Source organism: Callithrix jacchus, chromosome X (assembly GCF_049354715.1).
Source record: "Callithrix jacchus isolate 240 chromosome X, calJac240_pri, whole genome shotgun sequence".
NCBI lineage: Eukaryota > Metazoa > Chordata > Mammalia > Primates > Cebidae > Callithrix > Callithrix jacchus.
In genome coordinates, this window is record NC_133524.1 from 99430449 (window position 1) to 99705307 (window position 274859).

Here is a 274859-nt window from a genome sequence, read left to right on the forward strand (position 1 = left end):
TCAAACTTGCTGGAATTTTGCAGGTTAGTGTGAATGTACTTGTTGACTGGAGATTTCTAGCGTGGGCGGTTTAGGGCAGAGACTGTGGGAGTGCCAGTCAGGTCCGTCTCTCCACTCTCCACCTCCAGGTCTACAGGAAATGATGACCCTTGGGAAGGGGACTAGGAATCCTAGGAGAAGAACAAGGAGACTTGTGATAGTTTATAAAAATAATCATCCTCTGCTATCTAAGACTGCTTTTCGGATCCGCACCCTCCTCCCGAACCCCGCCTCAGTCTTAAGGATAGTTTGGAAATAATCTGCTTTCTCACTCTTTGTCTAATGGTTAAAACGAACTAACATGCACTGTGGAGAGAGGGCGAACTGGGAGAAACAAAAGGTGGGAAACTTTCCATAACCGAAACCCTAAAGGAGGAAAGCTATGTGTGTCAGTTTCGGGTGCCGGTCAGCCCACCAAGGGCTCTCCCCACCTCCACCGTCCCCTCCCGTTTCCCGTTTGTCTGCAGGTCTGTGTTTCTAGCAAGACCCAAAGGTAAAAAAGCAGAAGGAAGAAACTGACCCGGTCAGTGCCAGGTAGGTGAAAGGAACATTATAAAGTCTCCTGGGGTAGAGACAAAGGTTGTAAGCTCCACTGTTCCTGCCGGCTCCCTTCCACCCCACCTCATTTCCCTCTTTTTTTCTCTCCCCTTTCTCCTTTCCCCTCTTCCTCTACCTGCCAGCCCCCTTTCTCTTTTCTGGGCTGGTCCGTGTATTAGGCCCTAAGGGGGAAAAAGGATTGGGGAGGGCTGGGAGGCAGAAAGAAGGCGGTGCAAAAGGTTAGAGGGAAGGAAAAGAGAGAAGTGCAGAGGTGGAAAGTGGTGGTAAGAGGAGTAGGAATAGGGAAGCTGTGATTGCTGACTGGACTTCTTAGGTGGAAGATATTTTATAATAGCTTTGAATAAAAAAAAATGCTAAGACCTCTGTCCATGGCACGTGTCCACTGACCAAGTGTTTAATCTTTAACTTACTGTCTTCTTTTTGCTTTCTAGAAGTCATTGTATTCAAAGAGGAATAAGAAAAAAAAAAAGGAAAAGGAAGATACAAGATGAAATCCTGTCAAAAAATTGAAGGAAAACCAGAAAATGAGAGTGAACCAAAGCATGAGGAAGAGCCAAAACCTGAGGAAAAGCCGGAGGAGGAGGAGGAGCTAGAGGAGGAGGCCAAAGCAAAAGGAGCTTTTAGAGAGAAGCTGATTCAATCTCTCCAGGAATTTAAAGAAGATATACACAACAGGCATTTAAGCAATGAAGATATGTGTAGAGAAGTGGATGAAATGGATGAGATAAGGAGAGTCAGAAACAAACTTGTAGTGATGCGTTGGAAGGTTAATCGAAACCATCCTTACCCTTACTTAATGTAGTTTACCTTAACTTGTATCTGATATTAACAATACCATATAGCTTGCTTTTTATTAGCATTTTCCTCATATACCTTTGTCCATATTTCTACTTCTAACCTGTTGCTGTTAATGATTTTAGATGTATCTCTTATTATCTGCATCTCATTGTTTATCATATTTTGAACCAATCTACAAGTCTCTGTCTTTTGGTAAGAGAACTTTACTCATTTGTAAAAACAGAGGTTCTTGGTAGGATATAAAATGGAAAAAGGCTACTAAGTAATATGTGAATATCTTATTTTTGAAAGGTAAAGAGTACATTTGTATATTACATATATGGACATAACTTGTGAAGGATGAAAGAAAGTACAGCCTCTCGGTGGAATTATGAATGACTTTTCTCCTTTTGCTTATTTGTATTTTCTATATTCCTAAAATTAACACGCATTGTTATTGCTAGAATAATAAAAGTTTATAACAAAAAGAAGCAACAAGAAGCACTTGCTAGTTTATTTCTAAAAGTATTGGGGCATTTAATATTTGTTGACAGAATTTTAGAAGAAATGTGAACTTCAAAGTAACACCGGACCGCTTAGCCAGAATAATAAATTTTACCTATTTTCTCATCTTTAAAATAATCTCACAAGAATTTTGTGAGGGCCAAATAAGGTAATGACTGTGAGCTATGTTTGACAGGGTATTGTTCCCATCGCAGCTCTGTAAGAGATTAATTTTGGCGATTTGGAAGGGTGAAGAAAGTAGTTATTATCTGTGACTAAGAACAAACCCAAACAACCATGAGGTGGGTGCCACCTTTATGTTTCTTTCCTGATATGCCTGCCCAGCCTCTCATGCCCCTGCCTTGGATACTACCATATACACTGGGTTTTCTGTCCCTTCTGCTGGGTCCTGCACCTTCAGGCCCCTATCACTATGGATGTGCTAGAATTCTCAAGTATATTACAACATATTTCTTTGGCACCCCCAGTAAGCTGAGTTCCCGGACTGACCTTTAGAGAAGTGAGGAGATTGCCCATCACTTCAATTTAGATAGACACTTATGCAGTACCACATGAGTAATGATGTCTTTTAGGTATCTTGGCAACCCTGAGATTTTAACTTTCTTCCCATAAGGCTCAGACATGATAGGTCCATCTGGGAGTTGGACCAGAAAATAAATCTGAGTAACAGAGATTACGCTTTAGTAAGAATTGCTGCCCTGGATCTGAAGATTATCATTTTATCTTCCTGACACCTATTTCCTTAGGATAAATGATCTCTCCCAGAAGACTAGTGTCAGGGCTTCCTCATCAGTTCAACAGATATTATTAGACTTGTATAAATTTTACAGGAAAATTCAAGTCAGATTTGGGAATAATCCCATCCTTGGCTGGAAATAAATGAAAGTGCTCTGTAGGCTTTATTATGTATATGTATCTACCTCTCTCTCTCTCTCTCTCTCTCTCTCTCTGTCTCTATTTATCTATCGTTTTTATTGTTTTTGAGATGGAGTCTCACTCTGTCACCCAGGCTAGAGTGCAGTGGCACGATCTCGGCTCACTGCAACCTCCACCTCTCAGGTTCAAGCAATTCTTGTGTCTCGCCTCCCAAGTAGCTGAGATTACAGGCATACACCAGCACGCCTGGCTAACTGTGTGCATGTGTGTATTTTTAGTAGAGATGGGGTTTTGCCATGTTGGCCAGGCTGATCTCAAACTCCTGACCTCAGGTGATCTAACCACCTCGGCCTCCCAAAATGCTGGGATTACAGGCATGAGCCACAGTGCCCGGCCCTTCCTTTCTTTAAAAAAGGCCCGTTATTGTGCCCATCATGTGTCCTTTTCCTCTGTGATGCCATTATGGGAGCTCTTCATGCCTCCAAAACATTCTTCAAGGTGATGGCAGCCTAATGGTTGCTGGTAGGGTTGGAATCCATGTTGGAGCGAGGTAGAGTTCCAGGCTCACTGCCAGTTTTACAAAATAGGATAAATCCATCCCCTTGGCCCTCACAGGGGTGGCACTCAGGAAGGATATGGAAAGGCTCACTTAAGCCACACTCTTGTCTAGGATAGGTCTGACTTTGGCTTCTCTGCTAGGCATAAGGCCCTCCTTGGCTGATAGCTTGCCTGTCCTGGACAGACATACCTGGAGAAAAACAATTCTACTTTTTGCAGATCAGAGCATTAGACTTCCTTTATCCCTTTTGTTTTTCCTCCACAAGGAGGTTTGATGAAGAATTTTTATAAGGAAGAATATAAGATCTAAAAATTCACTAGCTAGAAACTTTGTCCCAGACATGACTGCTCTGGATGTAATCAGATAACTTGTGGTTACAGTAAGAGTCTGGTGTGGGAGAAAATGATTTTAGATAGTACACAAGTCTTATAAATTGTGGTGTCCGTGTACTTATTTGACCATGTAATAATGAATACTTTCTGTTTAAAGCAAATTATCATAGTTTAGATTTAGGGTGGCATTATAAAGTTTGGTTTTCAAAAAAAAGTATCCAAATTAAATAAATGAGTCAATTTGAAGAACATTAAGTTATAACACAGTATTAATAGTGTAGGTGGCACATACTTAGGGCAAAAAAAATCTTTCTGATGAGAAACACTGCCTTAGCATGAGCATAATAACTTTAGGGATAATAACTGGAAACACCTATCAAGAACTGTGCAGGATTTGAGATTTTACCCTATGTAAAACCTAACAAACAAGCCTATTCCCATTTAATGGATGCTGGCAGAGGACTCTAGACTCCTGGGTGGAAATCAAATAACATTGTCACAGAAGCAGTAGCCAGAGCTTCACATGGATTTGTATTAGTTCCCTATTATTCCCAAGTTTCATGAGGTGACATAAGACCTGTGATTGATACCTGAACATGCAGTGCATTGCCTTACAGGAAAGAAACCTTGAGTTTGGGGTATTCAATTCTTTCATAGTAGAAACAAGCCTTTGTTCAGGGAAAGACGTTATCTTACTGCTAAAGGTTGCTTGTTGCAAACACAACTATGAAAAATGGTCTGCCTGGGTAAAGAGCGGCCAGGGCCTTACATTCATGGCATACCCAATAAGAATATGCAGGGGTGCTCAGGCCTCATGGCAGATTGCCTCTCTCAATAACAGTTTTCCCTGTACGATAAATCTGAATGTGAATGATAAGCCTTTCCTGGCACCAAAAATTCTGATTTATGATTCCAAATTAAATACAAGACAACAATGTATATTGTAGAATGTAAACATGGTATTTGTAACTATTTCTAGTTTTTACTTAAGTACAGTGGATTTTAAATAAATTCTCAGATTAATTGAATGAAAAGAGCATCAACTAAGAAACTAAAGATAAACAGCCTTTGAGGAACTTCAAAATTACAGTAAGACACAGCTATCAAGATATCACAAAATAAAAGATGTAGGAATGCAAAGCCAATGGATTCTTCAGGATGCTAATGACAAGAGTAATCTCATAGAAAACTTTTTACTAGGAAACTGACAGAATAGTGTGTGTTTGAAAATCAGCCCCAGATCCCATCCACACATAATTACCTCAGCCTCTGTAAAAAGCAAAGGCTAACAGAAAAGCTTGTTTGTTCTCTCTGCAAGGAAAGTTCCAGGTAGGGTAAGAGGGAGAAGGCCAACACAAAAAATAGTAGCCAAAAGCAGTTATTTGATATTCTTACCCTAGCCTTTTGCAAGACCATTAGCAAAAACAGCTGCATCAGTTGATGAATAATTTCGTTGGGTATGGAGCATCTTTTTATATGCTTATTGGTGATCTGTATTTCACACTTTGAGAAATGTCTATTCAAGTCTTTTGTGCACACTGTAATGTAGGTAAAGGAGCTATTTAAAGGGATGAAGGAGATCCATTATGTGCTACATGTTCGCCATGCATTGTTAAAAATGAAGAACAGAAGGCACAGTATAATATATACACACATGCACACACATACCCATATCCACAAATATTCACAAATATCAAGATGAAGCACTTTAGTTTGCTAAAGAGAAAGACCATTTCTTTTTAAGTGGCATTTTGGTATCTCTCATCCAACCTCCTGCTATCTGGTTAAGAAATAATTATTTAAAAAATTTTCCCCAATTGGTAATTCTATTATCCTTGCGTTGTAATTGCCAAAATGATTACTGGACTTACACAGAGTCTTTCTTTCCTTCCATGAACTGTGAGTCCTTTTCTAGATGTTATATCATTAACCTATATTTTATAGAAAAAGAAAGTGAGGCCTGGCTGAGGTTACTAAGCTATTAAATAGAATACTTGCCTAAGATCAATGTTCTTCTTCCTAATCACTGCTCTGGAATGATTGGTATTTAATAAATAGTAATAATAACATTGTGCTGAGTGAATTCATATCAGTTCCTCAAAGCTCCATGCCCTTTCAAGTCAGGGTCCTGGTTCTCACATTTATTCCTGCCTGAAACACTGCCTCAATTACCCCTGACACACTTAGCCTAGATGACGCCTACTCATCTATCTCAGAATAAATATTACTTCCTTTTAGTAACAGCTTTATTGATATATAATTTGCATACCAAACAATTCATGGACCTAAAGTATACAATTCAATGGTTTTTAGTATATTGACATATATGTGCAACCATTACCACAATCAATTTTAGTATCTTTTTGTCAAGTCAAAAAGAAACACCACACCCTTAGTTATGATCCTCCTATGACCTTATCTCCCTGTCCCTGAACAAACACTAACCTAGCTTCTGTCTCTATAGTTTTCCCTGTCCTGGACATGTAAAAGATAGTCTCTTGTGACTGGTTTCTTTCACTTAGCATGATATTTTTAAGGTTCATCCATGTTCTAATATATATCAGTATTTCATTCATTTTTATTGCCAAATATTATTCTGTCAGATGGCTAATATACATTTTAGAGATGGATACTGGCAAGGATATGGAGCAATAGGATGCCTCATTCATTACTGGTGAGAATGAAAAATGATATAGCCACTTTTAAAGGTATTTTGACAGTTTCTTAGAAAACTAAACATACTTTTCCTATACAATGAAGAGTATGTTTAGTTTAAATACAATGTTTAAATACAATCAAGCAGCCATGCTTTTTGGTATTTACCCAAATGAATTGAAAACTTAATGTCTACACAACAACCTGCACACATATTTATTTATTTATTTATTATTTATTTTGGGACAGAGTCTCTCTCTGTTGCCCAGGCTGGAATGCAGTGGCACGATCTTGGCTCACTGCAACCTCCGCCTCCTGGGTTCAGGCAATTTTCCTGCCTCAGCCTCCCAAGTATCTGGGACTACAGGCATGCACCACTACACCTGGCTAGTTTTTGTATTTTTAGTAGAGACGAGGTTTCACCATGTTGGCCAAGCTGGTCTTGAACTCCTGACCTCAGATGATCCACCCGTCTTGGCTTCCTAAAGTGATGGGATTATGGGCAGGAGTCACTGTACCTGGCCTGCACACAAATTTTTATAGCAGTTTTATTCATAATTGCCAAAACTTGGAAGCAACAAAGATGTCTTTCAGTGGGCAAATGGATAAACTTAGGTACATCAAAACAATGAAATATTATTTAGCACTGAAAAGAAATGAGCTATCAACCCATGAAAAGACAAAGAGGAATCTTAAATGCATACTACTAAGTGAAAAGAGCCAATATGAAAAGGCTACATATTTTTTGCTTCCATCTATATGACATTCTTGAAAAGGCAAACTATGGAGATGGTAAAAAAATCAATGGTTGCCAAGGGTTTGAGGGAGAGTGGGATGAAAAAGTGGAGCATAGAGGATTTTTAGAATCCTCTATGTGTGAAACTCTATATAGTATGATGCTATTATGGTGGGTACATGTCATTATACACTTGTCAAAACCCAAAGAATGTACAACACCAAAAGTGAACCCTATTATAAACTGTGGACTTTGGATGATGATGTGTCAGTGTAGGACCACCATTTGTAACAAATGTACTACACTAGTTCAGGATTTTGATAGTGGGGGAGCCTGTGTGTGTGTGTGTGTGTGTGTGTGTGTGTGTAGTATCAAGGATATATAGGAACTCTATAATTTCTACTCAATTTTGTTGTAAATTTAAAACTGCTCTAAAATTAAAGTCTATTTTCTTAAATCCCTCTCTATCTTCAGTACCATTTTTTTTGTTGTTTTGTAGTCTATTTTGTCTAAATATTAGTATGCCCACTCAAGTCTTCCTGTGGTTTCTTTTTGCATGATATATTTTTCCCATCTCTTACTTTCAATCTACAGTATCAGAATCTTTGAAACTAAAGTATGTATCCTATAGACAGCATACAATTCAATGTTGTTTTTTATCTAGTGAGACAATATCTGCCCTTTGATTAGATTGTTAATCTAGTCACAATTAATGTTATTATGAATAGAATTGTGTTTAAGTCTTTGATTTTTCATTTTGTTTCCTATGTGTCTCATGCCTTCTTTTGTTCTATTTCTCCTTTCCTGCTTTCTTTTTTATTGCTGTATGATTTCTCGTGACATATTTATATTTCTTTATTGCTTTTTTCACTATGTTTGAGCTTTGCTGTGGTTGTGCTAAAGCTTACTATATATACCTTCACTTACCAGAATCAATTTCAGATTTTTGCTAACTTAATTCTGGTCACATATAGAAATGTTACTTCTATTCCTTCCCCTACCTTTTTGTGGCATTATTGTTACACATGTTACAACTATTAATGTAACAGATCCAGTAATACATTGTTACATTTATTACTTTACCCTCTGTAGTCATTTCCTTAGACCAATACTGCTTTATTCCCACCCACCTTTTTTGTTCTGTTATTGGCAAAAAAAAAAATACAATTATAATTCATTTCTATGTTTTACAGCCCTAACAATACATTAGGTAAACATTATTTTATACAATTGCTTTTTAAGCTAGTTGAGAAGGGAGAAAACTTTATTTTATACTTATGCATAATTTATAATTACATATTATCTACACTATTGCTTTTTGTTTTCTGGTATAATTTTAATTACCATCTGGAGTCTTTTTTTTTTCAGCCTAAAGATCTCACTTTAGTATTTCTTGGAAGGAAGGTCAGTTAGGTACAACTTTGCTCAGGTTATGTCTATCTGGGAATGTCTACATTTCGTCTTCAATTTTGAATGATAGATTTGTTTGATACAAGATTCCTGATTGACTGTTTTACTTTTTTTTTTTCTATTTCCTGTAACAGCTGGTCAGTAAGAGATGGTTTTCTTTCTTTTGAGCACTTTGATTGTGTTGTCCCACAATCTTCTTACCTTTATCTTTTTTTTTTGCTGAGGAGTCAGCTGTTAATCTTATTGAAGTTCCCTTAAATATGAAGAGTCGTTTTCCTCTTGCTGCTTTCAAAATTTTCTCCTTGTCTTTGACTTTCAGTATTTTCACTATGACGAATCTACTTGTTAATATCTTTGTATTTATCTAGTTAGGAGTTTTTTTTATCTTCCTCAATGTGTGCATTGGAGTTTTTCAGTAAATTTGGAAAGTCTTTGGCCATTATTTATTTAAGCATTTTTTTATTCGCCTTTCTCTCCTCTCATTTTGCTGCTCCTTTTACATATGTGTTGGTGCACTTCATGGTGTCCCACATGTCTCTGAGGCTGACTCATCGTTTTTCTTAATCTTTTTTTCTATCCCTCAAATTGCATACACTCAATCTTTCTTCAAGTTCACTGATTCTTTTTTTCTGTAAATTCAAACCTACTTTTGAGTTCCTCTAGTGAAATTTTTATTTAGGTTCTTGGACTTTTGAACTCCACAATTTCCATGTAGTTCTTTTTTAAAAATATAATTAATATGTCTTTATTGACATTTCCATTTGATGCAACATTGTGATCATATTCGCCTTTACTTATTCAGTCATGGTTTCCTTTAACTATTGGAATATATGTATAATGGGTACTTTGAATATCCTACATCTGTGATATCCTGCATCTGGCCACTGTCACAGTTTCTGTTGCCTGCTTTTCCCCAACCAGTGTAGGTATGGATCATTCCTTCCTGTTTATTGCATGTCTTGTAATTTTTTGTTGGAAACTAAACATTTCAAATAATATGTTGTTGCCACTCTGGTTATTGTGTCCTCCACTTCCAGAGCGTGTTATTATTTGCCTGTTGGTTTAGTGATTGGCTGGCTTATTTTAGTGAAGTTTATTTCTCTTCTTCCAGCATTATTCTTCTGATGTTGCCCCTCAGGGATGCTCATCTTTTGATATGCCCACAGACACCCTAAGATGACAATGGTTTTGATAGAGCTTTCCTAGTGTCTTTCTATGACTATAGTCAGCTGTTAGGCTCCTCTAATTGCTAGCTGATTGGTCTATTATTTCCAACAATACTCTTGGTCATTAATTGATCTGTAGACTAATTTGATCAAATTTGGGTTCTAGTGAAAGAATGGTTCCCATCATCAGTGTTTGATATTTGTTCTGACCCCAAGAGGGCTCCTCCCAGCTAACTCCCTCTCTGGTGCTCTCCAATAATTCAACCAGACAGTAGTTAACTGCTAACTTTACCAAACCCATGAATTGCTTTCCAAATGCCCTCACCACAACTTCCACTATATTTGGAGCAACAGTGGCTTGAACTGCTCCATGCTCTGATGTAAATGAAACAAGTTCAACTGGTAAAATATTACAAGATATATGTCTTATGGCTTGCTTCTCTTCTCAGGCAAAAACATTGGAACTAGGGCTCTGGATCTGTGGGTGGAAACAACAGCATTCTTCTCTCTGAGTGACACTTCTGCTTCAGGAGCTGACATTAAGGTGGAGGAGGGAAAAACAGCCTGAAGGTCCTCTCAGCTTACTTCTCATGCTGTGAAACCATTCCCCAAAAGCCAGGGCAAGGATGATTAAGGCCTCAGCATTCTCAGCAGTGCCACACCCAGGGGATAGCTTCCATTCCATTAGTGGGGACTGGATGGAAGATGGGAGTCTCAACCTCTTGATTGCACTTATCCAAGACTTAGCCTCAGCAACAGGTAGGTAGGGTCAGGATGAGACATGCTGACATCCTACACTTCCTAGGAAGAAAGTCCCTGACTGGGAGCTGGAGGGAGGGGATGTCTTGTGTTTTGGCCACAAGTTAGGCATGCAGTTTATGTTTCTCTGAGCTAGGAGTAGGAAGGGAGGAGGCATCTAAGTTCAAATGCCAGAGTCTAATCTTTCTTATGGAGTTTTTAATAGATTTTCTTGAATAGATGTTTCTCCATTGATTTAACAGTATCCTGTGCCACATTTTATCTGATCCTTAGGACAATTTCCAGAGGCTTTACATGGTTGTTTGTTTTGTTTTATAATTTTTTTACCAGTTTCACTGGAGAGCGGGTCTGCAGAGCTCTTCCTGTTGTCATACCAGAAATCAGTCTCCTAGACATCACTTCTTTTTGAAAGACTTCACTGGAAACTGTGTTAGAGCCTCTTCCTCTGTGCTCCAAGTGCCCTTTCAGGATTTACAGCACTAAATTTATGGTTTCCTCTCATTAATTCATGGGCCCCATGAGAATATGAAGACTATATTTGCTTTGTTCTCTTTTATATCTCCAGGGCTTTGCCTAGTGCATGGTAGACAATGAATATTTATTGAACTAAACTTTTATTTTTATATTTTTATCAAATGGAAAGAGCTATGCCTATGTCTTGGGAATCAGAACTCCTAAATATGGAACTGAGATTGAGAGGTGGATATGGCCAGGCAGTGCCTAGCACAGAAAAATGTTCAAACAATATCAAATAAAAAATTTTGAATGAAGAAAAGAATGAATGAGATTTAGACTGGGGACTTACTAATAAATAAAACTGAGTAGTGGTTAAGAACATAGACTTAGAAACTAGACTATATGAATTTGAATTCTTACTCTGTCACTTGCTGTCTGTTCCTTAACTTCACTGTCCTGCAATTCTTTTATTTGTAAACTAGAGAATACTGCTACCACCTACCTCATAGGATCTTTGAAATAATAAACAAAACAATGAATATACATATACAACAATGCCTTGCATACATCAGCATTAATGTAAATGTTATTTTATTTTCATCACTATGTATGTATAAGAAAACTAGGATAATTCTGTATGTGTTATTTTATAACTCAAATTTTCAAAATACTTAGTGCTTTTTTTTCTTTCTTGCCAAAAGGATACGTTTTCCTTGGAGACAATTTAGATGATATAAGTAATGATGACTAATATCAGAAATGCATCTTTAATCTCAAATATGAAAACAACCAAATGGAAGGAGTTGAGAGAAGGCAGGGGCACCACGTCACCAGGCAAGGTTTCTAAGTGTAAAATGTGGCACAAGATACGTTTATGCTACTACTGCCTGGGTCTCTGAGAGTCATCACAGGAAATATAGGCTCTAACTCAGGGGCTGGGGCAGGAGTATAGTGAGGGAGGAGGAAGAGAGGTAGGAAAAAAAAAGGTGTGTGTGTGAGACAGAGAGAAAGAGAAAATAAATGAACATTTATCTTTGACACTTTAATTAAAGATAGATAAAAATCATCTGTACTACCAATACCTAAAATACCAGTTTTAGTAGTATTCTAAAATAATGTGTTGCTTATTCTCATATCCACCTAATTTACTGTAGAATACTTGAAAATTGTGGAAAGCCATAAATTGGAAGATTTATGATTTGTGCTTTTCACTTAGCACCAAAAAAGCCAAAACTTTGGGTGCTGGAATAGCTGAGACTGAGATCACTAAAGGACAGGCTTATCTGGGTCTGTCAACCAGAGGGTTCACATGTAGCATATCCAACATGGCCATCTCAGGGCTTCAAAAGCAAATGTTTCCTGTAAATACAGGTGACTCCGTATGGTCTTTTATGATTTGGCCTTGGAATTCACATAGCATCAGTTCTATTCTATTCTACCCTATCGATTGAAACTGTCATAAGCCCTCCTCTAAGACTGAAGAGGAGGGACAGAAGACTAAGATTGACAGATGGCAATCATAGATAAAATGTTCAAATATTTCCTTAGATGTTTATGCACAATATGTGCAAACCTAGAAGGTAAATAAACAAACAAATAAAATTGGTCAAGTTCTACGGACTGAATGTTTGTGTCCCCCCAAACTTCATTTGTTGAAGCTTAACACCCAGTGTGATGGTATTTGGAGATGGAGTCTGTGGAAAGCAATTAGGTCATGAGTGGGGCCCTCATGAATGGGATTAGTGCTCCTATAAGAGACATCAGAGAGTTTGCTTCCCCTCTTTCTGCTCTCCACTATGTGATAATACAGAGAAAATCTCCATCTACAAACCAGAAAATGGGTTCTTACCAGAAATCAGATTTATTGGCATCTTGATCTTACACCAGCACTGTGAGAAGTAAATGTTTGTTGTTTAAAGCCACTCAGCTGCTATTTCGTTATAGCCACCCAAACTGACTAAGGCACTAAGAAAACAGACAAGTGAAAAAGAAAAAGATTTCTTTCCTGGGAGTTAGACTTCACAAAGCTATCTCTACTTCTAGTTCTACTACTACCCTCTTTGGTGACCTGGGCAAGTCCCTTAATTTTTCTGGGTCTCAGTTTCTCACTTTGAATAACAGAACACTTGTGCTAAAATATTTCTAAGGTTGTTTTGGTTTTCATAGTACACAATCTGTGAAGGCTTAGTATTTGAGATCATAAACCCTAACCTATAAATCTAAAATTAGGCAAAGGCATAGAAAACACAGCTGTAAAATCCCCTATTCTATAAGCCCACTAATCCATTCTTTTGGCCTCACAGTTTACTTTATTATCCTATTTCAATGGGCTTGAAGAACATACAATGGCCTAGAATATAGTCTGTTGGGCATACAAAGAAGACAATGGTTTGTGACGAAAGTCTGTCTAGGCATGTTGATGGACTTCAGTCTTTCTTCCTGAGATATGAGTGCAGTTAATGAAAGCTCAGGGACTAGAGGTAATTGTTTTCTTCTTTAATGAGTTTAGACTTTAGGTAAATAAGGGAACTTCAGAAAACAACTTCATCCTGTGCTTTGGGAGACACAGAGGATTGAGAGTCAGGAAGTGCGTGGGAAAGGTCAGACGGATGTTGAGGCTTCCTTTTTAGTTCAGCATGTCAAAGCACCATATCTTGGGGTATCAGTTTCTGAGTCCCAACATTACCCAGTATAGTGGAAGGTCTTTGACAACAGGGCCCTTGTCTGTGCTGTTTCCTGCTGCATCCTTAGTGCCTAAAACAGCAATTTGCACATGATAAATGCTCAACTATTATTTGTTAAAATAATAAATGTTTTTTATTGGCAGTGTTTATTTCTTTTGTAAACTACTTATTCAAATCCATTGCACGTTTTCCTATTGGCATGCTCATTTTTTTCTTATTAATTTGTGAGAGCTCTTTAAATATAATGGATGTTAACTTTCTTTTTCTTTCACACATTGTTGGTTTCCTAGGATGGCTGTAACAAAGTATCACAAACTGGGTGGCTTAAAACAACAAGGACTGTCCTTTCATGGCTCTGGAAGCTAGAATTTCAAAATCAAAGAGTCAGCAGAGCCATGCTTCCTCAGAGACTCTGAGTAGAGTCTTTTCTTGCCTCTTCCTAGCTTTTGGTCATAGTCGTCAATCCTTGGCATTCTTGGTTTGAAGCTGCATTACTACAATCTCTCCCTCTGTCTTTGGATTGGTTTCCTCTTCTTATAAGGACACCAGTCATATCGTATTAGGGCTCAGCTTAATGATTTCAATTTAATTTGAATATATTTTCAAAGGCCCTGTTTCTAAACAAGGCCACAGAGAGTTTATAAGGCTTAGGACTTCATTACATATTTTGGGGGGATACAATTCAACCCATAGCACATAATAAATATATTTCTCCAGTTCCTTGTCTGTCTTTTAAATTTGTGTGAAAAATCAGATTTCCTTTGTTGCAGTGTGTATTAGCAATGGAACTTACATGGGAATAATAATAGTGAGATAAGATAAAGTCACTTCATGAATGTTTATGCATGAATTTGTTACTCCTCAAAGTTCATCCCTACAGGGAAAAGTAAGAATAGTACTCACCTCGACCTGAAGCTAGAAGGGGCAAAGAAGTTCTGTTGGCCTATTCATAGTCCAGCTAATGTCATCTGTTTAGGAGACTGTACAGGGCAGAGCTCCTTTTCCACCAGAGTCCTAAACAACAGGAAAGAGTGGCCATGGGTCTCTGGTGTGTCAAGATATTATCTGCAACCCATGAAATAAAGAATAGTCCTCAGTTCGCCAGTAGATAATGAAGTACTAATATTTGCTGCTTTCACGTTCAGACATCTTAGTCTCATGGCCCTTTTATTTTTTCAGGCTATATCTCTTGAATTAAATATAGCATCTCCCAAATCATCCAAACTCTTACAGTGACACCCTTAAAATTTCATCAGATTCAATCCACATTTTGGAAATCTTAGCATCAAAGTTATAATGCTCATAGCTTAGAGGAAAGCTGGAGTAGGCATAATTTCCTATATTCTTAATACCTACTTTTAGTTTGTAATAGGTGCTTAAATTTAGAGAGAAAGAGAGAATCACAATAAAAGAGCATCAGTAAAGCATCAGGGAGGCACATACAGAACCTGTTCTCGGCAGGAACAGAGATACCTATACCCACAGAGCCCACTAGGGCTCAGACTACCTTCTTCCAAGCCTAGCGTTTACACAGGAGAGATAATGAGAGGAAAATAGGACAATAATCACAGTCCAACCAGGTGAATTTCAGATAAGTACATGTGAGCCATGTCATGGCAATACACATAAAGATTTCAGCAAAAAGGAGCTTCCTGTGATGGGAAACTAATACAAAAGAGGGATCTTCACTAGTTGAGATAAAATCATGAAACAGTTTTATTTTCCCAATAGCTGTATCAACAGTGTTATTTCTACCACCCTTCTCCCCCACTTCACACAGGGTAATGGGCTTCTTTAACTACATTTCTCTCCTGTTCTCTGACTTTTCAGTCACTATTGCTTATTAAAATAGTTTCAGCCAGACTAAAGATTTGGTTCTATTCATTTTCAAATGCCAATCTCACCTTTCATTCTGAGTCCTCCTGGTTCCTCCAGGGCAGATAGAATTAAGGCTCCTGGGTTTGAAACATGTGTGGGATGTGTGTATGAATAAGAACCATCTAATCAGTTCACCTTCTCTCTGTCCTTTGAAAACAACGATTTCAAACACAGAATCTAGTGTCCTGCTAACTTGGCCTTCAAAAAATTGGTGTTTTATTCTCAACAGTGTGCTATGTATCTCCAACTCCGAAGGAAACTCCAAAGTCAAGAAAACATCTCAATCAACTCCCACTCACAACATTTTAGTAAAGATACCAGCACTTCTAGGACAATATTTCACCTATATAGGATAATATCCAATCTGGATGTTACAAACAAATGTCTGTTTCATCCAAGGAAATTTGGTGGTTTCAAACAAAAGATTTATCCAAGATGGGTCAAAAGGAAAACCGCAAAGCATTTAGCCACCAAAAGAAATAAAAATCCACTTGCTAAATTTCGTATCCAATATTCATATCACAGTGGCTCTTAAACTTTCAGGAGATTTTTCCTAGGTAATTCCTAATTTTCATAAAAGCTTTTCTGTATTGCTCTAAATACAGTCCCCAGAATGAAAAACAATCAACTCACCTCAATACTAGATACATTCATTCAACAAACATTTAGTGATCACCTACTTGGTGCAAGGAACACTATTAGTCACTGAAGTCACTGAGTATGCCAAATAGAACACAGCAAGCATGTTTTGGGCCCTCATGGATTGTAAGAACAAGTGGGTCTAGCGAAGGAAAGAATCATACTCTGCTACTCTTCAAATCATGTTAGAAACAACCTAATAACAATAAAAATAATGTCAACAAAATTGATGATTGACTAGGTTTGTAGTAAATTCTTGTTATGTGTAATTCTAACAATCCTTGTTTCACAGAGGAAGCACATAGACCTTGATAAGTAATTGATCCAAAGTTGCACATCAAGTAATCAGCTGACTGAATTTGAAGCCAGACTTGTCTGATACTATAGTTCATGTTTTGAAACTGCATCATTCCAGCTGGTATCATTAACATAGCAGTCTGTATAAAAAGTTTTTAACTGTGAGACGGAACCCATATATATATCTATATACCTCTCGAATAATATGTATGTAATTTTATATGGAACATGTATCTCCGAAACCTCAAACTACCTATGTACTGGGCATATACTCTCCCTTTATTCACTGTCATCTGGTTTAGCAGGGTACGAAATTACATAGGAGTTTGGGGCCAAAACCAGAGATAGTAAGCATTTGTCTGACCTTTCCTGTCTCAGTGCTGCATTTAATGCTTTTGGTTCCTTATTATAAACAACAGATACCAAATATTTTTTATAACAATGCCACTTTCCTAAAGACATCTCATTTTCTAGCTGTGATAATTTTTTTAAATGATTTCAAGTTGGAGAAAGGAACATTTGCACTCAGGATGAGGTTCAGTCTCAACTTGTTGTTTCACACATTCCCTGCTTATTCCTAATATATTTTGAAACATTCGCAGAAAAGGGTAGATGGCTTTGAAACTAATTTCTGAATAATATGTACTTAACTTCTGATTTCATTCTAAGAAGATATTTGTAGGGATGGTTTGAAAGGTTTAGAAAGGAAAGCAGAGAATAAAAGACTCCCTTTCTCTGATGACTGTGGTATCAAAAACATCAAAGTTACATGAAATGGTGAAGATCTGAGGACTGGACATCTCCCTGAAAATTTACTTTACAGATCATTTTGAAAACACCAATTGTGTTCAGAAAGAGTGCCTACTTTTTATGAAGATAAAATTTTAAATGAGCTAGTAGGTATCAAAAGTAATGGTTTGATGTGTGTGGAGCTCAGAGAAAATATTTTGTGTGGTACAGGTCAACATAAACAGTGAAAGATTTCATTCTGTAGGATAAAGCATTTCCTTTTTTTTGACAGGATCTGTCACCCAAGCTGGAGTGCAGTGATGCAATCCCAGATCACTGCAACCTCTCCCTCCAGGGTTCAAGTGATTCTCCTGCCTCAGCCTCCTGAGCAGCTGGGATTACATGCGCGCGCCACCACACCCGGCTAATTTTTGTATTTTTAGTAGAGACAGGGGTCTCACCATGTTGGCCAGGCTGGTCTCGAACTCCTGGCCTCAACCGATCCGCCCACCTCGGCCTCCCAAAGTGCTGGGATTGCAGGTGCGCCATGGCCACCGGCCAGCATTTCCTTCAAAATTGAAAAGTTAGAATTTATAATTTTCTGAAGCATGCAGATTTTTAAAGAAAAGGAAACAAAAAGAAATAGATACTGCCCACTCCACTTCCTTGCCCCTCTTTCTGACAAGTGCCGTCCTGCCTTCCCACCTTTGCCCTCACTCTAAATTTTCCAGAAGGGTAGGACTTCAGGGGCTACATGGGCATTGGTGACTGTGCACATGCAAGGGGTAGGGGTGGGAATGCAGCGCAAAGTGACAGGTAGAAGGGAAGAGAAAGTAGAAAAGGCCAAAGCCAAGGCCTAGAGTGAGAGGAGGCGGTGGTGGAGGATAGTGCAGACTCTCCCTGGTAACCAGAGGAGAGCAAACTCCAACCGCAGAGCAGTGATGCCACTTGTGGGCCCTCAGATTGGAGAGGACAGAAGAGTGACAGAGCGGTGCGCTCTGGGGCACCTCACGCAGACGGGAGTAGGGAGGCTGCTTTTTGCGCGGGCATTTGGCGGCGGGGGTGGGGGAAAGGGGGGAGATCCTGCTGCACTGGCCGCCCAAGTTGAGGGGCGAGCTCAGCGGTGACGCGCGGCCCTCACGTGACCCAGAGCTGCAGAGCTACGCAGCCTTCGGTGCAGTCGTCACTCGCGTCTGGCTACCAGCTCCCCGCTGCCCTGCGCTCGGCGGGCTGGCATCCGGCCCGGGGAAAAGCGGAGCAGGTAAGATCCCCGGGGTCCGTGCACCCCGGCCTGGCCGGCAGCGGCTCACGGACCCCCGCGACGGGCGCAGAACAGCGCAGGGGGTCCCCGCCAGTTTTCTCCACACCCCAACATTCTTGGGAACATAGAGGCCACCTGGGGTGGGCAAGCTGGAGCGGCTGGGGTCCTAGGGGCAGCAGAGCAACCAAGAGCGAGGGAAAACCACCCCCGAGTTCCTGCAGGAAAACGTTGAACACCGCGGGGGGGTGGGGCGGCTGAGGGTGGGGGCGCGGAGTGCGGGACGCGGGGCGCTGGCCGCAAGGAAAGCCCGGGCCCGGGGCGGGGAAGGAGCTGGGTGGTGGATAATCCTTGCTAGCGTTCCGCTGCAGGAGCCCCCATCCCCCCACCCCTGCCCATCTGCAGGTCTGCGAGGCTAAGTGTCCCGGCGGCGCACCTCGGGGCGAGAATCCGGAGGAGGAGGAGACCGCAAGGATAGGCCCAGGTCGGTGCGAGGGACGGTGGTGGTGCGGGGGTCCGAGCGTGAGGAAAGCCCAGTCTGAGACCCCAGCCCTCTCCACCCCATCCCCCCACTCCTACACCCGTCCTCCATTTTGCTGCCTGCGAAGCTCTGAGAAAGAATCTTGGGAAAGGAAAAATGGTGGGTTTGGGGGAAGGGAGGTAAGGGGAGAAAGCTGGAGGGAGGGGCTCTAATTGGAGGCCCCCTAGAGGACGCACGGAACTTCTAAGGTGGGAAAATATGAAATTAAATCCTTTGATATCAGGGCTCTGAATCCTGCTGGTCAGTGTACCAAGCATTCAGTCTCTCTCCTTGCCTTTGTCTTACTTGTGTTCAAAGAAAAACAACCAGAAAAAAAAAATCTCATCATGGCAAATATTCACCAGGAAAACGAAGAGATGGAGCAGCCCATGCAGAATGGAGAGGAAGACCGCCCTTTGGGAGGAGGTGAAGGCCACCAGCCTGCAGGAAATCGACGGGCACAGGCTCGCCGACTTGCCCCTAATTTTCGATGGGCCATACCCAATAGGCAGGTCAATGATGGGATGGGTGGAGATGGAGATGATATGGAAATATTCATGGAGGAGATGAGAGAAATCAGGAGAAAACTTAGGGAGCTGCAGTTGAGGAATTGTCTGCGTATCCTTATGGGGGAGCTCTCGAATCACCACGACCATCATGATGAATTTTGCCTTATGCCTTGATTCCTGCCATTTATCATGAGATTAATACTGTGATTCTCGCTGTTTTCCTTTTCCTTGCATTTTCCTAATATGCCTTTACTGATCCGTTTGCTGTGAACCCTATGTTATTTCCATGTGTCAAGTGGGTCTTGTATTGCCAGCTTCTAATTGGAGATTGCCTTTGCACTCAGTCTAAGTTTCTGTCAGCAGTAGAGTTTCACCCATGTGCATGGAAAAATTTAAAGTTAATAAAGCAATTTAAAAAACAATCTATACATTTAGTATTGTCTCATTAAAAATGTATCCTTACATATAACAGATGAACTAAAAAAAAAATCTGAGATTAAATACACCAGAGTGTTAATTGGGGCATATTTTTCTATGGTAATTGTAATCCCAGCAATTTGGGAGGCCAAGGGTCGGATCACTGGGTCAGCAGATCAAGACAATCCTGGTTAACACAGTGAAACCCCATCTCTACTAAAAAAAAATACAAAAAATTAGTTGGGCGAGGTAGCCCACGCTTTTAGTCCCAGCTACTTAAGAGGCTGAGGCAGGAGAAATGCTTGAACTCAGGAGGCGGAGGTTGCAGTGAGCCTGAGCTGAGACTGTGCCACTGCACTCCAGCCTGGGCGACAGAGCAAGACTCTGTCTCAAAAAAAAAAAAAAAAAGGTATGTGACACTTTTTTTCTTTTATTATCTGGAGTTTGAGAAGCAATGAAAATTATTTTTAAATGAGATTATGAATGGATTATGAATGTAGTCCAGATACATAACAATACTGCCTCAACAAATTTGAAGAATAAACTTTATCTTTCACTCTTAACTGAAATAATAAACCTTCCCTTTATTACAGATACATTCCTTTAAAGAGCCTGTTTTCTGCTTTGTGAAATGGGGAACAACGCTTGTCTTACAGGGTTGCTAAGTGGAACTGATGAAATGTGGAACTGTGTTGGGCTGGCTTCTGTCCCCAACTCCCCAACATTTAATAGGACTGGGACCCCCACCAGGTACTTAGGGAGAACTGGAGGAATTATCACTCATGCTTACAAGTCCAGACAGTGAAAATACGTGGGATTCCCCAAGTCACTCTTGTTATATGCAATCCTCCTGCTCCCCTGATTACTGTCTTCTTAGTTGGCCACACTTTTCCTTCTGCTGGATCCTGTTTCTGTTCTTGTTGATGAGGTGCTAGGGTCTTCAAGGTAACAAAACCCCACTGATTTATCTGGAGTCCCTGGTGAGCCAAATCCCTGCTTTGACCTCTATAGAATTATGGGGAATGTCTTTATAACTTGAGAGTTGTATTTATCTCAGTGAGTATAACCAGGATAAATCTTGTAGTTCTTGGGATCACGTTGGTTCTTTGCAAAATAATCCTTTCTGGTTTTCTTTCATGACTCCTTCAAATAACTCAGACACGAGTGCACTGGGGCCTAGCTCAGGAAATATATCTAAGTGTGCCCAGATTTATGTTACTGCAAACCTGAAGGCTTTATTTGTGCCTGTGTTTCTATGCTTGATATGGATTTTCTCAAAGGAGACTTTTGGCAGGCCTACCCATCCAGTTTAACAGACTTACCCAGACATGTAAATTACAATGGGGGAACACATTTTCTTTAAAGCGGAAACACACTCCCTTCTTGTCTATACCTGAACCATGAAACTACTTTATAAATTCTTTAAAACTGTATGAAGTATTTGGCATTGTTATTTCTTTGTGAGTGTGTGCCCTTTTCTCCAGGCAATCATTTTGTCTTAATCATCCTGGAACTCAGTTTCTGGTATAGTCCGTGACATATTAGATTTTAAATTATTAATTATTTTGATTGATTAACTATGATCGCGTTAGAAATCCAGCTCAAAACTGTCCCTGACTCACTGTCCTTAACGAAGTGTTCAAAGGCAAGTAACTAGTTATGTGGAAAGTATTACAATGTTTCCAAAGGAACATAGCAAGGAAAGTTTCTAACTCAAATTCTATAAAAATTTTTTTAAACCTTGTATATGTTAGTGTTTAGGGAAACATAGACCCCTTATTTGCATCATAATCACTTAGGGAAAGTGTTAAAAATGCTGAAAGTTGGCTGCTCTTCCCACCCCCAACCATTCACTGTCACCACCTGAATCACCAGAATCAGGAATTACTGTTTTGACAGTTTCCCAAGTGATTCTCACATATCTCACACCTGAGTTTGACAACATAAGCATAGAGAAACACTGACAGTAATTACACTATTTTACAAATATCATGATCCAAATTACCTTATGTACTTGATTCTATAATGAATATATGTTTCCAAAATACAGCATTCCAAAATTAGACTACATTAGATCGTCAATGTATGTTTATATTTAAACCACCACTGTTTTGTCTTTTTTTCAAATATTCTATTAAACTAATGCCTTATCATGAATGTATTAAGTATATAATTATGAAATTATTAAATAAATTATGCATTATCATTTCTATGCCAACCTGTGCCCTTTCACAACAGTGATTTTGTCTTAATCTCCCTGGAGCTAAGTTTCTAGCATAGTGCCTAATATAGTAGATGTTTCATAACATAATAATTCATTTAATTACTTCATTTACTAATTAGTTATTAAATTATTTCAGAATTGTAGTTTATCTAAACCAATATATAACAACATTTTTGAGTCTGTGGAGTTTCTTTAATACTTTCATATTTTAAAAGTTTCTATAAAGAACATTTTTAAATGTAGTACTTCTTTTTTTTTAAATAGAATCTTGCTGTCACCAGGCTGGAGTGCAGTGGTATGATCTTGGCACGCCACCACACCCAGCTAATTTTTATATTTTTACTAGAGACAGTTTCACCATGTTGGCCAGGATGGTCTCGATATCTTGACCTCATGATCTTCCCACCTCGGCCTCCCAAAGTCCTGGGATTACAGGCGTGAGCCACCGTGCCCAGCCTAAACATAATACTTTTTACGATCATTTATATGTTATCATATATATTTGGATCATGAATATAGGGAGAATATAAACAAAACCATAATCCAGTCATCCACAGATACCACTTGTGAGTTTTTTAATCTTCATCTTATATTTTATCATGAAGAAGCCAGGCTTAGAGCCTCTTATGAGAAACACTGCCTCTTTCAAAGCCCCTGCCAAATAAATATGTTTAGCTTGCCATGTTTGTTACTATTTTTCTAATCTCTCCTCTGCACTCATCAAAGCTGATTGACTCACATTTGATCAGATTTCAATTAGCTCCTGATTTTCAAAACTCAAGCCATCATCTTTCAGAAGTCCATTCTCAGTGGTCTAATGTAGTCTAATTTTGAAATGCATTTTGGCAAATTTAGAAATATAAAGTAAACACATGTATTTATTAGATTAGGAGAGAACTATTTATTTATAAAACCTAAAATTTGTCTTAGAAGTAGAAAAAGTTTTGAATTTCATAAATGAAATGGGCAAAATTTCACCTCTACTTTGTCTCCTTTCCTGACATCACGTGTATTACATAGTAAATATACTGGTTTTGCTTAGAAAGATTCAGTTTTTAAATTTTAAAAAAGATAGCATGTTATATAGTCAATATTTCATTTGTAACCAGCTGGAATGATTTTTAAGTGAATAACTATACATAACCCAATAAAGAAGTCATCCCTATAAACTTCAAATTCTAGTTTTTAAAATATTTCTGCCAAACATTTGAAATGTCACAATTAGCATGTTTAGAAATTTACTCTGATGGAAAATATTTTCTATTTAATAAAAAAAAATTTTTCTTTCATATGAAGACAGAAATCTTCAGATGTATGCCCATTTAAAAAATTATTTTCACACAAATGAACTTTGTGTTTCTGACTGTAAAGTAACACATTATAAAGTGGTTTTTGTTGTTATTTTGAGCAGAAGAAAAACCATATTAAGAAAGCTTTAAAATCTTATCTTCAACACCTTATTTTATTTCCTAAGATCACATGAGCATTAATTAATTTAAAGTTTTCTATTTTTTCCTAAATTAATAAATGTTACTTAGTTTGTAATTAAAGTTTGATTTTTAAAAGAGGAAGCACACTAATGTGTCAGCCATTAAAAGAGTGGAAAATTTGTTGAAAAAGAATAATGAATTTCAAACAAGTTACGATCCTTTAGCTACGGATAAATTTAGTAGTTATTACCATGGTAAGGCCATAGTGTTTCCTATACTCAGTAAAATGGAGATGATCATTTCCAGGGCTGCTGTGGGACCCAAAGGAGGTAAAGAGCATGTGAATGAATGGCGTTGGATGACTTCGTTTTCACCCGCGCATTCAGAATCCAAGTACCTCAGATCCCCTTCAGCTGCTGGGAGTAGTAGCCAAACTGTGTAACTGTCCCACTCCATCCCTCTGCTATGATGACCCACCCCCTTCTCCCAGTTCTGCACTGTCCACTGGCCATGATCACTACAGATTTTTCTAGATACCTCAATGTGCCAACGTCCCAGTTGATCTCCTACAGAGATGTGCATAAAGACCTACTTGCATTACAGTTGTACTAGATTAGGTGAGTACTGTCTTAGTGATGCTTGGCCCATGGTATGTTTTATATTTTTAGCAGAAGAGGCTTTTTCTCAGCTTGTATTTGTGGTTATAGGATATTGGGGCTGAGTCTTGCTTTTTTTTATCCAATCTGACAATCTTTGTCATGTAATTAGAGGGCTAAGACAATTTCCACTTCAAGTGACTATCAGTATGGTTTCCACACAACCACAATTAATGTTCTTTTAATTCTTCAATCTGTTCTCTCTGTATTTCATTTCAAATGGTTTATTTTGCTACATCTTCAGGTATACTACTCTTTTCTTCTGCAATGTGTAATCTGCCATTAACCTCATCTAGTATATTTTTTTATTTCCGACATTGTAGGTTTTATCTCTAGATGTTTAAATTGAGGCTTTTTGATTTTTTTATATTCCATGTTTCTATTAAACTTGTTCACTCTTTCCTCCAGCTTCTTGACCATATGCAATGAAGTTCTAATTATCTGCTTTTATGTTCTTATGTAATTCTACCATCATTGTCATTTCTGAGTCAGTTTGGATTGATTGCTTTTTCTCTCATGATGGGTTTTATTTTCCTGTTTTTTTGTAGGCTTTTGATTGGATGTCAGACATTGTAAGTTTGGCCTATTGAGTGGTGGATATCCCTGGAATTTTATTGATTTTTATTCTGGAAAACAGTTATTTGTAAAGTTTTGTCTTTTAGATTCTTGCTTTAAAACTTTGTAAGAAAGGATCAGTGTTGTATTTAGTTTAGTTAATCATTCCCTACTAATGAGGAAAATTCTTTCTAAGTACTCTATCTAATATGTCCTGTGAATTATGAGGTTTCCAAGTCTGGCTGGTGGTAACATGCACTGTTCCCAAACACGTGTGAACTTAAGGAACTATTTCCTCTAATCCTTTTTGATAGATCATTTCCTGATCTGGGGTAGTTTCCATACAGGCATGTAATGATCAGAATGATCAATACTAGTTAAAATAATTGGGAGGCCATTAAGCTGAGGTGACTCTAACAAACTAGAGTTTCTATGTGAGCAAACTGAAACCCAACTCATAGAGAATGGTCGTAGCCCAAGAAAATAAAACTTAAGCATAACCAATTAAGAACTGTCAGCTAACTTGTAACTAGAGACTTTACCAATCAAAAGCTGCCTATTAACTACTAACTAGAAACTTTTCACTTTTACAAATCAAATGTTTTCTTTTTCTTGCTTTAGAAAACATTTTATAAAAGTTTTTCCCTCACGTGCCCCTTGGTGGAACACTGAACCACCTGCAGTGTTCCTCTGTTCATGAACAGCTGTCTGCTCAAATAAACTCTTCACAATTTTAATGTGCCTAAGTTTATCATTTGACAGCACTCAGGTGAATATTCACGAGTCGCTCTCCATGGATCTCTGGAATGCCTTCTCTGTGCAGTAATTTCCTTTTTGGGCCACAGCCCTGTGAACTCCAGCTTCCTTGCCCTTTTTGGACTACCAACTTCTTATTCTAAGCTCTGGGATACTATTGGGCTTTGCCTGGATTCATGCTTCTTGCACTGTGGCCTGAAAACTTTCTCCAGGAAGTAACCTGGGGCAATCATAAGAATAACCTCATTGGTTCCCAGTCTCTCAGGGATCACTAAACATTGCTGCCTGTTGTCTAAGGTCTTCAGAACAGCTTGTTCTTGCATTTCATCCAACTTTTTAGTTGTTTTACATGGGAGAACAATTCCATCTGTCTAGGAGCAGAAATTCTGGTATGCCTTAGGTAAATGTTCTGTTTTTGTTTGTTTTTGAGATGGGGTCTTGCTCTGTTGCCCAGCCTGGAGTACAGTGGCATGATCATAGCTAACTACATCTTCACTCTCCCCAGCTCAAGCAATCCTGCACCTCAGCCTTGCAAGTACCTGAGACCATAGATGTGCACCACCACACCCAGCTAATTTTTTTTTTTTTGTATTTTTAGCAGAGATGAGGTATCGCTATGTTACACAGGCTGTCTTGAACTCCCAAGCTCAAGCAATCCTAACACCTTGGCCTTCCAAAGTTCTGGGATCACAGGCATGAGCCCCCTTGCCAGCCTTGAATAAATGTTTAATGTGGCCATTATGACTCTGTGGGGATCCCTGAAGTCCTTAGCCCAGTTCTACCCTTCACTAAAGAACAGCAGGCACGTCACTTCATTTCTCTAGAGGCCAAGACTTGCATTTCCCAAAGCAAACTTAATTTGACACAGCAAATTAAAAATGAAAAAAAATAGCATTGTATTATAAAAGAAACATTGCATTTGATTCTTGTTTTAAAAAAACAAGGAAGACTTTATTCAAGACTCTTGCAAGAGGGGAGAGAGATTGAACTCAGTTCCAAATACTACTGAGATAGCTGGGATTTTATGGTCACTGGGAAGGGTGAGGGAAAGGGTAGAAAACTAAGAAATTTGGTTAGTTATCAGAGGAAGGGAAGGAACTTGATTAGACATCAAAAGTGGCAGAAGAGCTTGATTGGATGGCAAAGGTGGGAGGATTCTTGATACACTGACTGAGCAGGATTATTTGCGAAAACTGGGCTCAGTTGGCCAAAGAGAAGGCCTAGTCAGAAAAAAAAAAAAAAAAGGCTCACAGAAGCCTGACTAAAGTTTTGGTCTAGGAGGAAGGAGTCCATGGCGGTACGTATTGGTGATTTTGAAGCATTTCATACAGACTGCCTGCTTCACAATCTCCTGTGTTTCTTATTAACAATGTAGAATTTGTTTCCCTTCCCCAATATTACATGATTCAAATATACTTCTAACTGGGTCCCAAACATACACTATTATCATGCTCCCCTGAGAGATTCTAATGCACACTTAATACTGGAGAACCACTGGTAGTACAATAATGGAAGCACAATTATATTGAGTACAAATATGCCTAGAAAAAGACTGTAATAAAATGTGTCAAAATGCTAGAGAACCTAACAATGCATATATCATGGGATCTAAATTATCCTATTCTATGTTAGCATTTATTTTTGAAAAGTTTGTAACATTTCTCACCTTGGGATACATCATATAATGGATGTGATGGTTTTGTTTTTCCTCAGAAAAGTTTTTAGTTCACCATCTCCATGAGATTATTATTATTATTGAAATAGTCTCTCTCTGTTACCCAGGCTGGAGTGCAGTGGCCTGATCTCGGCTCACTGCAACCTCCCCCTATCAGGTTCAAGTGATTTCCCTGCCTCAGCCTTCCAAGTAGCTGGGACTGCAGACGTGCACTATCACATCTGGCTAATTTTTTTTTTTCAGTAGACACAAAGTTTCACCGTGTTGGCCAGGATGGTCCCAATCTCCTGACCCCCTGATCCGCCCACCTTGGCCTCCCAACGTGCTGGAATTACAGGCTTGAGCCACCACCTTCCCCAGCATTAGTTATTTTCTGTGTTTTGGATAATAGCTATTATAACTAGGGTATGATGATATCTCACTATGGTTTTCATTTGCATTTGGTGGTTACCAGAGGCTGGGAAGGGTAATGGGGATAGGGGATAAAAAACAGGTTGGTTAACAAGTACAAGTACAAAAATACTATTAGAAAGAATATGATCTAGTGTTCTATAGCACAATAGGATGACTATATTTACCAATAATTTCCTGTATATTTCAAAATAACTACAAGAGTAGACTTGGAATGTTCCCAACACAAACAAATGATAAATGTTTGAAGTGATCGATACCCCAATTTCTGATTTGATCATTACACATTATATGCTTGTATCAAAATGTTACATGTATCCCATAAATATGTACAACTATTATGTATCCATAAAAATAAAAAATGCAAAAAAAGCTGTAAGTGATAAATAAGAACAATTTAATAGATGTTCAAAACTGGGGAAAAAAGTTTCTGAATCCATGGTGTATGTTATGGAAACTATAATATAATAATTAAGAAAGTTAAAAAAAAGACACATGCATGTGTATGTTCATGACAGCACTATTCACAATAGCAAGGACATGGAATTGACCTAAATGCCCATCAACGGTAGACTGGAAAATGTGGTGCCTATGCACTATGAAGTACTGTGCATCCATAAAACAAATGAGATCATGTCCTTTGCAGGAACATGGATGGAGCTGGAGGTCATTATCCTTAGCAAACTCAGGCAGGAACAGAAAACCAAATACTGCATAGTCTCACTTATAAGTTGGAGCTAAATGATGAGAACACATGGACACACAGAAAGGAACAACACACACTGGGGCCATTCAGAGGGTGGAGTGGAGGAGGAGGGAGGAGTTCAGGAAAAAATAACTAATGGGTACTAGGATTAATCACCTCGGTGATGAAATAATCTGTACAACAAATCCCCATGACACAAGTGTACCTATGTAACAAACCTGCACATATACCCCTGAACTAAAAAGTTATATAAAATAAAATAAGAATTATACACCATGAACAAGCAGAGTTTATTCCAAAGATGGAAGGCCATTTCAACATTCAAACATCAATCAATGTTATCCATCAAGTAGAAAAATAATACGGCATCAATTGATGCAGAAAAAGCATTTTACAAAATGTAGCAGTTATTCAAAATAAAAACAGTAAAAAAATCTCAGTAAGATAAGAATAGAAGGAAACTTACTCAACCTGATACAGAGCATCTACAAATGTGATCTACAGCTAACACTGTACTTGGTGGTGAAAAAACTGAATGATTTCCCCCTAAGACAGGGAGCAAGACAAGAATGTCTGCTCTAGTCACTCTTATTCAATGTTCTGCTGGAAATTCTAACTATTGTGATAAGGCAAGAAAATAAAATGAAAGGCACATAGATTGGTAAATAAGCAATAAAACTATTCCTATTTTCAGATGAGATGACTACCTATGTACAAAATCCCAAGGAATGTACATTTGTATTTTAAATTATCTCCACGTGAGCTTATGAGGCAATGTGTTTCAAAGAAGAATCTCTCAAAAATAAACTGAACATGATTTACCCACATGTAAAGAATCCTTCTACTCTATACAAGCGTGTCACTGGGCTATTTACAAAATGTTGAGAGGCTTGATTGTCTTTGCTCTGGCCCCAGAGTACAGCCTAAAAGAAGTTTGATGTCAAGCTAAGGGAAAATTGAGGTAACGAGGAGAAATCAATCCATCTTACCAAGTTGTGCATTCAGGTGATAGAAGACAGTCATTCTTTTCCCACCAGGGAACATCCTAGGGCTTAAGAGACTATCTGGGAATCTGATGGTCTGGGTTTGAGCCCCAGCCTTGCCACTTATAATAAGCTGATGCCACAGACACACCCCTTATGCCTCCATTTCCTCTTTGGTAAAATGAGCATAACCATGGTACCTACCTCATAGGCTTCTAGCGAGGATTAAATAACAAAAGTAGAGCCTCTAACCACATTATAAAGGGTATTTACTGTATGGAGTTTTCACAAAATCTGTATGAAATGGGAACCTTTTAGGTAATTACAAAAAAATATGCAGAGGCAGAGACCAGGAAACTTGCTGTATCTTTATGTTTTCTGCTTTTATCCCATATGACGTGGAGATCCATGGTTCTGTGAATGAAACCAGAGTCAGCTATTATATTCCAAAAGTCAATGGTAATGAAGTACATGTCCTTTTCCCTTTCCGTGAATTCTTTGTTCTCTTCTTCTGAAAGTTGCAGGTGTCCACTAAGTTTGAAAATCTTTTATCTCCTGAAGTAAGTTGTTCAATGTTGTTTCCAAATTTGGAAGACCATACGGAACACTAATGAGATGAGGAGCAGAAGACAGAAGATTAACTGCAATATGAAACAGTAATAGAGAATCATGTGTGACCAACCAATCATTGTGATGGATAGATTTTTCCGCCCGAAGAAGGCCCTCTCTTCACTCTGCCAACTGCTGGAGCTTCGTCAACTGTAAGCGTTGTAGGAGGAGACTTCCCACAGCTGCCGTTTCTCCTTGTTGTCGTCTCCTCTTTCACTCAAAGTTCACAGTGATGGCTGATTTGAGCCTGAGCTTGATACGGAATCTGAACAGAGAACCTAAATGTCTGTTGACCTGGCAACAGAGTGACTTCATTATTACCCACATCTCGTGTTCTCTTTGAACTCTGCATCATTACCCTAGCATTTGGAGCTGCCTTTTAGACTCTTGGTTTCCAGTTCAGCCTTGGGTGGAGGGGCTACTACTAGTTTTCCTAGGATTCTTATTCACTGGCTGATTTATTTGGTATTCCCTATTTCATACCGAAAAATTGCTCATGATTACTTTTTGCCAGCACATCAGGAAAGAAGACAAATGCTGCAGCATTCATCAAAAGTGTCTAACCACTGCTCTGCTGAATGAAATGATCGCCCAGGCCTCGCCACTACCATGAACCATTCCAATTATTTTGGGTGGTTTATGCTGGACATGGTGTTCCTCTTCCCTTACAGCCCTCAGGAACAGACCTCATACAAAGTCCCTCCTTTCATCCTCTTCCCCCAGTCACTCCTGAGGAACTGCAGTGATTTATCAGAAGCCCTTTGCCTGACCTTCAATAGAAACAGCTTTTCTTAGTTTGCCAGGGGGGCTACATTAATTTTTTTTTCTGAGATGGAGTCTTGCTCTGTTGCCCGGGCTGGAGTGCAGTGGCATGATCTCAGATTACTGCAACCTTTGCCTCCTGGGTTCAGGTGATTCTCCTACCTCAGCCTCCCAAGTGGCTGGGATTACAGGCGTGCACCACCACACCCAGCTAATTATTGTATTTTTAGTAGAGATTGGGTTTTACCATGTTGGCCAGGCTGGTCTTGAACTCCTGACCTCAGATAATCCACCTGCCTCAGCCTCCCAAAGTTCTGGTATTACAGTGTGAGCCACCACGCCCCATCCATTAATTCTTTTAAAAGAATCTACTCCATGGACCACCTTATTCTACAACTTAATATTTCCCTGTCTATCACTGCTGGATCAGAACAGAACCCATGAGTTCCAGCTCCTGCCCAGACACAGCCTTCTCCCAAAGGAGGATCTGGCTACCCTCCTGCTTCCTTGAACGAATCCACTGGACTCAGAAAGTTGGTTAGCAGGAGTCATCCAGTCATCTGGGAATACAAGGATCATACAGTCATTGTCTCACATGGGGTCTGGAGTCTCAATGGGCCTGAAAAGACACAGGAGGAGCAGTACATTTGAAGGGGAAAAAAAGAGAATCACACTTTTTGAGGATGAATCTGCTGATAGTCAGGAGTCTGCTGGAGCTCTACCTGGCTTGTAGTGGAGGAGGTAGGAAAGAGTGAACTACAAATGTGAATACATTTGAGGGGGCAGCATGATTTAGAGAGCATATGGAGAGAAGAAGAAAAACACTCCCACGTATCTAATTGCACTGTGAGCCAGTGCCATTTCTATGTGGTGGAATGAGTGCCCTGTTGGGGCTGGGGGAAGGGTAAAAGGTGGTTCCACCATCTCCATCCAACTGAGTCATGGACTCCATGAGTAGACATTGGGGTAAGGGAATGAAGTCACCACCCACTCCATTTCTTCCTGTTTCCTGGGTTTTCCTATCCCCTTATTTTGCCCTCCTGTTTGCATGAGAGAAGTGTATTTCCTTTGCACTTCTGAGGGGCCTGATGAAAGCCTCACACTAAGTCTGCTGGACAGGACACTGGAGCAAGAGAGACAGGATGCCTCCCTTTATCCTAGTGTCAGACCCAAACCAGTAATTTGGAACATTCCTGTTTCAAGGACAAGTCACTTACCTTGCTAGCCTCTCTGGGAACCAGGGAGGCTGCTGAGCACCCCTAAATGCCTAGGACATACCCCACAGCAAAGAGCTCTCCAGCCCAGAATATCAATAGTGCTGAGGTTGAGAAAAACTGATCTAGAGCATGGCAAATGTTACTACCCATGGCTACCTGCAAAGGTTCATGGTAGAACCCAACTTTGGGCTCTGACCACCCTGGATTAGAATAACCATGCTGCCTCTTACTGGGCATGTGTACTTGTAAAATATATTTAACCTCCATGAGCCCTAGGAGAGCCTGCCTCTGGGGAGGAATGAGTTTAAGCAGGGAATACTGATACCTAACTTACAGAGCAATTGTAAAGATTAAGAGAAACAGTATATAAAGTGCCTAGCCCAGTGTGGACCGTTGTAGGCCCTTGAAGTATTAGTCTCCTTTCCATGGCCCTTTCTAGCTTCTGGTTCTGAGATGACTTTAACCTAAACTATATAGTACTAAGCATCATAACTGTGTCCTAAAGAGCTTCTGAAAACATGTCAACAGAAATAAAAATAAACTCATACAGACCCACATTATGTATAAGAGTTGGTGCCTCTTCTGTGTTGTGGCATTGTGCATTGTAGGTGGGATGAGTAAATGTCACCCCGTTTCTGTATAATCAGTGTACCTTTCCTGACCATTTTGGGCCCCTCTTGGAGAGTGAGCATCAGGAGTGGCCATTAACTGGGTATCTGGGTTATTCCTGTGGCCCTATACAGACAAATGCCCAGGGAAGATCTAAGCAAGAGGAGAGGTCTTCTGGAGAGAGCAATAGAGTGAAAGGCAGAAGATGTTGCTTCCAGAGCCTGACAAACTGCTATCTGTGTGATGTGGGTAAAACGTGTACCTTCTCCTGGCTACAGACTCAGTGTTAGGGCATGTGAGTTGGGAGGATCTTCTAGCAGGCCAATTTTGGTTATAAATCATTTCGCTTGCCTCTTCCTAAGTATTGCTGTGATCATTTAAATTATCATATTCTAGTGCTGCTGGAGGATACAATGAATTAAAGTACCTCATTGGAAATCTGGGTCATTGCTGAGACAGAGGAACAAAGTGTACTGGTGGAACCCCTAGATGGCTCTTATCACTTCTGCTTGGGAGGGGCAGGCTCCATTTCCCTTCACAGCTCATTGGCCACATGTAGTCATATGTGCAAGCCTGATGTCAGTGGAGCGGAGTCAGTGGGCCTAGGAGGGTCCGCAGGCACCAGCCAATCCATGTGACCTAGCATAAGCTTCATAGTTCAAAGGGCAGAATTTCATCTCCACCATCCTCTTCTTTGATGTAAAGGGCTGTAGAGTTGAGGTCCATGGAGCACACTATGGGGGAAGTGTAAAGCCATCATCTTCCAAATAGAAAGCTACTGGTGATATTATGAGGAAGGCAAGAGATAGAATCACATTCCAGTTCTGCCCCTTCTCTGGAGAGGGCTTAGTCCATGTGAGAAGGAACTTGGTCAACTGTGAAATAAGTCTCACCACATATCTTCTTTAGAAAACCTGTCAAGTACCTATGGGATGTAGTAGGACTTCAACACTCCCGGCTATTTACCTCCTCCCTCCCAGAGAGGACATGACATTGATCTAAACCAAAGGCCATTATTACTGCCATAGAGAACTTGTGGAAAGGTAGCAGCAAGAGCTGAAATATGTCCCCATAACCTATGAGCTTTGGGCCAGTTCTGAGTTGTGGGATGAGTTTCATGTGGGAATAAGGAAAGGAAAAAAATCACCACATCATTTCCTATGACTGCATCTGCCTTCCTGTCCCCTTTCTTTGCCATCTAGTTTGACACTGGAGGAGCCGTTTCCCATTGATTCTGAAGTAGAAGGGACACTACAGAACAAGATATATGGATGCTGAACAGAAGACCAGACATGTTCTTGACTACAGAACCTTGGATGAGTTATTTCCCCTGTGCTGGCCTCAGCCTACTGTGATAATGCCCTGTTACAGCGGCCTAGGATTTGGGTGTGAAAAATCAGTTAAAGCTGAACACCATTAGCTGAACTTTGCATGCTTTTTTTTTTTTTATGAATCTCCTTGTGACAGGCAGAATTTTGAGATGAGCTTCAATGACCCTCTCAACCTTGTATAATCTTCTTTTCTTTGAGTGTGGGTGGAACCAGTGAATATAACGTGATAACACATATATGATTATGTTCTGTTATATGGTAGAAGGGTGAAAGTTTGGCAGGGGGTTGACCTAATCAAATGAGCTTTTTAAAAGCAGAGAATTTTTTCTGGCTGTTCAGAAGAGGGGAAGTTAGAGAATCAGAACCCAGGGAGCATTCAACACACCATTGCTGGCTGGAAGAAGGAGGTCATGTATCAGGGAACTGGAGTAGCCCCTAGGAGCTGAGAAGACTCTAAGATGACACCCATCAAGGAAATTGGGAAGTGGGGTGCAGTGCAATAGCCTTGAGAAAATGACTTCTGTTAGCAACAAGTATGATCTTGGAAGCAAATTTTTACCGAGAGACTCCAGACAAAAGATCACAGTCAAGCCTACGTAGGCACCTTGATTTCAGCTTTGTGAGACCCTAAACTGAGAACAAGGTCATACAGTGCCAGACTTCTGACCTACAGACCTACAGGCCTACAACCTTATATGTGGATGTAGGTTTCAGCCACTAACTTTGTAGTTATACACCTAAAGAAAATCGATACATTCCAGTTAAATCAAATCCATATTCAATGCATATACAGTATGTGTGTTCACATGTACACATGTGTGTAGATGACAATTGGAGGAAACAAACCACCATGATTACAGTTTTTACTAGTCCATGATGGGGTTAAATGTTATGAATATGTTCGTATTGGTATATGAGTGCATTTTCCATATTTTCTAAGTGAACAATGGGTTATTTGTTAATCAGAAATAAGGCCCATCAGAGATTTATTCATGTCAAATATGTTATATTTCAGACATTTAAAAACTTATAATAAATATCATAATAGGCAAACATGTATACAACCAAGTCAAATATTACAGAGTAAATGCCTGTATGTATCTTCTCTGATTGTCTTACCCCTGGGGGAACCATTATCCAATTTTTTTTAACCTTTCTAATGTTTTGTTCCATATTTATTATTCATGAACATAGTTATGCATTGCACAACAGGGATATGCTCTGACAAATGTGTCATTGTGCAAACATCATAAAGTGTACTTACACAAACCTAGATGGTATAACCTACTACACATCTAAGCTAGATGGTATAATCTATTGCTCCTAGGATACAAACCTGTAGCATGTTACTGTACTGTATACTGTAGGCAGTTGTAACACTATGGGAAATAATCTAAACATTAAAAAGTTACAGTAGAAATACAATATTATAATCTAATGGGACCACCATCATATATGTGGTCATCATTGACTGAAATGTCTTTATAGGGCATATGACTATACACTCCTGAACAGAACACATAATTTTTTTTGCATATTTTAAGCTCTAACTATAGATTAATATATTTAGATACCACTTACAGAAATTTTTATGCTGAAAATAGTGTTTCTGAAGTTTCTTTAATCAGGCAACTTTGGAACTATTTTGATATTTTAGCCACGCTGCTGTGACCAGGTTTGCACACATGCATAACTCTCTGAAGCCCAGACCTGAGAGGGCTGCAGCTGAAAAGTGCTTGCTTGCTTCTCTTGCAGATGCTGTACAGTGTCTCTGCAAAGAGCTTGTACCAATTTCTCCTCTCCTGCCAGTGTGTGGAGTTCTCCTGACTCCACAATTTTGATTTAAACAGGACACAGCAAAAATACAAACTTACTGAACTGGTTTTCTTGCCAAACTCTACAATTACTCCAGGACATATTTTGGGGCATAAAGTGGGAACATTATGTTCGCTTTTAAAAATGCACATGTCCATGAGGATGCGCTAAGGAAACTGCATTTTCAGAGAGAGACACAGCAAGCAGGACTGAAAACGGTTTCATTCTGTCATCCAAGCATGAGTGTGGGGGCGCAGTCTCGGCTCACTGCAGCCTCAACCTCCCAGGCTCAAGTGATCCTCCCACCTCAGCCTCCCAAGCAACTGGGACTACAGCAACATGGAGAAGGCATCAAGAACGTACTTCATTCACCCGCGAACAGTATGAAGAGCTAGAAGCTCTGTTTAGCGAGACCAGGTTCCCAGATAGAAATCGTCAGGAGAAACTAGCTTTGCAACTCGACCTACCGGAGTCAACAGTAAAGGTTTGGTTCAGGAACCGGCGATTCGAACAGAAAAAGCAGCAGCAGCAGCAATCAACAATGCTACCAAACCAGATCCTTCTATCCAAGAAGGATGTGCCCACCTTCCTAAGAACAGCTATCATTTCTTATGCTTTTTCTTCTGTGGTTTCGGATTTCTGCAGCTCCCTTCCACCTCAGCCCTTAGGCCCTTCCAATTGGGCATGGAACTCTACCTTCACTGAGAGTCCCACAAGTGATTTCCAAATGCAAGATACTCAGTGGAAGAAGCTGGTAGCCTCAGTTCCTGCTTTGCACTCTGATGCCTATGACATATCCCAAGTCATAGAACTGTATGATCTTCCTGATGAGAATGAGATATCCAGCTCTTCTTTCTACTGTCTGTATCAGTATCTCTTACCCACAAAGCACCAGGTAGGAGGACAGGGTTCCTCTCTCAGTATCTTTGCTGGTCCAGCTGTAGGTCTATCTCCCATACAAACCTGGCCCAGTATGACAAGCCAAGGCTTTGAAGCCTACAGTCTAACAGACAGCCTAGAATTCTAGAAAACCTCCAATATGGTAGCCTTTGGATTTCTCTGATCAGCGTACTAATAAACATAGACCATTTAGAAAAGAGGTCTTTTCTTTTTTTTTTTAAAGATGGGGTTTCACCCCATCTTGAACTCCTGACCTCAGGTGATCCACCCACCTCGGCCTCCCAAAGTGCTAGGATTACAGGTGTGACCCACCGTGCCTGGCCTAGAAAAGAGGTCTTTAAAAAAATTTTTTTTAAATAAAAAAAGCAAAAAAGAAAGAAAAACGGCGGGGTGCAGTGGCTCACTTCTGTAGCCCCAGCACTTTGGGAGGCCGAGGTGGGCGGTTCACCTAAGGTCAGGAGTTCGAGGCCAGCCTGGCCAACATGGTGAAACCCTGTCTCAAAAAAAAAATATTTTTTAATTTAAAACAATTTTTTAAAAAACAAAGAGGTCTTGCCTCTTGTACATTACTTTTTTTTTTTCCATTGTCTGGTTTTAACCCAAACATCTGGGTCTGTGTCTCTGATTTCCATGGAAATGTTGTGAAAAGAGTTTTCCAAATATAGCTCAGAAGTATGCGATCAGACCCACAATTCTCCCTGAGAAGCCTTTCTAATCCCTTACATGGCCAGTGAGACTACAGAATTCCCTTCCCAAAGCTATCTTGGATTTTCTAAAAGTAGGACAGCGGTTTTGGGAGTTATCCACTTTATTTATTTTTTTGCAACCAAGTCTCACTCTGTCACCCAGGCTGGAATGCAGTGATATGATCATGGCTCACCAAAGCCTTCATCTCCTGGACGCAGGTGATCCTCAGCCTCCTGAGTAGCTAGGACTACAGGTGCCCACCACCACACCTGGCTGTTTCTTTTTTTTTTTGGAGACAGTCTCACAATGTCACCCAGGCTGGAGTGCAGTGGTGCAATCTCAGCTCCTGCAACCTCCACCCACTGGGGTTCAAGTAATTTTCCTACCTCAGCCTTCCATGTAGCTGGAATTACAGGCACCTGCCACCATGCCTGGCTAAGTTTTGTATTTTTAGTGGAGATGGGAGTTTGCCATGTTGCCCAGGCTGACCTCAAACTCCTGAGCTCAGGTGGTCCTCCTGCCTCAGCCTCCCAAGGGGCTGAGATTACTGGCGTGAGTCACCTTGCCTGGCCAAAACAGTTTTTTAGAAATAAAGTATATTACTCCAGGCACAGTGGCTCAGGCCTATAATCCCAGCACTTTGAAAGGCTGAGGCAGGCAGATCACCTGAGGTCAGGAGTTCGAGACCAGCCTGACCATAATTTTTTCTCTATTGCTTTTTTATTCCCTATTTCATTTGAAAATATGAAATTTTTCCAAATGAAAATTTCATTTTCTTGGGAGGCTGAGGCAGGAGAATCTCTTGAACACAGGAAGCGGAGGTTGTGGTGAGCCAAGTTTGTACTATTGCACTCCAGCCTGGGCAGCAAGAGCAAAACTCCATCTCAAAAAAAAAAAAAAGAGAGAGAGAAAGAAAATATATTAGACGACAACAGAGGAACAATTAACTTGAAATATACAATAACTCTGAACTTGTATATACTTAACAACATATACCCAAAATATATGAGGCAAATTTTAACAAAAATTTAAAAAAATTTTTTTGTTTCAGACAGTCTTGCTCTGATGCCAGGCTGGAATGCAGTGGTGCGATCTTGGCTCACTGCAACCTCCGCCTCCCAGGTTTGGGCGATCCTCCTACCTCAACCGCCCTAGTAGCTGGGACTACAGGTGCGGGCCACCATGCCCAGCTAATTTTTGTATTTTTAGTAAAGACAGGGTTTCACCATGTTGGCCATGATGGTCTCGATCTCTTGACCTCATGATCCACCTACCTCGGCCTCCCAAAGTGCTGGGATTAAAGGCATGAGCCACCATACCCTGCTGAAAATTAAAATTCTTAATAAAATGTCACCAATATATAGTCATAATGTGGTATATTCATACAACACTCTCAATAATTGATAATAACAGTCCAAAGAAGCCAGAGAGAAGGAAAGCTTAGAGCAGAAGTAAATGAAATAGAGAATAGAAAAGCAATAGAGAAAAAAATATGAAATCAAAAGCTGGTTCTTCGAAAAGATTAACAAAATGGCAAAGGTTTAGCTAGATTGACAAAGCCCCCAAAAGACTCAAATTACTAGAATCAGAAACAAAAGTTAAGATTTTACTATAAACCTTGTAGAAATGATAATTATTAAAAGAAATACTATGAACAATTGAATGTCAACAAATTAGATAATTTAAATGAAATGGAGAAATTCCTAGGAAGATGCAGAATACCAAATCTGACTCCACAAGAAATGAATCTTATGAATAGAGTTTGCTATGGTATGAATGTGTCCCACCCAGCTCATGCTTTGAAAACTTAATCCCCAAAGCAAGTGTTGAGAGATGAGACCTTTAAGAGGTAATAGGCAGAGCCCCCATGGAATGAATTAGTGCCATTAAATCAATAGGAGTGGATTAGTTGTCTCAGAAGTGGGTTCCTGATAAAAGGATGGGTTCAGCCCTCTTCTCCAAATCTCTCTCTCCCCCACCCCCCACCCCCACCCCCACCTCTCTCTCTCTCTCTCTCTTTCTCTCTCTCTCTCTCTCTCTCTCTCTCTCTCTCTCTCTCTCTCTCTCTCTCTTCCCTCCTCCTCTTCTTTCTGCCTTGGGAGGATGAAACATGAAGACCCTGGTCAGATGTCGTCCCTGCATCTTCCATCTGAGGCTGGAAGACTTCCCAGCCTTCAGAACCGTAAGAAATAAATCTCTCTTCTTCATTAAAAAATAAAATAAAAAAATTAAAATGCACATGTGATGGCCAAGGCACGGTGGCTCATGCCTGTAATCCCAGCACTTTGGGAGGCCGAGGTCAGGAGTTTGAGACCAGCCTGGCCAAGATGTTGAAACACTGTCTCTACTAAAAATACAAAAATTAGTTGGGCACAGTGGCACGCACCTGTAATCCCAGCTACTCAAGAGGCTGAGGCAAGAGAATTGCTTGAACCTGGGAGGCGGAGGTTGCAGTGAGCAGAGATCACGCCATTGCACTCCAGCCTGGGTGACAGCCTAGGTGACATTTTTTTTTTAAATGCACATGTGAAATATGTCATTTATATGAAAATGGATAGAGAAAAATGAAACATATTCTAACATTACAGCAAAGAATATTTCATCAGCAAATGTTAATAAAGTTGGGAAACCCATTATTGCACGAGTCTAAAATAAAACGAGTGCTCTAATCTTGTAGTTGGTTGGGATATTTATTAGTAAGGAGATTTTAACTTTCAACTAGACAGCAAATATTTAATATATTAAATGGTCATGCTCTTTGACAAAGCGTGATCATTGGTAGGAGTGTATCCTTTAGATACAACCTGGGAGAATCATCAATCATGTTTCCCTACTGCTCAGGGTGGAGCTGACCATTTCCCTTGGTGCCTTCAGGACCCCTGACCCTGCTTCATCCATCCTGCCATCCAAACAAGAAAATCTGTTTCAAGGCTGGATGCACAGCCTCAATGAATCATCCATGAGTCCACTCCAAGTGTTGATATGCAGCAGTGCTCATGTCCTTACTCCTGGAGGGACTTGCAGACCTCTGACCTCAGTCTTGTCTATCCCCTTTCTGCGTCCTCAAATGAAGCAGGAGTGGCGGGGAACAAACCTCTCAAACACCGAACTGAGGAAGGAAGTGGCTTTTTTTTCCTGCAAGCAGCTGCGGGGGTGCTACAGCCTCATTCACCAAGTTCCTCGAGCTGTAGCTTCTCTCCCCTTTTATAGGCTTACAACACTAAAGGGGAAACTGAGGCGGAACTATGTTATTGTCCATTTGCTGGGCATCCAACCTTACAACTTCTTGGCTTCATTGATTTGCTAATTCATATGCAGTGTGAGTGGGGACCAGCAGGAGAGGGGGCTTACAGAGACAAGACAAAAGTAACAAGCTGTTTGTTGGCAGAAGTGTTTCCAGGAGGGAGCGTGGCCCGTGGAGACATGAGGGCCTGAACCAGTGCTGGGCTCCAGCCGGCAGGGATAACATTTATTTGCTGCTCTTTCAAAGTTAGCAGATAGCAGAGATGCTGGGGTCTAAAAAGGGAGTCATTTTCCCAGCTCTTTGGTATTTTATTTCATTTCCTTCTTCACCCTCCTTCCCATTTGGAAGAGGGGTGGGGGGAAGAGGTGAAATTGAAGGAGACTAGGGGTTCTCCTTTCTGTGCCCTCAAAGGCCCTTTCCTTCCTACCAGGTGCAGATAGGCCAATCTTTTCTTTAAGCTTAACGTTTCATAGAGGATGGAAGAAATAATGGCTTCAGACAGCTTCTGCTTCCAGCCCTGCAATAAACCTCCCCTCAGGCAAGCGGAAGGGGCACAAAGCCTGGTTCCCTTATGTAGGGAGGGTAAACATGGGAAAACAGAAATTAATCTCACAGCAGTACATGTCCTGACACATTTACAGAAGGTCTTTCACCAGCAACTCAAGGTACCCAGGCTGGCAGGGTCTTTCCCTGGCTCTGGCAGTGGGTGTGGTGACAAACCTCTTTGCCATCCAGCTCTGTCGTTAGGAGACCTTGCTTTGTAGTTACTTACATCCATGAAGAAAGGCTAGCGATGCCTCACTAGCAGGGCTGTCGAGATTAAACCCAACTACTGAGGTGAAGAACCAGGAGCTGAGTAACTCTAAACAGTCTGCTCCATAAATAATAGCTATCTTTCCTCCCTAGAGCAGAAATAGTAGCTGTCTTTCCTCCCTAGAGTCAAGACCCCTTAACCAGCATGCACATCAGAGTCACTTTGATGAGCCTTTTCTAAACCCTCAGCTGGAACTCCCTTGTTGGTGAAAATAGGGCTTCTGTACAAAGTCCATTCAAGTTATTAAGATGTAGTAACACTGGCCTCAGAAAACGGATACATCAGTGTGGTACCAATAGTGTATATAAGTCTGTTTCTTCTTTATTTCACCAACACTAGTTACTAATAGCTTTTATCTTTTTTTTTTTTTTTTTTTTTTTTTTTTTTTTTTTTTTTGCTAATCCAAACTGCTTGTTTTCTCCAGACCTGCCCCATTGGAAGTGTCATTTCAAACTGTCAGTAAGCTTACATATCCAGAGTTTCCTCTCTTAGGGTTGCCAGATTTAGCAAATAAAAGTACAGAATTCAGATAAACGAAATAATATTGCAGCCACATCCAGAGAAACAGAGCCAGCAGGGTGTGTGTGTGTGTGTGTGTGTGTGTGTGTGCTAGAGAGATTCCTTTTAAGGAACTGGTTCACATTATTATTGGAGACTGAAAGTCAATCTCAGAAGGGTGGGCTTGGCGACTGGAGAATAAAGCAGATCCAATGTTGCAATTCAAGTCTGAAGGCTATCTGTTAGTAGTATTCCCTTTTGCTCAGGGATGTCAGATTTTCGCTCTATTCAGGTTTCCAGGTGATTGGATGAAGACCACCCACATTATAGAGGGCAGTCTGCTTTATTCAAAGTCCACTGATTTAAATGTTAATCTCATCCAAAAACATCCTTCCAGAAACACTCAGAAAAATGTTGATGAGATATATGGGTATCGTGGCCCAGTCAAGTTGAGGCATAAAATTAACCATCATACTTACACTAAAAAATTATTCATTTTTATCTGGAATTTAGATTTAACTGGATGTCCTCTACTTTATCTGGCTACCCTACACATGGAGACTCTGTGTTGAACAAAGATGCTCCAGAAAGCAGCCCCAGCTAAGCTGTAGGTGGCATTAGTACCAATTGTCCTCTCTCTCAGATGTCCCAGTGGAATCTAGCTTTCATACGACTACAGCCCTGTGAAACAGACACCACACGAAACAGAAAACATTGCTGAGCTCTGTCAGCACTCAGCTTTCTGAGAGATAATAAATGTTTTTGGGATATTTGTTAAGTAGAAATGGTTATCTAAAACATGGTTTTGGTGAATTTTTCCCCTTTTTCTGTAGTTTGTTATCATTGGATAACAAAGGGATTATCTTATCCTTGAAGGTTTGATGGGACATTGTTATATTAACAATTTTAAGTATAGTCTCCGTGTGTATGTGTGTATGAATTTCTGAACATTTAATCAATTCCTTCTCGAAGGGATTTTCAAGGGAAGCTATAACAATATATGATTTTCAACCTACTCTTTGAATTTAGAGCCTAATTCCATGAGATGAGCCTATATTACAGTCACATGAATTAAGGTACTGAGAGAGTGTTGTCGCAAATGACTCCATGAGGAAAGCCTCAGAGACTGGCTTTGGCTTAGTGAGTATTCATTCTGAACAAGGGTTATTTACATATTTTGAGAAGTGTTTCTGAAAGAAGAGACGTTGAAACTCTTTCTCCTGCTACAGGGATAGCCTTGCAAGGAAGCTACTTTCCATGAGCACACATAGACACGACTCCTGCACCAGAAAGCAGCTTGATATGCATTGCAGTCCTTGGCCTTTATGATTTTCCTGGCATGGCACTACTTGGTCAATAAATCTTTTTCAATTCTGTGGATCCTTTATAGGAAGCCCACATGCCAGCAAATCTAAGTCATCTTCTCCAATACCTTCTTTATAAGGAATAAAGTCCGTATATTTTTCTTCTTTCACCTAATTATTAGTTGATTTCAAGCTTAGACTTGAAGCAGGGAGGTAAATTGTTTAAAAATCCAAGCAATTTGAAGAAATACAAAGAAATAGTTGAGTCAGTGAGGCACAGAAAGAGGAATAGTACTGTGGGCCTATTATAAGATCAACCTCTGAGGGCAGGGAAGAACAAGTGTCCCTGAAAAGCAGCTTACTACCAAGAATTTTGAAGGGAGGGAGTATGGGCAGTGCATCCCCTGTTTCTTCTTCCCAACTCACCAATGAGATAAATTCCTTCTGTGACAGAGAAGGAGTGAGTGCATAGTGAGTCTAGAAATGTTCTGGTCATGAATGTTCTTCCACATGCAGGAATGAAGGATAAGAATTTTCTCAAGATAAATCATTGTATGGTTGAATTGATTAGGTTTCTGTCTACCAAATGACTATATTATTCTAGGCTTGCATTACTTAAATAACTCCAAGATATCTGAAATGACATATTTTGGTGCTTCTAGATCTTTTAGCCATATGATTGTAGACACTCTTAGTTTTATGCCACAGATGGATAACTACTTAGTATGGTGTGTGAGCTGTACATACATACTCCTCCTCAGAGAGCTAGCTGATCTCCAAGAGCCCCAGGTCTCTGTGTATAGGTGATACTCCTCTACTGTCACTTTAAACAAAACTACTGACAACCGGTACATTTTTCCTTCGAACCTGGCAGAATTCTATCAATTGGCTCCTTTCCAGCCTGATTCCTCTAATTACCGTGCCTACTCAGGATGCAGCCTAAAGAGCGAAGGCGTTTTCTCTTAGTGAAAGGCAAGGGGTTGAAAGGCCACGCTCTGGCATTTCCGGTGTGCTGGACCAGCCTACGTATCGCGGTTGCCATAGGAACCTGACGTCATTGCGGCGACCGTGAAGACTTAAAATAGAGACAAACATGGCCGGGCAAAAAGAGCGGGGTCCCGCCTTCAGGTGTTTGGGACTCAAATGAGGGTGTGGGTGCCCCGCGGTGGGGGCTGAACCTTCCTGGGGTGTGGAGAGACGAAAGAAGCCCAGATTCAAGTCGTCTCGTTCCCGCTTTGGCACAAGTTGCCCTGGCTGTCTCATGAGAGAGAGAACTGGGACCCTCATGGCCCCAATGAATGTAGTGTCTTGCTCCGGGTGTCCTGGGGCTACTTTCTATGTAAAGGCGGGACGTGGGAGGATGAGACAGGTAAGGACTCTCTTAGCCCAGCGTCCCCTTATGTAAAATGAGAATAAGAATGCTCACCCACAGGATTGCTGCCACCTGCAGTGATAACACAGGTGCAAGATGATAGATAGCCCTGTGGTTGTTATGGGACGATGGGTGCTTTATGGATTCAGCCTACTTCTTATTCTTTTAGTTTTTGAAAACAACACAAATTTATTATTTTACAGTTTTGGAGTTCAGAAGTCCAAAGTAGGTCTCACTGGGTTAAAACTAAGGTGTCAACAGGGCTATGTTCCTTCTGGAATTTCTAGTGTAGATTTCGTTTTTGCTTTTTTTTAGCTTCTAGAGGCTGCTTGCATTCCTTGGCTTATGCCCTCACATTACTCTGACCTCCATATTGTGGTCACATCTACTTCTCTGATTTTATTGCCTCCTTGTTTTCCTTATAAAGACCCTTGTAATTATATCAGACTTACCCAGATGATCCAGAATTACCTCACCATTTTAAGATCATTAACTTAATCACATCTGTAAAGTCCATTTTACCATGTAAAGTAACATTCACTTGCTCCAGAGATTAGGACATGGATTTCTTTGGGGCAGAGGAGTATTATTTAGCCTACAGCATAGTTGTATGTTAGATACTGTGCTGGATAGCCTCAATTTGTCCCTTCAGATCTACACTCCACTCCTCATCACCCTACTCTGTGCTCCAGAGGTCTGATCCTTATAGACAGCATCAACTCAGATCCCTTCTCCTCAGGCTTCTAGTTGAATTTGGCCAATAGGAGATACTAGCAAGTGAGTGAGGGAAAGATGGAGTATGTGTCCCCTTTGCCAGATTCCTTGTTGTTGGCCTACAGGTTGGTAGTAGTTGTCTTCCTCTACCAAGGGCCCAGGACATTTCCTCATTCTTTTTTCAAGTTGTTATTAGGTGATATATGGAAAGGAGAAAAAAAGGCCCTGGTGAGAAACTCATATGATCACTACCCAATTGTATCAGTGTCATTGGTCACTAACTCAGTGCCAGCATGGTTGCAGGCACAGAGTCACTTCAATAAAGCATAGTAATTGCTGGAGTCTGACTCTCCCCAGGAAGCACTTCATGGGGACAACTAAACTTATATCAGGTGTCTGAAGGAGGTGGGTTCTGATGATATGGGTCATGATGGCTGCTGAAGCTTCTACTTCAGACTTGAAGGACAGCAGTCCTCAGGAGAGCCCTAGCAGTTCCATCCTTGGTGGGATATGATGCCTAGCTCAAGTGAGTTCATAGATCTGAACAGAACTGCATTATAGAATAGTACCTGTGTAGTTCACAAAGTAGTCTAAAAGTAGAGCAGCCACTTTGGTCTCCATTGGAGAAAAGGCTCAACAGGTGGACTTCATTGCATTCATCAGCAGCTACATGCTTTGTAGTATCCCTTCAGGCCCATCTGGCGATACCATTTTTAAAGCAATGAATTGTTCAGTTGAGGAAGGAACTTGATAGTTAACATGCATTTGCAATAAATTTACACATAGTTTTCTGACTGTATAAATAATAATTCATGATTCCCATGTATCTCAGATGGGAGTTGAAATATGTAATTGGTTCATAGTAATTTGAGATTGTAATACGCATGCTTTCATGGTTGGCATGTTTTCATCCATTCTGCAATGTAATTAAGAGGCCAAGAGTTTATTAAGTGTTAGTTAAATGTCAGATACAAGAATTTAGTATTTTTAAAAAAACAATCACTTTGTAGTTTGCCCAATTATAACGATACCCAGTCACACCTCCTAAAATAACCAAATATGCCTAAGTATTATTATTATTTCCCAGGAAATAACATTTTCAGTTCTATAGTACCTGGGCTCCCTACCTTTTCTACCACCCTATCTCCAGGTAAACACATTTCTATCACTATATTGGTTTTATAATGTCCTAGAAATGTATTTAAGTAGAATCATAGAGAGGTTTTTAAAAGAGGAATCTGGCATTTTTCATTCACCCTATTTAATTTTAGATTTATCCATTTTGTTGCATATATCAATAATTTATTCTTTGTTATTGCTATTATTCCAGTATATGGCTATATCACTATTTGTTTTATCCATTCACCTGTTGATGGATATTTGGGTTGTTTCTAATTTGGGACACTGATAAATAAAGCTGATATGAACATTTGCAAATAAGTCTTTTCATAGACATATGCATTCTTTGGGGTACATATTTAGGAGTGCAATGACTGGATATATGGTAGATATAAGATTAACACTGTAAGAAACTGCTAAGCTGTTTCCAAAGTGGTGGAAACTGTCACCAGCAGTGTACAAGAGTTTTATCCTCCCCAATCTTGCCAGTGCTAGATTTTAGTCTCTTTAATTTTGGCCATTCTTATGAGAATATAGTAGTGTCTCATTGTACTTTTCATTTACATTTTCCTAATGATTAATGTTGTTGAGTATCTTTTCATGTCCTTTTTTGACATTTGTATATATATCATCTTTAGTGGAATGTCTATTCAAATATTTTGCCCACTTATTTACTGAAGTGTCTGTTTTCCTCTGACTTTTGTGATATTTTCTATATTCTAAATTTAAGTCCTACATCAGATACAAGATTTTAAATACTTCCTCCTAGTCAGGGACTTGTATTTTCATTTTCTTGTCCATATATTTGGAAAAGCAGAAGGTTTTTACTTTGAGGAAGCCCGATTTATTGATTTGTTCACTTACAGATTGTGATTTTCACATCATATATTAATGTAATAGCATGACTACAGAGAGAATACTTGGACATGTAATAGCAAGCAGGGATAAGCCTACATTTCCACTAGATGACAACTTCACTGTCACTCTGTATGTGGGAGAGGGTTGTGGGATGAAGCTGAGGATGAGGAAAAACATCATTGCACAGCTTCAAAGTAACTGAGTAGGGGGATAGGGCAGACATCATCACCCCATCCTCTGTTTTTCATGTTTTTTTCATCCTCTTACTTTCCTCCTCATTCCACGTGCTTTCTTGTCTTTCTCTCTCCCATCTAGTGTAACGTCAGACAAGGGTGTTGACTCTGCAGCACAAAACCAGTAGTTTGTAGAGACGAACGAAGTGTGGTGTTGTATCTGCTAGAGAGGCTACTGAGGCAAAACTCAAGAGATTCAGATCCCATCATGGGGACACTGTAGGTAAGTCGCTTCCCTTCCTTCAGATTAGTCTATACAACAGGATAAAAATACCCAATCCTCCTGACCACCAGGAATACTCTGGAGTTTAAGTGTGATCTCATGTGGGAAAGCAATCTTCCCTCCTCCTTAGAAAAGTAGTGTACATTTGAGTAATTACATTAATAGATATATTCCAGATGTCCTGGAACTCTGCATGTTAGGCATTAAATTAATTGTACTCAAGTGTGAACTGTTTTTGGTTTTGTTTTTGTTTTTTCAGATGGAGTCTCGCTCTGTCACCCAGGCTGGAGTGCAGTGGCATGATCTCAGCTCACTGCAACCTCTGCCTCCTGGTTCAAGCAATTCTCTTGCCTCAGTATCCTAAGTAGCTGGGATTATAGGCACCCACCACCATGCCTAGCTAATTTTTGAATTTTTAGTAGAGACAGGGTTTCACCATTTTGGCCAGGCTGGTCTTGAACTCCTGACCTCAAGTGATCTGCCTTCCTTGGCCTCCCAAAGTGCTGGGATTACAGGCGTGAGCCACCACGATTGGCCAAATGTGAACTGTTGAGGTCAGGATTTTTCCAAGTGTGGTCTATGGATACTTCATCAAATTCATCAGAAGGTGCTTGTTACAATAGCAGATACTTGGACCTACCCTAGATCTGCTGAATCAAAACCAGAGAAGTGGGATGGGGGATGGGAGTTGTCTTCATTTAAAGTAATAGCTTCAGTTGGTCCGGTACTCATCTGTCTTAGTGCATTCTGAGCTACTGTTAGAAAATATCATAACTTGGCAGCTGATAAACAACAGAAATTTATTTCTCACCATTCTGGAGGCCAAGAAATCCAAAGTTAAGGCACTGGCACCTTCAGTGTTTGGTGATGGCCCACTTCCTTCATAGATGGATATTTTCTCATTATAATCTCCCTTGGTGTTGCTTATACCCATTATTGGAAAGAAATTTAAATTAAAAAAAATAATCTCCCTTGGTGGAAGGGGCTAGCTAGCTCTCTGGAGTCTCTTTGATAAGAGCACAAATCTCAGTTATGAGGACAGAGCCCTAATGACCTAAAAACCCTCTCATAGCCTTACCTTCTAATACCATCACCTTGGCATTAGGTTTTAACATGAATTTGAGAGGGAGGGGTCACAGATATTCACACCATAACATCACCCATGTTTGAAAATCACTGCTATGGATGTACAAGAAGATCTTATAGTTTTGAATCATTTAATATCTAATTTCATTGTTAGTTGCTCCTGCTACTCAGCTTAAATATCCGTTTTTGTAGGTCTGTCAAATAGACAACAATTCCTTCAATTAAGTAATATTTCAGTGTTTATATATGAAGTACTAACATAAGCACTGAGGAAGTAGCACAGAGAATAAGACAGGTAGGGTCCCTGGAGCTATCATTCTAGATTGGGAAAAGTGGCAGTAAGCAGATAAACAAATCAATAAACTATGTGATTTCATATGAGAATGTTTGTTTTGAAGAAAATAAACAGAGTAGAAAGTGACTGAGACAGGGATTATTATAGATGGGGTTGTCAGTGAAGCTCTTTCTCAGGAAGGGACACTTGAGCTGAGTCCTGAACGATTAAGAAGAAGCCAGGCATGGAGAGACCATTTTGTCAGTGTCCTTGTGCTATATGTGGGAACCATTGATCCAGGAGCAGAGGACAAGCGGAAGTGGCTGGAGCCTGGGACATAAGTGCGGACAGGTGGGAGATGAGATCAAAAGGGGTAGACAAGAGCCACATGGTTTGGGTCCTGTAAGCAGTTTGGGTTTTATTCTGAGCATGGAGGGTTAGAATATGGGAGTGATGTGACCTGATTCTTGATGTCAGAAGCTGACTCTGGCTGCTGTGTGGAGAACAGGCTGGAGAGGGACGAGGTAGGGAGTGGGGATAACTATTAGGAAAATATTACAGAAGTCCTGGAGAGGGATGCGTATGGATGAGGCCAGGGCTGCAGCTATGTGCAGAGGGAGGGGTGGACCTGGTCAGAGCGTGTTTGCAGGTCGGGCAGGTAGGACCTGCAGTGGCTGTGTTCCTGGGGTGTATGAAGATAAAGGAGAATTGTGGAGAACTCCTGGGCTTTTTGTTTGCCCATGTAGAGAAATGGCGGTGCCATTTTCTGAGATCCGTCCTTCCAAGTGCTTTGAGATATTCCCAAGTTACTTACTTAGTTTTGTTATAACTAACATTAGTTATAATAAAAATTAGTGATTTTAAAAACGTGTTGGTAGATGAATATGATTCAATTATAAGACTAATAAGCTTTTTTCCCCAGTGTCTCTGTAGTAGAATTTTTTAAATGATGTGATTGCTCACCATTTCTCTTTTTAAAAATGAAAACACAAGTTAATGTATTTTTAAAACGTTTTGTCTTCTATGTTATGTTGTGTATAATGCCAGTTTTACAGATCTAACAATTGAGTGACTATAAGGTAAAGTTAAAGTATTCAAAGTCACTCAGTCTTTATGTGGCAGAACTAGGGCTTGTCCCTGTTCTGTCTCCACAGCCCACACTACTGACCAGTACACCTAGGAAGAAGAAAAAGCATTTGTGAGGTATGGTGATTACCTAAGGTCACCATCTAGAGTTAATGGTTTAGATCTGGCACTGTGGCCCGAGTATATGTCCTGTCTTGCACCCAGCTCCCTGTTCGTTAGACTTGGCATTAGCTTTGTTACTATGTGTAGTGAATCACTTTTCAAGGGTTTAGGATGGATGTTTTCCTGAGGTTAACCTGCAGGTAAAGTAAGAGTACACTAAGTACCTTCAAATAAAAGGAACTGGCATGTTGATTTTCTTTTTTTTATAGACGGGATTTCACCATGTTGGCCAGGATGGTCTCAATCTCTTGACCTTGTGATCCACCTGCCTTGACCTCCCAAAGTGCTAGGATTACAGGCGTGAGCCACCACGCCCGGCATGTTGATTTTCTTATCCAGCCCAAATATATTGAAAGAATAGAGCAAAATTTCCTGAATCATACAAAATGTGCTTTTTTCTGTCTGGCTCCTTCAGCATCTTAACATTAATTTTATGTTTATTGTTGTCTGTTGTAGATCATTCATTCTCATTAATGTGTGGTATTATGTTGTGTGGATTTTTTTTATATCTATATATGTATATTTTTTTAATAGAGATGGGGTTTCACGTGTTGGTCAGGCTGGTCCTAAACTACTGACCGCAGGTGATCTGCCTGCCTCCGCCTCCCAAAGTGCTGGAATTACAGGCGTGAGCCACTGCGCCCAGCCTTTTTCTTTTCTTTTTTTCTTTTTTTGTTGTGTGAATATTTTGCAATAAACATATCTATTATGGGGATTTGAATATTTTTCAGTGTTTGACTTATTGTGAATAATAGTATTATGAATGTTTTCTACATATCTTTTTTTTAATTGTTATTTTAGGTTCAGGGGCACATGTGCAGGTTTGTTATATAAGTAAACTCGTGTCACATAGGATTGTTGTACAGATTATTTCATGACCCAGGTAATAAGCTTAGTGCCCATTAGTTATTTTTTCTGATTCTCTCCTTCCTCCCACCCTCCATCCTCAGGTAGGCCTCGATGTCTGTTGTACCCCTCTTTGTATCCATGTGTTCTCATCATTTAGCTCCCACTTATAAGTAAGAGTATGCAGTATTTCGTTTTCTGTTCCTGCATTAGTTTGCTAAGTATAATGGCCTCCAGCTCCATTGATCTTGCTGCAAAGGACATGATTTCATTCTTCTTTCTGGCTGCATAGTATTCTATGGTGTATATATACCACATTTTCCTTATCCAGTCTACCATTAATGGGCATTTCTGTTGATTCTATGCCTTGGCTATTGTGAACACTGCTGCTATTAGCATGTGACTTGATGGCAGAACACTTTATATTCCTTTGGGTGTATAACCATTAATAGATTGGGGCTGAATGGTAGTTCTGTTTTCAGCTCTTTGAGGAGTCACCACACTGCTTTCCACAATGGTTTTTGCCTTCCCACCAACAGTGTATAAGCATTCCCTTTTCTCTGCAACCTTGTCAGCATCTGTTATTTTTTGATGTTTAATAATAGCCATCTGACTGTGTGAGATGCTATCTCATTGTGGTTTTGATTTGCCTTTCTCTAATGATCGTTAATATTGACCTTTTATTCATATGCTTGTTGACCATATGTATGTCTTCTTTTGAAAACTGTTCATGTCCTTTGTCAATTTTTTAATGGGGTTGTTTGTTTTTTTCTTGTAAATTTAAGTTCCTTCTAGATGCTGGATATTAGACCTATGTCAGATACATAGTTTGTAGATATTTTCTCCCATTCTATAGGTTGTCTGTTTACTCTGTTGATAGTATCTTTTGCTGTGCAGAAGCTCTTTAGTTTAATTAGATTCCATCTGTCAACTTTTGCTTCTGTTGCAGTTGCTTTTGATGTTTTCATCATGAAATATTTGCCCATTCCTATGTCCAGAATGGTATTGCTTTGGTTGTCTTCTAGGATTTTTTTAGTGTTGGGTTTTATACTTAAGTCTTTAATCCATCTTGAGTTGATTTTTGTATATATCAAAATCAACTCATATATTTTGATATGAGTTGCATAGCATAGCAACTCCTTATTGCGTAGCTTAAGGAAGGGGTCCGGTTTCAATCTTCTGCATAAGGGTATCCCCAGCACTACTTATTGAACAGGGAGTCCTTTTGCTTGTTTTTGTCAACTTTATCAAAGATCACATGGTTACAGGTGTGCAGCCTTGTTTCTGAGCTCTCTGTTCTGTTCTGTTAGTCTATATGTCTGCTTTTGTACCACGACTATACTGTAGCCCTGTAGTATAGTTTGACATTGGGGAGAATGATGCCTCCTGCTTTACTTTTTTTGCTTAGGATTGCCATGGCTATTTGGGCTCTTTGGGGTTCCATATGAATTTTAAAGTAATTTTTTTCTAGTTCTGTGAAGAATGTCATTGGTAGTTTGGTAGGAATAGTATTGAATCTGTAAATTGCTTTGGGCAGTATGCCCATTTTAATAATATTGATTCTTCCTATTCATCAGTGTGGAATGTTTTACCATTTGTTTGTGTCATCTCTGATTTCTTTGAGCAGTTTTGTCATTCCCATTGTAGAGATTTTTTACCTCCTTGGTTAGCCATATCCCTAGGTATTTCATTCTTTTTGTGGCGGTTGTGAATGGGATTCTGTCCTCATTTGACTCTTGACTTGGTTGTTATTGGTGTATAGAAATGCTAATGATTTTTCTTTTTGAGACAGTCTTGCTCTGTCACTTAGCCTGGAGTGCAGTGGCACACTCTCAGCTCACTGCAGCCTCCACTTCCTGGGTTCAAGTGATTCTCCTGCCTCAGCCTCCCGAGTAGCTGGGATCACAGGCATGCACCACCACGCCTGGCTAATTTTTGTATTTTTAGTAAAGACGAGGTTTCACCACGTTGGCCAGGGTGGTATCAGACTTCTAACCTCAAGTCATCTGCTCACCTCAGCCTCTCAAAGTGCTGGGATTACAGGCATGAGCCACTGTGCCTGACCTGCAATTTTTATATGTTGATTTTGGATCTTGAGACTTTGCTGATGTTGTTTATCAGCTTAAGGAGCTTTTGGGCTAAGACTATGGAGTTTTCTAGATATAGAATTCTGTCATCTGCAAACACTTTATAGCATGGTGGCAGTGGAATCCGTCCTTGTTCACACATACCAGTAGCAGCTGCAGTGGTACTGTGGTAGGGTGCACACTGCTTGACTGCAACAGGGTGCTAGTGGATGCCAGGGTGTCGGCCTTCATGCATGCATTTGTGTAGTAGCTGACATTGACAGCACAGCTCAGGGGGATAGGGCCCCAGTCAGTGACTGTGCACACTTCACGCTGGTGGTGGTGTTTGCACTCTCTGTACAAATTCCTGTGGGCGACAGCAGCCACTCAGGGCAGGTGTGGGTCAGCTTTTCTTTATGCCTAGTTTTATGCTAACAGCAATTTTGGTGCTGGTGGGCTCGGTGCCAGCCAGAGCTCCAGCAACAACGGCAGTGTAGCAGGAGGAGGGAGGTGGGGGAGGGGCAGGGCCAGGGCGTACTCAGCCAGCAGCAGTGGCATTGCAGAGTGCGCAAGCACACATGTGCTGGTGAGGGAGGGAAGGCTAAATCTGCTGGTGCACACATACAACAGCAAAGTGATGTAGGGGATGACCATGGGCAAGTGTGTGCAAGCAAAGTGGCATTGGGGAGGCTGCAGTCGGGGGAGGATGCAGGTGGGCTGGAGCAAGTCCACTAGGGGTTGCTCTGCTGGAGCACTCTGCCAGATTCGGGAGCAGTCTGCTAGCCCAGGGGCAATGATGTGGGCCTCCAGAAGATACCTGGGGGCTGCACCGCAAGCAGGAATGACCAGGCTGGGACCCCAGGAGAGGCTAACAGACTGAAGAGTGTTGAGGTCAGACCAGCACTGTCTTATGGGCACGATTGCCCTGCAACGTTCAGGTTCAACAGTTCCCCTAGGGCTAAAGTCTCCTATAGGAGTGAGTTAAGCCTAGGGAGATGGGCAGCCATGGTTATGCTCCACTACACGTGCTCCTGTACCAAACTCTGGGCTCCACTCCAGCTGGAGTTTTGCCCCTGCCAGTTCTCTGAGTAGCTCTCCCTGCCAGTTCAAGTGTCCATGGTGGTCAAGGGGTCGCCTTCTGCAGAGATTCCAGAGGCCCGTGGCGAGAGTGGGTTGCTCCTTGCCTGTTCAACCCATAGCCTTTTCCAGGAGTCACTGGGGACCAGGAGTGAACTGGTGCATGGTAGCCCTGAGCAGCGTTCCCAGCTTCTTCCTGCTTCCACCCAGTATCTGTGTCTCCCCTTTGTCTGCTTTCAATGCCTTCTCTCAAAATCTGCTAGGAGTGTGCTAGTCTTCCTGATGCCTATCCCTTTGTTGGAGACATTCCCCCTGGCTGTAACTAGTCGGCCATCTTGCACTGTCCCTTATTTCTCTACATATCTTTGAATAGACATTTATTTTCATTTTTCATGTGCACGTACCTATCCTTGGCCTAAGAGTAGAATTTCTGAGTCATAGGGTGTGTGTTTATTCAGCTCAGCATATACAGCTTAGCAGTTTTCAAAGTGGTTATTCTAATTTATATTTGTATCAGCAGTGTCATAGTTTTACTGCTCTACATCCTCACTGACACTTGGTATACCTTGGTGGCTTTTGTTGTTCTGATGAATGTGTGATTAGTATATAGTATCTCATTTTTCTGTTTTAATTTCTGTTTGATTTAATTTTCTCTCAAGTTTTAAGTTTCTTTTAATATTGTCAAGATCCTTTCTCTCTCTCTTTTTTAACTTTACAATTTATTTACTTAAGGTGCTAGAGTTTGCATTTTCAGTTTTTCTGGTTGTATCCCTATTGTGTTGTTCATGTTACTCAGTCTCCTCTTCTTTCCTTTAAATTGGTAGTTAAAGGCTTGATCCTATTCGGATTTTTTGATAAGAGTGTCTTAGATGTAGCATGTACAATCATGTGTCACTTAACCACAGAGATACATTCTGAGAAATGCATCATTAGGAGATTTCGTCATTGTGTGAATATCATAGAGTACACTTACACAAACCTAGATAGTGTACCCTACTACATACCTAGGCTATATGGTACAGCCTGTTGCTACTAGGCTAAAAATTCACACAGCATGTTACTGTACTGAATACTGTAGGGAACTGTAGCATAAAGGTCAGTATTTGTATATCTAAACATAGAGAAAGTACAGTAAAAACATGATATAAAAGATTAAAAGTGTATTATCTATATATGTGTATTGGTCACTTGCAGGACGAAGTTGCTCTTGGTGAGTCTGAGTGAGTGGTGAGTGAATGTGAAAGCTTAGGACATTACTGTGCATTCCTGTAGATTTTACAAACACTGTACAATTAGGCTATATTACATTTATAAAATAATATTTTTCTTCAATTATAACCTCGGCTTACTGTAACTTTTTAACTTTATAAACTTTTACTGTTTTTAAACTTTTTGACTTTTGTAATAACACTTAACTAAAAACACACATTGTACAGCTATGCAAGAATATTTTCTTGCTTTATATCCTTATTCTGTCACCTTTCTTTTACTTATTTATTTATATTTACTTTTTAAACTTTTGTGTTAAAAACTAAGACACTTCAAGATGAAATTCGGAGGAAAAAAAAGGAAGCTAAGACACAAGCACACACATTAGTCTAGGCCTATACAGGGTCAGGATTATCACTATCACTGTCTTCCACCTCCATATCTTGCCCCACTGGAACGTCTTAAGGGACAATAACACACATAAAGCTGTCATCGCCTATGATAACAATACCTACTTCTGGAATACCTTTTGAAGACCTGCATGAGGCTGTTTTATAGTTAACTTTTTTTAATAGGCAGAAGGAGTACATTTTAAAATAACAACAAAAAGTGTAGTAAATACATAAACCAGTAACAGTCATTTATTATCATTAATAAGTATCATGTACCATACATTATTGTATGTGCTTTACTTTTATACAACTGGTAGCAGAATAGGTTTGCTTACACCAGCATCAGTATATTTTTCATAAACATGTGAGAAATACATTGTGATATGACAGGTAGGACAGCTAAGAGTGGGTAGGTGATAGGAACTTTTTGGCTCCATTATATCTTATGGAACTACTGCTATATATGTGTTCTGCTGTTGACCAAAATATTGTTATGCAGCACGTGACTGTCCTTCACATAGCCTTACACCTATCTTAGTCACCTCAGGCTGCTGTAACAAGTAACATATAGTGGTAGATTATACAATGTATTAATCCGTACTACATTGCTATAAAAAACTACCTAAGACTAGGTAATTTATAAAGAAACGAGGTTTAATTTACTCACAGTCCTGCAGGCTATACAGGAAGCATGACTGGGAAACTCAGAAAACTTACAATCATGGCAGAAGGCGAAGGGGAAGCAGGCACATCTTACATGGTCAAAGAAGGAGGAAGAGAGTGAAGGGGGAAGTGCTACATACTTTTATTCAACCAGATCTTGTGAGAACTCACTCCCTATCATGAGAACAACAAGGGGGATGTCTGCACCCATGATCCAATCACCTCCCATCAGGCCCCTCTTCCAACATTGGGGATTACAATTCAATATGAGATTTGGGTGGGGACACAAATCCAAGCCATATCAAACAACAGGTATGTATTTCTCATGGGTCTGGAAGCTGCAAGTCTGAGATCAGGGTGCCAGCATGGTTGGATTCTGGTTAAGGGTCCTCTGCCTAGTTGTCACATGGCCTTTCCTTGGTATGTGCATGTGGAAAGGAAACAAGCTCTCATGTCTTTTATTACAAGGGCACTAATCTCATCATGAGAGCTGTGTCCTCATGACATAATTCCTTTCAAAGGTCCCATCTCCAAATACCATCACATTGGAGATTAGGCTTTTCACATATGAATTTGGGGGGGGGGACACAAACATTTAGGTAATAGCACAGCAAGAGCCTCGTCATATCTGTTTATCTCATCTCTTCTACTGTGAAGTTCAGGTTGATCACTGGGCTCAAATTTTGTCAGCCTAATCCATCCATTATAACACTTTCCATGTGTTTTTCTCCTCAAATTTTTTCCCACTTTCTGAAAATTTTTGTCTAGATCTACATTTCATTAGAAGTTATAAAATGGTGATGTTGTAATTTTATAATTTCTTTTGCATTTATTAGCTGGGTGTTTCCTATAACATAACTTGCCCCTATGCCATCACCTGTTATGATTCACTGAGGTATGGTACACATAGGAAGTGAAGGATGAATGTTTAATTCTTTGCAGTACTTTTCAGAACAAGTAGTTGTTTCCATAGGAGCTTCCAAAGATGAGTCGTGAGTTGGTATTGTCTGTGTTTTGTTTTTCTTTTATTAAAGTGTCCTTGTGACTCAGAGATATTCCTGTATTTAATATGTTTTAAACCATTGCAGTCACTAATCTCGTTTATGTTCAAATTCTTTCATTTTTATCCAATGAGAGCCTCTTCAGCTTGGCCTCTGAATCTTTTTGACATGCTTTCTGGTATGATAATTTGGTCCAGGAGTATCTGGTACAATCCTGACACCAGACCTGGAATCAGCTGTCTCTCTAAGAGAGCCTTTTTTTTTTTCCATGGGAAATATTTATAGAGGACTCAATCTGGGTACTAATCAACTGGTCATAGTTTGCTGCTTCTTTTTAGTGCATATAGCCAGTAATTATGCATTACATTTTGAAGATGATACACATCTTGCCTTCCATCCTGAATTGCTCCTCTATGCCCTTATAGATAATCATTTTTATCAGTTTTTGTTTTAATCTTCCAGTTTTTAGAAACATAAGCAAATGTAATATGTGTATTTATTTCCTCCCTAACACAATTAGAAGGTGGCATAGTCTACACCACTACTATCTAGTGGAAATATCTATATTGATGAAAATTTTCTGTATCTACACTGTCCAACATAGTAGCCACTAATTTAACTGAGGCTGTTGAGCACTTGAAACGTGTGAGTGAGGTATTGAGTTTATAATTTTATTTGATTTTTTTAAATTAAAAGTAAATGGCTACATGTAGCTAGTGACCACTATATTGAACAACAATGGCTCCCTCCATTTTTTTTTGCACTGCATTTTTCATTTATAGTATATCCTGGAGGTCAATCCATAGCAGTATAGAGAGGGAATCATTGCCTTTTATACATGCATGATGCTCTAGGAGGTAGGTGTACCTTAGATTACTCAACCAGCCTTCTATTGGTGGACATCTGCCTTACTTCTAATCTTCTGCTGTTATGAATTGTTCTGCCAGGAATGACCTTGTATTTATGCCTTTTTGTCTATTTGCATTATATCTTTGGAATAGATGCTTAGGAAAGAGATTGCTGGTTCCAAGAATTAATGCCTATGTCATTTTATGAAATAGCATCAACCTTCCACAGGGTATATACTATTTGAAATTACTTCTATCAATGCATGACAATGCCTGTTTCCTCCTAGTCTCTTTAAAAGGAACTCTGCAGGGAGGTAAACAACATGTGAGAAATCTGTGGAAACCATTTCACTAAATCAGGAGAGTTTGATGTTCAGACTGGGGTCCTAGTCCTGTGCTTGTCTTTGAAAAATTAGTCTTTTTTTTTTGAGACGGAGTTTCGCTCTTGTTACCCAGGCTGGAGTGCAATGGCACGATCTCGGCTCACCGCAACCTCCGCCTCCTGGGTTCAGACAATTCTCCTGCCTCAGCCTCCTGAGCAGCTGGGATTACAGGCACGCACCACCATGCCCAGCTAATTTTTTGTATTTTTAGTAGAGACGGAGTTTCACCATGTTGACCAGGATGGTCTCAAGTCTTTACTCCTGTCTATCTCCTGTGGCTCTGGGTTCAGTCCCTCAGTGAAGGAGAGGAGTTCGTACATGAAGAAGAAACTCCATGTCACCACAGATGGACACCTCAAATGACTAAATGGAAAAAAATCACTCCATTAGGGATCAGGCAGACTCAAAACTAGTTCAGCAACATACCAACCTGACATAATGAAGGGAAACAGAGAAAGCAAAACTTCTACTTTCTACTTGCGAGAAGAACTAAGACTACAAGCACACTAGTGTTGCCTTGCCCTTTCCTCTCTATGAGTGAGGTAGGTTAGGAGAAGGTAGTAGTAGCTCTTTAGCACTATGGAAGCAGGCAGAGGCATGGGTTACAAGATGCCTCAGTTTCCCAAGTTAGCAGTCTCTTTCCACTCAACCATATCATTTTCTATTTAGATGCTGGGTGTATTAAGCCATACTTGCGTTGCTATAAATAAATACCTGAGGCTGGGTAATTTATAAAGGAAACACAGTTCTGCAGGCTGTACAAGCATGGCACCAATATTTGTTTGGCTTCTGGTGAGGGCCTCAGGAAGCTTACAGTCATGGTGAAAGGCAGAGTGGGACCAGGCATGTCACACAGCAGGAGTGGGAACAAGAAAGAGATGAAGGAGGTACCATACACTTCTAAACAAACATCTCATGAGAACCTGCTCACTGTTGCAAGGACAGCACCAAGACATTCATGAGGAATTTGCCCTCATGAGTGAGGTAGGTCAGGAGCAGGTAGTAGTAGCCTTTTAGCACTATGGAAGCCAGCAGAGGCATGGGTTACAAGGAGCCTTAGTTTCCCAAGGCTCAACCATATCACTTTCTGTTTAGATGCTTGGTGTATTTGGGAGCTCCACCCCTGTAGCTTTGCAGGTTGTAGCCCTGTGGCAGATCTCATGGGTTGGACTTGACTGGCTGTGACTTCTCCAGGCTCAGGATGCAAGCTGTCCATGGCTCTACCATTCTGGGATCTGCAGGGCAGTGGCCGCCTTTTCACAGCTCCACTAGGTAGTGCCCCACTGGAGACTTTGTCTGGCCTCCAACCTCATATTTCTCCTCCACACTGCCCTAATAGAGTTTCTATATTGGAGGCTCTGCCCCTGTGGCAGGCTGTGGCCTGGGGACCCAGGCTTTCTGATACATTTTCTGAAATCTAGAGGGAAGCTTCCTTAACTCTTGCATTCCATGTGCCCACAGACTTAACACCATGTGAAAGCTGCCAAGGCTTATGGTGGCTTGCACTCTCCAAAATGGCAGCTGGAGCTGTACCTGGAGCCCCTTGAGCAAAGGCTGAAACCAGAGCAGTGGGAATGCAAGGAGTAGCCTTCTGGGATGCTGCAGGGCAGCAGGGCCTTGGGCCCGGCTCATGAAACCGTTCTCTCGTACTAGACTTCTGAGCCTGTGATGGGAGGAGCTGCCTAAAGATCTATGAAATGCCTTTGAGTCCTTTTTCACCTTGTCTTGGATATTAACACTTGGCTCTTTTAGTCATGCTGACCTCTCCAGTGAGTGGTTGCTCCACAGCCTGCTTGGCTTCTTCCCCTGAAAACAGGCTTTTCTTTTCTACTAACCAGATAGGCTGCAAATTTTCCAAACTTCTGTGCTCTGCTTCCCTTTTAATTATAACTTTCAACTTTAAGTAAAACTTCTGTGCTCTGCTTCCCTTTTGATTATAACTTTCAACTTTAAGTAATTTCTTTGTTCCTGCGTTGGAATGTCAGCTGTTAGAAGTGGCCAGGCCAAATCTTGAACACTTCGCTGCTTAGAAATTTCTTCCATCAGATACTCTAAGTCGTCACTCTGAAGATCAAACTTCCACAGATCACAGAGTATGAACACAGTGTAGCTGACTTATTTGCAAAGGCATAATAAGGGTGACCTTTGCTTCAGTTCCCAATAAGTTCCTCATTTACATCTGAAACCTGGTAAGCCTGAATTTTACTGCCCATACCAGTAGCAACATTTTGGTCACAACTATTTAACCAATGTATAAGAAAGTCCAAACTTTGCCTCATCTTCGTCTTCTTCTGAGCCCTCCAAAGTCTTCCAACCTCTGCCTGTCACCCAGTTCCAATGCCACTTCCACATTTTCAGATATCTTTATAGCAACACCTCACTCCTTGGTACCAATTTTCTGTATTAGACTCTTTTTCCGTTGCTATAAAGAAATACCTGAGGCTTGGTAATTTATAAAGAAGAGAGGTTACTTCACATGTACCCCAAGACCTAAAATGCATTTAAAAAAAAGAAGAGAGGTTTGATTGGCTTACGGTTCTACAGGCTGTACAAATATGGCACCAACATCAGCTCAGCTTCTGGCGAGGGCCTCAGGAAGCTTACAGTCATGGAAGAAGGCAAAGTGGGAGCAGGCATGTCATATGGTGAGAACAGGAGCAACAGGAGGATAGAGGTGCCACATACTTTTGAACAACCAGATTTCGTGAGAACTCACTCACTAGCAAGTGAGAAATCATTCACTAGAGGACAGCACCAAGACATTCATGAAGGATCTGCCCCTATGGCCCAAATACCTCCCACCAGACGTCACCTCTAACACTGGGGATCCCATTTCAATATGAGATTTGGAGAGGACAAAAATCCAAACTATATTACTAGGTGTCCTGGACTCAGAGGGAAGATTCAACTAAACTTTGGCATAGAGTGTCTTTGAATCATTCATCATGGGTAGGCATTTACATTCATGTTGCTTCCTGTGGGCATTTTTACTTATAAGTAGTACTGAAGATTAAAAGAAGGATGGTATGGGATGAAGATATGGGATTGGACTGACAATGTTTGGCGCATAGTAAACTCCCAATACACTTTAATAAATTAATGACGTAGAGGCAGGAATAAGGAAATAACTGAACTTATGGTAATGTAATAATAATTGGCATAAAAAACATATAAAACAAAACAAACAGGCTTTGTGTGAGCAACATGGCTGTTTATGAACTTGGGTGTAGGTGGGCTAAGGCCGAAAAGGGCATTAGCGAAGGATGGTGGGATAGGAGTTGGTTTTATAGGTTTGGGGTGGGCAGTGGAAACTTACAGAGTAAGATCAGTTACAGTGGTGGAGGTAGGGACAAGGAGTATACATTACCATAAGTTCAGTTACAATGGCGGGTGGGGTAAGGTGTAAGAGTAGTTAAGGTGGCAGGGTGGGGTGAGGAGTATTCACATTATCATAATAACAGTTAAGATGGCAGGGTGGGGTGAAGGGAAGCTTATTTCCGGGGGAAGCTCTGCTGAGTGATCAGAGATAGTGGGGAATGCCCACAGTGGGTGGGGGGTGATTAGCCAAGGCAGGCAGGACTTCATACTTTCTGGATTAGGGCTTGCACATGGAGGCATAACATATATATTATATATATATATATATATATATATATATATATATATATATTAAAAATATAAATAAATAAATATATAAAATATATATATAAATATATATATAACATATATATATAGATGAGTTGGGATCACTCAGTATTTGTTGCTTCATTAACTGCTTTGAGGAAAACTTTTATTTCTGTTTATAAAAATTATGATTTTTCTGGGAGCTGCGGTGGTTCCAGCCAGTTGTCCTGGCACTTGAAGAGGCGAGGCTATGAGTTCAACGCCAACCTGAGCAATATAACAACAAAAAAATTTATGATTTTTCATTGGGAGAAAATAACCTGTTGAAAGTAAAATCAGATGCTAAACAAAGTGAAAATTGTATGACTGAAAGCTACTTGGGGGCTTGCCAAGGGATAGAAGGTTTTGTGGGGGGGTGGTACAGTTTGGATTTCCCCTCCAAATTTCATGTTGAGATCTAATCCCCAGTGTTGGAGGTGGGGCCTAGAGAAGGTGTCACAGGGATTGATCCCTCATGATGTGTGACACCTCCCTTGTTGAGATGTCATCCCTAGTATTGGAGCTGGGGCCTGGTAGAAGGGTCATGGGGTTGATCCCTCATGGCTTGATTCTGTCCTTGTGATAGTAATCTGGTTGTTTAAAGTGTGTGACACCTCACTTTATTCTCTCTTGCTCCTGCTCTGGCAATGTGATGTATGTGCTCTCCCTTTGCTTTCTTCCATGAGTAAAGGTCCCTGAGGCCTCCCCAGAAGCCAGGCATATACCAGTGCCATGCTTTCTGTACAGCCTGTGGAGCTATGAGCCAATTAAAACTCTTTTCTTTATAAATTACACATTCTCATGTATTTCTTTATAGCAATGCAAGAATGACCTAATACAGGAGGGATGAAGGAGGTGAATAATACAGGAGGGATGAAGGAGGTGAATGGTTTTCATTGTATAAATCAAACCTTTTTGGAATTTTCTATAACCTGGTAGCATTCTTGTTATATTCATACCTATCCTAGGATCTTCAACTGCTACCTAGAAGTACAGTTTCTATGCAAACTGAATAGAAAGCTATACAACTTAGTGTGTGAATGAATAATTGGTGAAAAAAAGGTTGAGATATAGAAACACACACACACAGAATGACTGTCAAATAAATTACTTTGACCTGTTTTTTTTTACCCATAAAACAATATACTGTGAACAGTTTCTGAAGCAATGACTACATGAGCACCAAATTTGTAATCAGTTCATAATTCTTTTCTTTCTTTCTTTCTTTCTTTTTTTTTTTTGAGACTGAGTCCTGCTCTATCACTTAGGCTGGAGTGCAATGGCACGATCTCAGCTCACTGCAACCTCCGACTCCTGGGTTTAAGTGATTCTCTTGCCTCAGCTTCACAACTAGCTGGGATTACAGGCTACTGCCACCACACTCGGCTAATTTTTGTGTATTTAGTAGAGATGGGGTTTTGCCATGTTGGCCAGGCTGGTCTCAAACTCCTGACCTCAAGTCATCTGCCCGCCTTGGCCTCCCAGAGTGCTGGGATTACAGGCTTGAGCCACCATACCCAGCCTCACAAATATTTTCTTTTCAACATTTTATTCAATAGTTTCTATATACAAAACACTATAGAAATGCAAATTTATAAAAAATTAAAGGATCCTCTATCTTCTACCAATGTGCACACACTGAATTATTTCTAAATACATCTTCTTAATGTGCTATTTTGATACAGTAAAGAACATGATTCAATAAATATATTTATACACTCTCATTTTGTGAATCTCTTCATAGATTTTTTTCTATTTTATATACTTTATAACTATAGCAGATTACCAATAAATCCTTTTTACTGCTAAACAAGTATCAAACAATATAAAAATTTATATGTAGAAGCTGAAAATATTGTTTTTTCCTTTTGCCCCAGAAAGACAGTTGGTCTCCCACTCCATAATGCAAAGATAATTTCTGTTAATTTATTATTGCCCATTCTCCAGATTTTATCTCTGTGTGTAATATACTAACATATTTAATCACACAAACATAGCTATATGCTCATTGTGATGATTAATTTTATGTGTCAACTTGACTAGGCAACAGGGTGCCCAGATGTTTGGTCAAACATTATTCTGGGCCTTTATTTGAGAGTGTTTCTGGACACCCTTCTTAATGTAGGTAGAATTCTTCCAATCAGTTGAAGGCCTTATTAGAACAAAAAGACTACCTCTTTCATGAGTATGAAGAAAATCCTCCTGCCTGACTGCCTTTGTGCAGGGATTTTTTTTTCTGCCCTTGTTTCAGGGATGCAAGGATGCCTCCACAGATACAAATCTATCATTGCTATATATCATATCAACACAATGAAGGACAAAAGCCAAAAGCCATACAATCATTTCAATTGCTGCTGAAAAAGCATTTGATAAAATTCAACATCCCTTCTTGATAAAAATCCTCAGAAAACTGGGTATAACAGGAACATACCTCAATAATCCTACTTGGTCATGATGAATGATCTTTTTAAATATATTGTTGAATTCAGTTTGCTAGTATTTTGTTGAGGATTTTTGTATCAATGTTCATCAGGGATATTGGGCTGTAGTCTTCTTTTTTTGATATGTCCTTCTCTGGTTTTGGTGTCAGGGTAATACTGGCCTCATAGAATGAGTTTGGAAGTATTCCCTCCTCTTCTGTTTTGGGAATAGTTTCTGTATGACTGTTATTAATTCTTCTTTAAATGTTTGGTAAAATTCAGCAGTAAAGCTATAAGGTCCCAGGCTTTTCTTTGCCGAGAGACTTTTTACTGTGGGTTTTAGCTTGTTGCTTGTTACTGGTCTTTTCAGGCTTTGGATTTCTTCATGGTTCAATCTTGGTAAGTTGTATGTGTCTAGGTATTTATCTATTCTTCTAGGTTTTCTAGTTTATTAGCAATAGTTGCTCATAGTAGCCTCTAATGATGCTTTGAATTTTTGCACTATCATTTGTAATGTCTCATTTTTCATTTCTGATTTTATTTGGGTCTTCTCTCTTTTTTCTTAATCTGGCTCAAGGTCTATCAATTTTGTTTATCTTTAAAAAAAAACCTTTTGTTCATTGACACTTTGTATTGTTTTCTTCATTTCAATTTCATTTGTTTCTGATGGGATCTTCATTATATCTCTTTTTTTTTTTTCTGAGACAGGGTCTCTGTCACCCAGGCTGGAGTGCAGTGGCATGATCTCAGCTCACTCCAACCTCTGCCTCCCAGGCTCAAGTGATCCTCCTACCTCAATCTCCTGATTATCTGGGACTACAGGCCTGTGCCACCACACCCAGCTAAGTTTTGTATTTTTTTGTAGGGACAGGGTTTCGCCATGTTGCCCAGGTTGGTCTCAAACTTCTGAGCTCAGGCAGTCCTCCCAACTCGGCCTCCCACAGTTTTGAGATTACAGTCGTGAGCCACCAGACCTGGCCTAGTATTTTCTTTTTTCTTTTTTTAATTTTTTATTGCGTTTTAGGTTTTGGGGTACATGTGCAGAACATGTAAGATAGTTGCATAGGTACACACATGGCAGTGGGTTTTGCTGCTTTCCACCCCTTCACCCACATTAGGCATTTCTCCCCATGCTATCCCTCCCCAGCTCCCCCTCCGCTGTCCCTCCCCTATTCCCCCCAACAGACCCCAGTGTGTAGTACTACCTTCCCTGTGTCCATGTGTTCTCATTGTTCATCACCCGCCTATAAGTGAGAATATACGGTGTTTCATTTTCTGTTCTTGTGTCAGTTTGCTGAGAATGATGTTCTCCAGATTCATGTATTTCCTTTTTTCTACTAATTTTAAGTTTGTTTTACTCTTGACTTTTTTGTTCTTTAAAGTATATCATTAGGTTGTTTATTTGATGTTTATTTACTTTTTTAATGTAGGCACTTATAACTATAAGCTTTCCTCTTAGTACTGCTTTTGTTGTATTCCATGTTTTGGTATGCTGTATTTTCATTATTATCTGTTTTTCAGTTTCCTTCTTAATTTCTTCATTGACACACTGATCATTTGGGAACATGTTGTTGAATTTTCATGTATTTGTAGTTTCCAGATTTTCTCTTGCTATTGATTTCTAGTTTTATTCCATTGTGATCAGAGAAGATACTTGATATTATTTGAATTATCTTTAATGTTTTAAGACTTGTTTTGTGGCCTAATGTATGGTCTTTGCTTGAGAATTATTCATGTGCTAAGGAGAAGAATGCATTTTAAGAATGTTCACTGGATGAAGTGTTCTCTAAATATCAATTAGGTCAATTTAGTCTGTAGTGCAGATTAAGTCCAGTGTTCCTTTCTGTCTAGCTTATCTGTTCAATGCTGAAAGAGGAGAGTTGAAGTCTCCAGCTATTATTGTATTGAGGTCTATTCATTCCTTTAGCTCTAGTAATATTTCCTTTATATATCTAGGTACTCCAGTGTTGGGTGCATGTATATTTACAGTTGTTATATCCTCTTGCTAAATTGAATTAGATATCATTGTATAATGGCTATCTTTATCTCTTTTTATAGTTTTCATCTTGAAATCTATTTTGTCGGATGTAAGTATTGCTACTCTTGCTCTTGTTTGGTTTCCATTGGCATAGAATATCTTTTTCCATCCCTTTATTTTCAGCCTGTGTGTGTCTTTATACATGAAGTGTGTTTCTTGCAGGCAGCGATCCTCGAGTCTTGTTTTTAAATCTATTCAGCCATTCTATGTATTTGATTGAAGAGTTTAATCCATTGACATTCAATGTTATTATGATAAGTAAGAACTTGCTTCTCCAATTTTGTTATTTGTTTTCTGGTTATTTTGTGGTCTTTTTTTCCTTCTTTCCTTCCTTCCTGTCTTCCTTTTAGTGAAAATGATTTTTCTTGGTGTTATGTTTTAATTTCTTGCCTTTTATTTTTTTGTTTATCCATTGTATGACTTTTGATTTGAGGTTACCATGAAGCTTTCAAATAAAATCTTGAAACCTGTTATTTTATGCTAGTGTTTGCAGTAGGTGCTTGTTTGTGCCCATCTTTCTTGAGAAGGCTTTCCAGGTGTTTGAAGAGGCTTGAATGTTGTGATCTAAGTTTTTGGTCACTGCAGTCATATCTGCATTGGGAGTCACCTGAAGCCAATAATGCTGTAGTTCTTGCAGACTCTCAGAGGTACTGCTTTGGTTTTCTTGAATAAGATCCAGAATAATTCTCTAGATTACCAGGCAGAGACTCTTGTTTTCTTCCCTTACTTTCTCCTAAACAAATAGAGTCTCTCTCTATGCTGAGTCCATGGAGCTGGTAGAGAAATAGCACAAGCATTCTGGTGGCCTCCACCACTGGGTCTGTGCTGGGTCAGATCTGAAGCCAGCACAGCACTGGGTCTCAACCAAACCACTACCTGGCTACTGCCTATGTTTGCTCAATTTCCTAAGGCTCTACAATTAGCAGACAGTGAAACCAGCTAGGTGTATGTCCTTCCTTTCATAGCAGGGAGTTCCCCTGGTCCTGGGCAAGTCCAGAGATGCCATCCAGGCACCAGAGCTTGGAGTCGGAAACCTTAGAAATCTATGTGGTGCTCCATTCTATTATGGCTGAACTAGCACCCAAGCAACAAGACAAAATTTATTCCACTCTTCACTTTCCACAGGCAGAGGAGTCTCTCCCCATGGCCACCACCACCAGAGACCCACAGGTGCTGTTGCCAGGCTACCACCAATGTTCAGTTAAGGCCCAAGGGCTCATCTGTCAGCTTGTGCTGCATGCTGCCAGGCTTGGAACTTAGCCTTCAGGTCAGTGAGCTCCCGCTTGGCCCAGAGCAGGTCCAGAAATGCCATCCAAGCTAAGGCCAGGAATCCGAGACCTCAAGAGCCTATGTGGTACTCTGCCCCACTGAGGAAGAGCTGGTACCTAAGCTGCAAGGCAAAGTCCCCTTTACTTTTCCCTCTGCTTTTCTCAAAGAGGAGTCTCTCCTCATAGCCACTACAGCAGGGAATGTGCTGGTCACACCTGATGTCAGCACATCTCAAGAGTCTCACCCAATGCCCCCAGTGTGTACTACATGGCTACTGTTGCTGATTATTCAGGGCCCAAGGGCTCTTTAGTCAGCAGGTGATGAATCTTTCCTGGACTGAGTCCTTCTCTTCAAGGCAGAAAGCTCCCTTCTGGCCCAGGGTATGTCCAGAAATGTTCAGGAGCTGGGGACTAGAATGGGTGCCACAGTACTCTGCCCAGTGTCCTTTCTTGTGGCTGAGCTGGTATCCAAGTTTCAAGACAAAGTCCTCTGTACTCTTTTCTCTCCTCCTTTCCTCAAGCAGAAAGGATTATCTTGCAGAGCTGAGAGCTGCATGGCATAGGGTTGGAGGAGGGGTGGCACAAGCACTCCCTTGGGTACCCTGGCTGGTGTCTCACTGGGTCACGAATCCCCCAAGTCTGTTGGCTCTGAGCCCAGGTCTAGATTGCCTTTTATGTTTCTTTAGGACCCCCAAGCACTTTAGCCCACAGTGGCAAGGCTTGCCAAAATTCACGTTCTGACTGATGGGATGGGAGATTCCCTTCTGGCTAGGACTGGTCTAAATGTTCTCTCCATGAACATTGGCTGAATTCTGCCCAATGCTGCTTTCTGCTCTGACATGGTAGCACTGGGTTCCCATGCAAAATCCCACAATCACTGTGCTCTCCCTCCCCCAAGAACACGGATTCTCCAAGCTTCACAGCTGCTGCCAGGGGATGGGGGAGGGGGTGGCATCAGCACTGAAGACTGTCTTTCTTACCGTCTTCAGTATCTCTTTCAGTGATATGTTAAAACCAGGTAATGTGATCAATCACCTGATTTTTAGTTCTTACAAAGGTGTTTTCTTGTGTAGATAGTTGTCCAATTTGATGTTCCCAGAGGGAGGACAATTGGTAGAGGCTTCTATTTAGCCATCTTGCTCTGCCTCCTACCCAATATCATATTTTAAACACCTTCATTAGACTATAGCTTACAAATCATAACCTCACACATTTTAAGGGTATTTAGATTATTTTTACCAAATGTAAAGAGTTATACAACCATCACCATAATTGGGTTTTTATAAATTTTTATCATCCCCAAGAATCCCATTATGCTTGAATGTAGTTAATCTCTGCACACACACCCAGTCCTATGCAATAACAGATATATTTTCTGTCTATGCATTTATCTATTTGGGACATTTTATGTACATGAAATAAATTAATATTTGGTATTTTGTGTCTGGCATCTTTTACTTATTATAATGTGTTCAAGGTTCCTTCATAATGTAACATGGGTCAGAATTTCATTCCAACTAATAGCTCAAAAATATCTTATTGCATAGACTGACCACATTTTGTTTATTTATTCACCTATTGATGAATACTCTGGCTATTTCTGCCTTTTGCTATTATGAATAATGATTCTACATACTTTTGTTTACACATTTTTATGTAGAGATTTATCTCAGGGAGAGAGATCCAAGATGGCTGATTACTAGCAGCTCAGGATTGTAGCTCCCAGTGGAAGTGCAAAGAACGAGAGGACGCCATACTTTCAGATGAATTTTTGTTGCTCACGGACCAGGAGATTCCCAGTGGAGGAGCCCCACGGGTCGCCAACACAATTCTTGTGGCTGGCACGGTGGTTTTGCCAGTGCCCCGGCGCAGCGGTTCTTGGTGTAGAATAAATGGGACTGGGTCCCCTTTTGGTCGACGTTTGGAGCTCCGGGAAGGCAGAGTCACCTATTCAGCTGATTGAAAAAGGGACTCAAGAAGGAAGCCAGACTGGATATTCCTGGGCAGAAAAGCACCATGAATCTTAACGCCACTGTTTTACCTGGCACAGTGGGTTGCTCAGATTCCAGCACTGAGAATCAAGAAGTTGGACGTCCACTCAGAGACCTAATTTGAAAGTCGGTAATTACAAAAATGACAGGTGGATAAATTTACAATGATGGGAAGAAACCAGCATAAAAAGGCTGAGAATACCCAAAATCAGAATGCCTCTCCCTCTACAGGGGATCACAGTTCCTCATCAACAAGGGAAGAAGGCCTGATAGAGAATGAGTGCATTCCATTAACAGAATCAGGCTTCAGAAGGTGGATAATAAGGAACTTCTGTGAGTTAAAAGAATATGTTCTACCCCAATGCAAAGAAACTAAGAACCTTGAAAAAAGGTTTGACGAAATCCTAATGAGAATAGACCATTTAGATCGGAATATAAGTGAATTAATGGAACTGAAGAATACAACACGAGAACTCCGTGAAGTATGCACAGGTTTTAACAGTTGAATTGATCAAGTAGAAGAAAGGATATCAGAGGCCGAAGACCAACTTAATGAAATGAAACGAGAAGACAAGATTAGAGAAGAAAGAGTAAAAAGGAATGAGCGAAGTCTCCAAGAAGTATGGGACTATGTGAAAAGACCTAATTTACGTTTGATAGGTGTACCTGAATGTCATGAAAAGAATGAATCCAAGCTGGAAAATATTCTTCAGGGTATTACTCAGGAAAACTTTCCTAACCTAGTAAGGCAGGACAATACTCAACTCCAGGTAATACAGAGAACACCACAAAGATATTCCTCAAGTAGAGCAACCCCGAGACACATAATCATTAGATTCACCAGGGTTGAAATAAAGGAAAAAATTCTAAGGGCAGCTAGAAAGAAAGGTCAGGTTACCCATAAAGGGAAGCCTATCAGACTCACAGCCGATCTCTCAGCAGAAACCCTACAAACTAGAAGAGAGTGGGGGTCAATATTCAATATCCTCAAAGAAAAGAATTTTCAACCCAGAATCTCATATCCAGCCAAACTAAGCTTCATAAATGAAGGAAAAAGAAAATTTTTCACAAACAAGCAAGCACTCAGAAATTTCATCACCACCAGGCCTGCTTTACAAGAGCTGCTGAAAGAAGCACTATACACAGAAAGGAACAACCAGTATCAGTCATCCCAAAAACTTAGCAAAAGGTAAAGACTATCTTCATAATGGAGAATCTATATCAACTAATGGGCAAAATAGCCAGCTAGCATTAAACAACAATATTAAACTCACAAATATCAATATTAATCCTAAATTTAAATGGATTAAATGCCCCAATCAAAGACACAGGCAAATTGAATAAAAAGTCAAAACCCATCGGTATGCTGTATCCAGATCCATCTCATAAGCAAGGACACACAAAGACTCAAAACAAAGGGTTGGTGGAAGACTTATCAATCAAACGAAGAGGAAAAAAAAACAGGAGTTGTGACTTTCGTCTCTGACAAAATAGACTTTAATAGTAACAAAGACTAAAAGAAACAAAGAAGGACATTACATAATGGTAAAAGGATCAATGCAACAACAGGAGTCAATGATTATAAATATGTATGCACCCAATATAGGAACACCCAGATACATAAGACAAGTTCTTAATGACTTATAAAGAGACTTGGACTCCTGCATAATAATAGCGGGAAACTTTGACACCACATTGTTAATATTCTAATGATCAACAAGATAGGAAATTAACAGGAACATCTATGATTTGAACTCAGACCTGGAACAAGTAAACTCAGTGAATATTTATAGAATTCTTCACCCCAGGTCCACAGAACATACATTTTTCTCAGTATCACATTACCCCTATTTTGAAAGTGACCACATAATTGGAAGTAAATCACTTTTCAGCATTTGTATAGCATTTCACAGACTTAAATGAAATATTGGTTGACTGTTATTTTCTTCCCTTATTCCTTCCTGTCTCTGCTGTTAAGCACAATTATCGGCATAAAAGAGGTTTTTAATACCTATTTTTAGATTGCAGCCTGGGCAATAGAACAAGACTCCTGTTCTCTCTCCCCCTTTCTCTTTCTCTTTCTTTCTTTCTTTCTTTCAAAAAAGAAAAAAAAAGATTTATCTCGGGTAGGAAAGTAATTACTGTGCCATATGGTAACTCCCTATTTTTCCATTTGAAGAACTGCTTAACTATTTTCATGATTCTGACAGTGATGAGTATGGGCTTAGTCAGGTTTTTTATTTTATTTTATTTTTTTAGACTGAGGTAATGGGTTCTGAGAAAAAAATACTAGAATCAAAGTGCCCTTCTTGTCACTTCATATCTGGTAGTATGTGATGCCTATCTGACCTCACTGGTGATATTAATCTTAATCACTTGGTTAAGGCAGTATTTGCCAAGTTTCTCCAATGTACAGCAACTGTTTTCGTTTGCCTATTTTATTCTTTAGAAGTAAGTTACTAAGTCTGTCCTGCCATCAGGTGATGGGAGGTGGAATTAAGCTTCACCTCATAGAGGGAGGGTATCTACATGTACTATTTGGAATTATTTGATAAAGACAATTTGTCCCCTCACACCTATTTCTTTATTAATTTACACATTTACTTCTATAAGTATAGATATATGTATATTTATTATATAGGTTGGGTTATTTACTGGATGGGTTTATTCCAAAAGAAAATCCAGCATTATGATTTCTGTGATGCAGTATAAGTATTTTGACTTAAGAGTCACGAACCCACGAAAGAGTTCCCTATCACCATCATAATAAACTCAGTACTATCATATCATCTAACTGTAGTATATTAGACAGGGTTTGTAGATAATACATTTAACCAGACAAATCTGAGACATTATTGTTTCAGATTATTGAAATGCATACTTGGAAATCCCTTCAGAAATAAATAAAAACAGATAAGATAGAGGTTATTTGAAGTGATCATGAAAAATTATTGTTATCATTCAGTAAACCTATTCACATAATCCCTTTCAGTGAAGCCAAAGTATGGAATGCAGGGGAAAATGTGTGCTTCATTTGAAAGTGCAATGTCTATTAGCACAGCCTTCATGTTATCAGACTCTGACACTATGAAAGCTATCTTACAACTTTAACTTTTAGATAATGACAGCACTGGAATATAATCCTTTTCTACACAAGTGGATGAATTTTGCCTTGGAAAACAAAAACACTGTCTCCATTTGAATGTTCATTTCAATACCCTTGATCTATAAAGCATCAAAAACATGGTTGTTGACTGTGGCAAGGTTCATTTCAGTAGGGGGTGGGGGAACAAAGAAAGTACCATTAGAGTGGAGCGACAACTGAGTTGGGGGGAGATTTAGAGGGATATGAGTTGAGAATTAATAATTTTTGTAGAACTTTGGTTACAAGGAAGAGAATATATAAAGAGGACAGCAACTAGAGATATAGAGAGAGGTCCAGGGCATTAAATTAATTATGTGTTGCAATCATCAATTGTAAGAGACTTTATCAGGTTGAAATATTAATAGGAATGAACCATCTTTTGTTAGATCTGACATCTGAATTTGCTGCGCCACCCTTTCCACACTTTAATTGCTTGATCCATTCTGGAGAAGCCTAAAACTTAACCAAAGGGATGGCGTAGTTTGACCTTAATGCCTGTTACGTGTAAGAATGTATGGAAGGATGAAAGCATGATGTGTCAAATATGTGCTGGTAATTCATGAATTTTTATCGTGGGTCAGTAGGAAAGCAAGATTTACTTGGTTATGGTGTAATGTGCAGCTGAGGGTCACACAGTCTGCAAAAGGACATATAGGATACCACTGTCTAATTTTCCACTTAGTAGCAGGATGACTCTTAGCTAGGTTACTTAACCTCCCCATACATTGTTTCTTCAGCTACAAAACAGTGTAGCAGTTGTGTCCTCTACCCCCCAGAAAATACATAAGATGAAAAAGTACCAGCATTCAGGAAATGTGAGCCCCATGGCTCTCTGATCTGAGATCAGGAGTCCTGCCCTTCTATGGGACTTGTAACTATTCATGTGGCTCTGCAATTTGTCCCTTTTCCTCAAAAATAGCTTCTGTATAAGTTTTAATTTGCATTTCATTGGTGACTGTATTTTCAAATATTTATTGGGCATATGTATTGCTTTTACATGTATTCTCTGTGTATATCTGTATTATTTATCTATTCTTACATAACAAATTTCCCCACAATTTCACGGCTTATAACAAGAAACATTTATTTGGGTCAGGAATCATGGCATGGAAAATATTCTAGCTCAGGGTCTCTCACAAGGCTGCAATCAAGGTCTAGGTAGGGACTGCTGGCATCTCAAGGCTCAACTGAGGGAGATTCAATTCCAAGCTCATTCATATGGCTGTTGTCAGGCCTCAGGGATTGACTGCTTCTTAGCCAGGGTCATAGATTACTTGCCATGTGGGTAGCTCACGACATGGCAGCTGGCTCTCCTTAGTGCACGAATAAGAATGTACCCAACAAGCAAGACACAGCCCCTTAGTCATTTAATGTCAAAAACGACATCCATCTCCTCTTCTCATATATCCTGTCTACTAGTAGCAAGTCATTAACTCCAGCCCAAAGATGGAACAGATTGCACAAGGAAGTGACTATCTGGAGGTGACAATCACTGGGGAAGTCTCAGAGGCTGCCTACCAATGTCATCATTAGGCCTTCTCTCCATACTAGTTACTGAGAATGCTTCATATAGTATGAGCATCAGCCCTATATACTTTGCAAGTGTTTGCTATAGCCTACACAGACAACTTTAATGATTTCTCTTATCATATACAATGTTTTAAATTTTTCAATATAATTTAAAATATAGCTCGTTATATAAATAAATTAAGGAGTACACTGGGCAGCTTTACATGTGAGTGCTCAGGGAGATTAGAGAACTCAGATTCCTGGTGGCTTCAGGGCACAACAGGAAAAGCTTTAGTGAAATTCCAGAATCTTGGTCTGCAGTCCAATGCTCTACCCCCGAACTATTCCCCCTCCTGAAATTCCAGAATCTATTATTGAGGAGACATTAATAAAGCAGTTTCTCTGATTTATTGAACCTCTCCTAGTCTCCTATAGCCTGATCTAAAGTATATTTAATAATAGATTACTTGACTAAATGATAAGATTAAAGGAGATACAGCTTATGGTACTTCTTTCTTGTATTAGTTTTGTCAACATTGACTTCCTACCTTCATGTTATCTGTCCCAGAGGAAACATCTCTCTTCCTGACTGAGTCCCTGTGTGCTTCCCACTTTAAAAGCCAGTTAATTCACATGGCCCCCATTCCCAGGATTCTTGGCCCCAGGCTGCATATTTCATTTCAACCCTCATCACTAAGAGGGTTTGTTGCGTGAGTGCCCATGGGAGATTGTAAAATGATCAGTCCCTGAGCCCTCATCATCTACATAAGAGGTCATGAGGTATATGCAGTGTTTCTCAACCTTTTTTCACCATCTTCTTGATGGAGGCCATTTTAGACATGTTTTTTCTTATATACCCTTTCTGCCCAGAGCATGAAATTTTAATACCACAGATGAAGTGTTAACTGTTTATATATTACGGTCCTTTGTAATACCATAAACCACTGTAATGTCTACCATCTCTCTACCCTCAAGAACCAATTTTCAACCCATTAGTAGTAATATCACCTCTCTTAGGAATGCGTAAAAATACCATCAAAAAGACAAAAGTTTGAACCCCATTCCTGCCCCTCACTTCATGTACGATAGTGGAATCTTTTTTTCAGCCTTTGTCAGCTTGCCCTTGGTCATCTGTAAAAGGGGACTCAGTGTCTTCCTTAGGAAACTTTTCTGTGGGGTAAGTTAGAAATTTGTATAGAGTAGATGGCACCTAGTAGGACTTCAACAGATGGTCATCCTGGCCCAACTTTCTCCTCTCTCCCAAAGAAGTGATGACAGTTACCTAAACCAAACAATATGACTGACATAGAGACCACCTGGAAATGGAGCAGGAAGTAGAATGTACCACACTTACATTATGAATAAAGCTTCGGAGCCTTTCTCTGTTGCAGGGCTTTGCTGAGGGATATGGGGAGAGGGAAGAATATTGTCAAACCATTTCTTCAATTTTACATTATTTTCTGTTCCCTTATTTGATCTTGCAGGTTGATATTGGAAAAGCCATTTCCTGTTGAGTCCAAAATGAAGAGAGTGCAAATAAAGAGAAGGCAGGAATCACAAGCCCTTGACCTTTATACCAAACACATTACCACCTACAGGACCCTGCACCCAGATTTCATCAGCACAATCAGCTTCTTCAAAGAGAGAGAGGCTGTTGAATTAGTACCCATGAGGGCACAATACTAGAAATGTATAAAACTGTATGTTTTTAAGTCCTTGAAAGTCATCATCTATAAAGGAGACTTTGGAGTATGCTTTGGGGATGTTAAGAGGTAGAATCTTATTTCCGCTTCTTACTACATGAGTCTGAAAAAATTGATTTTTCTTCAGTGAGTTTGATTTTGTCATCTTCAAAATGAGAAAAATGATGCTTTCCTCGTAGAGTCATTGTGAGAAAATTATGCAAAAATGTAATCATTTGGGTATGTTTATCTATAAATATGTTATCAAAAACTAGGTGCCCTTTTGCACTTTTTTCTCTTAAAATAGTGTTTCTGAAATATCTGTAAATAAGACAACTTTGAGGCTGTTTTGATACTTTTAGCCATGCTGCTGTGACCGTTCTTAACAAAAGAGCCCAAGACTCTCTGCAATTCAGAGCTAAGAGCACAGTAGCTGATGGGGACCTCACTTGATTTTCTCAAAAATGTTGCCAGGTATCCCCACAAAGAAGCTGCACACATTTTTCCTTTTCTAGAAGGGTAATGGAGTTTTCATGGCCCCACATTGTCCATATAAAGAGGGTTCTGCATAAACAGAAAATCACCAATTGAGCTTTATTTTTAAAATTTAGCATTATTTCAGAATATTATATGAGTTATAAAGTGGGATCATTATATTTCTATTTAGAAATGTACATGTGAAATATGCTGCCATGGTTAGAATGTTTGCCCCCTCCAAAATTTGATTGCCATTGTGACTTTTTTAGGAGATGGTGTTACTGGTGTGAGGTTCTTGGTTCTCAGTGTAACAGGAATTAACATGAGGCCAGGCAAACTTTTCCTAGGCAAGGTTTATTAAGACATGCCCAGAAACATTGGGCATAAGGGAGATAGCACAGGAAAATGAGTCCTCCAGCTGGCTCCCCAAGGGGAGTTTCTCCGGGTTTTTTATTGGGTAGGGTAAAGAGATTGACATCAGGAACCTCCACCTCCTGGGGTGATTTATTCCTTCCTGTTATGGTGTCTGCATGCTTGGTCCTGGTTGAAGTCTTGGTACATGTTCAGTGGGTTCAAGATAGTGATGTTGCTCACTACTGCTGGCCCAGGAAGGGCATATAGTGGCTATTCTGGGGTCTTCTGTGCATGTGGATGTTAGGGTCAACTGCCTTGGGGAAGCTTTATGGTTGGAGTGTCTTCTTTAAGGTCCTGTTATCAGCAGGTATGGTGCCTTGAGTACGATTTATAGTGTAAGGTCTGGATGGTCTAGTAGGGGTCCCTTCTGGCCACGGGGCCCCCCATCAGCTTGCAGTAGAGGTTCTTGGTGGAACACAGGGAACCTCAGGCTGTGGATGTGCTGATGTAGGTGCCCTTGGCCAGGCTGAAGATGGGCAGGTGTGGGCTGAAGCTGCTACCTATCGCCAGTGCCCTTGCTGTACCCATCAGCGCCTGGTCAACCAGCAGCAGTAACACAAGGTCCTGAGGGCCGCTCATGCACAGTGCATTGCCAGTGCAGACCTGTGTACAACACTGTCATTTTCTTGGCTCCAGGCTGCATCCCCATGCTCCAGGGACAGCATGTGCAGTGAGCTCAGGACAATGCATGTAGTGGGAACCCAGCAAGTCTGGAAAACAAAAATGCATTTGTGAGGGTGAGGACTATAAACCAAAAATAAATTTTAAATGCCCCTCATGCAACCATCTTAATGGACTTCCTGCTCTGCCAGGGAGGGCACTCTAAAATTCAATCTGAAGGACTAGTTCAGGCCCTAACAGGAAGTAGTGGTTGGACATGCCTCATCATACCCCTCCAGCATTAATATCAACAGAAACCTTAGGTCTGATATGAAATATTTACAGTCTATTCTCTCTAAAACCTGCTACTTGGAGGCTTCATCTGTATGATAAAAGCTAGGTCTCCACAACTCCTTATCATAACCCAGACATTCTTTTCTATAGATAATAACTCTTTCAACCTATTGCCAGTCAGAATATGTTTAAATCTACCTATGACCTGGAAGCCACCATCCCCACCCCTCCAACCTCTGCTTTGAGTTGCCCCACCCTTCCAGATTGAACCACTGCAAATCTGACATGTATTGATTGATATATTATGTCTCCCTAAAACGTATAAAAGAAAGCTGTACCCCAACCACTTTGGACACATGTCATCAGGACCTCCTGGGACTGTGTCACAGTCACATCCTTAACCTTTGTGGGAATTCACTCAGGGTGGTGGCAAAAATATTAAGGGAAAAATAGTAGAGAAAGTTATAGAATATAGTCTCAAACCCTTTTGGAAGGCCTACGGGTTTCTACATAGTTTCAGTAGAAGTTTCAGCTGAAGGTAGCCTAAATTCCCCCTTACATTTAGTTAATAAGTAAAGCAAACAGCTGGGGTATGTGGGGGAGTTTACCTAACTAACTTGTTTACTCATGTGGTCTTAAAACTAACCTTTGATCTGGGTGGCCCTCTTAGGGGGAGGCTGACCAGATATTAGATATTATCCACTAATGGTGTTTGCTTTTGGCATTGGAAACTGTTATTTCATCTTTCACACTAGTGGTGTTTACTCAAACCTTTGTCAATTAAACTTTACTAAATAAATGCGAGTCTCACTGGCTAGGGAGGGCCGGTGGTTGCAACTGTTTACAGCACTCTCCAGGGAGTCTGTAAACAGCCACAGACCCTCAGTCGAACTGGCAAAGCATAATAGCTGTGTGTACTTTATTCATCCCTTGCTGTGTCAGGGTCTGCAGGACAGACATCTGCAGGTGGTGACCCCGACAAACCTTGGCAAAATAAACTTTCTAATTTGATTGAGACTTGTCTCAGATACTTTTTGGTTTAAAGAGGCAAGTCCCATCCCTACTACTCTGTCTCAGTGGGACTGTCAATGAAAAAAGTCAAACTTGGTACAATATTTGAAGAGATTTATTCTGAGCCAAGTATGAGTGACCAATGGCCTATGGTACAGCCACAGAATATTCTGGGAAAATGTATCCAAATGGTCAGGCTACGGCTTGGGTTTTTGTTTTTGTTTTTTGAGACAGAGTCTTCTTGCTCTGTTGCCCAGGCTGGAGTGCAGCAACATGATCTCAGCTCACTGCATCCTCCACCTCCGGGGTTTAAGTGATTCTCCTGTCTCAACCTCCTGAATAGCTGGGACTACAGGTGCATGCTACTACACCTAGCTAGTTTTTGTATTTTTAATAGAGACTAAGTTTTGCCATGTTGCTGGGCCGGTCTCGAACTCCTGACCTCAGGTGATCCACCTGCCTCAGCCTCCCATACAGCTTGATTTTATACATTTTAGGGAGACATAAGTTATCAATCAATACTTATAAAATGTACATTGGTTTGGTCAGGAAAGGCAGGAAACTGAAAGCCAGGGAGGGGGCTTCCACGTCAGAAGTGGTTTTAAAGATTTTCTGATTGGCAATTGGTTGAAAGAATTATGAATATCTGGGTGAGGACAAGGGGTTGTGGAGACCAAGGTTTTATCATGCAGATGCAGCCTCCAAGGAGAGGGTTCAGAGCTTTTGTCAGACCTAAAAAGGTGCCAGACTCTTAGTTAATTCTCTCCTGGATGAGAGGAAAAGACCTAGAAAGGAAAGAGAATTCTTTATAGAATGTAAAGAATTGCCCAGCTTTGCAGGGACATTTCAAAATCTGTCAAGGAAATATGTTTTGGGAAAAAATGCTTTGATTTTTTTCAGGGCCTGCTATCTTGTGATGCTATACTAGAGTCAGTCTGGAATTTGGTGTCTTATTGCTACAAAAAGTCTTGTTTGTCAATCTTAAGATCTCTTTTAATGGTAATGCTGGTTAGTTGTGCCTGAATTCCAAAGACAGAAGACTATAATGAGGCATGTCTGACCACCCATTCCCACCATGGCCTGAACTAGATTTTCAGATTTACTTTGGAATGCCTTTGGCCAAGAGGGGAAGCCTATCAGTCCATCGGAGGTCTTAGAATTTTACTTGTGGTTTATAGGACTTTGAGAAGTGTTTGGTCTGTGAAGGCTCTACCTTCATAAATGAATTGTCATTGTTACAGAAGGTGGTTCATTATTGCAGGAGTGAATCAGTTATGAAAGGATGCATTCAGCTCCCTTTTGCCCCTTGCCTTCTGCCCTGTGATGACACACCAAGAAGGCCCTCACCAGATGCTGGTCCCTCAATCTTTGATTTCTCATCCTTTAGAACTGTGAGCCAATAAAATTCTGTTAATTATAAATTACCCAGTCTCGGGTATTGTCTTACAGCAGCAAAAAGAGAGTAAGACAGAAAATTGGTGTCGAGAAGCCTGGCTGTTACTATAAAAAATATCTGAAAATGTAAATGCAGCTTTGGAAGTGGATAATGGGTGGAGGCTGGAAAATTTAGAAGGATCAGGCTAAAATAGCCTAGATTTCCATAAATGGAGCAATGCAGGTGAGGGCTCAAAGAAGAGAACTGTAGGGAAAGTCTGAAACTTCTTAGAGATAACATAAGTGGTAATTGCTGGGTGAGGTGTCAGGGCCCCAGCATCAGAAAGTGGTCTACTAGCAGGTTGGTAAGAATTACAGACAACAGTATAGGTTTGAAAAAGGAAAGTTTTATTAGAAAGAAAGAAAGTTGCACAAGAATGCAGTGTTTATGGACCTTAAAGTGGGAGCTTAAATTTTATTTGGACCATATTAGCTATGTAGGTCATGATAAGCGATTACATTTAATAGACATTTTGGTGCCTTAGTGTAAGCAAGTGTTGCACAATGAGTTTTGGCATGCATGCGTTCCAGAGATGTATAGAAATTCTAGTTACTTAGAAAAGTTTTGAAAGAGACCTGGAACCTTTAGGCATTAGGGAAGCTTAATTACTTCTAAATTCCTCAGATAAGGAACTTTGCCTCAGGAGGACCTGTTTGATGGTCACCAGGTGTTCTTGGCTTACTTCATTACACATCTAAATTCCTCAGATGAGGAGTTCTTGTCTCAGGGCCTACTTGATGGCCACCTGGTGATTTTGCTCTCCTTATATTCCCCCTGACAAATATTTTGGTAAGATCTTTGACTCTTTAGTAATGATCAGAATGTTGGTAGAAATATGGACAGTAAAGGCCATTCTGATGAGGTCTCACATAGAAATGAGGAACCAAGTATTATAAACTGGAGGAAAGGCTGACCGTCTTCATTATAAAGCGGCAAAGAACTTGGCTGAATTGTTTCTGTGCCCACACAAGGGCTTTGTGGAAGGCATAGTTGACAAGCAATGAGCTAAGAAATCCAGCGAAATAAACATCTAAACAAAAAAGCGTTCAATATGTTGTGTGTCTTCCTTCAACTGCATATGGTAAAATGCTAGAGAAAAAACGATTTAAAGATGGAATTTGTAATTAAAAGGGAGCCAGGCACAGTAGCTCGTGCCTATAATCCCAACACTTTGGGAGGCCAAGGCAGGTGGATCACTGGAGACTTGTTGCAGAGGTGGAGTAAAAGCAGAGAGCCCTCACTAGGGCAATGCTCAGAGGAAACCCAGCTTCGATGCAGAAGTTCTGTTGGGCATTGCCTTAGTCAGGGCTCCCTCCAGTCAGCACTGTTGGGTCAGAGCCACTGCAGAGAGTCCCCACTCAATGCCTAGTAGAATATTGGGAGTGGACTGCCCAAGACCCCTATAACTGTGGGGTTACTAGTATGCAACACCAGCCTAAGAGAGCTGCCGGCATGAGACTCCAACCTATGAGAACTGCTTTATGGGCTAAGCCCAGAAAAGCCATAGGGGCAGGACTGCCTAAGGCCTTGGGGGCCCAATTCCACCTCAGTGTGTACAGGAGGTAAGACAAGATGTCAAGGAAGCTTATTCTGGAGCATTAAAATTTAATGTTGTTCACCCTGTTGAATTTTGGACTTACCTGGGATGGGACCCTCTTTTCTTATCTATTTCTCCTTTTTGGAAAGGGAGTGTCTATCCAATGCCTGTCCCACCATTATATTTTAAAACGCATAACTTGTTTGGATTTCACAGGCTCACAGCTGGAGAGGAATTCGCTTCAGGATCAATCATGCCTTCAGTTATTTGAGTCAGATAAGACTCTCGACTTGGGCCTTTTGAGTTGGTGTTGGAACGAGTGAAGACTTATGGGGCTATTGGGATGGAATGCATGTATTTTGTATGTGAAAAGGACATGAGTATTGAGGGGCCATTGATGAGATGCTATGGTTTAAATGTTTGTCCCCACCAAAACTCGTGTTGAAATTTGATTGCCATTATTACGGTATAGGTTGAGTATAACTTATTCAAAATGCTTGGGATTAGAAGTGTTTTAGCTTTCAGATTTTTAAATATTTGCATTATACTTACCAGTTGAGCATCCCAAATCAAAAAATTCAAAATCTGAAATGCTCCAGTGAGTATATTTGCATTGAAATGCTTCTGATATTGGAACATTTCAGATGTCAGATTTTCGGATTTGAGATGCTCAACCTGTATTAAGACATGGAGTCATTAAGAAGTGATTAATTAGCTAGGCATGGTACTGTGTGCCTGTAGTCCCTTCTGTTTGGGAAGCTAAGAGAGAATCACTTGAGATTTGAGAATACAGCGAACTATCCTCCAATTTGAGGATACAGTGAACTATGATTGCAGCCTGGGTGAGAGAGTGAGGCCCTGTCTCTTAAAATTTAAAAAAAAAAAAAAAAAAAAAGGAGAAGTGATTTTTAAAGACTTAGGCCCTGACTCTTTAAAAAAAAAAAGTTGGGGGGGGGGCTCTGCCTTCATGTAGGTTAATGCCATTATGTTTGTTATTATACAAAGGCAAGTTTGGCCCCCTTTCACTCTCTCGCCCTCTTGCCTTCCACCATGTGATGACACAGCAATAAAGCTCTCACAAGATGCTGGCATCTTGATCTTGAACTCCCTGGTCCCCAAATGACCCAGTGCATTTCTGTTTATTATAAATTACCTAGTCTCAGGTATTTTGTTACAGCAGTGCAAACGAACTAAGGCATATGCCATTCATAAAGAAACAAGATAGGGAAAAGTGAAAAGTAATCTAAAATTCCAACAAAAGTATATCACATTAGCAAATATTAAGAATGCTGTGAAATACATTACTTGCACAGATCTAGTAAAACACGCACTTTCATCGTGTATTTTGTTGGAATACATTCGTATAACAGATTTTAAAGTTTAATCAAGCTAGCTTTTAATGTTCATGCTCTTTGACAAAGCAATGTTTCTATGGCAACTTATCATCCAGATACAGCCTGAAGAGGCCATAGCCATCATCACTTATGTGTCCCAGCTGTTTCAGACTGAGCTTTTTCCTAGCTGGCTTGTTGCCTTCAGCCCCCCGACCCTGCTTCATCCATTCTTCCATCCAAACAGGGAAATCTGTCTCATAGCTGGATCCACCTCAAGCATTGATATGGAGCCACGCTCATGTTCTTCTATCTCTTGGTTCAAACTAGAAAATCTACCATTACAAGATGCTACAAAACATGTACTCCTCACCACAGTAGACCATCCATGGAGCTACTTCAAGCACTGATATGGAAGAGTGCTCAGGTCTCTACTCCTGAAGGGACCTGTAGACATCCAATCTCATCCCTGCCTGGAAGAAGTCTCCCACCTGTCTCCTTTCTGTGTCCTCAAAGGCACAGGCAGGTGAGGGGCCTTGGCTTCTGCTTTTTGCCCTGCCATAAACCTCCATTCAGACAAGGGGAAGGGGCACAAAGCCTGGCTTCCTCCTGCAGAAAGGGTAAACACAGCGAGAACAGAGACCAACCTCACAGTACCAAGTATCCTGATAAATTTGCTAAAGGGTTAAGATGTACTTATCGATGTAAACCTAAGAAAGGTTTACCTATTCAGTCACAAGGATTTACTCCTGTCTTTTCTTGTAGATGTTTATGCATTTGGATTTTATAGTTAGGTCTCAGATTCAGTTTGTGTTGATTTTGTATATGTTTTGTTATATGGATTACAGGTTATTTGTGTGCATATGGATATCTACTTATTACAGAACCATTTGTTTAAAAGACTGTTTTTTTCTCCACTGAATAGTCTTTAAAGCTTTGTCAAAAATCAGTTGTCCATTTGTGCATGGGTTTATTTCTGGATTCCTTATTCTGTCCTTTTGATCTACTTTTCCCCTTCAATGCCAGCAGCACACTGTCTTGATTACTGTAGGTTTATAATGAGTTTTGAAATTAGGTAGTGTTTGTCCTATACTTCTGTTCCTTTTTACAGTTGTTTTTCACAGTTTAGGTGCTTTGTATTTGTATATGATTTTAACACCCACTTGCCAGTTTCTTTGAAAAATGTGTAGAATATTTATTGGGATTGCACTGAATCTGTATATTAGTTTGTGGGGAATAAGCATCTTAACAATATTGAGTCTTCTGACTCATGAACACAGTATGCCCCCTACTTCTTTGGGTCTTCCTTAATTCTCTCAGCAATGTTTTGTAGTATCCAATTTACAAATGTTCCACATCTACGAATAGGTAATTCATAAATATTTCATACTTATTGATGCTACTGTCAATGGCATTATTCCTTAAATAGAATTCTTAATTATTATATTTTCACTGAACCATCAGCAACCAGATTTTTAATAATAGCTATTGAAGAATCTGGCAAAAAGCACAGGCTACTCCAGGATGGAAAAGGTATTTGATGATTAATGTCCATGTACATGTATTTCTATATCAGCTTTTAGAAATCATTGGCAATACACTGAAACTAGGGATAAAAATGTACCACTGACAGTTCTACAGGTAATCTCCAGAAAAGTCAATTACTAAAATAATATGGGTTAGTAGCATTCAACTTTATGTTTATGCTGTATTTGAATATGTTACAACGTGAGGTTGTACTTTTTTGTCCCCAGTAAACCCACCTTAAAAAATTCCTGGGATCTTGGATGGTGACAGAGCGTTGGGGAGAGGGCATGCATGTATATGAGTATTTGTGAATGTATCAATTTGTGTGTTGCTGAAGCTGCCAGAAATGTGTATTATGAGGTGTTGAGACTAATTATTATGTATTATGTCAGCCATATTCATTTCCTAGCACATCTTAGTAACAAGATATAAGGAGTTATTTGTTTTTTCCCAGTGTTCCTTGGCTAACCTGGTTACCATGGTGACTCAGTGACTCATGGGGATTTAGTATAGAGCATCCATTTATGATTTTTGCCTGCGTCACTTATTTCTATGATAGTTCTGAAGTGTTGTTTTTACATTTCTGATATGCCTTTCAAAATTATGAGTTGGCATTTAGAACAGGGCAGAGTTTTATCTTATTTATTTATTTATCTGTGTATGTATCAGTGTGACTCAGAGATTCTCATTTTTCCCAAAGGATTATCCTGTGCTATTATTATTATATATTTTGAGGCTCAAATTGTCCCAGAATTGGCCAGTGGAAAGAGCTTAAAGTTGGCTTCAGTGCCCAATTGACCCCTCCCTAAAATTCCTTGAGCATGTACTTTGCTCTATATATATCCTCATTTGTAGAAAGGAAGTAATGACGCCCACCTCAGAGCATAGCTTTAAGCATTTGAAGATAAAAATTCTGGAGATAACAACCCACATTGTATTGAATCTAGTAGGCCTTCAACAAATGTAAGTTTCCCACTCCAACTTAGCCTCCTTCATTCTGTCAGTGTGAAGTCTCTGACATTAAAATTAACATCATGAATACCAAAGAGAATACTTGGAAATGTGACAGAAAGCAGGGATAATTCCACATTTCTGTTATGTGCAATCTTGAGTATCACTGCTGTGTCAGGGTGGGGACAGTGAGATGAAGCTGGGGGAGAGGAAAAACTTCATTGCACAGCTTCCAGTTAACTGAATGGGGGATAGGCAAAACATCATCACACGTAGAACCTCCTTAGCCATCCTCTCTTTCCTTACTATTTCATTTCTTATTTCCCTTCTAGTGTAACATCAGAGAAAGGGTAGACTCTGCACCCTAGAACCTGGAGCTAACAGAGAAAAACTGTGATGTGGACTCTGCTAGACAGGCTACTGGAGTAAGGGTGAAGTGATGAAGATCTCATCATTGGGACATATTAAGTAAGTCATTTCCCTTCCATCAGCCTTGTGTATACATCAGGATAATAATTCCCAATCTTCCTGACCATGCAAGAACACTCTGGAGATTAACTGTGATCACATAAGGGAAAGCAATCTGTGATCTTAGGTGGGAAGGAAGAAGCAGTCACTTTTGAGTAATTACTTTAACGGAGACAATCCAGATGTCAGAGGTCTCCATGGTGGGCATTAAATTAATGGCACAGTAATGTGAGCTGTTTTCATCAGAATTTTACCAAGTATGGTCCATGGACTACTTCATCAAAATCATCACAGATTGCCTGTTAAAATAGTAGATATTTGGGTCTACCAAAAATTAGCTGAATGAAAAACAGGGAGGTATGGTAGGAGGTATCTGTATTTTGAGAAATTGTTCCAATTGGTTGTGGTATTCATCCATGTTTGAAAAGCACTGCTGTGGATTTGCAACAAGGTCCATGAAAAGTTTGATTCCTTTCATGTCTAATTTCATCATTGGTTGCTCCTTCTACTTGGCTTTTACATCTGTGTCATTTCTGTGTGTAAAATCGTTAACAGTTCCTTCAATTCAGGAATTTTCATTCAGTGATTTATGTGTGAAGCACTAATCTAAGCACTGGGGAAATGGCACAGAGAACAGGACAAACATGGTCCCCAGACATAACATTCCAGTTTGAGAAAACTGGTAATAAGCAGGTAAACAAATCAATGAGCAGGGTAACTTCATGTGGGGATTTGTGTTTTAAACACATGTAGAGTAGAAAATGACCAAGATAAAAATAATTATAGATGAGGTTGTAAGTGAAGCTCCTTTTCAGGAAGTGACATTTGAGCTGAGTCCTAGATGACAAAAAGAAGCTAGGCACAGACTGACTTTCTGCCAGTGTATCTAAAATGTGGATGGTCACCATGTGTTTCAAGAGCAGAGAAAAGCTCAAGTGCCTAGAGCCTGGCAGACAATGCACAGACTGGTGAGATGAGGTTGAAAGGGCAGATAGGAGCCATATTGTTTAAGCCATTGTAAGGCATTTGGATTGTATTGTGAGTGTGTGGGGTTAGAGAATGAGAATAATATCATCTGACTCATATTTTCAGAAAGTGACTCTGGTCACTGTGCAAAGAATGGACTGGAGAGGAAGAAGATAGTGTGTGGCAATAACCATTAGAAAACATTGCAGAAGTCTAGGGAGGAGCAAGCTGATGGTATCAGTGCTTCAGCCATGTGCAGAGAGAGAAATGGACCTTGACAGGATGTGTTTTGAGGTAGGGAAGGTACGACTTGCAGTATCTGTGTGTGTGAAGTATGTAGGGATAAGACAGAATAAAGTATGACCCTTCCGCTTTTTGTACAGCCATGCGGAAAAATGATAGTGCTATTTTGTGAGATCAGTCATTCCAAGTGCTTTTGAGACATTCTTAAGTTAATTAAAATTTAGGTCATCCAAGGTTGGTTGTAGTGAAAATTAGAAATTTTTTTAAATGCAGGTTGTATAAGAACTTCCCAAGCCAAGCAAGGCAGTCCAACATTCAAATCCAAGAAATACAGATAACTCCACAAAGATATTCCTCAAGAAGAGCAACCCCAAAGCACATAATGGTCAGATTCAGCAGGGTTGAAATGAAGGAAAACATGCTAAGGGCAGACAAAGAGAAAGTTCAGGTCACCCACAGAGGGAAGCCAATAAGACTCACAGCAGATCTCTTGGCAGAAACCCTACAGCCAGAAGAGAGCGAGGGCCAATATTCAACATCCTTAAAAAAAGAACTTTCAACCCAGAATCTCATATCCAGCCAAACTAAGCTTCATAAGTGAAGGAGAAATAAAATCCTTTATGGACAAGCAATTACTGAGGGATTTCATCACCACCAGACCTGCCCTACAAGTGCTCCTGAAAGAAACACTAAGCATGGAAAGGAACAAGTACCAGTCACTGCAAAAGCACACCAAATGGCAAAGACCAAAAATGCAGTGAAGAAAACGAGTCAACTAATGGGCAAGAAAACCAGCCAGTAACAAAATGGCTGGATCAAATTCACATATAACAATATTAACATTGAATGTAAATGGCCTGAACACCCCATTCAAAAGACACAGACTGTCAAACTGAACAAAAAGTCAAGACCCATCGGTGTGCTGTATTCAGGAAACCTATCTCACATACAAAGACACACATAGACTCAAAATAAAGGGGTGGAAGATTTACCAGGCAAATGGAGAACAAAAAAAAGCAGGGGTTGCAATCCTAGTCTCTGATAAAATGGACTTCAAACCAACAAAGATCAAAAGAGACAAAGAAGGGCATTACATAATGGTAAAAGGATCAATCCAACAAGAAGAGCTAACTATCCTAAATATATGCACACCCAATACAGGAGCACCCAGATACATAAAGCAAGTTCTTAATGACCTAAAACAAGATTTAGACTCCCATGAGATAATAGTGGGAGACTTCAACACTCCACTGTCAAAATTAGACAGATCAACAAGACAGAAAATTAACAAGGACATCCAGGACTTGAATGCAGAGCTGGATCAAGCAGACCTAATAGACATATACAGTATGCTCCACCCCAAATCCACAGAATATACATTTTTCTCAGCACCACATCACATTTACTCTAAAATTGACCACATAATTGGAAGCAAATTACTCCTCAGCAAATGCAAAAGAATGGAAATCATAACAGTCTGTAAGACCACAGTGCAATCAGATTAAAACTCAGGATTAAGAAACACACTGAATTCCACACAATCACTTGGAAACTGAACAACTTGCATCTGAGTGTCGACTAGATAAACAATGAAATGAAGGCAGAAATAAAGATGTTCTTCAAAACCAATCAGATTGAAGACACAACTTACCAGAATATCTGGGACACCTTTAAAGCAGTGTCAAGAGGGAAATTTATAGCAATAAATGTCCACATGAGAAACAAAGAAAGATCTAAAATTGACACCCTATCATCGAAATTGAAACAGCTACAGCAGGAAGATAAAAAAAAAACTCAAAAGTTAGCAGAAGACAAGAAATAACTAAGATCAAAGCTGAACTGAAGGAGATAGAGACACAAAAAATCCTTCAAAAAATCAATAAATCCAGGAGCTGGTTTTTTTTAAAAGATCAAGAAAATAGACCACTAGCAAGACCAAGAAGAAAGAAAAGAGAGAAGAATGAAATCTATGCAATAAAAAAGATAAAGGGGATATCACCAGTGATCCCACAGAAATACAAACTACCATCACATATTACTACAAACAGCTCTATGCACATAAATCAGTAAACCAGTAAGAAATGGATAAATTCCTGGACACTTGTACTCTACCAAGACTAAACCAGGAAGAAGTTGAAAACCTAAGTAGACCAATAACAAGGGCTGAAGTTGAGGCAGCAATCAATAGCCTACCAACCAAAACAAGTCCAGGTCCAAACGGGTTCACAGCAGAATTCTACCAGATGTACAAAGAGAAGCTGGTTTCATTTCTTCTGAAACTATATGAAACAACACAAAAGAAGGGAATCCTCCCTAACTCATTTTATAAGACCAACATCATCCTGATACCAAAACGAGGCAGAGACTCAACTAAAAAATAAAACTTCGTGCCAATATCCATGATAACATCGATGCAAAAATCTTCAATAAAATGCTGGCAAACCGAATGCAACAGCACATCAAAAAGCTTATCCATCATGATCAAATAGGCTTAATCCCGGGGATGCAAGGCTGGTTCAACATATGCAAGTCCATAAATGTAATCCATCACATAAACAGAACCAAAGACAAAAACTGTATGATTATCTCACTAGATGCAGAGAAGGCCTTCGACAAAATTCAACAGCCCTTCATGCTAAAAACTATCAAACTAGGTATCGACAGAACATATCATAAAATAATAAAAGCTTTTATGACAAACCTACAACCAATATGATACTAAATGGGCAAAAGCTGGAAGAATTCCCTTTGAAATCAGGCAGTAGACAAGGATGCCCTCTCTTACCACTCCTATTCAATATAATATTGAGCCAGAGCAATCAGGCAAGAAAAAGAAATAAAGGGTATTCAATTAGGAAAGAAGAAAGTCAAACTGTCTATATTTGCAGATGACATGATTGTATATTTAGAAGACCCCATTGTCTCAGGCCAAAATCTCCTGAAACTGATAAGCAACTTCAGCAAGTCTCAGGATACAAAATCAATGTGCAGAAATCACAGGCATTCCTATACATCAATAACAGACAAACAGAGAGCCAAATCAAGAGTTAACTCCCATTCAAAATCACTACAAAAAGAATAAAATACCTAGGAATACAACTAACAAAGGATGTAAAGGACCTCTTCAAGGAGAACTACAAACCACTGCTCAACGAAATAAGAGAGGACACAAACAGATGGAAAAACATTCCATGCTCATGGTTAGGAAGAATCAATATCATGAAAATGGCCATACTGCCCAAAGTAATTTACAGATTCGATACTATCCCCATCAAGCTACCAATGACCTTCTTCACAGAACTGGAAAAAAACACTTTAAACTTCATATGGAATCACAAGAGAGCCCACATAGACAAGACAGTCTTAAGCAAAAAGTACAAAGCCAGAGGCATCACACTGCCCAACTTCAAACTATACTACAAGGCTACAGTAATCAAAACAGCATGGTACTGGTACCAAAACAGAGACAGAGACCAATGGAACAGAACAGAGGCCTCAGAAGCAACGCCACACATCTACAACCATCTGATCTTTGACAGACCTGACAAAAAGAAGCAATGGGGAAAGAACTCAATGTTTAATAAATGGTATTGGGAAAACTGGCTAGCCATGTGCAGAAAGCAGAAACTGGACCCCGTCCTGTCACCTTACATTAAATTAACTCCAGATGGATTAAAGATTTACACATAAAACCTAACACCATAAAAACCCTAGAAGAAAACGTAGGCAAAACCATCCAGGACATAGACATAGGCAAGGACTTCATGACTGAAACACCAAAAGCATTGGCAACAAAAGCCAGGATAGACAAATGGGATCTAACTAAAATTCAGAGCTTCTGTATAACAAAAGAAACCATCATTAGAGCAAACCAGCAACCAACAAAATGGGAAAAAAATTTTGCAGTCTACCCATGTGACAAAGGGCTAATATCCAGAATTTACAAAGAACTAAAACAGATATACAAGAAAAAAACAAGCCCATCCAAAAGTGGGTGAAGGATATGAACAGACACTTTTCTAAAGAGGACATATATGAGGCCAACAAACATATGAAAAAATACTTATCATCACTGGTCATTAGAGAAATGCAAATCAAAACCACATTGAGATACCATCCCATGCCAGTTAGAATGGCAATCATTAAAAAATCTGGAGACAACAGATGCTGGAGAGGATGTGGAGAAATAGGACCACTCTTACACAGTTGGTAGGAGTGTAAATCAGTTCAACCATTGTGAAAGATGGTGTGGCGCTTCCTCAAGGACCTAGAAATAGAAATTCCATTTGACCCAGAAATCTCATTACTGGGCATATACCCAAAGAACTATACATTGTTCTACTATAAAGACACATGCACACATACGTTCATTGCAGCCCTGTGTACAATAGCAAAGACCTGGAACCAACCCAAACGCCCATCAATGGTAGACTAGACAAAGAAAATGTGGCACATATATACCATGGAATACTACACAGCCATAAAAAACGATGAGTTTGTGTCCTTTATAGGGACATGGATGAATCTGGAAACCATCATTCTCAGCAAACTGACACAAGAACAGAAAACCAAACACTGCATGTTCTCACTCATAGGTGGGTGTTGAACAATGAGAACACATGGACTCAGGGAGAGGAGGATCACACACTGGGGGCAGTTGGTGGGGGATAGAGGAGGGTCAGCGGGGGGTGGGGAGGGTGAGGAGGGATAAAATGGGGAGAAATGCCAGATATAGTCAAAGGGGCAAGAGAGGCAGCAAACCACCTGGTTATGTATGCACCTATGCAACAACCCTGCATGACCTGCACATGTACCCCAGAACCAAAAGTAAAATTAAAAAAAAGAATAATTTAGATGTTTTTAGCATAAAGAAAACACAAATAGTTAAGGTGATGGATATCTCAGTTATATGATTTTTTTTTTTTTTTTTTGAGATTGAGTCTCACAGTCTTGCCCAGGCTGAAGTGCAATGGTGCGATCTCGGCTTACTGCAACCTCGACCTCCCAGGTTCATGCAACTCTCCTGCCTCAGCCTCCTGAGAAGCTGGGATTACATGTTGGCCAGACTCGTCTTGAACTCCTGACCTCATGATCCGCCACCTCGGCCTCCCAAAGTGCTGGGATTACAGGTGTGCTGCATGAGCCACCATGCCTGATCACTGATATGATCTTTACAAATATATGAATGTGTTAAATTTTCACATGTACCCCCCAAAATATGAACCTCTATTATGTATCAATTAAAGAAATAAATAAAGGTAATAGTAATGTTCAGAGAAAGAGATATGCTTGCTAATTCCCATTTTATAGATGAAAAACTGAGTGGCATAGAGAATAAGGACTTTGCCTAAGACTACACAGTTAGGGAGTGGGACAGCTTGGATTTGTGTCCGGGACGTCCTGCTTCAGAGCCTAGAAACTCATAGATTTGTGGTTAGGTGGAAGAAACAGTCTGCACAAGCATGCATGTTTTAGGAATGCATTTAAAGTAATACTTAGTATGTTAATAGATGTGTAAAAAACTGGCCCTAGTAAGGAAAAGGTGAATTCTGACCTTGGTAAGATCACATTCATTACAATCCTGGCAACGGAAGTCATAGTGCAGTGGGGTGGGGGTTAATGGGGAGTAAAGAATGTTAACAAGGAATGCAGAAAACTATTTTTAGAGCTTTAACTTTGAAAAGGAAAGAGGAGAGAGAAGAAGGAGGAAGAGGAGGAGAGGAGAAGGAGCAGAGGGGAGGAAGAGGGGAAGGAGGAGGAGGGGAGGTAGGGATATATTAAGTGGAAAAGATAGGTTGCCAAAGAAGGTGAGAACTGTGATTGCAGTTTTTGAGAAGACTATGATATGTGTTGGGTGGTGAACATGTTCATGTGCACCTCCCCGACAGAAATGCATCTGAAGAGTATGCATTATCCTAAGGGACAATAGACCCCTTGGGGTCAGGGGATAGGAGAAGGGTCAGAGAGATGCAGGATAATTTAAATGTATTGAAGTGCTTTTGTATAGTGTTTGAAATTTTGTATTCGGGGGAACAAGTATTTTAATAAAAATTGAAAACAGAGTACTTGTGATAAGATTGACAAAAGTAATCTGCACATATATTCCATATTTTTTTACTTTGAAAAATCATTAATTATAGTCAATTTTATGGGGGAACAAAGCAGATTTAAAAAATGAATGGACTAGCTGGGCACAATGGCTCATGGCTGTAATCCCAGTGCTTTAGAAGGCCAAGGTGGGTGGATCACGAGGTCGGGAGTTTGAGACCAGCCTGGCCAATATGGTGAAACCCTGTCTCTACTAAAATAATAATAATAATACAGAAGGATTGACCAGGCCTGTGGTGTGCGCCTGTGGTCCCAGCTACTTAAGAGGCTGAGGCAGGAGAATCACTTGAACCTGGGAGGCCGAGGTTACAGTGAGCTGAGATCACACCACTGCACTCCAGTCTGGGCGACAGAGTGAGACTCCATCTCAAAAAAAAAAAAAATGAATAGAGTGGGTATGTGTGTGTGTGTGTGTCTGTATATGTTTCTCAATAGTCTAGCTTTACTACCTCAAATACAGCTCACAGTTGCAGTATTTTCAGTTCAGACCATGACTGGCTTCTGATCTCAGATTTAGATATCCCACAAAAAGTGCTTCTGTTAATATTCCAGAAAAAAATGATGAATACAGAGGGATAGCTGGAGGTAAGTGAAAAGTTCCAGAAAACCATGTCTGATCCCATTAATCAAGCTCCCAACTTTCATCCCTCCCTCCTTTCTGCTGAGTTCCTTGGTCTACACTCAGAGTTGCAATTCTGACTCTGGCCACCAAGAACCATTACAACTATCTCCACGTTCCGCACTCTTTTTAAATGAAAAGGGATAAATTTTACAGAGTAAGTAATGTTATGAACCTTCTCTTCACTGTGATACCAGTAGTTTGGAATACCCATTTGTATATTAAAGCAGGCCAATTTGCTGTTGATTCTAAATCTTCAGCACATTCAGTGATTTATCTTTTCCTTCATTAGTGTTAGTTGAAGTGTCTGCACGGTGGAGGAGGGGGTCCCTCCTGGAGAGCAGGGTGTTCATCACCCATCTCTCTAACCCTGTACAGGCTTCTCAGACCTTCTCCCACTCCGTCCTACTGATCCCGTCTCCAGGACATGGACACAGCTGCCCAGACCCCACTCCAGTGCCCCATCCTCGCAGTCACTTCCTACTGTCCTGTGCTCCCCCAATCCTGCCTCCCAGCAACAGCCAAGGCACATTAGACCTACCTGGTGTTTTATCCTATGGATGCCCCACAGTATATTTGTACACTCTTGTTTTACACTTGTCAGGGTTGTTTTTTATCCAGACAGAATTAGAATCATTCTGCAGTTCGTTTCATAAACTGGGTTTTAGGGGAGGATAGCATATTTTTCTGCTCCTTGCTTATACTTTGTACAGAAGTGTGATAATGGTGGTACAGTGATGCCTCCTCGTGACAGAAGCCTGAACTGCAGCAGCTTGAACCTCACTGAGCAGGAAGGTGGCAGGGAGGTGCTGTGGCCCATGCACACACGACAGAATTTTCCAGAAGTGTGGGTAGAAAAGGGGTCATTCCCACTATGCAGGGATATTGACGGTCACCAGACAGAAAGTGTAGCCTCTTCCTGTGCTATGTGAAAGCACGAAATGATTATTTCTATGTTTATGCTTTTTTACCTCTGGATAAATAGCTACAGACCTATATAAGCAAAAATGCATCTTGGCCACTAAATGATCTTTGTGACCCACATTTGCCCTCATTATGATCATCTTTGCATAAAATGCATTTCTACAATAATGTTTTAAATTTCTTTGCCCGCCAAATATTAGTCTCTTTCTTTTTTTATCAACCAGATGATTCATCATGTGGGTGCCCCAAAATTCATTTAGTTAGTATTCTAGTCATGAAAATGTAGTTACTTTAACATTTTTTCCTGTTACAAACAATAGTATACTTAATATCTTTCTCATATATATGCAAATATCTTTGTAAGCATTTCTGTGAAAAAAAAAAAGTTTCTGTAAGTGTTCTTTCAAAACCCTGGAAACTGTAAAATTTTATATTGACATAATGAATTCCAAATACTATTGCTAACTTATATTCCTTATTTCACAGTATGTAAGGACCTTGTGTCTTCACACCTTAGAAATAATGTGAATCATTGCTAACCTTATGGGCAATAAATCACTTCTCATCATTGTCTTCATTAACACTTGCTTTGCTGAATTCTAGAATTCCATCCTATGGCTATGACATCAGTTTTCTCAAGCCTGTGTTATTCAGAGTGTTCTGACATTCCCTATTATTTACACTGTGTGGAAGACATCTTTTCAGAGTCTGTGCGTGGCTGAAGGGCACAGTTCTTGTACCTGTTTACACTGGTGAGCCAAATGTGTCCCCTGACAGCCCTACCAACTGTCTTGGAATAATTTTAGTATTGTAATAACAGAACCTGGTTGTTGTTCATATGTGTGTGTGTCATTTCTTCTGTTTGTGAATTTCCCTCTGCTTCCTTCTGCCCCATCACAATTTTGTGTCCCATTTGGTCTTTCTTTCTAAATTCAGGCCCAGAAATAAAGGAAGGGAATTTTCAGAATAATAGTCCTTATAACCAGATGCTTATCAGCATCCTTCACAATGTCCTGAAGTTAAACTTCTAAAAGGTAAATTGTTGGTGCAAAGGGTATGCACCTATGTAGCCGTTTGATAAGTATTGCCATAATGATACCCTGAGAGGTAATGCCATTTAGATTCCTCAGGTAGAGTCACAGAGAAAGTCCAAAGAGGAGTGAAAAAAAAAAAACAATGCTGATGTCATGTTAGAGTGAAGGCCCTGGGCACTGTCATGGACTCACTCTCAAGTTTCTGCCACAGTTGGAAGATGTGGAAGTGATCAGGTGTAAACTGAATTTTTCACACAAGTGAAGCCTGAGTCAGCACGGTGGGTAGTGGCAATGGGGCAGGGAGAGACTGTCATTGTTTGGAGTTATGTAGGACACAGTCAGCAGGGCTAGGATACAGCTACAGTTTCATATACATTCATGGGTGTAGAAAACATGGCATCAAGGCCTTTGTATGAAAAAGTTTGGTCATTACTGAGGTATAACAGAAGCCCAGGCTTTCTTGCAATATAATTATAGACAAAATGTACATGTTTAAGGATACAACTTGATGATTTTCAGTAAACAAAAGTTATGCAACCATCATCATAGCTGAGTTTTAGATGTTTCCATCGCTCTAAAATGTCCCATCATACTCGAACGCAATTAATCCCTGCTTTCACCCCCAGTCCCAGGAACCACAGATATGCTTTGTGTTTCTGTTGATTTACCTATTCTTGACATCTCATAGAAATGGAATCATGCATCTGGCTTCTTTCACTTCACATGATGTTTTTAAGGTTTATCTATTTTGTAGCATGTTTCAATACTTTATTCCTTTGTATCGATATACCACATTTTGTTTATCCCCTCATCAACTGGTAAACACTTGAGTTGTTTCAGTTTTTGGCCATTATGAATTATGACACCACAAATATTTGTGTGCAAGTTTTTATGTAGACATAGGTTTCCATTTCTCTTGAGTATGTACCTGGGAGTAAAGTTGCTGGGCTATATGGTAGTTCTCTGCGTGACAATGTGAGGAACTCTCAGAATATTTTATTGACCCTGACAGTCTTGAGGAGTACAGCCTTAATCTGTTTTGTTTTTCTCATGATTAGACCAGCAGTATGGAATTTGAGAAAGAACACCACAGAGTTGATGTGCCCTTCTTATCACATCATATTTGGGTTTGCATGATGGCAACATGACCTTACTGGTGATGTTAACCTTGCACATAGTTAAAGTGTTTGCCAAGTTTTCCAGTGTATGATAACTTTTCAATTCACGTACTCTGTTCCTGAGAAGTGAGTCACTAAGTGTGACCTGCATTCAGGGGTTGCAGCAGAATTAAGCTTCACCTCTTGGAGGGTTAGTAGCTACAAATACTATTTGGAATCATTCCATAAAGACAGTTTGTCTTCTCGCACGCTTTTCCTTATTAATTCACCAAACATTTACTTGTATCAGTATGGATTTGTGCATACTTATTTGAAACTTGAAATATTTTACTTAATGGGCATATCCCAAAAGAATTCCAGCATCATTATTTCGGTGGTACAGTAAAAGAATTTTGACTTAACTCTCAGGAAACTGCAAAAGCGCTCCCTGTCACCCCAATTATATTTCACTACCACTATATTTTCTAATGGTCTATATTTGACAGTGATTTTAGACAATATATTTAACCATGGCAAAGTTTGAAACAGCAATGTAATTTCACATTATTCCCTTGCCTACTTGGTACCCCTTGAGAAAGAAATAACAAAAAGACAAGGCAATATTATTGAAGTAGCCATAAAAATCATTGCTGACATAAAGTAAGTCTATTTATGAACTCCCTGTCAATGAAGCAAAAGTATAACATATGTCAGGTAAAATGTGTGCTTCATTTGAAAGCGTATTGTCCACAGCTCAGCCTTCTGGTTATCTGACTCTGAAAGCTGTTCTACAACTCTACCTTTTAGGAAACTGACAGCATTGCATACAATCTTGTCTATAGACACAAGAAATGAATTCTGTTTTGGGGGAGGGAAAACTTTTCCTCCTGGGGAAATACGTATTTATCTCCATTTGAACATTTATTTCAACACTCTTGATCTATAAATGTGACAGAGGTGGCTGTAGACTTGGCAGAGTTCATTTCAGTGGATGAGTGAGGGAACTAAGCCCCATTAGATGAGAAATGAAGACTGAGGTGTAGGGAGGTGCAGAGGAATGCAAGTTGAGTATTGAGAATACTTCATAGAATATTGATTGCAAATGGGAGAATATATGTAAAGAGGACATTAAAGATGTAGAAATGGGTCCATGGCACTGAATTATGTTTTACAGTCATCAATGATAAGAGTCTCTATAATTAATCTGTTAGTGGGAAGGAGCCATCTCTTAGATCTGCCATCTGAATTTACCACACCCTCCTTTCCACACTTCACTTTCTTATTTCTATTCTGGGGAAGCTTAAAACTTAATGAAAGGGATTGTGTAGAGTTTGGCCTTAATGCCTATTAACTGTTAACTAAGGAATGACTGAATGGGTGAATACACAATGTGCCAAACATGTGCTGATAATTCACAAATTTTTATCTCCCAGCACAGTGCTTTTATGCAGATGACTGAACCCGTGGAGTTAGGCGGCTGAGAGGATACAGCCTCCCAGATCTCTACAACTGATGGCAGCAAGATGGGAGCACCCAGCTTCAGTGTTCAGAAGTAGATTTATGCAGACTTCCACATCTTACATGCAGGAGGGATCCCCCGTGACCTGAGCAGGTAAGGTCACAGACAGGCTGGTTTTCCAACATGGGGACAGGATTACAGCCTGCTCAGAAGTAAGTTGTGGTCCAGCTCTTGTGTCATTCAAAAAGACTCCAGAACATGCAGATCCAGCTCCTCTCTAAACTTGAACTCAACCAATATCCCAGAGAGACATTCTTAATCTTCTAGGCAAATTCACTGTCATTAGCAACCACCAGAGAACACACAAACACATACAAATTCACACGCCCGCGCACGTGTCCTAGAGCCTTAATGCGAGCAGTAGCCCTAGGAGAACCTGCAGGCTCTACTTGTTGCTTATTGTGTGTGTGAGGCTGCATATGTAACTGGACCCTTTTTGCATTAAAAAAATGGTGATAATAATGATTAACAGAGTATTTGTTTAATAGGGAATTATTTAAAAATTACCTTAGTATCCAGTTAAATGTGATGACGAGACAATTTCCACCTGTCATTTTATCAAAGTATTTAAAAAAAACATTGAGGATTTCAGTGAGGTGTGCATGTGGGGACATCTACTCTGCCTCATATTGGCAGAGAGAATTTCACTTAGTACAACCTCTTTCCAGACTGATTTGGCAGTATCTTTCAAATAGTCTATGCATCCCCAATCTGTATGTATTTGGAGCCTGTCCCTTCAAGTATTCATTCTTGTTGTGACACCTGTCCCTCTATTAGAGAGTGCATATTCCTCATGATGTAGGTTGTCTTGGGAACTCTTCCGTTTTCTTTTTCTTTTTTTTTAGACAGAGTTTCACTCTTGTTGCCCAGGCTGGAGGGCAATGGCACAATCTTGGCTCACTGCAACCTCTGCCTCCTGGGTTCAAGCGATTCACCTGCCTCAGCCTCCCAAGTATCTGGGATTACAGGCATGCACTACCACACCCAGCTAATTTTGTATTTTTAGTAGAGATGGGGTTTCTCCATGTTGATCAGGCTGGTCTTGAACTCCTGACCTCAGGTGATCTGCCTGCCTCTGCCTCCCAAAGCGCTAGGATTACAGGCGTGAGCCACCATACCTGGCCCGGGAACTCTACTTTCTACAGCACTGACTTAGAAACATTCCTTTGTCTTTACAGAGCAGGAAATTGATGTACAACAAGATTCTCTGATTAGAAAGAGAGGCAGAACTAGCAGCCTGGCTTCAGAGGTGAAGATACAGATTTCAGTAGTGATCTAGCTCAGCAGGAAAGCAAGATTTACTTGGTTATGGTGTGACATGCAGCTCAGCATCATACAGTCTGCATGGGGACTTACAGGGTTCTGGTCTTTTCTACTTATTGTACAATGCTCCCCAGCCAGACTACTTAATCTACAAACATCATTGCTTCTCCAGCTATAAAATCACATAGAGGTCATTACCTCTACCTCCTGGTAATGCTGTGGAAATACGTGAAATAAAAATGCACCAGCATTCAGGAAAGGTGAATCCCAATGACTCTCTTAGGACAGGCATCCTGCCCTTCTATGGGATTTTTAAGCTCCCATCACCCATATGGGTCTGCAACTTGCCTTTCTTCAGCAAAACAATATCTATCCAATATTTTGTTTTCATTAGCGAATGTGTTTTCAAACGTTTATTGGGCATGTATATTGCTCTTTACATGAATTCTCTGTTTATATCTGTATTAGCTATCTTGCATAACAAATTACCCCCAAATTTTGCTGCTTAAAGCAACAAACGTATTAATACACATCATTTCTGTGGGTCAGAAATTATGGCACAGTTTAGGTTCTGGCTCTGAGTCTCTCACAAGGCTGCAATCAAGGTTTAGGTAGGGGCTACAGCCATCTCAAGGCTCAACAAAGGGAAGATCCAATTCCAAACTCATTTATATGGCTGTTGGCAGGCCTCAGGGCCTCAATGGTTCTTGGGTAGGGACATCAGTTGTCACATGGATAGCTCACAACATGGCAGCTGGTTCTCCTTAGAGCATCGATAAGAATGTGCCTAGCAAGCACAACACAGCTTTTTTGTCACTTGATCTCAGAAGTAACATCCCATCCCTTCTCACATATTTTAATTTTTAGTAGCAAGTCACTAACTCTAGCCCACACAATGGGACAGATTACACAGGGAGTGAATACACAAGAAAAATGAGGATCATTGGGGACTATCTTAGAGGGTGCCTACCACAACATCATCAGACCCTCTCTCCGTATTGGCTACTGGGAATGCTTCATATATCATGAGAATTAGCTCCATATAATTTGTACATGTTTACTCTAGCCTACTCAGATAAGCTTTAATGATTTATTTTATCCTACACAGTGTTTTTAAAATTTTCAATATTATAATTTAATATACAGATCAGTATATAAATAAATTAAGCAAAGACCAGAGCAGCCTTGATTGTTATTGTCTAGGGAGGTTAGAACATTGAGATTCCTGGAGGCTTCAGAATACTTGAAAAGCTTTAGTAAAATTCCAGACTCCACTCCTGAGGAGACAATAGTCAAAGCAGTTTCTCTGGTTTACACAACCTTTCTTAATTTCCTATAACCTGATCTAAACTATGTATTTAACAGTAAGTTACTTGAATAAATGTTAAGATTAAAGGAGATACAACTTAGAGTACATCACCTTTATAATTAGTTTTGTTAACATTAGTTTCCTACCCTCCAGATCATTGTTCCAGAGGAAACACCTGTTATTCTGAATAAGCCTGTCTGTCTGCCACCTTAAAAGCCAGTCAATTCACATGATCCACATACCAAGGTCTCTTGGCCCTAGGCAGAGGGTTTCAATTCCATCATCATTATCCTCATCATCATCACCAAGAGGAGTTGTTGAGTGAACAGGCATGGGGATTATACAATGACCAGTCCCTAACCCTTGGTGGGGCATCACATACAGAAGAGGTTGCTGGGTGCTATGCTTTGAATGTCCCCTCCAATTGAAATGTAACAGCCGTTGTAACAGTATTAACAGGAGGTGCCCTTAAGCAGTGATTAGCTCATGAGGGCTCCACCCTTATGAGTGGATTAATGCTGTTATTGTGGGATTGGGTGAGTTATCATGATTGTGGGCTCCTGATGAAAATAATGAGTTCAGCCCTACTTCCTCTTTCTGTCTCATGCGCTTACTTGCTCTTCTACCAAGTTATGGTGCAGCATGAAGGTTCTTGCCAGATGCTGAAGCCATGCTTTTCAACCCAGAAATGTGAGAAATAAATTTTATTTCTTTATACATTACCCAGTCTGTTAGAGAAAAAATGGACTAACACAGAAAATTGGTTCAGAGACATGGACTGTAGCTATAATAAATACCTGAAAATGTGGAAGCGGCTTTGGAACTGAGTAATGATGGGTAGAGGCTGGAAGAATTTGAGTCAACAGGCTAGAAAAAGCCTAGACTGCCATAAATGGAGCTATAATGGCAATTCCAGTGAGGTATCAGAAGAGGAGAGCTGTAGGAAAAGTCTGAATCTTCTTAGATACTAAAGCCTTAAAGTAGTTCAAGGGGTTATGACCAGAATGTTGGTAGAAATATGGAGAGTAAAGGCCATTCTGATAAAATCCCAGACAGGAAATGAGGAACAGGCTGGGAATGGTGGCTCACGCTTGTAATCCCAACATTTTGGGAGGCCGAGGCAGGTGGGTCACCTGAGATCAGGAGTTCGAAACCAGCCTGGCCAACGTGGTGAAATCCTGTCTCTACTAAAAATACAAAAAAAAAAAAAAAAAAAAAAATAGCCAGGCGTGGTAGCTGGTGCTTGTAATCCCAGCTACTTTGGAGGCTGAGGCAGGAGAATCGCTTGAACTCCAGAGGTGGAGGTTGCAGTCAGCTGAGATCATGCCATTGCTCTCCATCCTGGGCAACAAGAGTGAAACTCCATTAAAAAAAAAGATGAAAGAAATGAGGAACAATGTAGGAAACTTGTGTAAAGGCCATCCTTGTTATAAAGTAGCAAAGACCTTGGCTGAATTTTGTCCACATTCTAGGGCTTTATGAAATCCAGCACTTAAGAGTGATGAAGTAGGGTATCTGATGGGAGAACTCTCTAAGCAGCAAAGCATTCAGGCTGCTGCATAGCTACTTTTAACCACACACAGTGAGATGTGAGAAGAAATAAGTGACTTAAAGTATGAATTTATAATTAAAAGAGAAGCAGAACCAAAAAAAAGTTGGAAAAATTTACAGCCTGACCATGTGGAATACAAAGTGTGTTCAGGAGAGAATACTAGGGTGTGGCCAAGCAACTATTTGCTAAAGAGGTTGTTATAGCTGGAAGGGAGCCAGATGCTATTTATCAAGATAATGAGAAAAAGGCCCCTAGAGTATTTCAGAGATCATTGAGGCTGCCCCTCCCATCACAGACCCAAAGCTATAGGGGGACAAGCCCAGGATGCCCTCCATGGGCTTGCTGCAAAGAAAGACTTGGGTCTCTGCTTCCCACATTTCAGGACAGTGCTCCTCAGCCACCCCAGTTGCTGTGGCTCAAGTGGCCCCAGGTGTAGCTCAATCTACAGCTTCAGAAGATACAAGCTGTAAACCCTAGTTGTATCCATATGGTGCCTAAAGGCACACAGAGTTCAAGAGCTGTAAGGGCATGGCTTCCTCCTCCTAGCTTTGAAAAGATGTCACAGAGTCTGGAGATCCAGGCAGAGACTTGCACAGGGATGGAGCTACCACAAAGAGCCCCTACTAGGGCAAGGCCTAGTGAGCTGTGGGAGCATGGCCATCTCAGAGACCCCAGATATGTAGTCACCAGCATGCAACTCCAGCCTCAGAAAGCTGCAGGCATGAGACTCCAATTTGTGAGAGCTGCTTAGTAGACTGAGTTTAGCAAATCCACAGAGGGAGGAGTGCCTGAGGCCTTCAGGGCCCAGTTCCCATCCCAGTGAGCCCTGTATTTAGGACATGGAGTCAAAAGAGAATGCTTCTCTAGCTTTAAGACTTAATGGGCCTTCCACAGTGGCTCACGTTTGTAGTCTCAGCACTTTGGGAGGCCAAGGTGTGTGGACCACCTGAGCTCAGGAGTTCAAGACCAGCCTGGGCAATATGGTGAAACCCTGTCTCTACAAAACATACAAAAAATTAGCTAGGCATGGTGATGCATGTCTGTAGTCTCAGCTACTCAGGAGGCTGAGGCAGGAGGATCACTTGAGCCCTAGAGGCAGAGGTTATAGTGGGCCAAGATCATGCTATTGCATTCCAGCCTAGGTGACAGAGGGAAACTCAAAAAAAAAAAAAAAAAAAGACTTAATGTAATGTTGTTGGCCCTGTTGGGTTTCGGACTTGCTTGAGGCCTGTTACTCCTTTCTTTTCGCCTATGTCTCCCTTTTGGAATGGAAATGTTTACCTTACGCCTGTGTCACCATTGTATTTTGGGAGTAGACAGCTTGTTTTGATTCACAAGCTCGCAGCAGGAAGGAATTTGCCTTAGGATGAATTGGGTTTTGAGTCTCACCCATAACTGATTTAGATGAGACTCTGGACTTTGGACTTTTGAGTTGATGCTAGAATGAATTAAGACTTCGGGGGCTACTGAGCTGGAATGAATGTATTTGGTATATCAGGAGGAAATAGCCATCAGTAGCTAGAACCTACCATATTGGGCAGCAGCAGCTGAACATATTTTTTTCTTTGCTTTATTCACTTAACAGTATAGATTTCGGAGATCACTACATAATAGACTGGGAGTTCTCATTGCTTGTTATATCTGCATTGTACTCTAGGAGGTAGATGTATCTTAGGTTATTCAATCAGTCCCTTATTGATGGACATCTGTCACTTTTTGGGTCTTCTACTGTTACAATTTGTTCTGCCAAGAATGAACCTTGTGCTTCTGCCTTTTTGTGTTTTTGAATCGAATCTTCAGGATACATTCTTAGAAGATAGTTTGTTGGTTCCAAGAGAAAATACCTGTACCCTATGAAATTGAAGATTTTAAACAGAGAGCATCTGGAAATGTAGCAGCAAGAAGTGAATGTTGGTCCTATCTCATCATTTATTTTATTTCACATACTTTCTGCTCTCCTATTTTCTTTGTAGTGTGACATGGGTAAAGTAATTTCTTATTGAGCCCCAGGAACAAAAAATACTACATAAGAACAAATAATAAAATCACTCAGATAGACAGAAGATGGGAATTGTCAAACCTGTATCCCTGTTGCCAGACTTATCAACTGACCATAGGACATTCAGTGAGTCCTTTCCCTTTGTTGGTCTCAGTCCTAACACAGAAAGACACTCAATATAGAAACAGTGGATAGGGAACCCTTTGATCACCCGAAACTTCATGTTTACGGCTTTTAAACTAGTTGCTCTCCAGAGCAAAGGATTATAGCTTGTGATGCTGTGTTTTTTCAATACATGGCACACTCCTACTGACACACCCAGTGCTGTCCACAATTCTCAGCTGTATAGCTATAAATAACTCCACTCCTTTCTCTCCTGCTCAGAAAATTATTTCATTATTCAAGAGAGTGAGAGAGTTTTTATAGGTACAACACTGATTCAGCTATAACATAAACAATCCTCAAGCTTCAGTAAAGTATTATAAGTAAAAAGTTACTTTAAATACACACAATGTTGTGACACATTAGGTTGTCATGGCACCATGAATAAGAGTCTCTCATGTAGAACAGCACCCGTTGCAAGAATGTCTTGACAACAGCTCTCATTGGAAGCCAGAAATACTGTACATCCAACCATCTTGAGGTATTGTTACTATTAGAAATAAAATAATAGATGGCATTAATTAAATGATTACTCTGTGCCAGGCCCTGTGTTACATGTTTTATCTTAATTATTACTTTCTCTGTATGTGTCCACTATTTTAATGTTTTTTGTAGAAAGGAAACTGAGTCTTACAGTGTTTAAGTAATTGCTTAAGATGTAGTAAGTGACAAAACCAAACACAGATACAGGGCTGTCTAATGTCAAAGGACGGTCTCTTAACTAATGCTTTCCTTTACCACAGGAAATTTCTCCAAATATTTTATAATTATTTACCTATAAAGTCTTCTATATGCAAAGTAACCTCCGTCTTTCCAGACTCCAAACTGCCCTTCCCAGTGTCACTGCTATTTTGTGTATCTGTCTAGAAAAAGACTTTTCATGTAAAACCTGTATGTGTATAAGTGTGTTTATGTACTTACAAAATACTAATAATAATATTTTTAAAAAGAAACAGTGGACTAGGGTGTGGGCTTTCAGATTACAAAAACCTGGATTTGACTCTGGGAACCATTAACTGCTGTTTGTGTGATTTAGAGCATGTAATTTATCTACCATATGTCCTATCATTGTTATCATCCTATATTATTGTTTATTATTATTACTATTTGTACCACCCATACAAAGGCTGGATGATAGGAGTGGAGATTACACTGCCTGGTATTACAATCTTCCTCACACCTATAATTTTATAACTGTTGGATAGAATGCAAATGAAAGAAAGTATATAGAAAGCTCTTAAATAGACCCAGGCATATAACATTATTTAATATGCTGCAGGTATGGCATTTCCATTGTTCAAGAATTGGGGCTGGTCAACTGAAAAGAGTAAAATGTTAGATCTTATACCTTGTTATTTAATAAGAACACTTCACCAATGTGTTAGTATTTAAGATAAAAACAAAAAATAAGAAATAAACACGACACTAAACTACACATATGGTTGTAGTAGCTACATGAATTGTATATATAATGTACAGTACATGCATATATATGCATGAAAAAATAACCACTGGAATGACATAGTACAATAGTAATTTCAATCATGGTAGAGTTACTGGTATTGATATTTTTAACCTCTCTACTTGGCTCAATAGTAAACATTTGCTAAGATGAGTATGGATTATATTTATGACTAAAAACTATAATCCCTTAAACTTCTGCTACTTATGAAATATTTTAGATGAAATGTATAGAGATCTATAGAATTAGTCCAAGTCAGGAAAAAAGTTTACTCCTCCCTGATCGTGTCCCTTTCTTTCTTCCCTAGAGATAATCACTATCTACAGTGAGGTAATTATAATTCCTCCATACTACTTTATTCTTTTACTCCATATGAGAACTCCCTAAAAAAATGTATTGTTTTGCATGTTTTCACTGCCTGCACACACGCACACACACACACACACACACACACACGCACACCTGATCCTTACATTCAAGGGAGCATTGTGAGGTGTTTATGGGGAGAGCATCCTCAAGATCCAAGCACAGTTTGGTATATCATCTACAGTGCCAGTATTTGCTTTTTCCCACCCCAACACTTTGAACTGTAACAAAGATGTTATTTCTTAGCCCATTCATTTCTACTTTTACCCTTAACTATTTTTTCCCATCTGCATTCTTTTATTTACTTTGTGGTTTTTAAATCAGGATTTTAAAATTTAATATTTAGTTTTCTTTTTTATTCATGTAGATATTTAATGCTTTATGCTTTATAATATCTTCTGACAGCTTCTCCACCTAGATTTTGGTATGTTGTTTTCATCATTATTCTCATCAAATTCTGCAATTTTAATCTATTCTCATTGGGTCCAAGATTTGGTTAACAGCCTCAGATAGAGTTCATGAATGTTCCATGCTCATTTGAAAAGTATGTGTATTGCCTAATATCAGGCTTCACAGTTCACTGTGTCGATCTATAAGATCTACTCTTGGGACTTGGTTGTTTAGGTTATTGTGTGCTTTGGTATATAAGTATAAATATCTCCCATTTACCTTGTGAATTGTAGCCTTTAGCATTATCAACTGTGCCTTTTTATCTCTTTAAATCCATTTTGGTCTCAATTCTACTCTTTCAAATATCAAGATTATAACTCCTGTTTTCTTGTTATGGGCAATTGCTTGGTATATACTTACTAATTTTTAAATTGTTAACCTACCTGAATTCATCTGTTTAAGGTATATCTCCTGAAAAAGCTTAATTTTGGATTTTGCTTCAATAGGAAATTTGCAAATACTTTTCCTTTAATAGGTGAGTTAAGTCCATTTACCGTTATTGTTGTTGTTCCTGGAATCAGGCCAGGTCCTACTGCATTTTCTTGAGGCCCAATAACGAGAGGCAGACAAACTAGGAAAGAAGGGAATTTATTACTGTAACTGGATGCAGGGAGAAGGCTGGAGATAATTCCAGTAGACCAACTCAAAGTGTTACAATTTTCTTAGTGCTTATAAGAGTTGGGGTTATGTGCCTATGTGCAGTACAGCATTTATCTTAGTCTATTGGTAACTAATTTTGTTTCAATTAGAAGGCCAGAGGCAAAAAAAAAAAAAAAAAAATGCTTGCTATGTCCAATTAAAAGGGCCACTTCAAGGACTGTCTACTGAGGTAATGGAGTGATTATTTCTATCGTATCTCCTTTACAGCTTGGTCTGGAGAGCTGCCTTAGACTCTCCAATGAATCTATTCAAACAGCTGCCTCTGTTACCTTGACTTGTTTCAGTTTTTGCCGACCCGAGATGGGTCCTATTGTAAAACTGTTTCTATTATTTTATCTTGCTCCAGAAAGGGAGAAGCCCATGCAAGGCTCCTGCTGACCTTATGTTTCATTTCTAGCTTTGATGTCCCTAGGTTTAACTGTTTCTTCAATGTTAAGGCAGCACTGTGGAAATTTGTCTGTGTAACTGGGGTGCTATGCAGGCCTGTCTGTGTGACTGTCATTCACACCTGCCTGGTGATTGTCAGGGAGAATTGGCCTGTCACAATATGATCAAAGTTTTGGTCATTTAAGTTCAGTTCTGTAGTATTGTTTATAAATACAAGGAAATTATATAGTCTTTCACTAGGTCATGTGTTTTATTTCCTCTTTCTATTTATTTAGTATTTAGCATGGTTATTGTTTTGTTCCAGTGGTTACTTTTATATTAAATCCTTAACTACACTACATCCTCGGTATGGAGTGAAGTATTACTAATGAATAGAGAAATGGTTAAATGATATAAACAGATAATTCACATTAAAAAATTATGTATATCCATCAAACTTTTAAAATATGCCAAATTACAATAACTAAAGGACTGAAAACTAATATTCTAGGCTACCATGCTGGGTGATAAAGGAAAATTGTCAAAAAATACATATAATGTGAAAACTTTGGGAAAGAATAGATATAAACAAATGTTTTGTGTAATACCCCATTCCTGTCTCTTGATAAATGAATATGACCCTCTAGCAGTGAGTTACCCTTATTGGCCCTGACCTTGCTAACCTATAAAATGGGCATAATGACATTTACTTCAGAGAGCCATGAGGAGAAGTGAGCATACCTAATAAAGCACATGGTACCTAATACTTCAACAAATATATGCATAATCTCCGTTATGTTCTTCCTCCCACAAGAGGTGACTTAAACATCAACATCTCAAATATCCATTTCAGTGGATTCGAACCATCAGAAAAAGAAATACATACATATTTATATGATATATAAGTTTTGGTGCTATTTCTTTCTAGGATGAGATACTGAGGATGGTGAAAATAAGGAAGCAAATTATAGCCTCATTACTTTTTATTTGTTGGGTTCCTCTCTTCTTTTTAAACTTCTATTTGGATCCTGAAATAGCAGCTTCCCTTTGAGGCCCAGAAAGGAGACAGCATAGAATGACAGAACATGAAGATGGCTCTGTTGTGCAATGAACTGAAATCAAGAGACCTTAGCTCCCAATACCAGATCTGTCCTGTGTACAGGACCATGGGGAGTCACTTCCTCTGTGTTGGTTTCTGTCCTTACACAGAAAAATATTGTATACCTAACGGTTAAGAACGTGGGCTTTGGCATCAGTATAGTGAGGAGAAAACGGGGGCACATTTAATTACTGGTTTCATGATGTTCAGGAAATGTTGAGTCTCCAGTTAAATGAAACTCATCATGAAGTATGACTGAATAGAGAATAAAACGGGAGGAACTGCACAAAAAATGATACATTCTTCAGAATTACTGAGTGGTGGGGTTGGTACTTAATTCTTTATCTCTTGACTTAACTGTGTTTTCCACAATTTCTAAATTAGTATGGTTCTTTTTAAAACTCAGAAGTAAGGTTCATTGAAGCAGTTGTTATTGAAATGTTTCAGAAATACAAAAGTTATGGAATGTAAGAGACTTCCCTGTACGCATGTTGACATATGTAATATTACATATGCAGTTGAAACTCACTTTGAAGACTTCTCTGATTGCAAGCCTCCTTCTTTCTCAGAAGTAACCACTATGCAGAATTTGGATTTCGAATTTTAACGACATTACCCTATGCTTTTATTACATATGCATATATCTATAAGTGAGAATGATATTGTTTTGTAGCATGGTTTTTTATATAGATGCCCAGCTACCTCATGGATAAAAGGAAGAAACGTGAGGAGAACAAACACACAATTACATCTCAATACTTGGACCTGCCATATTTGCCTCCTCGTCATGTGTACTCTTGAATACTTACTAAAACAGACACACCCATTTTCTTAGTTTATATGCTTATAGGGAGCACAAACAACCTGCAGATACTATTTTCAAATGCTTTTCCCAGCCTGTTCAAAGTCTTAGAGTTTCTCTGGAGCTAACTGGCCTAAAACAATTAAACAGCTTCCCATTTGTCTAGGCCAAATTATCTGTCTTTCATTCTCACTGTAACCCTTCAAGGCCTAATCCAGAACTTAATCTGGGCTATGCTAGTAAAAGAAGATAGCCCCGTCTACCACCCAAATCCCTTATTGGCTTAGGGGTGAGTCCCGTTTAGAACTTTTGATCTGATTTTGTGTTACAATGGTTGGGCCTATGTATATTTTCCCTCCTTTTCTTCTAATATTTTTAACTGGACAGGGAAGGTACTTTAAGAGTGTTTTAATTCACATTTGGTGATTGCTCCTGCAGCTCTTTGCTGAGTGAGACTGAGACTCAACTTTTATCCCAAACCCAGCTGTCAGGATCCTTCCTCTCTGGAAGCTGTGGTGTTGAACCCTGGGTGGTTTCATAAAGTCCCTTCCTCTTTCCTGCCCCTGTGTGACAGTCGCTGCTTTGCTAACTAGGTGGGTAAACAGAGGAGCCTACTATCGATTCAAGGGGCTTTCTTTGGGAGAGTGCAGAGAGAAGCATGCTGTAAACCACTTTCATCTTGTGACCTTCACTGAAATCCTGGGCAGTGCAGATGTTATCTGACTGCTAAATATAAGCTTCATTTGAGAGCATATTCACCCTTCTCCTAGGCATCTGTAATTTCCCTGAAGCTGCCCAACTGGGGCTATCATGTGGATAGATTCATAGATTAGTTCTGGGACCACCTACTATTTAATTCTCTTGGCTTAGAGGTATTCCCTGTTCCAATGCTGAGCCATCTTGTGGGGTGGGGCTAGTGATATTTATTTTTTTCTGAATATTTTCCCTTCCAAAACCAAAACACTTTTGTTGTAGATAAAAATGGAAAATTGAGGAAAGCAAAAAAAAAAGTTAAAAACTGTTAAAAAGTCTACTATTTATGGAGAAGCACTGTTAACAGTTGAATATATATACAGTCATGTGTCACTTAATGATGGGGATACATTTTGAGAAATGTGTTGTTAAATTGTTTCCATGTGCTAATATCATACAGTACAGTTGCACAATCCTAGATGGCGTAGCCTACTATATACCTAGGCTAGATGGTACAGCCTCTTGCTCCTAGGCTACAAACCTGTACAGCATGTTACTGTACTGAATACTGTAGACAATTATAACAAAATGGTCAGTATTCGTGTATCTAAACATATCTAGGCAATAAAAATGAACAGTAAAATTATGATATAAAAGACACAAAATGGGGCTGGGTGCAGTGGCTCACACCTGTAATCCCAGCACTTTTGGAGGCCAAGGTGGGCAGATCACATGCAGCCAGGAGCTCGTGGCCAATACGGTGAAACGATGACTCTACTAAAAATACAAAAACTAGCTGGCGGGCACCTGTAATCCCAGCTACTTGGGAGTCTGAGGCACGAGAATCACTTGAGCCTGGGAGGCAGAGGTTGCAGTGAGCCGAGATCTTGCCATTGCACTCCAGCATGGGCAACAGAGTGAGACCCTGTCTCAAAAAAACAGAAAAGAAGAAGGAAAAGGAAAGGTACAACATGACATACCTATATAGGGAACTTACCTTGAATGGAGCTTGCTGTGGGTGAGTGAGTAGTGAATGAAAGGGCAAGTCTAGGACATTACTGTATGCTCCTATAGACTCTACAAACACTGTACACTTAGGCTACAATAAATTCAATAATAAATTAGTTTACTGTAACCCTTTTACTTTATAATTTTTTATTTTTTTTTTTTACCTTTTCAACTCTGATAATAACACTTTGCTTAAAATACAGACACATTTTAGAGCTATAAAAAATATTTTCTTTCTTCTTTTTTTTGAGACAGTGTCTTGCTCTGTCACCCAAGCTGGAGTGCAGTGGTCTAATTTTGGCTCACAGCAGCCTCCACCCCCCAGGCTCAAGCGATCCTCCTGCTTCAGCCTCATAAGTATCTGGGACTACAGGCATGCACCACCACGCTCAACTAGGTTTTTTTTTTTTTAGACTAGGTCTCATTATATTGTCCAAGCTGGTCTCAAATTCCTGGGCTCAATGGATCTTCCCACCTCAGCCTCCCAAATTTCTGGGATTATAGGCATGAGCCACCATGCCTGGCTGTTTTCTTTCTTTATGTCTTTATTCTATATGCTTTTTGCTGTTAATATTTTTTACTTTTTAAACTTTTTTTTTTAGAAACTAAACACAAACAAACCCATGAGCCTAGGCCTACACAGGGTCACGATCATCAATATCACCATCTTCCGCCCCCACATCTTGTATCACTGGAAGGTCTTTAAGGGCAAAGTAATAACACATATGGGGCTGTCATCTCCTATGATAGCAATGCCTTCTTCTGGAATACCTCCTGAAAGACCTGCCTGAGGCTGTTTTACCTTTTTTTTTTAACATGTAGAAGAGTATGTTCTAAAGTAGTGATAAAATGTATAGTATAATAAACACATACACCAGCAACATAGTCATTTATTATCATCAATTATTATGTACTGTACCCAGTTGTATGTGCTATACTTTTATACAACTGGTAGTGCAGTAGGTTTGTTTACATAGGTATCACCACAAACACATGAGGAATGTGCTGAGCTACGACAGTTACAACAGCCATGTCAGCAGGCAACAAGATTTTTTCAGCTCCATTTTATTTATTTATTTATTTATTTATTTATTTATTTATTTATTTATTTATTTATTTTGAGGCGGAGTTTCACTCTTGTTACCCAGGCTGGACTGCAATGGCGTGATCTCGGCTCACTGCAACCTCCGCCTCCTGGGTTCTGGCAATTCTGCTACCTCAGCCTCCCGAGTAGCTGGGATTACAGGCACGTGCCATCATGCCCAGCTAATTTTTTGTATCTTTAGTAGAGACGGGGTTTCACCATGTTGACCAGGATGGTCTCGATATCTTGACCTCGTGATCCACCTGCCTCGGCCTCCCAAAGTGCTGGGATTACAGGTTTGAGCCACCGCGCCCGGCCCTCAGCTCCATTATAATCTTGTTGGACTGCTGTTGAATATGTGGTCCTTCATCAACTGAAATGTTGTTTTGTGCTGCGTGACTATATATTGTTTTCATCAATTCTATTATGCAAATATAACCATGCATATCTAGGAATGCTGTGAAATGATATTCTACTTAGAGCTGTGCAAATTGCTTTCTTTTTAACAGACATCATAATATGAATGGCAATCGATGCCAACCAATAAAAATTCACATAATAATAAAAATGGCAATATATTAACACTGATTTTTTAAAGGTTAATATTTATTACTGGCATCCTTAGTTCCTGAGACTGTTCTAAGAACTAAATCTATACTTATTTAATCCTCAGCCATCATCTATAAAAAGGAGCTATTGTTGTCTGTCTTTAAACATAAGAGAACTGAGGCACATTGAAGGCAGGGCCAGCAAGTGTCAAGACTTAGATCTGAGCCGGGCGCGGTGGCTCAAGCCTGTAATCCCAGCACTTTGGGAGGCCGAGGCGGGTGGATCACGAGGTCAACAGATCGAGACCATCCTGGTCAACATGGTGAAACCCCGTCTCAACTAAAAATACAAAAAATTAGCTGGGCATGGTGGCGCGTGCCTGTAATCCCAGCTACTCAGGAGGCTGAGGCAGGAGAATTGCCTGAACCCAGGAGGCGGAGGTTGCGGTGAGCCGAGATCGCGCCATTGCACTCCAGCCTGGGAAACAAGAGCGAAACTCCGTCTCAAAAAAAAAAAAAAAAAAAAAAAAAGACTTAGATCTGAACATAGGTTGTGTGGCTCTCAAGCCCCTACATCTAAGCAATATGAGCAGCTGCCTTTCATCCAATAAGACTAGAGCGCAGCAGCAAAATAAAACAAATTAATGTTTCCCATTTTTTGTTAAGTAGGCAGACTTTTTATTTTATTTATTTATTTGAGATGGAGTTTTGCTCTTGTTACCCAGGCTGGAGTGCAATGGCACAATCTCGGCTCACTGCAACCTCCACCTCCTGGGTTCAAGCGATTCTCCTTCCTCAGCCTCCTGAGTAGCTGGGATTACAGGTGCCTGCTACCATACCCAGATAATTTTTTGTATTTTTATTAGAGACGGGGTTTCACCATGTTGGTCAGGCTGGTCTCGAACTCCTGACCTCAGGTAATCCACCTGCTTTGGCCTCCAAAAGTGCTGGGATTACAGGTGTGACCTGAATCCAAAAATTAGGTAGGTATGGTGGTGTGCACCTGTAATCTCAGTTACTTGGGAGGCTGAGGCAAGAGAATCACTTGAACCCAGGAGGAGGAGGTTGCAGTGAGCCAATATCACACCATTGCACTCCAGCCTGGGCAACAAGAGCGAAATTTCATCTCAAAAAAAAAAAAAGAAAAAATTATTATACTCCAAATCCTAGCACCCAAAGATAAGCCCTTGTAATGATTTCACCTACATTATATTCTTCCAGAAGTTTTCTTTTGCAGGTACATATACATGTAAGTATGCATGCATTTATGCATGTACGTACAAAAGATAATTCATCTTACATTTAGTTCTGTAACTTGCCCATCTCACTGTAATGGGTTGAATTGTGCCTCCTCAAAAATATGTCCTAATTCTAACACCGAAAATAGTTTGTTTGGAAATAGGATCTGTGCAAATATAATCAAGCTAAAGATCTAAAGATGTGATCATCCAGTTCCCAGCATCATCATAAAAGAGAGGAGAGGAAAATTTGACACAGACAGGGAGAAAGGTCATGTGAAGATGGAGGAAGAGATTAGAATTACAAAGCAGGATCTCACCAGAAGATGAAAGAGGAAAGGAAGGAATTTCCCCTGAGTCTTCAGAGAGAGTTGGCCCCGTCTAGACCTTGGTTTAGTACTTTTGGCCTTGGTTTTGTGCTTTTGAAGTCGGAAATAATAAATTTATGTAATTTGTTATGGCAGCCCTAGGAAATTTATACACTCACTAACAACATACCACAAATGTCATTCCTTGTGAACAAACTTTAGAGTACATGCTATTTTTTATGACTACAGTTATACTAATGCCAATAAAACATTTAAAGAGAAATGACTAAAATTTCATATATACGATATGCATTTATATATTGGGTCATTAAATTTTCACAGCACCCTTACAAGGTAGAAACTGTGGCTAATGAAAAACTGATGATGGAGAGAATAAGGACTTTGCCTGAGACTGTACAGTTAGGGAGTGAGACAGCTTATATTTGTGTCCAGAGCCTGCAAAACTGTGAAAGTTCTGTTGGGTGGAAGAAGCAGTCTGTGCAAGCATGCGTGTTTTAGGAGATAACTTTTAAAAAGTAATACTCATTATGATAATATATTTACACACACACACACACACACACACACACAACTGGACCTAGTGACCAAAAGGTGGATTTTAGCCTTGGTGAGATCATGTTTGTTGCAATCCTGGAAATAGACATCACTGTGCAATGGTATAAGGGGTCCATGGGAAGTGAAGAATGTTAACAAGGAATGCAGAAAATCCTTTTGGTACTTTGAATTTGAAAGGAAAGAGAGACCTAGAAATACAGATATATTTATAGAGAGAAGGATTCTGTGGCTGTATAGAAATGAAGGGTTCAATGAGAGCTTTTTTAAATCTTCAATTCCATGAAACTCGAGCAAGTTTTCAAATTAATGTGAAGAAGCTGTCTTATATTAGGTTAACCCTTGAAGTTGCCTATGTATGTATTTCCCTTCTTACATTCTTATTTCCACTTTGGAGAACATGTGAGCCTTCCAATGAACTAATAGGGGTTTTGAGCTTAATGTATACTTACTTGTTGGTAAATGAAAGAGTGGACACTGAATGAAAGAAATGCTAGTTCTCTTGGATTTTTTTTCCTTCAGGGAGGCAGCAGGTGGCTGAAATCCTGGTGTGATGTGGCTGGATTATGCATGGTCTGAGGACTACTGCACAGATGACTGCAGGATGAGTTCAGAATTTTTCTTTAAATATATTAAAATACAAAGTAATCCATGAGCAGCCACTAGACAAACACCAAACCTTGCATTCCTGACCAGATCTATCACAGAGCTCATCAGGTAAGTTCAAAGACACACCTGTCTTCCCAGCATTGGGAGCTGGATTGGGGTCTGCTCAGAGGCATGATGCTGACCAGGTTTTATGAGATTAGGAAACACCCAAGAATGTAGAGAACATTCTGTCTCTAAAACTTTGAATTCAAAACATATCAGAAAGAGATTTGCTTTCCTTATATGGATGTCTGTGTTCTCATTAGGAGAGAAACAGTGATGACTTTGCACAATGCCTGCCTTAGCCCTGAGGCTTGGCCAGCCCCCACTTCTGTATCTCAGCATTTAAAGGGCAATTGAGGTCTGACTCCATGCTATGTATTCTCCACAGGTTTTCTCATTTACCCTTCAGGACAGCTCCGTAAGGATGGTATGGTCAGTCCCATTTCACAGATGACAAAGTGGCAGGTTTGGAATGAGGTTCCATCCCTCACTCTCCCTAGAGGACCCTGAGCAGCTTCCCTTTTAGAAGGTGGGCTTCCAAGGCTTAAGAAATGGTCAGATCCCACTCCCCTGCTATTGTGGCCCCAAGAGGTCCTCACTCCACAACCCCCCTGGGTGATAAGGAAGACAGAAGAGATAAAATCCTGAGCTTTGTGCCAAGAGACCTGGGTGTAGGGCCACAGGAGTTGGCTAATCCCTGAAGCAGTGAGTGGGCTCAGGCAGAAGATCAGGTGTTGGCCTTGGGACAGGTGAGCTGGAGAGAAGGAAAGTAACATGCACCGAACTACTGTAAGCCAATGCAATTTACATCTCATCTCCTTTAATCTTAACAACCATTCAAGATACCCATCATTCTGACCATTATTCAGATCAGTGTGCTGTCTTTAGGGGAGTTTATGTAAGTCAGGGAAACAACTTGGTTGTCCTATGATCATCAGCTAACTCTGGAATACTCCAAAGTTGTATCATTTTCTCTTGATGTCTCCAGGGTTCTGAATGTTTGAATCTCCCTGCAGGCTGATAGCACCTGCTCCTCATGGTGTTGTTCAACATTTTTTCTTTTTAAATTCTGACGTGTATATTTTTGTCACATTATTGAAATTTAAAACACTTTCTCAATAAAAATAAGGCTAAACATTTTTTAACACAAGGGAGAAAACATTTGCAAACTACATCTCAGATACTGGGTTAGTATCCATGATTTGTGAACCACATTCTGTAACAACATGACTGGCAACTAATTTCAACAGAACAGTCTCATTAAAATATATACGAACAATAAACATGTTAAAATATGGCAAAACTGAAAGTACTAATAAGATGCAAATATAAATCTTCAGAAGAATATTATGTGGAAGAAACAAGTTGCAAAGAAAAATTAGTACCGTGATTCCACTTTTGGAACAGATTGTGTGTGGGTGAACATGTTTGTGTGCACCTCACCTACAGGGACACATCTGGAGAGTGTGCACCATTCTGTTGACAACAGACCCTTTTGGGTCAGAGGGCAGGCTTTGGGCCGGTGAGAGATGAAGATTCATTTCAATTTAGAAATATACTTTTATATATTGTTTGAAATTTTGTATTTAGAGAAAAAAGCATTTCAATAAATACTTTTGAGTAAATTGGCAAAAGTAATTGTAATGTATTTCATTAACTTGAAAGTACATTCGTTGTATTCAAGTTTATATTGAGAAAAGTAGATAAAAATGGAACCGATAATGTCTGTGCGTGCGTGTGTGTGTGTGTGTGTGTGTGTATCTTCTCTTGCTCTATCACCTAAATAAACATAGATGTAGCTTTACCTCCAATTGAGACAGGGGATGGAACCAATATCAGTTTTAGATATCCCAGAAAATGGTGGATACAGAGAGGTAGCTACCACGAGCTGAATAATTCTGAAAAATTCCAACTGATACCTTCTTGGAGCCAAGTTCCTAAACTTCATCCCCTTTCCCCTCTTACCCAGGCCCCTGGCTGACAGAGATTCAATACTGGCTCTGGCCACCAGATGGCATCCATATCTCTCTGTCTCTCTTTTTTTTAAAAAAAAAAATTAAAAGGAGTACATTTTGTGAAGGGTAACGAAGGACTTAAAATGGTTTGTTTACCATGATCACAATTCTTTGTGCAAAAATTCATATATATGTATATATAGGTAGTTGTATTATGGTGGCCCAAAAATCTACATCGCATTCACTGATTTATCTTTTCCCTCCTTAGGGTAGGTAGAGGTGTCCACACTATAGAAAGGTCCCTCCCTCCCAGAGAGCAGGGAGTTCGCCCTCCGTTATCCGGCTCCTGTACAGGCTTCCCAGACCCTCTCCTACCCACTCTCAGTCATCCCCTCTCTGGGACACTGTGGACACAGCTGCCCAGACTCAGTTCCACCTTTCTCATAATCTCTCAGTCACCTTAGGCCTGCCCCTGTGCTGTCCTGTGCCAGCCGGTGACTAGCAGTGTATGCTAGAGCTACTTCGTGTTTCATCGTATACATGCCCCAGAGTATATGTATTTAGTCTTCTTTTGCATCTGTCAGTTTTTTTCCAGACAGAATAATTCTGTACATAGGTTCGCAAGCTGTGGTTTTTTTTTTTTTTTTTTTTATTGGATTTTAGGTTTTGGGGTACATGAGCAGAGCATGCAAGACAGTTGCGTAGGAACACACATGGCAGTGTGCTTTTCTTTCCTTCTCCCCTTCACCCACATTTGGCATTTCTCCCCAGGCTATCCCTCCCCACCTCCCCCTCCCACTGGCCCTCCCCTTTTCCCCCCAATAGACCCCAGTGTTTAGTACTCCCCTTTCTGTGTCCATGTGTTCTCATTTTTCATCACCCGCCTATGAGTGAGAATATGCGGTGTTTCATTTTCTGTTCTTGTGTCAGTTTGCTGAGGATGACGTTCTCCAGATTCATCCATGTCCCTACAAACGACACAAACTCATCATTTCTGATTGCTGCATAATATTCCATGGTGTATATGTGCCACATTTTTCCAATCCAGTCTATTATCAATGGACATTTTGGTTGATTCCAGGTCTTTGCAAGCTGTGTTTTAAGGGAGGTATCGTATTTCTTTTTGCTCTGTATGTATTGCTTTGCAGTCTGATAATGATGATACGTTAGTGCCCCCTCGCGACAGAAGCCTAAACTGCAGCTTGAACATCCGGGAGCAGGAAAGCGGGAGGAAGGGGCTGTGGCCCAAGCCCACCCCACAGAGCTTTCTATGAGTCTGGGTGGAAACAGAGGTATATTCAGTGTTCAGGGATACTGATGGCCAAACACAAAGTCTAGCCTTTTACTGTGCTAAAGAGAAAGCTGTATTTGAGAGGAATAAAAAAATAATTTTTATTTTTATGCTTTCAGACCTATGGATATGTAGCAATAGACCTATACAAGCAAAAATAGATACAGAACTATTATGACTTTTGTGGGGTTTTTCTCTTGTCGCTAAGGCTGGAGTGCGTGGTGCAATCGCAGCTCACTGCAACCTCTGCTTCCCGGCCTCCAGCGATCCTCCAGCCACAGCCTCCCAAGTAGCTGGGAATACAGGTGTGAGCCACCACCCCTGACTAATTTTTGTATTTTTTTGTAGAGACAGGATTTCAACATGTTACACAAGCTGGTCTCAAACTCCTGAGCTCAAGGGATCCGCCTACCTCAGTCTTCCAAAGTCTGGGATTACATACATAAGCCACTGCTTATGACTTTTGTAACTGTGCTTGCCCTTACTATGACCATCTTTCAAATTCAATTTCAACTTTTTGTATGGAGTTGGTGTTTCATCATATTATGCCCTAAACTTTATTTTCCCAGTACTCTAGTGGTGAAAATTTAATTCCTTTTAATATAGTTTCTATTACAGACAATAGGATACTTAACACCCAGCTTTTATAGATGCAAATACCTTACAAAGCATTTCTTTATAAGTCCCTGAAGAGTCCTTTCAAAGCCCTGGAAATTAGAACACTTTATATTAACGTGATGGTTCAAAATACTACTATTAATTTCTATTCCTAATGTAACCATAGAACTAGTTCAATATGCTTCGACTTTGTAACAAAATGATGGGATGTTTTTTAGTTGCAAGGGATCCCTAGGTTGCAAGTCATGTAACCTGAGCATGCCCAAATGAACCAAGTATGCCTGACTGATGAACCTGGAGCTGGCCAGAACAGGAAATGTCAACCACATGTGGAACCTAAGCAGTCAGATAGAGGAATGTGGACCAAAATGAGAAGTGAGAGGTGCCCTGTCTTTTTTCCAGTACAAACTTAAAAGCCAAGGACTCAGCACCACTTCTTTGCAGGAGCCAATCAGATCATGCCTCACTGCATTTGCCTATCTTCCTCATAGTTACTCTCTCTGCCTCCAGACCCCAGCTCGAGGAAACAGATTTGAGTGTTGCTGGTCCTATCTCCTTGCTGGTTGACCTTGCAAAAGCTAGTGCCGTAGAATTGGTTTCCATGTGCATTGGTGAGCAAGCCCATTGTTCAGTAACACTAACATCACAGTATGATAGTGCCTGTTTCTACACACATTGGAAAAATGGGCATGGTAGCTAATCTGATAGGCAAAAAATTATCTCTCATTATTGTCTTCATTATAACTGATTCTATTGCCTACCTAGAATTTCATCCTGTGGATTTAACATGATTTTCAGAGCTCCACGTTATTCAGAGTGTTCTGATATTCCCTATTGTCAACATTGTGTTGTTGGCATCTTTTCATTTCAAAGTCTGTGCTCTGCTTAAGGGCACAGTTCCTGTGGCTGCTTGCACTGGTGAGCTGAATATGTCCTCTTGGAACCCACCAAACTGTCATAGAAGAATACTAGTATTGTGATAAAAAAAAAAAAGAACCTGGTCTATGTACAAATGTGTGTGTCTGTGATTGTGTGTGTGATTGTGCGTGTGACTGTGTGTGTGGTTATGTGTGGTTGTGTGTGTGATTGTGCATGTGATTGTGTGTGATCGTGTGTGTGCTGACAGCCACATTTTCCTCTGCTTCCTTCTTTTCCTTCATGGCTTTGCGTCTCATTTGGTCTCCCTTCCTAAATTCAGACTGAGAACAAAAGTTTTCTGAAAAGGAATTTAGAGGAAAGAGACTTTATTCTAGTGAATAGTTTGCAAATCAGGGAGATGTAGCCTTCAGTATAAAATGAAGGTGTGTTCCAGAGGACAAAGGGAAGGTTTGTCTTTTGTGAATAAAGTTCCCACCCAGGTTCCCACTCCGGTCAACTTATGCAAATGAAGGATTCCAACTTCCTTAGTTCCGAATGGTTGACATAGGTGAAAACTTATTGTTTGGTTCAAGCAGCATAAACAGGAATAGGCAGCTATGAAAATCCCAAAGTTAAGCAGACTTGCAGGTTTTCTGGGTACTCCAAGTCATGTGTGACCTCTAGTCAGCAAATAGCCACTTGGCTCTCATTTGAATTTAGGCCCAGTTAAACACCCAGGATTCATCCTGAGGGACTGGTTCTTTTAGGGTTCACAAGGCCCAGAAGTAAAGGAAGGGAATTATCAGAATGACAGTTCTTATTACCATATCCTTATCCACATCCTTCTCTACATTCTGAGGATAAACCTGTGCAAGGGAAATGGTTGGTACAAATGGTGTGTACATATGTAGTTTTTTGATAAATATTGCCACACCGACACCCATAAAGGTAGGCTATTTAGACTCCGTAAGTGAAGTCATGCAAGAAAACACACAGGGTAGCAAAGAAAGCAGTAGTACTTAATGCCCTATACTTTGTTGTGGACCCACTCTCCAGCCGCTGCCACAGTTGGAACATGTGAAAATTATCAGATGAAAATCAAATTTTACACACAAGTAAAACCCAAAGTAACATGTGGGCTGGTGTTAGGAGGGGAAAATGCTTGGAGGAACACATGACAAAGAGTCAGCAGGGCTGCGATACAGCTAGCTACCATTTTACATATATTCACGTTTATATAAAACATGTACATCATGGCCTTTGTATGATAAAGTTTGGTCACTACTATGGTACAACAGAAGAACAGGGCAGTATCATATTTTTTAACAGCTTTTTTGTAGTATTATTTATGGGAAATAAAATGCACACATTTGAAGATAGAATTTTTTGATTTTTAGTAAATGTATAGAGTTGGGCAATGATCTTCATAATTTAGGGTTTTAAAATTTTTTATTTTTAATTTTTATGGGTACATAATAGGCATATGTATTTTGGGGGATACATGAGATATTTTGGTACAGGTAGGCAATGCGTAATAATCACTGTTGGGAGCATTTGAGAGCAGGCCCTAAGCTCTGGCATAAACAGGCCTTAAAGAAACTGGCCATAAACAGAATATCTATAGCACTGTGACATCTCCCTGACCTAACCGGCAAGAGCGGAAGGACCATAAACAATAGCATGAGTGACACTTGCCTTAACAACATGTTCCAGCTGCAGTAGATAAGCCTGCCAGAGCCTGTTTCTTGCCACTAGTAAAGAATGCTTTGTTCCCTGCGAAGAATGCTTTTGGTTAAATGATGATTATCACTTGCTTGCTCTCAATAAATGTGTGGGTCAGTCTGTTTGAGGCTCTCAGCTGGGAATGCTAAGGCCCCCTCTCTGTCCCATACCTTTTTGCTCTCTATATCTGTCAGTTTCTTAATTCCTTCAGCACTTCCTGGTTTGGGGTCTCCACAACCAAGCTGGTCTCGGCAAATCACATCATTAAAAATTAGATATCCATCCCCTCAAGCATTTATCCTTTGTGTTACAAACAATTCAATTATACTCTTAGTTATTTTGAAATGCACACTTAAATTTGTATTGACTATTGTCCCCCTATTGTGCTACCAAGTACTAGGTCTTATTCATTCTTCTGATTGTTTTGTACTCATTAACCATCCCCACCTTCCCTCCAGCCCGCCACAACCCTTCCCAGCTTCTAGCAACCATCCTTCTATTCTCCATCTCCATGAGTTCAATTGTGATTTTTAGATCCCAGAAATAAGTGAGAACATGCAATGTTTGTCTTCCTGTGCCTGCCTTATTTTACTTAACATAATGCCTTCCAGTACCATCCATGTTTTTGCAAATGACTGAATCACATTCTTTTTGATGGCTCTAGAAATCTTTGTCCAGACCAGTCTCCTGGAGAGTTTCCTAAAAGTCTTGTAGTTTCATAGTTTGAGGTCTTAGATTTAAGCCTTTAACCAATATTGATTTAATTTTTGTAATATGGCAAGAAATAGGGGGTCTATTTTCATTCTTCTGCATATGGATTTCCAGTTTTCCCTGCACCACTTATTGAAGAGACTATCTTTTCCCCATTGTAGGTTCTTGGCACCTTTGTTGAAAATGAGTTCACTGTAGGTGTGTGGATTTGTTTTTGGGTTCTCTATTCTGTTCCATAGGTCTATGTGTCTATTTTTATGCCAGTACCATGCCGTTTTGGTGATATAGCTCTGTAGTATAATTTGAAGTCAGGTATTGTGATTTTTCCAGTTTTGTTCTTTTTGCTTAGGATAGCTTTGGCTATTCTGGGTCTTTTGTGATTCTACATGAATTTTAGGATTGTCTTTTATGTTTCTGTGATGAATGTCATTGGTATTTGATAGGGATAGCATCAAATCTGTAATTGCTTTGAGTAGAATGGACATTTTAACAATATTGATTCTTCCAATCAATGAGCATGAAATACTTTTCCATTTTCTGGTGTCATCTTCAATTTCTGTCATCAGTGTTTTATAGTTTTCATTATAGAGGTCCTTCCCTTCTTTGGTTAATTCCTATGTATTTAATTTTATTTATGGCTATTGTAAATGGGATTAGGTTTTAATTTATTTTTTAGATTGTTCACTTTGGCTGCCATATAAAAATGATACTGATTTTTGTAGGTTGATTTTGTATCCTGCAAGTTTACTGAATTTATTTATTAGTTCTAATCATTTTTTGATGGAGTCTATGTTTTTCCAAATATAAGATCATGTCATCTGCAAACAAGGATAATTTGACTTCTTGTTTTCCAATTTGGATGTCATTTATTTCATTCTCTTGTCTGATTGCTGTAGGTAGAACTTCATAACTGAGTTTTAGACGTTTTCATCACCCTAAGATTACCCCTCTTGCTTGAATGCAGTTAATTCCTGTGCCCACCCCCAGCCCTAGGCAATCACAGATATGCTTTGTTTCTCTGTGGAGTTGCCTGTTTTTGACATTGTATATAAATGAAATCAAACAATATTTGGTGTTTTGCATATGGCTTGTTTCACTTTACATAATGTTTTCAAAATCTGTGTTTCAGCATATATCAGTACCTTATTCATATTTATTGCTAAATATACCACATTTTATGCATGTATCAATTGATGGGCAATTGCGTGGTTTCCATTCTTTGGCTATTTTGAATGATGAGCCTGTGTACATTCAGGTACAAGTTTTTATGTGGCGTATTTCTTTTGGCAATGTACCTCAGGATGGAATTGCTGTGTCATCTGGTAACTCCCTGTTTACCATTTGAGAAATGGCCAGACTATTTTCATAAGCCTGATGTCATGAGGAGTACAGGCTTACCTTGGTGTTTTTTTCTTTATTAGAATGAGGTTGTGGGTTTTCAGAAGGAATACCACAGAGCTGAATTGCCCTTTTTATCACATCATATATGGGTTTACATGATACCCATATGATATCAATGGTGATGTTAACTTTCATCACTTGGTTAAGGTACTGTTTGCCAAATTTCTCCAGTGTGTGGCAACTATTTTATATTCCTATACTCTTCTCTTTAGCAGTAAGTCACTAAGTCAGCCCTGTTCTTAGGAGGTAGAGGATAGAATTAAACTTCACATTATGAACTGCGGGTAGCCACAAATATTGTTTATAATTATTTGATTGTGACAATTTGTCTTCTCTGACCCATTTCTTTTTCATTTTAAACACTTATTTATATCAGTATGGAGTCATGTACACTTATCATATAGTTGAGATAGTTTACTGAATGGAAATATTCCAAAAGGAATTCCAGCATTATGATTTGTATTGGTACTGTAAAATAATGTTGACCTAATCAGGAGACTGTAAGGGTTTGCTCTCTCTCTGCTATTACATTTCACCACCATTATATTACCTAATTATGGCGTATTAAAGAATAAGACAATGCTTTAGGCAATATATTTAACCATGACAAATTTTGAAACAACATTTTAGTTTCAGGTGATTACGTTGCATACTTAGTAATTCCTTCAGAAAGAAATAAAACAATAAACAATTTCTTGAAATGATCATAAAAATATTGCCAACATGCAGTGAATCTATTTGCAAAATTCCTTTTATTTGAAGCAATAGTATGGGATATGCTGGGGAAATTTTGCACTTCAGTCGATGGCACGGTTCTTGTAGCACAGCCTTCACATTATCTGACTGACTCTATGGAAGCTATTTTACAGCTCTAGCTTTTAGGTAAATATAGCATTGCAATGTAATCTTTGTTGTTGAGGGGAATCTTTGTCTCCGTTTAGATGTTCATTTTAACACTCTTGATCTATAAATGGGTCAAAGAGGTGGCTTTTGGTTTTGATGGTTTTCATTTCAGTGGAGGGGTGCGGGAACAAAGCACCGTTAGATGAGGAACGAGGACTGAGGTGAAGGGAGGTGCAGAGGGATGTGAGTTGCATAATGAGAATTCTTCACAGAATTTTGGTTGCAATAGGAGAATATACGTAGAGAGGACAGTAACTAGGGATGTCGAGAGGGGTCCAGTGTTTTAAAATTATTAATGATAAGAGGCTCTCTTAGGATAGAAATATTAAGGAGAAGGCGTGATCTCTTCTTAGTCTATAAACAGAGTTCACCACAACCCCCTTACTTCCTTGTTCCTAATTCTAAGGAAGTCTAAAACTTAACCAGAGGGATGGTGTAGAGTTTGGCCTTAATGCCTGTTAACTATGGGAATGAATGGATGGATGGATGGATGGATGGATGGATGGATGGATGGATGGATAGAGGATGGATGGATGAACAGGTGTATTTTATCTTCTAGCACAGAGTTCCTCACACAGGTGACTGAACCCATGGTTTTGGTGTCTGAGAAGATGCAGCTTCTCCAGTCTCTGCAACTGATGTCACCAAGATGGAAGCACTCAGCTTCAGTGTTCAGAAGCAGATTTAGGCCAACTACCACACCTTATGTCCTGGAGGGATCCACCCTGACTTGAGCAGGTAAGGTCACAGAAAGACTTGCTTTCCATCACGGGGACAGGATTACAGCCTGCTCAGAAGCATGTTGTGGTCCAGCTCTTGCATCATTTAAAAGATTCCAGCTCCTCTCTAATATTGAATTGAACGAATATTACAGAGAGATGTTCCTAATCTTCTAGGCAAGCATACTGCCATCAGGATCTCCCAGAAGCCACACACACACACCTTGGAACCATAATGCCAGCAGTAGCTCTAGGAGAACCTGCAGGCTCATGTACCTGTTGATCATTGTTTTTAGGCTACATATCAAACTGGACCATTCTGCAATAAAAATATAATGCAATGATGAGTATCAGAGCATTTTGTATACTAGGGAATTTTTTAAGTTAACTGAACATCAAATTAAATATAATGACAATGAAAGAATTTCCACCTGTCGTATTGTGCTATAGCTGGAACCTGAGCAATGCCATTTTATAAAATACAAAAGCTGTTTTCCAAAATAAGTTACCCCATTCTCCTCACAATGACTGCTAACCTTGGCTTCTGTAAATAAGACTGCTAGTTTGCTTTGCAGAATGCAAAGAGGTAAAGCTGCTTACCTTCTCTTATCGGTAACTGCCAGAGTTGCTAGCCTTTGCTTACCGGTAATAACCAGAGTAAGCAGCCCAAGCTAATTCCATCTTGGCTCCGACTACTTGTAATGAGTAACTAAGATATGTAATTTCCACCACTACCCAGACAATGTATAAACTAATGTTTATCTTGACTTCTGTAAACCACTTAAGTAATAATCGGAATGACAAAAGTCCCCTGGCCCTTGGAATGTCCGGAGCCCACCCCCCACCCTCTTCTCGGCCCAGGAGGTGATTTACAGAATCCACTAGCCCTCCAAATGTCTGAAGCCTTTCATCCCCATCCCCGCTCCTCACCCCCACTCCCAAGGTGGTTTTACGGGTATAAAAAGGTCTTGTCACCCTTCTTTCTCTGCCACGGGTTGGAGAGACGTGAGTCCTCCGTGGTTGCCAGCAATAAACCCTGCAATTTGGCATACTTTTGTCTTGGTGTTGACTTTCTATGCTCGGTCCAGTACAACAGTATCATCAAAGTATAAAAAGAAACCATTCAGGATTCCAGTGAGATGGGCATGCGGGGAAGTCTACCCTGTTTTATATTGGTGGTGGGGATGCCATTTAGTACAACCTCTTTCCAGGTGATTTGGTAATTTCTATTAAAGACTCTATGCATCCCTGATCTGCATGTGTTTGGGGCCTGCTCCTTCAAGTATTCATCCTCAGCATGACCCCTGTCCTTCTGAGAATGCATATTCTTCCTGATACAAGAACTGTCTGGGGACTCCAGTTTCTAAAGCACTGGCCCCGACACTCCCTTGTCTACAGAGGTGGAAATTTAGGTCTGACAAGACTGTCTTTCAGAAGAGAGACAGAACTGGCAGCCTGGCTTCGGAGCTGAAGATACAGATTTCAGTAGTGACCCCGGTCAGCAGGAAAGCAAGGTTTTCTTGGTTATGGTGTGATGTGCAGCTCAGCGTCAGTCTGTGTGGGGGCACATAGGGTGCTGGTCTTTGCCTTTTCACTTAGTGGCAGGATGCTCCCCAGCCAGGTTACTTAACCTGCAAACATCACTGTTTCTTTAGCTACAGGATGGTGTAGAGATTATATCCTCTGCCTCCCAGGAATGTTGTGGGAAATTCATGAGATAGAAAAGTACCAGCTTTCAGGAAGGGTGAGTCCCCATGGCTCCCTGAGGCCAGAGATCCTGCCCTTCTGTGGGACGTTATGTTACAACCACCCTATGACAATGCAAAAATAAATGGTCACTCAATTACGAAAGAGTACAAGGACTTATATTTACTCAGTTCATCCAATATTGATTATTATAATAATCCACAGTGTAAACTGAAAAGTAATTACATGGAAATCACTTTCCCTTCCTTCCCATCTAAGGTCTCAGAAGTGCTTTCCCAGATGAGATCTCATTAACCTCTGTATCAGTCTGAGAGGTATTAACCCAAACTGGCCAGCACCACGGAAATGACTCACCTAATGCCTTATAATGGGCCTGCCCCGCATCTCCCCTCTGCCACCGTGTTGTATTGCATTGTTTTTCTGCAAAGCCTCATCTTGTGGGGTTACATGATGCATATTTTTCATTCTTTTTCTCTTGATTTTACCAGAAGAGAAATATATATCCTTTTTTACTGTTAAGAAACATTTTCTTAAATAGGTACTTATTTCATTCCTTACTGAAATGGCTTTTTTCTTACTGATCCACTGAAACCACGTTGCCTACATTCAACATAACTAGAGATATCTTTGGTGTATTCTTTCCTTAGCTTCATAGCTTGTAGAACATCTTGTACAAAAAAAATAGATTTACAGAAAAACATACATATAAATCACTTATTAATCCCTAAATGTAGTAAAATAACATAGCAAAACTTTATCAAATCTATTTCATGCACAAAGTGGAAAAATCTGTTATATATAATCTCATATATATGTGCATCTGTAGTGTTTTATAAAAACTTTATCAAATCTATTTCATGCACAAACTGGACAGATCTGTTATGTATAATCTCTATGTGCGTCTGCAGTGTTTTATAAATTCGTGCTTTGACATTAAAAAGCAGGTTTACAAAAAGGCCCCTCTTGTAATATCGATGACTCTAAATTATCTCACTATCATTGCTTCTCAATTCCCTTGAATTTATACTCATCATTGCCATATCACCATTCTTACAAAAGCGGTTATTTTAAGGGAAACGTTGCAGTGTGATTATAAGTAACATTCAAAATTTCATGTTATCAAGAGTTGAGCAGAGAACTAATTTTCCCTTTAGAAACACATGTCTAAAACAAGAGCTTCATGCACATCCACATAGAAAATAAAACTGCATAAGGTGCTGTTATTGACAGAAGGCATCACACACATTGCCAAGCAGCATGGCTCCCATGAGAAACTGAAAACGTATTTCTCAAATCTAGAATATGTCTTCCCATCTTCCAGGTGTAACCATTCAGAGCTTTTCCTGGAGAGATTCCAGCTTCCTTCTTTTTGCTGCCTTCCTTAAGAAATTTTGCAGCTGTTTCTGGTGCAGTTTTTGGGTAGGCTCTGGGGTGAGCAGAAGAACTCCCCTTGGCAGGGGCTGCTCCTATTGTGAGTGGAGCTGGCCGTAAGGGAGTAGGAGAGACCTTGCATCATCCTGGCATTCAGGCCCTTGGCCATGGAGAAGGACTTGAGGTGGCTTCTTAAAGCAATGGGGAGCGGGAGCTTGTCCACCAGGTGTACAGGTGTGTAAGACACGATGGCGCGGCAGCAGAGGTCTTGCAAGCTCAGTACCTTGCTCGGCCTCCTGAGCCAATTCATCCTGTGCCGCAGCAGCACAATCCTGGCCAGCTCCGTGAAAGACTCTATGATGTTGAAATTGCACAGGGGGCTGACCTCAAAGAAGGTCACACCCAGGCGCTCGGCGTAGGCCTGGGCCTGCTCCCTGGGCACCTGCCTCTTGAATGCCAGATGTAGGCGATTCCCCACCAGGATTTTAGGGACACCAGGGGCATGCTCATCGATCTTCTTAATCCACCGATCCATACCCTCGAAAGACCAGCGGTTTGCAATGTCGTACACCAGGATCACTCCTTGGGCACCACGAGAATAGGAGCGGAATATGGTACAAAATCTTCCCTGCCCCGACGTATCCCAGAGCTTCAGCTTCACCCGCTGGCCATCCAGCAGGATGGTGGTCGTCTTGTAGTCGATCCCCCCCAGGTAGCTGTACGGGGACTCGACCGCACCATCCTGCAGGCTCTCCAGGATCTCGCTCTTGCCCACGTCGCTGTCACCCACCAGCAGGAACTTGAGCAGGAAATCATAGGCCTGGTCGGGGCTGCCTGGGGTGCTCATCGTGCTGGCCCTGTCCCCCTCCTGAGCCAGGCCCACAGGGTTGTGTAGAGGCAATGCCGGGCCTGTTTTCTTGAGAAATTAACATAGAACATAAAAAATGAGATGAGGTGGTGGCTTTGATGGTTTTCTTTTACAAACCCTAGGAAACTGGTTCAGCGATTGTTTTATTTTTTCTTACCCAGCACAGAATAGTGAAACAGCAGTTAATTCATCATGAAAACCTATACATTCCCTTAATATTTCCATATGATGGTTATCATGGAACCATGCCTTTGGATTATGTCAAAGAAATTTCCTTTAAGGAAAAGATGAGTCTGGAACAGTAAGGGGACTAAGATGTGTTGAGTACCGTATGTACCCTACACTGTGTATGACGCTTAAAATATTTTGTTCTTTTGCTTCTCAGAACAATTGTCTTTGGTAGCTATAATTGTTTACATTTTACAAATGAGAAAAGGCAAACTCAGAAGTGTTATATAATTTTTAAAAACCTTGCTGTTAGTATAGAGATCACAGAAATCACAGTCCTGAGCCGGTGCTCTCCTCATATAATGCACCACACATCCTTTTTACTCTGTGGCCATGCAGGGTTTAAGAATAAGTGTAACTGTCTGTGCATGTGATCCTTGACAAGTCACATGTTTGGGTGGGCACTGATACTTTTCTTGCTGCAGGTGGACATTTCCCATAAATATAAGAGCTGAGATCTCAGAAAAGACACCTAGGACATGGATTTTCCCAGAGTATCTCATAAATAATATTCACCCAACAAAGATGTGTTGAAATAACACATATATTGATCAGTGAAGGATTTTAGGTTTAACACATGCACAGCTCCTATAACAAAACACAAAACTGACAAAATATGTATATTGTTCACAGATGAAGAAATGCAAATTGCCAATAATCACAAGAAAATACATTCTAGCTCACCAACACATTAAGGAATGCAAATATAACCATCCAAATATCCTCTTATCAACCATCATCTGACAAAATTTAAATGTAGAAGACACTGAATAAGAATTTTTTTAATTTGCAAAAGAAAAAGGTGAAAACTGGCTCTGTGCATGTGTGTATGAATGAGGGTGGGAGGAGGGAACAAATACATCAAGGAAATGGAAACACATTTATCATTATAAATACATTTAAATATTGTAACTACAACAGGTATTAAGATGGTTAAAGAAATGAAAATGCTCAGACACATGTAAGGGAGTTTGAATTATTGAAGTCAAGCCCCAAGGGATAGATGTTTATGCATATAACGGAGGGAAAAATGTTCACCCGTACAAAATAGCCAGGTAAGAGGTTATTTGGAATTGCATTGCTGAGATCTTTTTAAAAAGGAAAAAATGAGAAACATTCTAATTACTCATCAATACAGAACAAACATGTGAATAAAGGATAAGAAAAACATTTCTAATTCTCTGTGGGCTTCAGGGCAAATGGAGAAAAAAAACACTTTTAGATTAATTCCAGAGTTAGCTGCCGGTAAGGAGGTAACAAAGTTGTCTCCCTGATTTACACAACCTCCTCTTAAGACAGCACCCTGATCAGAATAATGATCATAATCATTGGTACCTTGAATATCACTAGGATAAAGGAGATGAAATATAGAGTGCATTTGCTTAAAGTAGTTCAGTGCAGGTTACTTTCCTTCTCTCCAGCTCACCTGTCCCAAGGCCAACACCTAAGCTTCTGCCTGAGCCCACTCACTGCTTATGGGATCAACCAATTCTTGCAGCCCACACCCAGTCTCTTGCCATTAAGTGCAGGATTTCACCTCCTTTGTCTTCCTCATCACCTAGAGGGGTTGTGGAGTAAGGACCTGTGGGGCCACGATAGCAGGAGAGTAGAATCTGACCATTTCTCAAGCCACGGAAGCCCGTCTTCTATCAAGGGGTAACTCAGAGTCCTATAGGGAGGGTGAGGGATGAAACCTCATTCCAATCCTGCCACTTACCTGGAGAGGTGATTTAGGCTCTGAAAGCCTGAGCTTGATTATCTGTGAAATAGAACTGACTATATCTTCCTTACAGCGCTGTCCCAAGGAGCAATGAGAAAACCTGTTGAGAGTATATGGCATGAAGTGGGATTTCGATGGCCCTTTAAATGCTGAGACACAGAAGTGGGGGCTGGCCGAGCCTCTGAGCTAAGGGAGGTATTGTGAAAAGTCATTTTTTCATTGTTTCTCCTAATGAGAACACAGACATCCATATAAAGAAAGCAAATCTCTCTCTGATATGCCTTGAGTTCAAAGTTTTAGAGACAGAATGTTCTCTACATTCTTGGATGTTTCATAATCTAATAAAAGCTGTTCAACATCATGCCTCTGAGCAGACCCAAATCCACTTCCCTTGCTAGGAAGAAAAAAATTGATAGGTGTAAAACAAGACTGTAAAAACATATGCTCCAGGGCATGAAACATCAGGTAGCACTGACAGGGCTGTAGAAAGGTGACAGAGAGGATAGGGGTCATAAAAGCAGTGTCTGGGCAGCTGTGTCCATAGTATCCTAAAGAACAGATGACTGAAAGGAAGGAGGTCTAGGAAGCCTGTACAGGGGCAATGGAGGCTAAATGCCCGGCTCTCTGTGAGGCACCTCTCTACAGCATGCATGGGACAACCTATACTGAGGAGGGAAGAGATAATTCAGTGAATGTGATGTAGATTTGGAGTCCACAGGCAATGGACCAGCTTTAATACAAATATATTTTTCAAACAGAACTAGTATCGTAGTTTGTCACTCTTTGCAAAATGTCCTCCTTTTTTTAAGAAAAAAGAAAGAAAGAAAGAAGAATGACAAAAATGGAGATAGCTGTGATGCCTCCTGATGGCCACAACCCGGATCACAGCTTTGAGAGTCTCAAAGGGCTCAGGGAAAGGGATAGGGATGTTGGAGGTGAGCTACAAATATATCAGTCAGAGGTTTCCGGAATTATTCACCTAATGGTAGCAGTCTCCCTGTACCAATCGTGTTCTGGCATATATGAAACTAAGATTGGTTCCAGCCCCTGTCTGAATTAAAGATAAAGTGGCATCTGTGAGTGTGTATTTGGAGTGATACAGCTACACACACACACACACACACACACACACACACACAAATACCCTGTCAATTAATTTATTTATTTCGTGTTTTCACTATAAAATAGAATACAATGAATGCTTTTTTAGATGGCGTTTCACTCTTGTTGCCCAGGCTGGAATGCAATGGCACGGTTCGGCTCACTGCAACCTCTGCCTCCTGGGTTCAAGCAATTCTCCTGCCTCAGCCTCCCGAATAGCTGGGATTACAGGCATGCTCCACTACACCCAGCTAATTTTGTATTTTTTTTTTTTAAGTAGAGATGGGGTTTCTCCATATTAGTTGAACTCCTGACCTCAGGTGATCCAACTGCCTTGGCCTCCCAAAGTGCTGGGATTATAGGCGTGAGCCACCTCCCCTGGCTGAATGCTTTTTCAAATTAATAAACGTGTGCACATTATATTTGACAAACTGTTCAAAAGTATTTTGTCACAGCCATAAAAAAGAACAATAGCATGTGCCTTGCAGCAACATAGATGCAGCTGGAGGCCATTATCCTAAGTGAGTTAACACAGGAACAGAAAACCAAATACCACATGTTCTCACTTATAAGTGGAAGCTAAACGTTGGGGACTCACGGACATAAAGATAGCAACAACAAACCCTGGGAACTACTGGAGTAGGGGGAAGAGCTGGGGGAAGGGTTGAAAGACTAACTGTTGTGTACTATGCTCACTACCTGGGTGATGGGATCATTCAGATCCCAAACCTCAACATTCTACAACATACCCATGTAACAAACCTGCACATGTACCCCCAGGATCTAAAATAAAAGTTGACATTTAAAAGAAAAGAACATTTTGCCTCCTATAATGAAGAAACATTTCAGTTAACTTATTTTTTGGAAAATAACTTTTTTTTAAAGGGTACATCATTTTTTAAAATTCACTATACCTCTTTCAGGTCCATTTCATTGACTACAGAAAGGCATTTTTTTTTTTTTTTTTTTTGAGACAGAGTCTCACTCTGATGCCCAGGCTGGAGTGCAGTGGTGCAATCTCAGCTCACTGCATCCTCCACCTCCCAGGTTCAAGCGATTCTCGTGCCTCAGTGTACCGAGTACCTGGGATTACAGGCATGCACCATCACACCTGGAAAATTGCAGTATTTTTAGTAGAGATGGGTTTTCACCATGTTGGCCAGGCTGGTCTTGAACTCCTGACCTCATGTCATCCACCTGCCTCAGCCTCCCAAAGTGCTGGGATTTCAGGCATGAGCCACTGCACCAACCAGGCATTAGAATTTAACTTTATTGCCTTGAAAATTTTAATTAAAGTTTTTTTTTTTTTTTGAGACAGAGTCTCACTCTGTCACCAGGCTGGAGTGTGCAGTGGCACCATCTCAGCTCACTGCAACCTCCGCCTCCTGGGTTCAAGTGATTTTCCTGCCTCATCCTCCCAAGTAGCTGGGACTACAGCTGCATACCACCACGCCTAGCTAATATTTTTTTGTAGTTTTAGTAGAAACAGTGTTTCACCATGAGGGCCAGGATGGTCTCAATTTCTTGACCTCTTGATCCACCCACCTGGGCCTCCCAAAGTGCTGGGATTATAGGCGTGAGCCACCGCACCCAGCCCAAAGTTTTATATTTAATCTTTTTTTTTTTTTTTGAGATGGAGTTTTGCTCTTGTTACCCAGGCTGGAGTGCAATGGCGCAATCTCGGCTCACCGCAACCTCCACCTCCTGGGTTCAGGCAATTCTTCTGCCTCAGCCTCCTGAGTAGCTGGGATTACAGGCACGTGCCACCGTGCCTAGCAAATTTTTTGTATTTTTAGTAGAGATGGGGTTTCACCATGTTGACCAGGATGGTCTCGATCTCTTGACCTTGTGATCCATCCCCCTCGGCCTCCCAAAGTGCTGGGATTACAGGCGTGAGCCACCGTGCCCAGTCTATATTTAATCTTAAAGAAGAAGAAATTTTATATCATTGAAGAGACACTTCTACTTATAAGAACCCCTTTTAATAATAAAAGCAGAATTTATTAGTAAAAAAGGGAAAGAAATAGACCATATCTTCACTTCGGGAGCTTCCTTTATGCCCTTACAAGTCATTATTCTCCCAAAAGTGAACCCTACATTAACTTCTAACACTAGAGATTTGCCTATTTATGAACTTTTCATATTTTATATGCCTGAAATTATATTTTTTTATTTCTGCTTTCTTTTGCTTAATATTATCCTTGTGAGATATATCCACGATTTTGCATACGGCAACATTAAAATGAGCATTTTAATTATGGTAGAGTATTTAATTTTATGAATACTACAAGTTATCTGTTGGATGATATTAGGGTTATGCCCACCGTTTGACTAATATTATAGTACTACTACATACAGATTTGTGCCTATCTGTAGAGGGTATATGTACACGACTCTGCTGAGTATATCAAAGACTGGAATTGCTGGCTCATAGGTATGCATATATCTAGCTTTAGTAGATATTGCCAAATGATTTCCCAAAGTGTTTTCAGCAATTTAATTTCCCTAGTAGTATATAATAGTTTTACTTGCCCCTTATTCTTGTTTTTCAGTCTGTGGGGTTCTGTATCTCATGACACTTTTAATTCGCATTGCCCTAAAAACTAAAAAAGTTAAGCACCTTTTTACACATGCAGTTGTTGTAAGGAACTCTTTTTTTTTTTTTTTTTTTTTTGAGACAGAGTCTCACTCTGTTGCCAGGCACCAGGCTGGAGTGCAGTGGCACAATCTCGGCTCACTGCAACCTCCGCCTCCTGGGTTCAAGCAATTCTCCTGCCTCAGCCTCCCAAGTAGCTGGGACTACAGGCGCACACCACCACGCCCAGCTAATTTTTGTATGTTTAGTACAGACAGGGTTTCATCATGTTGGCCAGGATGGTCTCCATCTCTTGACCTCGTGATCCACCTGCCTCAGCCTCCCAAAGTGCTGGGATTACAGGCATGAGCCACTGCAACTGGCCTGTCGTATGGAATTCTTATCTTGTAAAGTACCTGTTTACTTCTTTTGCTCATTTGCTACTTTTCTCCTTGTTTTCAAAAAATTGAATCACAGTATATATAAAATCTTTCACTCTGTATTTCAGTGTTTTCTTTCTTAAGAGTGTATTTTGAAAGACAGTATTTATAATGCAGCTCAATTTATTATTTTTTTCCTTTTGGATTAACAGTTTTTGTGTAGTGATTAAGAAATATTTGGCTGGGCGCAGTGGCTCACGCCTGTAATCCCAGCACTTTGGGAGGCTGAGGCAGGTGGAACACTTGAGGTTGAGAGTTCAAGACCAGCCTGATCAACATGGAGAAACCCCATCTCTACTAAAAATACAAAATTAGCCACGTGTGGTGGTACATGCCTGTAATCCCAGCTACTTGGAAGGCTGAGACAGGAGAATCGCTTGAACCTGGGAGGCGGAGGTTGTGGTGAGCTGAGACGGTGCCATTGCACTCCAGCCTGGGCAACAAAAGTGAAACTCTGTCTGGAAAAAAAAAAGAGAGAAAGAAATATTTGCAACCACAACTACATAAAAATATTTTCCCGGAATTTTATAGGTTATTCTTTTACATTTGCATTTAGATTGACAATCTACCTGATATCAATTTTTGTACATATCTAATTCAGCTAGCATACTTAAAATATCATCCTCCTCCCTTCACTGCACTGTCACCTGCGTCATAAGTGAAAATGACCGCATATGGATTAGGTCTATTTCTTGACTCTATTAAGTTCATTGGCCTGTTTTTTCTGTCCTTATAGCAATTCTACATTCTCTGAATTACAATAGCTTGTTTTTTTAGATATCAATTAAAAAAATTTCTTTGAATAGCTTCAGGACTACAAGTGGTTTTGGTTATATGGATCAACTGTATGGTAGTAAAGGCTGGACTTTCAGTGCACCGTTCACCCAAATAGTTTACATTGTACCCAGTAGGTGATTTTTCATCCCTTACTCCCCTTCCACCTCCCCCTTCTGAGTTCCCCATGTTCATTATTAATTACAATAGCTTTATGTTTTAATCTTGGTTTGTAATAAAATGTTTGAACTTTGTAATTTTCCACTAAGTTTTTAAAAAACTGACATGCTTTTTTAAAAAAAAAAAGTAAATATGTTTTAAGTCCTTGGGGAATAAAATTTAAATCTAAATAGATCTATTTAAAACATAATCCAACATATTTTACGATGAATGAATAGATCATTGCCAATTCTTTATTTGCCAGTTAAATTTTTAAAAACCCTGAACTCCTTATCTATTTTGTGTGTTCAGATATTCACTAAAATGCTTCCATTTTCAAATATGAAACAAAAAAACATACATGAATATATTCACAAATTAAATTTAGACTGTACCTCTCACTGGCCCAACTCTCACCCCTTTACCTCAAGGGGTCTGCTGTCCCTAGGATAGTGCACACTCTCCACATGTGTCCCTGTAGGTGAGGTGCACATCAACACATTCACATTCACACACAGTGTTCTCCAAAAGTGCAATCACAGTCTTGTCATTATAAATTCTCAGGATTTAAAAATATTTGCATCTCATTCGTTCTTGTGATTTTTGTATTTTTAAAATTTTATTTCTTCTTAAAAACAAAACAAAACAGGATGCATGTGCAGAACATGCAGGTTTGTTACATAGGTATATGTATGTGCGCCAGGGTGGTTTGCTGCACCTACTGACCCGTCCTCTAAGTTTCCTCCCCTCACCTCTCACCCCCCACCCCCCACCACCTCCTGGTGAGTATTGTTCCCCTCTTTGCATCAATGTGTTCTCAGTGTTCAACTCCCACTTATGAGTGAGAACATGTGGTGTTTGGTTTTCTATTCCTGTGTTAGTTTGCTGAGGATGATGGCTTCCAGCTTTATCCATGTCCATGCAAAGGACATAATCTGATTCCTTTTTATGGCTGCAAGTTTTGATATTTTTAATGTTTATTGTTCATGTATGTACTTATTTGAATTTTCCGTTGAAATCATTGCTAATTGTTTTGTTACCAAGTATGTTTCATAAATCCTGGGTACTAACCCAATATCTGAGATGTAGTTTACAAATGTTTTCTCCCTTGTTTTAATACAGTCTTTAGTGTTTCCTTTTCCCTTTGGAAAGTGTTTTGAATTTCACTATAAACTATACAGGTCGTAATTTATAAAGACAAAAACATTAAAAAACACCTGCAGAGCAGATACCGCCAGCGTTGAAGGAGGTTACAGCACTCAGAGTTCTGGAGGCATTGAGACAAAATGAAAATAACAACCAAAAAAAACCCTTAAGTAATTCCAAAGTTAGCTGCTGATCAGGAGATTAAAAAGTTCTCTTTCTGAATTACATAAACTCTCCTTAAACTTAGTTTCCTGATTTGAATAATTATCAGAATGATGGGTACCTTTTTTTTTTTTTTTCTGAAGATAGAGTTTTGCTCTTCTTGCCCAGGCTGGTGTGCAATGGCACAATCTCGGCTCACCGCCACCTCCGCCTCCCGGATTCAAGGGTTTCTCTAGGTTCAAGGGATTCTCCTGCCTCAGCCTCCTGAGTAGCTGGGATCAGACGCGTGAGCCACCATGCCCAGCTAATTTTGTATTTTTAGTAGAGAGAGGGTTTCACCATGTTGCCTAGGCTGGTCTTGAACTCCTGACCTCAGGTGATCCACCCGCCTCAGCCTCCAAAAGTGCTGGGATTACAGGTGTGAGCCACCATGTTCAGCCATGATGACGGGTATCTTAAATGGTTGTTAGGGTAAAAACAGATGAAATACAGAGTGCATTTGCTTGCAGTCATTCAGTACATGTTACTTTCCTTCTCTCCAGCTCACCTGTCCCAAGGCCAACACCTGAGCTTCTGTCTGAGCCCATTCACCACAAATCAAATTTAAACTGCATGTCTCACTGGCTCAACTCCCACTCCTTGACCCCAAGGGATCTGTTGTCCCTAGGATAGTGCACACTCAGACCTACAGGTTTTTGTAATTTTTAATGTTTATTGTTCATGTATATACTTATTTGAATTTTCTATTGAAATCATTGCCAATTGTTTTGTTTCACAAATCATGGATGCTAATCCAATATCTGTGATGTAATTTACAACTGTTTTCTCCCTTGATTTAATACAGTCCTTAGTGGGGTTTTTACACACTAGGTCTACACCCAGGTCTCTTGGCACAAAGCACAGGATTTCACCTCCTCTGTCTTCCTCATCACCCAGAAGTGTTTTAGAGTAAGGACCTGTGGGGCCACAATAGCAGGGGAGTGGAATCTGACCATTTCTCAAGCCCTAAAAGCTCATCTTCTACAATGGAGGTGCTCAGGGTCCTCTAGGGAGGGTGAAGGATAGAACCTCATTCCAATCCTGCCACTTACCTGGGAAGGTGACTTAGGCTCTGAAAGCCTGAGCTTGATCATCTGTGAAATGGGACTGACCATGCCACACTTACAGAGCTGTGTGAGGGGTTAATGAGAAAACCTTCCCAGAGAATATGACATGAGATGGGACTTTAATGGTCCTTTAAATGTTGGAGCACAGCAGCAGTGGCTGGCTGAGCCTCAGGGCTTAGGTAGTCATTATGAAAAATCATTTTTCATTGTTTCTCCATATGGGAACGCAGATATCCAGACAAAAGAAGCAAATCTCTCTGATATGCCTTCAGTTTGAAGTTTGAGAAACAGAATGTTCTCTACATTCTCTAGTGTTTCATAATCTCATACTCTTCAATATCATGCCTATGAGCAGACCCAAATCCACTTCTCCATGGTAGTAAGACTGGTGTGTTTGTGAACTCAGCTGGTGAGCTCCATGACAGATGGCATCAGGGACACAGGGGCAATGATTGTCTAATGAGTGTTCCAGCACTGCTTAGTATGTGTGTGTGTGTATATATATATATATATATATATATATATATATATATATATATATACACACATATAGATATGAATATTCTGGACATATCCTGCAGTCACCTGTGCAGGGTCCTCAGGTCATACATAATTCAGCCACATCACATCAAAATTTCAACGACCTGCTGCCTCCCTGAGAGACAAAAATCCAGGAATACTAGCATTTCTGTAACACACAATTGTTCATTCTGTTATTAGGTAAAAACTAAATATGTATTGAGCTCAGAAAGCATACTAGTTCATTGGAGGTGTCTCATTAACTCTAAAGTGGAAACAAGAGAGCAAGAAGGGAAGTGAATATATGGGCAACTTCACAGGTTAAGTCTGAGATGAGATGGCTTCTTCACATTAACTTTTAAACTTGCTCAGATTTCAAGGAACTGAAGTTTTTAAAAAACCTCTTTGGATCCCTCATCACCAAAGTGATGAGAGCGAGAGTTGGTCTCTCTCTTTCTCTCTCTGCCTCCCGCTTTTTCTGTCTCTTCTTTCCCCTCCCTGTCCATCTCCCCTTCCCTTCCCTCTGTCCTTCCCTTCCTCTTTCTCCCTCTTTTTCCCTTCAAAGTCAAGAACCAAAAAGAGTTTTCTGCATTTCCTGTTGACATTCTTCACTTCCCACTGACTCCTTATCCCACTGCAGTATGGTTTCTGTCCCCAGAATTATGATGAAGATGCTCTCCAAGGTCACACTCCACCTGTTTTTCATTATGACCAGTTTTTTGTATAAATGTATTAACATCTGAAATATTCCTATCACTCAGGCTGGAGTGCAGTGGCGCGATCTCAGCTCACTACAACCTCCATCTCCCGGGTTCAGGAGATTTTCCTGCCTCAGCCTCCTGAGTAGCTGGGATTACAGGCACTTGCCACCATACCTGGTTAATTTTTGTATTTTTAGTAGAGACGGGGTTTCACCATGTTGGTCAGGCTGGTCTTGAACTCCTGACCTCGTGATCCTCCCACCTTGGCCTCCCAAAGTGCTGGGATTACAGGCTTGAGCCACTGCGCCAGCTGAAATATTCCTTTTAATGAGCTCCTAAAATATCCATGTTTACACAGTTGCATCTTTCTCCTAACGACGGAAATTTCACAATTTCTTAGACTCTGGAGCAAGACGTACTGGACATAAATCCAAGTTGTCCCACTCCCTAACTGTGTGGTCTCAGGCAAAGCACTGGACGTAAATCCAAGTTGTCCCACTCCCTAACTGTGTGGTCTCAGGCAAAGTACTTATTATTTCTGTCCCTCAGTTTTTCATCTATGAAATGGAGATTAGCCACAGTGTCTAACTTGTGAGGGAACTATGAGCACCAAATGACTCCATACTTAAAAATCACAACCTATTTCAGCCATTTTTATTTCTTTTTCTCCATCTTTATTGGCCATTAATATCTCTACTATCCCTATAGGGCAGCTTGATATTTACTCACATCAATGACTTTTGATGTATGTTGTTCATGAGACAAGCAGGTTAGAAAAGAGTAAATAAGATGCAATTAAGTAAGTAGGATGAAACTTTGTTTTTCACAAATAAATATATAAATGCCCGAATAAGGAAACTTCTAAAAGAATTTATACAGATAAACACATTAGTGGGGCTTGTCTTTGAGTGCTCTGTTTGGGAGTAATGCTATATATTTCCTCTTCTATGCTATCTATTTTTAACTATAATAAACAACTATTTCTTTTGCAGTTATACAGAAATAATAAAATGGCAGTGAAACTTAAGCATTGTCAGCCCAAAGCACCGGAAAGACACTGATATTTAGAATGAAGAATGTTCCTGAGACTCAGAAAGGGGGGAAAAGATATTATGAAAACCTCATCTACATTATAACAGGGTATATTTTCCCCAAATTTCAACTCATGCTGATAATTATCAATACTTTACTTTTTGCCTAGTTAATTGGGAAAAATCCAGATACTATCATGTAGCTGTATTTTGTTCCCCTAAAAGACACATTGAGGTACTAACCCAAGATATCTGTGAATGTGACCTTATTTTAAAAATAGAGTCTTTGCAGATGTGATCAAGTTAAGATGAGATTATTACAGAGGACTCTAATCCAATATGACTTGTGGTCCTATAAGATAATGAAAATGCCATTAAAGACAGAGACACACAGGGAGAGTAACATGTGGTGACAGAGGAAGAGACTGGAGTGATTTCTCTGCAAGGAAGCAACATCGAGGATCTATGGCCATCACCAGAGACTATATGGAACAGGAAAGGAGAAAGATTCTTGCCATAAACCAAAAAGGAGTAAAGCCCCACTGATACCTGGATTTCAGACTGATATTTCTTGAGTTTGATATTTTGTAGACGGAAGATTATTGACATTCTTGGGTGTTTCAAACGTGTTGCATCCAGAACTGTGAGAGAGGAAATTTCTGTTGTGTTAAGCCACAAGTTTGTGGTACTTTATACAGTAGCCATAGGAAACTAATAGAGAACCTTAGTTTTGGTTAGCTTTTGTTGTTGTTTTTTTTGCTGCACCCTGCTCAACAGTAAGGCTGGAGGTCTAATGAGCAGGAGTAGCACATGCTGGTTAAATTTACTCAGGAGCCACACAGCCCGCATTCAAATCTCAGCCTCACAACCTGCTTGCTAGCCCTGCCCTTGTTGTACCCCAGTTCTCTTATGTTGAAAGTTGGCAACAACCACTCTTCTTTATAGATGGTGGTGAGGATTAAATGAAGTATACATTTAGAATTACAGCAGTGTCAGGAACTGAGAAAAATCACAATAAATATTAACCATTTCTATCATTATTTTATATACAAATTGACCAGTACTGTTTCTATTGCCATTTTTATGATAATATAGATTTTAATTTATTAGTATGTGTTGAACTTCTATGTATATTTGTCATAAAAAAGCAGTTTACAAAGCTAAAAGCAGGATACTATTTTATTTCTATTCTTAAATATATAGTTATATTTGCATAATATAATTTCTGAAAAAAATTTAAATGTTGACAGTGCTTATCCATGCATAATAAAATTTTAAGGATTTTTTTATTGTACTTGAGATTCTGTGGTACATGTGCAGATAATGCAGGATTGTTGCATACTTTTAAGAAATGTTTTAAAGGATTTTATTCCCTTCAGGCCTTTTCCATTTTTATCTACAAGAAAAGTGTCTTGGTTTTGGAAGTAAAAAAAAATAAAAACAAAATACCCCTGCCCTTTTCATAATAAAGTTACTCAATATTAGGAATGATAACACGTATTAGCCAAGACAATTAGGCACCAGGGTGGTCCTACAATTAAAGTATGAATCTATCAACATGACAGCCCCAGTTGGGGAGCTTTAGGGAAATTACAGACTCCCAGGGGAAGGGCAAGCATATCTCTCAGATGAATCTTACATTCAACAGTCAGATGACATTCGTACTTTTCAAGATTTTAGTGAAGGTCATGAGATGAAAGTGGTTTCACAATATGCTTCTTTCTGTACTCGCACAAATAAAGTCCCTTGAATTGATAGCAGGCTCTTCTGTTTACCCAGCTAGTTGGCCAAACAGTGACTGCAACCGGGGAGGGAAAGGGGAGGGACTGCATGAAACCACTAGGGCTCAGCACCACAGCTTCCAGAGGAGAGACTCATGACACAGTGGGATTCAGGGTAAAACTAGAGACACAGTCTCACTAGGCTCAGGGCCCCAGGAGTAATCAACACACATATGAAGTACCTTGCTTATACAATTAAAAATATTAAACAGAAAGGAAAACATAAACATGCCTATCACCTGTAATACCAAATCAGATCAAGTTCTAAATGGGATGCATACCTAAACTAACACAGGGATTTGGACAGTAGATTGGACACCTAAAAACCAACTCCTGGCAATCACTGACTTTTTTCATCAAGATTACCCAGATTAGTTCTAGATTTACAGGCATAGATGGGTAATAGTGTGAATAAAAGTTGGGAAATTGTGCCTGGACAATGGGAATATATTTCATGTTCAAGATACACTGCAAATCCCAGCTAATTGGGAGGCTGAAGTGAGAGGATCACTTGGAGCCCAGGAGTTCTAGGCTGTAGTGTGCTGAGATTGTGTCTGTTAACAGCCACTGCACTCCAGCCTGACCAACATAAAGAGGCTAAGGAGACCCTGTCTCTAAAAAAAACAAAACAAAACAACCCACAGAGATATGCTGTAACATTGTTTTGGGGTGACTGGCACCTGGGAAACTCTTAAGACTTTGAACACATCACATTTTTAAAAAACATCACTGAAAATGTTGTGCACCAATTCTATTAGTGCTTGCTATAGCATGTAAACTGGAAAAGTGGGTATGTCTGGTTAACAGTACACATGTAGAGAGGCATATATAGCAGGTCACAATGTTGAGATATGAATTAGTATTTGTTCTTCTCATCTTTCTTCCTTTCTCCTGCTATATAGCCAGACAACTACAGATAAAACACCCAACAAAATAACACCATATTTCATGCAGAAATATATACATATGTAACGAAGGATAAATAATGAAAAGTCTAAACGCTTGTTAACGATTACTCCTTTGTAAGAAGAAGGCTAATGCAAGCAGAAGAAACTTTGAATTTCTTTCTTTTTTTAGACAGGGTCTTACTCTGTCACGCAGGGTGGAGTGCAGTGGTACAATCATGGCTCAGCGCAGACTTGACTTCCCTGGCTCAGGTCATCCTCCCACCTCAGCCTCCCAAGTAGCTGGGACTACAGTTGTCTGCCACCATTCTCAACTAATTTTTGTATTTTTTTGTAGAGATGGAGTTTCGTGATGTTGCCCAGGCTGGTCTCAAACTCCTGGTCTCAAGTGATCAGCCCGTCTCAACCTCTCAGAATGCAAGGATTATAGGTGTGAGTCACTGCATCCCACACAGACTTTGAGTGAATTTCAATTGTACATGTAATGTTTTATTTCTCAATATGAGTATATACAAGTATATTCTTTTTGTAAGCTTTTTTATATCTAAAATATTTCAGAAAAATAAAACTTTCTTTAGTTCTGATTATAAAAATGATCTGTACGAATTTAGAAGTTGTGGAAAATATAGTTATGTCCAGAAATAAATATATAATTAATCCGTAATTCTACTACTCATAAACTTAAAAAAGAGTATTATGTTTGTATATTACTCCCACTTATACTCTGTATGCATGCATCATAATGTATATTCATTGCATGTGAGTCTAATATATTGAGACATTCAAGATTTGCAACCAAACTCTGACTCTCAAGTCACCAACCCTAACCATTGGGGTATACAATCTTATAAATAAGGGCTGTGTTCAGCTCAGAGGAAGTATCTTCTAGACAAGGACAGATCTGGCATTCAGTCCTCAAGTCTCCTGATTTCAGTCTGTTGTACAGAATAGTAATCTTTATGCTCTTTTATTCTGTACTGTCTCCTTTCTGGGGTTCGAACAAAGGTTCCTATCCCAGTGTCAAAATGGAAGGTAAAAAGGAAGAGAAGAACACATCAAATAAAAAGTAACAAAGTGATTATTTGATTCCAAACTTCCACCATTCTCAGGTATCTCACCCACAAAGAAATGTCACCAAAGGTTCTATATCACATAAGTATGCATGTTTCCTTTCCCATGTTTCAAATTTAGATGATCTCTGTGAGATGTTCATGTTTAAGTCTTTTGTGGAAGGGAAAACAGAGGGAAGACAAAATGTATATTTATTGAAGTATTATGTATCAGATGGTTTCTATAGTTTTGCTCATTTCTCCTTATAACAGTTTTGTGAGGTAAATATCAATATGCTAATTTTATTGATGAGCAAGGTGAGGTTCACTGAGGATAACTCACTACCACAGCATCATACAATAGAAAAGAGTGAGTACTCTTCCCTCATCCCAACTTCATCACATTGCATAGCACAGAGATGGCACTAAGTTTCCTACATAATATAGATGAATGTGTGTGGTTCCCTTCTTGCATTCCCAAATACTCACTAAAATATAGTGATGCTATCCAGATTATGAAAAAACATCCCTGTTAAAGATCATAAGAGTTGAGATGGGAAGGAAGCAAACACTGGCACTGTGAATGACACACCAAATACCGTGCTGGCATCTTGACAAAGATCTCCCCTTGAACAGATCATAATACTCTCTTGAGTGTAAGGATCAGGTGTATGTGTGTTTTTGGTGAAACACGCAAAACAATATATGTTTTATTTAGGGAGGCTCTCGTATGGAATAAAAGGATAAAGCAACAAATGGGAAGATGATCATTGCTTTCTGGATGCTGATTATCTGTAGCAGAGAAGGAAGGGGATGCAATTCGGGAAAAGTAAAGTTTTTTCCTCAGCTGGACTAATTTCATAGCTCTCTCTATTTTTTATCTGAAACATTTCACAAGTAGCAGAGGTTTTAGGGGATACAGTTTTTCAAATCATAAATACAGACATTCCCCAACTTTTGATTTTTTGACTTACAATTTTTCAATTTTATGATAGTGTGAAAATGGTACACATTCAATAGAAACTGTACTTCAAGTTTTAGATTTTGGTCTTTTCTCCAGCTAGCAGTATGCAGTATTATACTCTCTTGTGATTCTGTTAGGGAGCAGTAATGAGCCACAGCTCCCAGTCAGCCATGCAATCACGAGGATAAACAACTGATATTCTACAGTGTACAGTGTTGCCAGCATTTTTTGGATATTGTTTTGTGTTTTCACATCCCATCTTGTCTACAAATGCCCATTTTTGACCTACAATTATTTTCAACTTACAATGAGCTTATTAGGATGTAACTCCCATAGTAAGTCAAGTATGGAATATGGAGTCTGGAGTATGTATAATCCATATTCTCACCTTAGCAAATGTTTAATATTGAGCCAAATGCAGGGTTAAAAATATCAATAGCCAGCAATCCCCATCATAATTAACATGGTACTAGATCTTTCCAATGATTTTTTATATATGGATATATGCACGTGTACTGTACATGCATTACAAATGCAATTAATAAAGCTCTTATAATCCTATGTACAATACAGTATCCTGAGTTTTTTGTTGTTATTTTCAGTTTTCTTTTATCTTAAGTATTAATATGTGGATGAAACATTCTGAGTATATGACAAGGTATAAGATATAACCTAACTTTGCTTTTTAATGAACCTTTATAACTAGCCAGACCTAATTCCTGAACAATATGTTTGATTGGAAATGCATCTTATAGCATCTTAAATGATGTTATATGCCTGGGTCAACTCAAAAGCTTTCTTTAGACTTCTTTAACCTGCATGTCAACCACTCTGTCCAAAATTTATGAAATTATATGCTCAGAGAACATTGTAATACCTGGCAAAGTAATCCCTACTTTTTTCATTCAGTCTTTGTATGCATGGTAGGAATAATAATAAAAGACGTAAATAGTTACAGGGCACACAGTAGATAAATTAGTTGATATAGATCATGCAAGCAGCAAGTGATGATTACCAGGGTCAAATCCAAGTCCTTCTTACCCAAAAGCCCCCTCCGCTAACCACTGTTCTATATTGAGTGTCCTTCTGTGTTAGACCAGAGGCCAACAGAGGGAGGGAACTCACCCCAAAAACCAGTCAGTTGATGGGTTGAGTAACTGGGGTATAAATCCGATGACTCCCATCTTCTGTCCAGCTGATACATTATTTTTCTTTGTTTTTCTGTACTATTTGTTCTTCCCAAGGCTCAATCAGAAACTCCTTCACCCATATCACACTAGAAAGAAAATAAGAGAGTAGTACATGGAATCAAAGGAATGGTAAGATAAGACCAACATTCATTTATTGTTACTGTATTTCTAGATGTTCTCTGTTTCAAATCTTCTACTTCATAAGGCACAAGTATTTTTCTCTTGGAACCAATAATCTTTCTTTAAAGAATGTTTCCCAAAGATACAATTCAAAAAGACAAAAAGGCAGAAGCACGGGGTCATTTGTGGTAGAACAAATTGTAACAGCAGAAGACCCAAAATGTGGCAGATGTCCACCAATAAAGGATTGATTGAATAATCTAAGGTACATCTACATCCTAGATTTCAATGCCAGTATAACAAGCAAGGAAGACTCCCTCTCTCTACTGCTATGTAGTGATCTCCGGGATATTCTGTTAAGTGAATAAATCAAAGTGCAGAAAAATGTGTAGAGCTGCTGTTGTCCCATACCATAGCCACTGGCCACTCGTGGCTATTTAAGTTAACTAAATTTAAATGCAATTTGAAATTCATTTCCTTAGTCACACCACATATTAGGTGTTCAAACTCACAGGTAGCTGTGAGTCATAGAATATTTTCACCTTTGTAGAAATTCTATTTGCCTCCACCGATTTGGAATATGTCACCTTATATGTATGGAAAACTAATAGAAACATTCTATTTGCTTTTATTTTAAAATCGGAAAGTTTTAATGAAAATTGATTTTTAAAAATTGTTACCTATAACGAGAAGGAGAAACAACTCAGGATGGAAGCCAATGATGTCTTTTTTCTTAAAAATATAATACCTATATACTGGCTCCATACACTGGAAAGGTGAAGAAACATGATAGACCCAGTAGCAATGAGCAACTCTGGTGCCCATACTGAATCCACTTAAAACATATCACACTGAAAGGAACTATGTTACCTTGGAGAAATGGCTGAGTCTAGGTCTATGTAACCATTCTATCAGATGAATGTGGACCAAACTATCATACCAGAGAGTACATCAAAAGACAGAAGCCAAGCTTAAGGGGCTCTTGCTGGACACAGATGAAGCAATTTGAGCACTAAATAAAATAATGACTACTATGGATTAAAACACATTAAATATAAAAACTTCTAGAACTCGTGATAACATTCTAAAAGAAAAATAAACAATATCAACTCATTGCTTACCTTTAGAGAACCCTAGGGAAACTCACTCTTTTGAAAAGTGGAGGCTGGGTGCGGTGGCTCACGCCTGTAATCCCAGCACTTTGGGAGGCTGAGGTGGGTGGATCATGAGGTCAAGAGATAGAGACCATCCTGGTCAACATGGTGAAACCCCGTCTCTACTAAAAATACAAAAAATTACCTGGGCATGGTGGTGTGTGCCTGTAATCCCAGCTACTCAGGAGGCTGAGGCAGGAGAATTGCCTGAACCCAGGAGGCACAGGTTGTGGTGAGCTGAGATCGCGCCATTGCACTCCAGCCTGGGTAGCAAGAGCGAAACTCCGTCTCAAAAAAAAAAAAAAGAAAAGAAAAGTGGAAATATTGCAAAAGAATTAGGCATTCATTCAGCACTTCCTATTCACACTACCCCTCAGTGTAATCTAATACTTTATGAAAGGAAGTTTCTTTAATAGAGTAATGCCAGCTAATAAAGCAGAGAAAATTATAGAATTATAATATCATCCTTTTATGACCTTTAATGAATACAGATCTAAGGAACATCCTTAGAGACTGCAGAAAAATCGAGGTGAAAAAGGGATGGGAAATTTTATAATGGATAGATCAGCTCAACAATATTTTAACATAGTAATTAATCTTAACATCACAAGAGGAGAGACAATTAGACACAGTGAGCCTCCTGTGTAACACTATAGGAATAAACAACACCACATAAGAATTACTTCTGACCAAAACAAAAAAAAAAAACTTAATTGAATCAAGCCTCTGAATCTAACACCAATTTTAAAAGAAAAGGAAGAACCACAAATACATAACAAACAACAATATAAGAATATAACCAACAAAATCCACAAGGCAAAATGCACAGGACAAAATATCCATTCTCCTAAGCAAATAAATTGGAAAGTGTGATGGTTAATTTCATATATCAACTTGACTGGGCCACAGAGTACCCAGACATTTGGTAAACACTGTTCTGCGTGTGTGTGTGAGGGTGTTTCTAGATAAGATGAACACTGAATGAGTAGACTGAATAGAGCTGACTGCCCTCTCTAATGCAACTGGGCCTCATCTAATCAACTGAAGCTTTGAATAGAACAAAAAGGCAAAGTAAGCATGATTTGCTACACCTGACTTCCTGAGCTAGCATGTCAGTCTTTTCCTGCTCTTTGGGACTCAAACTAAAAATTCAGCTCTCTTGGGGTCTAGAGACTGCCAGCTTTTGGAATAGAACTTAGATCATCAGCTCTCCTGGTACTCAAGTCTTCAGATTTGGACTTGTACCACCCATCAGATCTCCTGGGTTTCTGGCTTGCCAACTGCAGATCTTCAGATTTTTCGGACTCCATAGTCACATGAGCCAACTCCTTATAACAAATCAATCTCAATCTCTCCCTCTCAATCTGTGATATATATATATATATATATATATATATATATATATAATGTTTTATGAATATATATATGTATAACATATATTTATATATTACATTTATCCTGTTTTATATATAAATAGGATATGTATGTATGTATGTGTGTGTGTGTGTATATTTTTTTTCTATTGGTTCTGTTTTTCTGGAGAACCCTGACTAATACAGAAGGAAAATCTTTAAATTAAAAGAAACTTACTTCCAAGAACTTATAATTAAACTACAGTGAGATGCTACCACAAGACCACCAGAACAACAAAGTGAAAAACATGGAAAATACCAAGTATTCATGAGGATCTAGAGCAAGTAAAACTCTCACAAGCTGCTGATGGTACTATAGAATGGAATAGCCACTTTGATCAACTGCTTGTTGGTATCTATTGAGCTGAACATACACATACCTTATAACTCAGAAGTGCCACGGCACATTGGTACATACTCAAGAGAAATGAAAATATACGTCCATCCAAAAGAATGAACACGAACATTCATAATATCGTTATTCAAAAGAAGTAAAAAACTGGAAAGTACACAAATCTCCATAACAGATAAATGTATTGTGAAATATCCAAATAATACAATATTTTACACCAATGAGAATAAGCAATCTACTATATAGACCATAATAAATATTATGGTTTATTCTTGAAATTAATAATAAATATTAATATATTTTAAAATACATTAAAATAAAATAATATTAAAATAAATTAAAATAAATATTAATTTCACATACATTATGTTGATTGAAAGAAGCGAGATACAAAAAAGCACATGCTGTATGATTCTAAGAATTTTATTCTAACCTCCCAATAAAGTTTGGGGCAGGAGAGGAATATCAACAACTCATTTTCTTTTATTTGAAGGTACTTAGTGTCTTTTTATGTTATCTGTAGCTTAACCTCAGATAAGTGAAGCAAATTTTTTCTGAGCCCTTGTAAAGTGATTAACCACACGTAAGATGAAAAGCTAATACTATATCTGATGGACAGGCAATGGGTTGTGAAAGATTCGGGCAAGAATCCTAAATGGATGTTCATTCTGCACTAAATCCCACAGCAGTCACTGAGTCACCATGGTAAACATTCTGGCCAAGGAAAGCTGAGAAAAAATGAACACCACTACCCTGAGCTTGTTTCTAATACGTACTAGGAACTACATAGGATTGACATGATGCACAGTAATTAATCTCAAATAGTCCTGACAATAAATATTCCTGACAGCTTCAGTGACATACAAATGTATACATACTCACATACATACATGCTTGCTCACCCTCTCACCACCCCAAATCCCAGGAATTTATTGATGTAGATTTACTGGTGGGTAAGTAGCCAGGCATGGTGACTCATGCCTATAATACCAGCTACTCAGAAGGCTGAGGTAGGATTGCTTGAGGTCAGGAGTGTGAGACCAGTTTGAACAACATAGCAAAACTCTGTCTCTGAAAAATGTTTTTAAGTTTGGCTGAGCATGTGGCACACACCTGTAGTCTGTTATTCAAGAGATTGAGGTGGGAAGATTACTTGAACTCGAGAGTTCAAGGCGCAGTTAGCTATGATTGCCCCATTGCACTCCAGCCTGGGCCACACATCACAACAAAATCATTTCTGACCACACATATAAAGTTGAAAGCTACTAAACTATGTTCTTTTGGTGTGATTTCTAAAGATGACCTGTAGAATTGTCTCTGCAACATTTTTCTCCATAGTTGCAACATATGGCCAATGACTTGTAAAAGCAGATATGGAAATACAGGTAAACACAGGTTAAGAATCAAATACCTTTTCCATCGTAGAGTAGGCTGTGCTTTCAACCAAAAAGATCCCTCACTGATATTGTTAAACATTTGGTTGCTGACAGTACCACTACAAAACACATAGCTGCTGATGAAAGGAAATTCCACCTGCTAAACCTCTTCTCCAAAGATGGGATCAAAGGAGTTTCTCTACTCTTAGACTATTTTATAAACCTCAAAGAGCTATTCCACAACATGCTTTTGTTAGGATCTATTAACTCACTTGTGCCAGGCATCATATCCCACCAGGGATGGAAGTCTTGGGAATCTCCTTAGGACTGCTGCCCTTCAAATCTGATGTAGAAGCTTCAGCAGCCATCAAGACCCAAATTCTCAAAGCCTATTGATATGAGCTCAATCACCTGATGAAGAGCTTCACAGGGACAGAGAGAATCCAGCAATCACTGTGCTTTCTTAAAGTAACCGTGTGCCAGGAATCATGCTAGGCACTGTGTAATTGGATAGTGATCATTACAACCAGAAGATACAATGGGTTTCTCATCAGGGCCTTTTTCTTTTCCTTTCCTCATCTATCTCCTAACAACAAGTCTGTAAAGGACTAAGAAGAGGCTTGAATTCACACAGGCATTCCTGATCGTGCAGTAAACACAGGGCTATGGGCTTGCACCTGTGTTATCCCTGCAGGTTGCAGCAATCCTGTGGGTGAGCATAATTATCCCTATTTTACAGAGGGGAACACTGGGCTCAGAGAGTCCTTACCTGTCTCATCTTTCCATGTCCCATCTTTACATAGAAAGTAGCTCCAGGACACCCAGAGCAGGACACCACACTCATTGGAGCCAGGAGGGTCCCAGTTCTCTCCCTCATAAAACAGTGAGAGCAACTTATTTCAAAGTGGCAATGAGAAGACTTAGATCTGGGATCCCTTCATCTCCTCACAGCCCAGGACAGTTCAGCCCCCACTCTGGGGCACCCACACCCTCAACTGAGTCCCAAACACCTGAAGGCAGGACCCTGCTATTCTCACCAGCACACATGGGTCTCTAGTAAAAAGTCATCAAGGTCACAGTAATGACTTTTGGTTTCTATGGCAAGCGTGATGCTCAGGCTTGTCCTCCACATCAGAAATGCTTCTGCACAGCCCTCTGTCCCCTTGCCTTCCTCCAAATTAAAAAAAAACAACATCTTTACTCTTCAGGCCACCTCCTGAGAAAGCTTACTAATTAGAGGAACTAGCCTCAGACAAGGGCAATCTGTGGAACTCTGCCCAGCTTGGTGAAACAAAGCATCATCCCATTGGCAGGAATACTGCCTGCTTTAAAAGTGAAAGTAGTTGAGTACTATCACGACACAGAGATGCAAGAAGGTATCCTAGGGCTCCTGATGATGAGCTAACCCTCTGAGGATGATGTGTAAAACTTACACAACACACTAAGCAGTTAGCTATCTGTGGCAGAAAACTAAGAGATTGTCTATGTGTCTAAATGATGTAGGAACACCAAGAGATGTAATTTAAGATATCTCAGTTATTTCAGGGAGGCAGGCCTATAATAATGAAATCATTTAGTGGGCAGAAATCTAGTCAATTGAAACATACATTGGCTCATTTTGGGGAATTCTTATCTACCATTCTTAATATTTTCTTCCATGTGGAGAAACATCGATACCCAAAACACTCCTGACCTCTGGATATACTCACTCCTTCTCTATCACAGGAATGCCTCATCTAGTTGGTGAGTTTGGATGGAGAAACAGGTTGCACAGCCCAGGTTCTCTCCCTTCAAAACTCTTGGTTATAATCTTCACTTAACCAAGCATATGTTCTTCTCTGTACTCAGGGGTGGGGCTTACAATAGGTCCACAGCTCTACTCTCCTGTGTCTCCTTGGCTCCCCAACTATTCCTATAGTCTTAACAATGCTTAGATATTTAAGGGGCCCCCAAAATGCCCTCCAGCTCCAAATCTGAGACATATACTAACAGAGAAATGACAAAAGACTAAGAACAATAAATTGACTTTATAAAAGTGATACTGGAGAATGTGACATAGATTTGCTGACGCATGGGTTTCCTATGAACAAACCCCAGAATTGGACAGACTTATCCAGTGCTACATGGAGACCATCACAAAAAACCAAGGCCTGCATTGCATATCTATCTGCTGTCTCCTGAAGGAGCCCTGTCTATATATGCCCAAGGAAAGTGACTTCCTTGTCAAGGGCTATGCCTGTAGCAGGAGAAAGTCTTTCAGGACACCTTCTTAGAGAAACACGTCTCAAAGTGAATAAACACACTGTACTCCTTACATACTCACCCAGCAACCTGCAGAAGATACAGGTTTCCATATGGCTCAGGAAGCAGTTTATATCAACATTCTCTCAATTTCTTAACGTAAGTGATTGCATTGGAGGCTTATCCTATAGAGAGAGATTGGAATTATGTCTAAATTCCAAGAGTGAATTGAAAAGCATATTTTATGAAAACCTCCCTTGAAAATTCCATCAAGAAGGAATTAATAGGATATTCTGAAACATATACCCACACATAAACTAACACGTAGACTAGAGTCAAAATTATAACAAAGCCTCCCCAAGCCTTCATGATCTGTGATCTGAGCACAGAGCACAAAAATGAAGAAAAGGTCACCGAAACCATAAAGTTTTAGATAACCACTTGTACTTTACAAAATGTTCCCAAACAATAGCTATTTATTATCTCTCAGGATTCTATGAATTGACTGGGGTTTGGTGGGTGCTTTCTGTTCTATGTGGTGTCTGTCACCTGGACTGCAGTCAGCAGGATGCTACACTTGCCTGGGACATCCAAGAGAGCTCACTCACATGGATGACGAATGGTGCTAGCATCTGCTGGTAGCTCAGTGGGGCTGTTGCATGAAGCATCTTGATTCAACACAGAGTCCTCTGTGAGTAGGGCTGTCAGATAAAATAGAAAACACTCAGACAAATTTGATTTTCATATAAACAATGAATAACTTTTTAGTGTAAATGTGATGGTGACTTTATGTTTCAACTTGGCTGGGCCACATTGTTCAAGTATCTCAACATTGTTCTGCATGTTCCTGCAAGGGTGTTTTTGGATGAGATCAACATTTAAATTAGTGGCCTTTGAGAAAAGCAGATTGCCCTCTATAATGTGAGTAGGCCTCATGCAATCAGATGAAGGCCTGAATAGAGTAAAAATCTTACCTCTTTTAAGCAAGAAAAAATTCTACTAGCAGACAGACTTCATACCTGAACTGCAACATTGGATATTCTCTAGTCTCCTGTCTGCCAGCTCACTCTGCAGATTTTGGACATTCAGCCTCCCTAGTCATGTGAGCCAATTCTTGAAAATTAATCTCTCTCTCTCTTCCTCTCACCATATACACATGTGCGTGTATATGTGTACACACATCATATTGGCTCTGTTTCTCTGGATGTAACATGCAATTTTTTATTTTAATTCAGCTGCACATTTTGTATTTTTATTTGCTAAATCTGGAAACCTTGGGAGAAGAGCCTCTGAATATGTAAGTTTAATGACCATCCGAGATGACCTTCCCAATAAGTCAGGGCAGGTCTGGGGACAATGAGCAGATCATATTGAAAAGAAAAAAAAAGGCAAGAGCTGGTAATACCTAGCGTTGGTTAAATAAAGGAGAAACAGACTTTACACTTGGTGCCACTCAAAGTATCCATTTTCTGAGGCCAATATTATTACAGCTGAACAACTTGAATGGCCTTTGTACAGAAGTCATATTTCAACCAACAAGGGAGTTTCACTTGAGGGTTTAGAAAAGGCTCATCAAGGTGACTATGATGTGCATCCTGGTTAAGGGGCCCTGGTCGCTGGGGCAGGTCAAATTGACATATGAATTCCCTGCTCCAGGGAGGAAAGATAGCTTCTACTTATGGAGCAGAGTGTTTAGAGGAGCTCAGCTCCGGGTTGTTTATGTTACTGTCTGGATTTTATCTCATGACAGCCCTGCTAGTGAGGTACCAGTATCCTCTCTTCTTCACAGATGTCTGTGACTACAAAGCACATGTTCCTAACCACAGAGCTGGATGGCAAAGAGGTTTCTCAGCAGGCCTACTGCCAGAACTTGCCAGCCAAGGCACCTTGAGTTGCTGGTGGCAGATCTTAAGCATCAGGACATATATTGTAAAGGAGGTTAGTATCTGTTCTCCTTGTGTTTACTCTCTGTATTAGCCCATTTTCAACTGTTATGAAGAACTTCCCTGAGACTGGGTAATTTATAGAGGAAACAGGTTTAATTAACTCACAGTTACACATGGCTGGGTGGGTGCAGGGGATGGGGGAGCACTCAGGAAACTTACAATTACGGAGACAGGTGAAGGAGAAGCAAGTACCTTCTTCACAAGGTGTCAGGAAAAGAGAGAGCATGAAGGGGAAACTGCCAAACACTTATAAAAGCATCAGATTTCAAGAGAACTCACTCACTGTCATGAGAACAGCATGGGGGAAACCACCCCCATGATCCAATCACCTCCCACCCATTTCTCCCTCAACACCTGGGAATTACAATTCAAGATGAGATTTGGGTGGGGACACAAAGCCAAACCATATCAGCCTCCTTGAATTTCCAGCAAAAAAACAGGTTTGGGCCTCTTTCCCCCATCTCAGAGAAAATTTGTAGCAGGGTTGGAAGCAGAAGCTGTCTGAAGCCAGTATTTGCTTCATCCTGTATGAAAACTTAAACCTAAGGAAAGGATTGGACTGCTTGTACTTGGCAGGGAGGAGAAGGTTCTGAGGACACAGGGAGGGGAGAAAAAGAGCAGTTTCTCCTAAACAGGAATGAGGTCAGAGGTCTACAGTTCCCTCTGGGAGTAGGAACCTGAGCATTGCTCCATGTCAGTGTTTGGAGAAGCTCTGTATATGGTTCATCAAGGTTGGACATTCAGCCATGAGACAGATTCTCGTTTGGTTGGAAGGATGGATAACTCAGGGTTGGGAACAGGGGTGGGGCTGAAGGTAACAAACCAGCTAGGGAAATGGTCAGGTCAGCCCTCAGCAGTTGGGACACATGCGTGATAATGACAGAGACCTCCCAGGCTGGCTGTATGTGGAGGATACGTTTTCACAAGTGATTATTCTTTGTCAAAGAGCATGACTATTGTTTATACTGTCTAGTTGAAAGTTAAAATCTGTTTACTAATGAATATCCCAACCAACTACAAGATGAGAGTACCTGTTTCTCTAGATTAATGCAATAATGGGCTTCCCCAACTTTATTAATACTTGCTACTTTTTTATACTGTCACTACAATGTCAAAATACTTTTTATTTTTCTCCATCAATAGGCACATAAATGGTATATTTCACATGTGCATTTCTAAACACAAACATAACAGTCCCATTTTATGTCTCAGAATATGTCCTTGAATAGTCCTAGAGTTTGATGAGAAAATCTGATAAGTGAGTTTGTGTTTATGCTGTGTCCTATTTAAATTGAAATTGTGGAGTCATAAAAATCCCATACACTGCTTCAAGAGGACAAAATGGTACACAGTATCTGCAGAGACACTGGGAAACGTATATGAGGGAAGCAAGCATGGCCCCATCAGCTGCTGCTCTCTCAAACCTGCACTGCAGAGAGTCCCTGGCATGTGTGCAAGAATGGTCATGGCAGCGTGGCCAAAATATCAAAATAGCCCCAAAGTCACCTTATTAGAGACATCTCAGAAACAACATTTTTAGGAGAAAAAATTTCAGTAAGTGTTTGCTACAATTTGGATGTTTGACTCCTCCAAACCTCATGCTGAAATCTGATCCCCAGTGTTGGAGGTGGGACCTAACAGGAGGTGTTTGGGTCATGGGGGTGGATCCTTCATGAACATCTTGGTGCTGTCCTTGCTGTGATGAGTAAGTCCTTGCTCTATTAGTTCACATAAGAGCTGGTTGTTGAAAAGAGCCTAGCACCTGCCATCTTTCCCCTCTCCCACCATGTGGTCTCTGCACAAGCCGGCTCCCCTTGGCCTTCCATCATGAGTGGAAGTTTCCTGAGGCCCTCATCAGAAGCAGATGCCCAATCTTGAACTTTCCAACCATCAAAATTGTTAGCCACATAAACTTGTTTTCTTTATGAGTTATGCAGCCTCAGATATTCCTTTATAACAATATTAAATGAACAAAGATAGTAGTATCAAAATATATGGTTTATTCCATTTACTCATCAGGACAGCAGTGTAAAGAAAGTATGGTGAGTCCCATCACACAGATTACCAAGATTTGGCTAAGATCCTCTCCAGATAAGTGGTAGAACGGCAATGAGGTTCTATCTCTTGCCCCCCATCCCCAACAATGGAACCAGCAGCTTCCCATTTGGAAGATAATTTTATACTTCCCAGTATTGTGCCCTAAGGGTACTCACTCAACAGCCCTTCACATTGAGGAAGAGGACAATGGAGATGAAATCCTGCCCTTTGGGCCATGAGGCATAGCTGTGGGGTCATATGGATTACCAGGTTTCTAAGGTTAATTGTGGGGTAAAATAAAGAAAGGTGGAAAAAGAAAGAACAGGGAAAGAACAGAAAACAGCAGGTCCTCCAGGGATCACCTCTACCTCTCTCTGTCTTTGCTCCCTTCCCCACCCCATTCGTCCCCTGCTCTTTGTGACAGTGTGGGACGTAACAGGAATCCAAGGTACCCTGAGAGAGGACAGAAAGATGGGAAGACCCAGACCATGAGAAGGGTGGATCAGGCAGCACAAGTCCTGGAGCCTGTGCCCTGGGTGTTGGCTTACCCACCAGGTGCTCCATCTCTGCCTGCTTCTGTGTGCCTCACCATCACTCTACCACACAGCAATGAAGCTCCCACATAACAGAAATATGCACTCTCCAAGGGAGGCTAGCAGGGGAAGTGACTTACCCTGAGTCAAGAACGTTCCAGATTTATTGGTTTGGGTTTGGCACCAGGATGCAGAGAGAGCTCCAGTCTCTCTTGCTCCAGTGTCCTGCCCAGCAGACGTAGTATGAGGTTTTCATCAAGCCCCTCAGGAGTGCAAAGGAAACACACTTCTCTCATATACAACAAGGTGGGGAAAATAGGGGGTAGGAAAACTATGAAACAGGAAGAAATGGGGTGAGTGATAACTTCATCCCTGTAACCCAAACTTCATTCATGGGGTCCATGACTCAGTTGGATGGAGATGGTAGAACCACCTTCTTCCCTTCCCCCAGGCCCATCAGGGTGCTCATTCCACCATATAGAAATGGCACTGACTCACAGTGAAATTAGAAATGTGTGTTTTCCTTCTTCCCTCTATTTACTCTCTAGGTACATGGAAAATAGTTACTGTACACTGGAGAAACTTGACAAACACCATCCTTAACCAAATGATGAAGGTTAACATCACCAGTGACTTCATGCAGGCATCATATACTCCCAGATATGATGTGACAAGAAGGGTACCTGAACTAGTGGTATTCTTTCTCAAAATCTGTAACCGCAGTCAAATCACAAGAAAAACAACAGACTGAGCTTGTACTCCTCAAGACTGTCAGGGTTATGAAAGTCAGTTGGCAGTTCCTCAGATGAATAAACAGATAGTTACCATATGACCCAGAAATCCCACTCCTAGGTACATACCCAAGAAAAATGAAAACCTATGTCTACATAAAAACTCATACGTAAGTGTATGTAACATCATCATTCATATCAGGCAAAAAGCAGAAATCATCTAAATGACCATCAATAGAGAGATGGATAAACAAAATGTGGTATATCTTTAGAATAGAATATTATTCAGCCTTAAAAAATGAATAGATTCCGCTACATGCTACAATATGCATGAACCCTAAAAACATCATGCTAAATGAAAGAAGCCAGATGCAAAAGACCAAATACTTGCATGATTCCATTTATATGAAATGTCCAGGATGGACAAATCCACAGAGACACAAAGCATAACTGTGGTTCCAAGAGCTGAGGACAGGTGCAGGTTTAAATGCATTGAAGCACAATGGGAGTTTTGGGGACAACTGAAATTTCTAAAACTCAATTATGGGGATGGTTGTACAACTCCATACATTTAATAAAAATCACCAGTCTTAAAATGAACGGATTCTATTGTCTATAACTAATATTGTAAGAAATTTGTTTAAAAAATGTTGGCCAAGTCTGGCCGGGCGCAGTGGCTCACACCTGTAATCCCAGCACTTCGGGAGTCCAAAGTGGGCAGATCATGAAGTCAGGAGTTCAAGACCAGTCTGGCAAACATGGTGAAACCCCTTCTCTACTAAAAATACAAAAAATTAGTTGGGCATGGTGGCGCATTCCTGGAGTCCCAGCTACTCAGGAGGCTGAGACAGGAGAATTGCTTGAACCTAAAACTGAGGTTTCAGTGAGCCAAGATCACACCACTGCACTCCAGCCCGGGCAACAGAGCAAGACTCCATCTCCAAAAAAAAAAAATGTTGGCCAAGTCTTCTGTTGTACCACAGGAATGACCAAAAGTTGTCATACAAAGGCTTTGGTGTACATGTTTTACATAAACACGAATGTACATAAAGCTAAAGCTATATCCCAGCCCTGACTCTATGTCCTGTGTTCCTCCCATGACCTTTCCCCCACCCCAATGCTACCTGAAGTCTAATTCACATCTGATCATTTTTATGTTTTCCAAATGTTGTGATGGCTTGAGAGTGGGACCACAACAGGGTCCTGGGCCTTCCTTCTATGACAGGATGCCAGCATTATTACTTTCCTTACCCCTCTCCAAACTTTTTCACGTGATTCCACTTTAGGGAGCCTAAACGGCACTGACTCTCTAGATGTCAGCATCTAAGCACCAGCAATTTCCTTTTTAGATGTTTAACTTCAGGATGTAGTGAAGGATGTTGATAAGGGTCTAGTTATAAGGAATGCCATCCTAACAATACCCTCTCTTTATTGCTAGGCCTGAATTTAGAAAGGGAGAACTAAACAGGATGCAAAGCCATGAAGAGGCAGAAGGAAGCAGAGGAAAGTATGGTTGTCAGCACGCACACACTTGCACACATTCACACACACTCTCACACACTCATGCACTAATCAGGTTCTATTATCACAATACTAGAATTTTTCTAAGACAGTTTGCTGGGTTCCTAGAGGACACATTCAGCTAACCAGTACAAATAGTCACACACAGAGCACAGACTTTGAAAAGATGCCAGTGTAGATAAAAGGGAATATCAGAACACTCTGAATAACACAGGATTGAGTAAATTGATTATGTCACATCCATAGGATGGAATTCCAGGAGGCAGTAAAAATAAGTTATAACGAAAACAATGATGAGGGATAATTTCTTGCCTAACCAATTAGCAATAATCAACATTATTTCCAGTGTATGAGCAGACACATACATACCATATTGGTAGGAATATATATGAGTAATCATGTTATCAATGTATTGTGTTTATATAAAATTTTATTGATTTCATAATGAAAGAGTATTTTGAGAATCTTATAAAGAAACTCTTACAAATATATTTGCATATATGTGAGCAAGGATGTTATGTTTGCTACTGTTTATAATAAAACATGGTAAAGTAACTACATTTTTATCTCAAAGTGAAATAAATGTGGTACCATCCATATGATGAAACATCCAGTTGATGGAAAAAAATTAAAACTAAAATTATGTTGTAAAGCAATTTAAAATGTTGTGATAGAAGTGTATTTTCATGGAAAAATGGTCATAATAAAGTCAAAGGCAGGTTACAAAGATCATCAGTAGCCAGGATCCATTTTTGTTCATATCCATCTACAGCTATTTTTCCAAAGGACTCAAAGCACACAAACAAAAATCTTTTTCTTGCTCCCACATAAAGCCTTCTCAGTATAGTGAGAGGCTGCACTCTGTTTGGAGGCCATCAATATTCCTTTAGCCTGGAATTGCTCGATTTTCCATCCAGACTTCCAGAAAACTCCATAGAGTGAGCTTGGGCCAAACGGCTCCTTCCCACCTTCCTGCTCTGATGTAAAAGCTGCAGTTCAGGTTTCTGTCACAAGGGGGCATCAACCTACCTTCATCGTTAAACCTCTGCAAAGACGTTTACGCCATAAGCAAAAAAAAAAAATAAAAAAAATAAGAATAAAACACCCTCCACTAAAACCCAGTCTATGAACCTACGAACAGAATGATTCTAATTCTTCCAGAAAAAAATTGATAGGTGTAAAAGAACACTACAAAAGCATATACTCCATGGCATCTATATGATGAAACACCATTTATCACGAGCGTGCCTTCGCAGTCCTTAGCAGGCTGGTGTAGTGCAAACCGGGGCAGCAGAAAGTGACTGGGAGAGGATGGGGCACGGGAATGGGGTCTGGGCGGCTGTGTCCATAGTGTCCCGGAGAGAGGCCGCCTGAGAGGAGATCTAGGAAGCCTGTACAGGGGTGGGGTAATGGAGAATGAACATCCTGCACTCTGGAAGGGACTCCTTTACAGTATGGACACCTCAGCCTGCACTAACAAAGGAAGAAATAAATCAATGAATGAGATGTGGATTTAGAGTCAACAGCAAATGGACCTGCTTTAATATACATGCAAATTTTCCAAAGAAAACTTATAGTAAACGAACCATTCCAAGACATTTGCTACTCTGAAAAAATGTACTCGTTTTCATTAGAAAAAGGAAAAGAATAATGGAGTTAGACATCACTTCAGGCCAGAGTCAGGATTGCAGCTCTCAGTTTCAGACTAGGAGGATCATCAACTGGGAGGGACAGATGGAGGTTGGGAGCTTGGCTGAAAACTTCAGTATCAGCCAAAGTTTTCTGGAATTATTCATCTAATGGCAACAATCTCTCTTATCTTTCATTTTTTCTGTATATCTAAAAGCAAGATTAGTTCTAGACCACCAACTTCTAAATTGAAGGTAAAACTGTACCTGTGTGTCTGTATTTGGAGTAATTCAGCTAGAGGAGACAGAGACAGACACAAACACACACACAGGTAGAAACACAGTCAATTCAATTTTTATCTACTTTGTTTTACCATAAAATTGAATAGATTGAATGTTTTCACAAATTAGTGAATATATGTATACAATTCTTTTGTCAATCTCTTCATAAGGATTTTTTGTGTTCAAGTTTTTATCAAAATACTCTTCTCCTTAATATAAAGTTTCAAAAAATATGCAAAAGTATACTCAAAAATAGGAATTTTTACCCTCATCTCTCACAGATCTGACTCCTGCCCCCTGACCCCAAAGGGTCTGCTGTCCCTAGGATGGCACATACTCTCCAGATGTGTCCCTGTGAGATGCACATAAACACGTCCCCCCCCCACCACACACACACATTGCCTTCTCCAAAAATGCAATCACAGTCCTCACCTTGACATTTCCACTTATTATAATTTCTCAGGATTTAAAAATATTTGCATCTTATTAGTTCTTGTGGGTTTTACATATTTAATATGCTTATTATCCATGTATATACTTATTTGAATTTTCTGTCGAAATCATTGCCAATTGTTTTGTTAATGAGTATGTTTCACAAATCACAGACACCAACCCAACATCTGAGATGTAGTTTGAAAATGTTTTCTCCCTTGTTGTTACTGGGTTATTTTTCTCTTGGAATATGTTTTAAATTGCCATAATGGGACTTAATAATTATACATGTTACAATTTAAAAAGAAACAAATATTGCAAAACACCTGGGGAGCACGTACTGTCAGCCTGGAGGGAGATTAGAGCATTCAGAAATCTGGAGACATCAAGAGAAAATGACAAAACTTTAGAGTATTCCAGAGTTAGCTGCTGGTCAGAAGATAAAGTTCTCCTCTGTTCACAAAAACTCCCCTAAAGGTAGCACCCTGGTCTGAATAATGATCATAATAATGAGTACCTTGGATAGAAGTTAAGATTAAAGGAGGCCAGGTGAGGTGGTTCATGCCTGTAATCCCACTGCTTTGGGATGCCGCGGAGCGGGAGGATCTCTTGAGGCCAGGAATTCAAGACAAGCCTGGGCAACATAGCAGGACCTTGTTTCTACCAAAAAAAAAAGAAAAAAGAAAAAAATTAAGAGATAAAATATAAAGTGCATTGGCTTACAGTAGTTCAGTGCATGTTACTTTCCTTCCCTCTAGCTCTCCTGTCTCAAGGGCAACACCTGAGCTTCTGCCTGAGCCCACTCACCACCTCAGCCAACTCTGGGTGTATGACCCTACACCCAGGTCTCTTAGTACAAAGGACAAGATTTCATCTCCTGTCTTCTTCATCACCCAGAAGGGTTGTGGAATGGGGGACCCGTGGGGCCACAATAAAAGGGGAATGAAATCTGGCCATTTTTCAAGCCCTGGAAGCCCATCTTCTAGAAGGGAAGCTGCTCAGGATCCTCTAGGGAGGGTGAAGGATGGAACCTCATTCCAATCCTGCCACTTACCTGGGGAGGTGACTTAGAGTCTGTGAGCCTGAGTTAGTCATCTGTGAAATGGGACTGACCATACCATCCTTACGGAGCTGTCCTGAGGGGTAAATGAGAAAACCTGTGGAGAATACATAGCATGGAGTCAGACCTCAAGGGCCCTTTAAATGCTGAGACACAGAAGTGGGGGCTGGCCGAGCCTCTGGGCTAAGGCAGGCATTGTGAAAAGTCATTTTTCATTGTTTCTTTCCTAATGAGAACACAGACATCCATATAAGGAAAGCAACTCTCTTCTGATATGCCTTGAGTTCAAAGTTTTAGAGACAGAATGTTCTCTACATGCTTGGATGTTTTCTAATCTCATAAAAGCTGTTCAACATCATGCCTCTGAGCAGACCCAAATCCACTTCCCCATACTGGGAAGAAAAAAAATGATAGGGGTGAAAAACAAAACTGTGATTACATATGCTCCAGGATATCCATGCCATGAAATGGTAACTCTAGTGCATCTTGGCAGTCATTAGACATCATTGGTCAGTGCAGGGCAGGCAGGAGGTGGCTGAGAGTGGATGGGTCACTGATGAAGGACCTGGGCAGCTGTGTTCATAGTGTCCAGGAGAGGGGATGACTTAAAGGTGGGGGAGAAGGTCTGGGAAGCCTATACAGGGGTGCAGTCATGAAGAGTGAATGCCCTGCTCTCTGGGAGGGACCTATCCACCTTATGGAAACCTCAACCTACACTGACAAGGAAAGAGATAAATCAATAAATATGATGTAGATTTGGGGTCAACAGCAAATGGACCTGCTTTAATATACATGTGAATTTTCCAAATAGAACTTGTGTCATAGTAAACAAATCACTCCATAACATTTGTTACTCTTAGTAAAACGTACTCCTTTTCATTAATAAAGCAACAAAAGACATGGAGATAGCTGTGATGCCTCCAGGTAGCCAAAGATAGGATTGCAGGTTTGAGAGTCAGACCAGAGGCTCAGCACAGGAGGGAGCGGGACTGAGGTTGGAGGTTAGCTCTATATCAGCCAGAGGTGTTTTTTTTGAATTATTGACCTAATGATAGCAGTCTCCTTGTATTCACCATGTTCTAGAATACATAAAACTCAGATTGTTTATAGCTCCCATCTGAATTAAAGATAATGCTGTACCTGTGAGTGTGTATTTGAGATGATAGAGCTAGAGGACACACATACCACACACACACACAATTAGATTTATTTCTTTTTTGTTTTTTGAGACGGAGTTTCACTCTTGTTACCCAGGCTGGAGTGCAATGGCGTGATCTCGGCTCACCGCAACCTCCACCTCCTGGGTTCAGGCACTTCTCCTGCCTCAGCCTCCTGAGTAGCTGGGATTACAGGCACGCGCCACTATGCCCAGCTAATTTTTTGTATTTTTAGTAGAGACGGGGTTTCACCATGTTGACCAGGATGGTCTCAATCTCTTGACGTCGTGATCCACCGCCTCGGCCTCCCAAAGTGCTGGGATTACAGGCGTGAGCCACCACGCCTGGCCAGATTTTTTAATTCTTTCACCGTATAACAATGAATTTTTTTTCAAATTAATGAATATATGTGCATATTATCTTTGACAATCAGTTCAAAAGTATCTTGTGTGTTCAAATTTTCATCAAAATATTTTTATTCCCAAATACTGAATTTCAAACAATATATGAATACATTCATAAATTGAAATTAATCTGCACTCTTTCTGGTCCAACTCCCACCCCTTGACTCCAAGTGGTCAGCTGTCCCTAGGATGGTGCATACTCTCCAGTGTCCCTGTGAGGTGACACGTTCACCCCCAACACACTGTCTGTTCCAAATGTGCAATCACAGTCCTCATCTTTTGCATCTTGTTGTTTCCACTTATTGTAAATTCTGAGGATTTTAAAATATTTGCATCTCATTAGTTCTTGTAGTTTCAGTGTTTTTTAATATTTATTGTTCACCTATATACTTATCTGAATTATCTGTTGAAATTTTTGCCAATTATTCTGTTACTATGTTTCATATATCACAGATACCAACCCACTATCTGAGGTGAAGTTTGGAAATGTTTTCTCCCTTGTTTTAATACGATTGTTACTGGGTTTTTATTTCTCATTTAGGAAGCATTTTAAATTTCTATAATAAGACTTAAAAAATTATACATGTCATAATTTAAAAAGAAAAAACTTTGGAAAATACCTGGGGAGCATGTACTGTCAGCCTGGAGGGAGATTAGAGCATTCAGAGACCTGCAGGCATCAAGAGAAAATGATAAAACTTTAGAGTATTCCAGAGTTACCTGCTGGTCAGGAGATAGTTTTCTCTGTGATTCACAAAAACTCCCCTAAACGCAGTACCCTCATCTGAATAATGGGTACCTTGGATAGCAATTAAGATTAAAGGCCAGGTGAGGTGGTACATGCCTGTAAACCCAGCACTTTGGAAGGCTGATGTGGGAGGATCACTTGAGGTCAGGAATTCAAGACAAGCCTGAGCAGCATAGTGAGACACTGTCTCTACCCAAACAGACAAAAACCAAAAGATTAAAGGAGATGAAATATAGAGTGCATTTGCTTTCAGTAGTTCAGTACATGTTACTTTCACTCTCTCCAGCTCACCTGTCCCAAGGCCAACACCTGATCTTCTGCTTAAGCCCACTCACCACTTCAGGGATCATCCAACTCATGTGGCCCAATGACCAGGTGTCTCAGCACAAGGGGCAGGATATCATCTCTGTCTTCTTCATCACCCAGAGGGACTGTGGAGTGAGGGTGCGTGGGTCCATAATAGCAGGGCAATGGAATCTGACCATTTCGCAAGCCCTGGAAACACATCTTCTAAAAGGGAGGCTGTTCAGAGTCCTCTAGGGAGGGTGAGAGATGGAACCTCATTCCAATCCTGCCACGTTAGGTGATTTAGACTCTGAGTCTGAGCCTAATTACCTGTGAAATGGAACTGACCATACCATTCTTACAGAGCTGTCCTGAGGGGTTAATGACAGTATATAGCATGGAGTGAGACTTCAATGGCCCTTTAAATGCTGAGACACAGAAGTGGGGGCTGGCTGAGCCTCAAGGCTAAGGCAGGCATTGTGAAAAGTTATTTTTCATTGTTTCTATCCTAATGAGAACACAAGACATCCATATAAGGAAGGCAAATCTCTCTCTGATATGCCTTGAGTTCAAAGTTTTAGAGACAGAATGTTCTCTACATTCTTGGGTGCTTCATAATCTCATAAAAGCTGGTCAACATCAGGCCTTTCAGCAGACCCAGTTCCCAATGCTGGGAACATGGGCATGTTTTTGAACTCACCTGGTAAGTTCAGATATAAATCACACCAGAGAAGCAAGGTGTGGTATTTGCCTAAGGGCTGCTCCTGACTGCTCAGTATATTAATATATTTGTAGAAAAAAATGTGGCCCCATCCACAGTCAGTATAGGGGTCCTCAGATCATGTATTATCCCACCACAGCACACCAGAATTTCAGCCACCTGCTGCCTTCCTGACAGGCAAAATCCAAGAATTATGAGCATTTCTTTCACACAATTTTCCCACTTTTAATCGCTAATAACTAAATCTGTGTTGCACTCAAAACCCATAGTATTCCATAACTAACTCCACAGTAGAAATGAGATGGTAACAGGGAAATGAATATATGGGCAACTTCAAGGTTACATCTGAGATTAGAGAGCTCCTTTACATTAACTTTTGAACATACTTAAGTTTAAAGGAATTGAAGTCTTTAAAATATCCCTGCTTAACCCCTTATTACCCATTCAGCAATAAGATATTTAATTCATTCTCTGTCTGTGTCTGTCCCTAACCCCCTTCAAATTTAAAGTACTAAAACAGTTCTCTACAGTCTCTGTTAACATTGTTTACTGTATTGACTCCTTATCCCCCACCATGGTGTCTTCTGTCCCTTGATTGTAATGAACATGCTCTCCAAGATCACAAACCACCTTTTGTCACTAGGTCCAGTGTTCATATAAATGTGTAACTATATTAAAATACTTAGTATTACTTTTAATGACCTCCTAAAATATGCTCACTTGTGCAGACTGCTTTCACTTAACAAATTTGCGACAGCTTCCAGGATCCGAAGCAACATATACTGGACACAAATCCAAGCTGACCCACTCCCTAACTGTGCAGTCTTGAACAAAGTCATTTTCTCTGTCCCTCAGTTTTTCACCTATAAAAGAGAGATTGCTACAATATCTATCTCACAAGAGAGCTATGAGCACTGGATGACTCAATACATATAAAAATCACTTGGTTAATAAGAAATTTTAGTCAATTTAAAAATTTCTTTAATGTGTCACTGATATTACTATCCTTACAGCCATAACAATATAAGACATAGATTGATGTTTATTTATAATTAATTACATTTTCAATATGTTGTTAGTGAGTATGTTAGTTTCCTAGGATTGCCACAACAAATTACCACAAAATCTGTGGCTTTAAACAGCAGAAATTTATGCTCTTACAGTTCTGGAGACCAGAAGCCTGATATCAAGGTTTTGACAGGGTCACACTCCCTATGAAGGCTTGGGAGGAGAATTTTTTTCTTGCCTCTTCCAGCTTTTGGTGACTCATAGCTTTTCCTGGCTTATGGCAAATTAATTCCAATCTCTGCCTCTTTCTTCACATGACCTTCTTTCCTGTGTATGTCAAATCTCCCTGTCCTATCTGTTACAAGGACACCAGTCATTAGATTTAGAGCCCACACTAAAACTGGAATCATCTCATCTTGAGATCCTAAATTATATGTGCAATGACTCTATTTCCAAATAATAGCACATTCACAGGTACTAAGGGCTAAGGCTTAGACATATATTGTTGGAGAATATTATCCAACCCATTATATTGACATAGGCAGGTTAAAAAACTAAAATGAGATCTTATCTTTTCCATATAAATATATAAATACATCCATACATGCATAAGTATATAAATTTCTGCATGAGAAAACTTCTAAGAAAATAATGTGGATGAAAACATTAGCAGGTCTTATCTTTAGGTGCTACATTTGAGGAATGTTTATCTTATTTTATGTCCTATATTTTTATATTTTACCTGTAGTAAACACCTAGTGGTCTTGTAAATATATAAAAGAATAAAATCACTGGGAAACATAACCATTCTGTGCTCCACCTACAAGCAAAGCTCCTCACTTCAGAATAGGAATGTGTTTGAGAAACAGGAAAGGACACAAGATGCTGGTCAGCCCCTTCCACCGTATTCCAGACACATTTTCCCAAATGCCAAATCACATTCATTTTTTCAATATTTTAAATCTGTACTTAGTCAAATTGGGGAAAACATAGTATCTTAATTTCATTTATTTGGCTTTATTCTGATAAATAATAAGGTTGGTCTTCTCACATGACAGGTAGTGGCATATACTGATTAGATGTAGGGGCTTGGGAGCCCACGCAGCCTGTGTTCAAACTGAAGCCTCAGCACTTGCTAGCCCTGCCCTCACTATGCCTCAGTTCCCTTATATTTGTTTTTGTTTTGTTTTCTGAGACGAAGTTTCACTCTTTTTGCCAAGGCTGGAGTGCAGTGGCGCAAACTGAGCTCACTGCAACCTCCTCCTGGGTTTCAGCGATTCTCATGCCTCAGCCTCTCAAGTAGCTGGGATTACAGGCGCCTGCCACCACGCCCCGCTAATTTTAATAATTTTGGTAGAAACGGGGTTTCACCATGTTGGCCAGGCTGGTCTCGAACTCCTGACCTCAGGTGATCCACCCCCCTCAGCCCTCCCAAAGTGCTGGGATTACAGGTTTTAGCCACTGTGCCTGGCTAGTTCCTTTAGGTTTAAAGTCAGACAACAACAGTGCCTCATCATACAATGTGGCGAGGATTAAATGATTAAGTATATGTTTAGTACTTGCAACAGTATCAGGGATTGAGGAAATCACAATAAACATTAGCTATTATTCCTATTATTACACCTGAATAGACCATTATTGTTTCTATGGCCATTTTTGTTATTATGTGGATTTCTATTGATTAATACAGATTGACCTTCAAAATATGTTTTTCATAAAAAGGCAGTTTATAAAGCTGTAAGTAGGATATTATCTGATTTTTGTTTTAAGTATAGTTACATTTGCATAGCATAACTTCTGGAAAAATGTTTATTTCTCTTAGTTCATTTTCTGATGCTATAACAGAATACCAGAGACTGGATCATTTATAAAGAAAAGAAATGTATTTCTCACTGTTCTGAAGGCTGGCAAGTGCAACAGCGTGCTGTCATCTGGCAAGGGTCATCCCATGATGGAAGTGTACAAAGCAGAAGTGAGTGCAGAAGGCAGAGAAAATCAGGCTGAAGTCATTCTTTTATTAGAAGCTTACTATTACAATAATGGCATTCATTCATTCATGAGGGCAGACTTCTCATGACTTAATCACCTCTTAAAGGCCCCACCTCTCAACACTGTTATAATGTCAAGTAAATTTTAATATGAGTTTTAGAAAAGACATTCAAACCATAGCAATATTCAAAAGTTAACAGTGCTTATCCAGAGTAATAGAATTTTTAGGGTTTCTAATAATATATTTCCTTTTGTGCATTTTCCAACAAAAGCCTATTTGTTTCAGAAGTGAGAAAAATAATAATAATAAAAATCTCCAGTCCTTCCCATAGAAAAATGGCTTAGCATCAGAATGGGGAACATCCCTAAGCCAAAGGAACTAGGTAATATGGTTGCCACAAAAGTAATGTATTACGCTATCCACATGATAACTTCAGGAAAAGCTGAGCAGCATCAGGGAAATTACAGCCCCAACTAAGTGGCTTCAGCAAAATTACAGATGCCCAGGGGAAGGATAAACATGTTTCTCAAATGAACCTTACATTCTGCTGTCAGACAATGTCTCTTCTTCCTAGGATTTTAGATGATCATGAAATCGAAGTAGCTTAATAGCATGCTTGACATAGTTTGGAAATTTGTCTCCTGCAAATCTCAAGTTTAAATGTGATCTCCAATACTGAAGGTGAGGCTTGGGGATAGGTGTTTAGGTCTGGGGGCAGATCCCTCATGAATGGCTTGGTGCTATCCTTGTGGTAATGAGTGAGTTTTGGCTCCATTAGTTACCATGGGATCTGATTGTTAAAAAGAGCCTGGCACCTCCTATTTTCTCTATTGTTTCCTCTCTTGCCATGTGACATGCCACCTCCTCTTGCCTTCTACCATTTGTAAATCTTCCAGAAACAGATGCTACCACCACGCTTCTTGTACAGTTTGTAGAACTGGGAGCCAAATAAATCTCTTTTCTTTATAAATTACTTCACCTTAGGTATTATTCCTTTATAGCAACCTAAAATGTACTAACACGTCACCTCTCTGTATTCTCCCAAATACGTCCCCTTGAATTGAAAGCAGTCTCCTCCATTTAGCCAAGCGGTGACTTCCACAGGGGATGGAAAGGGCGAGAGAGCACATGAAACCACCCAGGGCACAGCACCACAGCCTCTGGTGGGGGAAAATTCTGACACAGTGGGTTCGGAGTACAAGTTCAGTCAGTCTCAGCCCACAGCCCAGGAGCAATCAATACATGCAAATTAAAACACTCTCAAAGTATCTTCCTTGTGCAATTAAAAATAATAAAAGGAATGGAAAAGATACATATGCCCAGCACTTATAACACAAAATCAGGTCAAGTTCTAAATGGGATGCATCCCTAAATCAACCGAGAGATTTGTGTAGTGTGGACACATGAAAACTAAATTCCAGAAATCACTACCTTTTTGCACCAAGATTTTCCAGATTAGGTTCCAGATGTACAAATATAACAATGTAATGAGTAGTAGTGTAAATGTAAGATGGAAAACTAGGCATGGACAAATGGAAAGATGGTTTATGCTCATTACTTGGGGCTAGAGACTTTGGACACTTTAGATTTAAAAAGTGACAGCAAATATTATCTGCAGATTCCATTAGGGCTCCCTACAGCATATAAACTGAGAAAATGGGTATATGGAAGCTAAAGTTACTCTATCATGGATGTTAATCTGCCAATATTTACTTCTGATTAACCTCAGTTCCAGGAACGCCTCTAAAATTTTCTAGTTTATCCATTGTTCCTTGTGTAAGAGTACATACTTACCATAATTATTGCCCTTATATTCAAACAATCTTGATGTTATTGTACTTCAATTTTCCTACACATTTCTTCTTTATCATGTATACCCTTTTCTTATTGTATGTAAGCCCGGGATTTGGAGGGTAATAATGCAAGAATCTACCATCTTGTCTCAACATCTTGTTTGCCTGAGGCGCAGACATAGCTTCTGTTTGTTAGTCCCTATTAAATGTTTCTTTCTAAGAAACTGGATTTATCAGCCTCTTTCTTTGCCTCTCAGCTTCCTTGGACTTTGGGGGTAGGTTTGCATAGACCTGTCCACTGCAGAACACAATGTTTCTGTTTGAGAAAGTCTGAAACACACAACAAGGAGGCATGTATGGCAGGTCCCACTGATGAAATGTGAACATGTATTTGTTCTCATAATTATTTTTTTCCTTTCCCATAAAGTAGGTATCTATAGATAAAATCATGTAACAAAAGAATATCATATTTTACTCTAGGAGGAACTAAAAAAGTCTCAAGAATTAAAAAGAAAACTGAACAAGATGGTGGAGTAGGAGATATCAGCCTTCATCCCCCAACAAAAACAAATACAAACATCTATTCACAAACCAAAATAGGCCAGAAAGGGCTCAAGGGTCAAATAAAAAATCTTCAGCAGAAAAATGGAGGAAAAAAATGGAGATTACCCACAGAGAAAGGATTTCTTGTGAGAACAGCATACCTGAGACATCAGGAGATGGCCATGAGCAAAACAAAAAAGGTACCATGTCAGCCATGCACAGGGAACCGTCATGTTCCCCAGAAGAGTGCTCCACAAAGGACACCAGCATCCCTTGTCACTGAGGTAACCAGCAGCCATTCACAGAGAGGGAGACACAACTGCATATTCCTCCTTCTCCACAAGAAGAGGCCACTGTTGAGCTGCTTCAGGAAAGGAGCCACCACTTCTTCCAACCCTGAGCATTCCTTAATGTAGCGCCATAACCTCTTTGCAAGTGATCACATTCCAGACCTAGGTTTTGTGTCTACACTGTGCCCACTCATGACTCAGATACCAGGGCCATTGCTATAATAAGCTAGTCCACACTCCAGACCCAAGAATGAAGTCCTCACTATGCATAACCCAACTCAAGATACCAACTCAGATGTCACAGAGAGCTAGGCCTTCCCCTAATGACAGAGTCTCTCTAACTTTGTGTACATCTGTGCACCCATTCTTGGCTCTTTAGCTACTTCATGAGCATCTTCACCTTACCTATTGCTACAACACAGCAGCAGGGGTGCTGGCATCCCAGATATCAGGTATATTACTGTACTGGATACCAGAGCCATAGTCGTTTCATGCATATCTGTGCTTTGTGCCTCAGCAGATATACATTCTTCTCATGCATATATGGAATATTCTGGAGGACAGATCATATTTTAGGCAACAAAAGAAGTCCTAACAAAATCAACATTAAAATAATATCCAGTGAATTTTCTGACTGAGATAGTATAAAACTAGAAATCAATAACAGAGGGAATTTTAAAAATTTTATAAAAATAAGGAAATTAAACAACATGGTCCTAAATAACCAATGAGTCAGTAAAGAAATTATAAGGGAAATATTAAAATACTTTGAGACAAATAGAAATTGAAACACACCAAAATGAAAACATACCAAAATTTATGAGATGTGGCAATATCAGTTCTAAGAGAGAAGTTTATAGCAATTAATGTTTACATCCAAAGAGAAGAAGATTCCAAATAGATCACTTAATGTGGAACTAGAAAAAGAAAAACAAAGCCCCAAATTAGTAGAGGGAATGAAATAATAAAGACCATATCAGAAATAACTGAAATTGAGATGAGAAAAACAATAGAAAAGATCAACACTAAGAGTGAATTTTACAAAAAGATTAAAACGATTCAACAAAACTTTAGCAAGACTAACAAAGTAAAAACAGATGGCTCAGATAAATAAATTCAGAAATGGGCCCAGCGTGGTAGCTCAGGCCTGTAATCCCAGCATGTAAGGAGGCTGAGGAAGGCATATAGCTTGAGGCCAGGAGTTCAAGACCAGCCTGGTCAACACAGTGAAACACTGTCTCTACAAAAAATACAAAAATTAGCTGGGAATGTTGGTGCATGCCTGTAATCCCAGCTACTTGGGAGGCTGAGGCATGAGAGTTGCTTGAACGCAGGAGGTGGAGGTTGCAGTGAGCCAAGATCACGCGCCTGCCCTCCAGCCTGACAGAGCAAGACTCTGTCTTAATACATATATATATATATACCAGAAATGAAAGAGGAGATATTACAACTGACACCACAGAAATACAAAGGCTTATAAGAGACTACTGTGAACAGCTATATGGCAACAAATTGGGTAACCTAAAAGAATGGATAAATTCCTAGATGCATACAACCAACCAAGACTAAATCATGAAAAAGTAGAAAGTATGAAAATATAAACGAATGAACAAGGTGATTGAATCAGTAATAAAAAGTATTGCATCAAAGAACAGCTTAGCACCTGATGGTTCACTGCTAATTTTTACCAAAGTTTTAAAGAACTAATACCAATTCTTCTCAAACTCTTCCCAAAAATTGAAGAGAAGGGAATATTTTAAAATTCGTTTCACAAGGCCAGTATTACCCTGGTAACAAAGCCAGACAAGGACACTACAAGAAAAGAAAATTACAGGTCAATATTCTTAATGAACATAGATGCAAACATCCTCAACAAAATACTGGCAAACCAAATTAAATAGCACATTGAAAGGATCATTCAACATGATCACATGGCATTCATACCTGGGATGCAAGGGTGGCTCAATATATGCAAACCTATACATGACCTTAATGGAATGCACAACAAAAACCATATGATCATCTCAATAGATGAATAAAAAGCATTCAGCAAAATTCAACTTACTTTCGGGATAAAAACTCTCAATAAATTAGGTATATAAGAAATGAGCCTCAACACACACACACACACAAAACCCATATATGACAAGACCACAGCTAACATTATATTCAATGGTAAAAAGCTGAAAAGCTGAAAGCTTCCTCTAAGATCAGTAACAAGGTAAGGATACCCACTCTCACCACTTCTATTCAACTTTAATACTGGGTGTCGTAGCCAGAACAATTAGGCAAGAGAAAGAAATGAAAAGCATCTAAATCAGAAAGGAAGAAGTTAAATTATCTGTTTGCACATGACATAATCTTATACATATAAAACCCTAAAGGCTCCACCAAAAACTGTTGGAATCGATAAACGAATTCAGCAAAGTTGAAGATACAAAATGAACATACAAAAATCTGTTGTTTTTATATACTAACAACAAACTATGTGAAAAAGAAATCAATCTCATTTACAATAGAATCAGAAAGAATAAAATACTTAGAAATAAATTTCACCAAGGAGGTGAAAGATCTGTTTCACCTTGGATTAATTTAACCAAGGAGGTGATGCAATCCCTATCAAAACTTCAATGACATTTTTCAGAGAAAAAGAAAATACATTCCTAAAATTTGTAAGAAACCACAAGAGATGCTGAATAGCCAAAGCAACCTTGAGAAAAAAGAACAAAGCAGGAAGCATCACATTCCCTGATTGCAAACCATATTACAAAGGTATAGTAATCAAAACAGCATGGTACTGGCATAATAAAAACAGTCACACAGACTAATAGAACAGAATAGAGCCAAGAAATAAGTTCACACTACAGGGTCAATTAATCTTTGACAAGAGCACCAAGAATATACAACAACGACAAAAGGAATGTGTCTTCAATAAATAAGTGTTGGAAAAACTGAATATCCACATGTAAAAAAATGAAATTGGACCACTGTTTTATACCACATACAAAAATTAATTCAAATGTATTAAAGACTTAAATATAAAATCTGAATCTACAAACCTCCCAGAAGATAACATAGGGAAAAAGCTCCTTGACATGGGTCTTAGCAATTATTTTTTGGGTATGACTCCAAAAGCAAAGGCAACTAAAGCAAAAATAAACAAGTGAAATTACATCAAACTAAAAAATGTCTGCATGGCAAAGGAAACAGAAAAATGAAAAGGCGACCTATGGGATTAGAGAGAATATGTGCAAACCATATAACTGAAAAATAGTTAATATCCAAAACATGTAAGGAACTCACACTAGACAATAGTAAAAAAAAACAAAAAACAAAAAAACAAACAACTCAGTAAAAAATAGCAAAGGACCTGAATAGATATTTTCCAAAGAAGACATTAAAATGGCCAACAGGTGTAGTATATGAAAAGGTGCTCAATATCACTAATCATAAGGAAATGCAAATCAAAACCACAATGAGCTATCACCTCACAGCTGTTAGGACGGCTATTAACAAAAAGACAAGAGGTAACAAGTGTTACCAAGTATGTACAGAAAAGGGAACTTTTGTACACTCTTGCTGGGAAGGTAACTTGGTATAGCCATTATGGAGAACAGTATGGAGGTTTCTAAAAAAAAAAAAAGTAAAAATCAAACTACCATACAATACAGCAATCCCATTTCAAGGTATATATCCAAAGAAAATGAAATCAGTATCTTGAAGAAATATCTGCTTTCTTATGTTCACTACAGCATTACTTACAATACCCAAAATATGGAATAAACCTAACTGTTTATCAATGAATGAATGAATATAAAAAATGTGGTGGTTGCATGTGAACGTGTGTTTCTGTCTGTGTGTGCATATATATTATATGTAACATATTATGTGTGTGTGCATATATATATATATGTAATTCAGAAACAAGAAGGAAATACTGTCATTTGCAGCAACATCGATGAACCTAGAAGACATTAACAGTGAAATAAGTCAGACACAGAAAGAAAATACTGCATGATCTCACTTATATGTGAAATCTTAAAAGGTCAAGCTCATAGAAGCAGAATAGAGCAGTGATTGCCAGAGGCTAGGGAGTCAGGGAAATAGGAAGGTGTTGATCAAAGGACATAAATTTTCAGTTTTAAGCTGAACAAGTTCTGGGAATCTAGAATAAAGCACAGGTGGTGACAGATGTGTTATAATTTGCAATAATCATTATGCAATGTATAGGTATATCAAATCATCACATTGCACAACTTAAGTATATAGGACATTTGTTGATGAAATATTTTTAAAAAAAATAAAGTTTAATAATATTATCACTGCTTGGTGTTACATTTCCAAATATTCTCTCTGGTAATCATGCTATCATGTTTTTGTTTTTGAGACAGAGTATCACTCTGTCAACTAGGCTGGAGTGCAGTGGTGCGATCTTGGCTTACTGTAACCTCTGCCTCCCAGGTTCAAGCAATCTTCCCACCTCAGCCTTCCAAGTAGCTTGGATTACAGGAGTGCACCACCACGTCTGGCTAATTGTCCTTCCTTCCTTCCTTGCTAATTGTCCTTCCTTCCTTCCTTCCTCCCTTCCTCCCTCCCTCCCTCCCTCCCTCCCTCCCTCCCTCCCTTTCTCCCTCCCTCCCTCTCTTCCTTGCTTCCTTCCTTCCTTCTTTCTTTTGTATTTTTAGTAGAGACGAGGTTTCATCATGTTGGCCAGGGTGGTCTCAAACTCCTGACCTCAAGTGGTCTGCCCACCACAGCTTCCCAAAGTGCTGGGATTACAGGCACAAGTCATCGTGCTACTGTGTTAATGTCAGCAGCATTACAATGACAGAATGAAGGAGAGTGGGAATGGACAACTAAAATTTGTTTAAGGCCTACTAGATACTACACATGTGGTGGGTTGTTATGTTCAGACTTGCACTCTTCAAATCATCAGAGCAATGTTCTGAGGCTGGCATCATTATATCCGTTTTACCTATGGGGAGATAGGCTCAGAGAGCAAAATACATGCTCCAGGAATTCCAGGAAGGCATCAAATAGACTGAGGTCAACTTGAGGGGCTTTTACTGGTCAATTCTGGAATAATGTGAGCATTAAAATAAATATTTACAATTACAAAAGTTATATCTTTGAGCAAAACAGGAATCTATGAATCAAAGTAATATAAATAAATAGCTGGGCATGGCAGCTGACAGCTGTAATCCCAGCACTTTGGGAGGCTGATGCCTGTAATCCCAGCACTTTGGGAGCCTGAGACAGGCAGATCACCTGAGGTGAGAAGCTCGAGATCAGCCTGGCCAACATGGGGAAATCCTGTCTCTACTAAACATACAAAAATTAGCCAGGCATGGTGGTGGGCACCTGTAATCTCAGCTACTCAGGAGGCTGAGACAAGAGAATCATTTGAATCCAGGAGGCAGAGGTTGCAGTGAGCCAAGATCACGCCACTGCACTCCAGCCTGGGCGACAAGAGCAAAACTCCATCTCAAAAAAAAATATACACACACACACACACACACACACACACACACACACATCCAACAGTCAAATCTCAATTAACAAATCTAAACAAAGTGACAGAATTATATTATAAAAGCAACCCTGACAATGATCACAGTAGTAAATGATTCAAACAAGAATCATAAATAGATTTTCAGTCTGCACCAAATCCCATAGCAGTCACTGAGTCACCATGGTAACCATGCTGGCCAAGGAAAGCTGGGAGGGAAAAAAAACAAAACAAACAAAAAAAGACTCCTTGATCTTATTCCTAACATGTGCTAAGAACTGAATAGGACTGACATGATGCACAGTAATTAACCTCAATTTTTTCTCACAATAAACATTCCTGGCAGCTTCTGCAATATACACCTTCATATATACCTAAATACACACATACATACATGCTCTCTCCCTCTATTTCTCATCACTCAAGAATCCATAAATTCATCAAGGTGGATTCGTTTGGGAGTATAAAAAGAAAACTCCACAGTTAAAATCTATCCACACACAGAAAGTCGAGAGCTACAAAACTATTTTATTTTAGCAATTCATTTTTCTGGAAATGACCTGTAGAAAATGTCTCGGTGACATTTTTCTCCCTGGTTTCAGTGTATTACCAATTACCTTTAAAAGCTGATACTGGAAATACAGGCAAATGTGTGTTGTGATGACTAATTTTATGAGTCAAATTCGATGGGTCACAGTGCCCGGATATTTGGTCAAATGTTATTTTGGATGTTTCTGTGGGGGTGTTTTTGGATGAAAATTTACATTTAAATTGGCAGACTAAGTAAAGCAGATTGCGCTCCCAGTGTGGGTGGGCCTCATTCAATCAGCTGGAGTCCTCAATAGAATAAAAAGCTGATATCCTCCAAAGAAAAGGGAATTCTGCCAGCTCACTCTTCAGATTTCATCTGCAATATTGGCTCTTCCTGTTTTATCAGTACACTGCCTTTGGACTTTAACTTCAACTCTTTCCTGAGTCTGAAGCCTGCTGGCTTTCCCCATCAAATTTTGAACTCACCAAGTGTCCAGAATCACATACACCAGTTCCTTAAAATAAGTATCTTATTGGTTCTGTTTCTCTGGAGAACCTTGACTAATACAGACGTTAGGTATTAAGCATCTTTTCTATCCTAGAGTAGACTGTGCTTTCAACAAAAAGGTTCCCCAGCTGCTAGTGTTAAATACTCAGCTTCTAATGATTCAGTAAATATATAATAACATTAAAGTTGCAATTAAAAATACTGCCATTGGGCCAGGCATGATGGCTCATGCCTGTAATCCCAGCACTTTGGGAGTCCAAGGTGGGAGGATCTCTTGAGACCAGGAGTTTGAGACTAGCCTGGACAACAAAGCAGGACCCTATCTCTATTAAATTTTTTTAAATTAGCCAGGCATGGTGGCATGCACTTGTGGTCCTACCTGCTCAGTAGGCTGAGATGGGTGGATCACTTGAGCCCAGAAGACCGAAGCTACAGTGAGCTATGATCATACCACTGCACTCTAGCCAAAAAAAGAGAAATGCTGCCATTTATAATAGCATCAAAAAGTATGAAATACATGGGAATAATCTGTCCACATGTGTTTAAGACCTGTACAATGAACACCACAAAACGTTGCTGAGAGAAGTTAAAGAAGACCTAAATAAATGTAGAGAAATAGCATCATCATAAGTCAGAACACAGAATTGTTAAGATACTTACTCTCCTCAAACTGATGTATAGATTCTGTGCAACTCCAATAGAAATCATAGCATACATTTTTAAGAAGAAATCAATAAACTTATTCCAGAAATCATGTGGAAATGCGAATGACCTAAACTGTGAAAAACAACTTTGTAAAAGGACAAAGTTGGAGGACAAACACTACCTGATTTAAGCTTCATTATAAACTTACATTAAGCAAAAGAGTAAAGTATTCCCTTCAAGGTAGAAATGTATGTGAAAAAACAAAGCGTCCAGAAATAGACCCACAAATATATGAACAGCTGATTTTTGTTGGTTTTTTTTTTTTTTTTTGAGACGGAGTTTCGCTCTTGTTACCCAGGCTGGAGTGCAATGGCACGATCCCGGCTCATCGCAACCTCCGCCTCCGGGGTTCAGGCAATTCTCCTGCCTCAGCCTCCTGAGTAGCTGGGATTACAGGCACGCGCCACCATGCCCAGCCAATTTTTTTTTTTTTGTATTTTCAGTAGAGATGGGGTTTCACCATGTTGACCATGATGGTCTCGATCTCCTGACTTCGTGATCCACCCGCCTCGGCCTCCCAAAGTGCTGGGATCACAGGCTTGAGCCACCGCAAACAGCTGATTTTTGACAATGATGCAAAGACAATTCAGGGCAGAAAACATTATCTTTTCAACAACTTGTGTTGGAACAGGTTTATTTAATAAAAATAAACTTTAACCTATGTAACACATGATAAAAAAAACTAAAAGTGGATCTTAAAAGAAAATTTAAATTAAAAAGCTAGAACTATAAATTTTCAAGAAGAAAACACAAGAGAAAATTGTTGCAGTCTTGGCTTAAGTGAAGATTTCTTAGATATGACACCAACAGCAACATCCAAAGCGTAAATGAACAAATTTGGAACTATTCATATATGCAACAATATGGATCAATCTAAAAATAATTAGATCAAATATGTAAAATAACATGAAATCTCAGGATCCCCAAATTCATCACACCAAGGGAAAAGTTAAGCCTGGGAAATGAATTGTGCAATACTGCCAACCTTTGTCCCCAGATAGCTGTAATTTCATGACCCTGTGTCACAACATAATACATAAGCCAGATTCCCACAAAAGGCATTATACCTCCTCAGATAGCCTCCCTCACATATTGGTCACAAGGAAATTCCTTGCTAGCCCCTAAATCTTTCAGGATACATATCCCCCTATAAAACCAGCACATGCTAATTGTAATCTTAGGGCTGCAACCTAAGTTTAACTCCTAAAACTGAGTTCTGCTAAATCTTATACTGACAGTGTCAGTTACAAGCTTATCTTCCCAGAACCAAGACAAGGTCAATCACTCTTCCCTGTACCCTAAAACGAATATATAATTAATTCTTTCCCCTCTCTTTCAAGTGTTTGCCTTATCTTGTGTAAAACTCAGATTTACTGAGTGCTAATTAGAGCCTCACAAGAATGTAACCATTTGCCTCACTGCCTACCCTTCCTCGCTTTTTCACTCCTACTTGCTCTCTGCCCTTAAATACTGAGCTCCCAAAACCTTTTTTGGGAAGCGCAAGTCACAGATGCTCCTGTGACTTGCAACTTTCTGAGGCATGTCCTCAAAGTTTGGCTCGATAAACCTCTAGGGATTGAGACACTTGCCTCAGTCATTTTTATTGCTGTTGTTGTTGTTGTTAACGAATGAATTAAGTCAGATAAAAGAGAATAAGATTCCTATGATTCCATTTACATAAAAGAGCAAGAAACAAAAACTAATCTATGGTAACAAGAGATCAGTGGTTGTCCGGGAATGAAACAGGGTGGCATGGAGAGGGAAGCTAGAGACAGGTAGGTGGAGAGAATTACAAAGGGGCATAAGGAAGCTTTTTGAGGTGATTAATATGTTCATTACCTTGACTATAATATTAGATTCACCAGAGCATACACATGTTAAACTTATTAAACTATATATTTTAAACATGTACAGTGTACTGTATATCAAAATGGCTCAAGGAGAGTATTTGAAATACATTTGTATAATCCTAAGTTTTTGATGCAATTAAATGAATGAGCCAAAGGATTCCCATTACTACACTCTTGTTATATTAATAGATCCTTACTATGTCTGAAGGAATTGTTCTGCACTACCTATAACCATAATAATAACTTGCAATATTTAAATATTTTCAGAAAAGTGGATGTTCATTTCCTTTTGAAGAATAAAAATAAAAATAATACATTCTAAATAAATCATGATGATGACACTTAAGAGTAACTGTTAATTTTAGGGAACATGGCTTAGTATCATTAAAATAGAGTGAATTACAGGGCAATTCTTATTTCTGAAACTATTAAGGTATAGTAACTGATATTTTTAAGTAACGCAAAGTTTCTGTCTTAAAAAAATTATTATAGGATGGAAAAATACCATGGTCACCAGGAAATAATTTATATAACAATCGCAAATTGCTAGGAAGACCTAACAGCTGCATATTTCCATATCCATTGGAGAGATACATAGGAATCACTGATGATTATTTATATAGGCAGAAAATATATGTAAATTTATTGCAAATAAATGTTAGACATAAAGTTGCTTCCCCAAATGAACTATTCATTGCTTTGTGACAATGAAAGGCATCTTTAACACGGGCCTCAAAAGCTACTACAAAGCACATAGCTGCCTATGGAAGGAAATTCCACCTGCTAAACCTCTTCTCCAATTATGAGATCAAAGGAGTTTCTCTGCTTGTAGGCTATTTTATAAACCTCGCAGAGCTATTCCACAACATGCTTCTGTCCAGATCTATGAACTCACTTGAGCCAGGTGTCATATCCCACCAGGGATGGAAATGCTGGGGTCTCCTTAGGACTGCTGCCCTTCAAATCTGGAGTAGAAGTTTCAGCAGCCATCCTGGCCCAGATCCTCAAAACCTACCTTCTGCAGACACCTGATATGAGCTCAATCACCTGATGAAGAGCTGCACAGGGACAGACAGAATCCAGTAATCACTGTACATTCTTGGAGTAACTATGTGCCAGGCATTAAGCTAGGCACTGAGTAACTGAGCAATGACACTGATACAATTGGGTAGTGATCAAAACAACCAAAGGTACAATAAGTTTCTCACCGGGGCCTTTTTCTTCTCCTTTTCGTATCTATCTCCTAACAACAAATTTGAATTAAAAATAAGAGGTCTGAATTCACACATTCACCATCCCACAATAACCACAGGGCTACCTACAGGCTTGCAACTGTATCACTGAAGATTCCAGCAATCCTGTGGGTGAGCATTTTTATCCCCATTTCAAAGAGGAAGACGCTAGGCTCACAGAGGGTGTTTACCTGTCTCATTTTTTGGCACCTTGCCTTTACCTGGAAAGTAGCTCCGGGACATCCCTGGAGCAGGACACCACACTCATTGGGGCCAAGAGAGTCCTACTTCTCCCTGCCTCATCAGACAGCAAGGGCAACTTGCCTCAAAGCGGGAACAAGGCAACTTGAATGCGGGATCCCTTCCTCTCTCTACACCGCAGAGTACCCGCAGCAACAGTTGAGTCTAAACACCTGAAGACGGAACCCTGAATTTCTCACTAGGCCAACTTGGTCTCCATCAAAAAGTCGTCATCGTTGTCACGGTCGCCAAAATGACGTCAGGTTACTATGGTAACCGCAATGCGCAAACTTGTCCACCACACCGAAAATGCTTCCGCGCGACCCTCCCTTCCAAGCCTTCGCCATTCCCTGAAAGCGAAACACCTTCTTCAGACCACCACCTGAGAAAACTTAAAATAATAATTAGAGGAACTAGGCTGGGACCCGGGCAGTAGAGGAATTTTGGAGGTGTGGAAACAAAGCATATCTCTGTTGTCAGGAACTTTATTTGCTTAAAAGTGACAGTAGGGGAGTATCATCAGTACACAGAGACCCAGGGAGGTATCCTACGGCTCTTTGTGATGAGCTAGCCCTCTGAGGGGGAACAGATACAACTCACAGATCATGCTAAGCAGTTAGCCATCTGTGGCAGAAAACTAAGAGACTCCCTATAATCACGTGACTGAATGACCTACAGACACCAAAATATGTCATTTAGGGAATCTCAGAGTTATTTCAAGGAAGCAGGACAAGAATATTATACTTATTTAGTAAGCAGAAACTTACTCAATGGAATCATATACAGATGCTCCTCAACTGAGGATGAGGCTATGTCTTGACAATCTTATCTTTAGGTTGAAAATACAATTAAAAATGCATTTAATATATCATAAACCTATTATAAAGTGGAAAAATCGTAAGTTTAACCATCATAAGTCAGGGACTATCTGTATTGAGTTATCCTGGGGGATTTTTATCCTCCATTTCTGATATTTTCATCCATGTCGTAGGACATCCATGACAAAAAACAATTCCATTCTCTCTGCACACTCACTCCTCACAGGAATTAGTTACCTGATTAGTGAGTTGAGAAGGAGAACCATGGGTTGCACAGCCAAAGCCCCTTTCCCTTTAAAACTCTTGATACAAAAGGAATAAGTTATAATGTTCTATAGCAGAGATGGGTGACTATAGCTAACAACAATGTATTATACATTTCAAAATAGCTAGAATAAAGGACTTGAAATGTTCCCAACATCTAAAAATGATAAATACTCGAGGTGATGGATACCCTAAATACCCTGGCTTGATTATTACATATTCTATGCATGTAACAAAATATTACATGTACCCCATAAATATGTACAATATTATGTATCAACTTTTTGAAAATCTGTTCTGCTCTGCCCTCAGGAGTGGGTCTTTCAATAGGCTCGAACTCTTCTTCCTTTTTCTGGGTCTCACTGGCTTCCCAACTGTTTCTATGATATTGCTCCAAACTGCTTGGTTCTTTAAGTGGCCTTCAAAATAACTCCTACTCCAAGTCTGAGCTCTAAATCAACTAAGAGTTATGGCAAAAGCATACGGAGAATAGTACATCAATTTTATTCCCTATAAAGATGAGATTGGAGAACGTGTCTTAGACGTGCTGGCATGTGGGCTTCCTATTAATGAACTAAGGAATTGGACAGACTTATCCACCTAGCAGTGCTACAATGGGACAGCCACAAACATCAAGAACTAAAATGCATATTCCATCTGCTATCTGCTGAGGGAGTTTGTGTGCCCAAGGAAATGACTTCCTTGCTAAAGCCTATCCCTATAGCAGGGGAAAATATTCCAGAACACCTTCTTTGAGGAATACTTCTCAAAGTGAATAAATACCTCTCTGTTCTGATTGTATGCTCACCAAGCACACTTCTGACGATATAGTTCTCCATGTGGCCCATGGAGCCATTTATAGCAACACTTTCTTACTCCCTTCACAAGCATGATTACAGTGGAGATTCATCTTATGAAAAAGGATAGGAATTAGTTTCTAAATTCCAAAAGTAGAATGAAAATCATACATCAGAAAAATTTTCTTGGAAATTCCTTCAAGAAGGAATTGATGGAATGTTCAGAAATTTATGCTCACACATTAACCCACAGACAGACTGTATCTAAAACTATAACAAAGTCCTACCAAGGCTTTTAGAATAAGGAAATACCTACATTATCCAATGATAGAAAGAGTATACTCAAATAACATGTTTTGAATATCCATTTCTGCTTAACAAAACACCCCAAAACAATAGCTGCTTATTATGTCTCAGGATTCTGTGTGTTGACCGAGCTCTGCTGGTTGTTTTTGGCTCCATGTGGTATCTGTCACCTGGGCTGTGGTCATCTGGAGGCTACACTTTGAGTTATCTTAGAGTCCTGACTCACATGAATGACAACTGGTGGGGGTGTCTTCTGGGAGCTCAGTGGGGGCTGTTGACTGGAGCCCTTTGGTTCTACTTCACAGAGTCCTCCATGTGTATAGCTGCCAGATTGAATTTATTACAAGCCAGTTAAATTTGAATTTCAGATAAAAAATAAATAATTTTTAGTCTGATGCAATACTGTTTTGTTTATCTGAAATTAAAATACAACTGGGTGTCCTGGATGTATGCTTATTTGTTAAATCTGGCAGCCCTAAGGGAGGAGACTGTGAATCTATGAGCTTAAATGACCCTCTGGAATGACTCATGCAATGGGGCAGGTCTAGAAAAAAACGAACAAATTACATTGACAATAAAGAAAAGACCTGGTGCTGATGGTATGAGTAGGATAGCACTAAGCTGCTATCTTAATCCCCATGTGCTCAACTAAAAAGCCTGTGTTTGAAACCAGGCACTCATCCTCCTCTTTAGATGAACAATGTAGACCAATGAGACCTTCCATACACAATTGGTTGGATTGTGACCTGCCATACATATAGACTTTGTAAAAAATTTCGGTCCTATCTAGCAGACGGTGCCTATTTGATAACACCTCAAATGGACCCATAGATATATATAAACACCTGGCAGAGGTATACAAGGAGATTTGTACAAAATGATCTCTGCACCACTCTTTTAAAAAAACTTTTTATTGTGGAAAATTTCAAATATATACAAAAGTAGAGAAAATAATCTATTAAACACCCATTTCTCATCACCTAATTCCAAGATTTATCAATTTGTAGTCACATGCTCCACATTTTCCCACCTCCACCATTTTGAAGCAAATAATATATTTTCACCCAAAAGTATTTCAGTATGAATCTCTAAATGATGAGAGCTTTTTTAACATAATCACAATACCATTGTCACACCTAGTAAAAATTTGATAGTAACTCATTAATATCAATATCAATTGTTGCACAGATGCTTTTCATATGTTGGTTTGTTCCAATTATGGTCCAAACAAGGTCCCCACATTGTACTTGGTTGACAGGTTTCTTTTTTCTTTCTTTTTTTTGAGACGAAGTTTCCCTCTTGTTGCCCAGGCTGGAGCACAATGGCGAAATCTCAGCCCACCACAACCTCTACCTCCCAGATTCAAGTGATTCTCCTTTCTCAGGCTCCAGAGTAGTTGGGACTATAGGCATGCGCCACCACACCTGGCTAACTTTGTATTTTTAGTAGAGACAGGGTTTCTCCATGTTGGTCAAGCTGGTCTTCAACTCCTGATCTCAGGTGATCTGCCCACCTCAGCCTCCCAAAGTGCTAGGATTACAGGTGTGAGTCACCTTGCCTGGCCATTTGATAGGTTTTTTAAGTCTCACAGACATTATGCTGAGCAAAAGAAAGTTAAACTCATGGAAATAGAGAGTAGAAGGACGGTTTTCAGAAGCTAGAGAAGATAGTAGAAGGGTGAAGGGGAAGGAGGGATAGGTTAATGGGTACAAAAAGTAGAAAGAATGAATAAAACCTACTATTTGGTAGCACAGCAGAAAGATTATAGTCAATAATAATTTTATCATACATTTTAAAGTAATTTAGTCTAATTTAGTAATTTAGTATAATTGAATTGTTTGTAACACAAAGGATAAATGCTTGAGAGAATGAATACTTCATGTTCTGTGATGTGATTATTTCACATTGCATAACTGTATCAAAACATGAACCCATAAATATCTACTAGGCACCCACAGAAATTAAAATTTAAAAATTAAAAAAACACGAAAGAAGTCAAGCACAAAAAAGGGAATACTGTATAATTCCACTGGTATGTTTTAAAGCAGGTAAAATTAATCTTTTTAATAGCATAAATCTGAAAACAATTGAAATGTCCATCAACAGATTATTTTGGATAAATCATTCAATGGAATATGATATAACAGTAAAAATGAATGGACTAAAGCTACAGCAATTAGAACGTAGATAAATTTCAGAAACAATATTTGGTGAAAATTGCGAGTTACACAATGACACCTAGTTAAACCTCTGTACATATACTGGTAAAATATTTCCTATGAAGTTTTATTAAATTATAGATGTTTAGGATCTACTCAAGACTTACTGAATCTCAACTTGATATTCTCTTGGTATATATTACTACTGAATTCTTAATATACTCATGATATATTATGTACATTGTGTGTTCCTGAATTATAAAATTCAAATATTTTTCCTTTATAAAAATGATATTAATATTTTTTTCTGTAAATCAGATGTAATATTCACTGTCTTCACTGAAAATCTGTATAATGACTATATGCATCGTGTTTAAAACTTTGTGGATTAGCTTTACTACCTTTGTGTTACAAAAGTAACCAAATTTTCTGTCGATCCCATTTTTCTTGTTATAGACGCATGAGTTCTTTCACTTTAGAAAATTACCATCAACAAATTAACTACAGCCCTGTGTTAAGCCTCTGTCATCCACAAATACTTTTTGTTTTATTCTGATGCTTACCGGAAGACCCTGCAATCAGTCACAGGCCAGAGTTTGTCTCTTCAAGAAAGGAGGACTGTCTCAGAGCCCCGTGGAAATGGACGTCAACACTAAGCAGGGTGATAGATTTGATCAGTAAAGAAACAATTAGCCCTTATCAGATTCAAAGAGTTAATTACTTACATACATATTTTTTAATTAGTAACAAATTGTTGCTTGCATTGGGCAAAACAAAAGGTGCCAAATGACTGCAACATGCATGAGAGGACATCCTGTTTCTAAGAGGTCAGTGCTGTACTACAGCCACAGTTTTTTAAATTTAATTTTTATTTATAATTGGCACATGATAATTGTATATATTTATGGGCTACAATGTGATGTTTCAATGCATAAATACATAGTATAATGATCAAATTGGGGTAGTCAGTTACAGTTAGGCAGGAAGAATAAGTTTGGTGTTCTATTAGACAGTAGGGTGACTGACAGCAAGTAACAATGTATTGTATAGTTCAAGATAACTAACACAGTAGGTTGTGAATATTGCCACCACAGAAAAAAGATAAATGCAGCTAAAAAGTTTCACAGATTGCAGCTGTAACCCAAAGGAATAGGGCAGAAAGACTCACACCTCGTCAGAATCCAAGAGGCAATGAGAAACTCTCATAATAGTCTCCTGCTAGATAGGGAGGCAAGTGAGAAATGGTGTGGTTAACAGCTGCTCAGAAGCTTGCCTTGCTCTCATGCTCAAGCAAAACCAAAAAGGTATTATTCCAAGACTCAGATGAGCAGGGGTTTGAGCTTTGCCTACATGGCCCATGTCAATACATGCAAAAATGTTAGGGTGCTGGAAAGGAACTGTATCCCTCCCCACAAAACTATGCTATGTATTCGTCTTTTGACACATGAAAGGTACTCGCTTCTTTTTTTTTTTTTTTCTTTTGAGATGAGGGTCTCGCTCTGTCACCCAGGCTGGAGTGCAGTGTGTTGTAATCATAGCTCACTGCAGCATCTAATTTCTGGGCTCAAGCAATTCTTCTGCCTCAGGCTCCTGCATAGCTAGAACTGCAGGTGTGCACCAACATGCCAGGCTGAGGTGTTTTTGTTGTTAGTGGTGGTGGTTTGTTTGTTTTTTGCAGAGATGAGGGTCTATTTTTGGCCAGGCTGGTCTCTAACTCCTGGCCTCAATCAGTCCTCTCACCTGAGCCTCCCTAACTGCTGGAATTACAGGCATGAGCTACTGTGCCTGGCTAGCTTCTGAAGTCACTGCTTCAACAACTTTAAAACCATACGAATAGACTGAGGATGTCCAGAATTTCTTTTCAGTTGAGAAGCAGGTGGATTCATGAGACTGCTAACCTCAAGTCCATCCGAACAAGAGTTAATCATTTATGATTGAATTATCTGATTAGGGATTATTGTAGTTTTTGTTTAATATTGTTGATGTTGTTCTATGTTCTGGATTTATAACACAGCCTTGTCTTTCTTACATATCTTTAACCCATAACAATTTAGTAGATGTGGCATTTGTAAACTGAAACAAAACATTTACAAATTTTCTTTTTCTCTGACACCCCCACCCTCTGTAGAATTCACAAATCCGATTTAGGTATTCTACTTTTCATGGTAATATAGTGATCTGTAGAGGTTCAATAAGAACTTGTCCTCCTTTTAGCCAGGATATATTAATAATTGGCAAATTTGATTATACAAATAAGACTGTGTTGGAAATATAAGAATGATGCTCTCTTAATCAAGTATAACCAGCTACAGTTAGAGAATTAAGATTTAAAGTAGAGAGCCCCCTGAGGAAAATCTACTTAGTACTCAGCTTTCAGGGTCCCAGCCTTATCGGTGAGAAACAAAGATCAGGACTTCCGAGATTGTTTTATAGCCTCAAGAAGAAAGAATTGGCCCAAATTATATATGGTGCAGGTGAAATCCAGAGAGAAAAGTTTCTTGAGTTTCCTTTGGAGCCTCAAGATAGGCAAATAATAAGAGGCTTTTAAAAATCTAATGTGAAAATCCCACAGCTAACATGAAATTCAATGGTGAAACCCTGAAAGCTTTTCCTTTAAGATCAGGAACAAGACACCTGCATTGAAAATAATATTGGAAGTTCTAGACAAAACAATTACACAAAGAAAAAGAAGCATTCAAATTTTAAAGAAAGTAAAATTATTTCTGTGCACAGATGACATTACCTAGTATGTAGAAAAATTTAAGGATTCCACAAAAGAACTGTTCAAACTAATAAATTCAGCAGTGTTGTAGGATACAAAGTCAACACATAAAATTCAGTTGCATTTTTTTTTTAGATGGAGTCTCACTCTGTCACCCAGGCTGGAGTGCAATGGTGCGATCTTGGTTCACTGCAACCTCCACTTCCCAGATTCAAGTGATTCTTCTGCCTCAGCCTCCTGAGTAGCTGGGATTACAAGCACGCATCACCACGTCTGGCTAATTTTTGTATTTTTAGTTGAGATGGGGCTTCACCATGTTGGTCAGGGTGGTCTCAAACTCCTGACCTTGTAATCTGCCTGCCTCAGCCTCCCAAAGTGCTGGGATTACAGGCGTGAGCCACCACACCTGACGAGTTACATTTTTATATGCTAACAATGAGCAATCCAAAAAGGAAACTAAGAAAACAATTCCATTTGCAATAGCATCAAAAAGAATAAAATAATTAGAAATAAACTTAATTAAGGAGGCAAAGGACATCTGCACTGAAAGTTATAAAACATTAATGAAAGAAAATTTAAAAGACAGAAATAAATGGAAATGCATTCTGTGTTCATGGATTGAAAGACTTAATATTGTTAAGATGTCAATACTAATCAAAGTGATCTATATATTCAATCCCTATCAAAATTCCAATGATGTGTTTTGCAGGAATAGAAAAATGCATCCTTCGGTATCGATGGAACGTATCTCAAAGTAATAAAAGCTATTTATGACAAACCAACAGCCAATATCATACTGAATGGGCAAAAACTGGAAGCATTCCCTTTGAAATCTGGCACTAGACAAGGATGTCCTCTCTCACCACTCCTATTCAATATAGTACTGGAAGTTCTAGCCAGAGCAATCAGGCAAGAAAAAGAAATAAAGGGTATTCAAATAGGAAAGGTGGAAGCCAAATTGTCTCTATTTGCAGACGACATGATAGTATACCTAGAAGACCCCATTGCCTCAGCCCAAAAACTCCTGAAACTGATAAGCAACTTCAGCAAAGTCTCAGGATATAAAATCAATGTGCAAAAATCACAAGCATTCGTCTACACCAATAACAGACTTAAAGAAAGCCAAATCAAGAGCGAACTGCCATTCGCAATTGCTACAAAAAGAATAAAATACCTTGGACTACAACTCACAAGGAACGTAAGGGACCTCTTCAAGGAGAACTACAAACCACTGCTCAACGAAATCAGAGAGGACACAAACAGATGGAGAAACATTCCATGTTCATGGTTAGGAAGAATTAATATCGTGAAAATGGCTATACTGCCCAAAGTAATTTACAGAATCAACGCTATCCCCATCAAGCTACCATTGACTTTCTTCACAAAACTGGAAAAAACCACCATGAACTTCATATGGAACCAAAAGAGAGCCCGCATAGCCAAGTCAATTCTAAGCAAAAAGAACACAGCGGGGGGCATCACACTACCGGATTTCAAACTATACTACAAGGCTACAGTAATCAAAACAGCATGGTACTGGTACCAAAACAGAGATATAGACCAATGGAACAAAACAGAGGCACCGGAGGCAACACAACATGCATACAACTATACAATCTTTGATTAACCTGACAAAAACAAGCAATGGGGCAAGGATTCCATGTTTAACAAATGGTGTTGGGAAAACTGGCTAGCCATGTGCAGAAAGCAGAAACTGGACCCCTTCCCGACACCTTACACTAAAATTAACTCCAGATGGATTAAAGACTTAAACATAAGACCTGGCACCATAAAAACCCTAGAAGGAAATCTAGGCAAAACTATCCAGGACATAGGAGTAGGCAAGGACTTCATGAACAAAACACCAAAAGCATTGGCAACAAAAGCCAAAATAGACAAATGGGACCTAATGAAACTCCACAGCTTCTGCACGGCAAAAGAAACAGTCACTAGAGTGGATCGGCAACCAACAGAATGGGAAAAAATTTTCGCAGTCTACCCATCTGACAAAGGGCTGATATCCAGAATTTACAAACAACTCAAGCAGATTTACAGGAAAAAAACAAACAAGCCCATTCAAAAGTGGGCAAAGGATATGAACAGATACTTTACGAAAGAAGACATATATGAGGCCAACAATCATATGAAAAAATGCTCATCGTCACTGGTCATCAGAGAGATGCAAATCAAAACCACATTGAGATACCATCTCACGCCAGTTAGAATGGCGATCATTAAAAAATCTGGAGACAACAGATGCTGGAGAGGATGTGGAGAGAAAGGAACACTTTTACACTGTTGGTGGGAGTGTAAATTAGTTCAACCATTGTGGAAGACAGTGTGGCGATTCCTCAAGGCCTTAGAAATAGAAATTCCATTTGACCCAGCAATCCCATTACTGGGTATATATCCAAAAGACTATAAATAGTTCTACTATAAGGACACATGTACACGAATGTTCATTGCAGCACTGTTTACAATAGCAAAGACATGGAATCAACCCAAATGCCCATTGATAATAGACTGGATTGGAAAAATGTGGCACATATACACCATGGAATATTATGCAGCAATCAGAAATGATGAGTTTGTGTCGTTTGTAGGGACATGGATGAATCTGGAGAACATCATCCTCAGCAAACTGACACAAGAAAAGAAAATGAAACACCGCATATTCTCACTCATAGGTGGGTGATGAAAAATGAGAACACATGGACACAGAAAGGGGAGTACTAAACACTGGGGTCTATTGGGGGGAAAAGGGGAGGGCCAGTGGGAGGGGGAGGTGGGGAGGGATAGCCTGGGGAGAAATACCAAATGTGGGTGAAGGGGAGAAGAAAAGCAAAGCACACTGCCATGTGTGTACCTACGCAACTGTCTTGCATGCTCTGCTCATGTACCCCAAAACCTATAATCCAATAAAAAATTAAAAAAAAAAAAACAAAAAAACAAAATTGCTCTGAATAAAATCTGTCAGAAAAAATGTAAAAAAAAAAAAAAGACCTAAAAGTAAATAGAAAACTATCAAACTCTTAGAAGAAAACATAGGGGGAAACCTTCAGGACATTAGATTTTGCAATGATTTCTTGGATAACAAAAGCACAGGCAACAAAAATAAATAAATTGGATTTTATCAAAATAAAAACTTCTGTGCATCAAAGGACACTATCAACACAGTGAAATGCAATCCATGCAATGGAAGAAAATATTTGCAAATCGCATATCTCACAAGAAACTAATATTTAGAATGCATAAAGAACTCCTACAACTCAACAATAAAAAAGCAAATAATCCAATTAAAAAGTCAGGAGAGGACCTGAATGACTATCACTCCAAAAAAGATATACAGATTGCCAATATATGAAAAGATGCACAACATCATTAATTAGTAAGGAAATGCAAATCAAACCACAGAGTGAGATACCACTTCACAACCATCAGGATGGCTACTATATGAGGAAAAAAAAAACACCAGAAAATAACAAGTATTGGCAAGGATGCAAAGAAATTGGAACCCTTGTGCATTGTTGATGGAAATGTAAAATGGTCCAGCCACTGTGGAAAATAGCATGGCAACTCCTCAAAAATTAAATATACAATTAATATAGGATCTATCAATTCTACTTTGAGTATATACACAAAATAATTGAAAGCAGGAGCTTGAATAGATATTGTATGCCACTGGTCAATGACAGCATTATTCACAATAGCCAAAAGGTGGAAACAACCCAAGTGTCCATTAAGGGATGAATAAATAAATAAAATGTGATATAGACATACAATGGAGTATTATTCAGCCTTAGAAAGGAATGAAATTCTAACACATGCTATAACATCAATGAACCTTGAAGACATTATGCTAAATGATATAAGCCAGACACAAAAAACAAATATTGTATGATTCCATTTATATGGGGCACCTAGAGTAGTCAAATTCATAGACAGAAAGTTGAATGTGGTCATCAGGAACTGAGACTGTGGGGGAAATGGGAAGTTGTTGTTTAATGAGTATAGCTTCAGTTTGGGAAGATGAAAAAGTCTGGAGACAGATGATAATGGTTACACACCAATGTGAATATATTTCATGTCACTAAACTGTACACCAAAAATTGTTTATATGTTCAATTTTATGTTATATATATATTTTAATACAGTAAAAATGTCCAATGTGGTCATCATTATGAAAACTCTCAGCAATGGATACTGAAGAAGGACTATATAGCAAATAGGATTTCTGCTGCACCTATGTAAATAAACAAGCCAAATCTAATGAGTTTAGCCTTATTTTGTGATCAAGAATAACCATACTTTGAAATTAATGTTTATCAAAAACAGAAAAACTATAGGAAAAATGTTCTTCAAAGGAAAATTAGGTGTTATCTATAGAACACCCTTCTGGGTTGTTTGATTCTAATTCCAGGGGAGCAATTTTATAGAACTAAAAGATGTATGCTTTTAGTAACTTAAAGCAATGGAAATAATTCTAGTCTATAAATATGCAAACGAATTTTGTATGGTGAGGATGTGGAAAAGGATGGCCTTCCCCTCTTGCGGCAAAACCACTGAGAAAGAGGCTATTTTCAGTTTAAAAATAATGAAGCTTTAAAATTTCATGTGGTCATATTGTCAATATTTATTATATTAAATAGTAAAACAGAAATTTTTAATATATTTACATTAATTCCTTTTAAACTTACAATAAAATATCCATTACATCCTGTAAATCTAAATTGTGAATTTATATGAAAAATATGTTTCCTAAAACAAGTCATAAGGAGATGGACTTTTTTATTTGAAAATCTCTTTAATGTTTATTCTAATAGAAGTCTGTTGAATTCTTATATATGTTCCTGCAAATAATCTGTTGCCATATAATATATAATGTATCTCTGGAAAATTTCAGCATATATTTGTGAGGGAATAAGAATGAAAAATGTAGATAACGTCTTACAGGTACCATGAATGGCTGATCTAGAAAAATAACTAAAAGAACTAAATTGTTAGTAAAGTGGTATAATGCAACATTATTGAGTATAATCGTTCTTACCTTTGATTTTGAATACAGTGTGCTTGCGGATATTGCCAGACACATCAGGCTCGTGTGGTCTGGATCTCTCTGGAGGTGATAGTGGAGTGCTTAGTGTAGCAACCAGGCAGCCAGCCTTGGTGGTGATGTGCTCAAAGATGTTGATAAGAAAATCATTCATGATGCCCAAGGAATTTAATGTAGTGCTGATATCAGGATGAGATTGCTTCTGAACCTTGTAAACATATATGTAAATATAGACAGTTACTCAACTGTCTCCATAGCATCTCTTTTCGCATCTTTCCCTTCTGTGTTTTGGAAATGACTTTCATAAAGCCCTTTTTGGTAAAGTCAGATTTAGAAGAATGATCAGCCATGACGGACATTGTTTTTCAGTACCTTGAAATGAAAGAGATAGTAGTTGGTAACAGGGTAGTGCCCATGTATGGGCTCTGTATTCAAATGAAGTACTGGGTATACACACAGTATCTAATTAGATGAAATGTAATTTGAGGAAACCCTGCCAATAAACCACACAATGGCAAATGTGATCGGATAGCTCTGCATGGCACAGTTCAGTAAGAAGGCATGAAATGATCAGGCTGACTGAAAGCTTCTTGTAGGCTCCACCAAGAGCATTTTGAAGATACCATCTACAGCAGCTAAATTGCAGCAATTTGAGCTTCGATTTTTTAAAGATTCTGATCTCCATAAACCAGGTCCATGATTCCAGAGGAATGATGCTGGCCACGTTCGGGCCATTCGTCCACTAACCCAGAATCTAATGTTACCCTGGGATAAGCCACTGTGGCTTTAGTAGGAATTATCCCACATGGGAGAGGAGCTTGTGGAAAACAAGAGACCTGGCTGACAAACCACTGCCTCCAATTCTGATCAAAAACCTCAGTGACTCAGAAAAAGGAAAGATGACAAAACTATGGTCTTCAAACAAAGAAAACACACACACACACACACACAAACCAGGAATATTTATGAAATTGTAAAATATTCATAACCATTAAACAATTTTAAAATCATTTTCTTGACAATACTTAGGTCCTAGAAATATACTTTAAATTGTATAATTTGTGGATAAATATGGGAGTTCTTGGCTGTAAAAAGTTACTAAACTAAACATCTAAGTAACCTCCTTAGAGAGAAAAGGGGAATCATGCGTGAAATATTATTCAATGGAAAGGATGTCACTTTCAAATATATATAATAATACAACTGAATATATTGATTAAATGTATGAACTTGTGGAAAATATAAATTACAGAAATTAAACCCAGTCTTCTCCCTGCAAAAGAAATTTAATAAAAGAATAAGAAGAATGGAAGAAATCCAGGTCATCAGTGAGCTACCATCCCAAAAGGCCAGAATTCCAAAAGCACTTCATGTCAGGCCATTAAGGAACAGGTATGTTTTTCTCTTAATGGAGCAGTGTCAGGTTATGAAGGGAAAAAATATCATTTTGATGTAAAGAAAATAATGTAAAGAAAGCATGCTAAAAATAGTTCTGACCAGTCACATTTATAAACAAGAATATAAAGTCCTACATAAAATATTACCAATTATATCGGGCATCATAGTTAATGATGAACAAAAAGGGACAAAGCAGAATTCATCCCAAAATATAAAGATGTTTCAGTAAAATACAAATAAGATTCACCTGATGATGTTAAAGGAAAAAAAGGGTAATCTTCAGTTAATCTCAGTACATGATTTAACTTCCTTTGCTAATATGCTGAGTTACTCAATGTTTGTTTCATGGTAAAATACTAGCATTATCATAATTAGAGTCAGGATTCAGAAAAATTGAGCCCTCTCATCAAGACTATTATTTATCATGACCTGGTGTATTAGAAAAATCTTATAAAAGGACTTGAAAAAGGATTTCACTGCAGAGGAGATCTGGAAAAACGACAACAAAATCATCTGCAAGTAAACTGCCCAAAGAGTTACCACATGATTGACTTACACATTTGGGACAAAATTTTGGGATACCGAGGTTCTTTTCAGAGCCGTGTGTATTTAGAGAAAGAGCTGTGGACATGTTTGGGAAAAAAAAATTTCATTAAGTCACTTAATTTATATCATGCTGCTTCAAAATGCCAAGGTCTGTCAGTATGCCACACAAATGTTTTACCAAAATTACTCTAGCATATTGGTCTCATTCACATTGTATTATGCAAAAAGGCATTTTAATATATCAAATTCATGAAGACAGCCATAGTGTTTTTGCCATTTTGCTCTTGTAAATTCAGAAAGCAAACAGAAACATTAGTGAAAGAATATTAAAAATGCATTATAATTTGCCTGAGAGTGCAGAGGTGATTGAGACAGATCAATCTGGTAAGTAGAGAGAAAAACAGGGCTTGATGCTAAAAGGCTAGATGGAGCAATGAGTATATTTGATTATTAACCTAGTGGGTGCATGACAAACAAGGAGACTAAGTGAGCAAGCATGCTCTTATTCTTTGTTTTTGTTTTTGTTTTAAGACTAAGGGATACAGTTTTAACCACTGTGAATAACATACTATAAGCAGGACTCCTGGGGAAACAGTGTTACTGGAATAAAAAATCACAAGCTTTTACTGAATTCACATTAATACATAATGAAAACAAAAAAAAAAGCACAGAAATATATGTCAAAAATTTCAAGAAACCATCCCCTTACCAAGCTCTCTGGACTCAAGTTTTTATTCTATTTCACTGAGATTTATTCAATTGTGTTCTTTTCCAGTCAAAAGTCTTTCTTTTAAAGAAACACAGATCTTAATAATCTGCAATTATGCATGATTTGGATGATGTGAGCATCCAATAAGAGCAGCTCATACCCCACTCTCTGCTGGCTCAGCCAATGTAGGACCTGCAGCCCCTGAGCTATTGGCCCCAAGTGTGAGGAGGTGACCCTGCTGAACCAATAAGAGCCTTCCTGGGATGTTCAGCCTTGGATGTTGAAGAGGAAATCAAAGAGGCTCTTTGATTATGTTTGGTTGCTTTATTGTCTAATCTTTTGCTTCTAATCATGGAGATTTAAGAATATAAATTCAGGGCTAGTAGTAGTGGACATAATTCCTGCCTCGGGAATACATCCTTTAAAATTGTATGTATTTTGGTCAGGTGTCGTGGCTCATGCCTGTAATCCCAGGACTTTGGGAGGTTGAGGTGGGTGGATCACTTGAAGTCAGGAGTTCAAGACCAGCCTGTCCAACGTGGTGGAACCCCATCTCTACTAAAAGTACAAAAATTAGACGGGTGTGGTGGCACATGCCTGTGATCCCAGCTACTCAGGAGGCTGAGGTATGAGAATCACTTGAACCCAGGAGGCAGAGGTTGCAGTGAGCCAAGACGGTGCTACCACACTCCAGCCTGGGCAACAGAGTGAGACTCTGTCTCGAAAATAAAAAATTAAGGAAGTTTGAGATACGCATCTATATTAGTACTCACACAACATCACATCTCAGTGATGATTGTTGTGGTGGTTGAGATTAAGTTGTTTTCTATGGGCTAACAAACTTTTTCCATAAAGGGCCAGACAGTAAATATTTTAGGCTTTGTGGGCTATTTATGATTTCCTTTACTCCTAGTATTATTTCATCTTTTATACAGGTCATTAAGGTCAGTATTGCTGCATAACAAATTACTCCAAAATTTAACCATTTATATTAAAGAAGTGTTCAGCTGCTAGGTTCTTATTTTGGGTTTCTCATAATGTTGAGGTCAAGATGTCAGCTGGAGGCCAGGCGCCGTGGCTCACACCTGTAATCCCAGCATTTTGGGAGGCCAGGGTGAGTAGATCACTTGAGGTCAGGAGTTTGAGACCAGCCTGGCCAACATGGTGAAACCCTGTCTCTACTAAAAATATAAAAATTAGCCAGGTGTGCTGGTGCACACCTGTAATTCCAGCTACTCAGGATGCTGAGGCAGGAGAATTGCTTGAACTCGGGAGGCAGAGGTTGCAGTGAGCCAATATTACACCACTGCACTCCAGCCTGGGTGACACAGCAAGACTCTGTCTCAAAAAATAATTAAGTAAATAAATAAATAAATAAAATATATCATCTGGGACCACAATCATCTTATAGATGGACTGGGATGGAAATCCAAGAGAGCTCACTAACAGGGATGGCAGTTATTGCTAGCTTTTGGATTACAACATAGCTGGAGCTTTCAACCAAAGGAGCATATACATGGCCTTTTCAGCATGGTGGTTTCAGGTTAGGAAGAATTATTACATGGCAGCTGCTTGTCCAAGAGTGAGCATTCCAAAGATGCCAGGCAGATAACCTTGTGGTGTTTTTTGACCTAACCTCAAAGTCACACAAAGTGATTTATATTGTACTATACTGATCAAAATAGTCACAGGTCCTCCCAAATTTAAGAGGAAAAGACAAAATCTACATCTGTCAATGAGAAGAATAGAAAGGTCACATATCATATGTGGAGTGGGATAGAACAACTTTGGAAATTATATCTCTTCCCCAGGAGAATAAATGGATGCAGTATGCATATAGATATTCAATAGATCAATATTGTTAATAGTAAAAGTATTAAACATTTCTAATGCTAATCAATGGGGAATTGATTAAATAAATTTTGGTAATTCTAAAGAGTGGAATATTATGCAACCATTAAAATGTATAAGGTAGTACTATGTAGACTGACATGGGAATGTTCTGAAGATATACTTTTAAGTGAAAGAATCAAGTAGCAGAACAGTACAAATGTACAATTTCATTAAATATACAAATTGTATATGAAATATACATAGAAAAATTTGATAAAATATAGCCTACAGCCCCACCCTCTACATTATGTATATGTTTGATTTTCTTTAGTTTTTATAATTAACAACATAGTAGACATTTAGCTCCATGTATCGAGAAATCTTAAAATCCTCATAACATTTGATTCATTAATTCAAGTTCTTAGACTAAATCCAAATAAAATGATCAAGGAAATGGACTAACATATAAATATTGAAACATGCATAATAGAGAAAAAATATGTGACTTTAATTCAATCCATTATAGAGAAAATTCATAGAATACTTTGAAATGATCAATATTATGACAGATTTTAATCACAGCTTTATTGAGATATAATTCTCATACCATATAGTTGGCCTATTTAGGGTGCATAATTCAATGGTTTTTTAGTCTACTTACGGAGCTGTGCAACCATCATCACAATCAATCTTAGAACATTTTCATAACTGCAAAAAGAAATCTCATGGCCATTAGCCGTCACTACCATTTTCCCTTCAATTTCCCACCCCAGCCCTATGCTACCACTAATTTGCCTTCTGTCTCTATGGATATACAAATTATAAATATTGCACATTAATGAACTCATAGAATATGTGACAATTTGTGACTTGATTCTTTCACTTGGCACAATGTTTTCAAGGTTCATTCATGTTTCAGCATGTATCAGCAGTTTGTTCCATATTTTTGCCAAATAATATTCCATTATACAGATATGTCATATTTTATTTATCTACTCATCAAGTGATAGGTATTTAAGATATTTCTACTTTCTAACTATAATGAATAATTCTGCCAGGAACATACATATTCAAGTTTTGTGTAGGCATATTATTTCATTTCCCTTGGGGATATACCTAGGAGTGGAATTGTTGAGTCGTGTGGTAATGCCACGTTTAACATTTTGAGGAACTGCCCAACTGTTTTGCCCAGTAGTGTGCCATTTGATTTTCCCACCTGTAGTATGTGATGGTTCCAATTTCTCTACAACTTTGCAAACACCTGTCATTATATTTCTTGTTTATTATATCCATCCTAGTGGGTATAAAGCGGTATTTCATTATGGCTTTGATTTGCATTTTCCTGATGGCTAATGATGTTGGGCACATTTTGATGAATTTATGGGCCATTTGTATATTTTGTTTAGAAAAATATCTGTTCAGATCCTTTGCCCATTTTAAAATTGGGCTTTTAAAATTATTTAGTTATAAGTATTCTCTTTATATTATAGATACAAGTCCCTTATCAGATACATTACTTACAAAAGTTTTCTCCTATTCTGTTAGTTGTCTTCTCACTTTCCTTATGATGTCCTTTGACATCACAAAACTTTTGCATTTTGATGAAGTCCCATTTATCTATATTTATTTTGTTTCTTGTGCTTTTGTTGTCATATCTGCAAAGCCATTGCCTAATCCAAGGTCGTAAAGAATTACACATAAGTTTTCTTCTAAGAAATTGCTAGTTTTCGCTCTTACAATTAGGACTTTAATCTATTTTGAGTTAAGTTTTGTAGATGGTGTAGGAAGAGGCCCAGATTCATTTTTTTGCAGGTAGATATACATTTGTCTCAGCACCATTTGTTAAAAAGACTATTCTTTCATGGTTGAATTTTTTTGGCACCATTGTAGATGTCAGGGTTTATTTCTGGACTCTCAATTATATTCCATTGATCTATACGTCCTTATGTAAGTACAACACTACCTTGATAGAAATCTGGAAGTGTGAGACCTCCAATGTCGTCCTTCTTTTTAAATATTGTTTTGTATATTCTGGGTTTCCTGCATTTTCATGTGGATTTTTGGGATTGGCTTACCAATTTCTGCAAAAAAACCAGATGAGACTTTGATAGAGATTACATTAATTCTATAGATCAATTTTGGAAATATCACCAATCTTAACAATATTAAGTCTTCCAATCTATGAATATAGAATGTCTTTCCATTTACTTATGTATTCTTAATATTTCTTTCAACAATTTTTTTTAGTTTTTGTTGTACAAGTCTTGGACCTTATATTGAATTTCTTTATAAGTGTTTTAATATCTTTATGCTATTTTAAGTGGATTTTTTTCTTACTTTCCTCTTTGAATAGTTTATTGCTAGCATATAAAATACAATTAATTATTGTATGTCAATCTTATATTCAGCCACATCACTGGACTCATTTGTTGGATCTCACAGTTCTTTAGTGGATCCTTTGGGATGTTCTGTATACAAGATGACATCACCTGCAAATGGATAGTTTTACTTCTTTCCTTTAAACCCAGATGCCTTTTATTTCATGTCTCTTGCCTACCCTGAAGATATCTGAATGTATGTCAGAAAATAAAGCTCTTCATTTTCCCTCAAGTGTTTAACTAATTATACAAATATAATTTCTATAATAGCCTATGTTTTACTACTGATCACAAATGTTTCCCTATCACACACTAAAAACTTGTACACTTGGGTGTGTTAGTGGGCTTCGTTGTTTTATTTCTCTTACTGTACTTATTTCAGTACTATATTGGGTTAAGACTGTAGCCTTGTAAGTCATTCTGTTTCCTTGAATTGCAAATTGCCCCACCAGGGATAAATGAAATAGCATGCCAGATAATACAAGGTAGCTAGTACAGGGCTAGGAACGTAAGTGGCATCTCTAGAGGGCAATATCACATACTTGTGGCTGTCCTTTGTGCCCCACCGTATATAGAAGTGCCACCATCAATTGGGATGATGAACAGTTAATAAAGAATTATTTTTACTATTTATTAAGTGTCCAATATATAAGGATTAATTATTTTTATAAACCAAACACTCAAAGATAACCAGAGTAAGCTGGTGTACTAAGAAGATTATGTAACTAAATCTGTAATGATAGACATTTTCTCTGTTCCATATTTTTAAATTATAAACTAAGCCAATGGAATGACTACTGTAGTTATAATACAAACAAAGATAAATGCTCCAAAAATAATTACTATGGGAATCTTTTTAACATAATTTTTTTTGAGACAGGGTCTGGCTCTGTCACCCAGGCTGGAGTGCAGTGGTGCAGTCACAGCTCACTGCAGCCTCTACTTCCGAAGAGCAATCAATTCTCCCACCCCAGCCTCCAAGTTGCTGGGACTATTGGTGCATGCTACCACAATGAGCCAAATTTTGTAAATTTTGCAGAAACAGGGTTTTGCCATGTTGCCCAGGCTGGTCTCAAACTCCTGGGCTCAAGTAATCCACCCACCTTGGCCTCACAAAGTGAAATTTTCAAATATAAGACTATTGTAGCACTGTATTAATTATCTCTCTGGATACATAAAAAAGCTAGAAAGATATCAAGTTAACCTAACTTCACAACTAAAAGAGCTAGAAAACCAAGAGCAGACAAACCCCAAAGCCAGCAGAAGATTAGAAATAGCCAAAATCATAGCTGAATTGAAGGAGATAGAGATATTTTTTAAAAACCCTTCAAAAAATTGATGAATCCAGGAGCTGGTTTTTGGAAAAAAATTAATAAATAGATAGACTGCTGGCTGAACTAATAAAGAAGAAAAGAGAAAAAATCAAATAAACACCATCAGAAATTATGGGGGATATTACAGAAATGCAAAAACCATCAGAGAATACTATAAACACCTCTATGCACATAAACTAGAAAATCTAAAAGAAATGGATAAATTCCTGGACACATACACCCTCCCAAGACTGAACCCAGAATAAATTTAATCCCTGAATAGACCAATAATAAGTTCTGCAATTGAGGCAGTAACAAATAGCCTACTAACAATAACAACAACAACAAAAATGCCCAGGACCAGACAGATTCACAACTGAATTTTACCAGAGGTACAAAGAAGGGCTGGTACCACTTCTACTGAAACTATTCCAAAAAAATTGAAAAGGAAAGACTCCTACCTTGTAATTCATATTACGAGGCCAGCATCATCCTAATACCAAAACCTGTCAGAAATACAACAAAAAAAAGAAAACTTCAGGCCAATATTCTTGATGAACATTGATGCAAAAATCCTCAATAAAATACTGGCAAACCAAATCCAGCAGCACATCAAAGAGCTTATCCACCGTGATCAAGTTGGCTTCATCCCCAGGATGCAAGGCTGGTTCAACATAGAGAAATCAATAAATGTGCTTTATCACATAAACAGCACTAAAGACAAAATCACATGATAATCTCAACAGATGTAGAAAAGTCCTTTGATAAAATTCAATATGGCTTCATGTTAAAAACTCTTAATAAACTACGTATTGAAGGAACATACCTCAAAATGATAATGCCCATATATGAAAAACCCACAGTCAATATCATAATGAATGGGCAAAAGTTGGAAGCATTCCCCTTGAAAACCAGCACAAGACAAGGATGTTCTCTCTCAACACTCCTATTCAACATAGTATTGGAAGTTCTGGCCAGGACAATCAGGCAAAAGAAAGAAAGTGTATTAAAATAGGAAAAGAGGAAGTCAAATTATCTTTGTTTGAAAATGAAATTCTCTTAAATCTAGAAAACACCGTTGTCTCAGCCCAAAAGCTTCTTAAGCTGATAAGCAACTTCAGCAAAGCCTCAGGATACAAAATCAATGTGCAAATATCGCTAGCATTCCTATACACCAACAACAGGCAAGCTGAGAGCTAAATCATGAATGAACTTCCATTCACAAATGCTATAAAAAGAATAAGATTCCTAGGAATACAGCTAACAAGGAAAGTGAAGGATCTCTTCAAAGAGAACTACAAACCACTACTCAAAGAAATCAGAGAGGATTTCAATGAGGACCCAAACAAATGAAAAAACACTTCATTCTCATAGATAGGAAGAATCAATATCATAAAAATGGCCATACTGCCCAAAGTAATTTATAGATTCAATGCTATTTGCATTAAACTACCATTGACCTTCTTCAAAGAATTAGAAAAAAACTATTGTAAAACTCATATGGAAACAAAAGGAGCCCAAATAGCCAAGACAATCCCTAAGCAAAAAGAACAAAGTTGGAGGCATCACACTACCTAGCTTCAAACTATACTAAAAGGCTACAGTTAACAAAACAGCATGGTATTGGTATAAGAACAGACACATAGATCAATGGAACAGAAAAGAGAACTCAGAAATAAGACCACACACCTACAATCATCTGATCTTCAATAAGCCTGGCAAAAACTAATAATGGGAAAAGGATTCCCTATTTAATAAATAGTGCTGGGAGAAATGGCTAGGCATATGCAGAAAATTGAAACTGGACCCCTTCTTTATACCATATACAAAAATTAACTCAAGATGGATTAAAGTCTTAAGTGTAAAACCCAATACTACAAAAGCCCTAGAGGAAAATCTAGGCAATATCATTCAGTACATAGGCACGGGCAAGATTTCATAATGAAAATGCCAAAAGCAATTGCAACAAAAGCAAAAATTGACAAATGAGATCTAATTAAACTAATGAGCTTCTGTGCAGCAAATGAAACTCATCAGAGGGAACAGAAAACCTACAGAACAGGATAAAATTTTTGCAATTTATCTATCTGACAAAGGTCTAATATCCAGAGTCTCCAGGGAACTTAAACAAATTTATAAGAAAAAACAACCCCATTAAAAAATAGGCAAAGGACATGAACAGATACTTCTCAAAAGAAGACATACATGAGGCTAACAAGCATATGAAAAAAAGCTCAACATCGCTGATTAGAGAAATGCAAATACAACCACAATGAGATACCATCTCAAGCCACTCAGAATGGCAGTTACTAAAAAGTCAAAGAAAACAACAGATGCTGGCGAGACGGCAGAGACAAAGAAACACTTTTACACTGTTGGTGGAAGTGTAAATCAGCAACCATAGTGGAAAACTGTGGCGATTCCTCAAAGTTCTAGAAACAGAAATACCATGTGATGGAGCAATCCCATTACTGGATATATACCCAAAGGAATATAAATCATTCTATTATAAGGATACATGCACACATATGTTCATTGCAGCACTATTCACAATATCAAAGATATGGAATCAACCTAAATGCCCATTAACGATAGATTAGATAAAGAAAATGGGGTACAGATACACTGTGGAATACTATGCAACCATAAAAAGGAGCAAGATTATGTCCTTTGCAGGGACATAGATGAAGCTAGAAGCCATTATCCTCAGGAAACTAATGCAGGAACAGAAAACCAAATACTGTGTCTTCTCACTTATAAGTGGGAACTGAATAATGAGAACACATGGACACATGGGGGAACAACTCACCCAGGGGCCTCTTGTGGGCAGGGAGGGAGAGCATAAGGAAGAATAGCTAGTGGCTACCAGGCTTAATATCTAGGTGATGGAATAATCTATTCAGCAAACCACCATGACACATGTTTATCTATGTAACAAACCTTCACACCCCACACATGTGCCTCTGAGCTTAAAATAAAAGTTGAAGAAAGAAAATTATCCTTGTGGGTAACTATTAGAAGTGGAATTACTGGCACAAAAGATCAATTTTTTTTTTTTTGAGACTTAGTCTCGGTCTGTTGCCCAGGCTTAGAGTGCAATGGTGCAATCTCAGCTCACTGTAACCTCCGCTTCATGAGTTCAAGTGGAGCAGTTCTCCTTCCTCAGTCTCCCAAGTAGCTGGGATTACAAGTGCCAGCCACCACATCCAGCTAATTTTCATATTTTTAGCAGAGACTGGGTTTCACCATCCTGGTCAGGCTGGTCTCGAATTCCTGACCTGAGGTGATCCACACCCATCGGCCTCACAAAGGGTTGGGATTAGAGCTGTGAGCTACTGTGCCCTGCCAATAGTTTTATTTTAAAATAATTTACAGTTAATCTTCAGAAAATTTTCACCAATATATTCAACAAGAGCAGGGGAGAGTGCATGTGTCCCCAGTTCAACAAATCTGTTACAAATTTTTATGTAATCTAATCTATCAGCATTTGTCTCTTTGTTATATAGTCATTCTGCATATCGATTAGTCAATGACAACGAACAGCACAGAATACAACGGTGGTTGGTGTGATAGGTTATAGTATATAGCCTAGGAGTGTAGTAGGCTATTTAATGTAGGTTTGTATAACTACACTCTGTGATGTTCGCACCACCAGCAAATTGCCTGACGCATTTCTCAGAACATATCCCCGTTATTAAGCAGCATGTGACCGTATTTAAAGGCCTTCCACACCAAAAGTTTATGTGGAGATAGATAAACGGAGACTACACATAAGAGAACACACAAGTGCTACTTATTCACAGCTTCTTTTATAGCAAGGAAGTCAAGCCTACCATCATTTGAATCTGGAAGAGATTCAAAGGCAGGCAGGGGAGTGGGAAAGCTTTATAGTGGAAAATAAAAAAAAACCAAAAAGACTTCAAGGATGCTCTGATTGGAGGTTGTTGATGTGAGGAAGCTAGAGGCAGGCCAACTAGAGGCAAACATCCTATGTGATTGAGTAGGAGTTCATATTTGGGATTTTCTTGTTGGTCATCGGGTCAAAAAAAAAAAGTCCAGAAAGGCCGGCAAATTGATCAAAGTCCTGAAAATTTCTGCAGATGCTATGCTTTGGCTTCTCCAGCTGCTTGCAGCAAAGGCTGTGGATTACAGTTCTATTTTTTAATATGGTCTGGTCATTGTTTCTTGTATATTCAGTTTCTCACTGAAGATAAATTAATTGTTCTTTTAGTTTGGTTCAAATACAACTTTTTAAAATTCATTCAAAAATTTATGTTTGTACATGTCAGGAAAAAGAGACAATTTCATTTATTTTGGAAAAATTTTCCTAAGTTTTTTCGTGCAATAATTTATTCTTTATACTAAAGTTCACATTTATATGATTTTATCAAGTGGGTCTACGTTATTTCAATGGAATTTAAGAGCAACATTATCAAGACTCCTCCTCCGGACCGTCCAACTCATTCAAAAAAAAAAAAAAAAAACTTTGTGATTTTCATTAAAATTCTTTCTTTGATAAATTTCTCAACAAGAAGAAAAGGGCAAAAGGGCCCAGGGAGGTGAGAAGGTACCTGCTGGAGAGAGGTGGTGGGTGGCTGAAAGCGGCTGGGCAGGAGGCGGGGCATGGGGCGGTGGAACTCCATCGCTGTGGCGTTCACGTGATCTGCCCGGGCGCAGATGTGGGCACCGGTCCGAGTGCCTGCCCTCTGTCCGTGTGGCTGCGTCCCGTATGCTCCGGTCCCTGGGCTCCTAATTCTTGGTCCAGCTTCTTCCAGGTCAGTGTGTGGGCCTTCCACGCTGCTAGCGGAACACTAGAATGGCGGAAGGGGAACGGGTATCGTAGGGGAAAGGCTTGGGGAGGGGGAGGGTCGAGGGAATCTGGCCCGAGTGTGGACAGAGATGACGGTGGGAAAACCGCTAAGGGTGGCTGAGGGGAATCAAGCAGCCAGTGGGCAGAGGATAAGGAAGGCGAGCACCCCGAAGTATCCATGCCTGCTTTCTAGGCACATCCTCTTCTCTGCCCTCCGTCCATTTTGGAGCCGAAGATGGTGGGCTGGGGACGCCCCAGTAGTGAGACAGTGGCAGTAAACCCCCTCTGCCGTTCCGTGCGTAGAGAAAATCGTTGACCGCGAAGCTGGGGAGGAGAGTTGCCTCTGAGGAGAAGGACACAGACACCCAAATTTAGTTTGGAAAGCATCCCGGTTTGGTGCCCGAGGCCTGGAAAGAAATGGCGGCTAGAGTGTGGGGGAGGTAGGGGAGGAAAATGTTGGGTGAGCAGGGCCTGGACTCAGGAAAGGGATCCGAGTCCCTGTGAGCCCGCTGAGCGCGCAGCCCCTACCCCTGTCTCCTGTCTGTTCGCAGGTCTGCGCGTCTGTTGTTCCCAGCGCTCTGCGAGGCCTGAAAAGGAGGAACAACCTGTCCAGAATCCCCACAGGTCCGTGAAAGCGGGGTGGGGAGGGGGCGCTGCATGGACAGGGGCCCACAGGGTTGAGGGTGTGGAGGGCCCGGCTATGGCCGAGTTGGGGCCCCTGCCCATCCCCCCACCCACATGAACAGGCACCTTATCAGCCTGAACCAGTGCAGAGAAGGTGGCAGGGCCTGCCAGGCAATGGCTGGCTCGTGTGTGGGAGGAGTGGCGGGCTACGTGGTGGGCAGAAGGCCCTCTTGGAGGCACGTCCAGCTTAGGGGAACCCTCACCAGGGATGAGATGCAGGTACTGTCCAGACCTCCATTCCACCCCACACCCTCAGTCTCCCATGTCTCCTCTTTGTCTCCTCTTCCCTCCGCCCCCATCCCCCAGGACAGGAAAAGGAGGGGAAATCTCGACATGGAAAGACTCTGCAGTGAAAATGAAGGAATGCCTTCGAACCAAGGAAAGATGGAAAATGAAGAACAGCCACAGGACGAGGGAAAGCCAGAAGTAGCTTGTACTCTGGAAGACAAGGAGAAGTTAGAAAACGAGGGAAAGACAGAAAACAAGGGCAAGACAGGAGATGAGGAAATGTTAAAGGATAAAGAAAAGCCAGAGAGTGAGGAAAATGCAAAAGAAGAAGGAAAGTCAGAGAAGGAGGGAGAGGCAGAGATGGAGGGAGGATCAGAGAGAGAGAGAAAGCCAGAGAGAGGGGGAGAGCCAGAGAGTCGAACAAGGTCTGCAGGGAAGCGCCCAGCTGAGGATGATGTACCCAGGAAAGCCAAAAGAAAAACTAATAAGGGATTGGCTTATTATCTCAAGGAGTATAAAGAGGCCATACACGATATGAATTTAAGCAATGAGGACATGATAAGAGAGTTTGACAATATGGCTAGGGTGGAGGATGAGAAGAGAAAAAGCAAACAGAAGTTGGGGGCATATTTGTGGATGCAAAGAAATTTACAGGACCCCTTCTACCCCAGAGGTCCAAGGGAGTTCAGGGGTGGCTGCAGGGCCCCACGAAGGGACATTGAAGACATTCCTTATGTGTAGTGTCCCTGGCAGGCATATATCAGACCATGTGCTTTAACCTTATGGTAATACTTTAGGCATCCCTCCTGTTACTAGCAGCCTTTTGACCCAACTGCAACGCGATGTTTTCAGTAGCAAATTTTCATCTGTTACATGGAAAAATGTTTATGGTGTATTGTAAAATTAAAAAACACAACTTGCAGAACCAAATATATGGCATGAGTACATTTTTGTAAAACTACAAGATACTTACCTAGTAATTTATGTATAGAAAATAATCCTGAAAGCTGTGTCCACTAAAAGATTAACAGTGGTTTTCTGTGGGTGATTTTTTCTGTTCTTTTTTGTTCATCCGTCCCTTTTTCTCTAAAAACAGATTTCTTAAGTCAAAAAGATAATGGAAGATAAAACATTGGAAAATGGCGCATAGGCATTCCAACGAACTGCCCAGTGAACTTATAAAGACAGTTGGATATACTTAAAATTCTTGTTATCAGGGCATAGAATGATAGATAAAAGTTTCATTACCTCTGGGGCTGGAAGCTGGAGGAGTCAATCCAGTGGTTATTACAGCTCCATTGCTGAAAGGGACAGCCTTGACATCTGAAATGGCGATAAAACTAGCCTAGAGATGTGGAGAAGATCAAGGTATTGAGTGTGTAAACTGCGTTAGGCTAGCTCCTACTCTCTCCCTTTGCACTAGTAGAACCAGTACCCAGTCAGATACTTGGGGGAGGGCTGAAAGAGGCCTCACCTGTGCCCAGAAATAAGTCCAGATAGCTGAGAGGTAGGCGCCACTTTCCCTGGGTAATGCCATACTTGGCAGGTAGTGTGCCCCTTCTCATGGATCCTGCACCCTCCTAAGTCCCCAGCTGCTGCTGGTGGGCTGGAAATCATGATAGACTAAGCAACACTATGTCCCAACAGAAAAGTGGAGAATTCTCTCTCTACCTACAATATAATTATCCTAACCCACAATTGCCACTTGGGCCTTGATATTTTATAAAGTTTTTACAAAACACTCCTTTCCATGTTTTTTGTTGATTTGTGTGTATTTTCGCATATGGTTGCTTCCACCAGATTTAGATAACTGGAGATTGAGCCAGGAGAAAAACCTGAGTGACCAGACGCTGTGCTGTTCTCATTTGTTAATCTCTAGTCTGCTGACACTTTTTTCTTAGGAATTGTCTCCCAGGAAATTTCTGTTAAACCCTGCTTTACCATTTCAACAGACCCATCTACCTATGTGATGTTTTTTTCCTCCCTGGATCTTGAGTAGCTTTTTATTTGCTTACAGTGGGTTTTTTTTTAAATAAACTTTTAGGATGGTTTTAAATTTATAGATTTATTACAAAGATAGTACAGAGTATCCCATATGCACTGTCCCCTATTATTAACATCTTACATTAGTATGGTACATTTGTCACAATTAACCAATATTGATACATTATTATTAACTAAAGTACGTACTTTATTCAAATTTCCCCTAAAGTCCTTTTTCTGTCCCAGGATCCCATTCAGGTTACATTTAGTTGTCATGTCTCCAACAGCTCCACTTAGCTGTGAGAGTTTCTCAGACTTTGCCTGTTTTTGATGACCTTGACACTTTTGAGAATTATTGGTCAGCTTTTTTGTATAATGTCCCAAAATGGGTTTGCTTGATTTTTGTCTTGTGATCACACAGGCATTATGTGTTTTGCGAAGAAGACCACAGAGGTAAAATTCCATTCTCATCATATCTTATAAAGGAGACATACCGTCAATATATTTACCATTGTTCTTATCCTTGGTCACCTGACTGAAGTGGTGTTTGTCAGGTTTCTCCAAGGTAAAGTTTTATTTCTCCCTTTCCATACTGTATTCTTTGGAATAAAGTCACTATTGTCAGCCGACACTTAAGGAGTGGGACATTATTACTTCCTTGAAGGCAGACTATTGACAAAAATTACTTGGAATCCTTCTGCAGAGGATATTTGATTCTTCTTTCCCATTTATTTATATATTCAGTTTATTTGTATCAGTGTAGACTCATGACTATTTTATATTTTGGATAAATGCAATACTACTTGACATGCTTTTGCTCAAATTGTTCCAGCTTTGGTCACCAGGAGCTTTCATTTGGCTCCTGTATTCATTTGACATGCCCCCATTGTTATGTTGTGGATGGGTTTTTTTAGTACCTACATTCTGGCACTACGAGATGGCTATAGCTTTATCTTTCTTATTTTTTGCCCAAGTCCTAGAATCAGTCATTTCTCCAAGTCGCCCTGGAATCTTAACGTTGGAGAATCGTGTTAGAAAAACAAGATCTGCGTGCTAGACATACTCATTGCTACTGAGATAGCATTACTTCTAGGCCTTCTCAGTTGATATAGCAAAAAGATATATCTGTATAGAATACCTATACATATATAAAGTATTTATAGAAATATAAATATTTCTATATATAACCATTTGTATCTACACAAGGCTAAACATGAATTTATACTGGTGTCTCCAACTACAGTTTATTACTGCATGGATCATTCTAGCCTCCCCTTCCTTATCTGTAACCTTCTACTCCAACTGTGAGAAACACGTCTCCTACCATCTACTATCCATTTTATTTATTACTCATATAAATATATAGTGGTTTCAAAATTGTTAACCTGTGGATAACAATTTTATGCACTGGAGTGGAGTGCTATGTACAGTCCCTTTTGCCTTTAGTCTTACAGACTCCACTCATTTTCAAATTTACCTTTGTCAGTACTTTATTCCCCCACCCCTTTCAGTGAGGTTGTTTCATAGATTTGTGATACCTTAAAATTCTTTTGACACATTCTGCATTTGGGGACTGCTATTTTAATGGTATTTTTAAATTTCAAGTTCCAATTGTTCATTGCTAGTATATGGGAAAGCAACTGACTTTTCTATATTAATCTTGTATCCTGGGACTTTGCACCAGGCATTTGTCAGTTCTTTGGCAGTCATGTCATCTGCAGATAAAGACAGTTTATTTCTTCCTTTCCAATCTGTATATGTTTTATTTCCCTTTAAATTTTTTTTTATTTTGTAGAATTGGTCCATTTCATCTATGTTAACAAATTTGTAGGCATAGAGTTGTTCATATTATCTTCTTAATGTCCATGTGATCAATAATGATAACTCCACCTTCATTTCTTTTTTAAAATTTTTTTGTAAAGACGAGATCTTGCTATGTTGCCCAGGCTGGTCTCAAACTCCTGGGCCAAAGCGATCCCCCAGCCTCAGCCTCCCAAAGTGCTGAGATTGCAGGTGCGAGCCACCACGCCTGGCGTCATTTCTGATACTGTTAATTTGTCTTCTTTCTTTGTTCTTAGTTAGCCTGGCAAGCAATCTGTCGATTTTATTTATTCTTTTTAAAGAACCAGCTTGTGGTTTCATTGATTTCTTCTGTTGTTTTCCTGTTTTCAGTTTCATTGATTTCTTCTCTAATTGTTATTATATCTTCTCTTCTGTTTTCTATAGTCTTAACTTACTCCTCCTTCTCTAGTTTCGTAATGTGAAAGCTTAGACTATTGACTGTAGATTTTTTTTTCTCACATATGCATTTAAGCTAGAATTTTTTCCCTAAGCACTGCTTTGGAGAATCCCACAAATTTGATATGTTGTATTTTCACTTACTTCAAAATATTTTTACATTTCTCTTAGGATTCTTCTTTGAATTGTGTCATTTAGAAGTATGTTTAATTTCCAGATATTTGAGTTTTCCATCTACCTTTCTGTTATTGATTTCTTGTTTACTTTTATTGAGAGCATACTTGTGATTTCTATCATTTGCTATATACCATATTTTCCCACAAATTTGATATGTTATGTTTTCATTTAGTTCAAAATATTTTTGCATTTCTCTTGAGAGTTCTTCTTTGAGTTGTGGTTTTTAGAAGTATGTTTAATTTCCAGATATGTTTTCCATCTATCTTTCTCTTACGAATTTTTGGTTTAATGTTATTGAGAGCATACTTATGATTTTTGTTATTTTTAGTTTGTCATGGTATCTTTTATGAACCAGAATATGTTCTCTCTTGGTGAATTTTCTATGTGAGCTTGAAAAACAAATGGTGTTCTACTGTTGGGTGTGTTCTGTAAATTAGATCAAGTGTCATTTAGCTAAAGCTGATTAGTATTGCCTTTCAGATCAACTATATCCATATTGATTTTCTGCCTGCTTAATCTATCAATTACTGACTGGAAGGAGGGGTTACTGAAGTCTGCAAATCCAATAATGGATTTTTGTCTATTCTCCTTTCATTTCTATTAGTGTTTGCCTTACATATGTTGACACTCTATTTTTAGGTACATAAATAATTATAATTTTTATGTGTTGGAGAATTGTTCCCTTTATTATTATGTAATGCCCCTTTTTATCTCTGGTATTGTCTTTGTTCTGAAGTCAGCCCTGTCTAAAGTTATATAGCTACTCCAGCTTTCTTTTCATTAGTGTAGTATATCTTTCTCCATTGCTTTATGTTTCACCCCTCAGTCCTATGTTTAAACTGGGCTTCTTGTAGACAACATGTAGTTGGGTTTTTTTTTCCTTTTTGTTGAGATAGGGCCTCATTCTGTCACCCAGGCTGGAGTGAGATAAGGTATCATTCTGTCACACAGGTTGGAGTGCAAGTGGCATGATCATGGCTCACTGCAGCCTTGGCCTCCTGGGCTCAATCAAGCCTTCCATCCCAGCCTCCTGAGTAGCTGAGACCATAGACACATGTCACTATACCTGGCAATTTTTTTGTATTTTTTATAGAGATGGGGTTTCACTATGTTTCCCAGGCTGTTCTCAAACTCCTGGCTCAAATGATCTGCTCACTTCAGCCTCCAAAAGTACTAGGATTATGGGCATAAGCCACCGTGCTGGGCCTAGTTAGGTTTTTTTAAATTCATTCTAACAAATTCTGTCTTCAGTTGATGTAGTTTGACCACTCACATTTAGAGTGTTTCTTGATATATTTGGATTAATATCAACCATGTTTATAACTGGTTTTTTATTTTTATTTATTTATTTTTTTTTTTTTTTACGGAGTTTCACTCTTGTTACCCAGGCTGGAGTGCAATGGTGAAATCTCGGCTCACTGCAACCTCCGCCTTCCAGGTTCAGGCAATTCTCCTGCCTCAGCCTCCTGAGTAGCTGGGATTACAAGCACGCGCCACCGTGCCCAGCAAATTTTTTTTTTTTTTGTATTTTTAGTAGAGACGGGGTTTCACCGTGTTAACCATGATGGTCTCTATCTCTTGACCTTGTGATCCACCCGCCTCGGCCTCCCAAAGTGCTGGGATTACAGGCTTGAGCCACCGCACCCGGCCTATAACTGTTTTCTATTTGTTGTTTGAGGTTTCTTTTTCTGCTTTCTCTGGTTTTAATTATTTTACATGATTTCATTTTGTCTCCTCTCTTAGTGTATCAGTTATACTTTTGTAAACAACTTTTAGTGATTTCTCTCAAGTTTACTATATATTTTAACCAATGTAAGTCCACTTTCAAATAACACTTCTGCTTAACTTGTATGTAGTGCATATACCTTAACGCAGAGCATTTGTCACTCATTTCAATTACTCACACACTATAATCACTTGGTACATTGTTACTATTATTTCCTTAGGCCGTTATCTTTTAGAACAATTAAGAATAAGAAAAATATTTTACTTTACTTTCATTTATTTCATTTCTAATCCTCTTTCATTCTTTATGTAGACCTAAGTTGCCTGAAGAAAATCCTTTAACATTTCATAAATTAAAGGGAAGGTTTGCTGGTGCTGAATTCCATTAGTTTTTGTTTGCCTGAGAAAGTATTTTATTTCTCCTTCACTTTTGAAGGATAATTTTGCTGGATATAGAATTTTGGGCTGGGCATGGTGGCACACAACTCTAATCCCAGCACTGTGGGAGGCCAAAGTAGGTGGATCACTTGAGCTCAGCAGTTTGAGACCAGCCTGGACAACATGTAGAAACTGTCTTTACAAAAAAATACAAAAATTAGCCTGGCATGGTGACATGTGCCTGTAATCCCAGCTACTTAGGAGGTGGAGATTGGAGGATCACTTGAGCCCAGGAGGTCGAGGTTGCAGTGGGTCATGATTGTACCACTGCACTCTAACCTGAGCCAGAGTGAGACCCCGTGACCCCATCTCAGGAAAAAAAAAAAAAAGAATTTTAGGTTGGTGGTTTTTTTCTTTCAACATTTTAAATATTTCACTTCACTCTCTTCTTGCTTGCATGGTTTCTGATGACAATTCCACTGCAGTTCTTTTTGTTGGTCTTCCACAGGTAAGGTGTTTTCTTCCCCTCTAATTTCATTCATTATTTTCTCTTTGTTTTTGGTTTTATGCAGTTTGAATATTATATGCCTAGGTGTAGTGGTGGTTTTTCTGGTATTTATTCTGCCCGTTGTCCACTAAACTTCTTGGATGTATTGTTTGGTGTCTATTAATTTTGGAAAGATATCTGCCATTATTACTTCAAATATTTCTTCTGCTTTATTCTCTGTTCCTTCTTTTGGTATTCCAGTTTAGCATATGCTACTTGTCTTGAAATTGTCCCACAGTTCTTGGATATTCTGTTGTTTTATTTTTTACTCTTTTTTTTTTAAATTTGAATTTGTTTGAAAGGTTTCTACTGACCATTGATCTTTTTCCTCAGCTGTGTCCAGTCCATTGATTAACCCATCAAAGGCATTCCTTGTTTCTGTTTTCTTTTTAATTTCTAGTATTTTCTCTTGAATCTTTATTGGCATTTCCATCTCTCTAGCTACATTACTCATCTATTTTGACATGTTGTCTACTTTTTCCATTAGTGCCCTTAATGTATTGATCATGGTTATTTTATTATTTATTTTATTTTTTTAGAGACAAGATATTGCTCTGCTGCCCAGACTAGCATGTGGTGTCATGATCATAGCTCACTGCAGCCTCAAACTACTGGGCTCAAGCAATCCTTCGTCTTCAGTGTACCAAGTAGCTAGGACTACAGGCATGCACCACCATGCCCAGCTAATTCTTTTCTTAAGAGACGAGGTCTTGCTCTGTTGCCCAGGATGTTCTTGAACTCCTGGCCTCAAGCGATTCTCCCACAACTGCTAGAATTACAGGCATGAGCCACCAAATTCGTTTTGATCATAGTTATTTTAAATTCCTTATTTCATAATTTCAAAAACTGTATCATATCTGAGTCTGGTTCTGAAGCTTGCTGTGTTTCTTCAGATCTTTTTTTTCCTCTTGCCTTTTGCTGTCTTCTAATTTTTTGTTAAAAACCAGACACACTAGGCCAGGCACATTGGCTCACGCTTATAATCCCAGCACTTTGGGAGGCCGAGGTGGGCGAACCACAAGGTCAGGAGTTCAAGACCAGACTGGCCAACATGGTGAAACCCCATCTCTACTAAAAAACACAAAAGTTTTAGCTGGGCATGGTGGCTTGTGCCTGTAATCCCAGCTACTTGGGAGGCTAAGGTAAGAGAATTGCTTGAACCGGGACCTGGGAGGCAGAGGTTGCAGTGAGCCAAGATCATGCCATTGCACTCCAGCCTGGGCTACAGAGTGAGATTCCATCTCAAAACAAACAAAACCAACATACTATATCGGTAATTAATAGAAACTGAGGTAAATAGGCCTCTAGTGTAAGGAGCTGTGTTAATCTGGCTAGGAGTTGTGCATTGATTAATGTTTGCTATTGCTATAGGTGCTAGAGTCACCAAATTTCTCAGTGTTCTTATTTTTGTCTCCCCTCTTGACTTTGGGCTTCCCAGAGACTCTGGTTTTGCAGCTCTTTCCATTGTAATTTACTGTTACACTAAAGCCCTGATGATGTAGTGATAAGACATTGGGGACAGGGAGTATTCTATAATCTTCCAATTAAATCTCCATCTTTTAGTGGACCTATGTCTCTGGCCTGGGACCTTCACAAGTGTTTCTTTTTGTATAGCATCGATCCTCCCATTAGATGACACAAGAAGTGTAAAGGATAATGGAGCTGGGTAATCACTATTTCCCCACAGCTCTGAGACAGAACTCTGGTAAAATATTTCTGCCTAGAGAGTAGACATTTGTTATGAAAAAAGCTCTGAGATATGGAGAGCAGGGCCCTCCTAAATTACACAGGCCAGTCATTGAGTTTACTGGGAATAGCTGCAAGTTCACAGACTTAGGTTCCAGGACTAGCTGTCTTTTTGTCTTCAAAATGGAGCACAAAGTAGCTGACTCCTGCCCATCCCCACACATACAACTCACAGGATGATAATACAGATATGAGAGATGCAGCCTAGCGGAGTATCTTTTTTTTTTTTTCCCCTGAGACGGAGTTTCACTCGTTACCCAGGCTGGAGTGCAATGGCGTGATCTCGGCTCACCGCAACCTCTGCCTCCTGGGTTCAGGCAATTCTCCTGCCTCAGCCTCCTGAGTAGCTGGGATTACAGGCACACGCCACCTTGCCCAGCTAATTTTTTGTATGTTTAGTAGAGACGGGGTTTCACCATGTTGACCAGGATGGTCTCGATCTGTTGACCTCGTGATCCACCCGCCTCGGCCTCCCAAAGTGCTGCGATTACAGGCTTGGGCCACCGCGCCTGGCTGGGGCAGAGTACCTTAAGATCATGGACTATTGGGGTCATGAGTTCCAGTCCCACCCCTACCACTTACTATCAGCTCTTGGATCTTGGAACCATCTTTTGACCACTCCAAATCTCAATTATCCCATGTTTACAGTGCATTTGATGACTCCTTTCACTTGGCCCTCTAGTTATATTGGGCTAAAAAGTATGCCCCTCATACAGCCTGAATTCTCTAGCACCAAATCAAATTCTCTTAGTACAAAATGCCAGGAGGAATGATGTGAGAAAAGGGCAAAATATTCCCAAATATGAAAATTTTCTAGTTTTCTTTTTGCTATTATTGATTTCTGCATAAGTGTATTGAGGGTCAGAGAACATGTGTATAACTGCAATCCTTTTGTATTTATTGAGACATCTTTATGACCTAATAGTCAATATTTGTAAAAATGTTTCATGCCTACATTTACTGGGTTCAGAGCCCTTCAGAAAAGTTTGTCAAATTGTTCCAAGCTTCTTTATCATTTCTGAATTTTTACCCGTTTGCTCTACCAGTTATTGATAGCAGTTGAAACTTAACGTATTAAGTTTCTCATTATGGTTGTGAATTTGTTTCTCCTGTAGTTCTGCCGTTTTAACATTTGATCATGGAAGATAGCACACATAGAGTCACACACATACACAAAATATAGAGCTAAATTATTTATTACACAATGAAAAACTATTCATGTCAAGAAGTAGAATATTGATAGCATTCCAGAAATGCCATTGATATCCCCTCCAGTCATCCCCCCTTTCCTTCCCACTAGAGTTAATAATGATCCTGAAATTTATGGTAACAATTTCCTTGTTTTTCTTATATTTTACATCCTAAGTAGTATAGTTTAGAATGTTGCCTATTTTGTGAACTATATATAAATGGAAGTATACAGCATGTATTTTTTATGGCTGACATATTTTATTCAATACTATGTATACAATGAAACTGAATGTTTATGTCCTTCTCCCAAAAAATTATATGTTGAAATCCAAACTTCTAAGGTGATGGTATTAGGAGCTGGGGTCACTGGAAGAGATTAGTGCCCTTATGAAAGTGACCCCAGAGAGATCCCTCACTCTTCTACCATGTGAAGTTACAGTGAAAAACAGCCCTATATAAGGAAGAGGGCCCTCATCAGACACTGAATCTGCTATCACCTTGATCCTGTACTTCCCAACTTCCAAAACTATGAGAAATAAATTTTTTATAAGCCATAGTATTTTGTTATAGTAGCCTGAGCAAAAACATTATGTTTATGGTATAAATTCATGTTTTTATGTTTAGATGTAATTAATTTATTTGCATTGATGTGCAGTATACTATTATTGAATATATCACAGTTTATGCTATTGTTTTGTTCTTTGTATAAATTTAGGTTATTTCCAGCTTTTCAATATATATAACGCAGCTATGAAAATTCTTGTATATACTTCTTGGTGTACCCATACACACATTTCTGTTGGGTAGCTAGCTATCTGTGAGGAGAATTGCATGCTCAACTGTAATATATGATGCCAAACTTCCAAACTGGTTGTATCAGTTTACACTTCCATCAGTAGGGATACGAGTTCTTGTTGCTCCACATCACCACCATTGATTGCTATTATCTGCTTTTTTTATTTCATTGATAACTAATGAAGTTGAGCACACTTTCATTTTTTTTGGACAATTTAGGTATCCTCTTTTACAAAGTGGTTGTATTATTCCCATTCTACTATTGGCTTATGTATCTTTTTTGCATTAATTTGTAGGATTTTAGAAATATCTTCTGTGTCTGAGCCCTTTGTCTGTGAAATGTATTGCAAATAGCTCACCGACTCTGTGGTATGTCTTTTTACTCTCTTTGTGGTGTCATTTGACTAATGGAATGTCTTAATTTCAATGAAATGATAGTTAACAGTTTTTTCCTTTATGATGAGTACTGCTGTGTCCAGTTTAAAAAGTCTGTGTCTACATCATAGTTATAAAGATATTCTACATTATTTTCTAGCAGATAGATGTATAGTTGAACATAAATTAGTTTTTGTGTATTGCGTTAGGGTTTTTCAGAGAAACAGAACTATTCTATAGCAAATATATATAGCATTTATATTGCATACACACGTACACATGCGTGCGTGCGCACACACACACACACACACAGATTACATATATATATGGATTGAGAGACAGAGAGAGATTGATTACAAGGAAATGCCTCATGTGATCATGGAGGCTAAGAAGTCCCAAGATCTATAGTCAGCAAGTTCGAGACAGGCTCAAGACCCAAGGACAGTTGGTTTTTCTGTTGAAGTTTGAAGTCAAGAAAAGACCAATGTCCCATTTCAAACAGTCAGACAGAAGTTCCCTCTTACTCAGCCTTTGTGTTCTATTCAGGTCTTCAATTGGTTGGCTGAGACCCACCACGTTAGGAAGGCAATTTGTTTTATTCTGTCTACCAATTCAAATGTTAATCTCATCCAGAAATACCCCAGGATAACATTTGAACAACTGTCTAGGCATTCTGTGGCCCAGTCAAGTTAACACATAAAATTAACCATCACATGTTTAATGTGAGGTAGGGGTCAATATTTACATTTTCCATACTCACATGCAGTTCATTCAGTGTCATTGGATAAAAATTACCCTTTCCTCCAATGCTTAACAATGCACGTGTATTGTAAATCAGCAATCCATAATGCATGGGTCTGTTTCTGGGGTCTCTCTTTGATTCCATTGGTCTCTTTGGCTATCCTTGGATTAACATCACACTAAATTACTATGACTTTATAATATGTCTCAATATTTAGACTTTATAATAAGTTTTGGTATTTAGAAGATAGAACAAAGTCCTCTAGATTGGTATTTTTTTCAATAATGTGTAAGTTATTCTTGACTTTTTGCATTTGTATATAATCTTTAGAAACAGCTTGTCAAGTTCCATGAAAGAAGGGAAGAAGGGAAGGAGAGAATGAAGGAGGAGTTTTGTTTAGGACTGCATTGTAATTATAGGTCAGGAGAGTATTGACATCTTCCTAACACTTCCTTCTTCCAACCCATGATCATGGTATATATTCCATTTATTTATTTAATGATCTCAGTAACATTCATCATGTATTGAATTTAAAACTTCCATTTTATAACTGGTTTTTGCTGACTAAGAAATGCAATTGAATTTTATATATTAACATATCCAGAACATTTGATGAACTCATTTATTCATTCCAAAATTTTTATAAGTGGCCTTTTTTAGATTTCCTAAATTACAGTCATGTTGTCTGTGCAAGACAGTTTGATTTCTTCCTTTCTAATTCTCTATCTTTTCTTTTCTTTCTTCTTCCCTTCCTTCCTTCCTTTTGCCTTCCTGCCTTCATCTTTTTTCTTTCACTGGCCGAGGACCTCCAGTCAAATTTAAAAGATCTGGGGCTTCTTTATCTTATCTTCAGCTTCAAAGAGAAAGCTTTCTGTACTCACCATTGTATTTTATGTTTGCAGTATGTACTTTATAAACATATTCTAACAAATCAAGGAAGTCCCCTTCTATCTCTTCCCTTTTAATAAAGGCTTCTATTATAAATACATTCTTATTATTAGTAAATGCTTTTTCTTCATCTATTAAAATAATCATACGATTGTTACACTTTATTCTCTCTCTCTTTTTTTTTTTTTTTTTGAGACAGAGTTTCGCTCTTGTTACACAGGCTGGAGTGCAATGGCGCGATGTCGGCTCACAGCAACCTCCGCCTCCTGGGTTCAGGCAATTCTACCTCAGCCTCCTGAGTAGCTGGGATTACAGGCACGCGACACCATGCCCAGCTAATTTTTCATATTTTTTCAGTAGAGACGGGGTTTCACCATGCTGACCAGGATGGTCTCCATCTCTTGACCTCATGATCCACCCACCTCGGCCTCCCAAAGTGCTGGGATTACAGGCGTGAGCCACCGCGCCCGGCCACACTTAATTCTCTTAATGTGGTGAATTACATTAATTGATTTTCAAATGTTATACCAATCTTTCATTTCTGGAATACCTTAACTTGTGTATGATATATTATTATTCTCATATCTGGTCAGATTCTTCCTTGTTTAAATTTTTTTTTTCAGTTATGTCAGTTTTTTAGATTGGCCTATATTTTTCTTTTCCCATAATGACCTCGTTGGGTTTTGATATTAGGTTATACCAAATCTTAAAATTACTTGCAGAGTACTCTCTCTTTTTTTAGTTGTCTAGAAGATTGTGTTAGATGGATATTATTTTCTTCACTAGTGAAGTTATCTGGGCCTAAAATTTTTTTGATCAGAAACATTTTGGAAGATTTTAAATACGGATTTTATGTATTTATTTCTTATTAATTTATGTTGAAATCTTCAAGATGACGTTTTATTTATCTGAATCCAGTAAGTATTGTGGTTTAACAATCTGTACCTGATAAGTCAAATAATTCAAATCATTTTGATCTGTTTGTGTTGCCTGGCTTTTTTTTTTTTTTTTTCATGAGACAGAGTCTTGCCCAGGCTAAAGTGCAGTGGTGCGATCTCAGCTCACTGCAATCTCTGACTCCTGGGTTCAGGCAATTCCCCTGCTTCAGCCTCCCAAGTAGCTGGAATTATAGGCGTGTGCCACCATGTCCGGCTAACATTTTTGTATTTTTAGTAGAGACAGGGTTTCACCATGTTGGTCAGGCTGGTCTCAAACTCCTGACCTAGTGATCTGCCTGCCTTGGCCTCCCAAAGGGCTGGGATTAGAGGTGTGAGCCACCACACCCAACCTTGTTGTTTCTGTTTCTTACTCACAATGTATTTTTTCTTTGTGTACCTGGTTATCTTTGTGTGTGCATATTGTATTTGAGCAATTGTTTGTTGTAATAATTTAAGGCCTAAGATGATAAAATCTTACTCTAGAAAAGATTTTATTTGCATTGTTCAGGCCCATAAGAGTACTTCTTGTCTGTTACCACCATAATCTTTGTTCAGAGCTTAAAGTTTACTAGTCCACCCAGATGATGCAAAGCCAAGCTACAAGATTTTGTAAGGACTAGTATATTTTTGGTTTACAATTAACCTGAAGATACAAACATTTGAGGTTCCCAGTATAATATGGGTGATGGTTTGTCAGGAAACCCTCCACCCCTTTTGATGGGTCTTGGACTCTAATTTCTGCTACTATAGTGCCTTGAAAATGCCATAAGTTCAAAGCAGTTTAGCATAAGCTTATTATTCAACCACAGATGCCTTCAATAAAAATATAGTTCTAAGACCTAGGCTTACCTCTCTGGATGCTTGTGTTCTCTTGTAGTATAACCTAGTAATTCCTCACAATTGTATTGTTTGTAGCCTTTCAGAAATCTGACTTTTTGTAGGATACAAAGATGAATATGGCACAGTCTCCATCTTTGGGGGTCTTAGAGGGGGATATAGAGATGGAAAGAGCCAACTACAAAACCTAATGAGTGTTAACAAAGGGGAAATACGGTGCTAAAAGAACAGAGAAGGGATCTAGACTTGAGGGTTCAGGGATGGCTCTTCGTTCAGAATATGATTAATTTCTTTTAATATCAAAAGCCTATTAAATAGAAGAGGAGTTAATAAAACCTCTACTCCAAGCTTTGTGCATGCAGAAAGCCAATTCAGCTTGTGAGCCAATTGGAAAACAGCTTCTTCTGAGACAGATTTTCTGAGCAAATCACCAAGTGTCAGCATAGGGACCATAGAAGCAGGACAAGATCACATCTGATCTCCTGCATCTCACCATCTCCCTGTGAGCTACCGCAACTCTCCCAGTGTGTGCATGAACACACACACACACACACACACACACACATACACACACACACGGAAAGGTACAAAAACCTTTGTTAAGGGCAACAGGAGGGGTAGAGATCCTATGTGTAGCTGCAACAGGAGAGGGAAAGATCAGTTCCAGCTAGGGTGGCTTCAGAGGCTGAGTGATGAGGATTGGGCCTCTAAGAATCACCAGGACCAGGACCTCCAAAGGGAATAAGAGGGAAGTTGGCAGGAAGAAAATGATGCATAAGGACAATGAGATGGAAGAATTAGGCATACTTGGGGCACAGTGTGTGAGGGCAGAGAAGTGCATGACTAGGTTGGGAATGTGTGTCCTGGGGCTCAATTCTGATGGATGCTGAATGCCAGGATGAAGAGTGCAGGATTTACTCTGTGGTTGGTGGGTTTACATCAGGGCCTTCAAGCAGGAGAATGGCAGTTAAAAGCAGGGAAGAGTAAAATTTAATTTGATGGTAATGTGCAAGGTTTATCTGAAGGAAAGGGCAGGGCTGGAACCAAGAAAACTCAAGAAGGGATTATTCTAAGAGTTCTGATGAGAAATGTGGAGGCTCTAAGGTAGTGGCAGATTCAGGAGATAACAGTGAAGCAGGAAGGAGGGCTTTCTGTCAGTGGGAAAGGGAGAAATCAGATGAAACCTTGATTTCAAGTTGGGGTGACCTGACCATTTAATAAAGATAGGCCAGTATGATTAATGTAAGGCCAGGAACTATAGTCAAACAGCTGGGTTTTCCCTCCCTACCTCCTTTTAGGTCCCGCCCATTGTCTGAGGCCCAAGTCAAGGTCCTTTTCCTCACTGAAGCTTTCTCTGTTTATTTCCAGCAAACCTGGCCATTGCCTTCTCTGAACTCCTATTGGCCCAACAGTCCACCTATTCCTTTAGCTCTTTCTCCAAGTGGCCTCTTGTGAATGGGCTTTCTACCCACCCAAAAAGCATATCATTCACCAAGATGAAAAATCTTTCTCCTCTGATACCTAACCCTTTTCACTTAAAGAATACAGTAAAGTGCTAGACATCTGTAGGTCCCTGAGAAATAACTATTGACTCATCAGTGATCACAGGGAAGGAAGTTGAGTAGAGAAAATGGAAGATAACATAGAGCCATATTAAGACAGTAGTCCTCATTTTAATACCTAGATTGGTTCTCAGGCTTGGCAGTAACCAGCTGGTGTAACCTTGAACAGTTTACTTAAACCTCTCTGAGCCTTGGGTTTCTCATTCATCTAATGGGGCAAAGACTCTACTCACAGGCTGTTGAGAAGGTACCTGGGATACCCCACTGTCCTACATAAAGCAGCTATCCTCGTGTGGAGTACATGGCAGGCACTCAGTAATAGTGAGGTTCCCAAACGTCTCTAGAGGAATGTATTGTTTCCTTGTGGTTAGCCTTTGTCTCCCTCATCCTGACATACCCCAGTAGATATACAAGAAGTAATTATGATTGCCTTTTATTGAGTGCCCAAGATGTGAAGATCTTGGTGTGTTACAGAGGTGATGTCAGCACATTGAGAGTGACTTACCCAAGGACACACAGTAGCGATGATTTTGTCTCTGGGAACTCAAGAGAGGTCTCCTGACTCCTGATTCCAGTTTTCTGTTCAGACAGAAGAGGCATCCACAGTGCCGTGTGTTTCTGTGTCTCATATACCTGTGCTTCCCAGATGTTTATCTAGAAGTTAAAATAATGGGGCAGAAGAGCAACTGATAGTGCAGTGTGTTTTTTTCTCCTATCCCATAATCTATTGATCTGATATTGCTGAAGCTCATATAGTATATATAATTCCTATTACATTTCCAAATTATGCCTCTGATAGCTATGCAAATTTTTATTCAAAATCACGTCTTTTATGGGAGGTTGAAGGAACTATTTGTTGAAGGTTTCCTATGTGCTAACACTTTATATAGCCATTTTTATTTAGAATTTACAATAATCCAGATATAGAAAATGTTACTCCCATTTTCTAGAAGCGAGAACTAAAGCTCACAGAGTTTTAGGAAATTTTCTAGGTTGACACAACTAGTAAGTAGCAAAACTGGTATTTTAGCTCTTGATTATCACAGTAAATAATTAAACTGGTTGCTATAGTATATGTTATATAGTGACCATGTGATGTCATGCACATAAAGGAATTCAACAATACCTATTGATGAGGATGATAATAAACATGAAATAATCTCTCTTGGGTTTAGACACCTGGGTTGTGGTGTTCCTATGAATTTAGTTAAAGCAAAAAGTCAATGTATTGTATTCACCAAAGCCTAGGCCAACTTTGGCACTAGGTTGAAATGTTACCTAATCCGTATATTAAAGGCTCATTAAAACATAGGTATGTAGAAGAGCATTCTTGTCTTTTCTTCACTAAATTTCTATTATTGGACCCATGTCATACTGTTTTGATAATTATGAACTCTCATATGTTAAACAGCTAGAACCCCTTTATCATGACTTCTATTAATTTCTTGCCTATCCTTTTCCATTTAATTTTTTTCAAGAGACCTTTGAAAGAAAATCTGACAAACTTCCAAATGCCAGCGTGGTAGGGGGCAGGAGTGATAAAATTCACAGCTTTACAAGACTGAATCATCCCATCCAAGAATCTGGCATCCTAGTTGTCTAAATATCCAACAGGCACATTCCTTTTCAATTATTTCAAAATTCAGAATTTACTTTAGATCTTCAATAACTGCTAAAAGTTGATCTGAAAATAATCAGGCTAAAGACCAAGGCCCTTTTTAACCTGGCTTTTGGAGTAGTTTCTGTATAAGAGGTAATTAGTGACCAACCTACTTCAAGGACTGTAATGAAAATGAAACAGAAAAAGGCAGTGGGGCAATATAATATATAATATTTTGGAATATATGAAAGGAGAGCAAGACCTGAGGTAGCAAAACCAGAAAGGGATCTTCCACCATAGGAGTGGGGAGTCATTTGCCTAAAAAAAGGTAGCAAGAGTGGAGATGGAAGAAAAGTGGAAAGATCCAAAGATATTTAGAAGAGGTCAAGATTATTTGGTGGCAGGAAGAAGGAATCAGGGATGATTCCCAGATTTCTTGCTTGGGCAACATTGTGTGTTCTGGAGTCATCTATTAAGACAAGAGAAACTAGGGAGGAGTTTTGTGTGTGGAAAAGACCAAGGAAGGATGGTAAAATCACTTGGGACATATTGCATTTGAGGTCCTTCAGGGCCACTCAGGTGGATATATCTAATCGTTGGTTAAAACGGATCTGAATCAAGTTTATACCAAAGTTCACACAGAAAAATAAACATACAAGAATATATAGGAAAAAGAGAATCTACTGAGGGTCCCTAGCTCTACCAGATATATGAAAAAAATATATATCCTCTATAATTCAACTGGTATATGAATAGCAAACAGATCAATGAAATAGAATAGAAACCCCAGAAAGTTTTCCAAGTACGTATGAAAATTTGATATGTAATAAAGGTGGCATCTCAAATCCCTGAAGCAAAAATGGGCTTTTTGATGCCAGAACAACTGAGAAGCCAATTGGAAAAAGAAAACAAAGATCCGTCAATACCTTCTGCCATACACAAATACAAACTGTAAATGTAAACAAATAAAACCGTATGAATACTAGAAGAAAACATAGGTGAATGCTTCTTGGACCTTATGTAGGAAAAGATTTCTTAACTGTGAATCAAAATTTAGAGGCAATAAAAGTTTAATAAATTTGACTACATTTTTTAATGCATGGCAGAAAAACACCATAAACAAAGCCAAAAAGCAACTGACAAACTGGAGAGAAAATTGCAAAATATGTAACAGATAAAGGCCTAATTGAGTTAATGTATTAAGAGAACTTGAAAATTGAAATGAGGACTAAGAATCCACTAGAAAAATGTGGAAAAGACATGAAACGACAATTCACAAAAAAAGATACTTAAACTGTCCTTAGAGATAAGGCAAAATAAAATGCCATTGCGATATTACTTCTCAACTATCATATTAATGATAGTTCATTATCATTAATGAACTATCTCCCGCGGGGGCGGGGGAGCCTGGCCCGCCTTCCGGACGACCCGCTGCACTGAGCCCTCTATATAGTTCATATTAATGAACATTTAAAAGTATGTCATATGTTGGGAAGGGTGTTGGGAAACAAAACACTCCCCTATATTACTGGTGGGAAAGCAAAAAATAGTCTGAGATTCTGGGGAGGGAATAGTCTAGAGATATACATCTGGGAGTCATCGGTGTTTGCAGGAAATGAATGAAATCAAACAGGGAGAGACAATTTGAGGACTGAGGAGAGAGGAGGCCCAGGACAGAACCCCAGGAACACCGCCACTCAAGGTGGGAGCTCAGCTTCCTGGCAGGCACCACCACCCCAGCCTCTGAAGTTAGGCAGAGACGGTTTTGAAAGCGGGCTCTGGAGTTCTGGGGCTGAGCGCTCTTGACAAAGTCGGGTACCCTCTCTGATCAGCTGTCACACCTGGAGATAATGGGCATCAGAGAGAGATACCCTGCGAGGATGCTGTGAGATGCGCAGGTAACGCACTTGGAGTCAGAACGCCACCCCCTCTTCCTCTTCTCGGTGATCCCCCTTTGCTACACAAACATACCCGATCCCGACAGTCCCCAGCCTCACGGTCCCTTGGGGATGGATGGTGAGGTGGGTCAGCCAAGGGGGGGGTGATGAGCTCGGGTGACGCGGCGCTCACGTGACCCGCCGGGAGCCTACGTGGGCACCAGCCCCCGCGCCCGCCCGCCTGCCTGCCCAGCGGTCCGGTCCCGGCGCCCGCGCAGAACCAGCTGTCTGAACTGCCAGGGCGGCGGGGGAGCAGCGAGAGGGCTTCAGCGAGCTGGAGGAGGCACAGGTCTGTCCCGGGTCCCGGCAGGTCAGTGTGAAGGTGGGTGCTGCCTGCGGACCCAGGGAAGGGGCGGAGGTGGCTGGCAGGAGTGGGGAGTAGGTGGAGAAGGGATCCGGGAGATGGATGAGAAGAGCGATGCGGAGCGGGCGGGGGCGGGGGCGGGGGCGGGGGAGCCTGGCCCGCCTTCCGGACGACCCGCTGCACTGAGCCCTCTATCCATTTTAGTGCTGGATATGGGGGTTAGAGGAAGCGACCCTGCAGTGCTACAGTGAAACGCAGATATTCTGAAAATAACTCTCTCTCATAATCTGCTCCCATGGAAACACCTGACCTCCGCAAAAACAGGGTGGCGCTGGGACAGGTTGCCTCCGGGGAAGAGGACACAGAGACAAACGCAGTTTGGAAAGCATGCGGGTTTAGTGCCCGAGGCCTGGAAAGAAATGGCGGCTGGGGTGCGGGGGAGGTAGGAGAGGAAAATGTTGGGTGAGCAGGGCCTGGACTCAGGAAAGGGATCCGAGTCCCTGTGAGCCCGCTGAGCGCGCAGCCCCTACCCCTGTCTCCTGTCTGTTCGCAGGTCTGCGCGTCTGTTGTTCCCAGCGCTCGGCGAGGCCTGAAAAGGAGGAACAACCTGTCCAGAATCCCCACAGGTCCGTGAAAGCGGGGTGAGGAGGGGGGGTGGGCTGCATGGACAGGGGCCCACAAGGGTTGAGAGTGTGGAGGGCCCGGCTATGGCCGAGTTGGGGCCCCTGCCCATCCCCCCACCCACATGAACAGGCACCTTACCAAGCTGAACCAGTGCAGAGAAAGTGGCAGGGCCTGCCAGGCAATGGCTGGCTCACGTGTGTGGGAGGAGTGGCGGGCTACATGGTGGGCAGAAGGCCCTCTTGGAGGCCCAGCCAGGTTAGTGGAACCCTCACCACGGGTGAGATGCAGGTACTATCCAGACCTGCATTCCGCCCCACACCCTCAGTCTCCCATGTCTCTTCTTTGTCTCCTCTTCCCTCCACCCCCATCCCCCAGGACAGGAAAAGGAGAAATCTCGACATGGAAAAACCCTACAATAAGAATGAAGGAAACCTGGAAAACGAGGGAAAGCCTGAAGATGAAGTAGAGCCTGATGATGAAGGAAAGTCAGACGAGGAAGAAAAGCCAGACGTGGAGGGAAAGACAGAATGCGAGGGAAAGCGAGAGGATGAGGGAGAGCCAGGTGATGAGGGACAACTGGAAGATGAGGAAAGCCAGGAAAAGCAGGGCAAGTCCGAAGGTGAGGGCAAGCCACAAGGTGAGGGCAAGCCAGCCTCCCAGGCAAAGCCGGAGAGCCAGCCGCGGGCCGCCGAAAAGCGCCCAGCTGAAGATTATGTGCCCCGGAAAGCAAAAAGAAAAACGGACAGGGGGACGGACGATTCCCCCAAGGACTCTCAGGAGGACTTACAGGGAAGGCATCTGAGCAGTGAGGAGATGATGAGAGAATGTGGAGATGTGTCAAGGGCTCAGGAGGAGCTGAGGAAGAAACAGAAAATGGGTGGTTTTCATTGGATGCAAAGAGATGTACAGGATCCATTCGCCCCAAGGGGCCAACGGGGTGTCAGGGGAATGAGGGGTGGAGGTAGGGGCCAGAGGGGCTTACATGATATCCCATACGTTTAATGCCTTTGACCTTCCATTCTGACTTCTCTGATGAGAATATTGCCAGCCCTGCTTTCCCTGGTAGGTATTTGCCAGGCCCAGTGCTTTAACCTTAAGCTGATACTTTGCTTTAGATGTCAATCTTGTTACCAGCAGCCTTTTGACCCAAGTACAGTGCTCTATATTTTAGTAGAGGATTTTCACCCATGTGCATGGAAAAGATGTTCAAGGTACATTGTAAAAAAACAATAAAAAAACAGTTTGCAGAACCGCATATACAGTATTAGCCCATTTTTTATAAAAGTGTAAATGTTTGCATAATGCATTTGTTCACAAAGAAAACTCTGAAATCATAGACACTAAAAAGTAGGCAATGGTTATTCCTGAATGGTAGCCAAAAGTGAGTTTAGTCACCTGCTGGGTAGGTACCTCCATGGCATTCTGCTGCTGTTGTGCTCATCCACATGTTTTGTCTAGGTGTAACTAGGTGAGTAGGCACTGCTACCCCTTCTCCTGGGTCCTTTACCATGCTACAGCTCCCCCATAGGATGTGATTCTTTTTCTTTTCTTTGCTCTCACTCATCTCCACCTTTTCTTAAAGGATATGTCCTTTTGTCATAATAATAATTTTAAAAACTAAACCAGAAAACAATACATGATAAGCAATATACCCTCAGTGAGCTTATGAGGGTAATAAAGACATTTACAATTTCTGTTGCCAGAACATAAAATGATAAGTAAAATTCATATTACCTCTGAGACTAATAGAGGTATCAACCTGGCTATATATAACCTATAATGGATACATTGCTATAAGGGTCAGTCTTGCCATCTGTGACATGGGGATAATACTTATCACAGGACTGCCCAGTGGATCAGATGAGGTACTGAACATGTGAGCTGTCCACTGCCAGGTTGATACTTCTAGCTATAATGGCTCAGAGGCCATTGCTGAGACCCTAATATGGTATCATTTCCAGAGAGAAGGTTGATTATATTACTTTGTGCCCTATAAATACATACAACTATAAATTGTCAATAATTATTTAAACTATGAGAAATAGTGCAATTACAATGTAGCAAGATACGATATCAATATGTAAAATCAATTGCATTTCTTCTTCTTATTATTATTATTTTCTTTTTTTTTAAAAGATGGGGTTTCACCATGATGGCCAGGCTGGTCTTGAGCCCCTGACCTCAGGCAATCCACCCACCTCAGCCTCCCAAAGTGCCAGGATTTCAGGCGTGAGCCACCGCGCCCAGCTTTAATTGCATTTCTTTACAGTAGAAATTAACAATCCAAAATAAACTTGAAAAAATGATTCCATTTACAATGGTATCAAAAAGAAAAACAACCTTAGGAATAAATTTAACAAAACAAATACCAGACTTGTAAATGGAAAAGTACAAAATATTGCCAAAAGGAATTAAAGATGACCTAAATAAATAGAAATAAATTCAATGTTCATTGATTGCAAGACTTAATATTGTTCAGACGGCAATATTCCCTAATTGATCTACAGAATTAAGGCAATCTCTATCAAAATCTCACTTGGCTTCTTTGCAGAAAATGACAAAGTGATCCTCAATTAAAATTACCCAAAATAGATAAAACAATATTGAAAAACAACAACAAATGGAGTTCTTACACTTCCTAACTTCAAAACTTGCCATAAAGCAATAGTAATCAAGACAGGGTGGTCCTACCATAAGGACAGATAAATAAATCAATGGAATAGAATTGAGAATCCAGAAGTAAACGCTCACTTTTATGCTCAATGGATTTTCGACAAGTCTGCTAAGACAATTCAAATAGTTTTAAAACTAATTGTGATGAAATAAGTGGATATCCGCATGCCAAAGAATGAATTTAGAACATTATGTCACACCCTACAACAAAGTCATAAAACACAAATCATAAATATAAATGAAAGAGCTAAAACTATACAACTCTTAGAAGAAAACATACGTATAAATATTCATGACCTTGAGTCAGGCAATTTTACTTAGATATGACAACAAAATCATATATTTGTGTATACATTTTGCATGATTGTATATGGGAGAAAATAACTGCAAATAATACATCTGATAAGGAGCTAATTTCCAGCATATATAAAGAACTCTTACAACTCAACCATTAGAAAAAGAGAACCCAATTTAAAAATGGGCAAATGATTTGAATAACTATTTCTCCCAAGAAAATATACAAATGTCCAATAGGCATATGAAAAGAAGCTCAACATTATTAGTTATTAGGGAATGTAAACCAAAACCACAAAATGATACCACTTCACACAGAGTAGAATGGCTAAAATGAAAGAGATGGAAAATAAGTTTTGGTGAGGATAGAGAGAAACGAGCCCTCATACATTGCTGGTGGAAATGCACTTGCTTGGGATAATGAATTGCTAATTCTTTAAAATGTTAAACATAGTGTAGTCATATGACCCAGCAATTCCACTCCTAAGTATATACACAAGAGAAATGAAAACATACAGTCACGTAAAGTGTATACACAAATGTTCATAGCAGCATTGTTCATAATCCCTAAAAAATAGAAAACAAAAGGTTCAGAACCAGTGAATAAATAAATATGATATATTATACAATAGAATATATTTGGCAGTAAGATACATGGAATAGCATAGATGAACCTTGAAAACATTCTGCCACTAAGTGAAAGTAGGCAGTCACAAAAGATCACATATTTTATTATTCAATTTATAATAAATGGCCATATCAACAAATCTACAGAGAAAGTAGATTCGGGGTTGCATGGGGCTTGCAGAAGGGCAGGAATAAAAAATAATTGGTAATAGAAAGCGGGTTTTCTTTAGGGGTGATGAAAATGTAAAATTGGATAGTGGTGATGATTGCCCACCTCCATAAATATTCTAAAAGCCATTGAATTGGGCACTTTACGTGGGTGAATTATAAGGCATATGAATTATATCTCAATAAAGCTATTAAAATGAAACAATTATCTACAATAAAAACAAGAACAATGTGTTACATGGCTTGTAACATATGTAGAAGTAAAACGTAAGATGGTGGTTAATATTGTCAACTTGTCTGGATTGAAGAATGCAAAGTATTGTTCCTGGGTGTGTCTGTGAGGGTGTTGCCAAAGGAGATTAACATTTGATTCAGCAAACTGGGAGACATAGACCTACCCTCAATCTGTGTGGGCGCCAGCTAAAATCGGCTGCCAGCATGACTAGGATAAAAGTAGGCAGAGGAAGCCAGGTGCAGTGGCTCACGTCTGTAATCCCAGCACTTTGGGAGACTGGGCGGATCACCTGAGGTCGGGAGTTCGAAATCAGCCTGACAAACGTGGAGAAACCCTGTCTCTACTAAAAATATAAAATTAGCTGGGCATGGTGGCACATTCCTGTAATCCCAGTTACCCGGGAGGCTGAGGCAGGAGAACCACCTGAACCCAGGAGGCAGAGGTTGCAGTGAGCTGAGATCGTGCCATTGTACTCCAGCCTGGGCAACAAGAGTAAAACTCTGTCTCAAAAAACAAACAAACAACAACAACAAAAAAAACGGGCTCACGCCTATAATCCCAGAACTTCAGAAGGCTGAGGCTGGTGGATCACAAGCTCAGGAGTTCAAGACCAGCTTGGCCAAAATGGTGAACTCTGCCCCCCCACCGCCCCCACGCCCGCTGTCTCTAGTGAAAATACAAAAAAAAAAAAAAAAAATTAGCTGGGTGTGGTGGCGCGCAACTGTAATCCCAGCTACTCGGGAGGCTGAGTCAGGAGGCAGAGGTTGCAGTGAGCCGATATCGTGCCATTGCACTCCAGCCTGGGCAACAGAGCAAGACTATGTCTCAAGAGAAAAAAGAAGTAGGCAGAGCAACCTGGAAAGACTAGACTGGCTTAGTCTTCCGGCCTACATCTTTATCCAGTGCTAGATGCTTCCTGACCTCAAACATCAGACTCCAAGTTCTTCATTTTTTGGACTCTTGGACCTTCAACAACAGACGAAAGGCTGCACTGTTGTCTCCCCTACTTTTGAGGTTTTGGGACTCAGACTGGCTTTCTTGCTCCTCAACTTGCAGATGGCCTATTATGGGACTTCACCTTGTGATTGTGTGAATCAATACTCCTTAATAAACTCCCCTTTATATATGCATCTATCCTATTAGTTCTGTTCCTCTAGAGAACCCTAGCAATTACAAACACAGAAAAAAGATGGGAGGGGGAATGCACAGTTGTAGGGTTCTTCCATTATCTGTGAAATCATATACAGTTGACCCTTGAACAATACAGGTTTGACGTGTGTTTTTTGACATGGATTTTTCCAATCAAACTAAGATGGAAAATACTTTATTTTTAGGATATGAAGCCTGCATATACAGAGGGCTGACTTTTCACATAGGTGGGTTCTGCAGAGCCAACTCCAGGACTTGAGAATGCAGAAATCTGGGTATCCTGGAGAGTGGGGGTCCTCTCGGTATACTCAATCCCCTGATTATACTGAGAGATAGCTGTAATATTATTTGAAGGTAGACTGTGATAACCTATGATACATATTACAAACACCAGAGCCCTGGCTCAGAGATTTTGCCTGAGGGAAGGGAGGGAAGCAGGATGTAAAATGGAGAGCTCTAAATTTTTTCCCAAAGGAAAGGAATTCGTTTGCAACAGAATGTAGAGAAGTCTAAGCTTAAAGGAGCTCTCAAAAACAGTGGAGGCTGTGGTGCATGGTATATTAAAAATACATAATACAGTATATATTTAGTGGATGGCCCCAGTTCCTGACACAGAGCTCCTGAAACCTTTGGGATTTCCTGAATGACAGGAGTGTGTTTTGTTATTCATAATGAGCCACTTTTGACCACTCCTGAGTTTATGCTAATGAGGTAACTTACGGTAAGGCCCCTAGATAGCTTCAGGATGGGGACTGAATACCAGAAAGACCAAATACATGATTATAGATGGGAACTTTCTGCCTTAATGGGATTGGAGAGGGGTTAAAGATTGAGTTCAAATACCAGTGGCCAATGATTACATCAATCATTACTACATGATAAAACCTCCATTAAAATCCCTAACTTATGGGGCTCAGGAGCTTCTGGGTTGGGAACACATTTATGTACTGGTCAGATGTAGCATCCAGAAAGGGCATGGAAACTCTGTGCCAAATACACCCCATATCTTACCCTATGCATATCTTCCATTAGGTTGTTCCTGAGTTGTATCCTTAGCAAAGCACTCCTCTAAGTTCTGTGAGTCATTCCAGTAAATTACTAAACTCAAGGAGGGAGTCATGGGAACTGTGAATAAAAAATAGACTCTCAGGACCCCAAACTCACTGTGGCAAGGGGAAGTTAAGCTTGGGAACTGAGTCATCCAAAAACTCTGCCTTCCTTTTGTTCCCAAATAGCTGTAATTTCACATGCTTACTTTATCTTATGTAAAATGTAGATTTACTGAGCATGAGAGGAATGCACAATTGACTTTTCCTCTACTCCCTTCTTTTTTACATGTAAAATGTAGATTCACTGAGTGCTAATCAGAGCCTCATAAGAATGTAACCACTTGCCTTCTTGCCTACCCATCCTCCTTTTTTTTCTTCCCCTCTTGCTTGCTCTTTCTCCTTTAAATATTGAAGTTCCCAAAACCCTCTTTGGGAAAAGCACAGGTCACCGATCCTACTGTGATCTGTGTTGCATTTTTTCTAGGTGTGTCCTCAACCTTGGAAAAATAAAATTCCAATCAATTGAGATCTGCCGGCCGGGTGCGGTGGCTCACGCCTATAATCCCAGCACTTTCAGAGGCCGAGGTGGGTGGATTAGAAGGTCAGGATATCGAGACCATCCTGGTCAACATGGTGAGACCCCATCTCTACGAAAAATACAAAACATTAGCTGGGCATGGTGGCGCGTGCCTGTAGTCCCAGCTACTCGGGAGGCTAAGGCAGGAGAATTGCTTGAACCCAGGAGGCGGAGGTTGCGGTGAGCTGAGATCACACCATTGTACTCCAGCCTGGGTAACAAGAGCGAAACTCCGTCTAAAAAAAAAAAAGAGAGAGATCTGCCTCAGTCACTTTTTGGTTTACAGAACCCTCAAATTTGTACTAGCCCAGGCTGAAGTGTGGGGATGTTGGGCACCCCATTTGCAGCTGCCATCTGAAGTGGAGGGCAGTCTTATACTTAAGAACTCTTAAACTGTAGGGTCTGAGGAATTAATATCAGAATTAAATTGAATTGTAGGACACCCAGTTGGTGCCAAAGAATCAGAGAATGGTAGGTGTTAGAAAACACCACACAACTGATGTCAGAAGTAGTGCCAGGAAACACCACACATGGTGTAAGGCAATTAAGAGGACATTGGTAGATTCATTGGAGATACAGACTAAACTGTAGGCCCACTAATTTGCTGGAGACAACCTGGGACAGAGAAAGCTCGGAGACCTACTGGGATGAGAACAAATTTGTCTGTGAAATCATTTATGCCCCTGGGCATTGTTGAAAACAATAGGGCCATCAGCAGGCAATTAGTGGAGCTAATCAGCTGGGTATGGTCAGGGAAAGAAACAGTCAAGGAAGCCCTGCCAAAGGTGACTGTGGGCATAACCAAGGCTGAGCCTCCTGAGGAGCAACATAAGAGGCTTCACATAGTGTGAGCATTGACTTTACTAAAATAATCCAGCTAATCACTAAATAAATAAATATGCAAATATCAATAAAAATCTCCAGATGGGGAAGAGGGAAATAGTACCCAGAGGTGCTATATTATCCAAAATGCTCAGTTTCCAACAAAAAAAATTATCAGATTTGCAGAGAAACAGGAAAGTATAACCCATATACCGGAAAAAGGCAGACAATAGGAGTTCCTTGTGAGAGTGTTCAGATGTCAGTTTGAATAAAGAGTTCAAAGTAGCTATTATAAATATGTTTACAGAACTACAGGAAACCATGATTAAAGAAGTAAAGAAAGATATGATGATGTTGCATCAAATACAAAATATCAGTAAAGATATAGAAATTATTTTTAAAACAAATTGAAATATTAAAATGAAAAATTCAATATTACATTTGAACTGCCAGAAGAATCAGTGAACTTGAAGGCAAATTGATCGAGATTATGCAATTTGAATAACCAAGAGGAGAAAAGACTAAATAAAAATGTTCAGAGCCTCAGAGAAATGTGGAACACCGTTAAGTATTACAGTGGCAAAGGAATTACTCCCAACAAGAAATTCATAGGAACCAACTGAAGAGATCTAAAGATGATATATAACAAGGTCAAAAGCTACTAACATATTCTCGTTCTCTCTTCTCTCAGCTTCTTTAAAATACATAAGTTTATACAAAGCAATAGTTATAATAATGTATTGTTGAATTTGTCAGATGTATAGTTGTAACATATATAACAATATGACAAAAATGGAGAAGGAAATAGAACTATATAGAAATAACATTTCTAATAGAACTATATAGAAATAACATTTCTAATAGAACTATATAGTTCTATTAGAAATGTTATATAGTTCACTGTAATAAAGTTATAAATCTGAAGTGATTCTGATAAGCTAATATGTATATGGTAAGGTCTGGGAAATCATTAAAGAAATAACTAAAAACTATAGTTTAAAAATGATTTTAAAATTTAAAATGCTATAGTAGAGAATATTCAGTTAATGCAAAAGAAAGTGATAAAGAAGATTCAAGGAAGAAAGAAAATATAAGACCTACAGCAAACAAAAAATAAAATGGCAGGCATAAATCCAACTAAATCAATAATAACATTAAGTCTGAATGGGTTAAACTAGACAATAAAAGGCAGTTGTTAAAATGGATGTTAAAAAAGCCAAGATCAAACCATCTATAGCAGACAAACTTCAGATTCAAAGATACAAATACACTAAAAGTAAAAGGATGAAAAAAGATACATCATTTTGTTTGCTATTACTGTAGCCAGCTTTCTGGAATTTCTTACAGTAATATTAGACAAATTAGACTTTAAGAAAAAAGAAAACAGTGTTAGTAGAGATAAAGAGGGACATTGTATAATGATAAAAGAGTTAATACATCAGGAAGATGTAACAATTATAAACATATATGTACCTAACAAAAGAGCACCAGAGGGCAAGCCATGGTGAATCACGTCTGTAATTCCAACAGTTTGGGAGGCCGAGGTGGGTGGATCACCTGAGGTCAGGAGTTCAATACCAGCATGGCCAACATGGTCTCTACTAAAACTACAAAAATTAGCCGGGTGTGGTGGCACATGCCTGTAATCCTAGCTACTTGGGAGGCTGAGGCCGGAGAATCACTTTAACCCAGGAGGTGGAGGTTGCAGTGAGCCAAGATCGTGCCATTACACTCCAGCCTGGACAACAAGAGCAAAACTCTGTTTACAAAAAAAAAAAAAAAAAAAAAGCATAAAAAATGTACAGAAACAAAGAGATAAATAGAACACTCAATAATAATAATCGGGACTTTCGACTTTTAATAATGGATAGAAGAACTAGGCAGAAGATCAACAAGGAAATAGAGGACTTGAACACCACTATAAACCCGCTAGACCAAACAGACATATATGGAACATTCCGCTCAACGAAAGAATATACATTCTTCTCAAATGCACATAGAATGTATTCCAGAATAGACAATATGCTAGGCAATAAAACAAACCACAATAAATGTGAAAGATTAGAGATAATTCTAAGTATTTCCCCTATCACAGAATGAAAGTAGAAAACAATAACAGAAATAAATTTAGGAAACTCACAAATATGTGGAAATTAAACAACACACTCCTAAATCACCAACACACCAAAGATAAATGGGGAAAATTAGAAAATATGTTAAGACTAATGAAAATGAAGATACAAAATACCAAACCTTACAGCATGCAGGTAAACCAATGCTTAGAAGGACATTAATAGCTGTAAATGCCTATATTAAAAAAGAAGGCTGGGCACAGTGACATGTGTCAGTAGTCCCAGCTACCTGAGAGGCTGAGGTGAGAGGATAACTTGAGCCCAGGAGTTCAACACCAGCCTGGGCAATATAACAAGACTCTATCTTCAAGAAAAAAAACAGAAGAAAGACCTCATATCAATAACTTAACCTTCCACCTTAAGACATTTAAAAAGAAGAGCCAACTAAACCTAAAGCGAGCAGAAGGAAGGGAATAAAAACTGGAGCAGAAATTAATAAAATAAATAATAGAAAAAAATGGAAAAAGTCAATAAAACCAAATGCTGGTTCTCTGTAAGGATCAACAAAATGAACTAACATTTACAATGATTAGCCTGGAAAAAAGAGAAAAGACTCAAACAACTAGACTCAAAAATGAAAGCAGGCACATTACTACTTACTTTACAGAAATAAGAGGATTATGGAGGAGCACTACGAATAATTGTATGCCAACAAATTACATAACTCAGATGAAATAAATAGATTCCTAGAAAGACACACACTACAAAAACTGACTCCTGGATAAATAGAAAATCTGAATATACCTGTAACAAATAAAGAGAATGAACTACCAATGAAGAAACATCCAGACCAAGATGGCACCATTGGTGAATTCTACCAAACATGCAAAGAAAAATTAATATTCATTTTCATAAACTTTTACAAAAAATAGAAGAGGAGAGAACATTTCTCCACTCACTCTATGAGGTCAGTATTACTCTGTTACCAAAACTATGTAAAGATACCACATGAAAACTACAAGCCAATATCTCTTATGCTGTAGCTTTTTTGGGGATGCAAAAATCCTCAATAAATATTTCAAACAAATCCAGCATCATATAGAAAGAATTATGCAACATGACCAAGTGAGGTTTACCCCAGGAATGCAAGATTGATTTACATTCAAAAATCAGTCAATGTAAAACATCATATGAATAGAATAAAGCACAAAAACCACATGATGATCTCAAAAGATGCAGAAAAAAATGTTTGACAAAATTTCAACACAATTTCATGATAAAAACAGAATGAACAAGGAATAAAAGCAAAATTCCTTAACCTGACAAAGGATATATATGAAAAAGACACAGTTAACAACATAGTTAATGATGAAGGACTGGATGCTTTCCCCTTTAGATCAGGAACAAGGCAAGAATGTCTGTTCTCTCCACTTCTATTCAACATTGTACTAGAGGTTCTAGCCATGGAGGTTAGACAAAAGAAAGAAAGAAAAGAAGAAAGGAGGGAAGGAAGGAAGGAAGAAGGGAGGGAGGGAGGGAGGGAGGGAGGGAGGGAGGGAGGGAGGGAGGAGAAGAACGAACAAATGAACAAGACAAGACATCCAGATTGGAAAGGAAGAAGTAAAATAACCTCTGTCTTAGTCCATTCAGGATGATATAACAAAATACCATAAACTAAGTAGCTTATAAACAGCAGAACTTTATTTTTCATGGCTCTGGAGGCTGGGAAGTTCAGGATCATGGTGCCAGCAGATTTAGAACCTGATTAGGGCTGAATCTGCAGTTCACAGATAGCACCTTCTAGCTGCGTACTCACATGGTAGAAGGGGCAAATAAGTTCCCTCAGGCCTCCTTATAATCCTCTGCCCTCACAGAGCATTCACCAGACTTGGAATCTACCAGCAATGAACAATCCAAATAATAACAAGTATTGGTGAGGATGAGGAGAAATGGAAACCCTCATACGCTGCTCATGGAAATGTAAAACGACAGTTCCTCAAAATATTAAACACAGAGTTACCATATGACCCAGCAATTCCAGACATAGTTACATACCCAAGAGAACAAAAACCCCACCAATAAGGTGGGTGGATCACGAGGTCAAGAGATCGAGACCATCCTGGTCAACATGGTGAAACCCCGTCTCTACTAAAGATACAAAAAATTAGCTGGGCATGGTGGCACGTGCCTGTAATCCCAGCTACTTGGGAGGCTGAGGCAGGAGAATTGCCTGAACCCAGGAGGCGGAGGTTGCGGTGAGCCGAGATCGCGCCATTGCACTCCAGCCTGGATAACAAGAGCAAAACTCCGTCTCAAAAAAAAAAAACAAAAACAAAAGAAAACAAAAAAAACCCACCAATATATGTCCACACAAAAACTCACATGAATGTTTATAGCAGCATTATTCATAATAGCCAAAAGGTGAAAAGAATCCAAATGTGTATCAGCTGATGAATGCATAAACAAAATGTGGTATATCTAGATGATGGAAAACTATTTGGTCATTAAAAATTAAGTTCTGATACATGCTACAATATGGATGGGTCTTCAAAACATTATGCTAAGTGAAAGAAGCTAATCGCAAAAGACCATATATTGCATGATTCCATTTATATGAAATACAGAGAGTAGGCAATTCCTTAGAGACAATAAGTAGATTAATGGTTGGCTAGGGTTGGGGAGGATGGAAGACGGGGAGTCTTTTTTTTTTTTTTTTTTTAAGACAGGGCTTCACCATGTTAGTCAGGCTGGTCTTGAACTCCCGCACTCAGGTGATCTGCCAGCCTTGGCCTCCAAAGTGCTTGGATTACAGGCGTGAGCCACTACGCCTGGCCGATAGGGAGTCTTAACCAAAGAGTATAAACTTTCTTTATGAGGCGATGAAAATGTTCTAAAATTGAATATAGTGATGGTTACACATATCTCTTTTTTTTTTTTGAGACGGAGTTTCGCAACCTCCGCCTCCTGGGTTCAGGCAATTCTCCTGCCTCAGCCTCCCAAGTAGCTGGGATTACAGGCACACGCCACCATGCCCAGCTAATTTTTTGTATTTTTAGTAGAGGCGGGGTTTCACCATGTTGACCAGGATGGTCTCGATCTCTTGACCTCGTGATCCACCTGCCTCAGCCTCCCAAAGTGCTGAGATTACAGGCTTGAGCCACCGTGACTGGCCACATATCTCTTAATATACTAAAAGGCACTGAACTGTACACTTTCAGTGGGTGAACTCTATGATATGTGAACAACAACTTACTAAAGAATGAAAATGGCTCATTATTACAGATCCTCTAAGCATTTAAAGGATAGTATGGTACTATTATGAACAATTTTATGCCAATAAATGCAATGATATAGATAAAATGGTCAGACACAAATTACCAAGCTCACTCAAAAAATAAATAGAAAACCCGAACAGAAGAGTGATGTTTAACCATCAGGTCTCTGGAAGAAATTAAAAACCCTGATTCATGTGTAAACTATGGCCAATTTCAAACAGTGTATCTTCACTGAATGTAGATTTGATAAGAGATAGTGACAATCAGTTCTCAATAGCTGGTACAAGCCAGTTCTAGTATAACACTACCTATATCTATGAACTAAAATTAATTTGTTATTAAAAACTTTCCAAGAAAACTCCAGGCCCAGATGAATTCTATCAAACATTTAAGGATGAAATAACACAAATGTTAAAAAAACCTCTTTCAGAAAGTAGAGGAAAAGTCCTCCTTTCTATGAGGCCAGAAATACCCTGATGCCAATACAAAAACTTTACAAGAAAACTATAGATGTTATGTTTAGAGATGCAAAAATTTTTAACAAAATTTTGGGAAATTGAATCCAGCAATATATAAAAAGTATATATATTTATCATGACCAAGTGAGGTTTATCGCAAAAATGCAAAGTTGGTCAAGTACTTGGATTTAATTCAACTCATTGACATAATAAGGAGAAAATATGACCATCTCAAGAGATACAGAAACAGCATTTGATAAAAGTCAAAAGTCAATAAAATCTCTCAGAAAACAATTAGAAATGAAATTAACCAGGCGAATGGATTAACCTGAAATAGGGTATCTATAAAAAAAAAATCACAACTGACATCACACTTAATAGTGAAAGACTGAATGATTTTTTGTTTTGTTTTGTTTTTTGAGATGGAGTCTCGCTCTTGTTGCCCACGCTGGAGTGCAATGGCGTGATCTTGGTTCACCGCAACCTCCACCTCCCAGGTTCAAGCAATTCTCCTGCCTCAGCCTCCCAAGTACATGGGATTACATGCATGCACTATCACCATGCCCAGCTACTTTTTGTATTTTTAGTAGAGACGGGGTTTCACCATGTTGATCAGGCTGGTCTTGAACTCCTGACTTCAGGTGATCCTCCTGCCTTGGCCTCCCAAAGTACTGGGATTACAGGCGTGAGCCACTGCTCCTGGCCTCTACATACCTTTCCTCCTTGCCTTATTGTACTAACTTGGATTTCCAGTACATAGTTGAACAACAGTGGTGAGAGCAGACATCCTTGCATGGCCCCCTATTATAAGTGGAAATCAAGGCCAGGCACAGTGGCTCACACCAGTAATCTCAGCACTTTGGGAGGCTGAGGCGAACGGATTACTGAGATGCCACTGCACTCCAGCCTGGGTAACAAGAGTGCAACTCCATCACAAAAAAAAAAAAAAAAAAAGGAAAAAAGGTATGTAGATAGGAAAGGAAGAAGTAAAATGTCTTTATTCACAGGGAAATCATAATCATGTATATAGAATGTCCTGAGAATCTACAAAAAGTTATTGGAATTACTAAGTGAATTTAGCGTGAGGTTAAGATAAAAGGTCAACATTAAAAAATCAAGTATGTATTTTATATACTAGAAATAAATAATTAGAAGACAAAAATTTAAAATATCATTTGCAAAGGCATCAAAAAGCATGAAATAATTAGAAATACATTTTATGAAATATGTGAAGACTTTTACGTTGAAAACTATAATACATCACTGAGAGTAATTATGGAAGACCTAAATAAATGAAGTATATCATGTTCACACATCAGAATACTCAGTATTGTGAAAGTGGCAATTCTCCCCAGATTGTTCTATTTATTCGGTGCAATTCCAATTAAGATCACAGCCAAGAAAAGCCTAAGACAGCATACCAACTAAAAGTAGTATAGTATTCTAAATGGCATCCTGGAACAGAAAAAAAGGATATCAGGTAAAAATGAAGAAAATATGAGTAAAGTATGGGCTTTAGTTAATGACAATGTATCAATATTGGGTTGTTAATAATAACAAATGCACCATAGTAATGTAAGATGTTAAAAACAGAGGAAACTCTGTATTATTTTCCAGATTTTTTTTTGTAAATCTAAAACTATTCTAAAAAAAGAATTCTATTTAAAAAAATCAAAAAACCACAACGTAAAAAAAAAAAAAAGCCACAGGAGAAAAAAAGCTTTATATTTTATTACCTTCAATGGCACTTTTTTCCCCTTGCTTTTTGAATAGAGGCCTTGCATTGTCATTTTCCACTCAACCCTGCAAATTATGGAGTCAGCCCTGCCTCTGTCCCAACCTCCTTCCCAGGCCTCAGGCTGAGATTGTTCTGGGCACTTGTGAAAGAAAGTCCCTGAAAGGCCAAGACTAAGCTGAGACTCTTGCAGCCCAGCAAGGAAGGCCAAAATAAAATGAGTTCTGTGCTCTGAGCTTGTCTGGACTCCAGGAAACACAGCAAATAGTGTTTCCTTTTTTTTTCTTTTGAGACCGAGTTTCGCTCTTGTTACCCAGGCTGGAGTGCAATGGCGCGATCTCGGCTCACCGCAACCTCCGCCTCCTGGGTTCAGGCAATTCTCCTGCCTCAGCCTCCCAAGTAGCTGGGATTACAGGCACGCGCCACCATGCCCAGCTAATGTTTTGTATTTTTAGTAGAGGCGGGGCTTCACCATGTTGACCAGGATGGTCTCGATCTCTTGACCTCGTGATCCACCCACCTTGGCCTCCCAAAGTGCTGGGATTACAGGCTTGAGCCACCGCGCCTGGCGGTGTTTCTAAGGTAAACACCAGGCCAAATGATGTTCCTAAGCAAAGACCCTCCCACCTCAGGCTGGTGGGCAGTATGGATTCATAGCTTCTTAGAACTGGAAGAGACCTAATTCATGGTTCTACCACTGCCCTCGCCTCCCCAATTTATGGAGAAAAATCATACAAATAGAGGCAAGGAGAGGGGTAGGAGGCTGCCACACTTCCAGAGCCTCCAGGGAGTGAGCGACAGCATGAGTCTTCTTGCCCAGACCCAAGCCTGGTATTGTCTTCCTTCAACCCAGGTCTGGACCCGCCTTTCCTGTCCCTGTGCACTTCCAGTAGCCTGAGTTGCTTGCTACCTGGCCTTTCCTCAGAACCTCTTCCTTGTTTCTCTGAGCATATACGGGGGTGTGTGTGTGTGTGTGTGTGTGTGTGTGTGTGTGTGAGGAGGCCTCTGTCATTGCTTTTCCTACTTAGGATATTTCCACTGGGGCGGGGTAGGGGAGGAGCTCCTGAGAGCTACAGGCTGAACAGGGCCTGCTGCAGTCAACAGCTGCAAGCCTGAGAGCTATTAGGGCCATTAGGAAAGAATGTAGAGACAGCAGCCACAGAGTGGGCTGGAGAGGGCAGAACTCAAGTCCAGGCAGACAAGCCCTGCAAAATGAAACCAAGGGGACTCACACAGAAGGAGAGATCTGTTCCTGCCACAAAAGTGCAGCCTCCCCATCAACAGGAATCCCTGGAGCAGAAACCCACCCTGGGCTTCATCAGATCCTCCAGAGAAGGGCCACACCCCCTGGAGACTGTTGTCATGACAGCAGCTGCCCCCGCGCTGTGTGTAAATGTGGGTGGAGCCCACTGCCCAGGAGCAGTTTTACATAGCGGTTAAAGATACAGTCTCTCATGCCACACTGCCTATGTTTTGTTTTGTTTCGTTTTCAGAGTCTCTTATCACCCAGGCTGGAGTACAATGGCACAGTCATGGCTCACTGAAGCCTTGACTTCCCAGGCCTCTAACCTTAGCTTCCCAAGGAACTGGGACCACCTGGCACCACAGGTGTGCCCCACCATGCCTAGCTAATTTTTCATTGTTTGTAGAAACAGGGTCTCACTATGTCACGCAGTCTGGTCTTGAATTCCTGGGCTCAAGCTATTCTCCCACCTTGGCCTCCCGAAGTGTTGGGATTATAGGCATGAGCCACTGCACCTAGCCTTAGGTTTTAAATCCCATCTCAGTTACTTACTATCATTTGTGTTTCCATGGGAACAATTTGTCACCTCCCAGAGCTCAGTTGTCACACTTTTGAAATGGGTTTCAAAAGACTTAAACCCTCACTAGTAATAACGGACCAAGCAATATACCCTCATAGGACCCTAAATCAAGAGTATCAGATCAAATCCATCAGAAGGACAGCCCACTCCAACCTCAACCCTATACAAACAAGTAGCAGACCACATTTCTTTGTAAGAAATGACTGTCATTTGGTGGCAGAACCACCTTTACTGTATTCCCTCTTGAGAGTCCTTTCTCTCAAGGGAACCCAAGATCAGCTACTGCTGGGCAGAGACTTAGAACCCACATGGAGATCTGTTCTTTATTCCTCCTTTCCTGCTTCTATTTCCTCACATTTACCAAGTTCTCATCAAAGTTTGATTTATACTGGTTCAGGAGCTTTCAGGGACTACTGTGTCTTCTATTAGTAGCACTAGAAAGCAAGCAATCTGAGAAGCCAAATGAGAAGCGAGAGGAAGGGAACTAGCCCAGCAGGGTGTACTCCTGGCTGCCACACACAATAAGGAAAAGAAATTTTTTTCACTTGGAATCAGAACTCTCCTCTGAGATACCTCTATATCTTTCCTGAGTTTGCTGACTTTATCATCCTATTTAGTACTAGAGGCATGCTTTAAATTAATGATTTGCAGCTAATATACTGAATGATAGATCTGGATTGAAAGATTGAGGGAGTGAATCTAATGAGACAAAATTTAATCCAGGAAAAAAACAGAAGCATCTACACTTGAGTTAAAACTAAAAAGATTTACAGAAGTAGATTAACAGCTTGAAATATGAAACAAGGGAGGGGTCTAGTTGACTTCAACTTCAACTGGATTCAATTGTGTGATATGACATTCACAAAATCTACTATAATTTTAGGATGCATCTATATATGTATAGCACCCATTCTAGAATGAAGGGAGTGATAAGATCACCCCATTCTGCACTAGGCAGGATATTCAGTGCTTTCAGAGACATTTACACAATCAGGAACATGTAGAATGGTGAATGACTTTGAAAAAATATGTCACATCAGAAATGCTGAAATAACTGGGGAAGTTAAACCCCCAAAAAGAGTATTGGTGAGAACATAATTGTTTAAGGATTATGTGAGATAGTATATTGAAAATACTTAGTGCAATACCTGGCATAATTAATTTTAATATTAAAAGGATGTTTATTAGTAGCATTGTTAGCACTATGTCATACTATTATTATTACATTATTATAGTTAATGCTTATAGAGTGCTTTCTATGTGCTAGGCTCTATTCCAGGTCCTTTACCTAGGTTGACTCATTGACTCAGTTACTCCTCTTATCAATTCTATGAGGTAGGTACTATTACCACCTCCAATGTTGTAGATGAGGAAGCTGAGTCACAGAAAGATTGAGTAGATTGCCTAGTGTGTCTCACAGAAGGGAAGGGGAAATAACCAGAATAGAAGCCTTGGCAGTTTTAAGCTATCAAAGACGAAAGGCACTTTTATTATTTTATACCAGTTCTGTACCACTCCAAAGGGCAGAGCGAGGACCAATGTGTGTAAACTACTGGGAGGCAGATTTTAACTCAACAGAAGCAACAGTCAATTAATCAACTAATTAATTTTAAAACTGAATGATTAGAACTTTCTGAGCTTTCAATGAGATATCTTATAAGATAGTGAGTTCTTCATCACAGGATGTAAGAAGAATAAGGATAGAAATAAAAAACTGAATGAAATGGGACTTCTCTAGGAAAGAAACTATTCAAATGAGAAACCAACCCTTGATAAAAAAAATAATAAGAAGGCATAGTGATACTTGGTTTAAAGACACATATCACAGACAAATTTGAAAATAAAAGTTATAAAAAATGATGTGAAGGTAAACTAATATTTGTCTAGCTGCTATCTCAGCACGAAGTTAATTAGATGTTGGAGAAAAGCAACAAACAGTTCTTAAAAAGGGAAATTTCACATGAATTTCTGTTCAGAAACTTAGTAAACAGTCTGGCTTTAAAACAAAATCCCAGGATCCTTGCAGATCAGATGGCCACCTACCCTGAAAGTGTAAAACACAGAGGGAAGGGAAGTAGTGTGCCCTGTGGAGGAAAGAGCATCTGCATAAGAAAGTAGCATCCAGCTTGATGTGAGTAGGTGAGAGGCAGGCATCAAGTTAAAGATCATAAAATAGCGTTGGATCCAAAAAATACATATTTCAATGACAACTGAATATCCTAGCATGATTGTAGTCCTGCTTCTCAGTATGTGGTCAACAGAATTATTGCATAGTTTAATATGGAATGCCCTCCCAGCAGCATCTAACTTTTGGGGTCCAGCAGTCCCAGAACTCAAATATTTGTTGATTTAATGAATTATTATAAAATTCCTCAACCAGAAGAACCAAGAGGTGGCTGGTTAAGGATTGAGAGTCTCAGTAAAATCTATTTCTTCTACTATGAATAACTACTGAATAATTTATATATATGTACATACATATATATATTTAATGTGTAATATATTCAGTGTGTATGCATACATATATATATATATATATGCGTGTGTATAGATATACACAGATAGAACAATGCCAGGCTCTCCACCAAGAACTATCCCATTTCAGATAATAAATAAGTTTTCTGGACTATTTGTACTTAGATGGACAAATGCATATTTGATTTATGAAAATCAAAGTATTCATTCTTTTTAGATGTACATACTTTACAACCTTAACTCTCTCTGAAAGTCTAGAACTTAATGATTACCAATGTAGGTCTGGGGGCTCAAAAACCAAAATGTGATGTCAAGAAAAAGTGAAAGATTCTCTCCCATGAAAGTCACAAGAGATGAAAACATGCTGAATGAGCCTAAATGGACATGATGGAGTTATGGATGTGGATTAAAACTGAGAGTGTTGGAATATAAGGATATAATATTGATTTATGAAGGTGAACAGTCAAATGTTAGTGCAGGATCTGAACTGAAGGGGAAATAAGGGTCCTTGGTGGCTGAGGAAGGGAGGAGGGTAGAAAGAGGTGGTACTAGGGGAAGCAGCACACAGGAAGAGGCAATATCACCCGAGACTAGATGCTGACCATCTCTGGCAACCAGGAAAAGGCAAATACAAAGAGAGATGTGTGACAATGCCTGGTATGTCTGGGGTCAGGGGACACTAGCAGGCACTAGCAGGTGGCTGCAACAGGGCCGCAGGTTAAAGTGGTAACTGGGTATCTGAGTTCGGCAGTGACGCGCGTCCCTCACGTGACCAGGAGCCTATGTCTGCCCAAGTCCCTCTCGTCCTGGTCTTTTTTGCCTGTCCACCATCTCCCTATTACCCTTTGGTCGAGAGGGAAAGCAGAAGAAAGTAAGTTCCCTCCACCCTCTTAAATCGATGTGAGTGTCGGCGCTGCCTAGTAACCCTGGGAAGGGGGTTGACAGAATCGGGATGGCGGAGTCCAGGCCTTTCCCTATGCTCCAGCCTCTCGCCCCCCGCGCCCACATTTCTGTGCAAAAAATGGTGGTGGAGGAGGGGTGGGGAGGTGAGTGCCGCCCCGCCCCCCCGGGAGGGAGGTACAGACACTTGGAAATAGTTTCTAAGAATGCTTCGTTTCCACTTTCCCAACTGAAAAGAAATGGCAAGCTTTGCGGGGTGGGGAGGTGGGGGCACGGAGTACGAAGCTTGATGCAGGGTCTGAGGCGAGAGGAGAACCTGAAGGGGGGGTGCAGGCAGTGGCTGGTGCCCAGAAAGTCGAGGGTGGGGGGTGTCAGTCAGTCCGTCCGTCCCTCCTCCCCACTCCCCGCCCCCTACCCTGTCTTGCGTCTGTGTGCAGGTCTGCTGGTCACAGCGAGGCACCTCGAGGAGAGGACGGCTAGGAGCATACGACCCGGAAAGGTTCAGGTCAGGAAAGGTGGTACGCAGTGGACTGGGACTGGGGCGCGAGGGTGGACGCCGAAAGGCAGGGAGTCTGCAGGCCGCACTGTCCCGCCCCTGTCACTGCGGGCGAGGCCTGTAGCAAAGCCTGCTGGGAAAATGGTGGGTTTTCGGGAAGGAGGGGGCGACCGGGAAGCTGTGGAGTCGGGAGAGCCGGAGAACCACCGGGAAAGCGCTAGGTTGAGGACCTGGGCCCCGAATCAGGATAAGGCAGGTATTGGAACCAACGGCCTGGGTGTTAGTCCAGCCGCTTAGTATTCTGACTCTTATTCTGCCTTTCTTGTCTCCTAAGAATAACTGTGCTTGAAGAAGAATATTCCCAACATGGACAAACCACGCCAAGAAAATGAAGAAGAGCCGCAGAGCGCGCCGAAGACCAATGAGGAGAGGCCTCCGGTGGAGCACTCTCCCGAAAAGCAGTCTCCCGAGGAGCAGTCTTCGGAGGAGCAGTCCTCGGAGGAGGAGTTCTTTCCTGAGGAGTTCCTGCCTGAGCTCCTGCCTGAGATGCTCCTTTCGGAGGAGCGCCCTCCGCAGGAGCCTCTTTCCAGGAAGGACCTGTTTGAGGGGCGCCCTCCCATGGAGCAGCCTCCTTGTGGTGTAGGAAAACATAAGCTAGAAGAAGGAAGCTTTAAAGAAAGGTTGGCTCGTTCTCGCCCGCAATTTAGAGGGGACATACATGGCAGAAATTTAACCAATGAGGAGATGATACAGGCTGCAGATGAGCTAGAAGAGATGAAAAGAGTAAGGAACAAACTGATGATAATGCACTGGAAGGCAAAACGCAGCCGTCCTTATCCTATTTAATGTGTTAGGCCTTTAATTCTGTTTTGCCTGCTAATAGTATTGCCATTGCCACCTGGACTTTCTGTTTGCATTTTCTTCATGTCTATTCCCCTATTCTGAATTTTAACTTTTTGCGAGGCTTTATTTTAGATGTTTAGTTTGTAACTAGCTTAAAGTTGGGGTTTCCCCCCTAAAATCTGCAAGTTTCCCCTTTCAATCATGAGGTCTACACATTTGCATGAAAGATGTACATTATATATTGTGAAATGAAAAAAGCAATTTTCAAATGGTATGGATTGTACTCCATTTTTGTAAAAAATGTATATATATTAATATGCAAAGAAAAAACTAAAAGTATATACTTCAAAGGCATAACAGTGGTTATCTGTGTGATAATAGGTGATTTTAAAAATTTTTTGCTTTATCTGAATTTCTCATTTTTTCAAGACAAACACGTTTTGCTTGTGTTGCAAAAAACATATAATGAAAAAATATCATGCAATTTTGAAGAAGACTGTCAATCAGCTTATAAAGACAATGTGGCACTTAATAAATACTTGTCAGAACTTAAAAAACATAAAAGTGAATCCTATGTTTTTTGTGATCTCTTAGGCACAAATACAAACCACATATTGATTATATTTAATAGATTTTTTTCTCTTTTAAATAAGAATAATACCTGCTTTACAGTGCTACTGTGGGACCAGATGAGAAAAAGATTGTGTGAGCTGTGTTTGAGGTTTTTATTCTACCAGCAGAGGCAGGACCCTAACCCCCCCCCCCCACTATAGATTCCCTGCAGACACAGGGGAAGGTACCCAAAGGAGATCTCACTTGTGCTCACAAACAATTCCGGTGAGATTCCAGGTGAGTGCCACATTCTATTCATGTCCTGCTGTGCTCTCAGATACCTACCGTATCTGCTAGGCACAGCTGCTCCTTCTCCTGGGTCCTGATCCTTCCACTGGCTCCCATCCCCGCTGACACGCTGGAGTGCTCAAGGTGCAAAGCCTCACTGATTGCTCTGGAGTTCCTGGTGGTCCCAAGCTGAATTGTGTCTCCTACAGATATATCAATGCCCTTCTTCCAGCTTTAATATTGCACTTAGCTAGGAGGATACCATCCCAATGCTGCTTAGACCTCAAAGTCTTTAAAAAATGTTTAGTAAAATAGTTCTTCCATTTTTTTTTTCATCCAGAGCCTTCCTTTTCTCCATTGGACTCATGAGTCCACCTTTTCTCCACTGGACTCAAACATGATTCCACTAGGTCCTGGGCTAGGAGACAAAATTAATGAGCCAGACACCATGCTGTATAGTCAGAATTGGAATGTCCCTCCCAAATATCCAAGGATAACTATCATTTTCATTACCTGACTTGCCTTTGGGTGAGTTCTCGCTCAGGGGCTTCTGGCAAGCTTGCCTTGCCAATTCAGCTGACTTGCTCAACTTGTGTAAATTAAAGAGGAAGATAATGCTTAGGCTCAAACTAGGACATTCCCCTTCTACACTGCTCCATATAAGCAAGACACATGCAAAACTACTTTCTATGACATTAAAGTACTATATATGTATATGTACATAAACATGTATATATCAGATATAATTATGATTTCTCTATTAAACTATGTTTATAAAACCTAAGATTTTGTTTTATTGATCCTGTTCTAGAAATACAGAGTGGTTAATAATGATTAAGAACTATTACCCAGGGTAATCCCAGGGCAGATCACAACGTCAGGAGACTTAGATAATCCTGGCTAACATGGTGAAACCCCATCTCTACTAAAAATACAAAAAAATTAGTTGTCTGTGCTAGCACGTGCCTTTAGTCTCAGCTACTTGGGGGGCTAAGGCAGGAGAATTGCTTGAACCCGGGAGGCGGAGGTTGCAGTAAGCCAAGATCGATAGTGCCACGTACTCCATCCTGGCTACAGAGTAAGAGTCTATCTCAAAAAGAAAAAAATTATCACCCAGTCATGAACTCTGAGATTCTCTCTGATTGACTATATAACCTTTACTTTGTTGACTTTTCTAGAGCTATGATTTGCAATTCCAAAAGGAACATGGTGAAGGAGGGATTGTTAACTGAAATTTAACATTAAAATTATTTAAATACTTTATATATCAGTGTTTCTGTTATTAAAACAAACAAACAAAAAACCAGAAACCTGTTTTCTCTGGCAGACCCAGTAAATCTGCTTTTTTATAAATTACCACACTAAAAGTTGGACAGCCACCAGCATATACAGTGTACCGCTGATTTTATTGAGAATATGATGTAAATGGAAGAAAATATAGATAATTGTGTCAGAATTAAAAGGGTGAAAGCCTTGTCCAAGCATATGTTTAAATAAGCAACTAAAGACAGTCTTAACAATTTAGATTTCTTTTTTTTTTTTTTTTTTAATTTTTTATTGGATTATAGGTTTTGGGGTACATGAGCAGAGCATGCAAGACAGTTGCGTAGGTACACACATGGCAGTGTGCTTTGCTTTTCTTCTCCCCTTCACCCACATTTGGCATTTCTCCCCAGGCTATCCCTCCCCACCTCCCCCTCCCACTGGCCCTCCCCTTTTCCCCCCAATAGACCCCAGTGTTTAGTACTCCCCTTTCTGTGTCCATGTGTTCTCATTTTTCATCACCCACCTATGAGTGAGAATATGCGGCGTTTCATTTTCTGTTCTTGTGTCAGTTTGCTGAGGATGATGTTTTCCAGATTCATCCATGTCCCTACAAACGACACGAACTCATCATTTCTGATTGCTGCATAATATTCCATGGTGTATATGTGCCACATTTTTCCAATCCAGTCTATTATCAATGGGCATTTGGGTTGATTCCAGGTCTTTGCTATTGTAAACAGTGCTGCAATGAACATTCGTGTACATGTGTCCTTATAGTAGAACGATTTATAGTCTTTCGGATATATACCCAGTAATGGGATTGCTGGGTCAAATGGAATTTCTATTTCTAAGGCCTTGAGGAATCGCCACACTGTCTTCCACAATGGTTGAACTAATTTACACTCCCACCAACAGTGTAAAAGTGTTCCTTTTTCTCCACATAACAATTTAGATTTCTTACAGCAAAGCAAGACCTTACACAAAATTAAAATTCGAGAGACAATTTAATAGAAATGTATTTTCCATGACTGATGTTATATAATGTCTTACATTCCATACTTTCAATATGAGTAAAATGTATCAGAAATAAATTCAAAGTTCTCCTTTAGTAATAATCTCAAAAAAAAAAAAAAGACCTATACCCTTGGCTTTCTTTTGTTTTTATATTTTTACCATATAATGCAATTTGGGGGAGTTCTTCATGTCTCCAGACCACTCTTCAAGCCAATGGCAGCCTGATGGTTGCTGGTCAAACTGGAATTCTCACTGGAGTGAGATCAGGTTCCAGGCTCACTGGAACTAGTTTTATAAGAGAGGATAAATCCATCCCCTTAACCCTCAGATTGGTGGTACTTAGGCAGGATGTGGAAGGGCTCACTCAGGCCACATTCCCCTCTGGGGTGGGTCTGACTTTGCTTTCTCTGCTCCAGCCTGCAGCAGGCACAGGGCCCTCTTAGACTGCTGGACAAGCTGCCCTGGACAGACATACCTGGAGGAGGATAACTGACTGCCCTATTGTAGGGCAGAGCACTTTGTCTTTCCCTCCTCTTCCCTTTCTCTTTTGGGGAATATTTTGTAGGGGAGGAGATAAAGCCCCAAAGTGTCCTGACAGGAAACATCCATTGGTATAGTCTTTGAGCAAACAGATATCTGAGCAAATCTGACCAGATCACTTGGGGTTGAAGTAGAAGGGGCTGATCCTTCTCTCAGAGTCAAGGGAAGTAGTCCCCAAGACGACTGGGACAAAAATGGGGTTAGACAGCACATAGAACTTTACCCATCCCTCTCCCACCCACCTTGCTCAGATTCCCAGAAGGGCCTTGAAGTGCCCTGGCCTGTTTGATTGGTTCTGCAAGGACTTTAGCTCTCTGTCTGCCTGGTGAAGTGCATCTGATGTCTGAGTTACCCCAGGCCCTGAAGTACAGGAGACCCTAGGTAAAGGGAACTTGCAAAGACATGTGGTCCTACAACACAGAAGAAAAGGGGTGTCATCTCCTATCTGAAAACCCCCATGTGTTGCAGACCCAGCTCATGACTTGGGAATCAAAAGTGTCAAGCTGTGAATTGGTGGGAAGTTGCTTTTTAAGGCATTGGTGGTGGAGGGTCAGCAGCATCCACAGCCCCTGGGACCCTGTTATAATTTTAATGTGTTTCCCACAATTCATGTGCTGGAAACTTAATCCCAGTGCAACAGAGCATGTGAGATATGGGGCTTAATGGGAGGTTTTTAGGTCATGAGGACTGTACCCTCACAAATGGATTAATGCTATGATAAAAAGGACCTGCAGGAGTGGGTTCTCTCCCATTCTTCTGCCACATAAAAACACAGAGTTCCTCTTTCTTGCCTTCTGCCTTCTAGCATGTAAGAATGCAATAGGAAGGCCCATCCCAGATGCCACTGCCTTGATCTTGGACTTCCCAGCCTCCAAAACTGTAAGCTAATAAGTTTCTATTCCTTATCAATTATCCTAGAACTGGGCATGGTGGCTCATGCCTGTAATCCCAACACTTTAGGAGGCTGAGGCAGGAGGACTGCTTGAGCCCAGGAGTTCAATACCAGACTTGGCAACATAGTGAGATGCCATCTCTACAAAAAATAGAAAAAAAAATTAGCTGGGCATGGTGGTGTGTGCCTGTAGTCCCAGTCACTTTGGAGGCTAACATGGGAGGATTGCTTGAGCTCAGGAGGTCAAGGCTGCAGTCAGCCATGATGGTGCCACTGCACTCCAGCCTGAGCAATAGAGTGAGACCCTGTCTCAAAAAAAAAAAATCCTGTCTCAGGTATTCTGCTATAGCAGAAGAAAATGGACTAAGACAGCCTCTCACCATCTTCCTCCCACACAGAAGGCTGGTATCTCTATCATATATCCAAGTAGCAACTTGCCTGGCCAGCTTCAGAGCAGAAATCATTGAGCATCCAGGACCATGGAGACAGAGCTCTCTGCTAACAAATGTTCCTCTGCTCTTAGGAAACGATACATATGACTGGGAACTCCCAGGAGTGGTGAGGCAGCATAGAAAGGATCAGGCTCAGGGTCCCTAAAAAAGGACTAGAGACAACTCCCTCCCCCGTTGGGAAATACTAATCTAAATAAATAATTATTTTTACAAATGAGGGATAAGATTTTACAGATAAGAGGCAGATCCTGTGTTCTAACTCAGATTTGTTTGCGTCAAATTCTGTGTTCTTCCCACTCTACCACACTGCCACCAACTTAGACGGTAGCTTTTCAGGGATTAGGGAATAATTTATTTAGACTTGCTGAGTATGGTATTCTTGTTGGTTTGTGAATTTGAGTGAGTTTTCACATTTTTATCTCATTCCAGGTAGAAATGTCTAGTAGGCAGTTAGATATGTGTCTGAAGTTTAGGAAAGAGATTAGAATGGAAATATCAATTTTGGCTTATGATACCAGGAACATAGCAAGTGGTCCAGGAATATTTGTTGAATTAAATGAATGAATGAAGAATGCAACTGTACACTCTTCTACCCTTTTCTATGAACATGTATTTTTCAAACAGAAGTGGAATTCTGTTGAACACACTGGTTCATATCCTGTGTGTAAAAAATAAACTTTTTCTTTAAACTTTCTCTTTACCAAGACAATACCTGCTTCAGAAGAATGTTTACAAATACAGATAAGTGCCACTCGGTGACCAGAGCCAGAACTGTGGGTCAAACATAGCAGGGAGGAGAGAGACTATGAGAGGAGAGCTGGTAGAGAGACTTGCTATTTGGGAAGGGAATGTCTCAACCCTGACTCACATTGGACCCACACAAGTATCAGGTCTTCCTGGGGATTGAGGTGGCCCAAGAGGCAACATGTAGTTATGTGGTTTTTTCTTGTCTCAAGTCAAGATAAGCGTATAAATGCATGTGTGTGTTTGTATGTGTGTTTAAACCGAATTGTCTTATACTATTTTCACTTTTTCTCTGATTATAGAAGGTATATGTGTCAACTAGAAAACATATGGAAATACAGAAAAGTATAAGAAGAAGATGCCTCTACTTCCTCTAACAAGAGAAAATAATTATTACTATTGAGGCCCATGTACTTACATTGTCTGTGTATATCTCCTTTTATGTATTCAATCCATCTACCTTGTTATATAGTATATATGTATATTATATTACATATATAATACATTTAAATGCCTTTATGTTGTCATTTTTATATATGTAAGTATATCTTACAGAGCATATATTTTCTTTATTCTCTTACTTTTATTTACATATGTGCCATGACATTCATCTGTATGAGTATTCCATCAACCACATTCCTTGATGGTGATGTCAATGAAGAAAATAAAATCACGCTCTTTGGTCTCAGGGACCTATGTCTGAGGGCCACATGTATGGATGGGCTCCCCAAAAAGCATAAGGTAAGGAAAATACCACTGGCTTTGACTGGCTTTGTTTGGAGTTGAGGAAAGAAATTTAAAATGGTCAAGCACCTGCTTTGGTCAGATACTTCAAACTTGGGGTTTCCTTTACTCCATTTAACACTTTTAGGAAAGTATTGCTTATTTTTATAGATGAGGAAACTGAAACCCAGAAAGTTTAGGTGACTTACACAGGGTCACACAGCCAGTGAGTGGAGGAACCTGTATTTGAGCTCCATTTGTCTGACTCTTAAGTCAGATCTCTTAACCATTATGCTTTGCTTTCTCCTAAAATTTCACACTTTCTCTCTCATTGCTAGGTCTAGTGGCATTCATCTTTTAGATGTCAGAGAATTTGTGAATACTCTGCTACTCTTATGCCCCACTGTTGTAGGGTTTGAATTTTTATGCTGTAAGCATGCTTCTACAATCAGAAAAATTATTAAAGAATCATCTCTTTCAAAATATTTAAAGTAAAAAATGTATCTCAAAGAATGTTAAATGGCACATGAGATACTGGAATGAAATATTAAACATTTATTATAGATTTAGACATAATATCTTTTAAAAATAAAAAACTCTGCTCGCCCAATAGAAAATAGGCAAAGTACATGGAGCAGTAATTCACATAAGAAACACTATAGTATATATATATTTATATATATACATATATTTCAGTTCCCAAGGAAGAAGAAAAAAAAATAAATTTTAAAAACATATATATGTATACACACACTTATATACTTTATGTTATAATAAAAACATATTCATAGAAGTCATGTATACATATATAATATACTTACACATATATAAATACATATATATTCATAGGCTCTAAATGACATTACATAAATGGCATCCTATCCTACATTTCATTCAGCAAAATGTCCTTTTTTTCATTCAGTAGTATGTCCTGGAAATCTATCCATACTGTTACCTATAGATCTAGTTCATATGTAGCTGCTGCCCCTATTGCAGTCTCTGAACATACTGTAATTTATTCCATAATTATAGAGATTTAGGTTTGCAGTGCTTTACTATTACAAACATGCTGCAATGGCCTTTCTTATTCATGCCTCCTTGTATATCTGTGTATTTCTTAGGATTGGTTACTAGAAGTAGAATTCTTAGGTCATAAGGTGCATTTAGGTTACATTGCCAAACTGGCTTCTGTAATGGACATTTGTCTTTTGAATATTTGTGAGCCTTTGACTGGTCTGGTCTAGTCAAGCCTTTGAGGCTAAGTGTCCATGCCTTTGCTGATGCTGCTACTTCTGACTAGACTGCCCTCCCCTTCTCTGCTCAGCAAAATCCTATTAAATCATTAAAACTCAACTAAAGTACCACTTACTCTCAGAGGATGTTCTTGACATTCACCAAAGCAAGATGAGTTAGGTCTTCTTTCATGGTTCTCCTGAAGTAGCAGATGACTTAGACTTCATTATCATGTACTAAAACTATGTTTAAGCATGTATATCCTTTATACGTTAATGAACAGCTCAAGGACATTTGTGGCTTATTCATCAGCATATACAGGCCAAAGGACAGAACTCTCATTAAATATATGATTGTTGAACCAAATATCCAAGACTGACTCATCTCCTCTGTTCCAACCTCTGACACCCACACCTCAGACTGAGGTTGTTATTGGCCCTTTAAAGAGTACCTGACGTGGAGAGTAAGCAGTGACTGTGTTACAGCACAGCAGGGAAGGCCAAAATAGAATGAGTTCTGTGCTCTGAGCTTGTCTGGATTCCGGGGAAATGCAGCAGCAGCCACAGTCTGAAGGTGGCCCACACTCAAGCCAAATGGTGTTCCTAAGCAAAGGCCCTCCTTTCTCAGCATTGTGGGCAGTATGTAATCACAGCTTCCAAGAGCTGGAAAGGACCTCATTCATGCTTCTACCACAGCCATCGCCCCAACCATTTAGAGAGAAAAATGATACAAACAGAGGCAAGAAGAGGCGTAGGAGTCTGTCACACTTCCAGAGCCTCCAGGGAGTGAGTGACAGCATGAGTCTTGCCCAGACCTAAGCCTGGTACTGTCTCCCTTCAGCCCAGGTCTGGACCCAACTTCCCTATCCCTGTGCATTTCCAGCAGTCTGCCACCTGGCCTTTCCTTGTTTCTCTGAGCGTATACAGGATGTGTGTGTGTGTGTGTGTGTGTGTGTGTGTGTGTGTGTCTTTAGGCCCCAGTTAGAATGAGGTTACAAGCAGAAAAGAGGAAGCTCTTGTCATTGTTTTTCCTACTTGGGTATTTCCCCTGGGTCAGGGGTTGGGAGGAACCCATGAGAGCCACAGGTTGAACAGGGCCTGCTGCAGTCAACAGCTGCAAGCCTGAGAACAGGTACCCATTAGGGCCATTAGGAAAGAATGCAGAGGCAGCAGCCACAGAGGGACTCTCTGGGCTGGAGAGGGCAGAATTCCTCAAGTCCAGGCAGACAAGCCCTGCAAAATGAAACCAAGGGGACTCACACAGAAGGAGGGATCTGTACCTGCCACAGAAGTGCAGCCTCCCCAGCAACAGGAATCCCTGGAGGAGAAACCCACCCTGGGCTTCCTCAGATTCCCCAGAGAAAGGCCACACCCCCTGGAGACTGTTGTCATGGCAGCAGCTGCCCAGTGCTAACTCCCTTCTCCCTCCCTTTCCTGCATGGCTGTTCTGCCTGCCTTCTGATACTTTCAGCTCCTGCTTCCTGAAAACATCTGTGCTGCCCACCCTGGCTGTGTGCAAACGTGGCTGGAGCCCACTTTCCTGGGAGCAGCTTTCAACAGGGGCCAAACCTTGAAACACATTCTGAATAACTTTAGAAGGTGAAATATTGAGGGCTAGGCCGTCCTGAATGATACAGGCTCATTATGGAGTATAATAGAAACAGCTGGGAATCCACAGATGTGGGTTCCAAGGCCAACATTTTTCCTGGCCTTTTTTCTTGCTAGACGAATTTAGCAGTTTATTTCATCTCTTTTTGTTTCTGTTTTCTCATCTATAAATGAGTTCAACAGTAGATTTATAGAATTGTGTCCTTATAGCACTTATACATTTGTAAACTTTCAAAATCCATTCTGAATTCAGGGATGATGCAAAAACGACAATTTTGACTTCGTTCAAAGTGGTGTTAGGTTGGTTACTACTAAAGGGGCAAATATGTGGCTGGGTGTGGTGGCTCACACCTGTAATCCCAGCACTTTGGGAGGCTGAGGCAGGTGGATCACTTGAGCTCACGAGTTTGAGACCAGCCTGAACAACATGGTGAAACCCTGTCACTACTAAAAATACAAAAATTAGCCAGGCGCAGTGGTGTGTGCCTGTAGTCCCAGCTACTTGGGAGGCTGAGGTGGGAGGATGGCTTGAGCACAGGAGGTGGAGGTTGCTATGAGTCGAAATTGCACCACTGTATTCCAGCCTGGGAAATAAAGACAGACCTTGTCTCAAATAATAATAATAATAATAAGTGGCAAATATGCAATGCAAAGAATATATAAGAGATAATGGTGCAAGTGATTGAATGCAGCAATTCACTGTGTACCTTGTATGTCATTATGGTCTTAACATTCGCTCTGCAACAGAACTGGGAATGTCTCTCCTCTGTGTTTATTCTACAGGGGAGACTTTTTTTTTTTTTTTTTTTTGAGACGGAGTCTCACACTATAGCCCAGGCTAACTGCAACCTCCGCCTCCCAAATCCTGGTTCAAGCAATTCTCCTGTCTCAGCCTCTTGAGTAGCTGGGATTACAGGCACGCACCACCATGCCCAGCTAATTTTTGTATTTTTTATAGAGATGGGTTGGCCAGGCTGGTCTTGAACTCCTGACCTCTTGATCTGCCCGCCTCGGTCTCCCAAAGTACTGGGATTACAGGCATGAGCCACTATGCCTGGCCTCACGGGAGAAATTTTTAATGCATGTCAACTTAGGAGACTTTTGTGAACAAGGCTGATATTATTCAGTAGGAATGGAATCTTTCTACCTATGTCAGTTTGGCAGAAGAAAAGTCCTCGTGTATTTATCCAAAGAGCAAATGAAAAGAAATAGAGGAATTTATAGCATAAGAGGACATGTAAGGAAGGATGGGAGAAGAAGTCAAAGACATTCAAAGTGAAGGAGATCTATATGTACCACATCAAGTGATGAAACCAGACACAAACTACAAACCAATGGGTCCGCAATGCTTCACAAGCATCCCTTTTTCACTAGCCTGAACTATAGTAGCTGGTTTTCTCCAGAAACATGATGATGTAAAGCCTGTGCTGTCATAGGGCTGACTACTAACGTTTCTCCAAACCTGTGGTCTATTTTCATGCTCCTGAAATATCCCAAGGAGCAAAGCCTTTATGTGAAATAGACCTTTATAGTACCAGGCCTAGGGGAATTACTCATTCTAGGAGAATGGCACAGCAAGGGCACAGAAGGGAGAAGTCTAAAGTATGTTTGAGTCACACTGATGGCGGGGGGTCTCTTTTGGCTGAAGCAGAGAAAAAATGAATGACAAAGTTTAGAATCTGTAATTCAGGCTGGATTCTGAAGAGCACTAAATGCCAGGGCCTTTGAGAACAGAATGACAAGGCAAAATCAAGAAATAAAGCAGATTAATTTGGTCATTTACTTTTTCTTTGATTTGTTGTTGTTGTTGTTGTTGAGACAGGGTGTTATTCTGTCACCCAGACTGGAGTGCAGTGGTATAATCATGGCTCACTGCAGCCACAACCTCCTAGCCTCAATCAATCATTCCATCTCTTCTTGAGTAGCTGGGACTACAAGCACATGCCACCATGCCCAGCTAATTTTTGTATTTGTTGTAGAGATGGAATTTCGCCACGTTGCTCAGGCTGGTCTCAAATTCTTGGACTCAAGTGAGCCACTGGCCTTGGCTTCCTAAAGTGCTGAGATTACAGACTATAGACGTGAGCCACTCTACCCAGCCTATTCTTTGAATTTTTCTCTAATAACTCCATTCCACACTAGACATTATCTTCTCGAAATTCCTATTTACCTGATAACAATTCCTACCTCACACACTGGTAAGGGGGCATAAGGGTTAGCCAGTCAGCCCACATAAAGCAGCTGTCTCCACGTGTGGCACATGGCAGGTACTCAGTAATGGTGAGATTCCCAGAGGTTTCTAAAGAACAAGTACTCTTATCTTGTGGTTGGCCTTTGTGTCTCTCCTAACCTGCCATACTTCTGCGGATATATGAGAAATCATTATGATTGCCTTTTGTTGTAGGCCCAAGATCTGAATATCTATCGTCTCCAATTTAGGCAAATGCTAAAAATCTCAGCAGCAAAAATAATGTCAGTAAATTAATCATGTAACTTCTGTTAGAATTGTAAGCAGTAATCCATGATTATATATGAGTGAGGTTAGGGACTCATTAGCAGAATATGGTTGCATGAGAGAAGTGAAAAAGTGAATGGGTGGAGGCAATACATAGGTGAATTCACCTTAAAGCTAATGACGCTTAAGTTTCAGGGCCCCCACATATACACCATGGAATATTATGCAGCAATCAGAAATGATGAGTTCGTGTAGTTTGTAGGGACATGGATGAATCTGGAAAACATCATCCTCAGCAAACTGACACAAGAACAGAAAATGAAACGCCGCATATTCTCACTCATAGGTGGGTGATGAAAAATGAGAACACATGGACACAGGGAGGGGAGTACTAAACACTGGGGTCTATTGGGGGGAAAAGGGGAGGGCCAGTGGGAGGGGGAGGTGGGGAGGGATAGCCTGGGGAGAAATGCCAAATGTGGGTGAAGGGGAGAAGAAAAGCAAAGCACACTGCCATGTGTGTACCTACGCAACTGTCTTGCATGCTCTGCTCATGTACCCCAAAACCTATAATCCAATAAAAAAAATAAAAAAATAAAAAAAAAAAGTTTCAGGGCCCCTTGATTTATGTGGGTACCATCTAAAGCCTCTAGGAAAGGTTGTGGTAGTCAAAATTTTAAGATGATCCCCTATGACCTTCACAGTCGTATAATTCCCTCTTCTTGTTTAAAGACAGAACCCATGAGAATGATGAGATGTCACTCCTATGATTATGTTACATTATTTGGCAAAAGGGATTTCGCAGATACAATCAAATCTCAAATCATTGAGTTATTCTAAAGCGCAGTTACTAGATGGGTCTGCCTTAATCATGTTAGCCCTTAAAGGGACTAGTTTTTCCTTAAGTGAGAGAGATTTGAAACATAAAAGAGATTTAGTGTGTGGGAGATTTTCCACTCCTGGCTTTGAAGATAAAGAGGCGGTGTGTCAAGGAATGTGAGTGGGGGCCTGAGAGTAGCACCTGGCAGATAGCCAGGAGGAACTTAAGAACTCGGTTCTACAGCTATGAAAAAAAACCCCAAATTCTGCCACAACCAGGTGAGCTTGGAAAAGGACCCCAAGCTCCAGGTGAGACTGCAGCCTTATTGACACCTTTTCAATTGCAGCCTTACAAGACCCTCAACAGAGAAGCCAGTCACACCATGCCTAGACTTCTGACTTACCCAACTGTGAGCCAAATACATGGGTTATTTTAAACCACTGAGTTTGTGGTAATTTGTTACGTGGAAATAGAAAAATAACGAGGAAGACATATGTCTCATATTTTTGTTAGGTTAGCAAAAGCAAGAATATTGATTGAAATTTGTCAGCCTTAAATAATGATATTTTAAAAATACGATTAAGTATAAAGTTTATTTGAGCCCAGAGATTTTTGGATGGCCACATTGGAGTATTGATTTAAGGTGTCCTGAATATACACTTCAATTAGCATGAATGACAAGAAGATTTTTAGGAAAAAAAGAGATGTTTCACGGAGAGCAAAGCGGTGCAGGGCTCAGCTGGCACCTGCACACAGAGGTAGCATTTGGACTGGTGCTAGCCAGAGAGGAATCACCTATTCCCACAGACAGAACTAAAGATTTGGCAAGCCTCACCACCTTGGGTTAACGTGCTCTAGGGTCCTAGGTAAGTTTGAAAGGCAGTCTAGGACACAAGGATTATAGTTCCTAGACAAGGCCTAGTGTTGCTCTGGGCTTAGAGCCAGTGGACTAGGGCATCATAAGCCTTAAGGAGTTACTAGCTGGAGCAGCTAGGGGAGTGTTTGCACCACCCCTCCCCTAACCCCAGGTAGCTCAGCTAGCAGCAACAAAAGTGACTCCTTCCTTTCTGCTTTAATAAAAGAGAATGAAGAGTAAAGAAGACTTTGTCTTCCATATTGGATACCATCTCAGTCACAATAGCACAGGGCACTGGATAGAGTCATGAGGCACTTATTCCTTGCCCTGGCCCCCAAATGATATTTCTAGACATATCCTTGGCCATAAAAAGTCTGCTGCCTTGAGGGGAAGGACCCAGACCTGGCAGAACTGATCACCTGCTGACTAAAGAGCCCATGGGCTTTTAATAACTAACAGTGACACCCAGATAGTATGCTGTGGGCCTTGGTGAGACTCTGAGATGTGCTTGCTTCAAATGAGACTCAGCACATTCCCAGCTGTGGTGGCTACAGTGAAAGACTCCTTCTGCTTGAGAAAAGCAAAGAGAGATGTAAACAGGACTTTGCTTTTCACCTTACATACAAGCTCAGCCACAGTGGGAGAGAGCACCAAGCAGGCTCTTGGGGTCCCTAAGTCCAGGCCTAGGCTCTTAGGATAGCATTTACAGACCTGCCCTGGGCCAGAGGGGAGCACACTGCCCTGAAGGGTGAGTCACAGACTTGGCAGCATTCACCAGAAGCTAAAGGAAGAGCCCTTGAACTTTAAGTGAACATTGGTGATGGTCTAGCAGAATTCCCCATGGATTGGTGATTCTGGTGGCTACTGGAAGAGGCTCCTTTAGCTGCAGAAAGGGGAGAGAAGAGTGGCATAAACTTTGTCTTGTGGTTTAAAGGCAGGATTACCCACAGTAGAGTAGAATGCCAGTAGAGTAGAATACATTTCTAAGGTATTTTTACTCCAACCCCTGGCTCCCAGATGTCATCTCCGGACCTGCCTGGGGCCTGAGGGCAACTCACCACGCTGAAGGAAAGGACACAAACTTGGCTGGATTCTCTACCTGCTTATTGTAGAACCCGAGGGCCTTGAGTAAACGTAGGCAATTGCCAGGTAGTGATCACAATGGGCCTTCAGTGAGACCCAGTGCTTCAGGTCTGACTCAGCACAGTCCCAGTGGTGGTGGCTACAGGGGAGCATATATCACCCCACTCCCAGCACCAGGTGGCTCAGCACAAAGAGAAAGACTGTTTATTTAGGACAAAGTAAGGGAAAAGAACTAGAGTCTCGGCATGGTAATCTAGAGAATTCTTCCAGATCTTATCCAATACCCCCAAGGTAATACCTGTAAAAGTCTGCAAAAACCACAGCATTATTGGGCTTGGGGCCCAAGATCCTTCAAATACCTGGAAAACCTTCCCAAGAAAGACAGGCACAAACAAGCCCAGACTGTGAAGACTACAACAAAAACCTATCTCTATGATTCTCAGACATCAGCAAACAACCACAAGCATCAAGACCATCCAGGAAAACATGGCCTCACCCAACTAAATAAGGCACCAAGAACCAATCCTGGAGAATCAGAGGTATGTGACCTCTCAGAAAGATAATTCAAAATAGTTCTATTAAGGAAACTAAAAAAAAAAATCAAGATAATACAGAGAAGAAATTCAGAATTCTAGAATATAAATTTAACATAGACACTGAAATAATTTAAAAGAATAAAGCAGATGTTCTAGAGTTGAAAAATTCAATTGACATATTGAAGAATGCATCAGAGTCTTTTAATAGCAGAATTGATCAAGCAGAAGAAAGAATTAGTGAGCTTCATTACAGGCTAATGAAAATGTACAGTCAGAGGAGATAAAAGAAAAAAGAAGAAAAAATGCCTTCAAGATCTAGAAAATAGAAATTTGCCCTCAAAAGGGCAAATCTAAGAGTTATCGGCCTTAATGAGGAGGTAGAGAAATAGATAGGGATGGAAAGTTTATTCAAAGAGATAATAACAGAGAACATCTCAAACATAGAGAAAGATATCAACATTTAAGCACAAGAAGGTTGTAGAACACCAAGCAGATTTAACTTAAAGATGACTGCTTCAAGGTGTTTGATAATCAAACTTCCAAAAGTCAAGAATAAAGAAAGGATTTTAAAAAATAGCAAGAGAAAAGAAACAAATAACATACAATGGAGCTCCTATACATCCGGCATCAGACTTTTCAGTGGAAACTTTACAGGTCAGGAGAGAGGCATAACACACTTAAAGTACTGAAGGAAAAACGTTTTTACTCTAGAATAGTGTATCTGGCAAAAATATTCTTCAAGCATGAAGGAGAAATAAAGACTTTCCCAGACAATCCAAAGCTGAGGGATGTAATTGACACCAGACCTGTTCTACCAGAAATGTTAAAGGGAGTCCTTCAATCTGAAAGAAAAGGGTATTAACAAGCCATAAGAAATAATCTGGGTTGGGTGCAATGGCTCACACCTGTAATCCCAGCACTTTGGAAGGCCAAGGCAGGAAAATTATTTGAGCCCAGGAACTTAAGACCAGCTTGTGCAACATAGCAAGAACCCATCTCAGCAAAAGAATTAAAAATTAGGCAGGTGTATTGGCACACAGCTATCGTTTTAGTTAGTTGGGAGGCTGAGGCAGGAGGATCACTTGAGCCCAGGAGGGCACGGCTTCAGTGAGCCATGATCAAACCGCACTCCAGCTTGTGTGACAGAGCAAAACCTTGTCTTGAAAAAAAAAAAAAGAAAGAAAAGAAAAGAAATAATCTTAAGGTACAAAATTCACCAGTAGTAGTAAGCACACAGAAAAACATGGAATATTATAACACTGTAATTGTGGTATGTAACCTATTCTTCTCTTAAGTACAAAGACTAAATGATGCACCAGTCAAAGATAATTAACACAACCTTAAAAGACATGGACAGTACAATAAGACATAAAGAACAAAATGATAAAAAGCAGGGAGATGAAGGAAATTAAAGTGTAGAGTTTTTATTATTTTTTTCTGTTTCTTTGTTTGTTTATGCAATTGATGTTACGTTATCATCAGTTTAAAATAATAGGTTACAAGATAGTATTGGCAAGTTTCATGGTAACCTCAAATCAAAAACATACAATGGATACACAAAAAATAAAAAGCAAGAAATTAAACTATACCAGCAGAGAAAATTACCTTCATTAAAACAAAGACAGGAAGGAAGGAAATAAGGCAGAGAAGATGACAAAACAAGTAGAAAACAAATAACAAAATGGCAGGAGTAAGTCCTTACTTACCAATAATAACACTGAATGTAAATGGCCGAATGAATGAAAAACCAAGACCCAATGCCTAAAAGAAACACACTTCACCTATAAGGTTATATATAGACTGAAAATAAAGAGATGTAAAAAGATATTTCATGTTAATGGAAACCAATAGAGAGCAGGAGTAGTTATATTAGACAAAATAAATTAAAAAGAATAAGAGACAAAGAACACCATTATATAATCTAAATCAAACTCCCAAAGGTTCCCTATAATGATAAAGGAGTCAATTCAGCAACAGGATATAACAATTATAAATATATATGCACCCAGCACAGGAATACCCAGATATATAAAGCAAATATTATTAGTGCTAAAGACAGATACAGACTTAAATACAAAAGTAGTTGGAGACTACAAACCCCATTTTCAGCATTGGACAGATTGTCCAGACAGAAAATCAACAAAGAAACATCAGCCTTAATCTGCAGTACAGAACAAATGAATGTAGTAGATATTTACAGAAACTTTCACACAACAACTGTAAACTACACTTTCTTTTTCTCAGTGCATGGATCATTCTCCAGGATAGGCCATATGTTAGGTCACAAAATAAGCCATGAAATATTCAAAAAATTGAAATAACATCAAGCATCTTCTCTGAACACAATAGACTAAGACTAGAAAGAAATAACAATAGGAATTTTAGAAATCATACGAACACATGGAAATTAAACAATAGGTTCCTGATGACCAATGGGTCAACGAATAAATTAAGAAGAAAATTGAAAAATGTCTTGAAATAAATGATGATGGAGACACAACATGCTGTAACCTATGGGGTACAGAAAGCAGTACTAAGAAGGAAATTTAGACCTCTAAGTACCTACATTCAAAAAGAAGAAAAACTTCAAATAAAAAACCTAATGATGCATCTTAAAGAATTAGAAAATACTAGATAAAGAAAATGTGGCATATTTACACCATGGAATACTATGCAGCCATAAAAAAGGATGAGCTCATGTCCTTTGCAGGGACATGGATGAATCTGGAAACCATCATTCTCAGCAAAGTGACACAAGAACAGAAAACCAAACACCGCATGTTCTCACTCATAAGTGGGTGTTGAATAATGAGAACACATGGACGCAGGGAGGGGAACATCACAAACTGGGGCCTGCTCAGGGGTAGGGGGCTAGGGGAGGGATAGCAGGGGGTGGGGAGATTGGGGAGGGATAACATTCAGAGAAATACCTAATATAGGTGATGGGGGATGGAGGCAGCAAACAACTATGACATGTGTATACCTATGTAACAATCCTGCAAGATCTGTACATGTACCCCAGAAATTAAAGTATAATAAAAATATTAAATTAAAAAAAGAATTAGAAAAGCAAGAGCAAACCAAATCCAAAATTAGTAGAAGAAATAATAAACATTAGAGCAAAAATAAATAAAATTGAAATGAAGAAACTACAAAAGATCAATCAAAAAGTTGTGGATTTTTTGAAAAGATAAGTAACATTGACACACCTTTAGCCTAAGAAAAAAAGAGAGAAAATCCAAATGAATAAAATCAGAGATGAAAAAGGAAACATTATAATTAATACCACAGAAATTCAAGGGATCGTTAGTGGCTACTATGAGTGATTTTATGATAATAAATTGGAAAATCCAGAGGCAATGGATTAATTCCTAGGAACATAAAACCTACCAAGAATGAACAAGGAGGAAATCCAAAACCTGAACAAATCAATAGCAAACAATGAGATTGAAGCCATAAGAAAAATTTTCACAGTAAACAAAAGCCCAGGATCTCATAGCTTCACTGCTGAATTACTACCAAACATTTGAAGAGGAGCTAACATCAATTCTACTCAAACTATTTCAAAAAATAGAGGAGGGGCAGTACTCACAAACTCATTTCACAAGGCCAGTATTACCCTAATACCAAAATCAGACAGAGATTAAAAAAAAAAACAACTAGAGGCTAGTATCTATGATGAATATTAATACAAAAATTTGCAACAAAATACCAACAAAATGAATTAAACAATAGGTTTTTTAAAAGTTTAATCATGACAAAGTGAGATTTATCTCAGAGATGCAAGCATGGATCAATATATGTGAATTAATCAATGTGATGCATCATATCAACAGAATGAATGATAAAAACCATATGATCATTTGAATTGGTGCTGAAAAGGCATTTGATATAATCAACATCCCTTTATGATAAAAACTTTCAAAAATTGGGTATAGAAGAAACATACCTCAATCTAATAAAAGCCATATATGACAGATCCACAGCTAGTATCATCGTGGAACAAGAAAAGGATGCCCACTTTCACCACTGTTATTGACCATAGTAGTGTAAGTCTTAGCTAGAACAATAAAAAATAATAAAGAAATAAACAGCATCCAAATTGGAAAAAAAGAAATCAAATTATCCTTGTTTGCAGATATGATCTTATATTTTGAAAAACCTAAAGACACCACCAAAAAACTACAACAACTGATAAACAAATTAAGTAAACTTGTAGGATACAAAATAAACACACAAAAAATCAGAAGCATTTCTGTATGCCAACAGTGAGCAATCTGAAAAAGAAATAAAATGTAGCTGGGTGCAGTGACTCATGCCTGTAATCCTAGCACTTTGGGAGGCCGAGGCAGATGGATCATTTGAGCCCAGGAGTTTGATACCAGCCTGGCTAACATGGTGAAACCCCATCTCTACTAAAAATACAAAAATTTGACTGGTGTGGTGGTGCATGTCTGTGATCCCAGCTACTCAGGAGGCTGAAGCAGGAGAATCACTTGGACCCAAGAGGCAGAGGTTGCAGTGAGCCATGATTGCACCATTGCACTCCAGCCTGGGGGACAAGAGTGAAACTCCATCTCAAAAAAAAAAAAAAGTAATCCAATTTACAATAGCCACAAATAAAATTAAATACATAGGAATAAACTTAACCAAAGAAATGAAAGATCTCTAAAATGAAAACTCTAAAACACTGGTGAAAGAAATTAAAGTGGACACCAAAAAATGGAAAGATATTCCATGTACATGGATTGGAAGAATCAATCTTGTTAAAATGTCCACACTACTCAAAGCAATCTACAGAGTCCATGCCACCCCTATCAAAATACCAATGACATTCTTCACAGAAATGGAAAGAACAATCGTAAAATTTAGATGGAACCACAAAACACCCAGAATAGCCAAAGCTATCCTGAGCAAAAATAAATAAATAAATAAAACTAGAGGAATCACATTACCTGACTTCAAATTATGCTACAGACCTATGGTAACCAAAACAGCATGGTACTGGCATAAAAGCAAACACATAGAGCAATGAAACAGAATAGACATCCCAGAAACAAATTCATGAACCTATAATGAACTCATTTCTGACAAAGGTGAAAAGAACATACATGGGGAAAAAACAGTCTCTTCAATAAATAGTGCTGGGAAAATTGGATATCCATATGCAGAAGAATAAAACTAGACCTGTATCTCTTGCCAGATACAAAAATCAAATAAAAATGAATTAAAGACTTAACTCTAAGACCTCAAGCCATGAAACTACTACAAGAAAACACTGGGGAAATTCTCCAGGATATTGGCCTGGGCAAAAATCTCCTGAATAATACCCCATAATCACAAGCAACCAAAGCAAAATTGGACAAATGAGATTATATCAAGGTGAAAAATCTTCTGCACAGCAAACGAAATAATCAACAAAGGGAAGAGACAACCCACAGAATGGGAGAAAATATTTTGCAAACTATCCATCTGACAAGGTATCAATAACCAGAATATATAAGGAGCTCAAACAACCCTGTTGGAAAAAAACCTAATAATCTGATTAAAAATAAGCAAAAGCTATTAACAGACATTTCTCAAAAAAAAAAAAAAACAGAAATGGCAAACGGGCATATGAAAAGGTGCTCAACATTAGTGGTCATCAGAGAAATGTAAATTAAAGCTACAATATCATCTCCTCCTGGTCAAAATCACTTTTATTCAAAATATAGGCAATAAAATGCTGATGAGGATGTGAAGAAAAGGGCATACTGGTACACTGTTGGTAGGAATGTAAATTAGTACAACCACTATAGGGTTTGGAAGTTCCTCAATAAACTAAAACTTGAGCTACCATACAATCTAGCAATCCCACTGTTTGGGTATATACCCCAAAGAAAGGAAATCTATATATCAAAGAGATATTTGCATTCACATGTTTATTACAGCACTGTTCACAATAGCCAAGATTTGGAAGCAACCTAAGTGCCCATCAATAGCTGAATGGATAAAGAAAATGTGGTGTATATTCACAATGGAGTACTATTCAGACACAAAAGAGAATGAGATGCTGTCGTTTGCTACAACATGGAGGTACTGGATGTCATTTTGTTAAGTGAAATTAGCCAAGCACAGAAAGACACACTTCAAATGTTCTCACTTATTTATGGGATATAAAAATAAAAAACAATCAAATTCATGGAGATAGAGAATAGAAGGATGCTTACTAGAGGCTGCAGATGGTAGTAGGGGAGGTGGGAATTGGGGACGGTTAAAGAGTACAAAAAGTAATTAGAAAGAATGCTATTCTTTTTATATAAAGTATTCATTTTTATGCAAATATTTACCTACAAAATTTACAGAAAATAAAACAAAGCAGAATATATAGAATACCCTCTTCAGACTTCTTACAGCAGAGCTGTATCACTTACTTGTTTTATTGCTGTGGTTCAAAGAATAAAATTTTATATATGTGAAAGCTAAGATGAACATGTTTAAGTTAAAAGGAAGCCTTGTTACAAAGTTTTTATCCCATTATTGAATTTCTGGCTTTATGTTAAATGAAATTTAAAAGATTGCTCATGAAATAATTTAAACCTTTCAAAATCTTCTGATAAACAGGTAAAAGGCACCTCTAGTACTTTAATGTATGTACAGCAATCCTAATAGTTTAAGGTTTATTATAGTACATGTTGCTATTATACATACATGACATGGCGTTAACGCTCTCTAAACAGTGAGAATTGTAGACTCTAGTTTGTGGTACTGCTCCCATGTTATTCTGGTGATGGCGTAGGATGATCAACTACACTTGTACAACACTAGGATCACAGCCTGTCTACCACAGCATAAAATCCAGTTACCTAAAACAATGACTATGAAATTCCCAGACAATACCTAATTTATAAGTAGACTTGTATATTCACAAGCCTTTGGACTATTTTAAAACTATTTTTAAAATATAAAGGATATTTAGCACTCAATAAAAAAAATGAGCTGAAAAATATAATCACAATAGTTGCTGGAATTCAATATCTGGTTTAACAAAAAGTGTTTCTTAAAATACCTATAATTTCTTACGACAT

At 39.6% G+C, this 274859-nt stretch overlaps 7 protein-coding genes and 1 long non-coding RNA gene across 38 annotated transcripts in view; 7 read left to right on the forward strand and 1 right to left on the reverse strand.

Moving 5' to 3' along the window:
* The window catches only part of TCEAL9 (transcription elongation factor A like 9), a 1942-nt gene extending 80 nt beyond the window's left edge, over window positions 1-1862 (forward strand). The window contains exons 1-3 of the mRNA XM_003735788.6: window positions 1-23; window positions 507-573; window positions 1029-1862. The exon at window positions 1-23 is cut by the window's left edge and continues 80 nt beyond it. Of these exons, the coding sequence (XP_003735836.1) occupies window positions 1085-1399 (315 nt within the window). The 5' untranslated portion in view covers window positions 1-23; window positions 507-573; window positions 1029-1084 and the 3' untranslated portion in view covers window positions 1400-1862. The remainder of the gene's footprint in view (window positions 24-506; window positions 574-1028) is intronic.
* Window positions 1863-18260: 16398 nt separating this feature from the next.
* BEX3 (brain expressed X-linked 3) lies at window positions 18261-19784 on the forward strand. Of its 2 annotated transcripts, none has more exons than XM_035289133.3 (3): window positions 18261-18336; window positions 18739-18817; window positions 19172-19784. In XM_035289133.3, exon 3 carries the CDS (start codon window positions 19201-19203, stop codon window positions 19534-19536), a length of 336 nt encoding a protein of 111 aa, XP_035145024.1. In that variant the 5' UTR covers window positions 18261-18336; window positions 18739-18817; window positions 19172-19200; the 3' UTR covers window positions 19537-19784. The 2 variants fall into 2 exon arrangements, with proteins under 2 accessions (XP_035145024.1, XP_035145025.1); XM_035289134.3 differs by having other exon boundaries at window positions 19219-19784.
* Window positions 19785-26691: 6907 nt separating this feature from the next.
* Window positions 26692-36581, forward strand: LOC100398466 (arginine-fifty homeobox-like). Its single transcript, XM_078363036.1, is given in 2 exon segments — window positions 26692-26697; window positions 35757-36581. Coding segments are annotated over 2 exon segments (831 nt in total).
* Window positions 36582-44018: 7437 nt separating this feature from the next.
* Window positions 44019-147485, forward strand: LOC103790312 (uncharacterized). 2 transcript variants are annotated; one of them, XR_013531702.1, is made up of 7 exons: window positions 44019-44334; window positions 47344-47484; window positions 86203-86338; window positions 98763-98941; window positions 116313-116507; window positions 126460-126638; window positions 145251-147485. It is a non-coding gene; the product is annotated as an uncharacterized LOC103790312 (long non-coding RNA). The 2 variants fall into 2 exon arrangements; XR_004738834.3 differs by lacking the exon at window positions 145251-147485 and adding an exon at window positions 132587-132698.
* On the reverse strand, window positions 128466-184684 carry RAB40A (RAB40A, member RAS oncogene family). 13 transcript variants are annotated; one of them, XM_078363843.1, is made up of 10 exons: window positions 184540-184684; window positions 167123-167172; window positions 164936-165038; window positions 164399-164541; window positions 163435-163462; window positions 155380-155472; window positions 154854-154956; window positions 149536-149678; window positions 148052-148202; window positions 128466-130613 (listed from the first exon to the last, which is right to left on the reverse strand). In XM_078363843.1, the coding sequence occupies exon 10, from the start codon at window positions 130542-130544 to the stop codon at window positions 129708-129710; it is 837 nt and encodes a 278-aa protein (XP_078219969.1). In that variant the 5' UTR covers window positions 130545-130613; window positions 148052-148202; window positions 149536-149678; window positions 154854-154956; window positions 155380-155472; window positions 163435-163462; window positions 164399-164541; window positions 164936-165038; window positions 167123-167172; window positions 184540-184684; the 3' UTR covers window positions 128466-129707. The 13 variants fall into 13 exon arrangements, 12 of the variants coding, with proteins under 12 accessions (XP_078219969.1, XP_078219965.1, XP_078219966.1 ...); XM_078363839.1 differs by lacking the exon at window positions 163435-163462; XM_078363840.1 differs by lacking the exon at window positions 163435-163462 and having other exon boundaries at window positions 155353-155472.
* A 24755-nt stretch (window positions 184685-209439) lies between these two features.
* Window positions 209440-211403, forward strand: TCEAL4 (transcription elongation factor A like 4). 6 transcript variants are annotated; one of them, XM_078363848.1, is made up of 4 exons: window positions 209440-209526; window positions 209755-210001; window positions 210113-210185; window positions 210552-211403. In XM_078363848.1, exon 4 carries the CDS (start codon window positions 210579-210581, stop codon window positions 211212-211214), a length of 636 nt encoding a protein of 211 aa, XP_078219974.1. In that variant the 5' UTR covers window positions 209440-209526; window positions 209755-210001; window positions 210113-210185; window positions 210552-210578; the 3' UTR covers window positions 211215-211403. The 6 variants fall into 6 exon arrangements, with proteins under 6 accessions (XP_078219974.1, XP_078219975.1, XP_035145530.1 ...); XM_078363849.1 differs by having other exon boundaries at window positions 210557-211403; XM_035289639.3 differs by lacking the exon at window positions 209755-210001 and having other exon boundaries at window positions 209440-209585.
* Window positions 211404-230311: 18908 nt separating this feature from the next.
* Window positions 230312-232315, forward strand: TCEAL3 (transcription elongation factor A like 3). 5 transcript variants are annotated; one of them, XM_078363851.1, is made up of 3 exons: window positions 230312-230454; window positions 230990-231062; window positions 231441-232315. In XM_078363851.1, exon 3 carries the CDS (start codon window positions 231460-231462, stop codon window positions 232060-232062), a length of 603 nt encoding a protein of 200 aa, XP_078219977.1. In that variant the 5' UTR covers window positions 230312-230454; window positions 230990-231062; window positions 231441-231459; the 3' UTR covers window positions 232063-232315. The 5 variants fall into 5 exon arrangements, with proteins under 5 accessions (XP_078219977.1, XP_078219976.1, XP_078219979.1 ...); XM_078363850.1 differs by having other exon boundaries at window positions 230312-230442; window positions 231436-232315; XM_078363853.1 differs by having other exon boundaries at window positions 230312-230442.
* An 18988-nt stretch (window positions 232316-251303) lies between these two features.
* Window positions 251304-253295, forward strand: TCEAL1 (transcription elongation factor A like 1). Of its 8 annotated transcripts, none has more exons than XM_035289647.3 (3): window positions 251304-251392; window positions 251830-251910; window positions 252223-253295. In XM_035289647.3, exon 3 carries the CDS (start codon window positions 252255-252257, stop codon window positions 252732-252734), a length of 480 nt encoding a protein of 159 aa, XP_035145538.1. In that variant the 5' UTR covers window positions 251304-251392; window positions 251830-251910; window positions 252223-252254; the 3' UTR covers window positions 252735-253295. The 8 variants fall into 8 exon arrangements, with proteins under 8 accessions (XP_035145538.1, XP_035145539.1, XP_008987933.1 ...); XM_035289648.3 differs by having other exon boundaries at window positions 251830-251907; XM_008989685.5 differs by having other exon boundaries at window positions 251830-251897.
* The last annotated feature ends 21564 nt before the right edge of the window (window positions 253296-274859 follow it).

What these genes read in the sequence shown, in the direction of transcription:
- BEX3 (XM_035289133.3), top strand. Translation starts at nt 19,201, where the DNA reads ATGGCAAATATTCACCAGGAAAACGAAGAGATGGAGCAGCCCATGCAG.
- RAB40A (XM_078363837.1), bottom strand. Translation starts at nt 142,836, where the DNA reads ATGTCAATAATCTTCCGTCTACAAAATATCAAACTCAAGAAATATCAG. An exon ending in AATATCAGTCTGAAATCCAG is followed by an intron (nt 130,614 to 142,776) that starts GTATCAGTGGGG and finishes TAATTTCTCAAG; the next exon opens with AAAACAGGCCCGGCATTGCC.
- TCEAL4 (XM_035289639.3), top strand. Translation starts at nt 210,579, where the DNA reads ATGGAAAGACTCTGCAGTGAAAATGAAGGAATGCCTTCGAACCAAGGA.
- TCEAL3 (XM_078363851.1), top strand. Translation starts at nt 231,460, where the DNA reads ATGGAAAAACCCTACAATAAGAATGAAGGAAACCTGGAAAACGAGGGA.
- TCEAL1 (XM_035289647.3), top strand. Translation starts at nt 252,255, where the DNA reads ATGGACAAACCACGCCAAGAAAATGAAGAAGAGCCGCAGAGCGCGCCG.